Source organism: Myotis daubentonii, chromosome 15 (genome assembly GCF_963259705.1).
Source record: "Myotis daubentonii chromosome 15, mMyoDau2.1, whole genome shotgun sequence".
In the NCBI taxonomy this organism is placed as follows: domain Eukaryota; kingdom Metazoa; phylum Chordata; class Mammalia; order Chiroptera; family Vespertilionidae; genus Myotis; species Myotis daubentonii.
Genome location: NC_081854.1, coordinates 9,405,265 through 9,645,590, shown reverse-complemented (window position 1 = coordinate 9,645,590; position 240,326 = coordinate 9,405,265). Strand labels below are relative to the sequence as shown.

Below are 240,326 nucleotides of genomic sequence, written 5' to 3'. Positions count from 1 at the left end.
AAAGCTGTTCTCCATCCCTGGCACCAATTCACCCGCCAGCAGTGGGTGAGGGGTCTGATTTCTCCACATCCTCCCAACGCGTGCCATTTCCCCCTTTTTGGATTATGGCCATTCTAGCGAGTGGGGAATTGTCTCTCCTTGTGGTTTTGATTTGCATTTCCCCAATGACTGGCCGACTGACCTCAGCACTGCCACCTCACTAAAGCCTCTCTCACGTTCCCCGGCCTAGTGTTTAGCTGAATTTCCTTTCTGTGTTTCTCAACCTTAGACATCTTCCTTCCTCTCCTGCCATGACTGGCCCATTCTTGGACTTTTTTTTTTTTTTAAAAAAATAGATTTTTATTGATTTCAGAGAGGACGAGAGAGAGAGAGAAACATCAATGATGAGAGAGAATCATTGATCAGCTGCCTCATGCACGCCCCACACTGGAGATCCAGACCTAAATTTGGGCATGTGCCCTGACCCGGAATCGAACTGTGACCTACTGGTTCATAGGTTTGTTAACGTAAAAACCACTGAAACCTGTAAAGAATTTTTGTGAGTTTATTTGAGCCAAACTGTCGACACATGCTGGGAAGCAGGACCTCAACGAATTGAGATAATAATCCGGAGAATGGCGGGTTACATCTGTATTTATACATTGCAGTCAAAGGAAAGGGATGTAGGTGGGTTACATGAAATCCATTGGTGATAGACTAGAGAGGCGGGAGAAAGCAAATGAGGAAACCCCTGGGATTGGATAAAAAGTAAAATGATAGACACATACTTAGGTGGGCCCAGGAACAATTAACATGATAATGAAGGAATTTGTGGTATCTGTCCTGCACATTAGGTTGTGCCCCAAGGGGTCTGGAAAAAGGGAAGTTACAAGTTACCCAGACATTTCAAAGGATATGTTATATTATAGATGAAAAAAGACAGACAGGCTCAGTTAAGGTAAAGGTTGACCTCGTCAGTGTAGATAGCGGCCTAGGAGGTGACTACCCACCATCACTGCTTTTAGTTAAAGTTTAATTTCAGACCATCCTTTGTGGTGACTTTAGGCTGCAAGACGGCCATGCAGGCCTCCCCTGAGCCTGTCAGGTTAGCACGTGGCCCCTTTCGTCCGCAGGTTGATGCTCAACCACAGAGCCACGGCGGCCGGACCCATTCTTGGACTTGATCTTCTTTTTTGCAAAGAGATGTGGGACCTTGGCCCAGTTATTTAACTTGTCTGTGCTTCAGAGTCTTCATCTGTGAGATGAGAAGGACGACTCTGACTTCAGGGCTGTTGGAAGGTTGCACTGAGCTCGCGTCTATGAGCTCACGTCTATGGCACACAGTAAGCACCAGACACGCGTTTCGTGGTGAGAGGGGTTGGAGGGCCAAGGGCAAAACTCTGCCTTTGTGAAAGGAACGTCACAAAATGAAATTGGCCCTGGTATAGAATAAAGGAAAACCACCAGGAATTCTCTTGCCCTGGCCAGGTTGGTCAGTTGGTTAGTGTCCTCCTGATATGCCAATGTTGAGGTGCCGGAAGCCGGTCCATCCTTGCTGCTTGACACAGTCGCTGCAGGAAAGAAACATCTGCACAGCATATGTTTCAAGGGACCTGGCATATATAGCATACTGTTCTTAATATGTTTGCTCCCCTTAGTGCTATGTGTTTTAGCCAAGGTCACCTCTCCCAGAAAGGTTGTTTCCCCAGGTGGGGATTTTTCCCTGGAGTTAGGGAGGGGATAAAACCCCTTAACTAAGTGCCAGGCGGGTAGTTAATCACTTTAACTGTGAACAATCACGCTTAAGCTACATAATCTTTACTTCCTGGAATGGAGATAAGAAACGCCCTAACCTTTGCAATAGAAATTGACAGGATTAAAATCAACTGGTATAAATACAGATGTAACAAGACAATAAACACCAGAACTTGGCTAGAGATCCTGGCTAGGCTGCTGATCAACTGAACGCTGTCTCCGTGTCATTCCTTCTTCACCGACTCTGTCCACACCTTTGGGGACCCCTAGACCTGCTGGGGTTGGACCCCAGCATTGAGGGTTTGATCCCATGTCAGGGCACATATAAGAATGAACCAATGAAACCATAAATGAGTGGAACAGCAAACCAATGTTTCTCTCTCTCTCTTTCTCTCTCTCTTCCTTCCCCTCTCTCTTTAAAATCAATAAATTAAAAAAAAATTCTTCAGCCTTCACACCCAAAAAAGAATCTGCATCAAGCTTCATATAGCTTTTTTCCTTTGTATTGAATTTATTGGGGTGACATTGGTTAATAAAATCATATAGGTTTCAGGTATTCAGAACTTCATATATCTTTTTAAACAATGCAACAAAAGCCAGAAACGTTTTAGGGGCAAGTGTAATATGGTGATTAAAGTATGAACTTTGGCCCTGACTGGTTTGGCTCAGTGGATAGAGTGTCGGCCTGCGGACTGAAGGGTCCCAGGTTCGATTCCGGTCAAGGGCATGGACCTCGGTTGTGGGTGCATCCCCAGTGGGGGGTATGCAGGAGGCAGCTGATTGATGTTTCTCTCTCATCAATGTTTCTGGCTCTCTATCCCTCTCCCTTCCTCTCTATAAAAAAATCAATAAAATATATTAAAAAAAAATAAAGTATGAACTTTGGACCAGGGCTGCTTGAGTTCGAATCCTTGTGGCTCCTGATTTGGGCAATTCTGTAACCTCTCTGTGACTCAGTTTCCTCATCTGTAAACCAGGGATGAGATTAGACCAGCCGTGGGCAAATTACGGCCCGCGGGCCGGATCCGGCCCGTTTGAAATGAATAAAACTAAAAAAAAAAAAGACCGTACCCTTTTATGTAATGATGTTTACTTTGATTTTATATTAGTTCACACAAACACTCCATTCATGCTTTTGTTCCGGCCCTCCGGTCCAGTTTAAGAACCCATTGTGGCCCTCGAGTCAAAAAGTTTGCCCACCCCTGTGCTAGGGTCATCGGGGCACTCACTGACTTTATCTATGTACCTGGGCCGGCATAGGTAAGTCCTACTTGTAACTGCATCATCTCGCGGCCCAGTACATGTTCACTCCAGGCATGTGTGACCTGCACAGCTATCTAAACCACGTTTCAGCCGAAACCAGTTTGGCTCAGTGGATAGAGCCTCGGCCTGCGTACTGAAGGGTCCCAGGTTCGATTCCGGTCAGGGGCATGTACCTGGGTTGCGGGCACATCCCCAGTGGGAGATGTGCAGGAGGCACCTGATCGATGTTTCTCTCTCATCGATGTTTCTGGCTCTCTATCTCTCTCCCTTCCTCTCTGTAAAAAAATCAATAAAATATACTTAAAAAACAAAAAAAAACCACGTTTCACAAACCCTGTGGCGGACTTACGCACACAGAGAAAGCCTTTACAACTAATTTCCGTAACAAGCCCCAACTCATTAGCTGCAGGAAGTCCTTTGCATCCTCATCTCCAGATCTCCTGGAGCAAACATAATAATAAGCGTCAAAGCCAGGCAGCTCTCCCCTCTACCCTGGCATGGCTTCCCTTAAAGGGTCCTCTCCGAGGCTTGACTTTTCCCTTCTCTTTCCTAAGAAGACAGGCCTGTTCCTCCTCCTCCTCCTCAACCAGGAAGTGCCCCCCACCTCCCTCCCTTGAGGCTGGGATGTTAAAGCAACAAAAAAACCCACTTTCTTGATCTGGGCCTGGATATCTGGTGAACAGGTGAGGGAATTCACTCCCAGTGTGCCTCCCCGCACCCCCATGCCACTGCACTTGTTAGGGGCAGAAATAGAATAGTGTGGACTGGCCATCATTATTAGAAATACTAATCACGCTCTGTTGACATGATTGTTCTGTTCTGAGAAAGCTCATTCCAACCTGGTGAGAGTTGTGTGCCTGGAGACATGGGAGTTAAACCTCCGAATGCAGTCCATTCTCCTTTCCTGCTGCCTAGCATCGTGGGAAGATTAACAACCTGTTGCTGAAGCAATCTGGAGCAATCCTGGGGGTGCCCGCCCTTTGTACTCCCATACCCCAGCCCGAATTGGCGGTAACGTGTAACCATTCTGCCCATTCTCATTCCTTTTGCCCACCTCCCAATGTAATCTTTTTGTTGTTGTTGTTAATCCTCACTCAAGGATATTTTTCCATTGATTTATTTATTTAATTTTTAAAATATATTTTATTGATTTTTTTTTACAGAGAGGAAGGGAGAGAGATAGAGAGTTAGAAACATCGATGAGAAAGAAACATCGATCAGCTGCCTCCTGCACATCTCCCACTGGGGATGTGCCCGCAACCCAGGTACATGCCCTTGACCGGAATCGAACCCGGGACCCTTCAGTCCGCAGGCCGACGCTCTATCCACTGGGCCAAACCGGTTTCGGTTCCATTGATTTTTTAGAGAGAGTGGAAGGGAGAGCGAGAGACAGAAACATCAATGTGAGAGAGACACATCCATTGGTTGCCTCCTGCATGCACCCCAACCAGGGCCAGGGAACCGGCAACCAAGGTACGTGCCCTTGACCGGAATCGAACCCGGGACCCTTCAATCCATGGGCGGATGCTTTATCCACTGAGGCAAACTGGACAGGGCTCCCCATGCAATCTTTGTCCTACCAATATAAGCAGCTGGTTTCCGGGCAGGGGAGATAGAGTTTCGAGACATGGGAGTTAAAAATCCCCATTTCCTTGGATGACCTGCCGCTCTCCCATGCTGCCAGCAGTATTGGAATAAATGCTCACATATGATTCAATCCTGTCTCTGCTGAATTGGCTCAAGTAGCGACAGGCAGCCGGGACCCACTGGTGGTTCAGTTCCAAAGTGGAGGGGGTGGGGCTTGGGCAGGCCACTGACCTTCATAACCAAGTCAGAGTTTTGAGTTTTCTTAGGGTTAAAGTATGGATGCAAAGGGAGAGTTCTCATAACTTCATATTTTTATTTTTTTTAAATCCTCACCCGAGGATATTTTTCCACTGATTTTTCAGAGTGGAAGGGAAAGGGAGAGACAGAGAGAAACTTTGATGTGAGAGAGGCACATCCATTGGTTGCCTCCCGCACGCACCCAACTGGGGAGGGCAGGGGATTGAGCCTGCTACCGAGGCACTTGCCCTTGACCGAATGGAACCCACGACCCCATAGTCCTCCTGCAGATGCTCTATCCGCTTTATTTACATTGTTACCTGTTTCTTTGAATGGATGATACAAGGTTCAAACTTACAAAAGGACAATCAGATCTACCCTCCACCTACCCTATTTCCTTCCCCACAGACAACTGCTGTTACCATTTATTTTTCTTCTTTGGAAGATAGATATTCTGGGCATTTAGCAAGCAAAGCTTGTATTTGTCAACACACCTCCCCCCACCCCGCACCTTTCATATTAATACATACTCTGCTCCCTTGTCTGCTTTTTTCCCCTCGACTGGATACATAGCTCATTTCGTGCCGGTGCATGTGTTGCTTCCTCATATTACGGTTACTTCGTGTCCGATTGTGGGTCGGACCACAACTTACTTGAGAGCCCCATCCGCGGACAGCTAGATTGTTTCCAAGTTTGTTTTGCCTAATGCATTTCTATGAAAACAAAAACCATGCTCCCCACCCCGTGGTTAGTGTTTATCACGTAACGGGCGGAAGCCTCAGCCCGCCGGCCCCCGCTGCTCGCATCGGCCGGCCGAGGGCACCCCGATCTGCGCGGTCCCAGAGCTTGGGCGGTGCAGGCGGCGCGGGCATTGGCAGCCCCGAAGCTGTCAGGCAGGGCCCCGGCCCTCCGAGTCCCGCCCCCGTCGGGGCGATTCAAATCCAACCAATCGCGACGTGTAAACAAACCCTGGCCCCGCCTCCGATGCGTAATACCTCGGGCCGGCGCGAGGCTCACAGGACCCCGCGGGGGCGGGGGGCGGGTCTGAGCGGTGGCCACACCCCCAGGCCTGGGCCAATGGGCGGCCAGACCCCGCCCCCCGCACTTGCCGCGCTGAGGACCCGAGGCCGGGCTGGGCTCGCAGCTGCCTGATTCGGTCGCCTCGCCAGGTCTCTGTTCTCGGAGCGGCGGCCGGGTTGGGAGCCGGGGTGTGCACTGCGGCTCTACCCGTCATATTTCAAGGGCGCGGTCAGAGGGCGCAGGTCGCCCCGGAATCTGTGCCCTTTGATCCTCCCTTCGTTCCCGCGCCCGGCGCTAAAACTCGGATCGCGGAAAAGGCTGTGATGGAAACTTTCTCCTCTCAGGCCCCATCGAAGGAAGCGTGGAAGGGCGCCAGGTGTATTTTAGGATTGGGCAAGGCTTTTTCTTGTTTTGTTCGCCCGTGTTATTGAAATATTTTATATGCATTACAGAAAAACACACGGATCTTAAGTGTGTGCTGCTCGGCTGAAAACTGCACCCTTCCCGGACCAAGAACTTGGGTTGCAGAGTTTTCAACTTTGCAGCTGCCGGTGCGAGGGAGGACCGCGGTGGGCATTGTTTAAGACTTTCAGAGGCACAACCCATGTATTAAAAACACACACACAAAAACCCCAAAAACCTCAGTAAAGCGAGGACGATCAAGCTAGACATTAATCAGGGTCCTGCAGGGTAGGAGCTGGGCTGCTGGGCGGGTAGGAGGTGCAAGGCGCCGTTAAAAGTAAAGGGATCTTGTTGGGTAGCTGGTGGGGTGCGGAGGACCCCAAGTGCGAGTGGATTGGACCGGAAACGCTGTGGCACTTGCGGGGAGGGGAGCGCTCCTGGCTGCAGCCAGTGCGCTGGATATGGAAAAAGACAGGCTAGTTGTGCCATGAACTGGGGACCCTTCCACAGCAAATGGGGTGTTCCTGACACTCCTGTTTAGCTGCACAGTTACAGTTAAAACAGTCTATTAAAGGTTGAGGTGAGGGACCCAGAAACCCAAGGTCATGTTGAGAGCAGGGGGTTTTCATGATCCTCGGTGCAATATCTAGCAGCGGTTCTCAACCTGTGGGTCGTGAACAATGAAAAGACATCCTGCCTATCAGATATTTACATGACGATTCATAACAGTAGCAACCTTACAGTGATGAAGTAGCAACGAAAATAATTTTATGGTTGGGGGTCACCACATGAGGAACTGTATTGAAGGGTCGCGGCATTAGGAAGGTTGAGAACCACTGATAGGGCTATGCTTGTTGACTGGCTGCAAGGGCCTAGAGGAGAAGCCATTTGCCTCACAGCAAGCTTTTTTGGAGCCCTTGATTCCATCAGCAAACATTCGTGAGGTGTCTATTCCCTGTGATTCCTGTGGGGTTAAGTCCCAAACTGACAGGCAGGGATCCTGTGCCCGGAGCCCAGGGTAGCAGCTTAACTGCTGGTCTAGGAAGGGTGGAGGCATCTTCTTCCATCCTAATCTATTACCTCTCTGAACCTCTTTCTCTTTCACAGAAAGAGGAGAGAATGGAAGTTTAAATAAAAGCCAGCACCTAGTTCGAAACCGGTTTGGCTCAGTGGATAGAGCTTCGGCCTGCGGACTGAAAGGTCCCAGGTTCGATTCCGGTCAAGGGCATATACCTGGGTTGCGGGCACATCCCCAGTGGGAGATGTGCAGGAGGCAGCTGATCGGTTTCTCTCTCACCGATGTTTCTAACTCTCTATCTCTCTACCTTCCTCTCTGTAAAAAAAATCAATAAAATATATAAAAAAAAATAAAATGTCAAAGTACTTTAAAAAAAAAAAAAAAGCAGCCAGCACCTAGCGCAGGGGGTTCTTATTACAGTCCTCAGAATTTTTCAGAACAGGGAGTTAGGGTTACCTGCTTAGTGATGTATTTATTCAGGGGGAGGTAAATAGAAGTGGGACACTTATTTAAAAAAAATGATTTTATTGCTTTGAGAGAGAGAGAGGAAAGGAGAGAGAGAGATAGAAACATCAATGACAGAGAAACATCTATCTGCTCTATCATCTGCCTCCTGCATATGCCCTACTGGGGATCAACCCGGGCCTGTGCCCTGACTGGGAATCCACCTGCCAACCTCTTGGTTCGCGGGCCTCCGCTCAAACCACGGAACCACACCGGCGTGCCACTTACTTTTAAAGGCATCTAAAAATAAAATGGATTTGATGAATGGATAGATACACAGATGTGGGGAAGCAAATAGCATAACAGGCACATCTGGATGGTGGGTATTTAGGTTTCAATGTGTTTAACTTTTCCATGTTTAAAAAATGTCACAATACGGGGTATAAAACTGAAACGTATAGACACAGACAACAGTGTGGGAAGGGTATGGGGTAGGGTAGTAAAGGGCAAAGGGGCTGAGTGTATGGTGATGGAAGATGATTTGACTTTGGGTGGAGGGTACACAATGTAATATACAGATCAGGTATCACAGAAATGTACACTGGAAACCTAAATGACCCTAGTAACCAATAAATTTAATTTTAAAATTTCATAATAAAATGGTTGGGAGCAGATTTTGGTGTCTGACTATACATTCCCATTGGCTAGATGAGAAATTGGAGGAGCTGAAGAAGTGATCCGCCCACAATTCATTTGGTGACTCAGAGACAAAATTGGTGACACCTAGGCATACTGGATTAGTCCCTACCCTGGCGGGGCGTCCGGGGCAGGTGATTCACCTATCTGAGTCAACTGCCAACTCAGTTAACCTGAAACTCGCAACTTGCATCTGCTTCTCAAAGGGAAGTGGGGTGTCACCCCCAAAGGACAGATCTCCTATTTGAGCCCCTATTTGATCCTACACTGGCCTTGGACATTTGATGAGAGAACCACACATCGCCCACCTCCCACAACCCCCGCCCCCTCCCCGAGGAATCGAACCCTGATTTCAATTGGGGCTGGCTATCTGTTGGCTTCCTTCATACCCAGCCAGGCCCCTTCCAATTTGTTGGCCTCAAGACCATCCCCCCAAGAGACCAGGTGTGTCTGTGGGAGAGTGGGTATGGTTTCTCTCTTTATTCAATGGACCTAGACTTTTCTTGAGCAGAATAGAATGCCAGGCACCATTCTAGGGGTGAGGGATGCCATAATGCACCAGGAAACCTGGGACCAGCCATGGAGGTGGGGAGAAACCAAGGCTAAGTGACCTATTTACTTCCTTGATCAATATCTGTGTTCCCTAATATACAGTGTGTGTTGGGGAAGGGGCAGGAACCAGGGTGCTCTTGGTCACTACTATATTGCTGGCATACACTACACACTTAAACTATATTTCTTCTATGAATGAATAAACCTGGTCACCCCCTCCCCCCTCCCCCCCCCCCCCACCCCCCGCAATGCCTCAAGTCTGTCAATTTTGAGAGAGCCATTCCCCAAGTTCCATATACCCAGGGGCTGGCAGCTATGAGAGACAAAGGTGACACCCAGCTGATTTCAGGTCTCTCTTCCTGGCTGTGTGACCTTGGGCAAAACCCTTCTCCTCTCAGAGCCAATGTAGTTTTTTTTTTGTTTTGTTTTTTTAAATATATATATATATATTTTATTGATTTTTTTTACAGAGAGGAAGGGAGAGGGATAGAGAGTTAGAAACATCGATCAGCTGCCTCCTGCACACTCCCCACTGGGGATATGCCTGCAACCAAGGTACATGCCCCTGACCGGAATCGAACCCGGGACCTCTCAGTCCACAGGCCTACGAGAGCCAATGTAGTTTTGTGCACTATCAGATGGGAGTAGCTAAAAGCCTCCAGATGAGGGGTTATGAGAGGTCTCTGCCCAGGAGGCAGCACTGAGGACTGGAAACATTGTACTTGGCACTAGCTAATGAATACCCAAGGTGTAGTTCAATCATAGCCAATGGAAGGGCAAACTACACAAAAATAAAGTGTCAGTGTATCTATTATTCTTCCTCCGAAGGGACACATACGTGCAGTGCATGGCCACTTACAACAGGAGTCCACCACTCTCTTGTTTGGGGGCCACCCAGGTGTTCACTTTTGAAATTGATAAGTTTGCTTTTTTCATAATAACAACAGCCATCGCTTTATCTGGCACTTCCTGCGAGGTGCAGCTCTCTCCATAGCTCATTTCCTCCGAATGACCCTATGAAGTGAGGCCTATTATTTAAAGATGAGGAAATGGAGGCAGTGCATCTGCTCAAGGTCACACAGCAAGGAAGTGGCAGAGGCAGGGTGTGAACTGGGGCTCACTGACTTGGGTCAGGGCTCTTAACCACTGTGGTCTCCCTCTCTCTCTTTTTTTTTTCTTCTCAAAACCTTGCTTTTTTTTCAAGGGGAAGATCTATATTTTTAAAAATATACTTCTTGTTGGTTTCAGAGAGGAAAGGAGAGAGAGATATAGAAACATCAATGATGAGAGAGAACCACACACATCGCCTGCCTCCTGCACGCCCCCCCACCGCAATCGAACCCTGACCTCCTGGTTCACAGATTGACGCTCAACCACTGAGTCACACCGGCCTGGGCCACTGTGGTCTCTTAACAAAATTTTTTTAAAGGAAAAAAAATGTTTAAATGATATGAACAGTGTCACAAAAACACCAAGTAAATGCTAAAGCTTAAAAAATAGAGATACTAGTATGTTTCAGTCACTGGTTTATTCAACACATTTACTGAGCAGCTTCTGTGTGCATGGAGCTGTTCTAGGCACTGGGGAGACAGGAGGTACCAAGGGACCCTAAGTGCCCCTGTGCGCCCCAGGAGGGCAGGCCTCGGCCCGGCACAAGGCACACAGTAGGCGCTCACCATGCATTCCCTGGATGAACGTGTGAACCCGTGTGCCGCCCGCGAAGCTTCCACGGCCAGGTGGGGAGGAAACGGGCCCAGCACTATCGCGGCGACGTGGGGCCCTGGGAATCCCACCAGCCCGGCTCTGCAGCAGGGCCGACCCGGGTCCCCGGCGCCCTCCGCGAGGCCGACGCGGCTCGGCCAAGACCGACGGGGAGGAGCGATCAGCCAGCCCGGGGTCCCGGCCAGTCGCCCCAAAGCCCCCGCCACCTTCCACCTTATGGCTAGGACTCCCGGCTCCGCGGATTCACAGGCGAGACCTTCCCTCCTGCTCCATACGCGACTCCCGCTGCCTTTTCAAACCACCGCGTCTTCCCGCCCGGCGACCCTCGCCCGAATCCGGGGGCGCGCCCAGGGCGCACGGCGACCCCTTCCCAGCCGGGCTGGGCGCCCGTGGTCTGGGGGCGCACATCCCTTTAGCTCTCCCGCAACGCCAAGCGCCGTGAGAGGCAATCGCCGGACTCCACCGGAGTCTGAGAAGGCGCGCCCCCAAACCCCCGGGACTGGGGCTGAGGAGGGGGCGGTGCTGGAGCGAAGGGCCCCCTCCCGGCGCGGCCGCAGCCTCTCATTCGCTGGCGGGCCCGCCGCTCGGCGCCGGGAGAGGGGCGGGGCTGCCCCAGGCCCCGCCCCCAGCGAGGGCGGAGGGAGGAGGAGGAGGAGGACAAGGAAGGGGGGGCGGAACACAAAACCTGTAAAGGTTTTTTTTTCTTTTGCATTTAATTAAAAATAATTTTTTTTTTTTTTTTGCAAACCCGAGGGGTCCTCCCCGGAGCGGGCGCGGGGCCGGGGCGCCCGGGCCGCGGCGCAGGGCGGCGGCGGGGACCCGGCGGAGGCTGCCGGGCGGCCGCCATGCGATCAGGCAGTGCGCTGACCGGCCCGGCCGGTCGGCCCCTTCTGGGTCCTCCCTGTGCAGCCCGTGCGGGGCCGTCTCGGAGACCCCGCGCCGACGGCTGCTCAAACATCAGGGTGAGTTTCTCACAATGTAGCAATTTCTCTTTAAATCTCTTAACTCTCTCTACCTGCGAGTCGGGGCTGTGACAGGGCGCAAAAGCGAGGGGGGAGTGGGGGTTGGAGGCGAGGGTGTGTGTGGGGGGAGCCGGAGCCGGGGCCGAACCCACCCCCCCGGCACTCACACACTCAGCCCCCCAACCGGGGCGCAGCGTCCGCTGCCTCCTTTTCTGCTCGGCGCCCACCGCCCCCGGCAGCCCCCACCCCCCGCGTCTCTCCTACCAGCACCGCCGCCCCGAGCCTGCGGGGACCCCCCCACCCGGCTTCCCTGCCCAGACCCGGCGCCCGGTGCCTCCCGGCCCTCCCGCCGGCTGCCGGGGATACAATGGAGCGGCGGGGAGGCGAGACCTAACGTTCCACGGGGGGAGGGGCGGGAGACCCCCTCCCCGGCCCCGCGGGCTTCCTCCCCGCGCCCTCCCCGGCCTTGCGGGGAAGAGGAGGGCGACGGGGCAGCGGACGGTGCTTTCCCGGCCGGAGGCGGCGAGACCTCATCTCCCCTTCTCGCCCGGCCCCTGCGCCCCCTCCCCAAATGTCTCCCGGGGCTGCCGGGGAGAAACGGGGCCCCCGGCCAGCTGCGGAGGGATGGAGGTGGAGGGAGGCCACCGGGTCCCCCCCCTCCCCATCGCCCCTAAACAATGAGAGGAGTTGACTTGGTCCCGCACCCCCGGCGGGGAAAGGAGCCGACCCCCTCCCCAGCGGGCTGGCTGGTCCCGGAGGGGGGCCGGGGAGGGGGAGGGAGGAGGGAGGGGAGCCTGACCCCCTGTCACCTCCCGGGATTTAGGGCGGCCCCCCACCTCCACCCCCTCGGCCCGGGCAGGGGAGGCACCGGGCCCAGCCCGGGCACCGCGCTCGGGTGGTGACCTTTAGACAAAGGCAGCCCTTTCCCTGGGGTGAGCCCGGGCGAGCCGGGCCCCTGCGGAGGGCCGCCTGCCCGCGGGCACCGGGAGGGAGGGATGGAGGAGGGAGGGGGACGGAGCCATCTGGTTTTCCCATCCCTGGCTGCCCCTGAGCTGCTTCTCCGGCTGCTGTCACTGGCGGCCGCGGGGAGACAAGGGACCCGAGCTGCCCAGGCCTTGGTCCGCGGCCAGCGGGGCAGCGGGCGAGGAGCCGCGGGAGGGTGCGGGTTGGGGCGCGGGCGCCCGCGGTGATTGGGAGGCACGGTGGCTCCTTCCTCTCCGCGCCCCTTTGTTTTGCTTTGTGGTTCTGAGCAGCTGAGCTTCCCGGGAGGTGGGGTCAGAGGCCGCCGTGTCAGCTCCTGGGGGAGGGAGGCGGGGGTGACAGGTCCCGGCCCTCCGGGGCTCCTGGACCCCGGGGCTGCAGTCCGTGCCCAGCCTTCCGTCCGCCGGGACTGGCAGCCCCTTTTGTCACAGCCCTCCAATGGTAGAACGAGGATCTGGGTTGGTACCGAGCGCCTGCACTTCCCTCACATCTTTCCGAGGGCGCTTGTCTGGGAAACAGTTTGTAGAAACACCGAGACACCAAAGGCCTGAGATTTGTAAGTTCTGAGCGCTTTTCAAACCCTCACCTGGGGCGGGGGTAGGGGTGAGGCCGAGTCAACTCTGCCCTCAGGGGATGGTGGGAGAACAGGGGAGGTGACAGTTCAGGAACTACTCCCTGCCCATGTGCTGGTGTCAGGGGGGACTTCAGGGGTCCATTGACCTCCCCCGTCCTTCCCCATAGCTCCCCGACTCCTAGGAGTTGGAAATCAGCTCGTCTCTCTACCCAGGGAGCATTAGGGCTGCTGCAAAGTGGCCACAATGGGAGGAGGAAGTAGGGACTGCTATCTGCCCATTTTGCAGGCAGGCTAATGGAGGCTCAGAGAGGTTCAGTGGCTTGCCCAGGGTCACACAGCCCCAATTTGTAACCCTCTCAGGTTTCTCCAACTCCGTTCAAAACTGTTAGGTTCCCCTGTACCCCTCTTGGGCACTTGGTCCCTTTGATTTCAGTTGACCACGGTCTCCAATGTAGTTAATCCCTGGACAGAGCTGTCAGAGTGCACCTGGCTGCTGGGCTGAGGGCAGGATCATCTTGCCTGTGGCCCAGCTGAGAGTCGGAGGTGTGTGAGTCAGGGCAAGGGGCTGTCCCAGGCCTGGCTGAAGTCACCCAGGAGCCGGCCCCACTGTCATCCTCTTCTCCCCCTGAGCCGGGACTTGCCCTGGCTTGCTGCTTCTCAAGCCTGCAGGGAGGAAGGCTGAGCTGTTGGGGACCTGGTTGTCCCTCTGCCCTGTGGCCCTCCGTGGCACCCTGCTGCCTCTTGGCCTGGTGTCACACTCCTGCTCCCCGCCTGTTATCTTAGGGAGGTCCTTTCCCTCCCTCCTGTCCTCAGTTTCCGCCTCTGTAGATCGGGATAATTACAGTTCCCTTGGCTGACCTTGAGGGGGTGAAAGTGTCTCCATCCAAACGTTTTGTTTTTATTTCTCATTCAGCCGGTGGGATGTGGCACGCCTGTAGGGTGGGGAGGGTTGCCTGGGGCTGGGGGTTTTATGGAGATCACATAAGGTGTCCACCCCTGAGGACGTTCCTGTGGCCGGTGAGGCCTGCCTGGAGATAATTCTGCTTCTAGATAATTCCCAGCTTCGGTGACATATCCCTCCACCTGTCTGACCTGGGGCCCTCCCCCTTCAGCATTCACTGGTGCTGAGTCCACCTTTGGGGGTCCTGTGTCACCTCCCTCACTAGATGAAGAAACTGAGTTCCCGGGAAGCCGGGGCCATGGCTTGGGGTTGTGGCAGACGAGCTCCATGCTTGTCAGCAGAGCTGGGAAGGCCACATTTTGAGGGAGCCCCTGCCCCCCAACTGCTGTCCTCTCCTTGATGTGCCAATGTCTTCCTCCCAGAGATGACAGGCATACGTAGTAATACCGCTGGGTGGGTAGTAGGAGGGGGCCTGGAGGCCCCTCTAGGCTGCGTATCTCCTGAAAGTAGGAATAGATTGACTTTGAGGGGGAAGCAGGAGTAAGGCCCCCGAGGGACAGGCCTATGCCCTCCCCTCGCCCCCTCCCCGTTGACTTCCTTCCCAGAGGCCTCTGGGGCATTCCCTGGGGATGTGGGGTCTTCTTCCCCTTCTCAGCTCCAGTGAGTCTGTGGAGGGGCCAAGAGGTCAGCGCCAAGCCCTGGGGCGGGGGTGGGGGAGGGTGGGGGAGGGGAAGGGAGGGTGCGGGGGGGGGGGGGGGAGGGTTCTCCAGGTCCAGCCACCAGCAGAGTTCCCGCCAGCCTTCCCAGCTCTCCCTGTAGCTGCCTTGACTCCTGGTCTCAAGAATGCAGAGGACTGCTGGTGGGGAAGTTAATTGGAAACAGGGAAGCCTGGCATGCCTTTCCAGCGGGCCTGGGCTTGGAGAGCAACTGGGGGGCTGCCTTGCAACTGGGGGGCTGCCTTGCTCGCTCTCCTGCCCTGCAGGGGAGAGGGCTGGGGGGCGTGGTCCCCTCGCCCTGGTCTCCTTGGGGCCTTCCCCCCACCAGGCACTCTCACTCTTAGTAGAAATAGGAAGTTTCTGAACTACACATCCACGGTGCAGAGCGTTCCCCCTCCATCCGAAAGAGTGCCCCCCCCGCCCCACTTATTCACTCTTCATCCCCGGTCTGTCCCCTCTCTTGGAGGGCGGAGGGCCCGCCTGAGAGCTGGCTCCCCAGCATAGGGTGCGTCACACGAGAGACACATGGGAAATGTTTACTTGAATTGTCCCCAAGGCGCCCTCCTCATTCCTTCTCTAGACTTCTCCCCTGCCGGGAGTCCCACCGTTAGAGTGTTGTCCCCATGGACTAAAGCCTTTGTGTCTCGGGCCATGTAAGTCTCCCCAATGGGGAGAGAATGTTTGCTAAGACATTTCTAGTTTTGCTGACAATTAGTTTTGTGTAGTTTGTGTATTCATGGTGGGGGTGGGGGGGTGGGGAGAAGGGGATCTGTTGGCAGGAGCAGCAGGGGAAACTGCCTTTGTTTTTTGAATTGTTCCCAGTGAAACTTCCTGAGGGCCTACTGTGTGTCAGGCCCTGGGGCTCAGTTAGGTTGTTGGGACCTAGTTCAGGGCGAGGTGAAAGGTAAGTGTTGTTTATGGGGCTGGATTAGCTGTGTGGGATTTGACGAGTTCTGTCGGGTAGTCTGTGCCTCCCCAAGGAGGAAGCAACTTCTTTCTCTCCCCGTCTCTCTCTTTTTTTTTTTCTAAGCGACACAGGCACATGGGACACATTCAAAGTAGTAAGTCTCCTCCATTTCCACTGGCGTCCCTGGGACCCTGGCTTGCCTCCCCAGACGCAGCTCCTCAGTTCTGATGCTCTGCACACACACATTCACATCTGTGTGTCTGTCTTTAAAAATGTTTATTGTTGCCGAAACTGGTTTGGCTCAGTGGATAGAGCGTCGGCCTGCGGACTGAAAGGTCCCAGGTTCGATTCCGGTCAAGGGCATGTACCTGGGTTGCGGGCACATCCCCAGTGGGAGATGTGCAAGAGGCAGCTGATCGATGTTTCTGACTATCTCTCTCCCTTCCTCTCTGTAAAAAATCAATAAAATATATATTTTTAAAAAAATGTTTATTGTGCACAGACGGTAGCACGCTCTTCCCATCATCCTGCAGGTGGCTTTTTTCACTTCAGCTCCCTGGGAGACACGACGGTGCTGCACACACAGGGTTTCCTCGTCTTTTTCTTGGCCGCGTGGTATCCCGCAGAGTGGGTGAATCCTCGACTTGACATGGAGATGTTTCCAAAAGTTTGTGCGCGCAGAGAGGGAAGGCATGCTTCCGCGTGTCTTGCTGGGAAATGGACATGCCTGTGGGATAAAGTCCGGGAAGCGGGGTTGCTGGATGCTGAACCTGTCACCTGTCATTCGGTCACTCTGAGGAGGTCCCCTGGCAGCCGCATCTTGAAGTTGTTCCCCTTCCTGCTCAGTTCGTCCCCCCGTCCATCCCTGGGGTCTTTGTGTCTTGTGACCTCCTTGCCTGTTCCTCCTGCCTGTGGCCTGCTTCATGCGCTTGCCAGGTGGTGTGGAGGTCAAGAGCGTGGGTGTGGGAAGCCAACTGTCTGTTGGTTCGAACCTTGGCTCTGCCACTTCCTGGCTGACTGGTTGCACCAAGAGGCTTGCTTACCCTAGGCCTCGGTCTTCCCCTCTATTAAATGGGCTCATCTCAGTACCTACTTTTGGAAGGTTGTTGTGTGGGTTAACGAACATCCATAAAAGGTTCATAGGTAGCCTGGCCAGCGTGGCTCAGTGGTTGAGCATCAACCTATGAACCAGGCGGTCACGGTTTGATTCCCGGTCAGGGCATACATCCGGGTTGCAGGCTCGACTCCAGTCGGGGGGGGGGGGGGCGTGCAGGAGGCAGGTGATCAATGATTCTCTCTCATCATTGATGTTTCTATCTCTCCCTCTCCCTTCCTCTCTGAAATCAATAAAAAAAATATTTTTTAAAAGTCCATAGGTAGCCGTACAGCCAGGGGTGGTGGTGTCTGTCATTCTTTATCAGTTCTTTCTCCTGGGGCCTTTTCAACTCAGCTGAAGCGTGAACCCCCCTAAATTGGCAGGCACGGGAGGGAATGCTGGCTCTTCCTCTTAATCACAGCATGACTCTGGGCAAGTGATGCCTTTCCTGGGTCTCAGTTTCCTTGTCTGTAGAATGGACTCAGGCCGGCTCCTTTGTAGGGTCTGCTGGGAGGGCCTAACGAGGCAGAGCTCTCCCAGGCCGGGCATGCAACTGAGGTCGCTGCTATTTTCGCTATGATCACTGTTCTCCCATGGGACCCAGGCTGACTTCTCCTCTCTGAAAGGTCCCCATTGTCCTCCCCAAAGGCACATGGGAACAATGTTGGCATTCTGAGCTGGACGACACATAGCAGGCTGCTCTGGCATCAGGCACAGCGGCGTGACTCTGGAAACAGACAGGGCTTCCCTGCTCTGTGCCTCAGTTTCCTCATCTGGAACACATGGGAATAACAGGGGACCCACCTCAGACGTGCTCACGGGTGTGCAATGCCTGGCATATAGCAAGGGCTCAAAAACTGGTAGTGGGATTATTATTATTTATTATTATTATTAAGATAAGTAGCAAAGTCTCCCGTGAGATCAGACCCACGTTTTTATTGCCTTTCTCCCTAAAACCTAGGCAATCAATGTTGGCATTTTATTTATTTATTTATTTTTATTGATTTTGAGAGAGAGAGAGAGAGAGAGAGAGAGAAACATTGATTTGTTGTTCCACTTATTTATGCATTCGTTGGTTGATTCTTGTATGTGCCCTGGCTGGGATCAAGCCCACAGCTTTGATGCATCCGGACGATGCTCTAACGAACTGAGCTCCCCAGCAAGGGCTCAGTGTTGGCATTTTAAATGGAGGCGAGGTCCCAGGCAATCAAATACCCTTTGGGTCTCGGTTTCCTCGTCGGTAACAGAACTCCCCTCCCGGGGTGGTTATGAGATTTAAGTGAGTCAAGATGTGGGATGCTTTCTATTTTTAAAGGTAACTTTTTAAAAATTTACTCATTTTTTTAGAGAGAGATCAATTTGTTTTTCCACTTCCTTATACATTCATTGGTTGATTCTTGTATGCGCCCTGACCAGGGATTGAACCTGCAACGTCGGACGGCGCTCTGACCAACTGAGCTAGCCATCCAGGGCCCAGCCAGGCTCCTCTAGCTCCCTCCACCCCTCAGTAGTTCCCCTTCAAAGTGCCTCTGGTGTTTGGCACTTTGTTGACTTTAGTTGACCCCCCCACCCCCATCCCAGCCTGCAGTGTCCCCTGGGTCCCAGCCTGGCAGCCTCGGAGCAGAGTGAGGGGGGATGTCTGTGGCTGCAGGACCCTGTGAATGACCCCTGGGCCCTGGAGGCTAAGGGGGGCCCCTTCCCCCAGGACCCTGCGCAGGTGGAAGCTCCCCGAGCCCTTTACCAGGGCGGTGCTGCTTGGTGTCCCCCGGGAAGTGCTGGGCAGGCGACACCAGAGCTCCTGCCTCACAGGGTGGTTGCGACTATAACTTCCTTCCTGTTCTTCACGGCACCTCCCCCATCCTTGAGTGTGGACCCCCAGGTTCGGTGAGGGGGACCCTCTGTAAGAGCTCTTAGCTCTTAAACTCCAGGCCAGACTCCCCTCGGCTTAGCAACCTCTTGCCACACGGTCCTTACTTCTGCCCCCAGAATGTGCCTGTGACCCCGCTTTTGTGCACACGCTCCCCCTCTCACAGAGTTTCGGAGGTGTGTGCCCCCCCACAGCTCTCTCCTGGAAGTGTAATTCCCTTACAGTAAAACGCATGGAGTCTACGCGTGCATCTGCATGGGTCTCGACAGACGTGGCCGCCTCTGTGACCCACGCCCCTCCCGATCTAGACTAGTCACCTGGATACTTGCATATATGCACTTATATGTAAGCGTGTAACATTCCGTGTTCCCGTTCGCTTCCCTGGCCTCCCCCGGCAACCTGCCTGCGGATTTAAGTGTTGCTTTTTGTTCTCCTGAGCCCTGGCAGTGGCTGGCTTTGTGCGATGGGTTTTTGCTTTATAGAGAGGATCCTGCTTTATTTCTCCTTCTGGGTCTTCCCCATTCAGCTCCTTGCTTTTAGGACCTCCTGTTGCCACTTACTTGTCCATGTCGTCTGTTGCTTGGCCCAGCACCTATGTGCCGTGTGGGGTAGAGTCATCAGAGTTTGCTTACGAACCAGGGCCGGACTCCCAGGTGGCCAGCACCCCCCTGTCCCAGAGAGGTGACGTGACCTGCCCAAGGTCACCCAGCTAGCTGCTGGTAGAGCAAGGATTTGAATCCAGGTGGATTCTACTCGTTAATTCAGACCCACACTGGGGGCCTTCTGTGTGCCTGGCCTTAGAGCTCTGCCCTCGGGGACAGGGCAGGAGGGAAGCCCAGTACACGCCCATCCTCCCTGCAGTGTGAGATCAGTATCTTGGTCAGCTGGGCTGGTGGAGGCTGGGAGGAGACATGACTTCTGGGGTATGTGGGGGCATCAGGGCAGGCTTCCTGGAGGAGGGGGCTTCTGGGGGCAGGCTTTGGATTCCAGGCCATTCCCAGCAGAGAAGCGTAGGGTGCTCTGCAGAAGGCCAGTTGAAGCTTCGTGGGGAAGGAGGGCCTGCGACATGGAGGCTGGCACCTGGGGTGCCGTGGTTCTGTTGATGGGAGGAACGAGAAAAGCAGTCTAAGGTGACCCGAGGTCATTGGCCTGAACAACTGGGTGGATGCAGCTGCCCTGTCTTGGGACATGATAGAGCGCTGGTAGTTTGGGGAACTCAAACCCCAGAGAGCAAAACCTAACACCCTCTTGGCTCGCGGAGGAATGCAGAGAGGAGAGAGTCGGAGAGTGAATGAGTGACCTGTAGGGGTCTCAAGTGAGAGGCGGTGACACTGAGTGATAACTGGGCCCCGGGGATGGGGATGAGTCCCCAGGAGAGGATGGGAGAGGGCTGAGGATCAACCTAGGTGGCCGCCCATGTGGAGAGCAGAACAGAGAAAGAGAGGGAGGAGGATCAGGACCAGGCATGGTCACATCTCAGGAACAGCATGGGGGAGTTTCTAGAAAGGTTTCGGCTTAAATGGACTTGAGGTCGGGCTTCCTGGGTTGGAAGCAGCTGTCCTGGAAGCAAAGACGCCCTGGGTTTGATGGGTAGTGGGCGCAGGAGCCAGACTGGAGCATAATGAAGAGCCATGAGAAGGGGAAGGATGGCCCCATGGGAGGGAGCGAGGGAGATACTTGCTATCCTCTAACCCAGTGGTTCTCAACCTTCCTAATGCCGACACCCTTTAATACAGCTCCTCATGTTGTGGTGACCCCCAACCATAAAATTATTTTCATTGCTACTTCATAACTGTAATGTTGCTACTGTTATGAATCGTCAGTAAATATCTAATATGCAGGATGTATTTTCATTGTTACAAATTGAACATAATGAAAGCATAGTGATGAATCACAAAAACTATATGTCATTATATATGTGTTTTCCGATGGTCTTAGGCGACCCCTGTGAAAGGGTCGTTCGACCCCCAAAGGGGTCGCGACCCACAGGTTGAGAACCGCCGCTCTCTAGCTCCTTCATGCTCGAGTAAACATCTGATTCTCACCTCACAGACAGCACCCCTCCCGTCTGGCCTGGCTTATCTCCTTGACCTCATCTCTCACCTTTAACCTTGCCTTCTTCAAAGCTTGGTCCTCCCTCCCCTGCTGTGCCCTCTGCCTGCAGAGATCTCCCCCAACTCCTTCCTGTCTCTCAGGTCTCTGCGAGGGGAGCCTTCCCTGTCCAGCTTCCTTCGAGTCACTCAGTTTATTCCCGGGACAGAATTCATCCCCAGGACCTGACTCGGAATAAGCTCTTAATCCGCATTTAGTGCATAAACGAGGGGCCAGGCGGCCTTTGCCCCGGCTGGGAGAAGAGGAGCACATGAGATTGGGTTTTCAGGACCTGAGCAGGCTCACAGGTTCAGGAGAGAGAAGGAAAGGAGTGAAGGAAAGTTCTGGAAGAGGCAGTAGTTGGCCCCAGGAGTGTGAGGTGGTGAGGAGGCGAGGGGAGAGAGGTATGAAGGTAGAGGAAAGATGCTTGTGCGGTTGGGAGGGAGTCCAGGAGCCAGCGTGGACCTGCTTGGAGACAGGAGGAGAGGGGACTGAGGGGGGCCCGGCGGTGGGGGCGGGGGAGCTTGAGTCCCGTCTACTGGCCCACCCTCTTTTGGCCGGAGGTTAAGAGCATGCTGGGGTTCGCAGTTTGAGGAAAAGAGGTGTCAGGTCCTTTGGGGGAATCTGGTCAGAGACTACAGACCTTCTCCCCGGAGAAATACACACTTGGGTCTCCCCAAATCTGGCAAAGGATCTCGGGGCGCTTGTGAATTCGGTTAAGAGCTTTACATAGATTGTGACCATAGCGATGATAATAATAATAATAATAACAGCTAGCACTGCCCCGACACTGGTCTAAGCCCTTCCTAAGCACTGACTCACTCACTCACAGAAGGACCCTAGGAGGTTAGGTGCAGTGAGCATCCCCATTTTACAGATGAACAAACTGAGGCACAGAGCTGTTCAGTGACTTGCCCAGAATCACACAGCTGCTAAATGGTGGTCAGGCCGCAGAACCTATACAACCTCGATACTTCCTTGTTACTGGAGCCAAAATGAGAAAGCCCACAGTCTGGAAGCTGCCCTCACCCTTCTGCCCCCACTTTGGGTTGGGATCCAGCTGGGGTCTCAACTGAGCCTTTGGGAGCCCCGCTCAGCAGGGTGCAGTCCCGCCTTCCTTTCTCTTTTGCCCTCCTTTGTGTCTTCATTAGCATAACCGTGACCGCCCCAGCTTCCCCAGACCGAGGATGTGTGTGAGTTTGTGAGCTTGTGAGCGAGTCTGGGTTGGTGACAAGCTGGTATGAGTCAGCAAGACCTAAGGGATGGGGTGGAGGGGTCTTGGCACATCTGGCTTGCAGCCGGCTGAGGGACTTGGAGCAAGGGCCCCCGCCTCTCTCAGCCTCAGTTTCCCCATCGGTGAGAGGGGCCTGATCCCTTCCTCTTGCAGGTCAGCTAGGTGACATCGCGTGTTAACAGAAGTGCTCCATGTGTGGCACTAACCGGGATCGTGTTTCAAAATTCAGAATATTTCAGCCCATGATGGTGGGGAATGCCTTGCAAGCTCCCCGGCCAAATATACTAAGATTTCTGCAGCAAAGAGTATTTCTGCTGCTGACGGGTCTGGGGCTGTTGACACTGAGGACACATAAGGATGGGCATTGCAGGCCTGTCTGTCCTTGAGTGATTCTTGAAGGCTGAGGGAAAAGGATGGTTTTTAGAGATTTTTGGCTCAGCGGATAGAGCATCAGCCTGCGGACTGAAAGGTTCCGGATTCGATTCCGGTCAAGGGCACATGCTCAGGTTGTGGGTTTGATTCCCAGTAGGGGTCGTGCAGGAGGCAGCCGGTCGAAGATTCTCATCATTGATGTTTCTATCTCTCTCTCCCTCTCCCTTCCTCTCTGAAATCAATAAAAATATATTAAAAAAAGACAACAACACACTAAAAATAAAGAAATAAGTGCTAGCTGATCACTCTCACTGTCATTGCTATTATTGTCAGTAACCAGCGTTTAGTCTGTGCCCACTGGTGCAGACAGCAACCAGCAGTTTCTCAGACTTGACCTGGCCGCGGATTCCTTGGGGGCCTGTTAAAGTGTGGGTTCTGACTCAGTAGGTCTGTGGCTCAGCGCTTCTAAAAGGCTCCCAGGTGAGGCCCTGCCCTCCCGGACCACACATTTGAATTGCAAATGTGGTTTCCCCGGGGTTTGCAGTTGCTTCGGGCCTCTGCCAGTCTGAGACTTTGGGTGCCCCGGCTCCGGCTAAAATAAGATTCCTTAGCTCTTTGCTTCCGGTCGGCTAATTTGAGGGAAGGTCTGTATTAATTATTACACAGGAAAGAGTCACAGAACACTATAATTCTTTTCACTGTCTCCCCCCCCCCCCCCCCCCGGCGCCCCTCCGTAGAGGGGACCTCTGTGGGGAGTTTGTGCTGTATTCTTTTTTTTTAATTGACTTGAGAGAGACATCAATTTGTTGTTCCATTTATTGATGCCTTCATTGGTGGCTTTTTAATATATATATATTTTTTTATTGATTTCAGATAGGAAGGGGGAGAGAGAGAGAGAGAAACATCAATGATGAGAGAGAATCATTGATCGGTGGCCTCCTGCACACTCCCTGCTGGGGATCCAGCCCGCAACCCAGGCACATGCCCTTGACTGGAATCGAACCTGGGACCCTTCAGTCCACAGGCTGATGCCTTATCCACTGAGCCAAGCCAGCCAGGGCATTGGTGGCTTTTTGTATGTTCTCTGACCGGGAATCGAACCTACAACTTTTGGCATATTGGGATTACACTCTAACAAATTGTGCTACCCAGCCAGGGCCAATTGCACTGTATTCTTTCAACCCCCTTTTCTAGGCATACTTTTTTTTTCTTTGAGCATCCATACCATATGAATTCTTCTATCCTTACTTTTTAACTTAAACAAATGTCTTAAAATTATTTCCATGTCAGCAATCTGGAAGGTTTTGGTGTATGGAACAACGCTTCAACCAACTGAGCCACCCAGCCGGGGCGGTCATCCATAATTTACCCTCTACCTTATCGATTTTTTTTATAAGTTTATTTCCAGTATTTGCTGTGAGCCTATATGTACCTTTCTATTTAGTGTGTCTCTTGCAGATAGCATATAGTCTGATAGTCTCCATCTGACGATTAGCATATTAATATTAAGGGCATTGCTGTCCAGTAGAAATAAAATGCTAATCACGTATGTTACTTGAAATCTTTTACTAGCCACCGTAGAAGCAGGGGAAATGAGTGTGAATATATTTTATGTAATCTAATATACCCAAAATGCTATCATTTCAACCTGTGATCAATATAAAAATCATTAATGAGATGTCTTATAGTTGGTTAAATACACGTAACACGAAATTCACCAGTGTCACCCTTTTCCAGTGTACGATGCAGTGACAGGTGTATTTGCGATGCTGTGCAGGCAGAGCCACAATCCATTTCTAGAGCTGGTTCGTCATTCCCAACAGACACTCGAACCACTGAACAGACCCTCTCCCTCCTCTGCCAGTAACGTCTCTCCTGCTTTCTGTCCTCATAGATTTGCCTGCTCTAGGTGCCTCATGTAAGTGGTCTCATACAGCATTCGTCCTTCCGTGTCTGGCTTAATTCGCTGAGTGTCACGTCTTTAAGACTCATCCGTGTGGTGGCATGTATCCATGACTGAGGAACATGACATTGTCTGTGTACAACCGCATTTTGTTTATCCAGTTGCTTGTTGGTGGGCGCTTGGGTTGTTTCCACCTTTTGGCCATTGCGAATAGTGCTGCTTCGAACATTGGCATAGAGTCTGTCCGGGCCCTGCTTTCAGTTCTCCCCCCCACCCCCTACCCCCCGGATGTTTTTATTAATTTTACAGAGAGAGAGGAAGGGAGAGGAGGAGAGAGAGAAACATCAAGGAGAGAGAAACATTGATCAGCTGCCTCCGGCTCACCCCCTACTGGGGATGGAGGTCAGAACCCGGGCATGTGTCCTGAATGGGAATCGAACCCGGGACTTCTGGGTGCCTGGGAGGAAGCGCAGCCAGTTGAGCCACACGGGCCAGGGCTCGGTTGTTTTGGATATAACCTAGGAGTAGACTGGCTGGGTCATGTGGTAATTCTGTGTGTAACTCTTTGAAGACCTGCTGTTCTTCACAGCGGTTGCGTCAATTCCCAGTCCCATTTTCCACACCGTCACTAACACTTGCTATGCAGTCGTTGTTTTTCCTACACTTAAGTTTTCAAAATTTGTTGTATATTTCACACTCGAGGCACATCTCAGTTGGACCAGCTGTATTAAAAGTGCTCGGGAGCCCTAGCCGGTGTGGCTCCGTGGATAGAGCGTCGACCTGCGGACTGAAAGGTCCCGGGTTCAATTTCCGGTCAAGGGCATATGCTTGGGTTGCCGGCTCCATCCCCAGGAGGGGGCGTGCAGGAGGCAGCCGATCAATGATTCTCTCTCATCATTGATGTTTCTATTTCTCTTTCCTCTCCGAAATCAATAAAAATATATTAAAAATAAAGTGCTTGGGAGTGGAGCTACTTGGTGGAGAGCGCCGGCTCAGACCATTCGCTGTCCACGGTGTTACTGATGCGGTTGGATTTAAATCTTGCCTCTTGCTGTTTGTTTTCTGTTTATCGCCCATGCTCTTTGTTCCTTTTTTCTCATTTCCTGCCTCCCTTAGATGAATTGGGTAATTTCGTGTTCCCTCTTACCCCCCCTGTGAGCTGATTCACACTACCTCTTTGTTGCTTAGAGCAGGGGTGGGGGCCCTTTTCTCTGCCAGGGGCCATTTCGATATTTATAACATCATTCGCGGGCCATACAGAATTATCAGCTTAAAAGTCCGCCTGCTGCATTTGGTCAGACATTTCATTAACTCACCCCGAAAGCCTGGGTGGGGCCAGACCCAATGACTTCTCAGGCCTTATGCGGCCCGCCGGCCGGACGTTCCCCACCCTGCCCTAGCCGTTCCATTCTGCATCTTGGACTAGAATTTGGGCTTGGTGTCCATGGGGAGATGGGAGCCATGGGGAGCTTTTGAGCTGGGGAGTGGCGCCACCTGACATTCTTGTGGCCACACCTTCAGTCGCTCGCTGCTTGTGCAAGAGTGCTTCCACCAGCCAGATTCCTGGAAGAGGGCTTGCTAAGGCAGAGGGAAGCTGCACCGAGATGTGGGTGGGCCGTGCCAAATCGCATTCCACAAAGGCTTCGCCATCCTCACCCCTGGCAAACAGCAGCCAGGATTTATTGAGTGACGGCTCCGTGCCAGGCCTGTGCCGGGCCCTAGGGACACTGGCCAGAGCCAGCCCGGCTTAAGCAACTCTCCGTCCTCGAGGCCCAGGGCGGCCTCTGGAGCTGCCTCTGGGCTCAAAGGAAGGCCGGGGTTTCAGGGGAACTGAAAGAGGAGAGGCGAGAGGACACCCGGGTGGCGGAAGGAGGGTGGCAGCTCCGGGTGGCGTGAGAGTGGCTGGATCAGGAGGAGGCGGACAGCATTGGTCTGGAGGCCGCACGTGTGGGCTCCCCGTGGGCTCCCCGTCGGGGCAGGACATGTTCGTGCGGTGGAGCAAAATAACTTCCTCCCTCTGGGCTTGCTTGGGGAGGAAAACAGAGCTGGGGTTGTTTAAATGATCTCCACGGCGGGAGGGGACCAGCATCGGAACGGGTCAACCTGACCTAGGGCCTGCTTGACCCAAGTTCAAGGCCTGTGTCAGATAAACATCCTGGGCGAGCTACTGCAGGCCTTGGGTGACGGAGGGAAAACAACAGCCGGGCTGCCTCCCTGGAGGGCACGGGGGCTCCATCAACAACTCGATGGCAGCACAGAACCCCGGACCCGCCTGGACCACAGGGAGGCTCCGGGAAGGTTACCTGCAATTATTGTTACTGCCGCTGTTTGCTCTGTCGTCATTCTCACTCATTTAAGTCCTCCAGGCAACAGCCAGATCCTTCCTTATCCCCAGGGCCAAGACCCCAGAGGTAAATAAGTCAGTTGCTCAGGCTCAGAAAATTGCAGAGCCGGGATGTGAAGCTGGGTCTGTCTGATCCAAACACCACCGCCACCATCAGTAATGGTCCCGCGTGACTGGCAGCAGGGCCAGCCCTGAAGCCAGGCTATTTATAGTCGGTCTGTGTCACTCTGCAAGTGAATATGCATGTGTTTGGTTGCAGAAATATTAGGGTTTGATTACAGGGTGCCGCCTCCGAGCCTCTTGTGGGTGTTGTGTAACAGACACGGGCACGCCGTTGCCTTGCACAGTCGGGGGAAGGTCTGCGTTCGGCACACATCTGAGCTCGAGGGATTTGAATAAAGGATCGTGGACCCATAGGCATTCGGATTCTGTCTTCCCTTCCCCACGTCCCGGTTGCATATTGCACACACCGGTTAGCATCTTCATGGGTTGTGTGTACTCCCTGCTGGACAATTCAGAATGAGCAGCCTCGTCAACCCTTGATGGGATTGAAGGCGGGGAAGCTGGGTGGGCAGTAGGAGTGGGCAGTGGGGCTTCTGGAAACCTGTTCTCCAAAAGCCGGGAGCCTGGAGTCTGTGCCGGGCCGGGGCTGGTGATGAGGGAGGAAGGGGAGACGGGATGACGGGCCAGGAGCCGTGTCATGGAACCAAAGAGAGGCCAGCCCTGTGGATGGTCAGGCAGGGGAGTAGGGGCGAGCGGGCCGAGGAGATTGTACTCACTCCCCCGGCACAGGCATGTTGTCTCCGGCCTGTACCCCTGGCTGAACTCTCCAGGGTGGTCTCCACTCGGAGCTCCCGCCCCCGAAACCAGACCAAACCATAACACAGCCTGCTCCTCTCCAGGGTGTCAGTTAATGGCAGCCCCCTCCTCCCCCAGGACCAGGACTAGATACTTTTGCATCATCCTTGACTCCTCTCTCTTTCAATTTTGTTTTTATTTATTATTTTTAAATTCTCACCTGAGGACATGCTTATTGATTGTAGAAAGGGAAGAAAGAGAGACAGACAGACAGACAGACATCGATGTGAGAGAGAAACATCAATTGGTTGCCTCCTATATGCACCAACCAGGGATCAAACGCACAACCTTTCAGTGTACGGGACGACGCTTCAACTAACTGAGCCACACTGCTCAGGGCGCTCTCTCTCTCTCTCTCTCTCTCTCTCTCTTTCTCTCTCTCTCTTTCTCTCTCTTTTAATTTAAATTCAAATTTTTTTTATTGTGGAAAATAACACAAACATAAAAGTTATCATCTTAGCCCTTGGGACCTGTACAGCTCTGTAGCGTTGAGTAGATTCACCTTGCTGTGTCGGCCACCTCGCCTCTCTCTTGTGCACCTGTCACCTTTGCCTAGAGGACGTCTCCAGAACCTGGCCTACTGTCCCCACCTCCACTGCCCCCTACCCTGGTCCAGCCACTCTCTGGACCAGTGCCATCTCCTCCTCCTGGGACACAACCTGCTCCTCTCACAAAGCCGGAGAGACCCTCCTGTCACCAGAGTCAGCTCCTGATCCCTCCTCTGCTCAGAGCCTTCCCGTAGCCCCTGTCATTCAGAGTAAAAGCTAAGTCCTTACCACGGCCCGGACTCTGCTGTCCAGTGCAGTAGCCACTGGCCACATGTGGCGCTTGGGCACTGAATGGGCTGTGAGTGAAAATTGCACACTGGATTTCAAAGGCGTAGAATGAAGGGGGGCGGGGGGGAAGAAATGTAAACTAACCTCAATGGTATTTTTTTAGAAATATATTTTTATTGATTTCAGAGAGGAAGGAAGAGGGAGAGAGAGAGAAACATCCATGATGAGAGAGAATCATGGATTGGTTGCCTCCTGCAAGTCCCCCACTGGGGATCGAGCCCACAACCCGGGCATGTGCCCTTGACCGGAATCGAACCTGGGACCTTTCAGACCTTTCAGTTCGCAGGCCGACGCTCTATTCACTGAGCCAAACCGGCTAGGGCAATAGTATTTTTATATTAATAAAAATAATAACATTTTATAATTCTGATCGCTCGTTGAAATGAGCATGTTTGCATATATCAGCTTACATAAAATATGTTATTAAAATTAAATACATATAACATATATAAAGCCACCTATTCTTTCCGCTAGAAATATGACCAGGCTCGTGGGCATATTTCTTTGGAGAGCACTGGTTTGGAAGGTTCCTCCTCTGTAGGGTGGTTGGAGTAGCAAATGAAGTAACGCGAAAGCTTCGAACACTTCCTGAAACATCAAAGGCAACATAAGTGTTAGCTGTTATTTTCTTATTGCAGTAAAATGTGCATAACAAAATATACCATTTTTACCACTTCTATCACCTGCGTCCATTGCCAGAATTTTTTCATCACCCCCCACACACAAACTCTATATCCATTAAATAATAGCCACCTAGTCTTCCTCCCACAGCCCCTGTAACCTCTAGTCTACTTTCTGTGTCTATGAATTTGCCTGTTGTAGCCTCCTAGTATAAGTGGAATCCTACAGTAATTGTTCTTTTGTGTCTGGATTCCTTCACTGAGCCTAGTTTTCAAGGTTCATTAATTTTGTAGCATGTCTCAGAATTCCATTCCTTTCTCAGGGTGAATGACACTCCGCTGTCCGGATGTACCACATTTTGTTTATTCACTCATCAGCTAATGGACAGTTCGGTTGTTTCTATCTTTTAGCTTTTTTTTCTTTTTTTAAATTTACTGTTGCAAATATTACAGATGTCCCCTTTTCCCCCCGATGATCCCTTCCCTCCCTGCCTCCTCCCCAGGCCTTCACCACACTACTGGTATTGTCTGTCCATGGGTTATGCATATATGCATGTAAGTTTTTTCGTAAATCTCTTCTCACCCACCCCCACCCCCTTCCCTCTGATGAGATTCATCAGTCTGTTGCATGCTTCCATGTCTCTGGATCTATTTTATTTGTCAGTTTATTTTGTTCATTGGATTCCATATATAAGTGAGATCATGTGATACTTGTCTTTCTCTGACTGGCTTATTTCACTTAGCATAAAACTCTCCAGGTCCCTCCATGCTGTTGCAAAAGGTAAAAGTTCCTTCTTTTTTACAACTGCATAGTATTCCATGGTGTAAATATATCACAGCTTTAAAAAATACATATATATTTTTATTGACTTCAGAGAGGAAGGGTGAGGGAGAGAGATATAGAAACATCAATGGTGAGAGAGAATCAGTGATCAGCTGCCTCCTGCATGCTCCCTACCGGAGTTAAAGCCTGCAACCCGGGCATGTACCTTGACTGGGAATTGAACCGTGACCTTCTGGTTCATAGGTTGATGGTCAACCACTGAGCCACACCAGCCGGGCCACGACGGCTTTTTATCCACTCATCTACTGATGGGCACTTGGGCTGTTTCTAGATCATAGGTATTGTAAATTGTGCTGCTATGAACATAGGGGTGCATATAGTCTTTCTGATTGGTGTTTCAGGCTTCCTAGAAGTGGGATCACTGGGTCAAATAGCAGTTCCATTTTTAATTTTTTGAGGAAACTCCAAACTGTTTTCCATAGTGGTTGTACCAGTCTGCACTCCCACCGGCAGTGCACGAGGGTTCCTTTTCCTCCACATCCTCAGCAGCACTTGTTTGTTGTTTTATTGATGGTAGCTATTCTGACAGGTGTGAGGTGGTTCCTCATTATTTCAATTTGCATCTCTCTGATGATTAGTGACTTTGAGCATTTTTTCATGTCTCTTGGCCATCCGTCCTCTTTGGAGAAGTGTATATTTAAGTCCTCAATCCATCTTTAAGTTGGATTATTTATCTTCCTTTTGTTGAGTTGTATGAGTACTTTATGTATTTTAGAAATTAACCTCTTATCAGATGTATCATTGGCAAATATGTTCTCCCATACTGTGGGCTCCCTTTTAATTTTGATGCTGGTTTCTTTTGCTGTGCAAAAGCCTTTTATTTTGATGTAATCCTATTTGTTTATTTTTTTCTTTGTTTCACTTGCCCTAGGCTATGTATCAGTGAAAATTCTGCTACGTGAGATGTCTGATATTTTGCTGCCTACATTTTCTTCTAGGATTTTTATGGTTTCCTGACTTATGTTTAGGTCTTTTATCCATTTTGAGTTTGTTCTTGTGAATGGTGTAAGTTGGTAGTCTAGTTGCATTTTTTTGCATGTACCTGCCCAGTTTTCCTAACACCATTTATTAAAGACATTGTCATTACTCCATTGTATGCTCTTGCCTCCTTTGTCAAATATTAATTGAGTGTCATGGCTTGGGTTGATTTCTGGGTTCGTCTGTTCCATTGTCTGTATGCTGTTCTTGTGCCAGTACCAGGCTGTTTTGATTACGGTGGCTTTGTAGTATAGCTCGAAATCCAGTGTTGTGATCCCTCCAACTTTGTTCTTCTTTAAGTTTGTTGTGGCTCTTCGGGGTCTTTTTTGGTTCCATATAAATTTTTGGAGTATTTGTTCTATATCTGTGAAATATGCTGTTGGTATTTTAATAGAACTGCATTGAGTCTGTAGATTGCTTTGGGTAGTATGGACATTTTATTGATGCTAATTCTACCAGTCCATGCACACAGTATATTCTTCCATTTGTTTATATCTTCCTCTATCTCTTTTTTCAATGTCCTGTCTTTTACCTCCTTGGTTAAGTTTGTTTCCTAAGTATCTTAATTTTTCTTTTTTTATTGTGATGGTAAATGGGATTATTTTTTAGTTTCTATTTCTGAGAGTTCATCATTGGTGAGAAAAAGCCATTGATTTCTGGGTATTAATTTTGTATCTGCTACATTGCTGAATTCATTTATTACATCTAGTAGTTTCTTGGTGGAGTCTTTAGGGTTTTCTATGTACAATATCATGTCATCGGTAAAATTGCAAATGACAGTTTTACTTCCTCCTTTCCAATTTGGATGCCTTTGATCTCTTCTTGTCTGGTCGCTGTGGCGAAGCCTTCCAGTATTACGTTGAATAAGAGGGGTGAAAGTGGACATCCCTGTCTTGTTTCTGTTCTTAGGGGAAATGGTTTTAGTTTTTGCCCATTGAGTCTGATGTTGGCTGTAGGTTTATCATAAATGGCCTTATCATGTTGACGTATGATCCCTCTCTTCGCGCTTTGCTGAGAGTTTTTATCAAAAGTGGGTATTGGATTTTGTTGAATGCTTTTTCTGCGTCTATTGCTATGATCATGTTTTTTTAATCTTTCAGTTTGTTTATGTGATGTATCGCATTTATTGATTTGCAAATATTGAACCAGCCTTGCAGCCCTGGAATAATCCCACTTGGTCATAGTGTATGATCTTTTTCATATATTGCTGGATGGGATTTGCTAATATTTTGTTGAGGATTTTAGCATCTATGTTCATCAGGGATATTGGCCTATAGTTCTCTTTCTTTGTAGTGTTGTTTTCTGGTTTTGGAATTAGGATAATGCTGGTCTCAGAAAGAGCTTGGAAGTGTTTCCTTCCTCTTGGATTTTTTGGAATCGTTTGAAGAAAGCTGTTATTATTTTTATTACATGATCTGGTCCTTGGCTTTTTACCTAACCTTCTCTCCCACTAACTTCTCTCCCCGTCGCTGCTTCAGCCACACTGGCTTCCTCAACTCAGACAAGCAAGCACCTCAGGGCCTTTGCACCGGCTGTTCCCCTTCTCCATGGCTCCCTCCCTCCCCTCTTCCATCACGCCTGCCTTTTTCACTCTATTTAAAACTGCAAGTCCCTTGCCCTTCTCCTTCACTGCTTTTCCTCCATGGTATTTACCAACTTCTGACATACCATTTATTTTATATTTACACCAGAGGCTCAGTGCACGAATTCATGCACAGGGTGGGGGTCTGGCCAGCCTGCCCCAATGGGGGCTGATTGGGCCGCTGGTGGGGGTGAGGGGCTGTGGGCAGTTGGCTAGCTGGCCCCATCTCTGATGTGGGAGGCCAATCGGGGGTGGGGTCGGCCAGGGGGAGGGGCCGTGGGAGGTTGGGGGCCGATCGGGGCCCTGATCGGGCTGGTTGGCCTCCCCAGTGTGCATCACAGTGACCGGTTGTTCTGGTCGTTCTGTCCTTTCTGTTGTTCTGGTCACTTGGCATATATATATAGATTGATTTTATATGAATATTTTATATTGCAAATTTTTTTTTTCTTTTGAATGTTCTCTGGTGCGGTTTCTTAGTTTTGCCATTTTTTAAAATTTAATTTAATTTTTTTTTTTTTTTTTTTTAGTTTTGCCATTTTTGTTAGATGTGCTTCGTCTGAGTCACCACACATCCCTGTGGAATCAGACCGGATAATAAATAATTAATAAACAAATGGAGTCGGGATGGAAAGCAGCTCTATTCATAGCCTCGTGCATGGAGGAGCTGTCATGCTGCCATGAAGCCTGTCGTGTGGGGTGGGGACAAAGATCATTTTATGAGTCCAGGGTCCATGTTGCTGGGACCAGGGTGCCACCCTGGCCTGATGCACCCAGTGTTGGAGTTGGAGCTCTTACCCGCATGCCTTTGGCCAGAGGAGCCTGGAAGAAGCCTGGGCAGCTTGCTCCCTGCCAGCTCTTGTCCACCATGCGGTCTGTGTGGGGCGGGGTGACTGGTCGGACAGAAGGACATCTCCCACTTGGGTCAGGGTCACCTGCCTCCGAGGGTCCTGGTGCAGAGCCAGTGACAGCAATGGACACAGACTCCATCCTGTCTCCTTGGGGCAATAGCAGCCGCCCACACAGGCCGCCCTGGGCTGGCAGCAGGCGATGCAGTGGGTGTAGGCTAGGCCTTCTCCTCACAGTGCATGGCGTGGGAGGCTGGGAGCAGTATCTCTAAGTATTCTTAATATTTATAAATTTTTTTAAAAAAATATATTTTATTGATTTTTTACAGAGAGGAAGGGAGAAGAATAGAGAGTTAGAAACATCGATCAGCTGCCTCCTGCACATCTCCTACTGGGGATGTGCCTGCAACCAAGGCACATGCCCTTGACCGGAATCGAACCTGGGACCCTTGAGTCCGCAGGCCGACGCTCTATCCACTGAGCCAAACCGGTCAGGGCAAATAATTCTTTATATAACAGCATTTCTATTTTAACATTTATAAGTATAATTTACAAAGTATGTTCACGTGTAATCACTCCGTATAAATAAAATGCGTGCAAGTTAAATACCTGTAAACACGTAGTGTAAGATTATTTGTTGTCCCCATCCTTACCCTCTTCAGAAACGTAAGCTCTGGGTGAACAGGGATCTTTGTTTTGTTGCCCGCCCACCCCCCAGCATCTAGAACAGAGGCACAAGGGATGTGTCTCAGCCCTTACTTGCTAAATGGATGAATACTTAGTGAACGAGGAACTCAGGAGGTTGTGAATAAGCCAAAAAGAAAGTGTATTGGGGAGAGAAAATTGGGAAGAACAGAAAAAAGGGCCTAAGGCTTAAAAGGCGGTATGATTGGGCCCTGGGTGGGTGTGCTGGGCACTGGGGGCAGGCTGGCAGAGCAGGCAGGGTGGTGCTTTGGGGTCCTATCTTGACCCGAAACCCGGTTCCCTCCCTCATTTGCTGGGTGACCTTGAGTCAGTGACTTGCCCTCTCTGAGCCTCATCGCTTCATTTGTAAAAAAGGGGAAAAAGCAGCTGCTCATTTATTCAACAGGTACTTCCTGCAGGCACTAATGGCAGCGTCCTTGCCCTCTCAGATCTACTCTAGGCTCCCACCTTCGGGGCTCACGTGTGGGGTGAGCACTCACACACCTGGTGAACCACAGTTCCTGTTGGCAGGGTGGCCGCAGGCTTCAGCTTTCCCCATCTGTCGGGGGAGGCGGGGGTCCAGGTCCCCGCTGTGCAGGGTTGTCCCGCAAGCCCGGGACCTCGTTTATGATAACGGCCGGCGATGTACAGATGGAGGCTCTTGTCCTTGGCGTGGTGTTAGGCTGGAGATGCAGGCTGGCCCTGGTCCTGGGGCTCGAGTTTCTTTTCCAAACAGGAACTTGATACGGCTTAGGACATTTTGTGGGCACCAAATCTCTGGCCTTGGACGGGCCCACTGCTTTGTTGTCGCTCCTCGGAGCTGGGCACACCCGCCGTCCCCTGAGGCCTCTCTTCTCTTCCCGGAACTTCTGCAGAAGGCGTTTCGTTCATCCGGCTGCTCAGTCGGCCAGCTTTCATCTGGTGGGAGTGTGAGCGAGCAGGGGTCATGCTCGCTACTGTAACAAGTAAGCCCTTTCTTCTCAGCGGCTTAACAGCATAAAAATATCTTCCTTGCCCACGTCAGAGACCCGTGAAGGTGTTTCTGGTTGAGCAGCCTCTGGTGAACCCACGGAGGGAGCCAGACTCCTTCCCTCTTGTGGCTCTGCCCTCCCCCAAGTCTGGGGTCCACGCAGATGAAAAATAGCGGAGGGGTATTTTATGTGACAGGCCTGGGCCCGAGTGTCACTCCACTGACATTCTGTCAGCCAGAATTCAGTCACATGGTGACACCTAGCTACAAGGGATGCTGGGAAATGTAGTCCAGCCTAGGAGGGAAAGAAAATAGTTTTGGGGGTACCCGAGACAGTCTTCGCCAGCGTAGGTGTTTGTTCAGACCCTGGCATGGCCAGGGGAGTGGGTGGGAAGGATTCGGTTCTGGAGGGAGGGGCATCCGGATTAACTGTTTCCCTCACTTTTAACTTGCAATTCCTAATAAGACATATATTTTACACTGTGACCCAGGACAGATGGACACACAGACACACACAGACACACATCTGAAACCAAAGTTTTGTGGGACGCTTAACTTGACTACCTTTGAGTCAATACCTTGTAAAATTCTCTTGTTTCCTTCATTTGTGTAAGTGGTGGTTGATACCCATTACAGTGATTTCGTGACGGCTCAAATATTACAACCCACGATTTGAAAAACATTGACAGTGAAAATGGAAATGTGAGAACATTTGAACTAGAACGGGCAGCTTCTGGACCTCTCAGAGCCCAACCTCGGCTCCCCATGGCCCCCCCGCCCCCCCCCCCCCACCCCGTGTGAGAAGCACGCTGGCGGCATGGAAGCAATCCTGTAGCTTAGAACACTCAGAACAAAACCCATGCCCCCCACGCCCCCCACTCCCTTCACCACCCCTCTGATGTCACACCCCATGCTCCACCCACCTCACAATGATCTGGTTCGGTGGTCGGCAAACTGCGGCTCGCGAGTCACATGCGGCTCTCTGGCCCCTTGAGTGTGGCTCTTCCTAAGCCTTAGGAGTACCCTAATTAAGTTAATAACAATGTACCTACCTATATAGTTTCAGTTTAAAAAATGTGGCTCTCAAAAGAAATTTCAATCGTCGTACTGTTGATATTTGGCTCTGTGGACTAATGAGTTTGCTGACCACTGGCCTAGTTGTTCTTGGAGCCAACCAGATGCATTCCTGCCTCAGGGCCTTTGTGCGGACTGTTCCCCCGCCTGGTACGCTCCCTCCACGTGTCTGCTTGACTCCAGTCTCTGCTTCAGCGTCACCTCTATTGACCACCGTTTTAATATTGAAACCTCTGCTTCCCCATCATTCCTGACCCTGCATATGGCCACTTCCTACCCCCTTATCACTATTATTACCAACCGCACCACGTAGGTTAATGTGTTTACTGATCATGGTGTGCGCCTCCTGTGAGGACTTAACGCCATGTGGGCCTCCCAGGGCCTGTGGTACGTAGTAGGTGCGCAGTAAATATCTGTTGAGTGAACGAATGGAAGTTTTTTTGGTTTTGTTTTTCCCCTCCCCAGCGGGAAAGCTGTTTCCTCCGATCAGGGACTGGATGCTGTATTCCAGGGCAGGTGAGGGTCGGGTGGGAGAGAAACGAGGCAGCAAAGCCATTCCCAGGAATTCTGTAGATCTAGCAGCTTGGTTGCTTGAAGCAAGAGCATATGTCTGTAGATTCTTTTTCATAAACGACTTGCTTAAAACAATGCAGGTCTTCCCCTCCTCCCTGCTGCATGCCAGTCCTGAATCTCACCTCTTAATGAACTTAACCCCCGGAGGCACCACAAGGCGTGGGTCCCCGCTGGCCCCTTCCCCCAGTCCCTCCGGCCTGGTTTTCTGTGTGTGTGTGTGTGTGTGTGTGTGTGTGTTTAATTTTTATTGAAGTATAAAGGTTTCTGTGCTTTTGTTTGTCTTAATAAAATTGTTGGTAACTGGTTAAGAACCTTATATAAATTTCAGCCGTCCAACTTCTATGACGTCTGTGTTAGGACGTCTGTTTAGTCCAGCCGTGGGCAAACTACGGCCCGCGGGCCGGATCTGGCCCGTTTGAAATGAATAAAACTAAAAAAAAAAAAAAAAGACCGTACCCTTTTATGTAATGATGTTTACTTTGAATTTATATTAGTTCACACAAACACTCCATCCATGCTTTTGTTCCGGCCCTCCGGTCCAGTTTAAGAATCCATTGTGGCCCTCGAGTCAAAAAGTTTGCCCACCCCTGGTTTAGTCCATTGTGTGCTCCCCACCGGAGGTCGTCTCCTTCCATCACCACGTCACTGTATATGTGACCCCCTTCACCCTCTCGTCCTCCCTGTCACCACTATGGGGCCCCCTTTACCCTCCCCGTCCTCCCCGTCACCATTAGGGGACCCCCTGTACCCTCCCCGTTCTCCCAATCACCATTAGGGGACCCCCTTACCCTCCCCGTCCTCCCTGTCACCATTATGGGGCCCCCTTTACCCTCTCCATCCTCCCCGTCACCATTAGGGGGCCCCCTGTACCTTCCCTGTCCTCCCTGTCACCATTAGGGGCCCCCTTTACCCTCTTGTCCTCCCCGTCACCGTTATGGGGCCCCCTATACCCTCCCCGTCCTCCCCGTCACCGTTATGGGGCCCCCTGTACCCTCCCCGTCCTCCCCGTCACCGTTATGGGGCCCCCTGTACCCTCCCCGTCCTCCCTGTCACCATTATGGGGCCCCCTTTACCCTCCCTGTCCTCCCCGTCACCGTTATGGGGCCCCTTGTACCCTCCCCGTCCTCCCCGTCACCGTTATGGGGCCCCCTGTACCCTCCCCGTCCTCCCTGTCACCATTATGGGGCCCCCTTTACCCTCCCTGTCCTCCCCGTCACCATTATGGGGGCCCCCTTACCCTCCCCGTCCTCCCCGTCACCATTATGGGGCTCCCTGTACCCTCCCTGTCCTCCCCGTCACCATTATGGGGCCCCCTGTACCTTCCCCGTCCTCCCTGTCACCATTATGGGGCCCCCTTTACCCTCTCGGTCCTCCCCAGCCCCTAAAGGTTCCTGTGTTTTATTTTGTTTGACGTGTAAGGGAATTGATGCTTCTGAAGTCAGCACGACACACACTTAGGAAATTCTACAAGCCCAGCATATTTTACATGCCTGTGTGGTTTCTGTGTCTTCTGGGGGAGGTGGGGAAGGGGAAATGGCATGTGAGGCCAAACCCTGGTGCCCACCCTCATGGCACCCCCACCAGCGAGGGCACAGGGGGCAGGGCAGCAACTCTGAATGCTCAGGGGCCCTGTGGGGTTGACCCGGAAGTACAACCAGGAGAAGGCGGGCCCTGGGGGCGGCCCTTGTGTGTGGGGAGTGGGGGTCGTGCTGAGGGCCTGTGCATCCTGGGAGGTGAGGTTGGAAGGGTGGGGAGAGGGCCCCCTGCACTGTCACCCGTTCCTTTTATTTCTTGCTTAAAATTTTAAACAGCTTTACGGAGATAGAATTCACATGCACCAAATCCGCCCGTGTGAAGTGTGCAATTCAGTGGGTTTTGGTCCATTCACAGAGCGGTGCAGCCATCACCTCTGTCTAGAGAAGCCTTCCACCCATTAGCGCCACTCCCCACCCTCCTCCCGCCCTTGGCAGCCACGGCGGCTTCCTGTCCCTGTAGATCCGTCTGTTCCGCACATGCTATAGAAACGGGGTCCTCCAGTCTGTGACCGCTGGTGTCCGTCTCCTTCCACTCGCCTCGTGTTCTCAAGGTTCGTCTATGTGGTAGCACCTGCCACTACTTCATTCCTTCCCTTTTTCTTCTTTTTTAAATCAAGATAATTTACATGCCACAAACTTCTCCCTCCAAAAGTTCCAGTTCAGTGGTTTCCAGTATATTCGCAGTGTTGGGTACCCATCCCTGCAGTCTAGTGTTAGAACATTCTCGTCTCCCCAAAAGGGAACCCTGTGCTTACCCCCCAGCCCCTGGGAACCATTCATCTACTTTCCCTGTCTGTGGATTTGCCTGTTCTGGACATCTATACTAAGAAAAAAGTAATATGTTAATTAGACCGGGTCAACCGGCCATCTTCCGGACGTCCGACTTCCTTCCGGACAAAGCCATGGTGGTGGGGGCCGAGGCAGAGGTAGTTGGGGGCAAGATCAGGCCGGCAGGGGAGGGCAATTGGGGGTGACCAGGCCTGCAGGGGAGGGCCATTGGGGGCAACCAGGCCTGCAGGGGAGGGCCGTTGGGGGCGACCAGGCCTGCAGGGGAGGGCCATTGGGGGCGACCAGGCCTGCAGGGGAGGGCCATTGGGGGCAAGATCAGGCCGGCAGGGGAGGGCCGTTGGGGGCGACCAGGCCTGCAGGGGAGGGCCATTGGGGGCGACCAGGCCTGCAGGGGAGGGCCATTGGGGGCGACCAGGCCTGCAGGGGAGGGCCGTTGGGGGCGACCAGGCCTGCAGGGGAGGGCCGTTGGGGGCGACCAGGCCTGCAGGGGAGGGCCGTTGGGGGCGACCAGGCCTGCAGGGGAGGGCCATTGGGGGCGACCAGGCCTGCAGGGGAGGGCCATTGGGGGCAAGATCAGGCCGGCAGGGGAGGGCCGTTGGGGGCGACCAGGCCTGCAGGGGAGGGCCGTTGGGGGCGACCAGGCCTGCAGGGGAGGGCCATTGGGGGCGACCAGGCCTGCAGGGGAGGGCCGTTGGGGGCGACCAGGCCTGCAGGGGAGGGCCGTTGGGGGCGACCAGGCCTGCAGGGGAGGGCCGTTGGGGGCGACCAGGCCTGCAGGGGAGGGCCATTGGGGGCAACCAGGCCTGCAGGGGAGGGCCGTTGGGGGTGAGGCAGGCAGGCAGGTGAGTGGTTAAGAGCCAGTGGTCCTGGTTTGCGAGAGGGATGTCTGCGCAGGGATCGCAGGGACCGGCAGTTGGACATCCCCTGAGGGGTCCCAGATTGGAGAGGGTGCAGGCCTGGCCGAGGGACACCCCCCCCCCCACATGAATTCCGTGCACCGGGCCTCTAGTTTCATATAAAGGACTCATACAGTATGGGGTCTTTTGTGTCTGGCTTCTTCCACTTCCTGTTTTCAAGCTTCACCCTGTGGTAGTGTCTGTCGGTGCTTCATTCCTTTTTATGGCCGAGTTATACTCCAGTGCACGGCTGTGCCATGTTTGGTTTATCCATTCATTAGTTGATGGACATTTGGGTTGTTCCCACTTTTTGTCAGTTATGGATAAAGCTACTTGGTGGCTATTTTTTCAGCCAAAGAGGCGTTTCCAGCCACTCCCTGCTCAGACCTGTTCCTCTTTTGTTCCCCTCTCCTCCTCCCTCCCCTCCTTTTCTCCTTTGTCTTCCTCTGCCCCTTCTTTCTGTGTTGTATCTCCGCCTCCCCCAGCCTCAGCCGAGGGTGTGGGAGTCTGGAAATCATTTCCGGGGAGCCCTGGGCAGGCCCATGGGGTGGCTCTGTTCTCCCTGCAGGGAGGCCTCAGCCGGGGCTTGGCTGCCCACCCCCGGGAACCGACAACCTGATCCTTCTAATCCAGCCCCAGGGGAGATGTGCCGGACAGGGCCACACTTAGAAAACAGCTTTTCTTTGGGGCTTTAAAAATTGCATATATTTAGCCCAGCCCGTGGTCGGCAAACTGCGGCTCTCGAGCCACATGCGGCTCTTTGGCCCCTTGAGTGTGGCCCTTCCACAAAATACCACGTGCGGGCGCGCGTACAGTGCGATTGAAACTTCGTGGCCCATGTACACAAGTCGGTTTTCGGCCTGGGCGAGTCTATTCTGAAGAAGTACTGTTGATATTTGGCTCTGTTGACTAATGAGTTTGCCGACCACTGGCCCAGCCGATGTGGCTCAGTGGTTGAACGTTGACCTATGAACCAGGAGATCACGGTTCGATTCCTGGTCCGGGCACATGCCCAGGTTTAGGGCCCAATCCCCATTGTGGGTCTGCACGCCGCCGATCAATGATTCTCATCATTGATGTTTCTCTCCCTCTCCCTTCCTCTCTGAAATCAATAAACACATATTTTTAAAATGTTATGTATTTATTTTTTTGGAATAGGAAGCATATTTTAAAACTCAAATGGTATCAGTCTCTTCCTCCCTCCCTCCCCCGACTCCCGGCCATCTACACGCAGGTCTTTTCCCAGAGGTAAGACAGTTACAGTTCTTGGGCCTCCTCCAAAGCGCTGTTCTGGGCATGTGCAAGCACACGCAGCCTTTACAAGGCACTAGTAACAGGGTATGCGAACGCTAACGCCATCCTGCCCTTTGCCTTTGCCCTTTAATAATATATCCAGGCGGCTCTAGCTGATCAAGTGCAGCGTCTTTCACCGCTGCGTGGAAATAGACTGGGTAGTAGTCCATTGGAGGACCCTAACTTACCGAACCAGCCCCCTTCCATGGACACAGGTTAGCTCCAGGCTGTTGCCAGCAAGGCTGCCATGAGGCGCATGGACAGCTGTTGGTTGGTGTGAATGTAAGTGGAGCTGTACGTTAAAATCCCAGAGGTGGGATTGCTGGGACAAAGGGTGCGTGTGTTAAAAAAAAAAAAAATTACGACAATTTCCAGATGTGCACAAAAGTAGGGAGAACAGCAGAAAGACCCCCTTAGCTATCCCTGGGTTCCATGTAGATGAACATTAGGACATGCGTGCTTTGTTGATCTCATTTTTGTTGTTGAAGTATTTTAAAGTAAACCCCAGATCTCTCATCATTTTAATTCTACATACATCAGTTAAAAAACATACAGTGTTAAAAAACAAATATTTTTTAAATATATTTTTTTGATTTTTTACAGAGAAGAAGGGAGAGGGATAGAGAGTCAGAAACATCGATGAGAGAGAAATATTGATCAGCTGCCTCCTGCACACTCCCCACTGGGGATGTACCCGCAACCAAGGCACATGCCCCTGACCTGAATCGAACCTAGGACCCCTGAGTCCGCAGGCCGACGCTCCATCCACTGAGCCAAACCGGCTAGGGCACAAATATTTTTTTATATAACCACAATGACATGATCAGACCTGATACCAGCTGTTTGGTATCATCAGGGCTGTGCTTTTTTGTTACATTTTGTACTGATATGTAATTCACATATTGTAATTTTTTTAAATCTATATTTTTGTTGATTTCACAGAGGAAGGGAGAGGGAGGAGGTGAAAACACCAGTGATGAGAGAGAATCATTGATTGGCTGCCTCCTGCACACCCCGCAATGGGGGATTGAGCCCACAACCTGGGCATGTGCCCTGACCAGGAATCCAACCATGACCTACTGGCTCAAAGGTTGATGCTCAACCAGTGAGTAACATATCATAATTTTTTTAATTGTGTTTTTAGAGAGAGAGGGAGAGGGAGGAAGAGGAAAACATTGATAGGAGAGCGAAACATTGATTGTCCATCTCCTGCATGCCCCCTATGGCAGTGGTCGGCAAACTCATTATTCAACAGAGCCAAATATCAACAGTACAACGATTGAGATTTCTTTTGAGAGCCAAATTTTTTAAACTTAAACTATATAGGTAGGTACATTGTTATTAACTTAATTAGGGTACTCCTAAGGCTTAGGAAGAGCCACACTCAAGGGGCCAGAGAGCCGCATGTGGCTCGCGAGCCGAAGTTTGCCGACCACGGCCCTATGGGGATTGAGCCTGAAACGGGAATTGAACCGGCAAATTTATCCTCTTAAAATGTACAATTCAGAGGTTTTAGTATATACACAGGGTTGTGCAGCCATCACCACTATCTCATTCCAGAATATTGTCGCCACCCCACAAAGAAGTTCCGTACCCATTCGCAGTCTCATTTCCCCCAGCCCTCCTTCCCACTACAAGCCCCTGGCAGCCACTAATCGGCCTTCTGTCTCTACAGATCTGCCTGCTCTGAACATTTCATATAAATGGACCCCACAATATATGGTCCTTTTGTCTGGCTTCTTTCAGCATGCTTCAAGCTTTACCCATGGTGTAGCATGGATCGGTGCTTCCTAACTTCTGTGGCTGAATAATATTCCATTGGGTGGACGGACCACATTCTGTTTGTCCATTCTTCAGTTAATGAACATTTACGTTATTTCCACTTCTTGGCCCTTACGAATAATTAGAGGCCCGGTGCACGAAATTCATGAGTGGGTAGGGTCCCTAGGCCTGGCCGGCGATCAGGGCCGATCTGTGGGGCGACCAGCAGGGCGATCAGGGGGCCCCCACTGGCATCCGCCTTGGCCGGCCTGGCGCAGCCTGCTCACCGGCCCTGCTCCCCGATCGCCTGCCACCAATTGCTCACCACCATCGCCAGTCTCCTCCCTCTGTGGGAGGTGACCAGAGGGTGATTGTGGGGGGTGGCGACGCTGGCCCACTCACCAACCGGCCCCACTGCCGCTGCTGGTCGCCTCCCTCTGCGGGCCAACCGGTGGGGCGATATGGGGGGCCCCCCGCTGGCACCCACCTTGGCTGGCCTGGGGCTTGTGGGCTGGGAGCAGCTCCTGCATTGAGCATCTGCTCCCTGGTGGTCAGTGCATGTCCTAGCAACCGGTCATTCTGCTGGTCATTCCCTTGTTTGGTCCATTTGCATATTAGGCTTTTATTATATAGGATAGGATGCTGCTATGGACAGTGATGGACAAGCTTTTGTGTGGACATGCATTTTTCTTTCTTTTGTGTATGGACCTGGGCATGGATATGCTGGGTCGGATGGTCATTCATTGAAGAACCACCAGACGATGGCAGTTTTCCACAGTGGCTGCATCATTGTACATCCCCACCAGCAATGCACGAGGACTCCAGTTTCTCGTGTTTATTGTAACCGTACTGCTAGGTGTGCAGTGGTTCTCCTTACGGTTCTGGCTTGCATTTCCCCAATGGCTCATGATGTGGAGCGTCTTTCCCTGGGGGATGTGTGTTTTCAGTTCAGTCTGTTTCCGAGTGGGAACCAGAACCACTGTTTTTGACTCCCCTTGTCTTTAATTTGTCCCCCAAATGCTCTCCTGCCCTGACTTCTCTGGCCCTGGTTTCTCAGCCTCGTGATTCTCAGTTCAACCACATTGTCTTCCTACACAGAGACCTCCCACCGCTCTTCTGTTAGCCAAGGGTCCCTGGTGGCCCACAGCCCATGCCTTCCCTGCGGCAGCATAGTTGATGGTATCAGACCGCCCAGTGGGAACCCAGCTCCGCCCCTTACTTGCGGTGTGACCTGTGGCCGGTGCCTTCGCCCCTCGGAGCCTCAGTTCCTTCACAGGGTGGTTGTGAAGCCCGTTTCATTCCGTCTTCCCTTGGGCTTTCTCCTCATTTTCTTTATTAGACACTTATTGAGTGTCTGCAATTCACCTCCCAAGTGGGAGTGACATGAATCCCTTTGTGCACTTATTCAGCAGTTACTTAGTATATATGTGTGCCAGGCAGGTTCTAGGAGGAGGAATACGACAAGACCAAGACAAAAACCTCGGCCCTCAGGGAGCTGATCTGCTGGTGCGGGAGACCCAGACAGGACTGGTGCTGAACGCTGTGGCGCAGCAGGAAGAGGGAACGTGGGTGGAGAGGGCTGGTGGGGCGTGTGGTCGTTTTAACCAGCCCGCACTGAAAAGATGACACTTGAGCAAAGACCTGAAGCAAGCGCGCGGGGCCAGCCCTGTTGCTCTGTGCAGAAGGATGTTCCCGGCAGAGAGACCAGCACGTGCAAAGGCCCTGAGGCAGGAAAATGAAGACACTTACCCTGTAAGTCATGGCCATTAAGTGCTGGAGCCACCCTTTGAACTGGGAGGCCTTTTTCTGTGATGAACTGCATGGAGGTGTAATTTATTTACAATGTGATGCATCCATTTTAAGAGTACGGTTGGGTGTGTTTTGACAAATGTGTAACATTGTGTAACCCCCACCTTAGTTCAAGGCATGAGATATTCCCATCACCCAACAAGGATAAATAGAGTCACGCAGCGCAGTGGCAGAGTCACGCTTCTGCCACTCAGCCTACCGATTCTGACGTTCATCTATGTTGCATGCGTCCGTGGTTCGTTTCTTTCTTTCTTTTTTTAAAAATTGATTTCAGAATGAAGAGGAGAGGGAGGGAGAGATAGAAACATCAATGATGGGAGAGAATCATCCATCAGTTGCCTCCTGCCCACCCCCTCCTGGGGATTAAGCCTGCCACCCCAGCATGTGCCTTGACCAGAAATTGAACTGGGACCTCCTGGTTCACAGGTCAGTGCTCAACCCCTGAGCCGCACCGGCCAGGTGACATTGGCCTTTTAGAGGGCCCCGCCGGTTACGCTGTGGCACGCCCCTCAGCGTGGGTTTGACTGCCGTTTCCTCTCAGCGAGCGTCAGGTGGTCAGGTGACACATCCCGCCTGGAATCTTCAGGTCCCTCGCTCTTACCTTGTGCAGTTCTTCCTTCCAGAGGCGCCCTCGGGCGGGCGGGCGGGCAGGTCATCTTCTTGTTCCCGTTCCTGCGCCAGCGTGTTGTTTGTGACAAAGTGTTGCACTTATAATGTGTGCATGTGGGGAGGCACGTGATTTCGATAAAAAGTTAAAGAAAAACTGTCTCTTAACATACAAACGTAACACAAGGCCGTTAGGAGGAACAAAAGCGGAAAAGGGCGGGGAGGCAGCTGAAATATACAAAGTCCCGGAACTGCTGAGAACGAACACACAGGCCGCTGGGACTCCCGTCACCTGGCGGGCGCAGCTCATTAGCGTCTTGGCACACGTCCTCTCCGTGGATTTGCTTTCCCTCTCGCCCTCTGGGCATCCAGCCCCAGTTGACCAGACTGATGTATTTTGAGAGCTGAAGACCAGAGGAAAATCCAGGAGGTCAAGCTCAGTCCAGGGCGTTTGGGAGGCTGGCCCGCGGGTGTGAGGAATGCCCACTGAGGGCTTGTGCCCCGGAGCTGGGGTCCCTGCCCCCCTGTGTGGACACCAGTGCCCCCCGCCGGCCTGGGGAGGGACGCAGAGCCCGGGTCCTGGGGGTGAGCAGGGCTGGCTCCATCCCCAGAGCTCCGAACCAAGGGCCACACATACCACGCTGGAGCTCTGTGCTTGGAACCGTTTCCCCGGTGATCTGTTTTCTGAAGCCTGAGCCTGGGGATTTGGAAACAATAGCGGCTTCTGATCATAGCCTGGCTCTCTAGCACCTCCTGTGAGCCCCAGAGCAGGTACTTCACACACACAAATTCATTTAATCCGCGGGAAGTGGAAACAGAGCAGTCACCTGTCCGAGTCAGACAGCGCTGACTTAGCATCAGAGCGGGCATGTGGCGGACTTTCTGGCTGCGTCTGAAGAAACGGTTTGCCGATGGATTTAACGGCGGCCCCCACGCTTAAATAAGGGGGGCACTTTTGTGGATGTCCCTTTCTCGCAAGCCTTTAATGCCACCTGCCAGAAAATTGTGGTCATGTAGAGCAGGGGTCCTCAAACTACGGCCCGCGGGCCACATGCAAATACAAATACTGCCTTTGTTCCCGTTTTGTTTTTTCACTTCAAAATAAGATATGTGCAGTGTGCATAGGAATTTGTTCATAGTTTTTTTTAAACTATAGTCCGGCCCTCCAACGGTCTGAGGGACAGTGAACTGGCCCCCTGTTTAAAAAGTTTGAGGACCCCTGGCGTAGAGTCTGGACCCACGTCTGCGGTGTCGTGGCTGGGCATGGCTCCCCCGGGGCGGGGCGGTTAGAACTGCGCAGCTGTACACGGTTACCCAATGTTTAGTAAATATTTCTCAAGCAGCTACTTCAGAGACAGACAATAAGATCCGTCAGTAGAATATTTACTGTGTCAGGTAACGGTGAGTGTGCTTAACCAAAAGGAAAGCAGGCTAAAGGGGACCAGGGTGCCGGAGTCGGCCCTGCACCCTCGGAGGTGACCTTTGAATAGAGACTTGAGGGGGTGAGGGGTAGGCCACGTGGGCGTTTGGGGAAGAGCTTGGACAGAGGGAGCCGCCAGTGCAAAGGCCCGGAGGCAGGGCCGGGCCTGATGTGTTTGAAGACTGTTGAGAAGGAGCAAAGGGGAGAGGGTGGGGCTGAGGGCAGAGGGAACCCTGGCCGATCTTATGGGGCCGTGAGGGCAACCGTGAGGACTTGGCTTCTGCTGTGAGTGAGATAGGAACCGGGATAGGGCTCCGAGCCAAGAGGGACTGGAGCTGACTCAGTTCTAACCAGATCCCTGTGAAGACTAGACTGGGGGGGTCGGGGGGGGCAGGGAGACCAGTGAGGAGGCTGATGGAGAGTCGGACATAATGTAGGTTCAGGAAATTGTTAATTTTGAATGAATGAATGAGTGATGTTATCGAAGCAGGAGGAGGCGTTCCCTGCAGCAGAGGCGCAGGGGGAGGGCCGGGAGGTGTGCCCCTCCTCCCTGACTCGCAGAAGGAAGCAGGCAGCCCGGGGGGGGGGGGGGGGGGGCGGGCCCAGCCACGGAAGGGCTGAGAGCCGGCTCCGGACACACCTGCTCTGTGACCTCGGGCGAGCTCAGGGCAGGTGTTGCCTCAGTTTTCACTCTGTAAAATGCGGATCATCAAGTGCCTTGGTGTGGCCTGTACATATTCGCTGCTTTTTTTTTTTTTTAAATATATTTTATTGATTTTTTACAGAGAGGAAGGGAGAGAGATAGAGAGTCAGAAACATCGATGAGAGAGAAACATCGATCAGCCGCCTCCTGCACATCTCCCACTGGGGATGTGCCCGCAACCCAGGTACATGCCCTTGACCGGAATCGAACCCGGGACCTTTTAGTCCGCAGGCCGATCTCTATCCACTGAGCCAGACCGGTTTCGGCTGCTTTTTAAAAGTATAAAACGCTATGTCCCATCTGGCAGGTATAAAACAACGTTCTCGCCGTCTTTTTAAACCGCTTTATTGAGACATAATTCACATACCGTGCAGTCCACCTATGTAAAGGGTGCAGCTCTGTGGTTTGTAGGACATTCGCAGATGTGTGACCCTCACCGCCATCAGTTTCCGAACATTTAGTCACCTGCGCCCCTTAGTCATCGCCCGCCATCCCTCCATCCGTCCCCGCCCTGGCGACCACTGATCTACTTTCTGTCGCTATAGACTTGTTTATTCTGGACATTTCATATAAACGGTATCATATAGCGTGTGGCCTTGTGTGGCTGGCTTCTTGCACTCAGCCTGTTTTCAAGGCTGTGGACCTGTCTTTATGGGGACATATGTTTTCATTTATCTTGGGTATCACAGGGTAACTATGTTTAACTTTAAAAAAAGTCTCATTCTGTGCTCGCTTCGGCAGCACATATACTAAAATTGGAACGATACAGAGAAGATTAGCATGGCCCCTGCGCAAGGATGACACGCAAATTTGTGAAGCGTTCCATATTTTTTTTTGTGGATTATAGAGTACAACATAGACTGATGAAAAGGTACAGACCCAAAGACTGAGAAACAGCGATCAGGCTATCAATCCCCAGAAGGAAAGTAGGGGAGGGCGGGGGTAAGGGGAAGAGATCAACTGAAGGACTTGTATACATGTATATAAGCCAAACCAATGGACATGGACAACAGAGGGATGGGAGCATGAGTGTGCGGGGCGGTGGGGGGGGGGGTTGGGTTGGGGGTTAATGGGGGGGATGAGGACACATTTGTAATACCTTTTTTTTTTTTTAAAAATATATTTTATTGATTTTTTACAGAGAGGAAGGGAGAGAGATAGTTAGAAACATCAATGAGAGAGAAACATCAATCAGCTGCCTCCTGCACATCTCCCACTGGGGATGTGCCCACAACCCAGGTACATGCCCTTGACCGGAATCGAACCCGGGACCCTTCAGTCCACAGGCCGACGCTCTATCCACTGAGCCAAACCGGTTTTGGCAACATTTGTAATACCTTAACTAAAAAAAAAAAAAAAAAGTCTCATTCTGCCGAAACCAGTTTGACTCAGTGGATAGAGCAGGGGTGGGCAAACTTTTTGACTCGAGGGCCACAATGGGTTCTTAAACTGGACCGGAGGGCCGGAACAAAAGCATGGATGGAGTGTTTGTGTGAACTAATATAAATTCAAAGTAAACATCATTACGAAAAAGGGTACGGTCTTTTTTTTTTTTTTTTTTTTTAGTTTTATTCATTTCAAACGGGCCGGATTCGGCCCGCGGGCCGTAGTTTGCCCACGGCTGGGATAGAGCGTCTGCCTGTGGACTGAAAGGCCCCAGGTTCGGTTCTGGTCAAAGGCATGTACCTTGGTTGCGGGCACATCCCCAGTAGGAGGGGTGCAGGAGGCGGCTGATCGATGTTTCTCTCTCATCGATGTTTCTAACTCTATCTCTCTCCCTTCCTCTCTGTAAAAAATCAATAAAATACATATTTTAAAAAAATAAAAATAAAAAATAAATTTAAAAAATCTCATTCTTTTTCTTTTTTAATATTTTTATTGATTTCAGAGAGGAAGGGAGAGGAAGAAAGAGATAGAAACATCAGTAATGAGAGTCATTGATTGGCCGCCTCCTGCATGGCCCCCCTCCCCCCCTGAGAATCGAGTCCTGCAACCTGGGCACGTGCCCTGACCCAGAACCGAACTGTGCCCTCCTGGTTCATAGGTTGGCAAACACGGGCCACACCGGCCGGGCTCTGTGTTTGACTTTTGAGGAACTGCTGGACTGCTTCCCGCACGGTTACACACGTTACATTCTAGCAGCCGTAGCTGAGGGCGAGAGTTATTCTGTTTTCATTGTTTCTTCCTCTTTTGATCACTCTTGGTTGAATTACAACACACACCAAAGTGCACACACACATCAGAAGCCTCTGGCTGGATATTTTCCACACTTTGGACACGCCCATCTGACCAGCTCTTCGATACGGAAACAACATGACCAGTTCCCTAAAGGTGCCTATGCCCTTCCTAATCCCTCTGCCCCCACGAACACCCCCACCCAGGGGCCGCCCTCCTGATATAACGCCATAGGTTGGCATTGCCTGGTTGGTGGCTTTGCATGTGAAACCCTACAGCCGGGTTTTCTTTCCTTTGACATCCTGTTTTTTAAAAAAATATATTTTATTGATTTTTTACAGAGAGGAAGGGAGAGGGATAGAGAGCTAGAAACATCGATGAGAGAGAAACATCCATCAGCTGCCTCCCGCACACCTCCCACTGGGGATGTGCCCGCAACCAGGGTACACGCCCTTGACCGGAATCGAACCCAGGACCCTTCGGTCCTCAGGCCGACTCTCTATCCACTGAGCCAAACCGGTCAGGGCTCGACATCCTGTTTTTGGGGTTCTTCCACGTTGCAGGTATCAGTGCGTGGCTTGCTCCCTGTTCATTGCTGTGTCGTATACCATTGTGTGGATGGACCTTGACGTGTTCCTGCATTTTCCTGTTGACGGGTGTCTGGGTTGTTTCCAGTTCAGGGGTGCTATGAACATTCTAGAACAGCGGTCGCCAACCTTTCGAACCCCACGGACCCCCAGTGGTCCACGGACCACCGGTTGGCGACTGCTGTTCTAGAATATGTCCTTCGGTCTACATCTGCCCCGTTATTCATAAGGGTGGAAGTAATGGAGAGTAGCCTCAGGCTGTGTGTGATGTCAGATGGAAACTGAGGGAGGCGTGCCCCACATAGAATGTTCTAGAATCCTAGTCCCTGCTGCTGGTTTTAGCTCTTTAACTCTTGCTGGGTGGTCTGGAGAAATGGTCGTTTGCACGACGACCATGAGCTAGATGTCCACATTGTCCGTGCAGACGTGGAGGTGGCTGCCTTGGGGTCTTGTTCCCTGTGTGGGGGTGCCCTGTGGGTTTGATGGGGCTCACAAAGGCGGTGCCACCCCCAGGGGTGTTCTGCACCTCTGCCTGGAGTTTTGGTTGTCTTGTCATTGGGGTGGCTCCTGGCATTGAGTGGGCAGGACTACTGGTGCCCTGACTGGATTCATCTGCCTCTTGAGTTGGTGTGCAGGGGGTGGGGCAGGGAAGGTGGGGCATCCTGTTGCGATGCACCACCTTCCCGCTGCCCCCCTCCCTCTCGCTGCCCCCTTCCTCTCGCTGCCCCCCTTCCTCTCGCTGCCCCCTCCCTCTCGCTGCCCCCCTCCCTCTCGCTGCCCCCTCCCTCTAGCTGCCCCCTCCCTCTCGCTGCCCCCCTCCCTCTCGCTGCCCCCTCCCTCTCGCTGCCCCCTTCCTCTCGCTGCCCCCCTTCCTTCGCTGCCCCCCTTCCTTCGCTGCCCCCCTTCCTCTCGCTGCCCCCCTCCCTCTCGCTGCCCCTCTTCCTCTCGCTGCCCCCCTTCCTCTCGCTGCCCCGTCTCTCTCTGAACTGCTCTCTCCCACGCGGCGGCTGCTCCGTCAGCACTTCTGCTCAGTTCTCCCTTCTCCGAGCAGCTTTCTGTGCTGAGGCCCAGTTTCACCAGCACCCCGTGACCTTTCACCTCCTCCTCCTCTCCCGCCTCCCACCTCCAGGTTTTCTCTGGGCCCCTGTGTCAGGTCCCCCCATGGTCCTCTGGTCAGCCTGTGGCTGTGCCCCCCCGCCATGGACCCTCCCTCTCCCGTCCTGGTGTTTGGGTCATGGGTCAGGGGCCTAGCTGTTGAGCATCAGCTGTGGTCAGAGAACCAGCCAGCAGCCATCCAGCCTGTGTTCACCCAGCGACCGACCGACAGGCAGAAACCCGGGCTGGGCCCCTCCTGGTGGAGACAGGCCGCAGATAAGATAAATCAGGTTTACAGCGTGTCAGATAGTAATCAGCCTTTTGAAGAAAAGGAAAGCAGGAGCAGGAGGTGGAGGTGGAAGTGCTGGTGGGGGGCGGGGGTTGCCGTCTCACGGGCCTGGTGACAGTGGAGAACAGGGGATAAAGGCAAAAACCTGCAGGCGCGGCACGGAGTGCTTACATTCCCTGCACCCAGTTTTTCCTAACGTGAACATTTTATTTATTTCTTTGTATTTTGTTAATCCTCACCTGAGGACATTTTTTCCCATTGATTTTTAGAGAGTGGAAGGGAGGGGGAGAGAGAGAGAGAGAGATGGATGGGGGGGTGCGCATGGGGAGAAACAGATGTGAGGGAGACCTGGGTCAGGATGGAGCCTGACCCTTCGGTGCCTGGGCCAGCACTCTAACCACTGAGCCACACCGGCCAGGGCTAATGTTAGCATTTTACAGCACTGTGGTCTTCTGGTCACCACCGAGGAACCAGCATGGCACTTTCACTCTCAGCCCCTCCCGCATTTACTCAGCCTCCTTAGCTTTTCCCTGATGTCCTTCTTTCCTCCAGGCCCTTGTCCAGAGAACCCCTCCCGGTGAGTTCACTGTTATGTCTCCTCGTGGCGGTGGCAGGGTCTCAGGCTCTCCTTCCCTTTGCGGACCCTGGCAGCTTTGAGGAGTTCCGTCAGCTGTTATGGAGACTGTGCCTCACTGGGGACTTAGCTGCTGTGTTTCCATGACTAGACAGGGGTTCGGGGTTTTGGCGGGAAGACCATCGAGGACAAGAGCCCTTGTCATCATATAGCATCAAAGTTAGCCCGGTCAGCATGCCTGTTACCCTTGGTCACCTGGCCGATGGTTAGCATGTGCCTTGGGGTGTGTGTGTGTGTGTGTGTGTGTGTGTGTGTGTGTGTGTGTTGGTGGGACGACACTCCACCAACTGAGCCACACTGGCCGGGCTCTGCTTTCTCTCTTTATAAATATGCCTTTTCTGGACATTTCATGTCAATGGAATCCTATGATACACGAGCTTTTGTGTCCGTACAATTATTATCTGTAATCATTTGGTGTCTTTGTGAACACTTTTTTACACACTCTGTCTCTTTTGGGAGGATTAACTTAGTTAAAAAGTTGATAATACAGCCCGGCTGGAGTGACTCAGTGGTTGAGTGTTGACCTATGAACCAGCAGGTCATGGTTCAATTCCCGGTCAGGGCAGATGCCCGGGTTGCGGGCTGGATCCCCAGTAGGGGGCGTACAGGAGACAGCCGATCAATGATTCTCTCTCATCGTTGATGTTTTTGTCTCTCTCTCCCTGTCCCTTCCTCTCTGAAATCAATAAAAGAAATATTTTTTTAGAAGTTAATAATATATAAATCAACATACTTAGATACTGAAAAGACGGGACTTCATATCGTCAGGCAGAGGGACATCACGGCCCCTCACCTTGTGCCTTTCGGAGACAGCTCACTCTCTTGACCATCAGGCACCTTCTGCAGCTCGAAGCCTAGATCAATGACCTGTCCACCTGAATCTGTTCTTTTTCTAAAACTGGGGGATAAATGGAAATTGATGTTCTCCCCATGGAATAGAACAGAGAGCCCAGGACAGGAGCCAGGCGCAGATATGGAGGTCTGGCCTGAGGCTGAGTGGCCACTGGCCGGAGTGGTGGGAAAGGAGAGACTCTTAATAAATGGAGCTGGTGCCAAAAGTGTCATTCCTCTGGGAAGAGCTGAAATTAGATCCCTACCTCAAACCATATGCCCGTGGAGGGTCCTGCGAAGGGGAATGACACGGCCTTAACTAAAACGGACCACTTTGGCTGCCTCGTGGCACTCGTGTCGAAGGGGCTGGAGAGGAGGCAGTTGGCCAACTTGCGGCTCCCCTGCAGCCCTCGGTGCGTGCGCAGAGAGGGTTAGCCGGACAGTGCTGGTTGCACCACCTCGAGAAGACGGGAGAGTGAGAGACGAGAGGAGGTGCCTGTGCTGGAGATGGCCGGAGTTAGCTGGTCCCAGCAGGTGGAGACTGTAAACCCCTAGCTCCGTGGTTCTCAACCTTCTGGCCCTTTCAATACAGTTCCTCACATTGTGACCCAACCATAAAATTATTTCCGTTGCTACTTCATCACTGTCATGTTGCTACTGTGATGAATCGTCATGTCAATATCTGATATGCAGGATGGTCTTAGGCGACCCCTGTGAAAGGGTCGTTTGACCGCCAAAGGGGTCGCCACCCACAGGTTGAGAACCGCTGCCCTAGCTGATGAGGATGTTGAGCCACACTGGCTGCATCTTCAGGGGGACGGGGTGGAGGGAAGGAAGCTTGGCTCCATCCCGCAGGCCCTCCGTTTCCCAGAGTGCTCGTGGGCATCGGAGAGGAGGCCTTGGGATGTCTTGGGAAGCAGCCCAGGCTTCGGGGTCCAGGAAATCTGGGTTCAAATCCCAGCGCTTCCTTTCACCCGAGTAGCTTTTCCGTTGTGTGTATTTGGCTGCAAGTAACATTTTACCCAAGTGGCGATGGCTTAAATAACACTCTTATTTTTTTCCACCCGATTTTTTAAAATGTAGGTTTTGGAATGGTTGGTACATTCACAGGACTTAAAAACCAAAAGTTATTTGGAAAAATACGCAGTGAAATGTCTCCCTCTCCCAGTTGCTCCCACCTTCGAGGTCGCCATCCTAGTGGTCAGTGTTCAGTGCTGTACAGATTCTTCTCAGAGCTCTTCGGATTTACAAAGGCACTCAGAATATATACTCTTTATTTATTTTAAAATATACTTTTATTGATTTCAGAGAGGAAGGGAGAGGGAGAGAGAGTTAGAAACATCAATGATGAGAGAATCATTGATCGGTGCCTCCTGCACACCCCCTACTAGGGATCGAGCCCACAACCTGGCCATGTGCCCTTGACCAGAATCGAACTGTGACCTCCTGGTTCCTAGGTAGATGCTCAACCCCTGAGCCATGCCCGCTGGGCTTGTTTTTGTGTCTTTTTGTTGGTGGTTTAGCTGTTTGAAATGCACTTTCCCAAGCACAATGCTGAAGTGCTGGCAGGCCGTCTGGAGCTGGAGAAGGCTCTGTTGCATCTCAGAGAAAATATGTGTTCCAGAAGCTTCCCTCGGTGTGAGTCATAGCGCCGTTGGCCGTGTGCTCATGTGAGCAAATCAGCAATGCACATGACCTAAGGCATCTTCAAACAGAAACGCACATAAAACATCATGACGTATCGGCCGGTAGGTGAAAATGTTGTGACAGGAGGCTCATAGGAACCTGTGTTCCCCGCAGGGTCAACCCAGCTCCCAGTCCCCGACTCTGTTCATGGAACTTTGTGGAATACTAGAGGCCTGGTGCATGAAATTCGTGCGTGGGTGTGGTCCCTATGCCTGGCTGGTGATCAGCATACGTGCCTGGCATGGAAGGGCAGGTTCCAGCTGACCTCCGGGCCCTGGGCAGCACCTGGGCCCCCCGTGCCCTGCCCCCCCCCCCCGCCCCGCCTGAATCACAGTGCCTGAGTCCCCCACATGGAGATGTGGTGAGCATGGCCAGATGCGGCGGGCTCTGGGCCACCCAGCAGTGCCACACAGAAGCTGGGTGGGCAGCATGCTCTCTTCCCACGGGGAGCCCGACCAGCCCCTGTGGTCCCGGCCGCTGCGGCCGGCTCACCTGGAAGAGGCCCCGTGCGTGAGGTGGGCCGCACCTGAGTGTGGGGGCTTCCCCAGCACGAGCCCTGGCGTTCTGGGGGAGGGTAGCAGGGAGGAGTGAGAGTGAGCTCAGCGGACACCCCGCCTTCTCACCGCACCTCCGAACCTCCATCCCAGTCACCCCCGCCCCTAGGTAGACAGCGAGAGAGCCGCACGTCCCGATGCCCATCATGTTCCGCGCCGCGCCCTGGTGGTCAGCGAACCTCATGTGAGCAGTCGAACTCCCGGTCTCCCAGTCCACTGACCGCCTGAGGGGACAGTGAGCATATTAGGCTTTTATTATTATGGAATGTAACTGCCGCTAATAACAAGAATTGATCGTATAGGCTTTTTCCCCTTTAAATACTGGTTGTGCTTTCCTGAGATAGAATTATGTGCAGTAAAACGCACAGGTCTTGCTCTGGCCCATCTAGCTCAGTGGTTAGAGCATCAGCCCCTGTATCCAAGGGTCATGGGTTCAATTCCCAGTTAAGGGCACATATCTGGGTTGCAGGTTCAATCCCAGGCCCCTTGTGGAAGGCAACCAATCGATGTATATCTCTCTCACATCGATGTCTCTCTCTCTCTCTCTCTCTCTTTCCCAACCCCCTTCCTCTCTTCCTTCCACTCTCTAAAAATCAATGGGAAAAGTATCCTTGGTGAGAATTAACAACAACAAAAAAGCACAGCTCTTACGCCGCTTAATGAGCTTGACACATTGCCTACAGAACAACCACCCCGAGCACTTCATCATCCCAGAAGACTCCTTGGATCTTCCTAGACAGTACTGATAGCTCCTCCTCCCCACCTCCCCTCCTCCCCTCCTCCCCTCCTCCCCTCCTCCCCCCCCTCCCCTCCTCTCCTCTTCCCCCCCACCCCCCCCTCCCCTCCTCCCCTCCTCCCCCCCTCCCCTCCTCCCCTCCTCCCCTCCTCCCCTCCTCCCCTCCTCCCCTCCTCCCCTCCTCCCCTCCTCCCCCCTCCCCTCCTCCCCCCCTCCCCCCCTCCCCTCCTCCCCCCCTCCCCTCCTCCCCTCCTACCTCTGATTTTTTTTCCCTACCGGTTTCACTAGAACTTTACCTAAAGGGACCACACGGTGGGTAGTCTTTTATGTCTGGCTTTCTTTGCTCAGCATGATTCATTTCAGATTCATCATGTCCGTTCCATGTATTAGTAGTTTATTTCCTTTCTGTTGTTAAGCTGTGTTCCATTGTGTGGCCGGAACACAGTTTATTTATTCATTTACCTGTCAGGGGACACCTGTGCTGTCTCCAGTGTGGGGCGTGTGTGAATAGGCTGCCGTGGAAATTTTTGTAGTGTTTTTGTGGATGTACTTTCCACTGCCGCTAAGTAAACACCGGGGGTGGAATAGCTGGGCTGTAAAGTTGGGTGTGTGTCTAACCTCAGCTAACCCAGGCTTTTCACTCTCTTCTGGAATGAGACCCGAGTCACAGGCCATGGCGGGGTGCCGGGCAGCTCAGCGAGGCCGGACCGGCAGGTCTCTCTCACGGTCTTGACCTTCCCCCTCAGGAGTGCAAAACGGCTGCTGTGGCACCGGGCATTGCCATCAAGCTTCACATCCGTCTCCCACGCAGAAAGCCGGGGGAGGGACAGATCTTCCCGAGTTAAGGCTCTGTGTTTTGTCCACATGTGAAAATCTTTCCCGTGTCTACACTTGGCTGCCAAGGAGGCTGAGAAAATAACGATTCTGGCCAAGGGGCAAAGGCCTGCCCTCGTGGCCATCCTCCTGGGAGGGTATGTTGCCTAATGAAGCAAATCCAAGTTCTGTTTACCCGTCTGAGCTGTGCAGATGACCCCCTGAGGCCATTCTGTCAGGGGGAGCGGGGGGGGGGGGGGGGGGGGGCCTGGACGCCGGCTGGGAACTGTGGCTTGTGTTCGGTCTGAGAGCAAGAGCCCCCAAAGGAAGACTGTAGAGACAGAAGCTTCTAGAGCAGCGGCTCTCCAAGTGTGGTCGGTCCCTGGACCAGCATATCAGCACTGCCTGGGAGTGTGTTAGAAAGGCACACACTCTGGCCCTGCCCCAGACCTGCTGGTTCTGGCTCAGGTTTAGGACCGAGGGGTCCGGGGCCCATGAGGGTGCAGCCCTGGCTTTTGTTTACCCTTTGCTTCTCTTCGCTCATTTCCTCCTGAACTTGGCGCTTTCTCTGTGGCCTGGTGCCTTGAAGGCCATTCCTCTCATTCCCCTACCCCACCCCCTGCCTATTTCAGTCCTTCTCAGAGTTTCCCTGGTTTTTATAAACTAGTTTTAAGAAAAAAATCTAGCCCGGCCAGTGTGGCTCAGTGGTTGAGCGCCAACCTATGAACCAGGAGGTCACGGTTCGATTCCGGGTCAGGGCACGTGCCCTGGTTGCAGGTTCGATCCCCGGTGGGGGGCATGCAGGAGGCAGCCGAGCAATGATTCTCTCTGATCATTGATGTTTCTATCTCTTCCTCTCCCTTCCTGTCTCTGAAATCAATAAAAATGTATTTAAAGAAGAAAAAAGAAAAAAAATCTAGCGCTGGTTGGGTAGCTCAGTTGGTTAGAGCATTGCCTGGGGGTTCAATCCTTGGTCAGGGCACATGCAAGAATCAGCCAACAAATGTATAAACAAGTGGAAGAACAAATCTCTCTCTTCCTCTAACAAAAAAGGGGAAAAAAATCTAAAACCTCTTGAGGTACCTGGGTTTCTTGGCAGGCCGGCAGCTTTATACTTGCGTTTAGAACACCCGCAGAACACACAAAAGCTTTCTAGTGTGACTATAAACTGGGCTTCAGGAGCCAGACCCCAGGCCCTCTCTGAGCAATGCAGGTTTTATAGGGCACACTTTGCCGTTGTAAGGAATTCAGTGATTTTTAGAACTCTAAAAGTCGCTCAGAACGAAGAGGGGGTAGGTTTTAATTGCGCTTCAAATTGCTGTTTCTCTCCCTTCCCCTAGAGGGGCGGGAGCGGGCAAGCAGCCAGCATTTCTTGCCTGTTTTCCTTTTCTGGCTTTGAAACAGACACAGCATGCGAGCGGCTCCATATCCCGGTGCTGGCAGCTCCTGCTGGGCCTTTGCGCGGAATTGCAAAGGGGGCCTCCACGGAGAGGCTCCATCCCCGTGGAGCCTCCTTTGTGTGGGTTGGAGAAGGGGGTCCTTTCTCCTGGTGGGTGTTGCCCTTACCTGGGTCTCGCTGGTGTCAGAACCTCACTGGATTTGCGGCCCCTCTGGTCCCCGTGGCGGGTTCCTTTGGGCGTGAACAACCTGGACAACTGTTCATGGTGGTCAGTGTATATATATATATTATGTACCCACGACAGGTGACATGTGTCGATCTTAGAACTTACATCCTGCATTCATTTATTTATTTTTATTATTTAAAAAAAATCTTCACCTGAAGCTATGTTTATTTTTTAAAAATTTTTTGTTGATAATCCTCACCCGAGAATGGAAGGGGAGAGAGAGAGAGAGAGAGAGAGAGAGAGAGAAACATCGATGTGAGAGAGAGAGAGAGACATTGATTGGTGGCCTCCCGCACGTGCCCTGACTAGGGGCCAGGAACGAACCTGCAATCCAGGTACGTGCCCTTGACCGGGAGTAGAACCCATGGCCCTTCGGTGCGCAGGCCAACGCTCTACCACTGAGCCACACCGGCCAGGGCAAGGATATGCTTATTGATTCGAGAGAAAGAGAGAGAAACATCGGTGTGAGATAGAAACATCAAACATTTGCCTCCTGTACACGCCCGGCCATGGATTGAACCTGCAACCTAGGTATGTGCCCTGACCTGGAATTGAACCTGTGACCTTTTGGTGTATAGGACAATGCTCCAACCCACTGAGCCACACCGGCCAGGACCATAACAATTACAACCGGGAGTAGAACCCATGACCCTTCGGAGCTGGGGAAGGGCCCTTGGTGGCCTCTTCCGGCGTCCGGTGGCTCCAGGCGCTCCTTGGGTTGTAGCCGCATCACCCTCATCTCTGCCTCCGTCTTCACATGCCTTGTGTCCTTTGTGTCTTCTGTTAAAAGGTCATTGGTCATTGGATGTAGGGCTCGTCGAGATAATTTAGGATGATCTCATCTCAATTATATATGCAAAGACTTTTTTATCCCCCAAATAAGGAAGGCCACATTCAGGTTCCGGTTGGTGGACGTATCTTTTTGGGAGGCCATCATTCAACGCACGACAGGCGCCTTAGAAAGAAGCTTGTCGTGAGGGGGAACTTGTAAGCATAGTGGTGAGTCCGCTCGCAGTGCCTCGCCGGCTTCGCCCTTCTGGCTGAGCTGCGTGGGAAGTGAACGGGTTCTCCGTGGCATTTCATGACGGTGTAAGGGGAAGAGGGCCCATGTGGGTGATTAGAGGGCCGGACGGTGGGGACCTGCACGGGCATTGCAGAAAGTCAGTGGTTGGGTGGGGTTTGGCCAGGGAGCCAGCCAGGCTGTTACCACTGTGTAGTTCCCATGAGTTTGGGAGCCTGTCGGCCTGGGTTCAAATCCCAGCTCGGCCATTCTGCTAACTGGTGACCTTGGGCCACTTACCTCACCCTTTTCTCTGCCTCAGTTTTCTCATCTGTGAAATGGGTGTGAGGGTAAAGGCGCCTGCCACATCGGATTATTATGAATGAAATGAAATAGGAAGACGCACTTAGAACAGCCCCTGGCACTAGGGAGCTTGGCAAACCTTGGCTATGACGACGAAGATGATGGCAGCTGAAGGCGCAGGGCACAGACACAGATCACCCGGAACGCCTGGCCTTCCCGACTCCAGCCACCTGGGGGTGCTCCTAAGCAGGGGTCAGCCTTGTGCCTCGGGCAGGTCAGCTGGTGGCCAGTGAGGAAGTGGGTCGGCACGGAGGAGCAGAGGCCACAGGGAGCCTGGCGGGCTTTACTTGGTCGTTTGTGCCTGGTATGACTGATGTCCTTACTGGTGGACTTGAGCTCCGGGAAGGTATGACTGTGTTTGGCCATCACGTGTCTCGGCGCCCAGCCTGGGGCGGGAATACAGGAGGTGCTGAGTGACACTCTCGGATCCATGGCTGCAGCGGAGGCAATATTTCAAATTCATAACAAGCAGCCGCTCATGGGCACCCATCAGCCAAGCCTGGCATGGTGCGGAGGGAGGGCCAGGGCTCCCTGCTCTGCCGGGTGGTTCCCTTCAGCTGCTGGGCCTCGGGGGGGTGGGGGGGACCTCAGGGGGTCCTGAGCGGGCCAGCGGGGTGCTGGGGTTTGGAGCAACGTTTATTTACCAGTCAGTAAGGAAGTGCTTGAGTGTTTGAACAACAAGTGCTGCCAGTTACGAGCAAGCTGAGTGTTAGCACAGGCCGGGTGGGTGGGTAGGTGGTGGGAATGGCGAGGTGTAGGTTGGGCAGGAGTGGTGGTCGGGGGAAGGAGGCGATAGAGCGGAGAGGTTAGGGAGGTGGAATGGCTGAGACTTGGGGAGTCAGGGTTTGGCCCTTGGTCTCAGGAGGGCTGTGTCAGCTCCCGCTACATTACAGCTCCCAGATTTAGAGGCCGTTCTGGTTACTATTGCTGTTTAACAAATTACCCCAAAGATAGTAGCTTTGTCATCATAGCCAAGGTTTGCCATAATGTAGCTTAAAGCAACATATTACCCCAAATATAGTAGCTTAAAGTGCTCATGGGTTTAATGGGTCAAGAATTTCACATGGGCCCTCGCCGGTTTGGCTCAGTGGATAGAGCATCGGCCTACAGGCCAAAGGGTCCCGGGTTCGATTCTGGGTTAAGGACATGTACCTTGGTTGCAGGCTCCTCCCTGGCCTGGGCCCTAGTCAGGGCCGGTACAGGAGGCAGCCAATTGATGTGTTTCTCTCACGTGGATGTTTTTCTCTGTCTTTACCTCTCTCTTCCACGCTCTCTAAAAGATCAATGGGAAAATATCCCAGGTGAGAATTAACCAAAAAAAAAAAAAAGATTTTCACATGGAATTTACCCTGACCTGTGGATCAGTGGTTAGATCGTCATGCCACACACCGAAGGATTATAGGTTCGATCCCTGGCCCCAACCGGGAAGCGTGCAGGAGGCAACCAATCGATGTGTCTCACATCGATGTTTCTCTCACTCTCTCCCTGTCTCCCCCTCCCTCCCTTCCACTTGTTCTTAAAAAAAAAAAAAAAAAAATCAGTGGTAAAAATATCCTTGGGTGAGGATTAAAAAAAAAAAAAGAAAAGAAGAAGAAGAAAAAGAATTTCACCTGGAATTTGACCGAATTTGACCCCATGGGCCTCTGCTCCACGACGTTGGGTCTGGACTGGGAGACTCACAGGCGGGGCCAGCGGCCTGTCCACACACTCGCTTGGCACTGGGCTGGGGTGACTCCAGATACGACCATCAGCCAGAGTGCCTGGCCGTGGTCTCTTCAGGCGGCGAGCTTTGGCGTCCCCGCAGCATGGTGGCCTCAGGGGAGTCAGACTCCTTTCTGATGGCTTTCAGGCCCGACGTCCCAGTGGACAAGGCAGAAACTGAGTTGCCGGCTGCGACCTCGCTTCGGAAGTCACCTAGTGGCCCGTCTGTGCGCTGCCCTGGTTGCAGCAGTCACAGACTTCCCTCCATCCCAGGGGAGTGGGAAGGTCGCCCAGGGAAGGTCTGGGGGGTCCGAGACGTGGTTGCAGCATCTGTGGAAAACAAGAGGCTCCACCGTGGCTGGAAGCAGAACCAGGAGCCCAGTGGCTGGGGTTTGGCCTGGGCACGTCTGGCCTTACCTGGGTGCCTGTGGTCAGCTGTAGGTCAGCTGACTGGGTGGCTCTACTTCCAGGCGTGGGTGGCTGTGAGCTGCGATGATGGCAGGGACAGGCATGTGTCTCTTGCCCTCCGACAGGCTAGCCCGGCCTCTTCCATGGCAGCTGGGCAGAGAGTAAAGTGGCCAGGTCTCCGGAGGCGGAGCTCGGAACACACACATCACTTCTGCCACACTGTTGGCCAGGGCAGGTCCAAAGGCCAGCCCACGTTCAAGGCTTGGTGACTGACCTCATCTCTTTTTTTTTTTTTTACGTATATTTTATTGATTTCAGAGAGGAACGGAGAGGGAAAGAGAGATAAAAACATCAATGATGAGAGAGAATGATTGATCGACTGCCTCCTGCACGCCCCCTACTGGGGATTAGCCTGCAATCTGGGCATGTGCCCTTGACCGGAATCAAACCCGGGACCCTTCAGTCCGCAGGCCAACACTCTATCCACTGAGCCACACCAGCTAGGGCTAGACCTCATCTCTTGACAGGGAAGCTGCAAAGAGAGTGTGGGATGAGGGAGGAAAGAGTTTCTGGCTATTTTGCAGTCACCACGGCGGTCTTTTTTTTTTTCCCCCAGATTCCCTCACCATCAGATCTCCACTTGGCCGGGCCTCTTTGCTCAGTGGGTTCCCAGACTCTAGTCCTTGCCCGCGGAAGGGCCCTTGAGATGGGCTGCAAAGTTACAGAGGTGTAAGCTCATTCGTGTCAGGTTGTGTCTGACTGTAAATAAAGGGAAACCTAATAGGAACTTAAATGGTCAGGGTTGAGCCCGTGAGGAGTTAAGAGCCCAGCCTTTCCTCTCCTCTCAGTAGTCATCCTTTGGAAGGGACCGGATCAGCCTCGGGTCACTATATTCAAAGCTGATAGCGAGGAGCAAAGGACTTCCTTTCTGAGCAGTTCTGTCTCTCTGTTCCGGAAGGAAAATGTTACCAAAGTCTCACTGAGTAAACCCCAACTCTCTGCACTTTGGCTTTTACTGTGCAGAGCGCTACGCCTAACGGAGCTGCCGGGAAGCCTGGGAAAGTCGATGACTGATTCAGGGGACGGGCACGGCACTGGCTTAGGCTAATTGCTTTAAAGCTGTGTTGACGACAGCTCACAGTAGGAAATATGTACCCGCACAGACGCCCATAATTGAAACCAGTGTCACAAGCTGATCCTTAACATGTGTTGCCTTTTAATCTTTTCTATTCACTCCCATTCCATTTTACATTCTATATCATTTAATTAAAAAAAAAAAAAAAAGAATCTGGCCCTGACCGGGTAGGTCAGTTGGCTAGAGCAGTGGTCAGCAAACTGCGGCTCGAGAGCCACATGCGGCTCTTTGGCCCCTTGAGTGCGGCTCTTCCACAAAATACCAACTTGTGCGCATGGGCCACGAAGTTTCAATCGCACTGTACGTGCGCGCCCGCACGTGGTATTTTGTGGAAGAGCCGCACTCAAGGGGCCAAAGAGCCGCATGTGGCTCTCGAGCCGCAGTTTGCCGGCCACTGGGCTAGAGCATCGTGTTGATCCCCAGTCAGAGCACATGCAAGAATCAGTCAGTGCATGCATAAATAAGTGGTCAACAAATCAATACCTCTCCCTCCCTCCTTTCTTCTCTCTCTCCCAAATCAATCAGTAAATTAAAAAAGAAAAATCCTGGTCACAGCCTGCTCATTGGATTTCACAGCCCTCAACGGCCTGGCCCATTGTTAGGAAAAGACGGCTCAGAACCACGGCCTTTGTTTACATCCTGGAATTGGCAAATGTCACCTGAGCAGCGTCAGGCTGCTGGGGAGGGAGAGGAGGAGGGCTGGGGACACGTGTTTGGAAAGCAGCAGCCAGACTTGGCCACTTATCTTCTCGTCCTGACATTTCCAGCAGCCAGTGGTACAGTCCTGTCAGCTTTCTTTTTATGACTTGCAAGTTACCCGAGAGTCACTCACATGCGTAGTGGGGAGTTGCAGTCCGCCTGTTTCCGGAGCTAACGGGGCCTTTAATTCCCGTCCTGCAAGCTTTCTGGCTTCTGCACAGCTCCCGATGACAACGCAGAGCTCCCAAGGCATTACAAGTGCCGGAGGAATTCACACGCACTTCGGGAAGGACACACTGTCATTGTTGCGTCACGGTTGTTCCCTGGAGCTGCCTGTGGTTTCCAGGCTGGCGTTTCCTGCTTTGTATACGAGGTGGTGAGGAATGAGGCTCTTCAGAATCACAGGGTCTGAGTTCGAATCCCACCACAAAGCGTGGTCCTGGTCCCTCTGAGATTCTTGTTTCCTGAGCTGAGAAACGTGAGTCAGCGTTCTTCCCACCTCACTGGGGCCTGAGAGGGACCGGTGGGTATAGAGTTAGCTAAGGCCCGAGGCGGAGGGATCAGTGGGCCTCTGTGGGCTTTGCAAGGTGCATCAGTCAGCTTTGACTGAGTGATGTGCAGTAACAAGTGAGCCCCCAAGCTCAGTGGCTTACAACAGCAAAATCTCGTCCATGCTTGTGTGTGTGCCCTTCGTGGGGTGGCTGTGGCTCTGTCCATGTGCCCTCTCCCTTCTGGGAGTCGGCGGGAACCTGGCTCAAAGCTTCTGCTCCCGTGTGAACAACTTAGAGTTGGCAGCTTTGCACACCGACTGTGTTCCCAGGAGCCGCTCTTCCCGAAGCTTTTGAGGATGTGTATGTCGAGGAGAGGGGCACCTAATGCCGCCCCTGGCTGAGACCACTGGCTGTGCGCCCCAAGGTCAAGGTCTGCGTCTGCTTTTGCTCATGACAGCGTCCTCAGCTCTCCCGACGCTGACACAGAGTGGGCGCTTCAGAAACGCCCTTTCCACCAGGCTGCTCCTTGAATGAATGAATGAACGAACGAACGAACATGGGTTTGTTTTACTTCCGCAGATTCATTTCATAAATATTTATTGAGCTCCTACTATGTGCCATGTACTGTGCAGGCCCCACAGGGAACAAAACAGGCAAAAATCCCTGCTCTTGGGGGGGTGTTGATGTTTTGTTGGGGGCGGGGGGTGCAATAAATAACCAAACAGATATGATATTTGATGATAAACTATGTTTGTAGTTAGAATTTTTCATTGTGGAAAATTTCAAATGTGTACAAAGTAGAGAGAATAGTAAAACAGGGACAGGCTCCCCCAAATGAACCAACTCCACCAGTTTTCACTTTTCCACCATTCGTATCAACCGGCACTGCCCAGTGGGGCTTTCTGCCACATGGAAGGGTTCTGTATCCAGTGGCAGATGGGAGCCGGCAGCCACACGTGGCTGCTAGTGAGCACCTGCAGTGTGGCTTCCATGGCTGACAGCGTTTGATTTCACTTAATTTTTATATAAATATTTTTATTTAAGACATCGATAGTCCTGATTATCCTTATTTTTATTGTGGTAAAATACATGTAACATAAAACTTACCATCTTAGCCACTTAAAAAAAATTTTTTTTTTATTAATTTGATGGAGAGGGGGATAGAAACATCAATGATGAGAGAGAATCGTTGATTGGCTGCCTCCTGCACGCCCCCAGGAATCGAACCGTGACCACCTGGTTCATGGGTGGATGCTCAACCACTGAGCCACACCAGCCGGGCATCTCGGCCATTTCTAAGTGTACAGTCAGGGGCATTAAGTTGGGCAGCCCCCCCCCCCACCATCCCTCGCCAGAGCTCTTTTCATTTTGTAGAACTGAAACTCTGCACCCACTATATAACCCCCACTTCCCCCCACCCCACCCCCTAGCAGCCAGCATCCTGCTTCCTCTGTGTGTGTGTATATGTGTGTGTGGACCTCAAAAGTAGAATCAGGTAGCACTGGTCTTTTCGTAACTGGCGCATTTCACTTAGCGCGATGTCCTCAAGGGTCACCCGCGTTGTAACCTGTGTCAGAATTCCCTCCGAATAGTGTCCCATCGTCTGTACACACCCCATCCTGCTCATCCGTTCATCTGTGGGTGGACACGGGTTGTTTCTGCGTCTGGACTGCTGTGAATAGCGCCGCTGTGAACATGGGCATGCACATACCTCCCCGAGGTCCTGGTGCCGTTGGATGTGGACCCGGAAGCGGGGTTGCTGGGCCATGTGGGGATTCTATTTTTAATTTTCTGAGGAACCGCCAGACGGTCCTGCACAGCAGCTGTGCCGTTTTGGGCTCCCACCAGCAGTGCACAGGGTTCCGTGTCCCCTCATTGTCGCCACTGCTGGCGATTTTCTGTTTCATTGACAGTAGCCGTCCTAATGGGCGTGAGGTGGTGTCTGTGGTTTTTAAAATTTACTTTTATTTTCTATTTTTTTTTCTTTATTGATTTGAGAGAAACATCAGTTTGTTGTTCCGCTTATTTACGCGTTCATTGGTTGATTCTTGTAAGTGTCCCGACAGGGGATCGAACCTGCAACCTTGGCGTATTGGGATGATGCTCTAACCAACTGAGCTACCTGGCCAGGGCCAGGGTCTGGTTTTGATTGCATTTTCCCTAATGACGAGTGACGTTGATCATACTTTCATGTGCTTATAGCCATTTGTGTATCTTCTTGGGAGAATGTCTGTTCAAGTGCTTTGCCCTAATTTCACTTAATTAACTTGAACTTAAATGTATATAGCCACATGTGGCTAGCGTCTTGGCCAGCATACGTCTACATGGCCCCTGCACACCCACCACTGGGGTATTTTGCAGTAAATCACAGGCATTCTATCATTTTACCCCCAAGTATTTCAGGATGTATTTGTAAAAGGTAAGGCTTCTGAAGAGGGAAGAAAGAACACGGTTTCATTACTACACCTAGAATTTTTTAAAAAAAATATATTGTTTGCCCTGGCTGGTTTGGCTCACTGGATAGAGGTCAGCCTGGGGACTGAAGGGTCCCAGGTTCGATTCCAGTCAAGGGCATGTACCTTGGTTGGGGGCACATCCCCAGTGGGGGGTGTGCAGGAGGCAGCTGATCGATGCTTCTCTCTCATCGATGTTTCTAACTATCTCTCTCCCTTCCTCTCTGTAAAAAATCAATAAAATATATTTTAAAAATATATATTGTTATTGATTTCAGAGAGGAAGGAAGAGGGAGAGAGAGATAGAAACGTCCATGATGAGAGAGAATCATTGATCAGCTGCCTCCTGCAAGTCCCCCACTGGGGATCGAGCCCACAACCTGGGCATGTGTCCTTGACTGGAATCGAACCTGGGACCTTACAGTTTGCAGACCCACGCTCTATCCGCTGAGCCAAACCGGCTGGGGCTACACCTAGAATCTTAATCACAATCCGTTAGTATCATAAATATCCAGGCAGCGTTCATGTTATCTTTTTCAACAGTTGGGTTCATTAAGTCCAGGCATGCCTCATTTTATTGCACCTCCCAGATGTTGGTTTTTGTTTTGTTTTGTTTTGTTTGTTTGTTTTTTACAAATCAGAGGCAAGATTTTCCACCAGCAAAAACATTATTTTGTTGGTCTGGAACCAAACCCGCAATATCTCCGAGGGAGGCCTGTATAATGAGTATACATCACTTACAAAATACGTGAGGTTTAACAGCGTTCATGTAAAACAGGTGCGGAGCGTTTTTTTTGCCAAGGGCCATTTGGATATTTATAACATCAGTCAAAGGCCATACAAAATTACCAATATAAAAATTAGCCTGCTAGCCCAGCCGGTGTGGCTCCATGGTTGCGCATCGATCTATGAACCAGGAGGTCACGGTTCAATTCCCTGTCAGGGCACATGCCCGGGTTGCGGGCTCGATCCCCAGGGTGGGGCATGCAGGAGGCAACCGATCAATGATTCTCTCTCATCATTGATCTTTCTATCTCTCTCTCCCTCTCCTTTCCTCTCTGAAATCAATAAAAAAATATATTTTTAAAAAATTAGCCTGCTATAGTTGGTCAAACATTTAATTAACTCCCTCCGAATGCCTTGGCAGGGCCAGACCAAATGATTTCATGGGCCTCATACGACCTGAGGGCCGGACGTTCCCCACCCCTGGTGTAAAACAATCCTATGGGGGACATACTGTTACCAACCTTTTCCAGATGGGGAAACTGAGGACACTGAGGCCCAGGGAGGCGAAGTCAGTTGCCCAGCCTGTGCGTGGGGGAGCAGGGAGTTGAGCCCCCCTGACTCCAACCCCAGAACCATCACCCCAAGCTCCCAATGGGAGACAGATGCCAACCTGGGTACCCCGTTGACAGGGGGGCATCTGAGAGGAGCCAGGCCTGCTAATCATTACATATTGTTCTCTTTATTATGGAACGTTTAAAAAATATACAAAGTAGCCCTGGCTGGTGCGGCTCAGTTGGTTGAGCGTGGTCCCATCACCAAAGTTGCCAGTTGGACTCCTGGTCAGGCCACTGCCTGGGTGGCAGGCTCGATCCCCAGTAGGGTGTTTCTCTTTCACATTGAGGTTGTTTTTTCTTTCTCCCCCTCTCCCTCTAAAATCAATAAAAACCTATTTGAATACATGTAGTCAACTAACTAGAATGTATGATGCAGCCCCAGGTCCGTGGTTCTCAACCTTCCTGATGCCGCGACCCTTTAATACAGTTCCTCATGTTGTGGTGACCCCCAACCATAAATTATTTGCGTTGCTACTTCATAACTGTAATTTTGCTACTGTTATGAGTCGTACTGTAAATATCTGATATGCAGGATGTCTTTTCATTGTTACAAATTGAACATAATGAAAGCATAGTGATTCATCACAAAAACAGTATGTAATTATGTATGTGTTTTCCGATGGTCTTAGGCGACCCCTGTGAAAGGGTCGTTCGACCCCCAAAGGGTCGCGACCCACAGGTGGAGAACCGCTGCCCCAGGTGCTTGTCATCCCGCTCCAACAGTTACCAACATTTTGCCATTCACGCCTCCCCTCTCCCCGCACCCACTACCACTGGATGACGGTGACTTTTTCTTTTAGTTTTTAAGGGTGAAATTTTATGCATTATAGGGCACAAATCCTAGCTGTTAAATTAAGTCCTTGCCACTGACACCGCATCACAGTGGCGATCAGGTCCCTCCCCGCATTCCTGTCTCTGTGTTATCACTGGAACAAACACACCCCGATAAATCGTTCTCGCGCAGTCCGGAGCCTCCTGGGACATCCCCTGTGGGTTTGGAGAGGCTGCTGGGGTCACAGCCCCTCCTGGCTGATCCCAAAGCGCAGGCCACGCCCCAGACTGGAGGCAGGAGGAGGGGAGATTTGGGAACCTGGCTGCGTCCTTGAAATGCCCTTGGGTGCCCGTGAGAGCCTCCAGGCCAGGGGCGTGCACCTGGAATCCAGGTGGGACCTGGGGCCTTGTGACAGCTGCTTTCTAGAGCTTTCTGGGCGAGGAGGAGGGGAAGCGGCCGGGCTCACGCTCCTCTTTTCTGTACCACTCATTCTTTTTTTTTCTTTTTTTTAATATATTTTTTAATTGATTTTTTACAGAGAGGAAGGGATAGGGATAGTGAGTTAGAAACATTGATGAGAGAGAAACATCGATCAGCTGCCTCCTGCACACCCCCTACTGGGGATTGATTGAGCCGCAACCAAGGTACAGGAATCGAACCTGGGACCCTTCAGTCCGCAGGCCGACGCTCTATCCACTGAGCCAAACCGGTTAGGGCTGTACCACTCATTGCTTCGAATCTGACCATCCCAGGCATTCCTAAAGCGATAACAAAAGCCTGCAAGAGCCAGGCACCAGCTCCTCTTATCTTGACATTGTTGCCATATTTGCGTCAGATCTTGAAAGAGAAACAATGCAAAGAGCATCTTCCGTGTCATAGCGGTTGAGTGGGGGACTCCCTTCCATCCAGCCTGGCCGCTCGCTGTCAGCGGAGGGGTCTTGGGCATTTTGCCAGCTGTTCGGAGCCTCAGTCTCTCATCTACGCAACGGGGCTGACAAATGCCCCACCGGTAGGGATTTAGAGGAGGTGAAATGGGTTAATACGCAGAGTGGTTTGCTTAAAACCCATGCCAGCACACAGTGGGCCCGCACCAGTGACTCAGCGTCCGTTACAGCGAACCTCATTATTCACGGACTCTGGGTCTGTGACTTTGCCTGCTCGCTAACATCGGTGACCCCCAGCTCTGCAATACGCATGCTTCTTTCCGGGCCACTTGCAGACGTGTGCAGAGCCGTGAGAAATGCACACCACGCCTGTGTCCAGCCGCGGCTCCGCCTGGGGTTCCTAAGGCCAGGGAGGCGGATGTGCCCTGCAGGAAAGACTGTCCGCGAAGCTGCGCTCAGGCCCGAGCTGGCGTGCTGTGGGCTGCGTGTTCAGTGTAAACGACCAACAGTTTGTATGAAATCAGGCGTCCTAAGACAGAGCCACAGGGAAAGCATGGATTGGTGCAGGAAAGTGTGACGAGGCTTGTAGGGACCTAGTCGCTTGTGTGTCCTGGGAGCGGGGATTCGGGGTTCACCGTTCAGTGTTCCCGGCAGCATTAGAACAGAAGTCCCACGGACGCCAGAATTGGCTGGATTTGTTAGGATGATGCGCCAGTAAATGCTGTTGTACAGTGTTATATACACTGGAGGCCTGAGGCATGAAATTCTCGCAAGAGTGGGCCTTCCTTCCCCCACCAGCACCGGCTTCCCTCCGGCACCCAGGACCCGGGCTTCCCTCGCAGCTCTGGCTTCGTCTGGAAGGTTTTCCGGAAGGACATCTGGTCTAATTAGCATATTGCGCCTTTATTATTATAGATTACGTGCCAGGTGTATATATCCTGTCCTGTGCATGTGTACGTACGGCACGGTATGTGTGTATATATGATCATGTATAGTGCTGGTTTATGTGGCTTTAAAGTGGATTTGACCTCTCCTTTTAACCTCGTATCTTCAACCCTTCTGCTCTCTCTCCTGTCCCACATCCGGTTACTCCCCTCCCAGCGACATCTTTCTCCGTCCGCTGACTTTCTCACTCACAGCCTCTCTCTCGTTCTCTCTCCACAGCTGGCCCCCGAAAGGACACTCCCCAAGTCCCCTGCTGGGGGCCCCGCGTAGACCTGGAGCGGACACCCCCTCCTTCCCTTCATGATTCGTTTGTAGCACAGGTAACGAGCGGGAGGGGTCCCCATGCTCCCCAGTTCACCCTCCTGGGCCCACCTAGGCCCCTGGGCTGGGAAGGGACATTCCGTCTTGGCAGAGCCTGCAGCCCCTCGTCTCCAGCCGGGCCCCTGGGCCATGTGGGCACCCCCCGCCTCCACCCGCTGCAGGCAGGCTCTCCCTCCCCCTTTCCCCAGCTTCTTTGCAGACCTTGCCTTTCCATCGCCCGCCGGGCCTTGTCCCCCCGCCTGTGCCTGGTAGAGAGGGGCAGGGGCTTGTAGGCCACAGACCTGGCGACACGGGAGGAAGACAGACAGGTGGGGCCGGGACACGGAGTCAGAGATGAGCCACCGCCACTAAGGCAGCAAAGCCGAGGACGGCCCGCTCTGGGAGGGGGAGTGAGTGGCACATGGGGCTCTGGGGTGCGCACGTCCGCGTTGCCTGCCCTGTTGCCGACCTGGGCTTGCCCGCTGGGCCCATGCACTGTGTGTGTGCGCATGCATGCATGTGCACCACGAATCCTGGGAAGTATGGGTATCGTTTTAGGCCACACACATGCTTCTGGCAGCAGTGTCTCACCTCCATCAGCTTCTCCCAGACCCTATTCAGAGAGGACCCTCACCCAGCCCTGAGAGGGCCCACCTGCCTCTGCTTGTATCACAGAGCAGTTGGGGGCCACGGGAGCTGAGTGGCGATTGGGAGGTCTCGGGGAGGGTTGCTCAGAGCACGCTGTGTGGGCGAGGGGCTGGGGACCAGCCGAGCGAGCATGTGAGACTAGGTATGGGGGTCCACAGCAGTCAATGGCGTCTTTGGGGAGGTCCAGAGAACCTCTAAGAAAAGAGGGCCCTGGGCTGCAGCTCGGAGGGACTGGGCATGGTTTCTCTGTCCTCCGAGCATCAGTGGGAAGGAAGGACAGGCAGGGAAGGCTGGGTCGATTGTGCTGGAAGGAGAGAATGATAGATGTTCAAGTGGCACTTTGGCCAGATGGACAGGTGGAAGCTTGGAGGGATGGAGGGTGTTAGGAAAGACGGAAGGCTTGGTGGGCTGGGGGTGGATGGGCGGATGCAGAGAACTTCCGGTCCCTCACCCGTAGGCGGGGCTAACGGCATCCCTCCCTGTCCCGGGGTTTGGACAAGCTAACGTTTGTGCAGCGCTTGGGACGGGGCCTGGAGCAGCGTAAATGCTCAGCACATGTCAGCCGCCTTCATCCTCATCCTCACCATGCTGGCGGGCTCAGCCTCCATTTGCTCATCTGCAGAGTGGGAGTGTCAGGGCCCACCTGAGGGATGCTGGGAGGATGAGCTAAGAGAGTGTGGAGTGCTTAGCACCGGGCTGCGAAGGGTCAGGCTCGCTGATCTCATCATCGTTACCAGATTCTGGGAACAGAGAGTGAGAGGGGAGGAGGAAAAGGCCTGGTCTGGCAGTTCTGCAGGGAGGGCACCCCCACCCATGCCCATGGGAACAGAACCCTGACCCCCCACCCCCATCCAGGGGCCTGACCCCGGGACTGGTCCTTGAAGGGAGGTCCTGGTATGCTGCTGACATCTAACCTCTCTCCCTTGCCCTCTCCCTGCCCCGCCTGCCCCACCCAGTGGCGATGGATGATGAGGATGGGAGATGCTTACTAGACGTGATTTGGTGAGTAACTGGCTCCCCCCACCCTCCTTTCCCCTCCCCTCCCCCACTCACCCCTTGCCTCCTCAGTGCCTCTTCCCTTCTCTCTTTCAGTGACCCTCAGGCCCTCAATGACTTCTTACATGGATCCGAGAAGGTGAGTGTTGGGCAGGGAGGTGTCTGGGGCAGGGGCTGTGGAATTGGGAACTGACATGTTCCCTGAGTCAGTAGACACCTACCCCTTGACTTCTGTGAGCTGGGCAGTGTGGTTGTGGAGGAGAGCAAAAGAGATGGCAAATCCCTGACCTCACGCCGTACACATTTCCTTGGTCAACAGAGTAACCAATAAAAGTGACAGTGGAAAGCACTGTGCAGAATAGGACGAGAAATAATAGTGTCACTTGTACAACAAAAGAGGTTTGAAAGGAAATGAATGGGGGGTGGGGGCAGGAGTTTCTTTAGCCAGTATGTCAGGGAGAGTCACTCTGAGGAGGTGACATTGAAGGTGCCACGGTGCTCTGGGCAGCCAAGAGCAGGTACAAAGGTGGGAAAAGTTGGCACGGTTGAGGAACAGAAAGAAGGCTGTTGGGGCTGGACCGAAGGGGGAGACTGGTAGGAGGTGAGAAGAGTCACCTGGTCATGCAGAGCCCGGAAGACCTGGATCCAGGAGTTAAGGTTTTATTTTGCATGCGACAGGCAGCTCTGGCATGTTATCAAGCAGGAGAAAGCCATATTCGATTATCACCCCAGAGAGTGGGACAGAGCAGCGGGGAGTGGAAGTCTGTTGATCCACGAGGAGTTGTGTCAGTCATCTAGGGCTGCGTAACAAATCGTCCCGATGCTTGGTGACTTAAACCGACACGTTAGAGCTCTGGCAGTTTGTCAGGAGTCAGGGAGCGGCTTAGCTGGGAGTCTGGCTCGGGGTCTCTCCGGGGGTTGCAGTCAGGTGTTGGCTGGGGCTGTTGTCATCTGAGGGCCTGCCTGGGGCCGCAGCTCCTCACCACGGGGACATCTCCTTGGGATGCTGCTTAAGTGTCCTCACGACTCGGCAGGTGGCTCCCCCAGAGCGAGGGACCCAAGGGTGGAAGCTCAGTGCCTTTTATGACCTAGTCTCCGAAGTCACACATTGTCACTTCCGTCAGATTGTATTTGCTAGAAGCAGGTCACAGGTCACGGAGCCAGCCCACACCCGTAGGGAGGGAAAGGAGAGGGGAATGCAATGGGATGACGAGGGCCTGGACCCCGGGGCAGGGGTGAGGAGGGCCAGGCGCTGGTGGGGTCTGGGTGGGAGGCAGTCTCCTAGACTTGATGTCAAGGAAGAGAGGTGTCTGGAATGCCTCCTGGATTTTGGCCTGAGCAGCTGAGCGGGCTGTGATCTGGGTTTCTGTGATTGGGAGTTTGGCGTGGATTCCAGGGCTCCAAGGAGGGCTGTTGGGTGTAGTCTGTGGCTCTGGAGAGACACCCGCTGGAGAGATTGGCGAGGAGGCCACCTCGGCCATGGACAGTCACTGGGCGCTTATGGACCCAGGCTCTGTCCTAGGTCCTGAAGGCGCTCCTGGAAACCAGCCCGTCCCTGCCTCCCAGAGACAGGGCTGTGCAGGGTGGGGGCCTGGCTGGGGGGACGTGCAGGGACTTAGTGGGAAGGGATGAGAGTTGTTGGGAGGAGGTGGCATATATGACAAGCCCTGAAGGGTGTGCTGCCAGGGGAAAGGCGGGATTCTCTCATCACCGCAGCCATGATGTCAGGAGAGCCTAGGAAGCCAGGCTGAGGGACCCAGTGCTGGGGACGTCTTGCCCCCCACCTCCTCTTTGTCTTTTTGCTCTAGAGCAGGGCTGGTTTACCGTCCAGCTGACCTTTGACCTTAGTTGGGGGTGGGTCTTGTTACAGCTCGATGGTGACGACCTCCTGGATAATCCTGGGGAGGCCCAAAGTGCCTTCTATGAAGGTCCTGGGGTAAGTGGCTCCGGGGGTGGGGGAGGGCTGCAGGCTCCCAGTCATCTCCCAAGCCATCCACAGCGGCAGCCAGTGGAAAGGAGGCCCCGAAGGCAGGAGGGAGGGGTCACGTGACAGCCATCCCCATGATGCACTGTGCTGGGCGGAGGGGGGGAGGCAGTCAGAGAGCAGGGTGGGGGAGGGGGGGCCTCTGCTGCTGGAGCACCCTGGCTGGGCCCTGGCCGGGGTGGGGGGGGGGCCTTGGGGGTCAGCAATGCAGAGCTGTTCTGGGGAGTTGAGGCAGATGCTGGCTCTGGGGTTCACCGGGGAATACTCCTCTGGGAACAGGCCCTGGAGGCCTGTCCCTGCTCAGCTGTTGGGGGGTGACCCAGTGGGGGAAAGGGGTCAACTGATACGGACCTCAGTCTCCATCTGAAAAGTGAATGTGGGGTGATGGACAAAGCCCAGAGTGGGCGCCACAGTGGTCATTTATTGAGCACCCACTGTATGCCTGGCTGTGCTGGACCCATTCCTGACTGTCCTTGTCTTCCTCTTCTTCCTCTCCTGCTGCTGCTGCCTCCCTCCTCCTCTCCCCTCCCCCCTTTTCCCTCCTCCCTCTTCATCATCATAACTGTCACTCACGGAACATGTATTCTATGCCAGACCCTTAAAGTAATTTTCATTTCGTTCTCACAACTACAATAATACATCCTGAATAGGTTATCTTTCGTAACATAAATGATTACATCCAGAACCCAACAAGTAAACATCATTTCATGTTATTGCCTTTATAGACCTGGAACAGTGAGCCTATATTCTTGCTCCGTGATCATTATTCTCATCGATGCCGTCATTGTTCAGTGCCCACACGGTCCCTGGTTGGGCTCCAAGCACCTCCCGTACTTGATGTTGGGGAATGTCACGACCACCCTAGGAAGCTCTCTGGCCAAGTAGCCACTTATCGCGGGACCTTCCTATCTGGACTCCATGCCATGAGCATAGTTCCTGCCTGTGGGATATTCGTTCCCATACTCACACACGTATTTATTCCCACGTGTCCTGGGTTGTGCATGGAAAGCACTTAAGAAATGTCAGAGTCCAGCCAGTGTGGCTCAGTGGTTGAGCATCGACCCATGAACCAGGAGGTCACGGTTTGATTCCCAGTCAGGGCACATGCCCGGGTTGTGGGCTCGATCCCCAGTAGGGAGGTGTGCAGAAGGCAGCCAATCAGTGATTCTCACCATTATGTTGCTATCTCTCTCCCTCTCCCTTCTTTTCTCTGAAATCATTAAGAAGAAATGTGAGACTCAGCGCATGTGGCACAAACTAAGGTTTGTGTGCAGTAGCAGCTGCTGCTGTTATGTTTATGGTTGTTATTATTTTTGTTTTTTAATCCTCACCTGAGGGGATGTTAATTGAATTTTAGAGAGAAAAACATCAATCGGTTGCCTCCTATATTCGCCCCGACTGGAGGTCGAACTTTATTCCAGAGAGGAAGGGAGAGGGAGAGGAGAGATAGAAACATCAATGATGAGAGAGAATCACTGATCGGCTGCCGCCTGCACGCCCCACACTGGGGATCGAGCCCGCAACCCAGGCGTTTGCCCCAACCGAGAATCAAACCGTGATCTCCTGGTTCATAGGTTGACTCTCAACCACTGAGCCACTCCAGCTGGACTCCATTGCTTTTTAGAGAGAGTGGAAGGGAGGGAGAGAAGCGGGGAGAGAGAGGGAGAGAAAGAGAAACATTGATGTGAGAGAGAGAGAGAGACATCAACTGGTTGCCTCCCAGGCGTGCCCCGACCAGGGGTGGGGAGCAAACTGGGAATCGAACCTGCGACCCTTTGGTGCTTGAGCCGGCGCTCTAACCATTGAGCCACCAGCCAGGGTGAACCATGATCTTTTGTCTGAAACCTTCAGGGCAGGTATTTTCCAGATTCTGGAAAGGTGATGCAGGGGAGTGTGTGCTGCTCATAGCAACAGGCCACTCGTTCACCTTTCCGTGGCCAGATTTCAGAAGAGTCGTCACGTGGGTAAATGAGGCCTTTCCCCAAGAGCGCCCATGGGTGCTGGTCAGGTTTTGCTTCCGCCACGTTATAAAAGCATCCATGTTTTTCAGAGCCTCTGGGGTTCGGGAGTTGCAGGTGAGAATCAAGGGCCTCGTAGGATGGCTTAGTAAATGGTTTTTGTTCTGCTGATGTGTGCAGTGGGGATAGAGGCCACCTTAAGCAGGGTCCAGCCACTTCCAGAAGGAATGCTCTCTCTGTGCCCCCCGCACCTCGTGTCTGTTGCAGCCGTGCCCTGCGCGGGCCCTTTGCTCATCTCAGGCCTTTCCTTCCCATCTTATCTGGCCTCCAGCTCCACGTGCAGGAAGCTTCTGGCAACCACTTGAACCCGGAGCCTAGCCAGCCAGCCCCCAGCGTGGACCTAGACTTCCTGGAGGATGACATCCTGGGCTCGCCCTCCGCAGGGGGCGGCGGCGGCGGGGGCGGGAGCGCCGACCAGCCCTGCGACATCCTGCAGCAGAGCCTCCAGGAGGCCAACATCACCGAGCAGACGCTCGAAGCCGAGGCTGAGCTGGACCTGGGCCCCTTCCAGCTGCCCACGCTGCAGCCCGCAGATGGCGGGGCCGGCCAGGCGGGAGCTGCAGGGGCTGCCGCCGTGGCCTCGGGGCCCCAGGCCCTCTTCCCGGGGGGCACAGACCTCCTGGGACTACAGGCCCCACCCACCGTGCTGACCCACCAGGCCCTGGTGCCGCCCCAGGATGTGGTCAACAAAGCCCTGAGTGTCCAGCCCTTCCTGCAGCCCGTGGGCCTGGGCAACGTGACCTTGCAGCCCATCCCAGGCCTCCAGGGCCTGCCCAACGGCAGCCCCGGGGGCGCCACGGCTGCCACCCTCGGCCTGGCACCCATCCAGGTAGTGGGCCAGCCGGTCATGGCGCTCAACCCGCCCACCTCCCAGCTCTTGGCCAAGCAGGTGCCTGTCAGTGGCTATCTGGCCTCGGCGGCCGGCCCCTCGGAACCAGTGACCTTGGCGTCGGCGGGGGTTTCGCCCCAGGGCGCCGGCCTGGTCATCCAGAAGAACCTCCCGGCCGCCGTGGCCACCACACTCAACGGGAACTCGGTGTTCGGAGGAGCAGGAGCTGCCACTGCGGCCGCCGCCGGGGCCCCCTCAGGGCAGCCGCTGGCCGTGGCCCCTGGCCTCGGCACGTCGCCGCTGGTCCCCGCGCCCAACGTGATCCTGCACCGCACGCCCACGCCCATCCAGCCCAAGCCGGCCGGCGTGCTGCCCCCCAAGCTCTACCAGCTGACACCGAAGCCTTTCGCCCCCGCGGGCGCCACACTCACCATCCAGGGCGAGGCGGGGGGCCTCCCGCAGCAGCCCAAGGCCCCCCAGAACCTGACTTTCATGGCGGCCGGCAAGGCCGGCCAGAACGTGGTGCTTTCGGGCTTCCCGGCCCCCACCCTGCCGGCGAATGTCTTCAAGCAGCCTCCCGCCACCACCACGGGGGCTGCCCCGCCGCCGCCCCCCGGGGCCCTGAGCAAACCCATGAGCGTCCACCTCCTGAATCAAGGCAGCAGCATCGTCATCCCCGCCCAGCACATGCTGCCCGGCCAGAACCAGTTCCTGCTGCCCGGCGGGTCCGCCGTCCAGCTCCCCCAGTCGCTCTCGGCCCTGCCGGCCAACGTGGGGGGGCAGATCCTGGCGGCCGCGGCCCCCCACGCCGGGGGACAGCTCATCGCTAACCCCATCCTCACCAACCAGAACTTGGCGGGACCGCTGAGCCTGGGCCCCGTGCTGGCCCCCCACTCGGGGGCCCACAGTGCCGCCCACATCCTCTCGGCCCCCATCCAGGTGGGCCAGCCGGCGCTCTTCCAGATGCCCGTGTCCCTGGCGGCGGGCAGCCTGCCCACGCAGAGCCAGCCGGCGCCCGCCGGCCCCACTGCCACAACCGTCCTCCAGGGCGTCACGCTGCCCCCCAGCGCCGTGGCCATGCTCAACGCCCCCGACGGCCTGGTGCAGCCCGCCACCCCCGCCCCCGCCGGGGAGGCCGCGCCTGTTCTCACGGTGCAGGCGGCGCCCCAGGCGCCCCCCACGGTCAGCACCCCACTGCCTTTGGGCCTCCAGCAGTCTCAGGCACAGCAGCAGACCCCCCCACAGCCCCCCACGCCCCAGCCCGCCAACCCGCCTCAGGCTACGACCCCCCAGCCCAGCCCGGTCCTGGCATCCAGTCCGGAAAAGATCGTGCTGACCCCGTCCGCCACTGCCACGGCCCTCCTCACTCAGGACTCCCTGCAGATGTTCCTGCCCCAGGTAACCGGGCTGGGGGGGTTGGCGGGGGGCTGTGGGCATGGGGGGGTGAGGGACCAAGGAAGGGGGTAGCTAGGGCAGGGCCTCTGCTGTCGAGATGGGTGAGAGCAACGAGGCATCTGGGGAGGTCTGTAGGCTAGGAGAGCATCTCCGAGATGGTACCCCTGCTCGGTACCAGTATATCCAGGGAGGCCCCAGGGTGACAGGGACCTACTGACAGGAAGATGGACAGACAAGGAGGGGGCCAACTGACATGATGGACAAGGAGGGGGCCGACTGACAGATGGACAAGGAGAGGGGCCGACTGACAGATGATGGACAAGGAGAGGGGCCGACTGACAGATGAAGGACGAGGAGAGGGGCCGACTGACAGATGAAGGACGAGGAGAGGGGCCGACTGACAGATGATGGACGAGGAGAGGGGCCGACTGACAGATGGAGAAGGAGAGGGGCCGACTGACAGATGAAGGACGAGGAGAGGGGCCGACTGACAGATGGACAAGGAGAGGGGCCGACTGACAGATGATGGACAAGGAGAGGGGCCGACTGACAGATGGAGAAGGAGAGGGGCCGACTGACAGATGAAGGACGAGGAGAGGGGCCGACTGACAGATGAAGGACGAGGAGAGGGGCCGACTGACAGATGAAGGACGAGGAGAGGGGCCGACTGACAGATGGACAAGGAGAGGGGCCGACTGACAGATGATGGACAAGGAGAGGGGCCGACTGACAGATGGACAAGGAGAGGGGCCGACTGACAGATGAAGGACGAGGAGAGGGGCCGACTGACAGATGGACAAGGAGAGGGGCCGACTGACAGATGAAGGACGAGGAGAGGGGCCGACTGACAGATGAAGGACGAGGAGAGGGGCCGACTGACAGATGATGGACAAGGAGAGGGGCCGACTGACAGATGGACAAGGAGAGGGGCCGACTGACAGATGAAGGACGAGGAGAGGGGCCGACTGACAGATGAAGGACGAGGAGAGGGGCCGACTGACAGATGAAGGATGAGGAGAGGGGCCGACTGACAGATGGACAAGGAGAGGGGCCGACTGACAGATGATGGACAAGGAGAGGGGCCGACTGACAGATGGAGAAGGAGAGGGGCCGACTGACAGATGAAGGACGAGGAGAGGGGCCGACTGACAGATGGACAAGGAGAGGGGCCGACTGACAGATGAAGGACGAGGAGAGGGGCCGACTGACAGATGAAGGACGAGGAGAGGGGCCGACTGACAGATGAAGGATGAGGAGAGGGGCCGACTGACAGATGGAGAAGGAGAGGGGCCGACTGACAGATGAAGGACGAGGAGAGGGGCCGACTGACAGAGAAAGGAGCTGCCCGGGCTGCGGCCTCTTGGCGCCCTTTGTACCGGGTTCCCACCACCCCCTTCTCTGGGGTGTCAGTGCGGGCGGGGGTGGGGGGTGGGTGTGGCTGCAGGTCCGTGGGGCAGCCTGGTGACTTTGTGTGGGCTGCCCATTTCAGGAGAGGAGCCAGCAGCCCCTCTCCGCGGAGGGCCCCCACCTGTCCGTGCCCGCCTCGGTCATAGTCAGCGCCCCAGCTCCTGCCCAAGACCCAGCCCCGACCACCCCCGTCGCCAAAGGAGCCGGCCTTGGCCCTCAGACCCCTGACGGCCAGGCCTCCCCAGCGCCAGCCCCCCAGGTAGATGAACCCAGCAGTCTCTGTCCTTGCCCGGACCAGCCCCCTGCGCCCTCCCCGCTCCCCCCGCTAGCTGCCCTGCCTGCTGCTCTGTCTCGCTGGCTCCTTCGCTTCTAGATACTTCCTCGGGGCTCCACGGACCCAAGACCAAGGCCGCCCGCGGAGCCCAAACAGGAGGCAGGAGGCCGATACACGTAGCAGGACGTTGCTGACTTCTTAAAGTTACCCTTTTCCCGTCTGGGTTGATAAAACATTCCGATAGCCCCCGTTTCAAAGATACGGACGAGCAGGCCTCCCTGAACGTGGCCTCCTCTGTCCCTGCGTTCCCACGCACAGGCAGCAAGATGACACCTGGACCCTCTGCCTTCCGTTTTTATAAAAATGGGCGCGTGCTCTGCGTGCCCGTGTGAGCCCTGCTTTTATCATCTAAAATGTTGTCTTGGAGGCGGCTGCTTCGCTCTCGTATGGATTGTTTGTGTGGATGTGCTGCTGTTTATCTCACCGGGAGGCCTCGTGGGCACTGCGGTCACTTCTGGTCTTTACCTGCTGTAAGCAAGGCTGCAAAAATGACTGTGCAGCCATCTCTCTGTAGGATACGTTCTTAGAAAGGACATTGCTGCCGCCAAGAGCATTTGTATTTGTAGTTTTGACAGGTATTATCTCCGTGGAGTGTAAATTGGTTTCTCCTTTATCTGTGCCTGCTTTCCCACACCTCAGCAATATATTCAACCAGCCAGTCTGGTAGGGGGAAATTGTATCTTGTGGGTTTTGTATTTTGTTTTGTTTTATATGTTTTTATTGATTTCAGACAGGTTGGGAGAGGGAGCGAGTAATAGAAACATCAATGATGAGAGAGAATCATTGATCGCTGCCTCCTGTAGGACCCCTATTGGGGATCGAGCCCACAACCCTGGCATGTGCCCTTGACTGGAATCGAACCCGGGACTCTTCAGTCCGCAGGCTGATGCTCTCCCCACTGAGCCAAACCAGCCAGGGCATATTCTTTACCCAGGCTTTGCACACACCTAGGAAAATAGCGGTGAGGTGAATTTCTAGGAACAATTGCTGGGTCAGAGAGTGCGCACTGCCCAGACATTTTATAGAAGGTGCTAGCCGGCTGCTCCTCCCCGAGGCGTGTGTCCATGGGGCCTTTTCCTCCAGTAGCTTCATCAACCCCAGGTTTTTGGCTGCTGCTCCCACCAGGGCGAAACCCCACCCCTCCTCACGGCTCTCCAGTTCTGTGGGAAGCTGTGCATTTGGCATCTACACATGGACAGTTGGGACCACTTGGTAAACAGTCCCCTTGTGTGGTGGTTTAAAAAAACGATTATAAAAATAATCTCATGCTTATTGAGAAAACACACAAAAAGACAGAGAAGAAAAAGAAATCACTCCTAACCCCACTGGGTGGTAGTGTGTGTGTGTGTGTGTGTGTCTGCATTTTTAATGAGAACAGGTTCTTAAAAAATTTAAATTTGTGTATTTTTAGATTTCAGTTTAAAATCATTTCAAATCTATGCAAAGTTGCCAGAATAGTACAAAGAACCCATGAGCGTTCTTTGCTCTTTAACCAGGGTATTAGTTATGTATTGCTGTGTAACAAATGGTCCCAAAACTTAGCCACTTAAAGCAACCAACCATGAACGTATGTCAGACCGTTTCTAAGGAGCAAGAATCTGGAAGTAGCTTCCGGAGGGCCCTGCCTCCCGCCGCTCCTGAGCTCAGGGCGTGCACCGGGGCTGAAGGCTTGACCGGCCGGGGGATGGGCCTCCACGGTGGCTCGCCCGTGTGGCTGTGGCCTCAGCGCCGCTCTGTGGGGCCTCCCTAAGGGGACTCTAACACGCTGCTCAGGGTCCCCACCAAAGCGAACAATCAGCAGGAAGAGGGTGAGACTGCGCCCCGAATGGAAGCCACGGTCTTTTAGAACCTAACCTGGGACGGGGCATGTGGTCACTGCTGGATTCTGTTGGTCACGGAGACCAACCCTGGCCCAGTGTCAGAGGAGACGGGATCTGAGGAGGTGGGGTCGCTGGAGGCCGGCTCAGAAGCTGGCTGCCACACCGGGCACGCCCATTGGTTATAAATACTTTGCCCCCCCCCCCTTTTTTATACTTCGCTTGCCTCTCTCAGTAGCATTTTTTTCCAAGCCCCTTGAGAATCATTTGCAGACATCAGGCCCCTTCACCTTTAATATTTTAGCGAGTATTTCAGCCCTTAGAACAAGAACCTTCTCTTACTCGATTGTGGTCGATAATATTCAAATTCAGCAAGTTTAGCGCGGAGACAGTACTGTTACCTAACCCAGCGGTCGCCAACCTTTCGGACCTTGCGGACCACCGGTTGGCGACCGCTGCTCTAATCCACTGTCCGTCATGCAGTTTAGCCAGTTGTCCGGCCGTCACGGAATGCGTTCTTCTCATCTCACTCGGCATTCGCGCGCTGTGCTGGCCGTGCGTTCAGGGAGGCGTGGAAGGGGCCAGCTCTTCCCACTCGCTTAGTGCTGCCCCTCTGACCTGCCCTCGGGCGGGCGGCAGGCCCCTGGGGGGGTGTGGAGGGAGCTGTTGGTTTGGGACCTCGTTTTGGATGCCGGTTATCCAGGGCCAGGCTTGGAGGGGGCCGGAGGGTCAGAACGTTGGTGCCTTAAAGCGGGTCATGACGCTGAAGTCAGGAGTCAGTCCACCTTGGGGGCTCGAAGCCCGGAGCCCCAGCTTTGGAGGAGGCAGCGCTGGGTGACCCCGAGCGAGTCCCCGAGTCCTCGGCCGGCTCTGAGGTCATGGTTCTGGGGGCAGTGACCCCGGGGGGCGAGGTGCTCTGGCTGAGGCGGTGCAGCCAGGGTTTCTGCGTCTGTGTAGCAGACTGTGCCGGCTCTGGTGCAAGTCATACGTGTGCACACCCCACACTCGTGTGCACACACATGCCCGTCCCTGCAGGCTCCTGTGGCCCAGGTGGGCCCGCAGCCCTGACACACAGGCCCGCGGAGGCCTGAGAATGGGGCGCAGGAGTCACAGCCTGCCCCTCAGCGCCCGGGGTCCCCGTCCCCACCCTGGTACGCAGGAAGGCATCCACACTGGCGTCTGCTTTCCTTGCTTAGCTAGGCAGTCAGGCCGGGCTGGCTGCTGGGACGCTGCCGCGGTGCCTCCTTCCCCCTCGCTGCTTGTGCTCCGCTCCCTGGCCTGCCCTCCCCGCTGGCAGCTGGCGTGGTGTCCCTGCTGCTTCCTCCGCTGCTGCCCCCACCCTGCAGCGCTGCCTCATCCAGGGAACTGGGAGGCGGGGCATATGGGGAGGGGGAGACCAGAGGGCAGAGGTGTGGAGGGGATGAGGGGGGAAGGTGCAGGGGTGAGGGGGGCACAGGTGCAGGGTTGAGTGGGAGAGACCAGAGGGCAGAGGTGTGGAGGGGATAAGGGGGCACAGGTGCAGGGGTGAGTGGGAGAGGGCAGAGGTGTCGAGGGGATGGGGGGTGCAGGGGTGAGGTAGGGGATGAGGTGGGGCACAGGTGCAGGGGTGAGGTAGGGGATGAGGTGGGGCACAGGTGCAGGGGTGAGGTGGGGAGTTGAGAAAGGAGAGGTGGGAAGGATAGCGCTGTCATGGTGGAGGCTCCAGGACAAGGGGCTGCTAAGAAGGGTGGTGTTGGGGGAGTGGCTGGGCTCCCCGGGGTCTGGGGCAGTGGGAGCCAAGGTTGGTTCTGACCCTGCCCCCTGCCTCTACCTCCCTGTCCTGCCCAGATCCCAGCAGCGGCTCCACTGAAGGGCCCAGGCCCCTCCTCGTCCCCGTCACTACCTCACCAGGCCCCTCTGGGAGACAGCCCCCACCTGCCCTCCCCGCACCCCACCAGGCCCCCTTCCCGCCCTCCCTCCCGACCCCACTCCCGGCCGCCCTCCCAGCCCCAGAGCCTGCCCCGCCCACCCTCAGAGCCCGCTCCGCACCCTTGTCCCCCACCCCAGACCCCCCCCACCCTGCCTGGCATCTTCGTCATCCAGAACCAGCTGGGCGTCCCCCCGCCTGTCAGCACCCCTGCCCCCACTGCCCCAGGCCCACCCCAGCCCCAGCCCCCTCTGCACCCCCCCTCCCAGCCCCCCGAGGGGCCGCTGCCCCCAGCCCCCCACCTCCCACCTGCCTCCACCTCCTCCGTGGTGGCCTCCTCCGAGACATCCACCAGACTGCCGGCCCCCACGCCCCCCGACTTCCAGCTCCAGTTCCCACCCGGCCAGGGGCCCCACAAGTCCCCCACGCCCCCTCCAACCCTCCATCTGGTCCCCGAGCCCTCAGTCGTCCCCCCACCGCCTCCTCGGACCTTCCAGATGGTGACCGCCCCCTTCCCGGCGCTGCCCCAGCCGAAGGCTCTTCTGGAGAGATTTCACCAGGTAACAAGGCAGGAGTGGCCCCACCGCACGCTCACAAGCCCCGACCCTGCCCTTTAGTCTGACCGGAGCCCCTCCCCTCCACCCCAGCCCTGGTGCCTCCCCACTTCTAGCGTGTGCCCCCCACCCCTCACCCACTGTCCCCTCCTCAGGTGCCGTCCGGAATCATTCTCCAGAGCAAGGCCGGGGGCCCCGCCGCCCCGCAGACCTCCACCAGCCTGGGGCCCCTGGCCAGCCCCGCCGCCTCGGTGCTGGTCAGCGGGCAGGCCCCACCCGGGACCCCCGCCGCCCCCAGCCACGCCCCTGCCCCGGCACCCATGGCCACCACAGGTAGGGGGCAGGTTGCCCACGAAGGAGGGGTGGGGGCTGAGCTGGGGTGTGAACCTGAGGGGCCCCTCACATCGCATGGGCCCATGGGCCCGGGGAGGTGGGGGAGGGTGTCCCCCAAGGCCAGAGTGCAGGCTTGGGGGTCACAGGTGAGCAGGGGCCTCAGTGCAGTGCCCTCTGAGCCCTGTTCGCCCCCACCTGCCCCCAGGCCTCCCTCCTCTGCTTCCTGCCGAGAACAAAGCCTTTGCCAGCAACCTCCCGACCCTGAGTGTGGCCAAGGCCCCTGCATCGGGGCCAGGGAAGCCCTCGGGGCTGCAGGTAAGGGGGCGGGTGGAGGGCGGCCGAGCATGTCACCAGCGAACCCGGAAGGGCCAGTGGAGCAGGGAGGTGGTGGGCGGGCGGATGAGACAAGCCCAGCGGGTGGGTGAGACAGCAGGACAGTGGGCGGGGGGCATGTGAGAGGCCCGCAGACACCAAGACACCAGGGTGCTGATAGGAGAGAGGGCCTGAGACCCACTGTGGTCCCTGGGGCGGGAGCAGGGGAGAGGTTGAGAGGGAGGGAGTGGGACGTGAGAGTGGCAGGTGGCAGCTCGGGACAGGTGGGTGAGAAACTCGAGAGGATCTGGAGAGGACTTGGGAGCGGGCGGGACTGAGGCAGGGACCACCTGTTGGAAATGGGGGGACAGGAAGACAGGACACATCTATAGAAATGAGAGGGGCAGGTGAGGGACCCGGCTGGAGAGACTTGGAGACAAGACCCACCACAGCCGTGCAGAGGCCTGGCATGGCAGGGGGGAGTCAGGCCTGAGGCAGAGCGAGGACTCCCGTGGGAAGAAGTCTGCAAATCGAGGCCACGGAGACCATGGGAGGGCAGGAGGGGAGGGTGTTCCTGGGGTCCAGACAGCAGGCAGGCGGAGGCCACTTGTGAGGGGCTGCAGGGTCCCTGGTGGGTTGCCAGGGCTCGCGCCTGCGTGTCACCTCTCCTCGCCTGTCCCCCACCAGGGCCCAGCCCAGGTCTTCCCTGGAGGTGGAGTGTGGGCGGCAGGGCAGGACCCCTGGGGGAGATGGGCCTTGTCTTTGCCCCAGGCTGGAGGGGGGGTCAGGGCGCAGAGGGAGGGCGGGCTTCCCCGTGGACCCCCCACTCGCCTTTCTGCCCGCAGTATGACAGCAAGTTGAGTGGCCTGAAGAAACCACCCCCGCTTCAGCCCAGCAAAGAAGCCTGGTGAGTGGCAGCGCGCCCCGATGTTCCCCGCCCCCCGCCTTCCAGAGGCCCGAGGGCCGGGGGCCGCCCTGCAGCAGGGGTCGGGCAGCCGGGGTGCGGCGTCCCGCGCCACCTCCTCTCAGCCCCGCGGCTTCCCCGGGCCGGCTCCCTCACAGACCCCCAGCCTCCCCCGCGGGAAAACGGGTGCTGACAGTCACAGAATAGGCTGAGGGGTGAGGATTCGATGCGACTGTGCTGCGAGCACGTGGCACCGCTGCGCTGCCAGCATCAAGAGGGAGGCACTGGCGTGCCCTGGTCATTGTGCACCCGGGCACCTCGGACAGGGCGGGTGGGTGGTGGAGGGGTGGAGGGGTGGGGGCGGGGTGGGTGCTTGCCTGCGCGCTCTCCCTGCCTCCTGCCCTCCTTCCACCAAGTGCCGGTCAGGTGCTCACTGCTTGCCCGCCCTGTGCTGGGTTCTGGAAACAGGACGGACCCAATCCTGCCCCGGGTGTGGGCACCGCTGGTCTTCAGCACAGGGTGGGGGAGACCATCGCGCGATGGAGACATAACTCTAACCCGCGCTCAGGTGGGAAGCCTGTGAGAGAAGAATAGGATTTCACCGGCTCAGCAACCTCCCTGCGCTCCTGAGGTTGCAGCTGGGCCGCTGGCAGCGTGGGGCCGTGCTGCCCCCCGGTGGCGGGAGCCGGCACAGCGTGGGATGCGGTTCAGGCTCTGCCGCTGACTCCCAGCTCTGCCTCTTCCTTCCTGGCTGTATGTTTTGAGTGGAGGCACTTCCCCTTTCGGGCCTCAGTTTTCTCATCTGTGAGATGGAGATAAAGAGAGCACTGCTGCCTTTGGTTGTCACCAGAGACTCAGGGAGACAGATCAGGACAGTCCGCGCCTGAGTCCTAAGTGTCCTCTTGCACCTGCTGTTGTCGGCCTGGGGGCCTGGGCCGGGGGCCTGCTTTCTCCTGGCCTCACCACCAGCTCTGCGCCTGTGGTCTCCGCCCCCCCCCCCCCCCCAGCTTCCTGGAGCATTTGCACAAACATCAGGGCGCCGTCCTGCACCCGGACTACAAGACGGCCTTCCCCTCCTTCGAGGACGCCCTGCACCGCCTCCTGCCCTACCACGTCTACCAGGGCGCCCTCCCCTCCCCCAGTGACTACCACCGAGGTGAGGCCTCCCGGGGCTGCCCCCACCGGGCCCTGCTTTGCGGAGGGGGGGCAGGCACGCTGCCCCATCAGCCCGCCCCAACGTCTGGGCCCCCCGGCCTCTGCTCTTCCTCGCAGTGGACGAGGAGTTCGAGACGGTGTCCACGCAGCTGCTGAAACGCACCCAGGCCATGCTCAACAAGTACCGCCTCCTGCTCCTGGAGGAGTCCCGGGTAGGGTGGCCTCGCCTTCCTCCCCGGGACCCTGCCCTTCCCTCGGGGAGGGAGGGGGGGAGGGAGGCTGGCCGTTAGGTCGCAGCCCTGACACTCGCATCCCCTCCCTGGGTCCTGGCTCCTTCACTTGCCCATCTTCTCCCCCCTCAGAGGGTGAGCCCTTCAGCGGAGATGGTGATGATCGACCGGATGTTCATTCAGGAGGAGAAGACCACCCTCGCCTTGGACAAGCAGCTGGCCAAGGAGAAGCCTGGTGAGGGGGGTGGCGGGGAGGGCGCGGTGTGGCCCCTCCTTCTCTTGCGCCCTAATTAGACTGGGGATGAGGGCGCGGCCGCACCTTACTTGGCCGCTAGGTGGCGCCGTAGCCCCGGTGGCTGGTCTCCCTGGGAACTGAGCGCCTGTTCACCCCTGGTCCTGGCCTGGAGGGACCTTCTTCCAGGGGATAGAAAAGCAGGGGCGCACAGCCAGACTGGGGGGGAGGCAAGCAAGGTACCCCGGTTGCACAATGTAAGGTGGCATCCATCTCGGTTCCGGTGCCTGCCGCCCGCACAGCGCCGGGCTGTGGGCATTGCTGGGAAGGGCCCGGGGTGGTAGGTGCTCAGTGCACACCGCCCCTCGGCGCGTCCGCACCGGCGCCCGGCCCGCCCTCACCCGGGGTTCCTTGGCCCCCTCGTTCTGCAGATGAGTACGTGTCTTCCTCGCGCTCTCTCGGCCTCCCTGTCGCCGCCTCTTCGGAGGGACATCGGGCTCCCAGCCACTGCCCACCGCCGCCCTCAGCGTCTGGGGCGCCCGCCCAGCCCCCCCTGCACCTGCCCACCAAGCTGGTGATCCGGCACGGGGGCGGCTCGCCCTCCGTCACCTGGGCCCGCGCGTCCTCCTCCCTGTCCGCCTCGTCCTCCGTGTCCTCCGCCGCCGCCTCCTCCCTGGACGCGGACGAGGACGGCCCCATGCCCTCGCGCAATCGCCCGCCGATCAAGACCTACGAGGCCCGCAGCCGCATCGGCCTCAAGCTCAAGATCAAGCAGGAGGCGGGGCTCAGCAAGGTCGTGCACAACACGGCCCTGGATCCGGTGCACCAGCCCCCGCCGCCCGCCCCCGCGCCCCTCAAGGCGGCCGAGCCCCCGCCCCGGCCCCCGCCCCCGCCCCCGCCCACGGGCCAGATGAACGGCACCGTGGACCACCCGCCGCCGGCCACGGACCACAAGCCGCCGGCCCCGGCCCCGCACTGCCCGCGCCTGCCCCTGCGGAAGACGTACCGCGAGAACGTGGAGGCCCTGGGCGGCGAGGGCCCCGGGGCGGGCCGGGCGCGGGGCGGCAGCCCGGCGGCCACCAAGGTGGACGAGGCCACCAGCGGCCTGATCCGCGAGCTGGCGGCCGTGGAGGACGAGCTGTACCAGCGGATGCTGAAGGCGGCCCCGCCCGAGGCCGCGGCGGGCGCCGGGCAGGGCGGCCGGGACCCCGGCTGGGAGGCGCCCCCGCTGCCCCCCACGAAGCGGCGCAAGTCGGAGTCCCCCGACGTGGACCAGGCCAGCTTCTCCAGCGACAGCCCGCAGGACGACACGCTCACCGAGCACCTGCAGAGCGCCATCGACAGCATCCTGAACCTGCAGCAGGCCCCGGGCCGGCCGCCCGCGCCCCCGTACCCCCACGCCCCGCCGGCCGCCGGCCCGCCCGCCGCCCGGTCCCCCCTGCACAGGCCGGAGGCCTACCCGCCCTCCAGTCACAACGGCGGCCTCGGCGCCAGGACGTTGAACAGATAACAGCGGGCCGGTCTCCCCTCCCCTCCCCTGGCCCCCGGGACGCCCGCCCGGCCGCTGGGAACCCGACCTCCGCCTCCCGGGGCCATGAGCCGGGTCCCCGAGTTCTTCTTGCCTAAGTTATTTGAGTCACAAAAGCCTCTCTTCCCGCCGCCCATCGGCCGGGTCCTTGGGTGGGGTTGTGGGTTTCGGGGAGGGGGCGGTACACGTAAACTGTCCCCCAAAGAGGGGTCACCTGGTGTGTCACTTCCCGCCTCGCCCGCCCCCGCCGCACTCCACCCCTGCGTCCCAGGACATGCGTGTGTCTGCCAGGGATGGGGCGCTCTGCTCCCACTGCTCACGCGTGTCCGGGCCCGGGCTTGTCTGTGGCTTCCCCGGTCCGAGCCCGGAGGGCGCTCAGCGGGGAGGGAGGGTCCTGGGGGCCGCGCTCAGCCTTGCAACACCGCCCCCAACCGGCCGTCCGAGGGAACGCAGGGCAGGGGCGGCGTGAGCCCGCTTTGCAGGATCCCCCGTGGGGCGCCGCCACATCCCTGTGCGCGCGTCCGGCTCCTTGTCCGTGTCCCCGTGTGCGCCCGAGTGAGCAGGAGAGAGGTTTCTGGTCCTCCCGCCCCTCGACCGAAATCCGAGCACCCCCAAACAGGAAGCCGGGCTCCCCACCCCCCACCCCAACCAGTCTTCCCTCTGTTCTTCCTGCCGCCAGCCACCCGCGCCAGATTTTGAAATCTCGGAGACAAAACTAGTACTGTAAGATAAATTTTTGTACTGTATTTATTGTGTATAACGATTTTTTTAATGGAGAATTCTGTACATTTAGAACTCTTGTAAATTAAAAACCAATCTTTTTTTTTAAAACTACCGACGCCCCCTCAGCCCTTTGCTTGGGGGTCTTTGGGGTTAGAGTCTGGGGGTTGGGGTGAGACCTGGGTAGAGAGGGGGAAGGGGAGGGCTTATCCCACATGTATTAGTTGAGCACCTACTGGGTGCCAGGCCCTGTTCCGGGCACAGCGGTGCAGCATGAACCAGGCACACAGGAATTCTGCCCTGGAGGGGTGGGGGGTCGGGGGAGCAGGGTGGGGACAGACTAATGAAGGAGGAAGGCTGAACAGCTCAACCAAACAGGCGTGTATTTATTTTAATTTTTTAAAAATATATTTATTTCGCCCTGACCGGTTTGGCTCAGTGGATAGAGCATCGGCCTGTGGACTCAAGGGTCCCAGGTACGATTCCGGTCAAGGGCATGTACCTTGGTTGTGGGCATATCCCCAGTAGGGGGTGCGCAGGAGGCAGCTGATCGATGTTTCTCTCTCCTGGATGTTTCTAACTCTCTATCCCTCTCCCCTCCTCTCTGTAAAAAATCAATAAAATATATTTAAAAATAAATATACATATTTCAGCGAGGAATGGAAAGGGAGAGAGTTGGAAACATCAGTGAGGAAGCATTGATCAGTTGCCTCCTGCACGTCACCACTGGGGATCGAGCCCACAACCTGGGCATGTGCCCTGACTGGGAGTCGAACCGTGACCTCCTGGTTCATAGGTTGACACTCAACCCCTGAGCCATGCTGGCTGGGCCAGGCAATTTTTTTTTTTTAAAGAATACTTCGTTGATTTTTAGACAGGAAGAGAGATCAGAACATTGAAAAGGCTGCCTCCTGCATGCCCCCTATGGGGGTCGAGCCTGCAACCGCACCTGTGCCCTGACTGGGAATCAACAGGCAACTCCTGGTGCACAGGACAACGCCCAACCAACTGAGCCACACCGGCCGGGTCAGGGCCAGGTGATTTATTTTTCCTAAATATATTTTTATTGATTTCAGAGAAGAAGGGAGAGGGAGAGAGGGATAGAAACATCAATGATGAGAGAGGCTCAGTGTTGAGAGCTTCCCGCACGCCGCCTACTGGGGATCAAGCCGGCAACCTGGGCATGTACCTTTGACTGGAATCGAACCCGGGACCCTTCAGTCCGCAGGCCCTCACTCTATCCACTGAGCAAATCAGCTAGGGCAGATTTTTTTTTTGTTTTTTTGTTTTTAAATCCCTTCTCCCCACCCCTTGTCCTTTGGTAACCATCAGCTTGTTCTCTATGTTCACGCACCTGTTTCTGTTCTGTTTTGCTTATTCATTTATTTCGTTTTCTCCGAGATTCTGATTCATGTTAATGTGCCGTGGTCTCCCGAAACATGAAATTAACGGATACTTCAAGCCTCTGGCCACAGCATTTTTGCCGAGTGATCAGAGTGTCACCTTGTCTCGTGTGTGTTTCTGTTTAAAGACAACTTATTCATCTATATTGTTGACTCATTAACATGGGGCTCACGGCCAACAGCACTCCAACTCACACCCGAGAAGAGGCTCATCCTACCCGTATTTTCTCCGCGAGGCACGTCGCAGCCTTTCTGTGCTTAAACACACCAGCCAGCGTGAAGCACCACGCCGGGACCAAAGGGGGGCTGTGGTGTAGGACCTTGGGGTCCCTGACTCTGAGTAGGGCGGGAGCCTCGGGACAATTCTGAGCGGAGGGCTGGGAGCTGACAGGTGTCCCCGGCGCCCTCTGGTGGCCGCATGGGGAACAGACGCGAGGGAGGAGTCCGCCCAGCCAGGTCTCTTAGGGAGTACAGGGGACTGAGGGCTGGCGGCCGGGGTGGGGGGAATGGGGGGAGGGGCGGGGGGGGGGAACGGACAGACAGACTATAGTTCTCTGCAAGCCCCTGGGGGTGTTTGTGGTGGGGAAGCTGATCCGTGGGCCCCCTGGGGTGACCCCGCCCCCCACCCCTGCGGAGGGGGCCCAAACTGATCTCCGTTCCTTAAAGTGAGCCTTGGGAACCAAAGTTGTTCGATGCGCTCCCAGCTGCTGGGAACAGCTTGGTGGGTGTCTGTGGGGTCCCACTATCCCCGACCTGGGAAAAGGCCCCAAAGGTTACCTCGGGGCCCAAGTAACCTGGGCCCAGAGCAGGATTGGAATCCAAGACTAAAGAGTCCGCAATTCATTGAGTAACTCCGAGGCTCACTGGCTGCCTGCTCCGTTTATTTATTTGTTATTGATTTCAGAGAGGAAGGGAGAGGAAGAGAGAGAGAGAGAAACATCCACCGGCTGCCTCCTGCACGCCCCATACTGAGGATCAAATCTGCAACCGGGCACGTGCCCTGACTGGGAATCGAACCCATGACCTCTTGGTTCATAGGTCGATGCTCAACCACTGGGCCACACCAGCCAGGCTCCCTTTTTAAAAAAATCTTGGTCAAATATACATAACAAAATTTACCGTTCCGCCATGTTTGCGTAAGCAGCTCGGTGGCATTAGTACACTCACACGGTGTAACCGTCACCACCATCCACCCTCAGAACTTGTTTCATCTTGCAAAACGCAAAGTTCATCCCATGAAACACGACCGCCCCGGCCCTGGCAGCCACCTTCAGTCTGTATGAATGTCCCTCCCCTAAGCGCCTCACAGGTGTGAAGTCACACAGTATTTGGTGTTCTGGGGCTGGCTTATTGCATTTGGCACAGTGTCTCCAGGGTCCACCCATGTTGTACAATGTGCCAGAATTTCTCCACCCGGTTTTGACAGATGGGGAAAGAGGGAGGGGGCTCCAGAGGCTGTGGGGGCGTCGGGGAAGCTGTAGGCACCGGGGGCAGGCCTCCGAGAGCCCCTGGTGCAGGGAGCAGGCAGGGAGCTCCAGGAGACAGTAGCCCCTTATTAAGGCTCAAAGAATGTTTAATGAGGCAGGGCTTTCACGCCACAGACCCTGCCCAGAATAATGTCTTTACATTTTTGTTGTTAATCCTCCCCTGAGGATATTTTCCCCGTTGGTTTTTGGAGAGAGTGGAAGGGAGGGAAGAAGGGTGAGGAGAGAGAGAGAGAGAGAGAGGTGAGAGAGACACATCGATTGGCTGCCTCTCACACTTGCCCCGGGATTGGACCTGCAACTCAGGTACATGCCAGGAATCGAATCCTGGACCCTTTGATGCAAGGGACGATGCTCTAACCACTTACCAACACCGGCCAGGGCTAGAATAATGTCTTTAAATGTGTGAAACAATTCTACTGAAATACAGTTATCTGTTCATTAAACCCACGACCTGTGACACGCTAAGAGGGGCTGCTATGAATTACACGTTAATCAGACAGAGCGAGCAGTGGGCAGGCTGGTGATGCGGAAACAGTTACTGGAAATCTTCGAAGCAACTGCAGAGCGCTGGAGACCGGGGCTTCCTCTCGGGGCCGTGGTCCAGGGCCGCTGAGGCTGCTGGCTTGTGGCTCACACCGAATTTCAGCGTCAAGTCCAGAGACTGCTGTGTTTCCTGGGCCAAGTTCACGGACCCTCCTGGATTTCACCTGAGGACAGATGGGGAAACTGAGGCTGGAAGTCTCTGGGTAGAAATGAAAGCAGGGCTCCTCGTCATCCCACTCCTTGGACCAGAGGGACTCCCTTTCTTTTTAAAAAAATATATTTTATTGATTTTTTACAGAGAGGAAGGGAGAGAGATAGAGAGTTAGAAACATCGATCAGCCACCTCCTGCACATCTCCTACTGGGGATGTGCCTGCAACCCAGGTACATGCCCTTGACCGGAATCGAACCTGGGACCTTTCAGTCCGCAGGCCGACGCTCTATCCACTGAGCCAGACCGGTTTCGGCGGGACTCCCTTTCTTGTGTCTCAACTTCCCCATCTGAGACTCGGATTAATAACATAATAAATATAAGAACAGGCCGCGCCTCCTGGGGGGAAGGAGATGGTCCATGACAAGCTTTCCGGATAGGCCTGGGCCCTGGCTGACCAGCTCAGTGGGTTAGAGCGCCATCCCAATACGCCAAGGTTGTGGGTTTGATCCCTGGTCAGGGCACATACCAGAGGCAACCGCCAACGAATGCACAAATAAGTGGAACAACAAATATCGATGTTTTCCTCGCTCTCCCTCCCTCTAAAAATCAACACTAATAAAAGAGAAAAATGGTAATTGGCGTATGAGCTACCCTTTTCATTGGCTAATCAGGGCTATATGCAAGTTAACTGCCAACTAAGATTGGCAGTTAACTGCCAACAAGATGGCGGTTAATTTGCATATGTAGGCACAATGCAGGGAGGCGAAAGGGAAAGCAGGAAGAAGCCCCCTGCCACTGACAGTGATCAGAAACCCAGGGGGGAGCTAAGAGCTGGGGGGCAGGGCAAAGGCGGCCCTGCCCCCCAGCCATGATCGGAGAATCAGGCGCCTTTTCTGCCCTGGCCAGTGATAGCAGGAAGTAGGGGTGGAGCTAGCGATGGGAGCTGGGCACGGTCGAAGCTGGCAGTCCTGGGAGCTAGGGGTCCCTTGCCTGGGCCTAAAGCGAAGCCCACGATCGTGGGGCCACTGCAGCTGCGGGTCCCCGCTGCCCGGGCCGGACGCCTCAGCCAGAGGCGTCAGGCCTGGGCAAGGGGCCGATCCTGCGATTGGAGGGTGATGGGGGTCAACGCCTGAGGGCTCCCAGTATGTGAGAGGGGGCAGGCTGGGCTGAGGGACACTCCCCCCCACACACACACACACCCAGTGCACGAATTTCGTGCACCGGGCCCCTAGTCAATAATAAAAGAGAATGGAATAGAGCCTGCCTCTTAGTGGTAATATCATTAGTCACTGCAAGTTCCATATCTATACTAATAAAAGCCTATATTGCCGTAACCGGTTTGGCTCAGTGGATAGAGGGTGGGCCTGCGGACTGAAAGGTCCCAGGTTTGATTCCGGTCAAGGGCATGTACCTTGGTTGCAGGCACATCCCCAGTGGGGGGTGTGCAGGAGGCAGCTGGTCGATGTGTCTCTCTCATCGATGTTTCTGGCTCTCTATCCCTCTCCCTTCCTCTCTGTAAAAAATCAATAAAATATATTAAAAAAATAAATAAATAAAATAAAAGCCTATGTGGTCATCAGGCCCTCACGCTGTGATGCCCTCAGGCCGTAACAATCCGTCACCAGGAGGCTGCGTGCGCAGTGGGCGCGCACAGGTGAGCGAGGATGTGTGTGAGGCGAGGTGTGTGCGGGTGGGTGGGGACTTGATGCTGTGCGGGTGGCACGGAGGCGGCTCCACAGGGGGCAGAGGTGGGACCCCCCCCCCCCCGGCTTACCGCTTTGAGGCAATCCATCAAGGAGCCCTGGATGGGTGTGCAGGGCCTACCTCTTTGGGGAGATCCATTGCGGGGCTCCTGCACTGTGAGAGGGCACACGCCAGGCTGGGGACCTCCCCCCCCCCCCAGTGCACGAATTTCATGCACCAGGACTCTAGTATTTACATATATGGCCATCGCTGCATTTAGCCACTTAAGTATTTCCTGAGAGCCTGCTGTGTGCCAGGCACTGTTCCAGGCTCTGGGGCAAGAAGAGTGAACACAACAGACCCAAATCCCTGTCCCCAGGGAGATGACTTTCTTGTGGGTTGGGGCCGGGGAGATGAAAAAGAAGTAACTTAGCCCTGGCCGGTGCTGCTCAGTGGATAGAGCGCTAGCCTTCGGACTGAAGGGTCTGGTCAAGGGCATGTACCTTAGTTGCAGGCTTGATCCCCCGTCCTGGTCTGGGCACGTGCAAAAGGCAACCAGTCAATGTTTTTCTCTCACATCGATGTTTCTCTCCCTGTGTCTCTCCCCCTCCCTTCCACTCTCTCTAAAAATCAATGGAGAAATATCCACAGGTGAGGATTAACAACAACAACAAATAACATTAAAAATAAAAATAAAAATCCATTTTAGAAAAGAAGTAAGCCCTAACCGGTTTGGCTCAGAGACTGAAGGAGGGTCCCGGGTTCGATTCCGGTCAAGGGCATGTACCTTGGTTGCGGGCACATCCCCACTAGGGGGCGCGCAGGAGGCAGCTGATCGATGTTTCTCTCTCATCCATGTTTCTAACTCGCTATCCCTCTCCCTTCCTCTCTGTAAAAAATCAATAAAATATATTAAAAGAAAAAAAAAGAAGGTGGCAGAGCCCAGCCGGTGTGGTTCAGTGGTTGGACCTCTAACCAGGAGGTCGCCATCCCCGGTGGGGTGTGTGCAGGAGGCAGCCGATCCATGATTCTCTCTCATCATTGATGTTTCTCTCTCTCCCTCTCCCTTCCTCTCTGAAATCAATAAAAATGTGTGTTTCTAACAGGGTGGCAGGGATCAGGGAGTGGCCCAGAGCCCCAAGTGGAGGTAGAACTAGAACCCGAATTTGAACGGGGAATGAAAACCCCAGCTCCTACCCACCTCGCGAAGGCGCCCTCCCGCTCCCCACCAGGAGGCGCCAGAGGCCGGGCGCCGGGTTTGGGGAGGGGGGGCGCCTCGTCCCGCCCCCCCGCCCCTCCCTTCCCTCCTCCTGGCTGCAGGCCCCACCCGGCTCAGACGGCTCCGGACGGGACCGCGAGCACAGGCCGCTCCGCGGGCGCCTCCGATCCCCGCGGGACCCCCGCCCAGCCCGGCCGCCCGCCCTGCCCGGCCGCCTGCGCGCCCATCGGTGAGTGGCCCCCGACGGCGGCGGTCGCTCCCAGCCTCCGCGACACCCAGCCCCGAGCCCGTCCGGGCCCCCGAGGCGCCCCTGCTCGCCCAGGACCCCCAGTCCCCGCCCGCGGAGTGTGCGGTCTCCCGCGCCCCCAGGCCCTCCTGAAACCAGCCCTTCCACGCCCCCAGCCCCTCCAGTCTGCAACAATGCCCCCCACTCTTGCGTCCCCCTCAGTCTCGCCCAGTCTCCCCACCGCCCCCAGTCTCCCCACCAGTCGCTCTCAATTCCCCTCCCCGTCCTCTCCGAGGGGCGATCCCTTCTCTGGGTCTCCCTCCGCCGCCCTCATCCTTCCTGGTCCTACCCGGTCCTCCCCTCACCCAAAAGTTCCTCTCCCACCTCCCCAGCTCCATCGCCCTTCCAGCCACCCAACACCCCTCCAGCCACGTCCCCCGGGCCCCACCCGCCCTAGGACACCACCCCGGCCCCCTCCCTCGGCCACAGCCCGGTCCCAGCTCCTGCCTCCTCTTTACCTCTCCTCCCTGACTCCTCCCTAAAAAAAAATTCGTTATGATTTTAAAACATATTTGATTTGCAATTATTTTTAAAATATGTGCTGCTCCTCAGAGAGAAGAAGGGAGAAGGGGGGAGCGAGAGAAACATCGATGAGAGAGAAACATGGATTGGTTGCCTCCTGCACACACCCCACTGGGGAGCGAGCTCGACTGGGATTCGAATTGGCAACCTCACGGGGATGATGCTCAGCTAACGGAGCCGCTCCGGCCGGGCTGATTGGCAATTATTTTTGACGCTCGAACTGTCCAATCTGTAGCCAGTGGGAGTCCCTTCAGGCCGGGGCTGGTGCCCCTGTGACATGCCCCATCCCCCCTCCGTCTCTGAGCACCTCCCCCGCATCTGACCCAGGCTCACTTCTTGCCCTGCTGCGGCCCCAGAACCAGCCGTGTCTCTAAGGAGCCCTGGTTTCTTCTGGTGGAAAAGGATATTTAGAGGCTCCAATATGGCGAGAAGCTGGTTGTGTGCAAAGATCAGTAAAACGATAAGCATCTACTCAGACTGATCAAGGAGCCGGGAGGGAGCAAAGACACCAGTGACTGAGCTCGGGAATGAACGCGGGGGCATCACTACAGACCCTACAGAGGGCGAGCGGGAACACAGAGAACACAGTGTGGGGCCTGGGGGTGCCCGTAGCCGCTGGGTTGGTAATTATTTCTCTTCCTAATTTTTCAGACCGATGATAAGATGCAGGCTCTGAGGCCAGGCTGCCCGGAGTCCCAGCTTGAGCCCTTTCTAGCTTCTTGGGCACGTTACTGCTGCCGCTCTGAGCCTCCATTTCCTGGTCAGAAAAGTGGGGATAGTAACATCCCCGCCTCACAAAGGCTGTGGAGATGAGCGTAGAGCAGCGCCTGGCATGCAGTGCTCACACATGTGGAGTTATTCTTCCGAACGCCCCCGGCCCCTCACGCCCCGGGCACACCTGGGCAGTGTCTCAGTTTGATTTCTCACCCCTTCTCCTCGCGCCCCTGTGTCCAGCCACCCGGTTCGTGCATTTCACAGCTCCAGGCCTCTTCACACACCATGCTCTCTGCCTTGATCAGTGGTTCTCAACCTTCTGGCCCTTTAAATACAGTTCCTCATGCTGTGACCCAACCATAAAATTATTTTCGTTGCTACTTCCTAACTGTAATGTTGCTACTGTTATGAATCATCATGTAAATATCTGATATGCAGGATGGTCTTAGGCGACCCCTGTGAAAGGGTCATTTGACCGCCAAAGGGGCCGCGACCCACAGGTTGAGAACCGCTGGCCTAGATGCTCTTGTCGGGCCCACTCTGCAGGGAGCGGCTCTGAAATCAGCCCAGCCAGAGCTTGCGGATCCGTGGCCGGGTTCGTCACCTTCCCCTCTGGGGCCCACACGTCCGCTGCCTGGTGTTTCCCGGTCATCACTGACTGCTTGGTGCCCAGCCCTCTCCTCACGGGAGCTCTGAGTGGGGGGGAGTGGTCTCTGGCCTGTTTCTGGGTCCATCATTCCTGACTCCTGGAGGGATTTCAGCGACGATGTGTGAGATGATGGGAGGGGAGAAGGGAGAAGAAAAGAGCGAAGGATGCCCTCACCGGTTTGGCTCAGTGGATAGAGCGTCAGCCAGCGGACTGAAAGGTCCCGCGTTCGATTCCGGTCAAGGGCACATGCCTGGGAAGTGGGGGGCCTGCAGGAGGCAGCCAATCAATGATTCTCTCTCATCATTGATGTTTCTATCTCCCTCTTCCTTCCTCTCTGAAATCAATAAAATTATTTTAAAAAAGAAAAGGGCGAAGGAATGTATTTCTTCTGGGCGGCCTCTGCATCCTCCCCTTGTCCATCCCTCGGTCTTCCACACCAGCCCCCCTTCTCTGTCATTCCGCCGTTAGAATGGGACAATCACCTCCATCCTCCTTCAGCCATCACCTCCCGCCAGGCATCAGCCGTGCTCGCTGCTCCTCCCTCTGCCCATCCCACCGTCCTCCTCTTCCCGGCCCACCTCTCAGCTCCCTTCCTTCTCCTCCTCCACCAGGCAGTCCTCCGTCAACCCCCTCTCCTTCTCCCGCAGGCAGCTCTCCGCCTGCGCATCTCCCTCAGCCGGCGGCGGCGGCGATCCCAGTGGGTAGCGCCCAGTGGGGAGTGTGCGGCCACCATGTTCAGCTGGCTGAAGCGCGGCGGGGCGCGGGGCCAGCAGCCCGAGGCCATCTGCACGGTGACCTCGGCCCTCAAGGAGCTGTACCGCAGCAAGCTGCTGCCCCTGGAGGAGCACTACCGCTTCGGCGACTTCCACTCGCCGGCCCTGGAGGATGCCGACTTCGACAGCAAGCCCATGGTGCTGGTGGCCGGCCAGTACAGCACGGGCAAGACCAGCTTCATCCAGTACCTGCTGGAGCAGGAGGTGCCCGGCTCCCGCGTGGGGCCCGAGCCCACCACCGACTGCTTCGTGGCCGTCATGCACGGCGAGACCGAGGGCACCGTGCCGGGCAATGCCCTCATCGTCGACCCGGAGAAGCCCTTCCGCAAACTCAACCCCTTCGGAAACACCTTCCTCAACAGGTGGGCACCCGAGGGGGCGCCTCTCCCTGTCCGGGGAGGGCCCCCCTTTCTGTCCCTTCCCCGCCTGTGTTTCTCTCCAATTCCTTTCTCTCTTCCTGAACCTTCCCAGTCGGGCCTCGGCGCTTCACCAGGGGAGCCAGCCTGCCCAGCTGGGTTGCCTTGGGCAAGTGTCTTGACCTCTCTGTGCCTCCCTTGTCCTCATCTGGCAAATGGGGGTCACCCTGGGCCCCACGCCACAGGGTTGTTTGAGGACTAAGTGAATTACAATACATGAAGGTGCTGAGAACCGCCTCCGGCACAAAGTAAATGCTCAGTAAACACCAGCTCGAATTTTTTTTTTTTTAGTTTTTATTGTCTGTCCCATCTCCCTTTTCGCTTTAAGTCTTCCCTTCTCTGAACCTGATTTAAGCTCTGTGCAACCCTGGTTTCCCCTCTTTTGTGTCGTCTCCTCCTGTCTCTCCCTGCACTGACCCCTGCCCTTCCTTCCACCCCAGGTTCATGTGCGCCCACCTCCCCAACCAGGTCCTGGAGAGCATTAGTATCATCGACACCCCAGGCATCCTGTCGGGTGCCAAACAGAGAGTGAGCCGTGGTGAGTGAGGCTGGACTCCTGGGCCTGAGGGAGGAGGGGCTGGGGGTCTGGACCCCTGGGTCTGAGGGAGGAGGGGCTGTGGGCCTGGACCCCTGGGTCTGAGGGAGGAGGGGCTGGGGGTCTGGACCCCTGGGTCTGAGGGAGGAGGAGCTGGGGGTCTGGACCCCTGGGTCTGAGGGAGGAGGGGCTGTGGGCCTGGACCCCTGGGTCTGAAGGAGGAGGGCGCTGACTACACGGGGACTCCCAGGTCAGAGGGAGGAGGGCCTGGTCCCTGCTACGACTTGCCCTGTGTCAGCGCCCGGAATGGAAGGGAGCTGGTGGAGAGAGGCTGTGAGTCTCCCGCGTTGGCACACGTTGCCAGTGGGGGAGGCGGTGAGTGAACACGTGTGAACAGGCCGCAGCTGCACGTCTGGGCCCGAAGGACTGAGAGGGAGCGATCAAGAGAGAGAGGCAGGGAGAGATCCACAGCGTCAGAGACAGAGAGAGGTTCAGAGAGCGAGGCAGGGAGGCAGACAGGAGGCCCAGAGGGGAGGCCGAGCCGGCCGGGAGGCCGTGGGCACTGGGAGCTCCTGGCTGGCCTGGGCCGCCGATGGGGCTGGGAAGGGGCTGGGAGGGAACCTGGGCGGGGGCCAAGGGCGGCCTGGAATTTATAAACAGCTGTGCAGGGGGAGCGGCGGGGGGCGAATTCCAGCGAGGACTCCAGAGCCCGCCCCACCGCTGCCCGGAGCGCTCCGCATCTGCGCCCCGCACCCCCCGCCCAGCGTTCCTGCCCCCAGCCCCGCGCCCCGCGCCCGGGAGGCCAGGAATTGGGGCAAAGGAGGCTGCAGTGTGGGCCAGAGGGGACCGGGAGGCTGGGCGCGGGGCGGGGCGAGGGCGCGGAGGGTTACGGCGTCCCTGGCGGCGGCCCAGCGGCGCGCGTCCCCGGGGAGAAGGCAGGGGCAGCTGCAGGAGCGATCGGGAGGGCGCGCCGCCAGCCCCGCGGGGAGGCAGGGGGCGGGGTCCCTGGGAGAATGGAACCTAGCGGGTCTGCAACCAGAGCAGGGGTGCCAGGGGGGCCCAAAGGCCATATGTGTGTGTGTGTGTGTGTGTGTGTGTGTGTGTGTGTGTGTGTGGGAGGGGGGGCAGGGTCTCCTTGTCATGGGGGGGGGGGGGGTTGCGCGCGCCTGGGAGTCGGTGCCTGGGCCTGGCTGTGACACTGTGTGCCTCTGGAGAACCATGGGGGCTGTGGGGACTCCGAGGGACGGTGGGTGACGGTTCTCTGCGCACAGTGTGAGCTTGTGTGTGCAAGTGAGAGTGTGAGGGGTGTGCCTCTGTGGGACTGTGTGATCGTGTCCGTCCGGGCGCCTTTGCGCCTGGAAGGTTGCGGGGCTGTGCGCGCATCGTGGGTATGAAAGTGCCTCTGCTTGTGCGTGTCTCCGCGTCTGTGACTGTGTGACCACGGATCCCTGTGAAGGTCCCAGGTTGTGGGCAAGAGTGTGTCTGGGCGTCTGCAACTTGTAGTGTGTGGCTGGGTGTGCGCTGGGTAGGCGCCTGTGAGTGAGCGTGTGTGTGATTGTAGCATAATGGAGCGCTCTGGCCGGGTTCAAATCTGGACTCCGCTATTTTTAAACAGTGGGACCTGGGCAAGCTACTTAACCTCCCGGGGCCTCAGTCTCCTCATCTGTAAAATGGGAATAATAATAGTATCAGCCTCACAGATTGCACTGAGGGTTAAAATTAAATGTCAGAATGTGCAGAGTGCCTAGCCGGCACGGCTCAGCTGGCTGAGCGCGTGCAGGTTGGATTCCCTGGTCAGGGCACATTCCCGGGTGTCGGGTTCGATCCCCATTTGGGGTGCGTGCCGGAGGCAACCGACCGATGTTTCTCTCTCACATCAGTGTTTGTCTCCCTCCCTCTCCCTTGCTCTCTCTCTAAAAATCAACAAAAATCTGTTTTAAAAAACCCGCAGAGCACTGAAAACAGTGTGTGGCACACAGTAGGTGCTGCGAAGTGCTAATGGGACTGTTTTCCTGGGTGAGTGCGCGCGCGCCCGGCCTGTCTCTGCCACGGCTCCAGTCCCACGCTGACTCAATCTCCCTCCGCCGGCCCTCCCGCATGAGGCACACTTTCCAAATCCGGGCTGTGTGTGTGTTTGTGTAGAAACGGGAGGGAGGGGCCCCAGCGGCCGTCCCTCTGGTGACCGGCCCTTCCTCCCCCCAAACAATGTCCCCCACCCGGCCCTCCAGGCCCGGCGGCCACAGGGCCCGGCTTCCTCCCCTCCCGGGAGGCTGGGCCGGCACCAGCTCCCCAGCTGGGCATGGAGGCTCGTGGAGGCTCCTGCTCTGTGGCCTCTTCCCTGTGTGTTTGAGGACAGCCCTCAATCCAGCGGTTCTCAACCTGTGGGTCGCGACCCCTTTGGCGGTCGAACGACCCTTTCACAGGGGTCGCCTAAGACCATCCTGCATATCAGATATTTACATTACAATTCATAACAGTAGCAACATGACAGTTAATAAGTAGCAACGAAAATAATTTTATGGTTGGGTCACAGCATGAGGAACTGTATTTAAAGGGCCAGGAGGTTGAGAACCACTGTCTTAACCTCTCCATGTTCTCATCTGGAAAAGGGGGGGGGGGGCATAAGTGTGTGTCTTCCTGGGGCTGTTTGGAGGTTCAGTGAGTTATCGAGCAGAGCATGAAGTGACGTCAGGGAATCAGCTCTGGCTCCCTGTTCTGCCAGTTAACCTTCCTCCCCCAGGGGGCCACTCTGCAGCCCCTCCTCTGAGAAGCCCTCCCGGACTCCCCAGGGGGGTCAGACATCCCCTCTGGGCTCCCCCACCCCAGCCGGACCCCTCTGGGGACAGGTCTGTGTCCCAGTGGGCCGGGAGCCCGGGAAGGGCAGGACTGGGCTGCCTGAGCAAGCCGTGTCCCAGCACAGGGCAGGCGTGAATGATGCCCACCAGGTCTGGCATGCTTCCTGACTCGCTCCATGCACTCAGCGCTGCTGTGGGGTTTTGTTTGTTGGTGTTTTTTTATTATTATTATTCATTTCAGAGAGGAAGGGAGAGAGAAACATCAATGATGAGAGAGAATCATTGATTGGCTGCCTCCTGCATGCCCCCTTCTGGGGATGGAGCCCACAACCCGGGCATGTGCCCTTGACTGGAATCGAACCAGGGATCCTTCAGTCCGCAGGCTGGCGCTCTATCCGCTGAGCCAAACCAGCTAGGGCAGCACGGCAGTAGTTTAACAACCTGTACACATGAACCAAGGCATACCACTAGCATCTGCTGAATGAATGAATGAGGAATGGATGGATGGATAGATGGATGGATGGATGGATGGATGGATGGATGGATGGATGGATAGATGGATGGATGGATGGATGGATAGATGGATGGATGGATGGATGGATGGATGGATGGATGGATGGATGGATAGATGGATGGATAGGTGGATGGATAGGTGGATGGATAGATGGATAGATGGGAAAGGGAAGGGCTGATTGCTCCTGTAGCTAGATGGCTTGAGGGACTGGGGCCAGAGTGAAGGGGGGAATTCTGGGGGCTGCGGGAAGCAGGAGCAGTGGGGTACTCCCAGGACCTTGGCTATTTCACATAGACGGCGATTCTGATAGTCAACCCAAAGGGATGGCCGCCTCCGATGGCTGGAGGGGGGCCTGACCTTTGCCCCCCCCGCCCCCCCCCCCCCCGCAGGCTACGACTTCCCGGCGGTGCTGCGCTGGTTCGCCGAGCGCGTGGACCTCATCATCTTGCTGTTCGACGCGCACAAGCTGGAGATCTCGGACGAGTTCTCCGAGGCCATCGGCGCCCTGCGCGGCCACGAGGACAAGATCCGCGTGGTGCTCAACAAGGCCGACATGGTGGAGACGCAGCAGCTGATGCGCGTGTACGGGGCGCTCATGTGGGCGCTGGGCAAGGTGGTGGGCACGCCCGAGGTGCTGCGCGTCTACATCGGCTCCTTCTGGTCCCAGCCGCTCCTCGTGCCCGACAACCGGCGCCTCTTCGAGCTGGAGGAGCAGGACCTGTTCCGGGACATCCAGGGCCTGCCGCGCCACGCCGCACTGCGCAAGCTCAACGACATGGTGAAGAGGGCCCGGCTGGTGCGGGTGAGCAGGCCGGGGCGCGGGGCGGGGCCCGGCTGGTGCGGGTGAGCAGGCCGGGGCGCGGGGCAGGGAGCGCGGGAGGCCGGGGTCGCCAGCCTTTCCTCCGACCCTCTTCTTGGCTGCTAGTGGTGGACGGACCAGCTCCCTGAGTAGTTAGCTGTCTGATCTAAGAGAGTTCGCCAGGCTGGGCACTCTGGCGCCAGGGGACTGGCGGGAGCGGGATTGCGCGGCGAATTGTTCCTCTTCCATTGCGTTCCTGTCTCTGTGTCTTTCCATGTCTTTCTCTCTCTCTCTCTCTCTCTCTCTCTCTCTCTCTCTCTCTCTCTCTCTCTCCTCTGTCCTGTTATCCCTTCATTCATCACCTGCAACCAGTCAGATTGTACCATGTCCCGCCCAGGACTCCCGTCTCAGAGAAAACCAAGGTCTCCCTGTGGTCCACAGCGATCCCTTCCACCCTCCACCCCACCCTGCTTTTTTTTTCCTCCGTCATCTTCCACTCCCTTCTGTTATTCATTGCATGTCACACTGGCCTCCTCAGTCCTACCTCAGGGCCTTTGCACATGGTGTTTCCTCTTTTTTCCCATCATGCATTGCATGTCACATTGGCCTCCTCAGTCCTACCTCAGGGCCTTTGCACATGGTGTTTCCTCTTTTTTCCCATCATGCATTGCATGTCGCATTGGCTTCCTCAGTCCTACCTCGGGGCCTTTGCACATGCTGCTTCCTCTTCCTGGAGACCTCCCCCTACTCACCCCTCCTGGTACACCTGGCTCACTTGTCACCTACCTCCATCTCGTCTTTACTCAAGCGTCACCTCTCAAAGGCTTCCCTGCCTGCCCTCCCTTTTTATGAAAATAATGCCCCCCTCATGTTTCCCCCCCTCCCCCCAAGTCCTGCTTTATCCCTCTTGCAGTTTTCTTCATAGGATCTTGCTACCTGGTCCTAAGTTACCCAATCAGTGGGTTTTGCTCTTTATTGCTGTCTCCGCCACTTGCATTTAAGCGCCACAGAAGCAGGGATCTTTCTCTGAATGTGTTCCCTGCGGCACCCCCAGCCCCTGGAACAGAGCTGGTGCTCAGTAAACATTTATTGAACAAATGACGCTGAACAAACGCATTTAACAAAATCTCTCCTGTGCCTGGCCCTGTGCCGGGTGGTGCGGGGCAGTCCCATCCCCAGCCTGTGAAGACCCAGCATGGTCAGGGCTGGGACTGGGGAGCCTGGGGGAACCCGGGAAGGCTTCTTGGAGGAGGGGGCACCTGTGCTGCAAACTGGAGGATGAGGACCAGGAGGGGAAGGGGTTCTAGACAGTGGGAGCCGCGAGCACATGGGCTGGAGATGAGAACATGGCAAGCTCAGGGAGGAGGGGAAATGTCCGTTGAACCCGGTGCAGGCGGTACCGCCTCTGAGGCTGGGAGGTGTGGGAGTCAGCGCACCCAGGGCTTGGCCAGGAATGTGCGCTTTGTCCCAAGACACTGGGGAGCCACGGAGGGTGCAGTCTAAGGGAGGGACAGCGTCAGACTAGCGGCCTTCTGGAGGGTGGATTCCCGGGCGGTGAGACGGGGCACAGACCAGGGAGGGGGCTGGGGCACAGACCAGGGAGGGGGCTGGGTACCAAGGATCTAGGAGGAGCCTGGACGGGGCCATGGGGAGGGCAGGGAGCCCTGGTTTCAGGGCGATTTTGGAGGCCAAATGGAACATTCGTGGGGGCGGCTGCCAGGATGGAGGTGGGGCAGGAAGCTGGGCGAGCAGGGAGGCCCCGGAGGTGAAGGAGCCAGAGGTTTAGGGAGCAGCTCGGAGCAGGTGAGTCAGAGCCCCCACCCCACCCCAGGAATCCTCTTTGGGAGGGAGGGGCGCGGTGTGGACCGGAGCCTCAGAACCCACCTTTCTTCCCGCTCTGCCCAGGCTCTGGACGGTCTCCCTCTCTCTCCTTACTTCTGCCTCTTTCTCTGCCTCTCTCTCTCTTGATCTTTCTCTTCCTCGCTCCTTCCCTCATTCTTTCTCCCTTTCTCTCCCTCTCTCCCTGTGTCCCTCATTCATTCTCTTCTCCTCTTTCCCCCTCTTTTTCTAATTATCTCTTCCTCTCCCTCCTTCGGTCTCTCTCCTCTTCCTCCCTCATCCTATCATCTATCATCTATCTATCTATCTATCTATCTATCTATCTATCTATCTATCTATCATCATCATCATCTATCTATCAATCATCTATCTACCTATCTATCAATCATCTATCATCTGTCTATCAATCATCTATCTATCTATCCATCTATCTATCATCTACCATCATCTACTCCCTCCTCCTCTGTCTTCCTCCCAGTCTCAGCCTCCCTGGGGCTCGCCCTCGCCCCTCATGGACCCCAGCCCCCAGACCCCTCCAGGGAGGCAGAGCGGCAGGAGCTGGATGGAGCCCAGGCCGCGGGGCCGAGGGGCAGGGTCGGGCGGACACCTGGAGCCCCGCCGGACAGGAGGCGGCTCCGGAAACCCGGACAAACCCCGGAGCCCTCCCACCTTATCTCTTCCTGGCACCTTCCCCCGCTTCCTCTCTGGAAAAGACATCAGCGTCCCACCGCCTCCCCGCTCAGGGTCCCCCAGGAGCCGCCCCAGGACCCCGCCCCCTCGCCCCATTGGCCCGCGCCACAGGCCACGCCCACACCGAGCCACACCCCTGCCCTGATTGGCCCCTCTCACCTCCCTGCGGCAGATCCAGCCGTGGCTCCCCAGTGCTGTGCCAGGCCCAGGTCCACTGTGACCAAGCCCCGCCCCTGCCCCCTGTCACCTGCCCACGCCCCACGTGCTTCTGCCACAGTCAGTCCCATCATCAAACGTGCGGTCGCCTGGCCGGGCGGCTCCGTCAGTCAGAGCATCGTCCTGATGCACCAAGGCTGCGGGTCCCATCTCCCGTCAGGACACAGACCAGCGTCGACCAATGCATGCAGAATAAGTGGAACAGCCCATCCATCTCTCTCTCCCTTCCCTTCTAAAATCAATCAATCAATCAAATCAAATGCTCTCGTCCTGGCCAGTTTGGCCCAGTGGATAGAGCATCGGCCTGTGGACCGAAGGGTCCCGGGTTCGATTCCGGTCAAGGGCAGGTACCTTGGTTGCAGGCTCCTCCCCCGCTCAGGCCTGGTGGGGTGCCTGCAGGAGGCAACCAGTCAATGTGTTTCTCTCACACCTATGTTTCTCTCTGTCTTTCCCTGTCTCTAAAAATCTGGGAAAATATCCTCAGATGGGGATTTTAAAAAAAGAAAAGTCCTCCCCCCCCCCCCCCCACAAGGGTGCAAAGCCCGTCTGGACTCTTTTTGGCAGCCTCTCCCCCCTCCCGCCCCCCCTCCCCCCCACTTCAGAGGCCGGGTGCGGATGAGTCCCCGGCTCTGCCTTCCGCCAGCGGGGAGCTGCGCTGTGATACTTGAGGCCAAGGTCTTGGGAGGTCTGAGTCTAGCGAGGCCAAACGCCCTGGACCTTCATACCGAGCTGCTCTGAGCCGCCCAGTGACGCGCACTTAACCAACAGTTACTGCCTGTTACTGACCTGTCCCCTCGCTGTTCTAGGCCCTGGAGACACAGCAGCGAGCAAGCCGGCCGGACAGTCTTTCCTTGTTGAATTACTTTTGTTTTTTTTTTTTAAAGTTATTTTTATTGATTTTAGAGAGGAAGGGAGAGGGAGTAGAAAAATTGATCGGCTGCCTCCTACACGCCCCCATCTGGGGATGGAGCCCACAATCCGGGCGTGTGCACTTGACGGAATCGAACCCAGGACCCTTAGGTCCGCAGGCCAGCACTCTATCCACTGACCCAAACCAGTCAGGGCTAGAATTACCTTTTAATGGGGAAGTGGGTATGAAATGAATCTGTAATATCGTATTCAATAAGGATTTTGAAGAAAAATGAGGCAGCGGACAGAGAGACGGGTGAGGGGCTGTTTAAGGGGCGTTAGGGAAGGTCTCCGGGAGGAGGTGATATTTGGGGAGGGGCCTGAAGGAGAGGAAGGGGGGCTGAGTGGAGATCTGGGGGGACCGTACCAGGCAGAGGGAACAGCAAGCGCAAAGGCCCTGAGGAAGGAACCTGCTTGAACAGGAGCCCAGGGTGGCCGGAGGACATGCTGTGTGTGTGTGTGTGTGTGCGCGCACGAACAGAACCAGCCAGACTCACCAGAGAATTGCCAGCATTCTAAACGTATGATTCACTTAATAAGTGTTTTCAAGCCAACGGTTGAGACCAGCTCATGGTAAAGCATTCACGTTTGTCAGACACCCTCCCTCCCACCCTGCCCCCAGCTCTCAGGGCTCCGCCCGCCCCACGATTGGTTTCTGTGCCTTTTCCTAGAGACATTGTTTTCGTGTAAGCACATACATGCCATTCTTTAGCTTCCTATTTAAAATAGGATGTAGTGTGCTCATGATTCTGCCCTCCCTGTTTGCTTTTTGATAACGTACGAGACTGCGGCCCAGAGGTCCGCCAGCGCATGGGTTGCTGCTCCAAATATTTCTTGAGTGTTTGTGCACACGTTGTGCCAGCGCGGAGGACAGGGGCCCCGGCAAGGCCCCGGCCCGCCCGGAGCTCCCCGTCTGATGGAAAGAGACAGGACAAGCCAACCAACGTATCAGTAAAATAATAATGAATTGTGATAAATGTTGTGAACAAAACGATAAAGGTTGAAGACAGAAAATAACTGGATGGTGGCGGTGGGGGCACCTGCTTCCCAGAGGATGGCCTGTGTGAGGGGGTGACCGCAAAAGGAAGCTGAGGGAGCCGGCTGCAGGGAGCCCAGGCCAGAGTTCCAGGCAGAGAGTGGCATGTGCAAAGGTCCTGGGGTGGGGGATGAGTGGCATCTGGTAAAGCCAGGAAGGCAGGCGAGGAAGCTGGAGCAGCCAAGTCAGGCAGAGCATGCTTCTCAAACCTTCCATTCTCAGGACCTCAGTACACTCTTATTTTTTAAAAAAATATATATATTTCTTAATTGATTTCAGAGAGGAAGGGAGAGGGAGAGAGAGAGAGATAGAAACATCAATGATGAGAGAGAATCATGGATCAGCTGCCTCCTGCACACCCCACACTGGGGATGGAGCCCGCCACCTGGGCATGTGCCCTGACCGGGAATTGAACCCTGACCTCCTGGTTCATAGGTCAACGCTCAACCACTGAGCCACACGGGCCGGGCGAAAAGTAACTATTTTTGAAACAAAAGAAGTCAGGGAGGACAGGGTGCCTGTCCTACATTTTTGCAAATCTCTTTGCTGCCTGGCTTCCCCTATCTTGTAGCCTTAAAAAAAAAACTCCACCGTCCACTCGGGAGGAAATGAAAAGTAAAAAAAGGAAAAAAGAATCTTCTTCTTATTATTCAAATACAGTCACACCTCGGCTCCGCTCTGCAAGGCCTCCCATCGAACAGTTTGCTTCTCACCCCAATTCCCCTTTCGTGCTGATACCTGTGTGATCAGTCACGTCTCCCAGGCGACAAGCAAGCGAGAGAATGCGCGTCTGCCAGCCAGGAAATTGTATTGTGAATATTTTCGTGGGTGTTTTTTGGCTCTTGTTGCGGCTTATGATGAGATTTTCCCTTTTTACTGCACATTTCCTTTCCTTTCTGTTAAATGTTCATTCATATTTCATGTCCTTTTCGCTTTTGAAGTGTTTACTTCTCAATTAACCAGTCCATTAGACATGTACTGTGTATAAGAAAGGCTAAAACAGGGACTCATTTGGGTCTGGAACTAATTAATTCAATGTACATTGTTTCTAATGGGAAGAATGGTTCGGCTGTCAAACCACCTTCTGGGACGAATTAACTTTGAGAGCCGAGGTTCCACGGCACCTTGAGGTGGCTGAACCCCTAAAGGGTCTCGAGACCCCCTGGGTTCCCCGGACCACACTTTGAGAACTGCTGCTGTAGGGCCTTGTAGGAATTTTGAACTTGGATGGAAAGCAAATTGAGCCTTTGGAGCAGCATCTCATGGTCTGGTGTTTGTTCCTTAAAAAAATAAACAAGCAGCCAAGCCGGTGTGGCTCAGTGGTTGAGCATCTACCTATGAATCCGGAGGTCCAGGTTCAATTCCCAGTCAGGGCACAAGCCCGGGTTGCAGGCTCGATCCCCAGTAGGGGGCGTGCAAAAGACAACGGATCAATGATTCTCTCTCATCATTGATGTTTCTATCTCTCTCACTCTCCCTTCCTCTCAGAAACCAATAAAAGTATGTTACAAACAAACAAACAAACAAACGAAACCCCACAAACCTCCCGCTGCTGCTTCATGGAGAAGGGTTTGTAGGGACAAGAGAAGCCAGGAGGCCATGGGTGACTGGTGTGTCTCCCCAGGCAAGAGATGGCGACGGCCGGCGACAAGGACTCCCTGGGGTTGGAGGAGGCCAGGGAGCCGTAAGAAGATTGAAATCAGGACTGATTTCCTGACTTCTGGCCTCCCCTGGGGAGGGGTACGTGGGGGTGCCATTTGTTCCCCCAGACGGGCACAGCTGAGGGGGACCCAGCTCTGGGGGCTGGGCCCGAATTCCACAGAGGGCGCCCTAAGACACCGCGTCCCCGGGAATGTTGACAGGCAGCCCTGGGCCGGAGGGGCCGGGCGAGGCTGGGCTGTATGTGGGTCTGGGAGTGGACGCTGCTGAGGGCGCTTCAGCCTGGGAGGGGCCCAGGCTGCCCACCAGAGAGGCGGGGCCCTTCGACCTGTGGCCGCAACAGCCCAGCAGCTCCCCGGTAACAGTCTGAAAGGCAAAGATCTCAGGCCCCGCCCTGCACCTGGTGTATCAGCAACTCCAGGCAGGAGGCCTGGGAACCTTTTTAAAAAAAGATTTTGAGAGAGAGAGAGGGAGAAAAAGATGAGAGGGAGAGGGAGAGGGAGAGGGAGAGGGAGAGAAACATCGATTGGCTGCCCAGGGATCTGACCGCAACCCAGACATGTGTCTTGATGGGAAAGCGAACCGGCAGCCTTTCGGTACATGGGAGGACACCCATCCCACGGGGCCCCACCGGCCTGGGCACCTGTGATGAGCCGCCGGTGCCCTGCGGCAGGCTCAGGCGGGAACCCCCCCCTCCCCAGGTCCACGCGTACATCATCAGCTACCTGAAGAAGGAGATGCCCTCCGTGTTCGGGAAGGACAGCAAGAAGAAGCAGCTGATCATGAAGCTGCCCGTCATCTTCGCTAAGATCCAGCTGGAGCACCACATCTCGCCGGGCGACTTCCCGGACTGCCAGAAGATGCAGGTGGGCGGCCGCCCCGGGCGAGGCTGGGGCTGGGGGCGGGGGGGGGGGGCAGGCGGGGGCAGGCTTCTGTGGGCTCCGGGATGGGGCCTTGGAAACCAGAGGGATGCATGGCAAGTTCCGGAAGCACCTCCTGCAAATGGTTCCGTGGGAGCGTGGTTTGATGAGGTAGGAAAAGGGAGTGCAGACGAAAACCCCAAATAATTGTGGCTTAATTAGGGTAGAAGTTTATCTCTCTCCTTCATAAATAAAAGCCCTGGAAGAAGATTTAGGGCTGGTTTATGCTTCACAGAGCCAGGGACCCAAGCCCTTTCTTAGTTCCCCTCCAGGCCTGGCCTCCAGGCCCAAGAACCCCTCACGGCACAAAACGGCTGTGGAGACTCCAGCCCTTGCGTCTGCATTCCAGCCAGCGAGGCGTGGGGAGGGCAGGGGAGGGGAGGGGAGGGGGAGGTAATGGGACAGTCTCTCTCTTTATAAAGCAGTGCTGCCCCATGCACCTTCTACGATGATGAAAGTGCTTTATGCTGCGACCTTCAAAACGGTAACCACTAGCCACATCAGAACTGAAATTTTAGGTTGTATTTCACTTTAACTCACTTCAGTTTAAATAATCACATGTGGCTACTGTGCTGAACAGGGCGAGCCTGCTAACGTTGCACCTGTGACTTGTGCTGACGTCCAGTTGGTCAGAACTTCGCCGTGGCCTTGGCCAGCTGCAAGGGGAGCTGGGAAGTGCAGTCTCTCTTCTACGTGGCCAGGAATGCACGTAGCATTCAGGGACCCCAGTGCTGGTCTTGGGGGACGAGTGAGAGGCTCCTCGCGTATCCAGGCCCAGGGTTAACGGGTGCTGGGGAAAGCGGGGGGTCCGGGTGGACGGAGAGGAGGCGGGCAGATCAGGGGTGACCGTGGAGACAGAGTCCAGGCTCGGGCACGGAGGCGGGAGCAGCCTGGCCCAGGCTGGGCCTGTTCTGAGGGCTGACCCGCAGAGCCCGTGACCTTTGGGTCTGAGACGTCTCCAGCCCAGGACGGAGGGATTCTGGGAGAATGCATTCGCCTTGGCCGCTCACTTAGCTCTGTGAACTTGGGCAAGTTGCTTCGTTTTCTGAGCCTCAGTTTCTCCAGCTGGAAAATGGGCATCCTGGCAGCGCTGTCTGCCTGCTGCCGCGAGCACTGGGTGCTAATGCTTTCAAAGCCCTCAGAACAGAGTCTGGCTCCGGGTATGGACTTGCTCAAGGCCTTTCAGCCTCACCCTGACCCGTTTGGCTCAGTGGATAGAGCGTCGGCTTGCGGACTCAAGGGTCCCAGGTTCGATTCCGGTCAAGGGCATGTACCTTGGTTGTGGGCACATCCCCAGTAGGAGGTGTGCAGGAGGCAGCTGATCGATGTTTCTAACTCTCTATCCCTCTCCCTTCCTCTCCGTAAAAAATCAATAAAATATATATATTAAAAAAAGGCCTTTCAGCCTCAGCACTACTGCCATTCGGGGCCAGAGAACTGTCACAGGATAGTTAGCGGCATCCTGGCCTCCACTCACCAGTGGTAGCCCCCCCCCCCCCCCCCCGCTTCTCCCCAGCTGTGACAATCAAAAATATCTCTAGAGCTTGCCAACTGTGAACTCCTGGGTTAATAGCAGCTGCTAATATTTTTAGAGTATTTTTTGTTTTACTCCTCACCCGAGGATACATTTATTGATTTGAGATAGAACATTGATGTTGGAACATTGATCGGTTGCCTCCCTTATGTGCCCCAACTGGGGATCGAACTGCAACCTTTTTTGGTGCAGGGACAACCCTCCAACCGAGCCACCAGCTGGGGCTGCAGCTGTTCATATTACGTTGACATTTTTATCCAGACAAATTAATTGAGCTTTCCATCCCCCCAAATGAGGCCGGTGCTTGTTATCAACCTGTTTTACAAAGGTGGAAACTGAGGCCCAGAGAGGTACAGCCCTTGCCCGAGGACACACAGCCCCTCGTGGCAGCGCTGGGTGGGCGCCCGCAGCCTGGCCTTGGAGTCCTGCCCCCGCCTCACCATCACACCCCCATCACTTTATATATATATATATATATATATATATATATTTTATTGATTTTTTACAGAGAGGAAGGGAGAGAGATAGTTAGAAACATCGACGAGAGAGAAACATCGACCAGCTGCCTCCTGCACATCTCCCACTGGGGATGTGCCCGCAACCCAGGTACATGCCCTTGACCGGAATTGAACCTGGGACCTTTCAGTCCGCAAGCCGACACTCTATCCACTGAGCCAAACCGGTTTTGGCCCCCCATCACTTTTAAAAAAAATATTTTTATTGATTTCAGAGAGGGAGAGAGAGAGAGAGAGAGAGAGAGAGAGAGCGAGAAACATCAATGATGAGAGAGAATCATTGATTAGCTGCCTCCTGCACGCCCCACACTGGGGATCAAGTCTGCAACCCGGGCATGTGCCCTGACTGGGAATCGAACCGTGACCTCCTGGTTCATACGTCGATGCTCAACCACTGAGCCACGCCGGCCAGGCACACCTCCATTTCTTCATGGTCAGGGACAGTGGGTCTCTCTGCCTCGGCTTTGGAAATTGCGTTGCCGTTATTACGGGTGTTGTCGTGACTCCGTGTGTGAGTGACTGAGAGCTGCCTGGGTGAGAAGCCCTGTGGCCTCAGATCCAGCCCCACAGCTGCTCCAGCAAAAGAAGACACTCAGGGGTGGGAGTCCCAGGGCCTCCTAAGGATCCCAAAGCGAACTCCCACAGTGGCAGCCAGCCCTTAGCCCTGCCCGTGCTGTGGGTAACAGAGCTAACGGAGGGGCAGGAATCGCATTCTTCAACTTGCATCATGGTGGGGTGCTGGCCGGGCAGCTGGGGCGCCAAGGGGGCGGGCAGGGCCGAGAGCCGACTCTTGAGTGCTCTGGAGCTGATGTCAAAATGTTGAAATCTTCCTCCGCCCGCTGCCAGGCTGCTGCCTGAGTCACGGGAGGTCCCCGAGCCCTCAGCTGTCCAGATTCCAGGGCCCGCCCGGCACAGGGGGCGGCCGCCGGGACCCTGCTCCCCAGTCCCTTCTGAGTGGCGGGTACCAGGCGGATTTTCACTCACGTCTGTGCCGCTGGGTAAAGAGCTGCTGCCCGGGTTGCTCAAGCGTCCCGGTGCCACCAGGGGCCGGGGGCCTTGAGATGGTGCCCCCTGACTTCCGGCACCCTCTCCCCGCCCTCACAGGAGCTGCTGATGGCTCACGACTTCACCAAGTTCCACTCCTTGAAGCCGAAGCTGCTGGAGACTCTGGACGAGCTGCTGACCCACGACATCGCCAAGCTCATGCCCCTGCTGCGGCAGGAGGAGCTGGAGAGCACCGAGGTGGGCGTGCAGGGCGGCGCCTTTGAGGGCACCCACATGGGCCCGTTCGTGGAGCGGGGGCCCGACGAGGCCCTGGAGAACGGCGAGGAGGGCTCGGACGACGACGAGGCCGAGTGGGTGGTGACCAAGGACAAGTCCAAATACGACGAGATCTTCTACAACCTGGCGCCGGCCGACGGCAAGCTGAGCGGCACCAAGGCCAAGACCTGGATGGTGGGCACCAAGCTCCCCAACTCGGTGCTGGGCCGCATCTGGAAGCTGAGCGACGTGGACCGCGACGGCATGCTGGACGACGAGGAGTTCGCCCTGGCCAGCCACCTCATCGAGGCCAAGCTTGAGGGCCACGGGCTGCCCGCCAACCTGCCCCGGCGCCTTGTGCCGCCCTCCAAGCGGCGCCACAAGGGCTCGGCCGAGTGAGCCGGCACAGCCGGCGGGGCCTCCCTCCCCCCTGCCCTGCTGTGGCTCCCAGCTTCTGTCAGCTGCACGCACACCCCTACCCTGGCCACCTTCACCGCCTGCCACCCGCCCAGCTGAAGGGATGGGGGCCTCTCTACCCCCCACCCCCAGACAGAGGGGACCAGGGGAGGGGCCGGACTTCTCCGCTCGCCCTTCCCACCTCCACCCGCACGTCCACTTAGGCACACCACACCCACACTAACACACAGAGGCGTCCAGCCGGGCATCCCTCGTTCAAGTATTTATTGAGCACCTACTGCGCTCTGTGTCCGGGGCCGTTCTGGGCACCGGGGATTCCAGCAGAGAGCAGAAGAGACACGGATACGTGCCCTCGTGGAGCTGACCCTCCCGGGAGGGCGCCTGTCTGTCACTCACACACACAGACACACACCGGCCGAACCAGAACCAGTCCCGTCCTGCATTCTGGCCAGGACCCCTCCCTCTCCCCATAGAAGAGCAGCCACTTGGTTGACATGACTAATAGACAGGCCCCTGCCCCCTTCCTCTTGCCCATCCAGGCAAGGACCCCCCCCCCCCATGTCCTCAGACCTTAGGGGACTCCCAGGGGAGACACAGCCTCCTACGTCCGCACATGGACCCCTTACCCCCCCTCCCCAACTCCTCACCCCAGACTGTGAGGCACTTACGGCCTCCGCCCGCCTGCCCTGGGCTGAACCCCCGCCCCCCCCCCCCCCCCCCCCCGCCCAGCCTCGCTGCCCACCATCAGGTCGTATTTAAGTGGCGCCCCTACCGCATAGGAAAGACCCCAGGGCTTAACTTCAGTCCCCTTTTCAGGGATGTCTCGGGGGGACAGGCTCTTGGTGCTACAGCCCCCCCTTCCCTGTAGGGGCCTCACCCCCTCCCCCCTTTCCTGCCATCACCCCATATTAGTGCTTGACGCTGGTGGGGATCCCATGGAAAAGACGGGGAAATAAATAGAAAACAGCTGCGGACGATGCCCGCTCCGGGGCGCTGGCTGGGATTCCCACGCTCCCCCCCCCACCCCTGTGCCGGGAGGGGCCCGGGATCGCGACGGCGGCCCCAGCAATAAAGCCGAGGCTTCTCTCCACCGGGCAGTCGGCTGTCTTGGGACGGGCCGTGGGGGGATCGCCCTGCTCCGACCCCGGGGGAGAGGGGAGATGGGGGGGGCAGGGCTTGCGGGGGTCCCCTCCGAGCTCTCGGGGGCGAGGGCGGAGGCCGTGACTCAACGCTGCGGGGCCTGATGACTCAGTCTGGGCCGCGGGCCAGAGCGACATATTTTCCGTAGAAAAGTTACTCCGGGGCCCTCCCCCCGGGACACCCCTCCCGCCGCCGCCCGCCGCGGGGGCCTGGGAACCGGGCTTGTGAGCGCGCGATCGGGCGCAGCCGGCCCCGCCCGCCGACACCCAGCCACCGGGCGCGCAGCTCCGGACACGTCGCCCCGGGGACGCACGGGCTCCTGGGGGGTTGGGGAGGGGCGGTGCTGCACCCCCGCACCCCGTGTGCGCGCTCGCGCCCGGGGACTGGGCGGTGGACACACGCCCCAGGCCACACCCACGGCGCCCGGGACGCGGCTCCCCGCGCCCCCTGGCGGCCGCTCGGGAGCCGGACCGGCGGCGGGCGCCCGGGCTTCCAGAGCCCGGCTCCTTCCCGGGGCGCCTCCCCGCTCCGCGCCTTTGCCTCCCTGAGACCAGAGCCGCCGCCAGGAGGCCCCGGAGGCCTGGGCGGGTGCCAGGGCCGCCGAGCTTCCTTCCTTATTTGTAAACAGTGGAGACGTCGTTGAGTCCATGATGAAGCCACGGCAAGAGCCCACGTTCCGGCGCCGGGCACGCTCCTGAGCGCGTTGCAGAAATGCACGGACCTCGTTTCTGCCTCAGAAAGGCCTCCGAGGCCGAGGCGCTGCTATCGCCCCCGTTGTGCAGGCGGGGAAACCGAGGCCGGGCTCCGTGGCTGGCCCCGGGTTCACGGCCCCAGGTTAATGGCCCCGGCGGGGTCCCGACAGGGCGTGTCTAACATTCCCCGCAGGTGCATTCCTGCGCCTCCACCTCCACGTTCCGAGAGCCCTCGGGGTTCCGGGGTTCCGGGGTTCCGGGGTTCCAGGGTGGGTACACGGACCGGCCGAGCGCTCTGAGGTTGGAACGTGTCTCGCTCCGCATCTGCCAGTCATGGTTCCGATTTTTCTTTTCTAAGGAGACTATTTTTTTAAAAAATAGTACTCCGATTTAAAAATATTCCTGGGCGTCTGGGCAAGATGTTTGGCGAGGGCGGGAGCCAAGGTATCCAAAATCCCGCGGCGGACGGGAATCCACGGAGGAGGGAGGAGCCATTTGCCCTTTCTCAAGATGGCCGCCTCCCTGCGCCTGGGCCCCTGCATCCACTTTACCAAGATGGCGGCCACCGACGTGGGTGCCGAGAGTGAGCGGGGGTGGAGGGGTGTGTGTGAGGGGGGTGTTGCGCGCGCATGCTCCACACTGCATTTCCGCTTCCGGCAGCCGGAGTCTTCCTTTAACAAGATGGCGGCGGGAAGCAGCGGCGGCAGCGGCAAGCTCCGCTCGAAAAGCGAGGCCGATTCCGGCTTCCTGGGGCTGCGGCCCACCTCGGTGGACCCGGCGCTGAGGCGGCGGCGGCGAGGCCCCAGAAACAAGAAGCGGGGCTGGCGGCGGCTCGCTCAGGAGCCGCTGGGGCTGGAAATCGACCAGTTCCTAGAGGACGTGCGGCTGCAGGAGCGCACGAGCGGGTGCGTGGGGGCGGGACTTCCGGCTGCTGGGCCCGGTTCTGTACGGTCCGGGGAGGCCGAGCGAAGGGGGGGGGGGCTTCCGGGGTGCTGGGAACGTCTGTGCTGGGGACCTGGGTGGGCGACTGAGGGACTTGGTAGGGTGACCAGGTACTGGACTCCCGGTTAAGTTAGGATTCAGGTAAACCGGTGCTGTAACCTCCTAGAGTCCGTGTGACCCGTGCACCCAGCCTGGCGCCGTGGGCTTTAAGCATTACGTTCTGTAAGCCGACGGCGGAAGCCTCAGCCTGAAGGGGTCCCACCCCGGCAAGAGGGTGCTTGAATGGGCATAAGCGGAAGCTGAGCCCCCCCTGCCAGGCGAAACCTACTCCTTCCGCAGCACCTTGCTCCCTCCCCGACATCCGGAAGTCGATCAATTCCTAGAGGATGTGGCTGACATTCTTTATTTTATTTTTATTTTTGTGGCTGACATTCTGTATTTCCACCTCCCAGTGGCTTGGTGTCGGAGGCCCCCGATGATAAACTCTTCTTCGTGGATACTGGCCCCAAGGACAGAGGTGAGTGAGGAAGGGCTTTGTGGGGTGTTGCTAGGCAACGGTGGGTCCTTGTCGAGCCCACCTCGGCCTCTGAGAGTGTCTGGGCCGATGACATGGCTCGGATGGCAAACCCTTCCTAAAAGGGGCTTCACTGTAAACTGAAAGGTTCGGCAGCGTGGGCCGGGGTCGTGCACCTGTGACATGAGGCCATAAGGTATCCAAAAAGATTTATTCCAGGCACCTGGGTGCAGGTGGGCTGAGACCGAGAAAGGCATCAGCCAAGAGAGCAGAGAGAGGTTTTTGTCAATCCTTGCTGGCTGCAAGCCGCTCTGCCCACGTAAGGGTCCGGTCTGTCCTTGGCTCCTCCCATGCCAGGCGTCTTCGGGTTACCTGGGCTACGCTGTGCTCGGGGCTGCAAGCGTTCTGCAAGGTGTCCGCTGAGCACAAGAAGTCTTTCTCCGCCCCGGTTTATTCTCTTTAGCCCTTTCATAAACAAGAGGGCCTGGGATGAGCAGAAAGCAGGCCAGGCCCTGCCGTAAAGGAGTCGGGTTTCCTCTTTGGGGTAGCGGAGATCTCAATGCACAGAAAAGCCGGCGGGGGTCTGTCTCGATGAGTAGATTAGACGTCAAATAGCTGGGCGCATTCGTTTGCCGAAAAGCAAGCCAAGGACCCCCCAGGGAAGGAATCAGACCGGCTTTAGTTACTAAAACGCGCTTCGATAAGGAGTAGAGGGCGCACCTGAACGAGTAGGTGAGACACTTGCCTCGACCTGCTTGCTGGCTATCTTTTGGCGGAAGGCAGGGCTGGGAGGTGCTGAGACAGGTGGGGAGTGAGTGGGGGACGGTGAGGGGGTCCACGGCACCTGGAAACAGACCGGGAACAGGCACCTGCTGTAACGGGGATCTGGGGGGGCAGAGCAGGCGAAGGGGTCTGCTTCATGGGAGAGCTGACGGCCGTGTGCAGCACGTGGCAAGCCTCTCTAAGGCTTCACGGTCACGTTGGAGATCAGTCAGGGGACCTGTTCTCACCAAAGCGAGTAACCGTGTCAGTGAGCAGGAAGAGGGGGACCAGGCCACCTCCAGGCAGAGGAGACCTTCAGCGGGGGAAGGTGGTTGAGGAGGCGCGTTTCCCAGAAGAGGATCTGGGCTCCGGGCCGTCAGGACCTGCCCTCGGCCGGGGAGGAAGCAGGAGGCTCTGCTGGTGGGGACGGTCTGGGAACAGGAGGGGCAGGTGTGGGTCCTGCTTTAGGTTAGAGAGGCGGCAGCGGCTTCGAGCTCACAGGCTGCCCACACCGCCCTGTGAGGTCGTCAACCTCATTTTGGGGCGCAGAGGAACAGGTCGTTTCCACGTGGTCCCACGGTCCGTGGGCGGGAGCGGGTTTTGTCCTGGAGGTCTCGCTTCTCGCTGTGAGGTTTTAGAAGTAAAAGGCTGTTGTGCTGGAAATTGGCCATGTCGGGTCCTGAGCCCACTTCCTGGCCTCGGTGTCACCTGGCCACCTGCTTCCTTCTTTGTTGGTCCTGGTTCTGTGGCCATGTCCCCGCTGTGTCTGGGAGCCTCGTGTGTGTGGGGCTGACTCCCTCTGCGCCCAACACGGGGCTGGCCCCGGGGGGTGGTGTGGGAGGCAGAGCCTTGGGGGCATCCTCCCCCAGGCAGGGGCCTGAGTCAGCCTGGGGCCCCCAGGTCTGCTGGGACGCAGGTCCCAGGAACGGCAGTGTGGTGGGTGCGGAGCTGGTCTTGGGGCACGAGGAGGCCTCGGCCTTGACTCCTCTCCTTTCTCCCCCCCAGAGCGGGGCAGGAAGAGCACCAAAGGCCAGAAGAGGCCACTGCTCCTCAAGAAACCCCTGCGGGTGGACCTGGTGTTAGAGAACACGTCCAAGATCCCTGCCCCCAAAGAGTGAGTGCCACACGCCTGGGCCCTGCTTCCCCCCGGGCGGGGCCTCCTGCCTGTGCCCCGCTCACCGCTCACCTCCTGGGGAGGGCGGGGGTGTGAGGGTCACTTGGAGGGCAGGGGTGGGGTCAGATTTGGGCCTTGGAGAACGATTGGAGGGCGTGAGGCAGGGCCGGGGTGCTGTGGCTGGAGCAGGCGAGGGTGGGACCTGGACCTGCCCAGGGATTTGGGGGGGTGGGGGGCAGGAGGTGGGTCAGGCCGGGCTTGGAGGAAGGGGCAGGTGGTCAGGCGATGGGTGGCAGTGGGTGGAGGCGGGGGGCGACCCGGAGATGGGAGTGTGGCAGGAGGAGGAGCTTTGGGGACGTTGCTGAGGTCGGTGTTGTGTGGGTGGGAGGTGCCTGGGAGACGTCGGGGCAGGGGCCCCAGAGGCGTTGCTTTGCTGGGTCTCAGGCTCAGAGAGGCCTGGGCTGTAGATGGACCAGGGGAGATGCTCTCTAAGGCTGCTGGGAGGAAGCTGGCCTGGGGAGGGCGCCTGGGAGAGGGGCTGCTGGAGGCGGGTGCCTGAGTGTGGGGGTGAGCAGGGGTGGGGGCCGACTGGGGGAGCCAGGCCCTTCCCAGGCTCCCCTCACCCACTTGGCCTGTGCGCTTCCCCCGCCCAGCGTCCTCGCCCACCAGGTCCCCAACGCCAAGAAGCTCAGGCGGAAGGAGCAGCTATGGGAGAGGCTGGCCAAGCAGGGCGAGCTGCCCCGGGAGGTGCGCAGGGCGCAGGCCCGGCTCCGCTGCCCTCCTGCGGCCAAAGCCAGGCCCGGGCCCCCGGACACCGCGGAGCGGCCCTTCTACGACCTCTGGGCCACAGACAGTGAGTGTGCTGTCAGCTGGGGGCGGTCTGTCACCTGGGGGCGGTCTGTCACCTGGGGGCGGGCTGTCACCTGGGGGCGGTCTGTCACCTGGGGGCGGGCTGTCACCTGGGGGCGGGCTGTCACCTGGGGGCGGGCGCAGGGCTGTGCTGATGTCTAAGGGGTGCCCTGTGGGTGTTTCACACCCTCTTCGGCAGGGTCTCAAAGTGGCGCCCTGAGGGCCGGCTCCCGCCCTCAGCCCCGGCTCTCCTGCCTTGGGGAGCCCACCAGCTGCTCTTTGCCTGGCTTTCGAGGTCCCTCGGGGTCTGAGCATCAGTCTTCCCTGGCCCCGGCTTCAGAGCCATCTTTGTGAGAAGGGGAGGGTCAGAGGGGCCACGGCGGTTCCCCACGGGCCAGCCCCAGCACCCTCTGCCTCCGCAGACCCTCTGGAGCGGCCGCTGGCCGGCCAGGACCCCTTCTTCCTGGAGCAGACCAAGAAGAAGGGCGTGAAGGTGAGGCTGCGCCTGAGAGGCGTCCGGCGGTCAGGGCCGAGGGAGGGGCTGGGGAGCAGCGGACGGGGCGGGGCCTCGAAGGGGGAGAGCAGGTGCTTCAGGGAAGCCCTTGCTGCAGAGAAGAAGGTACTGAGGGTTTGGGACCTGGGGAGCCTCCAGGCCGGGCAGCGGGGGGACCTGCAGGCGTCCTCTGCGGGTTGGGTTCGGGGGGAGGCGGAGGGAGCAGCTCAGGTTTCAGAGTTTTATTCTGCTGATGTTTTGGTGCAAAGGAGCGGGTGGGATCTGGGCTCTGGGGAGACGGGGTTGGGTGGGAGGGGGACGAGGGCAGGGCATCCAGGGTGACCCCGGCTTCTGCTGGAGACAGGGCCTCGGCTGGGGAGGCCCGACGGGCAGGGGCAGGGACGAGGCAAGTCCGCAGGTGGAGGCTGTGAGGGTGCTGCTCAGCCGGAGGGAGCACTCGCGTCACCGGGGTCTTGTTAAGGTGCAGAGGGTGCGGGTGGAGCCGGGACTGTGTGGCTCTCACAGGCCCCCAGGGGGTGGGGGCTGCGCTCTGAGTCTGTCGGCAGGCGCTGCTCTGACCGGCACAGGCCGCGGTGACAGGCCGTGGTGACTCAGGTGTCGCGCCCCCCCTCCCCCCCCCCCCGTGGGGGTCACAGGGACTGGTCTCAGGAAAGGCGGGCAGAGCCCCTGTGGGGAGCCGGCTGGGCCTGGGGGTGCCACTCCCGGGGGAGCCAGGTGGCCGTTGTCCCAGACGCCGGCTCCCACTGCACCTCCCGGCCTGGACTCGTGCGGAGGGGCGCCCGGAGCTCCCAGGCCTCACCTGCTTTGGTTTTGTCCAGCGGCCGCCGCGTCTCCACACCAAGCCGTCCCAGGTGCCCGCTGTGGAGGTGACACCCTCCGGAGCCTCCTACAACCCGTCCTTTGAGGACCACCAGGTACACAGCCCTCTCCTCAGCCGGTGCCTATGTCGCGGGGTCGGCATTCCCTCGCCTGGCACGTTCTCCGTGTCCACCCAGAGCTGGGGACTCAGAGGGACAACCACACCCAGCCTTGGGGTCAGGAGGGCTCCCTGGAGGAGGGAACACGGCTGAGAATGGGGCATGTGCTGTGGGAAGAGGAGAATGGGAGTTTCAGACGGGTCCAGTGGGTACAACTTCAGGAAGTTCATGGTGCGTTGGTGCAAAGGGGCCTTAAACCGTTAACAGACGCCCTGTGACCAAGTGAGGTTTGTCTGAGGCCGAGGATAGTTTAGCAACAAGAAACCTGCCTGTGAGAGTCACTGTTCATCTCACAGACGTTTGTTGAGCACAGGTGTGAGCAGTGGGGACACTCCCCCCTCGGGGAGCACATGTTCCCGGAGAGAAATGAGGTCATGAGTAGATGCAGGACACGCGTGAATGCTGTTCCACATCGTGCATTAGCGGGTGTCTGAGCAACAGGAGTGGGGGGCGGGCCCACGTGGTAACGGCGTGGTGTCTGCAGACACAAACCCCTCGCCCTGATGGCGGGAGGAGGAGCCTGGCCGCAGTCCGCTCCCCTCGGACAGGCACGGGCAGCGTGGGTGCTGGGGAGGAGGGGGAAGGTCAGTCATTTTCTAAACATATGTAATGCTTTGCAGAGATGTGACTCCTGTGCCATAGGATGCACCCACTTAGGGGCACATGTCAGTGGTGCCGCGTGTATGCGCTGAGCCCTGTAGATGGCACCACCATGCTCATTGCCCCCAGTCCCGTCTCCCCGTCTTAGGCACCACCCCGCTCTTTCCTGTCCACGGATTTGCCGTTTCTGGGTGTTTCATGTAAATGAAACTCGGTGTGTGCAGCCCAGACTGTCCGTACGGGAACTGGCAGGGAAGCCAGGAGCCCCCTCTGGCCACTGCGGGGAGGGCGGGGTGAGGCTGTAACTGGGGACCAGGGAGAGGAGGGGCTGGGGTGGGGGCCAGGTGGGTAACTCCAGGAGAGGCCCGGGCCCTCACCCTGCCCTGTCCCTCTCAGACACTGCTCTGGGAAGCCCACGAGGTGGAGCTGCAGCGGCAGAGGGAGGCGGAGAAGCTGGAGCGGCAGCTGGCCCTGCCCCCCGCCGAGCAGGCCGCCACCCGGGTGAGCCCACACCTGCCCGCCCGCCCCTCCTCCCATCTGCCCCTCGCCTGGCCCCTGACAGCCTCCCTGGCCCCTGACAGCCTCCCTGGCCCCTGACAGCCTCCCTGGCCCCTGACAGCCTCCCTGGCCCCTGACACCCTCCCTGGCCCCTGACAGCCTCCCTGGCCCCTGACAGCCTCCCTGGCCCCTGACACCCTCCCTGGCCCCTGACAGCCTCCCTGGCCCCTGACACCCTCCCTGGCCCCTGACAGCCTCCCTGGCCCCTGACAGCCTCCCTGGCCCCTGACAGCCTCCCTGGCCCCTGACAGCCTCCCTGGCCCCTGACACCCTCCCTGGCCCCTGACAGCCTCCCTGGCCCCTGACAGCCTCCCTGGCCCCTGACACCCGCTCTCCCCCAGGAGTCTGTGTTCGAGGAGATGTGCCAGGGGCTGCTGGAGGAGTCGGACGGGGAGGGGGAGCCAGGCGAGGGCCAGGACCAGGCGCCCGAGGGGGCTGGAGACCAGGCCAGAGAGGACGAGCTCGGAGGAGCCGAGGCCACCACACCTGCCCGCCTGGCCGCCGCGGAGAAGAAGACGGAGCAGCAGCGTCGGCGGGAAAAGGCCGCCCGGAAGCTGGTGAGCACCGTGGGCTCGGGTCTGCTCTCTCCGCTCCCGCAGCCTGATTTCTTCTGTCTTCAGCCTGCTTTCTATCGTGTCCGCAGCCCGCCCTCTCTGGTCTGGTCCCTGCAACCCGCTTCTGTAGTCCCCGGAGCTGCCCCCCCCCCCCGCTTCGGGATCTTCGCAGCCGCTCTGCCAGCTGAGAGAGACTATTTCCCAGCGCCCTCCAGGCACCACTCTGGGTTCATGGGATGCAGGGGAACACGCTAGACCTGTGGTCGGCAAACTGCGGCTCGCGAGCCACATGCGGCTCTTTGGCCCCTTAGGAAGAGTGTGGCTCTTCCTAAGCCTTAGGAGTACCCTAATTAAGTTAATAACAATGTACCTACCTATATAGTTTAAGTTTAAAAAATTTGGCTCTCAAGAAATTTCAGTCGTCGTACTGTTGATATTTGGCTCTGTTGACTAATGAGTGTGCCGACCACGGGGCTAGACCAAGGTCCTCCTGCCCGTTCGGGGCGCTGGGACTGATGGGTGAGGAGGTTCGGGGAGGCCAAGCGGTGAGGGAACTGGAGCCGCTGGCCTGTTGTGACCCGGGCGCCGGTGGCCAGGAGAGCCATCCTGTGGGAGGTGGCGGAGGTCCCGGCTGGAGACCAGGCCCCGCAGGGCAGAGGGCGCTGTGCTGAGGCCTGACTCCAGCTGTCCTGCAGCGGGTACAGCAGGCCGCGGTGCGGGCCGCCCGGCTGCGGCACCAGGAGCTCTTCAGGCTGCGCGGGATCAAGGCCCAGGTGGCACAGCGGCTGGCGGAGCTGGCGCGGCGGCGGGAACGGCGGCGGGCACAGCGGCTGGCCGAGGCCGACAAGCCCCGCAGGCTGGGGCGGCTCAAGTGAGGCCCGGGCTGGGGGACCCTGGGGGAGGCCGGCAGGGGTCCTGATCCCCATCCCAGTGCCCTGCCTGTGCTCAGCCTGGCCCTCCTGCGGGACCATGTCTCCCCCGAGTCCCCGTGTCCTCAGAGGCCACTGCCCAGCCCACTTTCCCAAGAGGGGTCTTTGGACTCTGCCTGGTCCCGGCCCCTGAACGCCCTGCCCTGCCCTCCAGGTACCAGGCCCCCGACATTGACGTGCAGCTCAGCTCGGAGCTGGCCGACTCGCTCCGGACCCTGAAGGTACTGGCCCAGCTGGGGGTGCTGAGGTCTGTGAGGGAGAGCCCGTGCCCGGTGATGACATCATCCTTGCTCCCCGTGCCCCCCAGGGGCTGTGGGCGACACTCTGGCTGCCCCCAGGCTGGGCCAGTGGGCTGATGCCTGGGGGCTGAGGGCACGGGTGAGATTGCGGTCCCCAGGGGTGCGGGGCAGCTGACATGAGGGTTTCAGAGGCCTTTCGTCCCAGCCAGGCCCCGTCGCAGCCCCTGGTCTGCTGCCCTTGTCCACTCCAGTCCCAGAGGGTCACCCTAAAGCTCAGAACGGACCATGTTCCTCCCCCACTTGGAGCCTCCGTGGCTCCCCAGTGCCCCGGAGGGAGCCCTGTGTCTCACCCGGCCACTGGCCTGCGAGGTCTGGCCTCAGCCTGCAGCCCCGTGCTGCCTCAGTGGGCCTGCTGTGCCACTCTTTGACCCCTGGCCTGACCGTTCCCTCTGCCTGTGCGCCCCCTTCCACCTCACCGGCCTCTTTCCGGTGATTCTGCAAACCCAGCTCAGGCAGCGGGAGGTCAGTACCGTCACCCCGCGAGCTCAGGGCCAGCTGAGCCCTGGTGCCCGAGGCTCTGCTGATGGGAAAACTGTAGTGAGCCCCCCCTGAGCCCTGGCTGGACCCTCGGAGAGGTCAGAGGCCTGGGGTTCTGCCCGGCGCCCAGTGACACCTCCTCTTCCCGCAGCCCGAGGGCAACATCCTCCGTGACCGGTTCAAGAGCTTCCAGAAGAGAAACATGATCGAGCCCCGGGAGAGAGCCAAGTGAGGGCTGCTGCCGGCGGGGGTGGGGGTGGGGGGGTGCTTGGAGACTGCCTGGAGGGGGTCCTCGGAGGCTGCGTGGGGACAACCCCCCCTTGTTTGGTGGGTGTGCATCACTAACCGCTCTCCTTTTTTCTCCAGGTTCAAGCGCAAGTACAAGGTGAAGCTCGTGGAGAAGCGGGCGTTCCGGGAGATCCAGTGAGTGACACCCCCTTCTCCTTCCTGTGGCACCCACGGGCTCCCCAGGCCTGTCCCAAACCTGGTAACTGCACCAGATGCAGAAGAGCCAAACCAGAGGGGGGTGTCAAGTGGGTGAGAACATGGGGCCCCCACTGCCCTCGTCCACCCTCAGCCGCCTCCTCTGTCCCCAGGTTGTAGCTGATGGTGGATGCGGAGCCTCATCCTTCAATAAAGCACCTTCAGACCAACACCTGGGCCTTGTGTGTTACTCCCCCTGCTGTGGGCAGCTTCCCTGTCCGTCCCCCTCTAGCTCACAGGGATGTAGGTTCCAGAACCTTCATGTCCTCCAACCCTGGTGAGAACCCCGGACGTAGCAGAGGGCCTGTCCCTTGGGGACAAAGTGGGCCACCCTTTCCCATGAGGAGGGTCTGAGAGGAGGCGCGCTGGCAGGCTGGTGGGGAGGGGAGGTTCACACCTGGGTGTCTGGCTTGTGGAGTGAAAGAAGATGTAGTGTTGAGGATTGAGAAAGGTGTGTTGAGATGGTTTGGACATATAGAGAGGATGAACGAAAGGAGAAACGAGTATACAAGACAAGTGTGGATGGGAGAGTTGGAAGGGGTAGACCTCAGCGAACGTACCTCAATCAGATTGAGGACGTTTTTAGCAAAGGCCAGCTTAGGAGTACCCTAATTAAGTTAATAACAATGAACCTACCTATGTAATTTAAGTTGAAAAAATTTGGCTCTCAAAAGAAATTTCAATCGTTGTACTGGTGATATTTGGCTCTGTTGACTAATGAGTTTGCCAACCACTGGTCTAGGTTATCTTTTGTAAGAGACAAGTGTTCAGTATTTTTAGTTTTCTGTTATACATGCTCTATTTTTTATTGCGGCTGCTTGGAAAGGTTTTTCCAGGACAAGATACTTATGAAAATAGAGCAAGCAATTTAGAAAAGAAATTGGCGAAGGGGGAGACGTCAGAGCCACCCCCACCCACCCCCCAACATCCTGTAAAACATCATGACTAAGAAACTGTTCCTCTCTTCTCTCCTGTCTTAAAAATAAAAGGGAATATTGTACAGACAAAACAGCTGGGTGGGGGAGAGGTAGGATGGTAGGCTGAGATGAAAATGAAAGCTTCCAGGTGCCTGCTAAAGAGCCGTAAGCAACCTGTGTAAAACTCAACAATAAAGATTTTTTTAAAAAAAGCCTTAAGCCCTGGCCTGTGACCCAGTAAACATCCTGGGGAATGAATCTGAGGAACCTGCTGGGAGAAGGGAGGAAACCCTTAATGTCCAGAGGTGGCCGTCAGCGCATCCGCCGGCTTCATGGACGGGGCGAGGCGGCCACAGCTGCTCAAGGGCGAACCCTGCAGCCTGGACAGGAGGCCGAGTGCACAGGAAATTCACGGTTTTACGGCCAGAGGAAATGTCCGCGTTCCCCTGTGTGCACAGACGGTTCTGTGGCGAAGGCATGTGCGTGCTTTACTGCACGTCGATTAAACATTTCACATCTGAATTTTCCCGCAAAAGGAAAAACTTGGGAATGCTGAACTCTAGTTAAACGATTTGCAAGCTGAGCTGACGCCTGTGCCTTCCTTGGAAGTGCCTTAAATAGTCGGGATGAATGGGCGGATGCAGCAGAAACCGGTGTGGCTCAGTGGTTGAGCGTCGACTTATGAACCGAGGGTCACAGCTCGATTTCCGGTCAGGGCACATGCCCGGGTTGTGGGCCTGATCCCCAGTGGGAGGAATGTAGGAGGTGGCCAATTGATTCTCATTAAAAACAAAACCAGAGCACAGTGAAATGTGAGTGGAAGGGTCTCGATGGCAGGGTACACGGAAAGCTTGACTGTTTGAAAATATCCCTGATAATTCTGGGAGACAGGCACCTGGGCTGGAGCGAGATGTGTGCTGGCTCCTTCCAGGGCCCTACGTTTCCTTTTTAATGTGTAACTTTTCCTAAAGGGGTTCCCCAAACTGCAAAGCTTTAGGCACCACAAGACCTGGACCTGCCCCTGTGATATAGAACAAATGGAAAGATCTACCCACTAACTGGGTCATCTGTGCCGCAGAATCAGGGCGACTTGACTCTTTCAGAGGACGGAGGCCATCTGTAGGCGGCAGCTGAGAATTGTTCAGAGCTTGGGTTTGGGATCCAGCGTCCTGATTTCAAATCCCAGCTCAGTTGCTTATCAGCTGTGTGACCTTGTGAAGGTTACTCACCTCTGTGCTTCAGGGTTCCTATTCGGAAAATGGACATCATGATGTTACCCACCTCACTGGTTTATCACAAGGACTAAGTGAGTCTGCATCTGAAAGCGCTTGGAACGGGGCCCGGCACAGGGTAAGTCCAGAGAGGGTTTGCTATGAAAACAATGTTAGGGGGGGAAAAAATGGCTTAAAAAAAAAAAAAAAAAGCATGGAAACTTGCAATCTGAGCCAAAGACCCCTCACAAAGACTTTACCTTTTGGCCCACTGATTGCTCTCTTGGGGACGTGCCCTAAGGGAATGGCCGGAAACGGGGGGGAAAGCATAATGCAGGGGCAGGTCCCGCACAGCGCCGTGTAGAATGGGAGGAAATGCGGTCATGGACTTGGGCAGCCCCGGCCACGCCAGGGAGGGAGACTGGCCGCTAACCCAGGGGTAGAACATAACGGACTTGTTTATGTTCTGACGCTTTGTGGACAAACAGGTCCGCACGGGCTCAGCAGCCTGCCCTGCCCAAGGTCTCTGTGGGGATCCAGGGGCCGCTTTCTCCTTCCTGTGACTTTTCTATCGCGGAGAAAACTTTTAAAAAAAATAGGAATTTGAAATGTGGACAGAGATTCCTCGCTGTACGCAACGATGCCTGCCACTGTGCTATCTGGAAGATCAGAAACAGAAACAGTCCGAATGTAGAACAGTAAGAAATGGGCTTTGACAAGTGGGGTGTTCACACTTGCATTTCACTACCACTTAGGAAAGATCAGCTTTTGGAAGGATTTTTAATGATCTGGGGAGACACTTAGGATCTGTCCCAGAGAACTGTTAAATGGGGAAAGGGCGCAATATGACCCCGACTAGTCTACGATGTGTATAAACACAGGCAGCGAAGGCCCGGGAGGATGCACGCTGGGGCTGACGGGCCACACCTGGATGGGGAATGATGGGGATTGCTGCTGTGAACCCTGAGAAAGAAGACACCTACTAAGGACTCCTGGTGGCTAACTGTGCTCAAATTAAAACAAAAAACAGCCTAACCAGCCATGTCCACACAGAGGCCTCTCATGTAAATTGCACTTCCGGGAGAAAACTGCATTGGGCTACCTGGCTCTGCACTAACTGCCTGTCTGCACCGTGTTTCTGCCCTGTGATCCCTGAAGCAGACCCTGCAATCCTATTTCAACCAATAGGATGGAGGCTTTCCCCATTCAATCAGGAGCTGTGCAGCTCGACCAGCCAGAGCAACTCTATTCTGACCAATCAGGACCGTGCTTTTTGGACCAATCAAATGGCAAGGATTTGGAGTCCTCATTTGCATGAGGAGAAACTCCGCAGGGACCAGGGTTGGGAACTTCTATGTAAGCCAGCTCCCCGGGCTCTGGGAGCAGTTTCCCTTTCCACCTAAGACTGAAGACCCTCGCCCTGGCTGAGCTGAGACACTGACCACAATGCAGAGGCAGGTCCCGCAGAGCGTGGTGGAGAGGGGCTTGCCTCGCTGTGTGACAGTTGAGCTGTTTTGCCCTGAATACAATTTCCTTTGTCCCCGCACCCCAAACTGGGGATTCCTGTTGCTGTTGAATTGGTGCCAGCGATCATCTGTTGACATTACTGTCTTCCTCACATCTGCTTTTCTATGTCTCGGCTTCCTCCCTGTTCTTTTGTTTTGTTAACCCTCACACGAGGTTATTTTCCTATTGACTTAAAAATATATTTCTATTAATTTCAGAGAAGAAGGTAGAGGGGGAGAGAGAGAGAAACATCAGTGATGACAGAGAATCACTGATCGGCTGCCTCCTGCGTGCCCCTTACTGGGGGTTAAGCCCACAGCCCGGGCATGTGCCTTTGACTGGAATGGAACCAGCTCGGGCCCCACTGACTTTAGAGAGAGTGGAGGGAGGGAGGGAGGTAAGGAGAGAGAGAGAGAGAGAGAGAAACACCAGTGCAAGAGAGAGACACATTGATTGGTTGCCTCCCACATGTGCTCCAACCCAGGGCCAGGGATCCAACCTGCAACCCAGGTACTTGCCCTTGACCAGGAATCAAACCTGAGAACCTTCCGTGTGTGGGACACTGCTCTAACCATTGAGCACACCGGCCAGGGCTCCCTGCTCTTTATTTTGGGGGATACTGTGGGCTTGGCTGGCCTCACTGCCGCCTCACTGCCGGGGCTGGAGCAGCCACTGCATTTCCCAGACACTCTGGCCGCTGGATTCTGGATGCAGGACGGTCGCCGCAGTTAGAGTCCCTCCAGAGAGGTGGACGGCAGAAGTGATCCAGGTCGCAGCCGGGACAATGATCTTGAACCAGGGGTGCCGGTGGCGGCCTCAGAGGCAGGAGCACGCCTGGTCCGTGGGTCCTGTGCTGTCTGCCTTCCAGGGCATCATCCCTGAGGCCGGGCCCACAGCCCACTGCTCCACTCTCAGGGTTCTGTAAGCACCCGGTTCCCTGTATTCAATATCTTCCTGTTTAAAACACCTGGGTGGCTTCTGTGTAGGTTTCAATTCCTGCTGTGACAAGCATGAACTACTTTTATGTTAAAGAAAATCATTTTAAGCCTCAGGCAGGGCAAGGAGACCTAGGTGCCTGCAGCCAAGGAGAGAATGAGGCCCGTGAAGCAACCTGGGACCAGACAGAGTCCCTCTGGCTGCAGGTGGGAACCAGACTGTAGGGCAGGAGATGAAGCAGGAATAACAGCAAGAAAACAATTGCAGTGGTGCGGGGGGAGGGGGGGGGCGGGGGTGGTGCTGGGCCAGGGTGCAATCAGTGGAGGCGAGAAGTGGTCAGATTCTGGATCTTTAAAATAATATACAGCCCTAGCTGGTGTGGCTCAGTGGATAAAGTGTCAGCCTGTGGGCTAAAGGGTCCCGGGTTCGATTCCAGTCAAGGGCACATGCCTGGGCTGCGTGCAGGACGCAGCCAATCAATGTTTCTATCTCATCATTGATGTTTCTATCTCTCCCTCTCTCTTCCTCTCAAATCAATAAAAATATAAATATATGTATTTTTTTGTCAATGATGAGACAGAATCAGCTGCCTCCTGCAGGCCTCACAATGGGGATTGAGTCCACAACCTGGGCATGTGCCCTCGCAGGTAATGGAATCATGACCTCCTGGTCCCTAGGTGGACGCTTAATTACTCAGCTACACTGGCTGGGCATTTTTTTTTTTTATTTTAAATCCTCACCCAAGGATAGGTTTTATTGATTTGAGGGGGGGTGCGGGGAGGAAGAGAGAGAGAAACATTAATCAGTTGCCTCTCACCAGGGATCAACCTGAAACCCAGGTATGTGCCCTGCCCGGGAATCGAACCCACAACCTTTCTCGTGTACAGCGTGACACTCCAGCCAACCGGGCCACCCGGCCAGGGCTCCGGATCGTTTTGAAGGTGGAATGACCGATTGGCCAAGAGGCTGCGAGTGGGTGTGAGAGGGCGGGAGGGAGACCAAGGATGGCCCCAGGGTGTTCTGGTGGGACGTCTGGGTGACGGCGGGGCCTCTGCTGGGAGGGACATGGACGGTGCTGGGAACACAGTTCCAGAAAGTGAGGCTCTAACACCCTCCTGGCTGCTGGGGAGACGCAGAGGGAGAAGGGAATGAATGGAAAGTGAATGAATGAATGAATGAATGAAGGGGCAGGAGTTAAAAGCAGGTAAGCTGAGATGGGGACAGCCGGGAGAGTGGGTTTGGGGCAGAGAAACCCGACTGTGGCTGCCTACTGTGCTTGTCAGGGGGGCGGGGGGGGGATGTGGGTTGGCACAGGGGTTGGGGCTCGGGGACTGACTGGTCTGGGGAGACGGTGCTGGCGTGGGGGTGGGCTCTGAGGCAGTGGGAGTGCCTTCTAAAACGTGCTTGTGGACAAAGGGAGGAAGGAGGGGCCGGGCTGGCGTGGCTCAGTGATTGAGTGTCAACCGATAAACCAGGAGGTCACAGTTCGATTCCTGGTCAGGGCACATGCCCTCCCCAGTGTGGGACATGCAGGAGGCAGCCAATCAATGATTCTCTCTCATCACTGATGTTTCTATCTCTCTCTTTCCCTCTCCCTTCCTCTCTGAAATCAATTAAAAAATATTTTTTTTAAAAAAAGAGGGAGGTGGGAGAGGGAGATCAAATTAAGGGGGTGGGAGGAATGAGTGGAACTGAATGAATGGAGGGAGACAGCAAAGGGGGCACAGAGAAGCGGCCAGAGAGGTGGGGAGAGGGACCAGGTGGCGGGTGAGTCACCATCCCCAGCGCACAGGCTGGAAGCACCCCCAGGAGGGCGGAGGGTGGGTCAGGGGGTGAATTTCTGGGAACTGAACCGCTGGAGGTCGGGGGCGTGGGGGTAGCTATGAGGGGGTGGGAGCACCCAAGGCGGGGACTCCAGGTGACCGCGCCAGGAGCGGTCTCGTGGCGCCGCCCGTGGTCCTGCGTGAACATTCACATCCTTTCTCTCTGAGTGTCCCTCTGTGGACGGTCAAATGCAGGATCTCCCAAGTTCAAGGGGAAGCGAGACAGTGGCCGCCAGGGGGCGCCCAGAGCCCACACGGAACCGGCCTGGGAGGTTCAATTTCATCCGCCCTGTCAATCCCCCCGCAGGGTCACACCTATCCTGACCTATATCACCAAACGCCAGCTTAGCCTGTTCTAGAACCTCCGAGAAGGGGAATCGTGCGGCATCACCATACATGAGCCTGGCCCGTTATAGAACCTAGGATTCCTGTCCTCAGAGGAGAGTGAAAAAGCCTCAAGACAAAGAACCCAGCGCTGCCCTCCCTCTAGAGCAGCGGTTCTCAACCTGTGGGTCGCGACCCCTTTGGGGGTCGAACGACCCTTTCACAGGGGTCGCCTAAGACCATCGGAAAACACATATATAATTGCATATTGTTTTTGTGATTAATCATTATGCTTTCATTATGTTCAATTTGTAACCATGAAAATACATCCTGCATATCAGATATTTACATGACGATTCATCACAGTAGCAAAATTACAGTGATGAAGTAGCAATGAAAATAATTTTATGGTTAGGTCACCACAACATGAGGAACTGTATTAAAGGGTTCCTTGGGAAGGTTGAGAACCACTGCTCTAGAGCATGCCCACGGCCCCCTCCCTCAGGTGTGTGTCTCTGCCCTCTCTCTCCTGAGCTCCACGGGTCTCCAAAGACTTGCAGCCAGGGGAGCAATGACCTGTCCCAAAGCCGCTTGTCTCTGACTTCCCGGTGAGCCACGGCAGCCCCATCGCCTGTAGCTTCTCCTCCCCTAAGCCCTTCCTGTGTCACCGTCCCAGCTTTAATGAACACACTCTCACCATCACCTGGACTCATGCTTGACATCTCTCCTGCACGAAGTCAAGAACCCACACACTACAGGCTGGCCCGAGGCAGACTCCTCCAGGCCTGGCCCCGTCCGGTAGGTAACACATCCATCCACCCACCCACCCACCCATCCACCCATCCATCCACCCACCCACCCACCCATCCACCCACCCATCCACCAACCCACCAACCCATCCACCCACCCACCCATCCACCCACCCATCCACCCATCCACCCACCCATCCATCCATAAAGAGTGCATGCTGTGTCCTGACCAGTTTGGCTTAGTGCAGTGGTGGGCAAACTGTGGCTCACGAGCCACATGCGGCTCTTTGGCCCCTTGAGTGTGGCTCTTCCACAAAATACCAACTTCTGGGCACGGGCCACGAAGTTTCAATCGCCCTGTATGTGCACGCCTGCACGTGGTATTTTGTGGAAGAGCCACCCTCAAGGGGCCAAGAGCCACATGTGGCTCTCGAGCTGCAGTTTGCTGACCACTGGCTCAGCGGATAGAGTGTCGGCCTGCAGACTGAAGGGTCCCAGGTTCGATTCTGGTCAGGTGCAAGTGCCTTTGTTGCGGGCACATCCCCAGTAGGAGGTGTGCTGGAGGCAGCTGGTCGATGTTTCTCTCTCATTGGTGTTTCTAACTCTCTATCCCTCTCACTTCTTCTCTGTAAAAAACCAAATATATATACATATGAAGAGTGCATGCTGTATGTTTCTCTGAGGTTCTAGATCAGGTCAAGTTAATTTTAAAAAAGCCCTTCTGGAAAGGCCTGAGGAGGTGACATCATGTCTCCGGTACCCCGAATGCTTTGGGGCCCCTGCAGGTGCCATATTCCTTGTGTAGCGTGCACCCAGATACCTGCCCCGGCTCCTGCAGGTCCCGTATTCACCGGAGTAGCTCACACCAGGGTCCGGCCACCCACACAGGTGTGCCCCCTGGCAAGGAACAGTGTGCCTGTGCAAACCGAAGCGGCCTGGTGGGGACTGGGGGGGGGACTTTGGACAAATCTGCCCCCAGCGGAGAAGAGCCTGTGAGCCCCCCTTTTCCATCAGAAAGAGGCCTTTCCCTTTAAGGAAGCAGATCGGCTTCTGATCAGCCGAGGCCAGTCGGAAGGAAACGTGCTCCCACCTCCGCCCCATCCAGCCTGCGGGCTTTCTCACCTCACCGCTGGTGCTTTCCTAGAGAGATAAGGGTTATCCCAGAGGAAGATAAGAATTCGCAGGGAGCTGACAAATGATTTAGTTCGCTTCCTGTTTCACAGACGGGGTTTACATGGTTCAATTGTTCCCAGGTTTGTGAACATTCAAATGCATGACGTGTTGTTTTAAAGATGGGTTTGGTGAAAATGAATGATGTAGGGGACTATTTCCTTAAAGTTGCAATTGTGTGACAAATATTTCCCGAGTGCCTATTGTGTGCCACTCACCAACTGCTGGGCACGATCCCGATCCCGGGAGGGGACAAAGCAGAAAATCACAGAGGGCACATTGGGGGGGGGGGGAGGGGAGGGACAGCTAAACACAAAAAGTCACAGTCAGCCTTGGCCGGTGTGCTCAGTGGGGAGAGTGTCGGCCTGAGCACCCACGTGTCTCGAGTTTGATTCCAGGTCAGGGGCATGTGCCTGGGTGGTGAGTTCTGTCCGTGGCCCTGGTCGGAGCGTGTGCGGGAGACGGCCAATCCATGTGTCTCTCACACCAATGTTTCTCTCTTGCCCGCCCTCCCTTCCACTCTCTAAAAACCAATGGAAAAGGCTGTGTGTGTGTGTGTGTGTGTGTGTGTGTGTGTGTGAGAGAGAGAGAGAGAGAGAGAGAGACACCCAGGAGTCCTCACTAATGCCTCCAGCTTCCCCACTTCTGGACAACAGAGACCCCTTTGTTCTCAGGGCAGAAGGGGTGCCTCTCTCCTCTTGAGGCCCCTGGCAAGTTCTCAGCTGGTCAACAAAACACCCATTGAGCTCTGCCCAGTGCCTGGCCGCTGGCTGGACGTGCTGGGAATGTCAGTGACCTGTGACGGCCAGTGACCAGCGTGGTTGGGGCAGTGATGTGAGAGCCCAGAGGGGACACTGGCCCAGCTTGTAATGGTTTTGTTATAAAATAATTTTGGGGGGGAAAAGGGAAAATCACCATTCATAAAGATCTAAAAGTAAACATTGGTGAAGGTAAGGTGTTACAATCCGTTCAAGGGAGATCAAAGACACGCATTTGTAGATCAAGGGTATTGATCAGCGGTTGAGCATCGACCCATGAACAAGAGGTCCACAGTTCGATTCCCGGTCAGCGCACATGCCTGGGTCGCGGGCTGGATCCCCAGGAGGGAGCGTGCAGGAGGCAGCCAATGGATGTTTCTCTTTCATGGATGTTTCCATCTCTCTATCCTTCTCCCTTCTTCTCTAAAAATTCAATAAAAACATATTTTTAATAAGTAAAAAAATAAAGAATATTGAAACAAATGGTGGAAAACATTTGTGGGGGGGAGGAGGTGTCTTCTGATCTGAAGGTTTGTGCCCCCAAATCCATATGTTGACTCCTAACCTCCAGAGGTGATGGTATCAGGCGGTGGGGCCTTGGGTGGTGACCAGGTCAGGAGAGTGGAGGCCTGGTGGATGGCATTAGAAAAGAGGCCCCAGGGGAGGGGGGGTTAGAGAGCAACCAAAGGACTTGTATGCGTGCATATTAGCATAACCAATGGACACAGACACGGGAGTGGTGGGGGCTTGCCCTTGGGGTTGGGAGTGGCACGGGGGAGGGGCAATCGGGGGGAAAAAAGGAGAGACATGTAATACTTTAAACAATAAAAAAGAAAAAGAAAAGAAAAGAGGCCCGCAATTAAAATAAAATATGTCTATTGATTTCAGAGAGGAAGGGAGAGAGAGAGAGATAGAAACATCAATGATGGGAGAGAATCATAGATCGGCTGCCTCCTGCACCGCCCCCCCCCCCCCCCCCCACTTGAGATTGAGCCCGCAACCCGGGCTTATGGCCTGACTGGGAATCAAACTGTGACCTCCCGGTTCATAGCATAGGTCACCGCTCAACCACTGAGCACATCTGCCAGGCAGGAGGCCCCAAACTGATCCCTCACCCCACCCCCTGCCCTTGGAGGACACAGCGGGAGGTGCTGGCTGTGAACCCGTAGAGAGCCCCACTCCCTCATGCTGGCACCTTGGTCTTGGCCTTCCAGCCTCTAGAACCGGAAGAAATCCCTTTCTGTTGTCCACGAGTCCTGCAGTCTGTGGTTTGTTTTGTTACAGCAGCTCAAGTGGACTGAGACGGGGAAAGGGTTGTCTCCCTACAGACAATTCATTTGCGTGTCTGTGGAGAAGAGTTCTTTCACGCTGCCATCGCTTATCCACAGGGGACGGAGCTGTCTGACAGACGCCATTAGAACCAGGTACATGTGAACGGTGTCATGGGTTGGGTTGTGTCCAACCCAGAATTCACATGTTCAAGTCCTGGCCCCCAGGACCTCAGAATGTGGCCTTATTTGGAAATAGGGGCGTTGCAGATGGAATGAGTTAAGATGAGGTCCTACTGGGGAAGGGTGGGCCGAAGTCTGACATGACTCATGTCCTTATAAAATGTGGGACTTTGGCCCTTGCCGGTTTGGCTCAGTGGATAGAGTGTCGGTCTGTGGACTGAAGGGTCTCAGGTTCCCAGGTTGGATTCCAGTCAAGGACACGTGCCCGGGTTGCGGGCACGATCCCCAGTTGGGGGCGTGCAGGAGGCAACCTATCCATGATTCTTTCCTATCATGGATGTTTCTGTCTTTGTCTCCCTCTCAGTTCCTCTCTGAAAGCAATTTTATTAAAAAGCAAACATGGGATCACATGAGAAAGAGGCTAGCCCCGCTCACATACATGGTCTCCCTGGTACATGACACGTGGGGATATAATAGAAGTGTTTTTTGTGTACTTCCCACGTCATCCTATGAGGGTTTTTTATCCTCCGTTTTTTTAAAAAAAATATGTTTTATTGATTTGTTTTTATAGAGAGGAAGGGAGAGGGATAGAGAGCTAGAAACATTGATGAGAGAGAGACATCAATCAGCTGCCTCTTGCACACCCCCTACTGGGGATGTGCCCACAACTGAGGTACATGACCTTGACCAGAATCAAACCTGGGACCCTTCAGTCCGCAGACCGACGCTCTATCCACTGAGCCAAACCAGTCAGGGCTATCCTCCGTTTTTATTAAAGTCAGTTAAGAAATTAATGCATCCCCACTAGGGGGCGTGCAGGAGGCAGCCAATCCATGATTCTCTCTCATCATTGATGTTCCTCTCTCTCACTCCCTCTTCCTTGCTCTCTGAAATCAATAAAAATATATTTAAAAAAAAAAAGAAATTACTGCAAGGGTTGCACAGACCACAGTTTGAAAAGGTTGTTCTGGATAAATCAGGGAGAGAATCCCAACTGGCCCCTGCCTTTCCCTCCTCTTGTCCCAGAATCCCTCTCCATAAGGCGGAATCTGCGCCCCAAACTGAGCTCTCAGCACTGCCCCTGGGACCTTCTAGGAGAGACCTCACCCTGCAAATCCGGCAGGGAGTGTCCTCAGCCTGGGCGGGAGGTGGAGGGACAAGCGTGTCCCCCCTGGGACAGGGAGCAGTTTGTGCCTGAAGACACCAGGCCCACAGACACCCACTGTGGTGTCTACACCCCAGCTGAGTGTGCACTCACATCCCAGGCAGAAACCTCACGTGTCTGTAGGAGAAGCCATCTTGGCCCTTTTATTTTATTCCTTTGAATTAAACAGAAACGTTTTTATTGACTTTAGAGAGAGAGGAAGGGAGAGGGAGAAAGAGGGAAACGTGGATGCGAGAGAGAAGCACTGATTGGTTGGCTACCCTACGCACCCTGACCAGGGGTCACACCTGAAACCTGTCAGTGCCCAGGACAGCGCTCACCCCACTGAGCCGCACCGGCCAGGCCGGGCCCGTTTATGCAAATGGGCCGAGTGCTCTGTCCTGAGGCCCAGACACCGTGCAGAGCGGTCCGTCCAGCAGGACATTCTGTGAGCGAGGACTTGCTCTGTGTCGGTTTCTCCCACGTGGCAGCCACCAGCTGCTGTGGCCACTGAGCCCTTGACGCGTGGCTCCTGTGCCGAGCAGGGGGACTTGCATATCATGGACCTTTAATTCAGCCGCCATGGGGGCCGTGTAGCTGTCGCATGAGACAGTGCCCGGCTAAATGCTCTTAGTTTCCAGTCTCTGCCCGCACAGGGCTCCGTGGGACTCACAGATGGATGGACGTTACAGTTGTCTTCACATGGAAGCCATGGGTCTTCATGTGTCATTGACTTCAGTTGTGTGTGTGGGTCTCACATACATCCTCACTCACAGCTGCCCAGGAGAGTGTCATTAATACGCATTTAACACCGAGCTTCACAGGCATGAACTCAAATGTGAGTTACCCCCTAAGGGTGAAGGGTTCACAAAAGCTCCTCACTGCAGCCATCCTGTGTCCATCACCTGGAACCCTTGGTGTTGTGGTCGTTAACCTGGTGAACATGAGCAGGCACACAGAGCTTTACCGCAAGAGAAAATGTGTATTGAACCCAACAGATAGCAGCTCCCTGTGGGCCCCGCACATATTTATCTATATATATAAAAGCCTAAGTGACCACATGACTGATAGTACTGGGTGACCAGTCGCTATATGCGCACCGTCCACCAGAGGCAGACGCTCAAGGCAGGAGCTGCCTCCTGGTGGCGAGTGTGCTCCCACAGGGGGAGCGCCGCTCAGCCAGAAGCCGGGCTCAATGCTGGCCAGCGCAGCAGCGGTGCGAGCTTCTCCCAACTCCAGGGCAGCGCTGCCGAGTGGGGGCAGCAGGCGCAGTGGGCCAGGATGCGCATGAGAGCAGCACGGTGCCAGGCCCCAACTGGGGTTCCTCCCTGGCTGCCTGCCACTTGGCACACTGCTACATCCCTCAGGGGCTGTCCAACTGCTGGTTTAGGCCCAATCCCAACAGGCTGCTTAATCTGACAGTCAGACATCCCCTGAGGGCACAGGCCAGGCTACGGAGACTCCCAACCCCACCCCCACGCACGAATCCGTGCACCGGGCCTTTCGTAGAATACAAAGCAGAAGGTGTCACTTTAGATTGCACCTTAGAATTCCTTACCTGTTGCACCTTTTTAAAATTTCCCGCAAATTCTAACAATTCTGTTTCCCTTCTCCTTGGAATGTTCTCCCGCAGATGAAATCATATATGAAGCTGGGAGATACGCAGCCTCCTTTCCGGGCTCCCGGCCGCCCTACTGTCCCTCCTGGGACGGACCAGTCCTGACATCCGCGGCCCTGACGCCATCCGCCATGGCCTGCTGGGGTGGCCCTGGCAGTGATGAGCCTGATGGGTCGGGGTCTAGGTAGGAATTGAGGGCGGGGCTGAGGGGACTGCAGGGGCTCCCGGGTCAAGGTAGCATGGACATTGGGTCCAAATGTCTACACACTACTGGCAGCATCTCGCATGCTCTTCCTACTTGCCTTGTTTTTTCCTTTGGTTTGTGTTGGTTCCATATTATTCCCCCCCCCCCCCAGATTTATCGGGGTGTCATGGACAGGGAACATTTTGTAATGACTTGATATATGAGTATATTTTGAATTGATGACCATGATATGAGTAGTTAACATATCCATCCCATCACTAGTCACCACTGATGTGTCTGTGAGAACTTTTAAGATCTACTTTTAGCAATTTTTTTTACTGCATTATCATTATTGACACTTTTACAGATGTTCCCATTTTCCCTACCTTTACCCACCTCCTTCCAGCCTCCACCCCCATCCCCTCTGGCCATCACCACACTGTTGGCTATGACCATGGGCTATGATGTGTATATATCCTTTGGCCAATCTCTTCACCCTCTTTCTCCAGTTCCCCCTCTTCCTTCCCCTCTGAGATCTGTCAGTCGGCTCCATGTATCCATACCTCTGTTTGTATTTTATCAGTTTATTCAGTTCATTTATATAAGCGACATCATATGGGATTTGTGTTTCTGTGTCTGGCTTATTTCATTTAGCATAATACTCTCCAGGTCCATCCATACTGATTCAAAGGGTGAGGGTTTCTCTTAGCAAATTTCAAGTCTTCAATACGTATTGTCGAGTCTACTATAGTCCTCATTACTTAGGCTGTTTCCATGTCTTGGCCATCCTATATAATAAAAAACTAATATGCAAATCAACCAAACATAACTACTGGTCACTATGACAGGCACTGGCCACCAGGGGACAGATGCTCTATGGAGGGGCTGCCTTCTGGTGGTCAGTGCGCTCCCACAGGGGGAGCACTGCTAAGTCAGAATTCGGGCTCACAGCTGGCAAGCACAGCGGTGGTGATACTACCCTCTCCCACCTCCACAGCAGCACTAAGGATGTCGGACAGGGGGAACAGGCCTAAGCCATTAGTCAGATATCCCCCAAGGGCTCCCAGACTGTGAAAGGGCCCAGGGATGAGAGACCTTCCCCCCACCCCCCCCAAGTGCACGAATTTCATACACCAGGCCTCTACTTGTAAATAATGCTGCAATGAAGATAGCTCTTCAAGATATAATTTAATTTCTTTCAAGTATATACTCAAAAGTGGACTTGCTGGGTCATATGGTAGTTCTATTTTTAATGTTTCAAGGAACTTCCAAACCGTGTTCCATAGTGGCTACACCAGCCGTGGGTAAACTACGGCCCACAGGCCGGATCTGGCCCGTTTGAAATGAATAAAACAAACAAAAAAAAAGACCGTACCCTTTTATGTAATGATGTTTACTTTGAATTTATATTAGTTCACACAAATACTCCATCCATGCTTTTTTTCCGGCCCTCCGGTCCAGTTTAAGAACCCATTGTGGCCCTCGAGTCAAAAAGTTTGCCCACCCCTGGGCTACACCAGTGTACTCCCAACAACAGTGCACACGGGTTCCCTTTTCTCCACATCCTTGCCGGCACTTGTTTGGGTATTTACTGATGATACCCATTCTGACAGGTGTGAGGTGATGTCTTGTTGTGGTTTTTACTTTATTTGCATTGTCTTCATGATCAGTGATGTTGAACAATAGGGTTTTGGTTACCAGAGGGAAGGGGGTGGGGATTGTAAAGGGAAAAAGCGGTGAAGATGATCTGACTTTGGGTGGTGGGCACACAAGGCAACATACGCATCATGGGTCATAGAAATGTACACTTGAAACCCACATGATGATAATAACCAACTAGAGGCCCAGTGCACAGGATTCATGCACGGGGTGTGTGTGTGGGGGGGGGGGGGGAGCGGCGTTTGGAGATAAGACCGCTAGGGGAGCTCCACTCATCCTGGTCAGCCCAGCAGCTGTGGACCCAGCAGCCGAGCGGCGCTCCCCCTGTGTAGCACACTGACCACCAGGGGGCAGCTCCTGGTCATTGTGCGTCATAGCGACTGGTCAACTGTTTGTTCTGGTCATTGCACCGTTCAGTCACTGGCTTTTATTATATAGAATGTCACTCCAATAAATTTAACTTTAAAAGAATGAGTGAAAGAAATGAACCTTGATTCAAGTTTTATAGGTTGTCAGTACTTACCTGCTCATTGGGACGTTTACATACAGAGAGGGCACAAGGAAAGGAATGTGACTCCCAACCCCCCCCTCCCTTTGAAGAAATTGAATCAAATGCTATGGTCATGGCGCTGGAGTAGGAGCTCCTCCATTCTCTAATCATGTAAACATGCATCGTTTCTTTAATTTTTATTTTTCAGTTCCAGTTCAAGGTTATATTGGTTTCTGGTGTATTTCAGAGTGGTTAGACATTTGTATAATTCAACTAGGGATCCCCCTGAAAAGTCTGCTCCCCACCTGGCAGCACCCATAGTTATTAACAATCTTATTGACTATTTCCCCTAGGCATGTAATCATATTTTAATTGAAAAACTGTGATCCTCCATGTCGTAGTCAATAAATTGATGGTATCATTTGCGGTGGCCATGTAATGCCACATGGTGGGAAGTATTGATGATTGAGTTCCACAGTGTCAGTGGCTAGTATTCTCTCTTCTTCCAGTGCAATTCTCGCCTTGTGATCCGATGCTTAATGGAGACCACTCTGTCTACTGTCAGATGAGAGTTTTCCCTCTAGAAAGCAGTCTCCTTTTCCCTCGGAGTCCACATCGAAGACCCCCAAGAATGCCCGGAGAATGACGTGTGGGGACAAGGGTCCTGGAGGCCACAAAGGCAGACTGGAGCACGGAGGATTCACAGAGTTCTCCCTCGGTATTTTCTCAGGCTCGACATAGAGGATCTGAACGCAGAAACCATGACGTTGTTCACGACTATAACAAACAAAAACACCTCCCTGCATGTCACAGACCAATCTTGGGCGAAGAAGGAAGGCAGGGAAGTCAGTTGTAATCTGGGGGACTTAAGTCTTTCTCAGTCCGTCCTGCGACTGCCCGAACTGCCTTGGCATTGACTCTCTCCAGGCTCGAGAAGAAATCAGCCACCGTTCTGAGGACCTGCCTCCACCCTGCCCTCCCTACACTGTGTTGGGCAGGAATTCCGATCGCGGCTGGGATGCAGGAAAACGAGTTACGGTTTCTTGTCAGTATTTGTTTGGGGACTTGATGGAGTCAACCACTTTCTCTATGAAACTCCTACACTGTCCACAAGAGTGAGAAACGCACTCTGTGAAGTAAGAAAGGGTCACAATGCATCGGGAAAAAGTTCCCTTCTCTCAAGGGCCCATGTGGAGTCACTAATTGGGTTGGAGGCCTGTGGTCCCTTCACTCCTGTCCAGGTAGAGTTGCCAACAGGGGCCCCTCGGCGTCCCTTGAGAAGAAACTCTCAGGTTCCATTCCCAACTGCGTGTTTCTACACCGACTGCTTCATCCTGATTTCCTTCCCTCCAACGGAACTGCTCCCCTTATCTCACCCGTCTCTGCTCAGGAATGTACAGTGTCCCATGGGGCAGAGTGACTTCCCCTAAATCGCAAGATATGTGACATCCGTGTGACCTCATTAAATCGCCTCCTTTTATTATTTCGTTCACAAGGGGAAGTGGGACAGCTGGCATCTTGACTAACTTTCCCGGCTGTGACGGCCCATGTGGGGCACCGCATTAGGATGCATTGGGGGGGACAGTAGGATTGCCCAACCGGTGAAAGGGAGCCATCATTTAAGTTGGGCGGTGTGAGGAAGGAAAGGGCTGAAAATCCCTTTCTGGAGAACAAGTACATTCTCACAAAACATGGGTAGGGGTTCTTTTCTCTACACATTTGCCAACAGGCATCTCTTCGTTCGGTTCATCAGTCCTTCTGAGCCTTTCACTCTCTCCCTCGTCCCAGGTGTGATCTCTTGTCATCCCGTCCGTGACGCTCAGCTTCTGACTCCCTGACACCCCATCCTGCTCTCAATCTCTAGGCGCAGGGAGTGTGGCCAATGCATTTGTCAGCATATTTGAAACAACTTACTTTCCCACCAGGAATATCTGAGAGAGAACGAGTCCACATTCTTGTGAACAATTGATTTTGTCTGACGCTGTCATTCTCAGTGCTGGGAGGTGTGCAGCAGGATCACATTATGGCTGAATTTCAGTTTCCCCTCTGACGAAAACTGTTGGGCCATTTTCCTAACTGTACGGGCCATGTAACCATCCTCAAAGGACAATGGGCTGGACATGGTTCATGGGTGGGTGGGACTCTGGTAATGTGCCAGCATCTTCAATTATTGGCACACTGTTGTTATTCATGGATCTGAGAAAGTGTCTGGTCTTTGCCCCTGGCCCTGGCTCTGAGCTCCTACAACCCTGGCATCTCCTGAGTGACAAGTGTCTCTGGTTTGCCGATGAGATGGCTCTTGGCTGAGAGGCCTGGAGGCTTCAGGGTGGGGGCTGGTCCCCAGAAAGACCAAGCTGATCAGAGGGTTGAATGCCCAGGCCCTAGAAGGAGGCAAGAGCAGGAGGAGCCTGAAAATGCATCTCTCCACACCACAGTCCCGTGTGCAGGGACCCCTGGGCCTGCGGGACAATGACGACAAAAATGAGCCCTGATACTGTGAGACGGGGACACCCAGAGAACTCAATCAGAACTCTTACACAAACACAGTAACAGGCATCATATCCACAAAAGCAAAGACACAACAAACACCCAGAAGATGGGTTCTGAGGGCCAGACCCAGCCCTGAGCCTAGGATGACGAGGGTCCTAGAAGTGACAAGACCTGGGGGATGTGAGTCCCTGTGACCACAGGTGCTGGTGGGACAGGGTTCCACTGAGGGACAAGGTCAGAGGAGCAGAGATGTGACCCGGCCGAGGAGTGGCCACGTCAAAGCCCACGCTGCACTGAGCACCACCTGGGCACAGGCACCGACCTCACTCCGGTCTCACAGCCCCTCCAGCACTCCCTGCAAAGAGCACAACATACACAGGAATCTGCAGAATCCTTGGTGCCTCCATTTATTTCCTCTGAGAAAATACTTAATTAAAGGATCTCCTTCAATTACCCGACACCATTCAGGGCAAGAATTAAAAAACCAGGTCAATCCAGATTCTCATTTCAATTCGGAGCAGGAAGTTGCAGCTCACAGCCCCAGGGAGTAAAGGCAGGGATGGGGAGGGCCCCGCCCCACCTCTGCTGACAGGAAAGCGTGGGGAGCAGGGCTGGGTCAGCCCCCCACTCAGAGGTTCTTGAGTCAGGAAGTGGAAGCGTGAACATCTTCCATCACTCGGTCCCCACAATGCAGTTGCCTCACGCTGTGGAGGACAAGCATCATGAACAGAGTCAGGTCAGGGCTGTCACTGGTGACATTCTCAGAGTCCACTTCATGCTCAGTGTCCCTCAGACTCCCCAACACCCAGTCCTCCCCTCTGCCCACCCCTCCCCACGGCAGGGTCTCTCCTCTAGCAGCCGAGAGAGACACATCAGAGCCCTGGGAGCTGTCACTGCCTGAGGGGGACACACCAGGATGGGGTCAGAGCCCCAGGGCAGGAGACCAGGAGAACTATGGGCGAAGGGGGGGGCATGGCTCCCGTCTGCACTGTCACAGGGTCTCATTGGTCACCGCCCCATACTCACTGGCAGCCTGAGCGAATCTCCCTCCTTTCCCACCTGCGGGAAGAAAACATCCCGTGAGAGACCAGGGAAGAGGCAGGGCCATGAGGTCCTAAAGGAAGCCCTAGTCCTGGGCCCCAGAGAAGTTTCCAGAACCCTGTAGACCCAGGGCAGGATCAGGGAACCTGAGGGAAATGCATGTGTGGGGACTGGACCCACCGCCCTCCTGGAGGTCATTGCTCAGCAGGGACCTGCCCTCTGACCTGGGGCTGCTGGGCACGGGGTCCCCACCACCAGCTCCCACGGGCCTCACTAAAGAGTAACTGTGAGCACAGAGAGCCCCACACTGGCCATCATACCGTGGGGATAGTGCTTCCCATGAATGAGGCGGGACACAAGTCTACCTGGGCTTGAACCCCCAGTGGGACACGACACTAACCCCCCCCCCTGCCCACCTGAGCGCCTCCTCCCCCACATCACAGCTACAGCCACAGCTCCCAGCAGAACCACGACCACAAAGGTGCACATGATGATGGTTAATTTGTGAGAAGGCGGCTCTGGGAGGAGAAGGGAAGGGAGGGTGAGGGCCCTGACCCCAGGCCTCAACCCCGACACCACTGAAGTCCCCCAGGGTCCCTGCTGCTCTGAGAAGAGGCTCTGTGCCCACGGCCCCTCCTCACCCCATCTCAGGGTCAGGGGCTCGGGCAGCCCCTCGTGCTGCACATGACATGTGTATCTCTGCTCCTCTCCAGGGGGCACCCCCACGGCCGCCCACTTCTGGAAGGTCCCGTCCCCCGCAGGCCTGGTCTCCACCAGCTCCATGTCCTGGGTCTGGTCCTCCCCGTCACGCTGCCAGGTCAGGCTGATGTCCGCAGGGTAGAAGCCCAGCGCCCAGCACCTCAGGGTGACCTCCCGCTCAGAGACGCGGTGGTGGGTCACGTGAGCCTTTGGTGGGTCTGAGGGGAGGGGAGAAAATGCAGGAACTTTGCGTCTGCCATGGGACACTCCAGCAGCGCCCATGTGACCATCCTGAGCGTGGACAGCACACCTGGGTGGGGGAGGGAGCACACAGCCCACACACCAGCCTGCACAGAGGCTCCTGCAAGGACCTCCTAGTCTTTAGAAAGTTCTAGAATCAAAGTGATGCAGCCCGGGGCAGGAGGCAGGTCTCTGAGGGGAGAAAAGGGATTTGTGGTCCCGACCTGAGTGGAGGCCACGTGACTCAGAAAAGCTGGGGTCAGGCCTCAGACACAGTGGGTGTGGGCAGTGCACAGGCCTGAGAGAGAAGGTCCCTGTGGGTCCCAGAGCCCCTGCAGGGCCCATGGGAGCCGCTGATGGGCTATTTCAGGGGGTCTTCCTGCACCCCAGGAGAGCCTGCACCCCTAAGTGTCCCTGAGAGGAGGGGGGTCCCTCTGGTACCTGACCTGGACATACAGGGGCTCCCTCCCTGACCCAAAGAGGGGTGTCTGACACTGACCCCCTGTCCTGTCTCCTTGTAGGAGCCCCAGTCCCGGGGAGAGGGGGCGCCCCCAGGGCCCTGGTACCTGCGCGCTGCAGGGTCTCATTCCCTTGGTCCAGGTACATGAGCAGTGACTCCACACACGGGCCCTCCAGGTAGCTCCTGTGACGCTCTGCCCAACGCTCCGTCTCCCACTTGCGCTTGGTGATCTGAGCCGCCATGTCGGCCGCGGTCCAGGAGGTCAGGTCCTCGTTCAGGGCGATGTAGTCGGCGCCGTCGTAGGCCCACTGCTGGTACCCGTGGAGGAGGCGCCCGTCGGGTCCCACTTCACAGCCAAACATCCACTGGACAGTGTGAGACCCTGACCCCGCCCCGCGGTCAGCACCGCCCGGAGGTCAGCCCCTCCCCGCCCGCCCCGCTGGGACTGAATCTAAAACTGAAAGTGAAACCGGGTCCAAGTCCCTGCGGGTTCCTCCCGGGTGGGGGCCAGGCGGGTCCCGCCGCCTCGGGGGGACGCTCGGACCCGTACCCTCGGGATGACCCCGGCCCGTCCGTGGGGAGGGGGGTCGTGACGGCCCCGGAGCGCGGCTCACCGTCCTCGCTCTGGTTGTAGTAGCCGCGCAGGTTCTTCAGTCCCATTCGGAAAGCCTGTGCGGCTGCCTTGAACTTCTGCGTTTGCCGGTCCCAATACCCCGGGTCCTCCCGCTCCACCCACGGCTGCTGCATCCACGGTGCCCGCGGCTCCGCCCTCGGACTCGCCCCGTCGCTGTCGAACCGCAGGAACTGCGTGTCGTCCACGTAGCCCACGGCGAGGAAGCGGGGCTCCCCGCGGCCGGGCCGGGACACGCTGGTGTAGAAATACCTCTGGGAGTGGGGGCCTGGGGGGCGCACGGAGGGCAGGGCCGGGGCTGGACACGCGCCTTCCCGGCCCCGCGCCCCCGCCGGGTCCTCGCTCCTCCCCGCACCGCCGCCTCCTCAGACCCCGCACTCACCGGCCCAGCTGGGGGTCAGGACCAGCGCCCCCGAGAGCAGCAGGAGGAGGGTGGGGGGCCCCAGAAACCGCATCCTTGGCGTCGGGGGACCATCTGAGTCCCGGCGCTTCCGCGGAGGAGTTATAACCGGGAGCCGCGGGGACGCCGATTGGCTGCTGTAGAAACCGCTCAGCCAATGGGAGTGAGAAGTGTGGGCGCGTCAGGCGTCTCCAGGAGGGAGGCGCCGACACAGGTTGGGAGAGGAGAGTGAAACCCAGGCGCTGGGGAGTCCCCCACAAGGAGCTGCACCCCCAGACTCTGTCCCCTGCGGAGACCTGAGCGCAGGCCTGGGCCCTGGGACTCGGTCCTGACCCTCCTCCTGCGCGGGGCGCCCGTCACACTGTCCCCGAGGCCCGGCCCAGGCGCTGTGCTGTTCAGGGACTTTTCAAGGCTTTGGTGTCACCATCTCTGTGCAGCCTCACACACAGGCAGGCGCCCAGATAACCTGTGTATGTGGTGACGTCTATCATAGTGACCACTCACGGAGTCACACAGGGCGAAACAGTTATCCATGTCGCATGCTCACTGCCTGTGAGATGGTAACAGAAATCATGTTTTTATGAAAAACACCAATTTCCCAAGTGAACAGGGAGGTGAGAGGAGGGGACCTGCTCCCATGTTACATCCTTGAGCGTCTCCGTGGAAGACGCTGGATTTTCATATTTGATTCAGGAGGCTGCAGCAGATTAAGAAATAGATGGCCTGAGAGAAATGGGCGGGAGCAGTGTTGTTACTCACCTTTTCAGATAAGTGTGGATGTTCACCTGTGACCGTCACTACGACCACACAAGGGGTAGTTTTCGAAAAGGGCTTTGCAAAGTGAAACCTGAAACCATATTGACTATATTCTTCTAGCTTTGACTTTTTTAAATATATTTTTTATATTCAGAGAAGGAGAGAGAGGTAGAAACATTACTGATGAGAAAGAATCATTGATCAGCTGCCTCCTACATGCCCCACACTGAGGATGGAGCCCACAACCTGAGCATGTGCTCTGACAAAAAGTTGAACTGTGACCTCCTGGTTCATAGATTAATGTTCAACCGCTGAGCCAGGCTGGCTTGGGAATAGTAAATATTTCCTGCTCTGTTCTGTCACAGTCCCCAGGGCTGTCTTGCTGGGTGGCTCTTGTCCTCATGCAGGTTATGTAAAGTGATGCCTTGTATCTCTAAGTCCTGGAGACATTCCCGTGCTGGTGCATTGAATCACATCATCAAAGCTCACACGTGTTGCTGTTCCCACAGAGCCCCTAGGAGAGCATGTCCGCACTGGGAAGCGGTCCAGCTCACGTGGTGGGACACACCTGTTCCAACATTCTGGTTTTCTCTTGGGAGCTGACATTTTATCAAGACAACAGGACTGTCAGTTGGCACCTGCCAGGTGATGTTTCCTGAAGGGAGAAGCTCACGTTCATGTTTGAGAAAGTGTGAGCCAATTCTCCAAATCTCAGCAATGCTAGTGTCTGTGTCATTCATTCTGGCACATAAGCATGGGCCAGACCTGGTGTGGCTCAGTGGCTGAGCATTGACCTATGAACCAGGAGGTCAGGTGAGGGCACCTGCAGGGTTGCAGGCTATATCCCCAGGGGTGGGGGGGCGTGCAGGAGGCAGCCCACCAACGATTCTCTCCCATCATGGATGTTTCCCTCCCCCTCCCTTCCTCCTGAAATCAATAGAAATATATTTTTTAAAAAAATTTAAAAAGAGTTGGCCGGAAGCGGCTGTGGGAAGGAGGGTGAAGGGGGAGGGGGAGCCGCGGGTCCAGCTGTGAAGGCCCCCGAGGTCCTGCGAGGTCCTGGCTGCCGGTGTGGTCCTCTGTGCCCGGGCCCCGCGGCCTCAGGGAAGACCTGATGGGAACACGCGGGGCCCACGCGGCCGTGTCCGTGTGAAGAGGACGCGTGGGCAGCGGTGCTCGTGGCGCGGAGTGTGGGGGGAGCACTCCCCTGGTGGCTCCTCCCGCAGGTGGCGTCTGGGATGCGGCCCCCCTGACTCTGTCGCGGGGTCCCAATCAAATGAGGCTCCCGTCCGTGGGGGTCTTCCCTTCTCTCAGGAGTTTATAGGACGTGACGCGGGGCCACCTTCCCAGGGCTCAGCCCAGGTCCCCCCAGGCCCGAGGCCCCCTCCCGGCGCTGGACCCGAGGGACCCGGGAAGGAGCACCTCCCAGCGCTTCTCTCCCTCCCGGGGGCGGGGCTCCCGCAGCCGCACCTGCTGCCCCGTCTCTGCTGCCCACTGGGGGAGGGGAGGCTGCCGGCGACCCCCAGGCCGGGCCGGGACCGGGTGCAGGCCTCGGGTCGCCCCTACACCCCGACCCGCTCTGGCGGGCCCTCAGCCCCGGCGCCCCGTGAGGACAGCCCCCCTCCTGGCCCCCCGCCAGCAGTAGGGGAGCCGAGTTTAGTGCCCAGGACAGATATGGCCATCACCTCTCGCCGGAGGCCTGGCAGCTTCCCCTAAGGGCTCCGCTGTCTAATCCACCAGGAACCCAGGGGCTCTGTGGGGACCCCAGGCCTTGGGCCCAACATGTCAGATTCCAGGGGCAGCAGGAGACCCCGTTTCATTGAAGGAAGGAGGGACGTGTCCTGAGGAGGACAGACCTGCCCCGTGGCTCAGCCCCTGCGCCCGGGAAGGGCCCGCTGCCCCAGGGACCCCGGGTTGAACGGCAGCCCTGTGGCCGGGAACCAGCCCCTTCACCTCAACCAGGGGGACTGAGAGGGAAACTCAAGCCCAAGAACAAACCCTAAGATGCGGCTCATGGCGCGGCTTGCGCTGGTTCAGCTCTGGGCTGGGGGGGCGGGGGGGGGGGGGCCTGGCCCATGATGAATGGCCACCCGGGCTGCTGAGGCGGAGGCTCGGAGGAGGAGGAGGAGGAGGAGGAGGAGGAGGAGGAGGAGGAGGAGGAGGAGGCTGAGGTTCCGGTGCAGGCGGTGCGCCCCCAGCCCAGGTCGGGCCCCAGCTGCCCCTGCATATCCTGCAGGAGCCCCCGGAGCGCGGCCTTGCGCAGCTGCCACCAGGGCCCAGACCCTGCAGGTGGGGATCGGGAACTTGGGCAGCGGCTTTCTGGGGCGCCTGAGTGAGCAGCGCCGTCAGGCCTGTGCTGGGATGTGTCATGGTGGTCACAGGCCCTGCCTTCCAGCCCACCCGGCCTGCTGGCTGCTCCAGCTCCTCCTTCCGGGCCCTGTTCACCAGCAGCCCAGTGAGCGCAGCGGTGGAGCTGCGGGCTGTGCGGCGCCGTCCTCCCTGCACATCCTCAGCTGCTGCCCGGCCGCTGAGCGTGACCGTGGGGATCAGGGCTGGCTCCTGTGCGCGGGGCTTCCTGCAGATGCGGGAGGTCACGGAGAAGGGCGCTGAGCTCTTCCTCCAGGGGAGACTCCCAGCGGCCACTCCCAGGGTCTCCCTGCCCAGGAGGCTCCGCCTTCCAGGCCCCCAGCCCTGGGGCTCAGACCAGGAGCTGGGCGACCTCAGCACCTCCCCCCCGCCCCCCCCCCCCGTGTCCCCTGGGGCCCGTGTCATGTGCAGCGCAGCCGAGGGGCTGAGGGACCGCAGCCAGAAGGAGGCGGGGTGGGCGGCCGCGGTGGCCTTGGCAGCGGAAAGGTGACGGGTTCCCCACATTGGATCTGGCCCCCAGCCGGCCCACCTGGGAGACCTTGGCTGCAGCGGCGGCAGGGGGCGTGGTGAGCAGCCCAGCATGTCCCTGGGGACCCGCCCTGGTACCCCGAGCGCCTGCCCTAGGGCTGGCTCCCATCACAGTGAGGACGGTGAGGAGGAGGATGGGGGCCAGGAGGGCGCAGACAGCAACACCGGCAGGTCTGTGCCATGTGCACCACGCACAGCATGACGCATGGCGGCCACGGTGCCCAGAAGCAGGTGACCCCTGAACCCCGAATCGCATCCGGGTGCGGCAAGACGTGGCGTCTCTCCCAGCCGAGCTCATCAAGCAGATCGGTCCCCGCCGCCACCGCAAGCGCTGTGAGGAGGGCGACCCCGCTGAGCAGCTAGAGCTGGTGACCGGCACTGATGTGTGCGGCCCCAGGGCACAGCTCAGGACCTGCCCTGTCCCCGCGGGCACCCGGCCCAGGGTCCTGCTGCGGCGCCCCCTGGCCTCCTCCTGCGGCGCCTCCTGGCCTCCTCCTGCATCTGGACACACTTGCTCCCAGCTGCGGCGCCCCTGGCCTCCTCCTGCATCTGGACACACTTGCTCCCTGCTGCGGCGCCCCTGGCCTCCTCCTGCGTCCGGACACACTGGCTCCCAGCTGCGGCGCTGGGTCCGCTCTTCCACCAATGACCCCAGATGCAAACCGCCGGACAGCTGCGCCCCCCATGCTGTCAGGTCCAACTGCCAGGACTTTGCTCCGAACTCCAAGGAGAGCGACATGAATGCACAGACTGCGGGACTCGTGAGCAACAGAAAGGGATTGCTCCCAGTTCTAGAGGCTGGAAGGCCAAGACCAAGGTGCCCGCATGAGGGAGTGGGGCTCTCTACCGGGTTCACAGCCAGCACCTCCCGCTGTGTCCTCCAAGGGCAGGGGGCGGGGTGAGGGATCAGTCTGGGGCCTCCTGCCAGTCAGGTGTGCTCAGTGGTTGAGCGTTGACATAGGCCAGCGATGGCGAACCTATGACACGCGTGTCAGAGGTGACACGTGAACTCATTTTTTGGGTAGATTTTTCTTTGTTAAATGGCATTTAAATGTGTAAAATAAATATCAAAAATATAAGTCTTTGTTTTACTATGGTTGCAAATATCAAAAAATTTCTATATGTGACACGGCACCAGAGTTAAGTTAGGGTTTTTCAAAATGCTGACACGCCGAGCTCAAAAGGTTTGCCATCACTAACCGAGGCTATGAACCGGGAGGTCACAGTTTGATTCCTAGTCAGACCATATGCCCGGGGCTTGATCTCCAGTGTGGGGCGTACAGGAGGTAGCGATCTATGATTCTCTCTCATCATTGATGTTTGTATCTTTCTCTCCCTCTCCCTTCCTCCCTGAAATCAATAAAAATATATTTTTTAAAAAGTGGAACTTTGGACACAGTGCCTTCCATGAGGAGAACGCCGTGTGAGGTGAAGGCAGAGATTGGTGTGACGCCTCCACATGCCAAGGAACAAGATTCCCAGCAAAACACCAGGAGCTGGGAGAGAAGCGTGGAAAAGACTCCTTCTCACAGCCCTCCGAAGGAGCCTTGATCTTGGAGTCCAGGACTCTAGAACTGTGATAGAAACTTCTGTGGGTTAGCCCTGGCTGGTGTGGCTCAGTTGGTTGGGCCTTGTCCTGTGCACCGAAAGGTTGCCGGTTCAATTCTCAGTCAGGGCACATGCCTGGGTTTGGGGCTCAATCCCGGGTAGGGGGAATGCCTGATGGATGTTTCACTCTCACATCGATGTTTCTCTCTCTCCCTGCCTCCCTAAAAATCAATTAAAAAAAAAAAAAAAAAGGACGCATGCTTCAGCAAACGTTTCTTTCTTTCATACATTTTGGTGGTTTAGGCCACTCAGTTTATAGTACTTTGTGGCCACAGCCCCAGCAAACAGATACAGATGTGCTACAGACAAGGCATAGTTTTCCACCGATGACATCATTTTCCCTACAATTTGCTGATGACTTGGAGGATGAGCGAGAACCAAACAGGAGAGGGTAGGAACAGCATGTGCAAAGGCCCAGAGGCAGAAAAACGGGCGAGGTCCCTGATGAGACCGCAGCGTTTCCATGTGGCTTGGGCTTGGAGAGAAGGAGCAGGAAGGGACCGACGCCACCTGGTGGGCAGACGGTGCTCAGTTTGGGGCTTTGTCCCCAGGGGAGGGCCCCCGGAAGCCACTGAAAGAGACCTGCCCAGGACACAACCGCCAGCCAGGCTGCCTTAAGTGCTCTAGGCCAGGGGCAGTCACATCTTTCCAAACCCACCAGGGTCAGAGGTTGCACAGCATCAGAGGTGCAGGCGCCCTGGAAACTGGTCTGCCACCTGCCCTGGGAGGTGAGGGTCACACCAGGGGGGCGCAGGCGGGAACTGGGGCTGGAAGGCCCGCCCAGCGGAGTCCACCTCTGCGGAGCTGTCCCCAGGCGCCCGACACGGTTCTATGAATCCACTGGACACGCACGTCAACCTCAGGAGAGAAGTGCCATTTCCTGGGTTTCTCTCTTCTCATCGCCACGGGCCAAACCGCTCCCAGGGCAGGGGCTGTGTCTGTTTTGTCGGCTCTGTATCCCCAGAACTGGGGCTGCAGGCAGGTCGGCTGTGTAGTCCCTGGAGGCAATAGCACCCCTCTTCCAGAAGGGGAAACTGAGGCTCAGAGAGAGGCGTCCCCCCACGAACCCCTTCATTCAGCTGCCGGCACTTCCCGGGACCCCCTCGCCTGAGAGCTGGAGGCACAGAAAGAGGGGCTGCAAGGGGCCCAGGTGTCACCGGGAGGGGGGCTGGCCGGCTCCTGGGAACCTCGGCTTCCCCGGGGGTGGGGTGGGGGTGGGGGCCGTGTGCCTCCCGCCCCCTCCTGGGAAGAGAGGGGCCCAAGGGCCCCCCCCTTCCCCCCCCCCCCCCCCCCCCCCGCAATGGCTGAGCTGGTTAGAGGTCATCCATACGCGCCAAGGTCATGGGTTCAATACCAGGTCAGGGCACATACAAGCGACAACCAACGGATGCATTCATAAGTGGGGCAAAGCGAGGTTCCCTCTCTCCTCCCCCTAAGATCAATGAATAAAAATGAAAAACAAACAGCCAGACCCTCCCAGCCCAGCTGTGAGTCACCCCCGCTCCTCCCTGCGCAGCGGGAGCGGTTGGCCCGGAACCCCGCCCCCCCCGGGACGTACCACTCAGGCCCCGGGGGGGAACTTGGAGGTTCGCGCAGGGCTCCTCCCGGGGACCCCGGTGTCCGACGATCCCTGGCCCACCTGCAGGGGATCGGGTGGGAGGGAGGCTGGGCGAGGGGCTCAGAGCGGCGGGCGGAGGGGCCCCGTCCCCGGCTGTGGCGCTTCTGCCCCCGCACCCCCCCCCCCGCGTTGGTTCGCGCCGGGACCGCGAGGAAGGTCCTGGCGGCGCGGGTCCGCCGGGCGCACATCCCGAGGCCGCGCCCCGGAGGCAGCGCTTCCCCCGCGAGCGATGCAGCGATCCCGGGCCGCGGCGCTGGCCGTCAGGGTCGTTTACTGGTGAGCGCGTCTCCAGGGCCGCGCCGGGGTCCAGCCTCGGTCCAAAGGAGCGGGGGGCGCCGGGGCGGGGTCCGGGCCGCTCCCCCAGGGCCTGACCCGCGCGGGCGGGGTGCGCGCGGGCGGGGGTGGGGAGTGGGGGGCGGGGAGCGAGGGCCTTGCCCCTCGGGCCTGTGACCGTCTGCACAGCTCAGGCTGCAAAGGCTGCCCCGAGACGCCGTGTGGCCTTTGGGAACCTCGGGCTCGGGAGTCAGTTTGGGGGGCGGTGGAACCAGCTCGGTAAGGGGAGCGCCCCCCCTCCTCCGTCCGAGCTCAGGTGTCCCCTCCCCCAGCACCGGGAACAGCCTTGGGGGGGGGGGTGGGGGAGGAAGGTTGAGAAGGTTCGAGAAGCTTTGGAAAGGAATGAATGCGGTGGATGGACCTTTTCTGGCCTCAGTTTCCCCGCCCGTAGAGGGAGAGAGCTGATTGTACTGGGCCCCAGGAATGGAGCCGCGTGTGGGGGTCTGTCTGTCTGTCCAGGTCCCCGCTGCAGCGGGCAGCCCCCGGCGATGACTGCTCTCTCCGCTGGCCCCTGGCACTGCTGGCCCCTGACACCCACAGGCACCCGGCACCCATAGGCACCCGGCACCCACAGGCTCCTGGCACCCACAGGCTCCTGGCACCCACAAGCACCCGGCACCCACAGGCACCCGCACCCACAGGCTCCTGGCACCCACAGGCACCCACTGGCACCCACCCCGTGGCACCGAATAAATGCACCTTCTGTGAATTTCCCCACCCAGAAACCTCTTGAGGGTGGGGGACTTTAGCTCCATTTTACAGGAAGGGAAACTGAGGCTGCGAGTGGGTCCTGCAGGTCAGCAACTTGAGGTCCAGACTGCAGGTCACAGGGAAAACGGATCTGGGTCTGCTGGCCGGCCTGTCCGAGCACTGCCCGCCAGGACAGCCCGCGTGTGTGTGTGTGTGTGTGTGTGTGTGTGTGTGTGTGTAATCCTCACCCAAGGATATTTTTTCCATTGATTTTTAGAGAGAGTGGAAGGGAGGGAGGGTGGGGCAGAGAGTAAAAGGGATGTGAGAGAGAGACACCTCAATTGGTTGCCTCCCACATGCGGGGAACCCCCCCCCGCCCCCCACCCCAACCAGGGCCTGGATAGAACCTGCAACCCAGGTGCGTGCCCTTGAGCGGGCATGGCCCTGACAGGGAGCCCCACCCATGACCCTTCTGCACGGGCTGATGCTCTAACCCAGTGGTTCTCAACCTTGGCTGCACATTAGAATCACCTGGGAATCCTTTTAAAATCCTGATTTCTGGGCCTCATCCTCCGGAAATCCTGTTTCTTTGTCATGGGGTGAGGCCACAACATTAGTAACAAAGAAACAGAGTTTCCGGAGGATGAGGTCCAGAAATCAGGATTTTAAAAGGATTCCCAGGTGATTCTAATGTGCAGCCAAGGTGGAGAACCACTGGTCTAACCACTTACCACACGGCTTGGAACCTGGAAGCCGGGGTTTTGAGGATCAGATCTCAGTGTTAGAAATGCTCTGGGCAGAGCACAGGTGGAGTGCCCAGGCCCTGGTCCTGAAATAGCCTGCGGGAGGCTTAGGTTTCACCTCAGAGCTGGGGAGCAGGGGGAGGGTGGCTGGTGGGGTGGTGGCTGGCGGGGTGGTGTGTGGGCTGGGCTGGGGGGAGGGTGCTGTTTCTGCAGTTCTCATTCTAACCCAGTTCTCTCCTGTTCCCTCTCGCCCTTCCCCTCCTGCTCATGCTCGTGGTCTCCGTGTCGCCCCCTTTTCCTGTGCGCTTCTCTGTGTCCTGTCGCCCTGGCTCTGTGGGCTTCCTTTGTGTGGGTGTCTCCCTCCTCCCCGTGTCCCTGCCTCCCCGCCTCCCAATCTCTGTGCCGCTCCCCAACCCTCTCTGTGTGTCTTTCCTCTCTCTTGAGGGTGTCTGTCCCCTTGGTTTTATCATCTGTGTCCCCTGCTTCATTTCTTCCTGCCCCTCCTGTTTCCCTCCATCTCCCCACAAACCCCCGTCTCTCCCCTGATTCTGTCTCCTCCTCCCCCACCTTCTCCCTCTTTCCCGGACTCTCTCCCGCCAGTGGTGCCTGAGGGTACAAGCCCAAGGTAAGCTAGTGGCTGGGAAGACAGGGAGGAGGAGGGCTGGCTGGGGTGGCCCCCGTTGACCCCTATTGTGACCCCACCCCTGCAGTATCTTCAACTCAAGAAGAAGTTAGAAGATGAGTTCCCCGGACGCCTGGACATCGTGAGTCTTGGGGGCCGGGGAGGGACTCACACATGGGTCACACTGCCTGTCCCTCAGCCCTGGTGTCAGTGGGGTGTAGGGGCAGCCCACCCTTCACCCTGTTCCTCACCCCTGGGAAGGGTTCGGGTGTCCCTAAGAGGGTGTCTCAGCCCCTCCAACATCTCTCTCCCCAGTGCGGCGAGGGGACTCCCCAGGTTACCGGGTTCTTTGAAATAATGGTAGCAGGGAAGTTGGTTCACTCTAAGAAGGTATGTCTGTCTGTCCATCCTGCCTCATTTTTGGGCTGGGGGTGGTGGTGGATGGGGGTGGGCTTGGCGTCTTGGTCCCAGCTCACCCCTTTCCTCTTCCTTCCACCCCAGGGAGGCGATGGCTTCGTGGACACAGAGAGCAAGTTTCTGAAGCTGGTGGCCGCCATCAAAGCCGCCTTGGCTCAGGCCGGAGTGCCCTGAAGTCGGAGGTGAGGGGTCCCGCTCCTAGGCCCTAGAGGGGACCCCTGGTTCCTAATGTGCTCCCAACCTGGTGCTGCCTCCGGCCCAGTGCGCTCCCGGGCCAGCGGCCACTGCCACGCTGTTCTCGGGGCCATACCCCTGCCTTTCGGCACCTTCTGAGCCTGATTTCCAATTTCCAAGCCAACAGGTTCCGGACAAGCCCCAAACCCCACCTCTTCTAGGACAGGGCCCTGTCCGGAACCCGGGAGAGCATAGACCAGGGGTTCTCAACCTTCTGGCCCTTTAAATACAGTTCCTCATGTGGTGACCCAACCATAAAATTATTTCCGTTGCTACTTCATAACTGTAATGTTGCTACTGTGATGAATCATAATGTAAATATCTGATAAGCAGGATGGTCTTAGGCGACCCCTGTGAAAGGGTCGTTCGACCGCCAAAGGGGTCGCGACCCACAGGTTGAGAACCGCTGGCCTAGAGGCATTTCTGCCACCCTCCCCCACCTGGTGTCTAGCACTGAGGCCCCACCCCCGTGCACTGTGGGCTCAGGTACCTGTGCCAGGTGCTTTCATCACAAAACTGGTGCCCAGGCGCTTCAGCCCGAGTCCTGATAGAGAGCTCTGCCAGGACAGAGTGAGGGCCCCAAAGTGGAGGGGACGTGGACATTTCAGTTAGCGCGATGCCAAAGTGCAAAGGTCGTGCCCTGTGTGGGTCTGAAATGAAGGGAGCCTCCCCTGATTGGAAACAACGACCAAGAGCCGTGTCATTTCAAAGCTGCCGGAGCTGAGGGGGTGTCGGCAACAGCTGTCAGGAGAGCAGGAGAGTTGGGGGCGGGGGGGGGTGTGTGCCACCACATGGGACTTGAATACGTAATGACTCAAATGGAGTGCCTCCCAATGCGTAATCACACACACACATTTGTCACTTCCAAACTGTCAGGAAGTCAAAGGTGTTGGCTGTGTCAGCCCGCGGTTCCCTCGGATCCCAGAGAGGTCCGTCGGGTGATTTCAGCCCCAGAAGCAGCAGCGGGATTGACGTTAAGGAAGGAGAGAGGGAAAGAATGATTCTCGTTTGCATGGTTTCTGAGTGCAAGGGGTCCCCAGACCAGCCTCAGGTGTGGCGATTTGCTAGAAGGACTCAGAACTCGGGGAAGCTGATCTACGCCGGTTACAGTTCATTACCGGGGATGGGTAGAGGCTGTCAGCCCAGGGAAGAGGCGCGGAGGGCTGGTCCAGCAGGGACCAGGTGTGAGCCCCCAGTGAGGTCAGGCCGACGACACTGAGTCCTCCCAGCAGAGGCGTGGCCACAGGCAGGCAGTACTGCAGCCAGGGGAGGTCACCTGGTCCTTGGGGGCCCGTCATGCAGACATAGCGGAGTGCTGCCTGGTTGGCCTTTATTTCCCGCGCCCCTCCCCCCCACGCCCCCCCACCCCAGGTCAAGGACCCACCACCAATCCCATTGTTAGCACAGCTGAGCCGGTGTGGCCCTGGGCGCCAGGTAAACCAACACCAGGCAGGGCATTCCGGGGAGACTCCAGTGAGCCCGTCTCGGGGCAGGGTGGGCCCTACCTAGTCAGGTGGTGGCTGGTGGTCTCATGTCTGTGGGCTGGTTGGGGGTGGGGTCAAACCATTTCAGTTGTGCTGTTTTCTCTCTGGAACTGACTTAAGGGGGTGGGGAGGAGAGGCTTTCTGTAAGTCCGCTGGGGGCCACCCACCGGACCATCCGCAGCCGGACCTCTGCTTGCCTCTGAGGGTTTCTTAGGAAACTCCAATGAGAAGGAGGTCTGGGCCCACCTTGCCTTTGGCTTAGAATGTTCCCGCCTGGTCGGCCACCCTCCTTGTGCCTGATTTTCTCCTGGGCTTGCATCTCCGTCTCCCTCTCATCGCTCTTCCCTTATGATGGGTCCCCACCCGGCCTCTCGCCCTGCAAGCTGACCTCCCCCTCCTTCTCTCTCACAGCCCGTGACCTTGGCCCAGCCTCTCGGCAGACGCTTCATGATGGGATGGACTGAAATGTCTCCAGACGCCGGTCTTTTCCTGATGTTCCGCGGCTGCCGGGCAGACAGCGCCCTGGTCTGTGCGTGCGTGTGTGCGTGCGTGTGTGTGTGTGTGTGTGTGTGTGTGTGTGTGTCTTTCCCCGGAACCTAGCGTTGCACACTGGCCCTGTCCCCCCCTTTCGCCGTCCCCCTGCCTGCACCCCCGATGTCTCCCTGTCCCCCCTCTGGTGTTTGGGCTGGTCCAGCTCCAGGTTTCTTTCCCAAGAAGGAGCCAAGAGGGGGTCCGGTTTCAGCCGTGTTTGCAACGTTGACAGTTCAATAAATACTGAATGAGTTTAGCAGACGTGCCCGTGTCCCTGTGTGTCCGTTTTACTCCGGGAAGCACCCCTCCGTCTCAGTCCCGGGGAAGCAGCCCCCAGCTATCGGGGGCTCCGGATGCAGGCGCCTTGCTCATGAATACGCACTTGAGCAGCTCTGAGCGTACGCAGCAGCCGGGACAGGAATTTAAACGCCACTGACTCCCAGATCCTTTGTCCAAATAAGTCATGCCAGGGACCTAAAGTCTCGAACAATAGTGTTAGTTTGCCAGGGTTTCCATGGCAACATACCACACAGACCAGGCGGCCCCAACAACTTCCTCACCGTCCGCAGGCTGGAAGGCTCAGTAAGGTCAAGGTGTCCACGGGTCTGCTTTCTTCTGAGGCCTCTCTCTCTCGCAGAGTCACCTCCTCACCGTGTCCTCACATGATCTCTGCCTGTGTTCCCTGTGTCCAAATTTAATTTCTAAGACCCAGTTAGATTGGAAAAGGACCCACTTTAACAGCCTCTTTAATTACCTCTTTAAAGACCCATCTCAGTTTTTGACAGGGCTTCAATATGTTAATTTGGGGGTAGGGGTGAGGGTGGTGGGGGGGTGGGGGTGGGGGTGGGAGGGTTTGGGGGCGGGGGAGCTTATTAGTCCCATAATGACACGGCTCTCAGGGAGAGCGGGGTGGTGATTCCATGAACAGAAAGTGGCAGGAGGCCCTGGGAGAACCCAGGGGTAGAGACCAGCCCCCCAGCTCTGCCCAGGCCCCATGGGGCCACCAGGAGTGGTTGGGCGCGTTCCCAGGTTGATAGACGCACAACAGCCTTCCACCCGTGGTTCAAGCAAGTCACATGGTTGAGCCCAAAGTCCAGGGAACCTGGATCCTGGAAGAGGCTTTGGACCTTGATGGCTAAGTGAGGAACTGCTTGTGTTTGACCAGCCCCTCGAGCAGGGTCAGGGCATGTGGTCCATGGATGCAGCTTAAGGACCTGCATCATCAGCCATTGCATTGCAACACTGTCCCTGGGGCAGCTGCTGGGCCGGTCATGCTGAAGGTGGGGTGCTCTGAGGATGGGGTGCTGTGTGGAAGGCAGGCAGAGAGACATGAGCAGAGCAAGGACGATGGGCCAGGGTGGAAAGCCCTGGGTGCCTACCAACAGACAGTTGTGAGTGGGACCTCACCCCCAGGTGACCTGTCCTCCCCTAGCACATCGCTGGTCATGCTGGTCATGCGGATTGGACCCCCTGGCCTTTCCTCCCTGGAGATAACACCCAGGCCTCAGTTGCATTTCAGCTCCAGACCCAGAAAAGCAGCAACACCAGGCAAGCAACACCTCCGCCAAGGCCACGGCCGCCTCAGGGCCAGCGGCATTGGGTAATGACCCTGCCCTGGGCCGACCAATCAGTCAGTGGATACCCCAACTCTGAGAGGACACACCTGGAGAGCCGCTGAGTAATCTATTGAGATCTTAACTCTCAATGTCCACCCTTAAAACCCTTAGGACCCAGTGGGTTCTTCCTCCTGTGAGCACCCCCTGCCCCCCCATCCCGCCAGGGGCGTTATATTGCCTTCCTCACTCCGAAGCTCCGAGGGCCCTGCACCCTTATAACTAGTTTCCTGAGTCCATTTCTTCTGTTAATTACATGACGCTTTTCAAAAAAATAAGGAAGAGGGAAAAATACATCTCTCTTCTCAAATTATTTCACTCCTTGCTGGCTGTGGGACCTCAGGTGAGTGAACTTGCTTCTCTGGGTGAAGATTTGGTGGCGGGAAGAAGCAAGGGAATGAGGGTGTGGGATCAAGGCTACTTCGCCCTGGGGTCAGGCATGGCCAAGGCCATGTGCAAAATGGGAGACGTTGCCTTCAATGCCTTTGGGAGCCCTTGCTCTTTGGGTACCTCTGCTGCCAATATATACTTCTGGAGTCTTCTACTTCTGTGATTTTCCAAATAAACGCTCTCTAATAGTTTGCGTCTTAGCTCTGAATTCTTTCCCAGCCAGAACTCAGGTCTGGTCCCATCCCACCAGCCTAACACCAGGTCCATTGCTGCCACCCAACACTCAGGTGCTGCCATGTTGATATTCTGGACTAGAAGTCTCACAGGCATATGTATATATATGTAATCAGTATCAATTAAAATAAATTATATATATAAAATATATTTTAATTGATTTCTAGAGAGAGGAGGGGAGAGGGAGAGAGAGAGAAACATCTATGTGAGAGTGGAACATCCATCAGCTGCCTCTGGCACACCTTCTATCAGGGATCAAGTCCATAACCCAGGCATATGCCCTGACCGGGAATCAAACCAGCAACCTTTTGATGCATGAAATGACGCCCAACCAATTGAGCCCCACCAGCCACTTATTAATATTTCATGTGGCAAGACTATAAGATCTATGGGAGTCTGGCCACTTTTTCCTGCTTCATTCAAACATACCTCAGCCAGTTAATGTTTTTAGAGTTCCATTCTGATATTTCACTACCAGGGAAGGTGTAATTCTTTTAAAAAATATTTTTATTGATTTCAGAGAGACAGGGAGAGGGAGGGAGAGATAGAAACATCAATGATGAGAGAGAATCATTGGTCAGCTGCCTCACCCTGGGTATTGGGCCTGCAACCCAGGCATGTGCCCCGACCAGGAATCAAACCCTAACCATGGAGGGAGAACCAAGATGGCGGCATAGGTTAACGCCGGAGTTTGCTGCTTTGAACAACTACTTCAAAAGTGAAACCAAAAAACGGAAGGGACATCACCCAGAACCACAGGGGCGCTGGCTGAGTGGAAGTCCTACAACTAGGAGGAAAGAGAAACGCATACGGACACTCAGAGGAGGCGCAGTGCTGAAGTCAAATTCCTAGGTGCGGAGTGCGCGGAGCGGGCTGGCGGCGGAGGGCGCGGTTGTTGTTTTCAATCGGGAGGGAGTCGCAGACTCTGAGCTCCAGATCCGGGCGAGTCTTTAGGGACCCAGACTCAGGCGGAAGAAGCGGGACTGTCTGGCTTCGGTCAGAGCGAGTGCAGCTTTCTCTCCCAGCTTTGCAGCGGGTGCTGGGACTCAGAGAGGCAGAGCCCCTTGGGACAGGACTGAGAGCCGCCATAACTACTCTCTCCGGCCCACACTGTTGATCCTGTTCGACCCGCCCTGCCCAAGCCCTGCACAGAGGCATTTGCCGGATAGCCTCAGGCAAAGGCTAGATTAGCACCTCCCTAGAGGACAGAAGTTCTCTCACCGCTGACACAGCTGAATCTCATAGCCACTTGGCCTGGAGGTCAAACCCTCCCTGGAATTAGCTACAACAATCAAGATTTATCTATAAGACTGCGAACAAAGACCACTAGGGGGTGCACCAAGGAAGCATAACAAAATGCGGAGACAAAGAAACAGGACAAAATTGTCAATGGAAGAAATAGAGTTCAGAACCACACTTTTAAGGTCTCTCAAGAAGTGTTTAGAAGCTGCGGATAAACTTAATGAGCTCTACACGAAAACTAATAAGACCCTCGATCTTATATTGGGGAACCAAATAGAAATTAAGCACACACGGACTGAAATAATGAATATTATACAGACGCCGGACAGCAGACCAGAGGAGCGCAAGAATCAAGTCAATGATTTGAAATGCGAGGAAGCAAAAAACATCCAACCGGAAAAGCAAAATGAAAAAAGAATCCAAAAATGCGAGGATAGTGTAAGGAGCCTCTGGGACAGCTTCAAGCGTACCAACATCAGAATTATAGGGGTGCCAGAAGATGAGAGAGAGCAAGATATTGAAAACCTATTTGAAGAAATAATGACAGAAAACTTCCCCCACCTGGTGAAAGAAATGGACTTACAGGTCCAAGAAGCGCGGAGAACCCCAAACAAAAGGAATCCAAAGAGGACCACACCAAGACACATCATCATTAAAATGCCAAGAGCAAAAGATAAAGAGAGAATCTTAAAAACAGCAAGAGAAAGAAACTCAGTTACCTACAAGGGAATACCCATACGACTGTCAGCTGATTTCTCAACAGAAACTTTGCAGGCCAGAAGGGAGTGGCAAGAAATATTCAAAGTGATGAATACCAAGAACCTACAACCAAGATTACTTTATCCAGCAAAGCTATCATTCAGAATTGAAGGTCAGATAAAGAGCTTCACAGATAAGGAAAAGCTAAAGGAGTTCATCACCACCAAACCAGGATTATATGAAATGCTGAAAGGTATCCTTTGAGAAGAGGAAGAGGAAGAAAAGGGTAAAGATACACATTATGGACAACAAATATGCATCTATCAACAAGTGAATCTAAGAATCAAGTGAATAAATAATCTGATGAACAGAATGAACTGTTGATTATAATAGAATCAGGGACATAGAAAGGGAATGGACTGACTATTCTTGGGGGGGAAAGGGGTGTGGGAGATGTGGGAAGAGACTGGACAAAAATCGTGCACCTATGGATGAGGACAGTGGGTGGGGAGTGAGGGCGGAGGGTAGGGTGGGAACTGGGAGGAGGGGAGTTATGGGGGGGAAAAAAAAGGAACAAATGTAATAATATGAACAATAAAGATTTAATTAAAAAAAAAACAAACCCTAACCATGACCTCCTGGTTCATAGGTCGATGTTCAACCACTGAGCCACACCCGCCAGATGGGCCTTTTATATCTTAAATGCACCTACCTACCCTGAGAAAGTCCATTCAAATCACTAAAACATATAACATTTTATTTGTATCAAATCCTGTGTTCAGGAGGGGGAAGGGAGCCTTAGAAACAGCTACCACCATTTTTAATTTTACCTCATGCGTGGAGGAGAGAGAAAGTGCTCACCCAATTCACACCTTCTGGCTAAGAAGATTAAGCCAGAACTTCCTTCCTGAACCTGACCACCACAGGCTGTGAACAATGTCTCTATGTGACCAACTAGTCAACTGCATCTTCTCGGATCACCTCCTATCACCAGGAAGCCACATGACGGGGGTGGGGGTGGGGGAGGGGAGGGGTGGGTGGGGGAGGGGAGGGGGTGGTGGTCCCAGTTGCATCCCCAGGGATTGACTACTGGTCACTGAGATTTAGCATAGTCAAAGGAGTCACCACCTTTGGCTTGGGACATGACGCTTTTCAAAAAAATAAGGAAGAGGGAAAAATACATCTCTCTTCTCAAATTATTTCACTCCTTGCTGGCTGTGGGACCTCAGGTGAGTGAACTTGCCTCTCTGGGTGAAGATTTGGTGGCGGGAAGAAGCAAGGGAATGAGGGTGTGGGATCAAGGCTACTTCGCCCTGGGGTCAGGCATGGCCAAGGCCATGTGCAAAATGGGAGACGTTGCCTTCAATGCCTTTGGGACCCCTTGCTCTTTGGGTACCTCTGCTGCCAATATATACTTCTGGAGTCTTAAACACCATACCTGGGTGTGGGACCCGCCTGTTTCAAGTCTATCCTTAGTTATAGAAGTTCTGTTCAGCTACTTTCCAGATGGTTCTCCAGGGTGATTGTTCTGTGAATTTAGTTGTAATTTTGATGTGGTCGTGGGAGGAGGCAAGCACAGCTGTTTTTAAAAATATATTTTTATTGATTTCAGAGAGGAAGGGAGAGGGAGAGAGAGGTAGAAACATCAATGGTGAGAGAGAATCATTGATTGGCTGCCTCCTGCGCGCCCCCTACTGGTGATCTAGCCTGCAACCCGTTCTCCCCTCCCACCAGGCTCTGACTATTGCTGATCCATGTTTTTTTTAAAGAGATGAAAAGACATTTTATTATTTTACTATATAACATAAAGGGTGTCCCAAAATTCACGCAAAAAGTAATTTTGATAGAAACACAAGTTTATAATTAAAAATTGTAATTTTTTTTATTGATTCATAAAGTATACAGTATAGGATTATGTATGGAATAGCATATCAGGTAAATGGCCTCCAAGGCTTTGCTGGCACAGACGCACTCTTTTGTTGAAATTTTCCATGACCGTTTTTGCATAAATGTGGCTGAATTTCGATGAGGCTCATTTTCACCTTGATGGCTTGGTTAATCGACAAAATTGTTGCATTTGGGGCTCAGAAAATCCACGAGTGATTGTTGAGAAACAAATGCACCCACAACAGGTCACTGTTTGGTGCGGATTTTGGGCTGGAGGTATCATCGGACCATTCTTCTTCGAAAATGCGGCTGCTCAGGCAATAACAGTTAATGGTGCTTGCTGTCACGACATGATAATCCATTTACCCAATACCCTATTCCCCACATAACCCTATACTGTATACTTTATGAATCAATAAAAAATTTACAATTTTTAATTATAAACCTGTGTTTCCTATCAAAATTACTTCTTGTGTGAATTTTGGGACACCCGTTAGTAGTGACTATACCTGATTGCATTTACTCAAACGGCAAATGAGAAACAGGACAGCCTTTTGCTGAAAACCTCAATATCATCTGTCTTTTGGAGGATTTGGTTTCCTACGACGTGTATGAGACGGTCTATGAGGATACCAACGGTGCTTAACAGTAAAGGACATTTTGCTAAGTTGTTTGATCACGGGCCCTTGCTCAAACTGTTCATCGTTTCCTTCAAATCTGGTTTTCAGCATTTGATCCTGATTCATAATTATGCACAGGACCTGCCGAGGGATCGCTTTCGGGGTCCATATGAATATCCACAGCAGGATGTAGCACACGATCGTCCCGCCATCAGATGCCAAAGCAAGTTCTACTTCGCCAGTGCAGTCACCTGGAAGAGAAGAGCGTGCGGATTTATGACAAACACAATATAAAGCTCCATTTTGGATTGGAAACAAATGTTTCAAGATCTGTTTGAGATGGCCCGTTTCACTGCTGGTAGGGCCATGCTCACGTAAGGTTGCTTCTCAGGTGGTATGGAAAGAGACTTGAAGAGAAAATGTGTTTAAAAGTTGCTTCTAGGCCCTGACCGGTTTGGCTACAGGTGATGGATAGAGCATCGGCCTGTGGACTGAAGGGTCCCGGGTTCGATTCTGGTCAAGGGCATGTACCTTGGTGGCGGGCACATCCCCAGTGGGGGATGTGCAGGAGGCAGCTGATCGATGTCTCTCTCTCATCGATGTTTCTAACTCTCTATCCCTCTCCCTTCCTCTCTGTAAAAAAAAAAAAAAAAATTAAAAAAATCAATAAAATATAAAAAAAGTTGCTTCAGGCATACCTATTTTCTTTTCTTTTTAAAATATATTTTATTGATTTTTTTACAGAGAGGAAGGGAGAGGGATAGAGAGTTAGAAACATTGATGAGAGAGAACATCGATCAGCTGCCTCCTGCACGCTACCCACTGGGGATGTGCCCACAACCAAGGTACATGCCCTTGACTGGAATCGAACCTGGGACCCTTTAGTCTGCAGGCCAACACTTTATCCACTGAGCCAAACCCTTTAGGGCTAAGTATACCTATTTTCATCCCTTGACAGCTGCTCCCCGAGAGCCTGCCATCTTGCCTCCAGCTGGGTCCAATAGGAAGATGTTTCTGTACACCTGAAACCTACATAATTTTATTAACCGATGTCACCCCAATGAGTTAAAAAAAATGTTGTTTTCAGTGTTCATCCACGTTGTAGCATGTGTTAGGTAGGACCTCATTCCTTTTTATGGCTGAGAAAGGCTCCATAGCCTGGATATCCCAATGGAATGACCAACTCATCAGCTGGTGGACAGCTGTGTCCACTTTCGGCTGATAATACGGCTGCTTCGAACACTTGTGTCCAAGTATTTGTTTGAGCCTTGGCCGGTGTGGCTGGGTGAGTTGGAGCATCATACCATATACTGAATGTCTCGGGTTCCATGACGGGTCAAGGCACATACCCAGGCTGTGGGTTTGATCTTAGATGGAGTGCATATGGGATGCAGCTGATCAATATTTCCCTTGGTCAGACAGCCTTGGTCCTGCCCTCAAGAGGACTCAGTAGTGTGCTATTCCGGAAGAGACTTAGTTTAGAATCTATGGGAGAGACAATGACCTGCGTGATGGAATGGAAAAGGAAACCAAATTATGAGATCTCCTTGCTGGATTCAGCTCACCGTCTGAACTGCCTCTTCCTGTGTCAGGGTGGGGTCTCCCCTCACTGGACATGATTTCTGCTTCTAGTAATGCGTGCTTGCGATTTTATGGCTTTCTGAGTGTTTTAGAATCCTCTGTTCCTCTTTTATTTTCCTGCTCTCTTGTCCTGTATGTTGAGGACTTTCTGTAGTGCTATGTTTGAATTCCTTTCTCTTGTTTCTCATGTACCTCCTGTAGACTTTTGGCGTGTGGTTACCTGGACCCTTGGCTTAGGACAAATGAACGGCCTCTCCTTACATTGGAGGTTGAAAACCCAAAAGAAAAGAACAAACACACACACCCCAAACCACCCCGGAGCTGAAGCCCTACCTCACACCACACACCACACACCATCACTGCTAGATGTATTCAAGGACAGTTTACAATGGGGAAAAGCAGAGACAGAGGACAGGGCTTCTCTAGAGTTTTGTCAATTTGAAAATGAAACACGTGGTCAAGGGTAATTTTTAACTTTTATTAATGAATTCATTAGGTTTGACGGCATCCGTTTGCCACGGTTGGAAAGGACAAACAGATATGTAACAGGCAAGGAGAAGCACTGAAACAGTCCTTAAAATCCAGAAATTCTACTGATAAAAATATACAAATGGGACCGATATTTGTAACAGTTCATTGCCGAGAAATAGAATCAATTCCAAAGAATGAAGAGAAATGAGCAAAGAAATAATAAAATAGAATAAAACCCCCAAACACGTGATGAGTCTTCCCGGTGTCCAATGATGCTGTGAGAAGGGGGTGAATTCTCCGAGTCCAGGTAATGCGATAGGAAAAGCACGAGGAAGCTGCCAGACCAGTGAGGGCAAACCTATGACACGTGTGTCAGAGGTGACATGCGAACTCATTGTTTTGGTTGAATTTTCTTTGTTAAATGGCATTTAAATATATAAAATAAATATCAAAAATATAAATCTTTGTTTTACTATGGTAGCAAATATCAGAAAATTTCTATAGGTGACACGGCACCAGCGTTAAGTTAAGGTTTTTCAAAATGCTGATACGCTGAGCTCAAAAGGTTCGCCATGACTGTACCAGTCACAGATGTGCATTGCACACTGGAAAAGCTCGCCCAGTCCTACGGGCGCCAGAGCACGCGGCCAGGAGGAGCGCGGAGGCTGGGTTGGGTCCTTGGGAAGGTTCTGGGCAGCAGCTCTCCAGTGGATCCTGCACAAGGAGGAGCTATGGCACTCCCAGCCCTGAGAACCCTGAGCGAGGTCACAGGAGCCCTGATGGGCTCAGCCTGGACCAGAGGGAGCAGCCCCAACCCTACGCCACGCGCATGCGTAGTGGCCAGGAAGGGGGAAGAGCCAAGGCCACCTCCCCAGGATGGATGCTTAGAGGTGCGCTGACTCTGCAGAAGAGCAACTGGCACCCGAGAGGCACTGACCGGGGCTCCTCGCCCCCGCGTGGGCGCACACCCGGGTGCCCTCTGGCCCCGCGGCATCTGCAGGACTTGGCGGGGACACACTCCCTGGGAGATCCAGTAACTGGAAGAGGTCCACCTCGCTGTCACCCACAAAGTCGTACCAGGGCCTGGGGGAGGACAAGGGCTCCTCCAAGAAGCAAAAGGCTGAGAGCAGGTCTGTGAAATCAGGGTCTGAAGAGAAATTCCCGGCGTTGTCGGGACCCTGAGGTGAGAGTGTGGCCTCGGATGGAGCTGGAGTTGGAGTTGGAGTTGGAGTTGGGTCTAGAGTTAGAGCAGGAGCAGGAGCAGGAGCAGGAGCTGGAGCAGGAGCAGGAGCAGGAGCAGGAGCAGGAGCAGGAGCAGGTGCAGCGGGGACAGTGCCCTGGACGCCTTGCACAGGGTCCCAGCAGGCCTGGCTGTAGCTGGAGGCGCTGGGATGTGCTGCTGGGAAGACTTGCAAGGGTCTGTGTGGAGGGAGGCTGCAGAAACCTGGGCCCCCGTGGTGCAGGGGGGCGGCGGGTAGCACAAGGCCGGTTGGGAGCACAGGACCAGCTGGGAACACATGGCCAGCGGGGAGCTCAGAACCAGCGAGGAGCACAGGACGCATGGGGAGAACAGAGCTGGTGTCGAACATAGGACTGGCTGGGAACACATGGCTGGCGGGGAGCACAGGGCCGGGTGGGAACACAGGGCCGGTGGGGAGCACAGGACCTGCGGGGAGCACAGGGCCGGGTGGGAACACAGGGCCGGTGGGGAGCACAGGACCTGCGGGGAACACAGGTCCGGCCCGGAAAGCAGGGCCGGCGGGGAGCACAGGACCGGCTGGGAACACAGGTCCGGCCGGGAAAGCAGGGCGGGCGAGGAGCACAGGACCGGCTGGGAACACAGGTCCGGCTGGGAAAGCTGGGCCGGCGGGGAGCACAGGACCTGTGAGGAGTACAGGGCCGGATGGGAACACAGGGCCGGAGGGGAGGACAGGACCGGCTGGGAACACAGAACCAGTGGGGAGCACAGGACCGGCGAGGAGCACAGGGCCGGGTGGGAACACTGGCTCCTCAGGGCGCACAGGTGTGGCGGGCAGCACAGGGCTGGCAGTGGGCACAGGGTCCTGCTGGGATGCAGGGCCCGCTGGCAGAGGCGCGGGCTGAGGGGCGCAGACTGCCGGTTCCTGGGGCGCAGCGAGGGCTCCCTGGCCTTGCTGCCCGCACAGTCGCTGCAGCCTGCGGTCTTTGGCCCTGCGGTTCTTGAGCCACACCTGGGGAGAGAGGGGACAGGGAGCAAGTGTAAGAGGGGAGAAGCTGGGCGGGACCGCCTGCGCGCAGGGCCGAGGAGGCTGAGGGAAGAAGGGCCGGCCTCACCCTCTCCCTCTGCCCCCAGACCCAACTATCCGCCCGTGGTTGGGGTGGGCCCCAGAGAGGGCATGGTTTGGACGGTGGGCAGTGGGCTCTGGGAGCCAGTGGGGTGATTGCCCGGGTTGGGGTGGGCGTGGGGGCCGTACCTGCACTTGGTACTCCTGCAGGTTCAGCCTGGCCGCCAGGGTGTCGCGTTCCTCATAGGTCCCATAGGGTTTCCCCTGAAAGAATTCCTCCAGGACCCGCAGCTGCTGTGCGCTGAACACCGTGCGCCGCCGCCGCGTGCTCTTCCTCGGGGCGCTTGGGGACAGCCGGGAGCCTGGCAGAAGGGGAAAGCCAGGTCAGAAGAGCTCCAAGGACTGTCCGCAGCCCACCAGGCCTGGGCCACAGCACACCCTTGTGAGCAGGTGGCGGCTGGTGCCTGCGAGCGTGGCCTGTGGTGCAGAGGCCCCGATCGGGCACCCGCCCGCCCCCGGCCACCGGCCTCCGTAGGCCTGGGCGTCCACATCTTCAAAAGGGGCCCGGTAACATCGCCTGCGTTCTCTTTGCGGGGCCCGCAGCCAGGCACCGCGGGCCGTCAAACTCACCCAGGCTGGTGCCCCGGGTGGGCTTCCCCTCTCCCGGCCCTCACCCTGACGGTGTCAGTCCATCCCCCAAACCCACCAAGCCTCCCAGAGCAGCTGGCCCTGGTCTGGAAGGCCAGGAGCCTCCAGTCCCAGCCCCAGCATGCCACCTCGGGTCCCCAGGCCCTCACCGTGGGCCCAGACTCACCGGTGGGAAACCTGGGTTCTTGCATCCTGGATGCTGCTGGGCCCTCTGTGCTGGAAGCTCTGGCCACCAGCCCTGCCAGTGCCCTCTTCAATACTGTTAGGCACTTGCCACCCACATGTCCCACACTAAAGACTTAAAGTTTTTATGTTTCTGGTTACACCCTTAGCTTCTTTATATATGGTTGTGGTTTTTGTGGGAGGAAATGGGAGTTCGCTGTGGTTTCTATGCTTTCCTTCAGCATTTAAGAACTGCTCCTCCTCTTTTATTTACCTGATTTCATGTCCAGCATGTTGAGAGACATTCTGTAGTGCTGTGTTTGAATTCCCTTCTCTTATTTCTCTTGTACCTCCTTTAGACTTTTGGTGTGTGGGTACCTGGACTCTTGTGGCCAGACAGCCTTGGTCCTGCTCTCAAGAGGACCCGGTAGTGTGCTGTTCCTGAGGTCACTTTTATTAGAATCCATGGGCGATGGATTGGGATGTCCCCCCACTGGACATGATTTCTGCTTCCCGGGAGCACATTGGTCTCCACGACAGTTGATGGCCCTGTCGTCCACAGGGATCACCCAACCAATTCCTTGGCTTATAAATTGTGACTGGAGGCCGCCTTCTTTATGATGTGTAAAAGAAAAACAGGGTGTGTAACAAAGCAAAAACAAAATGTATATTAGGCGTCACGTGCCGCCAATTGGATGGGCAATGCTGAGGGGAGGGGCCAGGCTTGGGGTTGGGGGAAGAGATGGTGAACCAAACCTTTCATACCTTGGAGTGCGGGCTGGTTTCTGAGACAGAATTGGTGATATCTGTCCAGGTACCTCAGCCAAAGACCGTGAGCAGGATATAAGTAGTTGAGCAAATGTGGGCTTCTTACTTTCTAAGAATTTTTAGAGAAATTTTGTTATTTTTAGTTGAGAGACAGAGAGAGAGAGAGAGAGAGAGAGAGAGAGAGAGAGAGAAACAATGATGTGAGAGAAACATGGATTGGTTGCCTCCCACAAGCACCCGGACCAGAGGCAGGGATAGAACCTGGTATGTGCAACCAGGTATGTGCCTTTGACCAGGAATCCCTTGACCCAGAATGGAGCCCTCAGCGTTCCTGGGCATGACACGACCTCTCACCTACTGAGCAACGCCAGCCGGGCTTCCTTTGTCTTTCAATTGGATCTTGTCATCTATTTATACTTAAAGAGATTATTGCCAGTTATGCGTGCTTGCGATTGGATGGTTTCTGATTGTTTTAGAATCCTCTGTCCCTCTTTTATTTTCCTGCTCTCTTGTCCTGTATGTTGAGGACTTTCTGTAGTGCTACGTTTGAATTCCTTTCTCTTGTTTCTAGTGTACCTCCTGTAGACTTTTGGCGTGTGGTTACCTGGACCACTTGGTTAGGACAAATGAATGGCCCCTCCTTACATTGGAGGTTGAAAATCCAGGAGAAACACACACACACACACACACACACACACACACACACACCACACACACACACACACACACATACACACACCACCCGGAAGCTGAAGCCCTACCTCACACCACACACCATCACTGCTAGATGTTTTCAAGGACTGTTTACAGTGGGGATAGCAGAGACAGCGGACAGGGCTTCGATAGGGTTTTATGTCCATTTGAAAATGAAACACGTGGTCAAGGTCATTTTTAACTTTTTTTAATAAATCCATTAGGTTTGAGGGCACCCGTTTGCCACGAATGGAAAGGACAAACAGATATGTAACAGGCAAGGAGAAGCACTGAAATAGTCCTTAAAATCCAGCAATTCTACTGATAAAAAAAAGAAATACAAATGGGAACCATGTTTGTAAGAGTTCATTGTGGAGAACTAGCTTCCATTCCAATGAATGCAGAGAAATGAGCAAAGAAATTATAAGGTGACATAAAAGAAAAGAAACCGCCCCAACACGTGCTGAGTGTTCCCGGTGTCCAATGATGCGGCGAGAAGGGGCCGAATTCTCCGAGTGCAGGGAATGCGATGGGAAAAGCACCAGGAAGCCGCGAGTCCCAGATGCGCACACTGGGAAAGCGCGCCCAGTCCTCCGGGCGCCAGAGCACGCAGCCAGGGGGAGCGCGGAGGCTGGGCTGGGTCCTTGGGAAGGTTCTGGGCAGCAGCTCTCCAGTGGTTCCCGCAGCAGCAGCAGCTCTTGCGGTCCCAGCCCTGAGAACCCTCAGCGAGGTCAGGTGCGCCCTAATGGGCTCAGCCTGGACCGCGGACTCAGCAGGCCTGGGCCGCCGCCACGCGCACGCCCAGTGGACACCTAAGCGGGTTGGGGGGCAGAGCCCAGGCCACCTCCCCAGGATGGATGCTTAGAGGTGCGCTGACTCTGCAGAAGAGCAACTGGCAACCGAGAGGCAATGAGCGGGGCTTCTCCCACCCGCGTGGGCGCACACCCGGGTGCCCTCTGGCCCCGCCGCATCTGCAGGACTTGGCGGGGACACACTCCCTGGAAGATCCAGTAACTGGAAGAGGTCCACCTCGCTGTCACCCACAAAGTCGTACCAGGGCCTGGGGGAGGACAAAGGGTCCTCCAAGAAGCAATCGGCTGAGAAGAGGTCCGTGAAATCAGGGTCTGAAGAGAAATTCCCGGCGTTGTCGGGGCTCTGAGGCGAGAGTGTGGCCTCGGATGGAGCTGGAGCTGGAGCTGGAGCTGGAGCTGGAGCTGGAGCTGGAGCTGGAGCTGGGTCTGAAGCTGGAGCTGGAGCTGGATCTGGAGTTGGAGATGCAGCAGTTGCAGGACCTGGATTTGGATCTAGGGCTGGAACTAGAGCTGGAACTGGAGCAGGACCTGGAGCTGGAGTTGTGTCTGAAGCTGGAGCTGGGGCTGGAGGTGGAGCTGGAGCAGGAGCAGCAGCAGGGGCAGGAGCAGGTGCAGCGGGGACAGTGCCCTGGACGCCTTGCACAGGGTCCCAGCAGGCCTGGCTGTAGCTGGAGGCGCTGGGATGTGCTGCTGGGAAGACCTGTAAGGGTCTGTGCGGAGGGAGGCTGCAGAAACCTGGGCCCCCGTGGTGCAGGGGGGCGGCGGGTAGCACAGGGCCGGCGGGAAGCACAGGGTCCTCCTGGGATGCAGGGCCCGCTGGCGCGGGTGCGGGCTTAGGGGCGCAGGCTGCCGGTTCCTGGGGCGCAGCGTGGGCTCCCTGGCCTTGCTGCCTGCACAGTCGCTGCAGCCTGCGGTCTTTGGCCCTGCGGTTCTTGAGCCACACCTGGGGAGAGAGGGGACAGGGAGCAAGTGTAAGAGGGGAGAAGCTGGGCACATCCGCCTGCGCGCAGGGCTGAGGAGGCTGAGGGAAGAAGGGCTGGCCTCCCCCTCTCCATCCTCCCCCAGACCCAACTATCGGCCCGTGGTTGGGGTGGGCCACGGAGAGGGCATGGTTTGGACGGTGGGCAGCGGGAAGTGGGAGCCAGTGGGGTGATTGTCGGGGTTGGGTTCTGTGTGGGGGCCATACCTGCACTTGGTACTCCTGCAGGTTCAGCCTGGCCGCCAGGGTGTCGCGTTCCTCATAGGTCCCATAGGGTTTCCCCTCAAAGAATTCCTCCAGGACCCGCAGCTGCTGTGCGCTGAACACCGTGCGCCGCCGCCGCGTGCTCTTCCTCGGGGCGCTTGGGGACAGCCGGGAGCCTGGCAGAAGGGGAAGCCAGGTCAGAAGAGCTCCAAGGACTGTCCGCAGCCCACCAGGCCTGGGCCACAGCACACCCTTGTGAGCAGGTGGCGGCTGGTGCCTGCGAGCGTGGCCTGTGGCGCAGAGGCCCCGATCGGGCACCCGCCCGCCCCCGGCCACCGGCCTCTGTAGGCCTGGGCGTGCACATCTCCGAAAAGGGTCCCGGGCACAGCGCCTGCGTTCTCCTTGGGGGGCCCGCAGCCAGGCACGGCGGGGCCCTCAAACTCTCCCAGGCTGGTGCCCCGGGTGGGCTTGCCCTCCCCGGCCCTCACCCCGAGGGTCTCATTCCATCCCCCAAACCCACCAAGCCTCCCAGAGAAGGTGGCCCTGGTCTGGAAGCCCAGGAGCCTCCAGTCCCAGCCCCAGTATGCCACCTCGGGTCCCCAGGCCCTCACCGTGGGCCCAGACTCACCGGTGGGAAAGCCGGGTTCTTGCATCCCGGATGCTCCTGGATCCTCTGCGCTTGAAGCTCTAGCCACCAGCCCTGGCAGTGCCGCCTTAAATACCAGGTAGGCACGCGCCACCCACCGGTCCCACCCTAAGCCCACTGGTCCCACCCTAAGTGGCTCTAGGCAGCCCTGCCCTCAGGCCCCGCCCCATGTGCAGGTGTGTCTGTGCCCGGCGCTGGGCTGGGGTGGGGGTGGGGGCTGCCAGGGCGCTCGGGGAGGCGCAATCATTGATTAGTCCTTTGATGGAGCAGCTGCCGCACCCTGTGCCTGTCCTAGGGCCTGGGAGACCTCAGTGGCCAGACAGCCGTGGTCCTGCCCTCAAGAGGACTCGGTACTGTGCTGTTCCCGAGGGGGCTTTTCTTAGAATCCATGTGCGAGAAGATGACCTGCGTGATGGAATGCCAAAGGAAACCAAACGGTGAGATCTCCTTGCTAGATTCAGCTCGCCATCTGAACTGCCTCTTCCCGTGTCTGGGTGGGCTCTCCCCTAACTGGACATGATTTCTGCTTCCTGGGAGCACGTTGGTCTGCACAAAAGTTGATGGCCCTGATGTCCACAAGGGATCACCCAACCAATTCCTTGGTTTATGAATTGTGACTGGAGGCCCCCTTCTCCATGATGTCTAAAAGAAAAACAGGGTGTGTAACACACCAAAAAAAAAATAAATAAATAAATTTCGGCATCACCTGTCGCCAATTGGATGGGCAAAGCTGAGGGGAGGGGCCAGGCTTGGGGTTGGGGAGGAGATGGGGAACCGAGCCATTCATGCCTTGTAGTGTGGACTGGTTTCTGAGACAGACTTGGTGATATCTGTCCAGGTACCTCAGCCAAAGACCGTGAGCAGGATATAAGTAGTTGAGCAAATGTGGGCTTCTTACTTTCTAAGAATTTTTAGAGAAATTTTGTTATTTTTAGTTGAGAGACAGAGAGAGAGAGAGAGAGAGAGAGAGAGAGAGAGAGAGAGAGAGAGAAACAATGATGTGAGAGAAACATGGATTGGTTGCCTCCCACAAGCACCCGGACCAGAGGCAGGGATAGAACCTGGTATGTGCAACCAGGTATGTGCCCTTGACCAGGAATCCCTTGACCCAGAATGGAGCCCTCAGCGTTCCCGGGCATGACACGACCTCTCACCTACTGAGCAACGCCAGGCGGGCTTCCTTTGTCTTTCAATTGGATCTTGTCATCTATTTATACTTAAAGAGATTATTGCCAGTTATGCGTGCTTGCGATTGGATGGTTTCTGATTGTTTTAGAATCCTCTGTCCCTCTTTTATTTTCCTGCTCTCTTGCCCTGGATGTTGAGGACTTTCTGTAGTGCTACGTTTGAATTCCTTTCTCTTGTTTCTAGTGTACCTCCTGTAGACTTTTGGCGTGTGGTTACCTGGACCACTTGGCTTAGGACAAATGAATTGCCCCTCCTTACATTGGAGGTTGAAAATCCAGGAGAAACACACACACACACACCAGAGACACACACACACATACACACACCACCCGGAAGCTGAAGCCCTGCCTCACACCACACACCATCACTGCTAGATGTTTTCAAGGACTGTTTACAGTGGGGATAGCAGAGACAGCGGACAGGGCTTCGATAGGGTTTTATGTCCATTTGAAAATGAAACACGTGGTCAAGGTCATTTTTAACTTTTTTTAATAAATCCATTAGGTTTGAGGGCACCCGTTTGCCACGAATGGAAAGGACAAACAGATATGTAACAGGCAAGGAGAAGCACTGAAATAGTCCTTAAAATCCAGCAATTCTACTGATAAAAAAAAGAAATACAAATGGGAACCATGTTTGTAAGAGTTCATTGTGGAGAACTAGCTTCCATTCCAATGAATGCAGAGAAATGAGCAAAGAAATTATAAGGTGACATAAAAGAAAAGAAACCGCCCCAACACGTGCTGAGTGTTCCCGGTGTCCAATGATGCGGCGAGAAGGGGCCGAATTCTCCGAGTGCAGGGAATGCGATGGGAAAAGCACCAGGAAGCCGCGAGTCCCAGATGCGCACACTGGGAAAGCGCGCCCAGTCCTCCGGGCGCCAGAGCACGCAGCCAGGGGGAGCGCGGAGGCTGGGCTGGGTCCTTGGGAAGGTTCTGGGCAGCAGCTCTCCAGTGGTTCCCGCAGCAGCAGCAGCTCTTGCGGTCCCAGCCCTGAGAACCCTCAGCGAGGTCAGGTGCGCCCTAATGGGCTCAGCCTGGACCGCGGACTCAGCAGGCCTGGGCCGCCGCCACGCGCACGCCCAGTGGACACCTAAGCGGGTTGGGGGGCAGAGCCCAGGCCACCTCCCCAGGATGGATGCTTAGAGGTGCGCTGACTCTGCAGAAGAGCAACTGGCAACCGAGAGGCAATGAGCGGGGCTTCTCCCACCCGCGTGGGCGCACACCCGGGTGCCCTCTGGCCCCGCCGCATCTGCAGGACTTGGCGGGGACACACTCCCTGGAAGATCCAGTAACTGGAAGAGGTCCACCTCGCTGTCACCCACAAAGTCGTACCAGGGCCTGGGGGAGGACAAAGGGTCCTCCAAGAAGCAATCGGCTGAGAAGAGGTCCGTGAAATCAGGGTCTGAAGAGAAATTCCCGGCGTTGTCGGGGCTCTGAGGCGAGAGTGTGGCCTCGGATGGAGCTGGAGCTGGAGCTGGAGCTGGAGCTGGAGCTGGAGCTGGAGCTGGGTCTGAAGCTGGAGCTGGAGCTGGATCTGGAGTTGGAGATGCAGCAGTTGCAGGACCTGGATTTGGATCTAGGGCTGGAACTAGAGCTGGAACTGGAGCAGGACCTGGAGCTGGAGTTGTGTCTGAAGCTGGAGCTGGGGCTGGAGGTGGAGCTGGAGCAGGAGCAGCAGCAGGGGCAGGAGCAGGTGCAGCGGGGACAGTGCCCTGGACGCCTTGCACAGGGTCCCAGCAGGCCTGGCTGTAGCTGGAGGCGCTGGGATGTGCTGCTGGGAAGACCTGTAAGGGTCTGTGCGGAGGGAGGCTGCAGAAACCTGGGCCCCCGTGGTGCAGGGGGGCGGCGGGTAGCACAGGGCCGGCGGGAAGCACAGGGTCCTCCTGGGATGCAGGGCCCGCTGGCGCGGGTGCGGGCTTAGGGGCGCAGGCTGCCGGTTCCTGGGGCGCAGCGTGGGCTCCCTGGCCTTGCTGCCTGCACAGTCGCTGCAGCCTGCGGTCTTTGGCCCTGCGGTTCTTGAGCCACACCTGGGGAGAGAGGGGACAGGGAGCAAGTGTAAGAGGGGAGAAGCTGGGCACATCCGCCTGCGCGCAGGGCTGAGGAGGCTGAGGGAAGAAGGGCTGGCCTCCCCCTCTCCATCCTCCCCCAGACCCAACTATCGGCCCGTGGTTGGGGTGGGCCACGGAGAGGGCATGGTTTGGACGGTGGGCAGCGGGAAGTGGGAGCCAGTGGGGTGATTGTCGGGGTTGGGTTCTGTGTGGGGGCCATACCTGCACTTGGTACTCCTGCAGGTTCAGCCTGGCCGCCAGGGTGTCGCGTTCCTCATAGGTCCCATAGGGTTTCCCCTCAAAGAATTCCTCCAGGACCCGCAGCTGCTGTGCGCTGAACACCGTGCGCCGCCGCCGCGTGCTCTTCCTCGGGGCGCTTGGGGACAGCCGGGAGCCTGGCAGAAGGGGAAGCCAGGTCAGAAGAGCTCCAAGGACTGTCCGCAGCCCACCAGGCCTGGGCCACAGCAAACCCTTGTGAGCAGGTGGCGGCTGGTGCCTGCGAGCGTGGCCTGTGGCGCAGAGGCCCCGATCGGGCACCCGCCCGCCCCCGGCCACCGGCCTCTGTAGGCCTGGGCGTGCACATCTCCGAAAAGGGTCCCGGGCACAGCGCCTGCGTTCTCCTTGGGGGGCCCGCAGCCAGGCACGGCGGGGCCCTCAAACTCTCCCAGGCTGGTGCCCCGGGTGGGCTTGCCCTCCCCGGCCCTCACCCCGAGGGTCTCATTCCATCCCCCAAACCCACCAAGCCTCCCAGAGAAGGTGGCCCTGGTCTGGAAGCCCAGGAGCCTCCAGTCCCAGCCCCAGTATGCCACCTCGGGTCCCCAGGCCCTCACCGTGGGCCCAGACTCACCGGTGGGAAAGCCGGGTTCTTGCATCCCGGATGCTCCTGGATCCTCTGCGCTTGAAGCTCTAGCCACCAGCCCTGGCAGTGCCGCCTTAAATACCAGGTAGGCACGCGCCACCCACCGGTCCCACCCTAAGCCCACTGGTCCCACCCTAAGTGGCTCTAGGCAGCCCTGCCCTCAGGCCCCGCCCCATGTGCAGGTGTGTCTGTGCCCGGCGCTGGGCTGGGGTGGGGGTGGGGGCTGCCAGGGCGCTCGGGGAGGCGCAATCATTGATTAGTCCTTTGATGGAGCAGCTGCCGCACCCTGTGCCTGTCCTAGGGCCTGGGAGACCTCAGTGGCCAGACAGCCGTGGTCCTGCCCTCAAGAGGACTCGGTACTGTGCTGTTCCCGAGGGGGCTTTTCTTAGAATCCATGTGCGAGAAGATGACCTGCGTGATGGAATGCCAAAGGAAACCAAACGGTGAGATCTCCTTGCTAGATTCAGCTCGCCATCTGAACTGCCTCTTCCCGTGTCTGGGTGGGCTCTCCCCTAACTGGACATGATTTCTGCTTCCTGGGAGCACGTTGGTCTGCACAAAAGTTGATGGCCCTGATGTCCACAAGGGATCACCCAACCAATTCCTTGGTTTATGAATTGTGACTGGAGGCCCCCTTCTCCATGATGTCTAAAAGAAAAACAGGGTGTGTAACACACCAAAAAAAAAATAAATAAATAAATTTCGGCATCACCTGTCGCCAATTGGATGGGCAAAGCTGAGGGGAGGGGCCAGGCTTGGGGTTGGGGAGGAGATGGGGAACCGAGCCATTCATGCCTTGTAGTGTGGACTGGTTTCTGAGACAGACTTGGTGATATCTGTCCAGGTACCTCAGCCAAAGACCGTGAGCAGGATATAAGTAGTTGAGCAAATGTGGGCTTCTTACTTTCTAAGAATTTTTAGAGAAATTTTGTTATTTTTAGTTGAGAGACAGAGAGAGAGAGAGAGAGAGAGAGAGAGAGAGAGAGAGAGAAACAATGATGTGAGAGAAACATGGATTGGTTGCCTCCCACAAGCACCCGGACCAGAGGCAGGGATAGAACCTGGTATGTGCAACCAGGTATGTGCCCTTGACCAGGAATCCCTTGACCCAGAATGGAGCCCTCAGCGTTCCCGGGCATGACACGACCTCTCACCTACTGAGCAACGCCAGGCGGGCTTCCTTTGTCTTTCAATTGGATCTTGTCATCTATTTATACTTAAAGAGATTATTGCCAGTTATGCGTGCTTGCGATTGGATGGTTTCTGATTGTTTTAGAATCCTCTGTCCCTCTTTTATTTTCCTGCTCTCTTGCCCTGGATGTTGAGGACTTTCTGTAGTGCTACGTTTGAATTCCTTTCTCTTGTTTCTAGTGTACCTCCTGTAGACTTTTGGCGTGTGGTTACCTGGACCACTTGGCTTAGGACAAATGAATTGCCCCTCCTTACATTGGAGGTTGAAAATCCAGGAGAAACACACACACACACACCAGAGACACACACACACATACACACACCACCCGGAAGCTGAAGCCCTGCCTCACACCACACACCATCACTGCTAGATGTTTTCAAGGACTGTTTACAGTGGGGATAGCAGAGACAGCGGACAGGGCTTCGATAGGGTTTTATGTCCATTTGAAAATGAAACACGTGGTCAAGGTCATTTTTAACTTTTTTTAATAAATCCATTAGGTTTGAGGGCACCCGTTTGCCACGAATGGAAAGGACAAACAGATATGTAACAGGCAAGGAGAAGCACTGAAATAGTCCTTAAAATCCAGCAATTCTACTGATAAAAAAAAGAAATACAAATGGGAACCATGTTTGTAAGAGTTCATTGTGGAGAACTAGCTTCCATTCCAATGAATGCAGAGAAATGAGCAAAGAAATTATAAGGTGACATAAAAGAAAAGAAACCGCCCCAACACGTGCTGAGTGTTCCCGGTGTCCAATGATGCGGCGAGAAGGGGCCGAATTCTCCGAGTGCAGGGAATGCGATGGGAAAAGCACCAGGAAGCCGCGAGTCCCAGATGCGCACACTGGGAAAGCGCGCCCAGTCCTCCGGGCGCCAGAGCACGCAGCCAGGGGGAGCGCGGAGGCTGGGCTGGGTCCTTGGGAAGGTTCTGGGCAGCAGCTCTCCAGTGGTTCCCGCAGCAGCAGCAGCTCTTGCGGTCCCAGCCCTGAGAACCCTCAGCGAGGTCAGGTGCGCCCTAATGGGCTCAGCCTGGACCGCGGACTCAGCAGGCCTGGGCCGCCGCCACGCGCACGCCCAGTGGACACCTAAGCGGGTTGGGGGGCAGAGCCCAGGCCACCTCCCCAGGATGGATGCTTAGAGGTGCGCTGACTCTGCAGAAGAGCAACTGGCAACCGAGAGGCAATGAGCGGGGCTTCTCCCACCCGCGTGGGCGCACACCCGGGTGCCCTCTGGCCCCGCCGCATCTGCAGGACTTGGCGGGGACACACTCCCTGGAAGATCCAGTAACTGGAAGAGGTCCACCTCGCTGTCACCCACAAAGTCGTACCAGGGCCTGGGGGAGGACAAAGGGTCCTCCAAGAAGCAATCGGCTGAGAAGAGGTCCGTGAAATCAGGGTCTGAAGAGAAATTCCCGGCGTTGTCGGGGCTCTGAGGCGAGAGTGTGGCCTCGGATGGAGCTGGAGCTGGAGCTGGAGCTGGAGCTGGAGCTGGAGCTGGAGCTGGGTCTGAAGCTGGAGCTGGAGCTGGATCTGGAGTTGGAGATGCAGCAGTTGCAGGACCTGGATTTGGATCTAGGGCTGGAACTAGAGCTGGAACTGGAGCAGGACCTGGAGCTGGAGTTGTGTCTGAAGCTGGAGCTGGGGCTGGAGGTGGAGCTGGAGCAGGAGCAGCAGCAGGGGCAGGAGCAGGTGCAGCGGGGACAGTGCCCTGGACGCCTTGCACAGGGTCCCAGCAGGCCTGGCTGTAGCTGGAGGCGCTGGGATGTGCTGCTGGGAAGACCTGTAAGGGTCTGTGCGGAGGGAGGCTGCAGAAACCTGGGCCCCCGTGGTGCAGGGGGGCGGCGGGTAGCACAGGGCCGGCGGGAAGCACAGGGTCCTCCTGGGATGCAGGGCCCGCTGGCGCGGGTGCGGGCTTAGGGGCGCAGGCTGCCGGTTCCTGGGGCGCAGCGTGGGCTCCCTGGCCTTGCTGCCTGCACAGTCGCTGCAGCCTGCGGTCTTTGGCCCTGCGGTTCTTGAGCCACACCTGGGGAGAGAGGGGACAGGGAGCAAGTGTAAGAGGGGAGAAGCTGGGCACATCCGCCTGCGCGCAGGGCTGAGGAGGCTGAGGGAAGAAGGGCTGGCCTCCCCCTCTCCATCCTCCCCCAGACCCAACTATCGGCCCGTGGTTGGGGTGGGCCACGGAGAGGGCATGGTTTGGACGGTGGGCAGCGGGAAGTGGGAGCCAGTGGGGTGATTGTCGGGGTTGGGTTCTGTGTGGGGGCCATACCTGCACTTGGTACTCCTGCAGGTTCAGCCTGGCCGCCAGGGTGTCGCGTTCCTCATAGGTCCCATAGGGTTTCCCCTGAAAGAATTCCTCCAGGACCCGCAGCTGCTGTGCGCTGAACACCGTGCGCCGCCGCCGCGTGCTCTTCCTCGGGGCGCTTGGGGACAGCCGGGAGCCTGGCAGAAGGGGAAGCCAGGTCAGAAGAGCTCCAAGGACTGTCCGCAGCCCACCAGGCCTGGGCCACAGCACACCCTTGTGAGCAGGTGGCGGCTGGTGCCTGCGAGCGTGGCCTGTGGCGCAGAGGCCCCGATCGGGCACCCGCCCGCCCCCGGCCACCGGCCTCTGTAGGCCTGGGCGTGCACATCTCCGAAAAGGGTCCCGGGCACAGCGCCTGCGTTCTCCTTGGGGGGCCCGCAGCCAGGCACGGCGGGGCCCTCAAACTCTCCCAGGCTGGTGCCCCGGGTGGGCTTGCCCTCCCCGGCCCTCACCCCGAGGGTCTCATTCCATCCCCCAAACCCACCAAGCCTCCCAGAGAAGGTGGCCCTGGTCTGGAAGCCCAGGAGCCTCCAGTCCCAGCCCCAGTATGCCACCTCGGGTCCCCAGGCCCTCACCGTGGGCCCAGACTCACCGGTGGGAAAGCCGGGTTCTTGCATCCCGGATGCTCCTGGATCCTCTGCGCTTGAAGCTCTAGCCACCAGCCCTGGCAGTGCCGCCTTAAATACCAGGTAGGCACGCGCCACCCACCGGTCCCACCCTAAGCCCACTGGTCCCACCCTAAGTGGCTCTAGGCAGCCCTGCCCTCAGGCCCCGCCCCATGTGCAGGTGTGTCTGTGCCCGGCGCTGGGCTGGGGTGGGGGTGGGGGCTGCCAGGGCGCTCGGGGAGGCGCAATCATTGATTAGTCCTTTGATGGAGCAGCTGCCGCACCCTGTGCCTGTCCTAGGGCCTGGGAGACCTCAGTGGCCAGACAGCCGTGGTCCTGCCCTCAAGAGGACTCGGTACTGTGCTGTTCCCGAGGGGGCTTTTCTTAGAATCCATGTGCGAGAAGATGACCTGCGTGATGGAATGCCAAAGGAAACCAAACGGTGAGATCTCCTTGCTAGATTCAGCTCGCCATCTGAACTGCCTCTTCCCGTGTCTGGGTGGGCTCTCCCCTAACTGGACATGATTTCTGCTTCCTGGGAGCACGTTGGTCTGCACAAAAGTTGATGGCCCTGATGTCCACAAGGGATCACCCAACCAATTCCTTGGTTTATGAATTGTGACTGGAGGCCCCCTTCTCCATGATGTCTAAAAGAAAAACAGGGTGTGTAACACACCAAAAAAAAAATAAATAAATAAATTTCGGCATCACCTGTCGCCAATTGGATGGGCAAAGCTGAGGGGAGGGGCCAGGCTTGGGGTTGGGGAGGAGATGGGGAACCGAGCCATTCATGCCTTGTAGTGTGGACTGGTTTCTGAGACAGACTTGGTGATATCTGTCCAGGTACCTCAGCCAAAGACCGTGAGCAGGATATAAGTAGTTGAGCAAATGTGGGCTTCTTACTTTCTAAGAATTTTTAGAGAAATTTTGTTATTTTTAGTTGAGAGACAGAGAGAGAGAGAGAGAGAGAGAGAGAGAGAGAGAGAGAGAAACAATGATGTGAGAGAAACATGGATTGGTTGCCTCCCACAAGCACCCGGACCAGAGGCAGGGATAGAACCTGGTATGTGCAACCAGGTATGTGCCCTTGACCAGGAATCCCTTGACCCAGAATGGAGCCCTCAGCGTTCCCGGGCATGACACGACCTCTCACCTACTGAGCAACGCCAGGCGGGCTTCCTTTGTCTTTCAATTGGATCTTGTCATCTATTTATACTTAAAGAGATTATTGCCAGTTATGCGTGCTTGCGATTGGATGGTTTCTGATTGTTTTAGAATCCTCTGTCCCTCTTTTATTTTCCTGCTCTCTTGCCCTGGATGTTGAGGACTTTCTGTAGTGCTACGTTTGAATTCCTTTCTCTTGTTTCTAGTGTACCTCCTGTAGACTTTTGGCGTGTGGTTACCTGGACCACTTGGCTTAGGACAAATGAATTGCCCCTCCTTACATTGGAGGTTGAAAATCCAGGAGAAACACACACACACACACCAGAGACACACACACACATACACACACCACCCGGAAGCTGAAGCCCTGCCTCACACCACACACCATCACTGCTAGATGTTTTCAAGGACTGTTTACAGTGGGGATAGCAGAGACAGCGGACAGGGCTTCGATAGGGTTTTATGTCCATTTGAAAATGAAACACGTGGTCAAGGTCATTTTTAACTTTTTTTAATAAATCCATTAGGTTTGAGGGCACCCGTTTGCCACGAATGGAAAGGACAAACAGATATGTAACAGGCAAGGAGAAGCACTGAAATAGTCCTTAAAATCCAGCAATTCTACTGATAAAAAAAAGAAATACAAATGGGAACCATGTTTGTAAGAGTTCATTGTGGAGAACTAGCTTCCATTCCAATGAATGCAGAGAAATGAGCAAAGAAATTATAAGGTGACATAAAAGAAAAGAAACCGCCCCAACACGTGCTGAGTGTTCCCGGTGTCCAATGATGCGGCGAGAAGGGGCCGAATTCTCCGAGTGCAGGGAATGCGATGGGAAAAGCACCAGGAAGCCGCGAGTCCCAGATGCGCACACTGGGAAAGCGCGCCCAGTCCTCCGGGCGCCAGAGCACGCAGCCAGGGGGAGCGCGGAGGCTGGGCTGGGTCCTTGGGAAGGTTCTGGGCAGCAGCTCTCCAGTGGTTCCCGCAGCAGCAGCAGCTCTTGCGGTCCCAGCCCTGAGAACCCTCAGCGAGGTCAGGTGCGCCCTAATGGGCTCAGCCTGGACCTCGGACTCAGCAGGCCTGGGCCGCCGCCACGCGCACGCCCAGTGGACACCTAAGCGGGTTGGGGGGCAGAGCCCAGGCCACCTCCCCAGGATGGATGCTTAGAGGTGCGCTGACTCTGCAGAAGAGCAACTGGCAACCGAGAGGCAATGAGCGGGGCTTCTCCCACCCGCGTGGGCGCACACCCGGGTGCCCTCTGGCCCCGCCGCATCTGTAGGACTTGGCGGGGACACACTCCCTGGAAGATCCAGTAACTGGAAGAGGTCCACCTCGCTGTCACCCACAAAGTCGTACCAGGGCCTGGGGGAGGACAAAGGGTCCTCCAAGAAGCAATCGGCTGAGAAGAGGTCCGTGAAATCAGGGTCTGAAGAGAAATTCCCGGCGTTGTCGGGGCTCTGAGGCGAGAGTGTGGCCTCGGATGGAGCTGGAGCTGGAGCTGGAGCTGGAGCTGGAGCTGGAGCTGGAGCTGGGTCTGAAGCTGGAGCTGGAGCTGGATCTGGAGTTGGAGATGCAGCAGTTGCAGGACCTGGATTTGGATCTAGGGCTGGAACTAGAGCTGGAACTGGAGCAGGACCTGGAGCTGGAGTTGTGTCTGAAGCTGGAGCTGGGGCTGGAGGTGGAGCTGGAGCAGGAGCAGCAGCAGGGGCAGGAGCAGGTGCAGCGGGGACAGTGCCCTGGACGCCTTGCACAGGGTCCCAGCAGGCCTGGCTGTAGCTGGAGGCGCTGGGATGTGCTGCTGGGAAGACCTGTAAGGGTCTGTGCGGAGGGAGGCTGCAGAAACCTGGGCCCCCGTGGTGCAGGGGGGCGGCGGGTAGCACAGGGCCGGCGGGAAGCACAGGGTCCTCCTGGGATGCAGGGCCCGCTGGCGCGGGTGCGGGCTTAGGGGCGCAGGCTGCCGGTTCCTGGGGCGCAGCGTGGGCTCCCTGGCCTTGCTGCCTGCACAGTCGCTGCAGCCTGCGGTCTTTGGCCCTGCGGTTCTTGAGCCACACCTGGGGAGAGAGGGGACAGGGAGCAAGTGTAAGAGGGGAGAAGCTGGGCACATCCGCCTGCGCGCAGGGCTGAGGAGGCTGAGGGAAGAAGGGCTGGCCTCCCCCTCTCCATCCTCCCCCAGACCCAACTATCGGCCCGTGGTTGGGGTGGGCCACGGAGAGGGCATGGTTTGGACGGTGGGCAGCGGGAAGTGGGAGCCAGTGGGGTGATTGTCGGGGTTGGGTTCTGTGTGGGGGCCATACCTGCACTTGGTACTCCTGCAGGTTCAGCCTGGCCGCCAGGGTGTCGCGTTCCTCATAGGTCCCATAGGGTTTCCCCTGAAAGAATTCCTCCAGGACCCGCAGCTGCTGTGCGCTGAACACCGTGCGCCGCCGCCGCGTGCTCTTCCTCGGGGCGCTTGGGGACAGCCGGGAGCCTGGCAGAAGGGGAAGCCAGGTCAGAAGAGCTCCAAGGACTGTCCGCAGCCCACCAGGCCTGGGCCACAGCACACCCTTGTGAGCAGGTGGCGGCTGGTGCCTGCGAGCGTGGCCTGTGGCGCAGAGGCCCCGATCGGGCACCCGCCCGCCCCCGGCCACCGGCCTCTGTAGGCCTGGGCGTGCACATCTCCGAAAAGGGTCCCGGGCACAGCGCCTGCGTTCTCCTTGGGGGGCCCGCAGCCAGGCACGGCGGGGCCCTCAAACTCTCCCAGGCTGGTGCCCCGGGTGGGCTTGCCCTCCCCGGCCCTCACCCCGAGGGTCTCATTCCATCCCCCAAACCCACCAAGCCTCCCAGAGAAGGTGGCCCTGGTCTGGAAGCCCAGGAGCCTCCAGTCCCAGCCCCAGTATGCCACCTCGGGTCCCCAGGCCCTCACCGTGGGCCCAGACTCACCGGTGGGAAAGCCGGGTTCTTGCATCCCGGATGCTCCTGGATCCTCTGCGCTTGAAGCTCTAGCCACCAGCCCTGGCAGTGCCGCCTTAAATACCAGGTAGGCACGCGCCACCCACCGGTCCCACCCTAAGCCCACTGGTCCCACCCTAAGTGGCTCTAGGCAGCCCTGCCCTCAGGCCCCGCCCCATGTGCAGGTGTGTCTGTGCCCGGCGCTGGGCTGGGGTGGGGGTGGGGGCTGCCAGGGCGCTCGGGGAGGCGCAATCATTGATTAGTCCTTTGATGGAGCAGCTGCCGCACCCTGTGCCTGTCCTAGGGCCTGGGAGACCTCAGTGGCCAGACAGCCGTGGTCCTGCCCTCAAGAGGACTCGGTACTGTGCTGTTCCCGAGGGGGCTTTTCTTAGAATCCATGTGCGAGAAGATGACCTGCGTGATGGAATGCCAAAGGAAACCAAACGGTGAGATCTCCTTGCTAGATTCAGCTCGCCATCTGAACTGCCTCTTCCCGTGTCTGGGTGGGCTCTCCCCTAACTGGACATGATTTCTGCTTCCTGGGAGCACGTTGGTCTGCACAAAAGTTGATGGCCCTGATGTCCACAAGGGATCACCCAACCAATTCCTTGGTTTATGAATTGTGACTGGAGGCCCCCTTCTCCATGATGTCTAAAAGAAAAACAGGGTGTGTAACACACCAAAAAAAAAATAAATAAATAAATTTCGGCATCACCTGTCGCCAATTGGATGGGCAAAGCTGAGGGGAGGGGCCAGGCTTGGGGTTGGGGAGGAGATGGGGAACCGAGCCATTCATGCCTTGTAGTGTGGACTGGTTTCTGAGACAGACTTGGTGATATCTGTCCAGGTACCTCAGCCAAAGACCGTGAGCAGGATATAAGTAGTTGAGCAAATGTGGGCTTCTTACTTTCTAAGAATTTTTAGAGAAATTTTGTTATTTTTAGTTGAGAGACAGAGAGAGAGAGAGAGAGAGAGAGAGAGAGAGAGAGAGAGAAACAATGATGTGAGAGAAACATGGATTGGTTGCCTCCCACAAGCACCCGGACCAGAGGCAGGGATAGAACCTGGTATGTGCAACCAGGTATGTGCCCTTGACCAGGAATCCCTTGACCCAGAATGGAGCCCTCAGCGTTCCCGGGCATGACACGACCTCTCACCTACTGAGCAACGCCAGGCGGGCTTCCTTTGTCTTTCAATTGGATCTTGTCATCTATTTATACTTAAAGAGATTATTGCCAGTTATGCGTGCTTGCGATTGGATGGTTTCTGATTGTTTTAGAATCCTCTGTCCCTCTTTTATTTTCCTGCTCTCTTGCCCTGGATGTTGAGGACTTTCTGTAGTGCTACGTTTGAATTCCTTTCTCTTGTTTCTAGTGTACCTCCTGTAGACTTTTGGCGTGTGGTTACCTGGACCACTTGGCTTAGGACAAATGAATTGCCCCTCCTTACATTGGAGGTTGAAAATCCAGGAGAAACACACACACACACACCAGAGACACACACACACATACACACACCACCCGGAAGCTGAAGCCCTGCCTCACACCACACACCATCACTGCTAGATGTTTTCAAGGACTGTTTACAGTGGGGATAGCAGAGACAGCGGACAGGGCTTCGATAGGGTTTTATGTCCATTTGAAAATGAAACACGTGGTCAAGGTCATTTTTAACTTTTTTTAATAAATCCATTAGGTTTGAGGGCACCCGTTTGCCACGAATGGAAAGGACAAACAGATATGTAACAGGCAAGGAGAAGCACTGAAATAGTCCTTAAAATCCAGCAATTCTACTGATAAAAAAAAGAAATACAAATGGGAACCATGTTTGTAAGAGTTCATTGTGGAGAACTAGCTTCCATTCCAATGAATGCAGAGAAATGAGCAAAGAAATTATAAGGTGACATAAAAGAAAAGAAACCGCCCCAACACGTGCTGAGTGTTCCCGGTGTCCAATGATGCGGCGAGAAGGGGCCGAATTCTCCGAGTGCAGGGAATGCGATGGGAAAAGCACCAGGAAGCCGCGAGTCCCAGATGCGCACACTGGGAAAGCGCGCCCAGTCCTCCGGGCGCCAGAGCACGCAGCCAGGGGGAGCGCGGAGGCTGGGCTGGGTCCTTGGGAAGGTTCTGGGCAGCAGCTCTCCAGTGGTTCCCGCAGCAGCAGCAGCTCTTGCGGTCCCAGCCCTGAGAACCCTCAGCGAGGTCAGGTGCGCCCTAATGGGCTCAGCCTGGACCGCGGACTCAGCAGGCCTGGGCCGCCGCCACGCGCACGCCCAGTGGACACCTAAGCGGGTTGGGGGGCAGAGCCCAGGCCACCTCCCCAGGATGGATGCTTAGAGGTGCGCTGACTCTGCAGAAGAGCAACTGGCAACCGAGAGGCAATGAGCGGGGCTTCTCCCACCCGCGTGGGCGCACACCCGGGTGCCCTCTGGCCCCGCCGCATCTGCAGGACTTGGCGGGGACACACTCCCTGGAAGATCCAGTAACTGGAAGAGGTCCACCTCGCTGTCACCCACAAAGTCGTACCAGGGCCTGGGGGAGGACAAAGGGTCCTCCAAGAAGCAATCGGCTGAGAAGAGGTCCGTGAAATCAGGGTCTGAAGAGAAATTCCCGGCGTTGTCGGGGCTCTGAGGCGAGAGTGTGGCCTCGGATGGAGCTGGAGCTGGAGCTGGAGCTGGAGCTGGAGCTGGAGCTGGAGCTGGGTCTGAAGCTGGAGCTGGAGCTGGATCTGGAGTTGGAGATGCAGCAGTTGCAGGACCTGGATTTGGATCTAGGGCTGGAACTAGAGCTGGAACTGGAGCAGGACCTGGAGCTGGAGTTGTGTCTGAAGCTGGAGCTGGGGCTGGAGGTGGAGCTGGAGCAGGAGCAGCAGCAGGGGCAGGAGCAGGTGCAGCGGGGACAGTGCCCTGGACGCCTTGCACAGGGTCCCAGCAGGCCTGGCTGTAGCTGGAGGCGCTGGGATGTGCTGCTGGGAAGACCTGTAAGGGTCTGTGCGGAGGGAGGCTGCAGAAACCTGGGCCCCCGTGGTGCAGGGGGGCGGCGGGTAGCACAGGGCCGGCGGGAAGCACAGGGTCCTCCTGGGATGCAGGGCCCGCTGGCGCGGGTGCGGGCTTAGGGGCGCAGGCTGCCGGTTCCTGGGGCGCAGCGTGGGCTCCCTGGCCTTGCTGCCTGCACAGTCGCTGCAGCCTGCGGTCTTTGGCCCTGCGGTTCTTGAGCCACACCTGGGGAGAGAGGGGACAGGGAGCAAGTGTAAGAGGGGAGAAGCTGGGCACATCCGCCTGCGCGCAGGGCTGAGGAGGCTGAGGGAAGAAGGGCTGGCCTCCCCCTCTCCATCCTCCCCCAGACCCAACTATCGGCCCGTGGTTGGGGTGGGCCACGGAGAGGGCATGGTTTGGACGGTGGGCAGCGGGAAGTGGGAGCCAGTGGGGTGATTGTCGGGGTTGGGTTCTGTGTGGGGGCCATACCTGCACTTGGTACTCCTGCAGGTTCAGCCTGGCCGCCAGGGTGTCGCGTTCCTCATAGGTCCCATAGGGTTTCCCCTCAAAGAATTCCTCCAGGACCCGCAGCTGCTGTGCGCTGAACACCGTGCGCCGCCGCCGCGTGCTCTTCCTCGGGGCGCTTGGGGACAGCCGGGAGCCTGGCAGAAGGGGAAGCCAGGTCAGAAGAGCTCCAAGGACTGTCCGCAGCCCACCAGGCCTGGGCCACAGCACACCCTTGTGAGCAGGTGGCGGCTGGTGCCTGCGAGCGTGGCCTGTGGCGCAGAGGCCCCGATCGGGCACCCGCCCGCCCCCGGCCACCGGCCTCTGTAGGCCTGGGCGTGCACATCTCCGAAAAGGGTCCCGGGCACAGCGCCTGCGTTCTCCTTGGGGGGCCCGCAGCCAGGCACGGCGGGGCCCTCAAACTCTCCCAGGCTGGTGCCCCGGGTGGGCTTGCCCTCCCCGGCCCTCACCCCGAGGGTCTCATTCCATCCCCCAAACCCACCAAGCCTCCCAGAGAAGGTGGCCCTGGTCTGGAAGCCCAGGAGCCTCCAGTCCCAGCCCCAGTATGCCACCTCGGGTCCCCAGGCCCTCACCGTGGGCCCAGACTCACCGGTGGGAAAGCCGGGTTCTTGCATCCCGGATGCTCCTGGATCCTCTGCGCTTGAAGCTCTAGCCACCAGCCCTGGCAGTGCCGCCTTAAATACCAGGTAGGCACGCGCCACCCACCGGTCCCACCCTAAGCCCACTGGTCCCACCCTAAGTGGCTCTAGGCAGCCCTGCCCTCAGGCCCCGCCCCATGTGCAGGTGTGTCTGTGCCCGGCGCTGGGCTGGGGTGGGGGTGGGGGCTGCCAGGGCGCTCGGGGAGGCGCAATCATTGATTAGTCCTTTGATGGAGCAGCTGCCGCACCCTGTGCCTGTCCTAGGGCCTGGGAGACCTCAGTGGCCAGACAGCCGTGGTCCTGCCCTCAAGAGGACTCGGTACTGTGCTGTTCCCGAGGGGGCTTTTCTTAGAATCCATGTGCGAGAAGATGACCTGCGTGATGGAATGCCAAAGGAAACCAAACGGTGAGATCTCCTTGCTAGATTCAGCTCGCCATCTGAACTGCCTCTTCCCGTGTCTGGGTGGGCTCTCCCCTAACTGGACATGATTTCTGCTTCCTGGGAGCACGTTGGTCTGCACAAAAGTTGATGGCCCTGATGTCCACAAGGGATCACCCAACCAATTCCTTGGTTTATGAATTGTGACTGGAGGCCCCCTTCTCCATGATGTCTAAAAGAAAAACAGGGTGTGTAACACACCAAAAAAAAAATAAATAAATAAATTTCGGCATCACCTGTCGCCAATTGGATGGGCAAAGCTGAGGGGAGGGGCCAGGCTTGGGGTTGGGGAGGAGATGGGGAACCGAGCCATTCATGCCTTGTAGTGTGGACTGGTTTCTGAGACAGACTTGGTGATATCTGTCCAGGTACCTCAGCCAAAGACCGTGAGCAGGATATAAGTAGTTGAGCAAATGTGGGCTTCTTACTTTCTAAGAATTTTTAGAGAAATTTTGTTATTTTTAGTTGAGAGACAGAGAGAGAGAGAGAGAGAGAGAGAGAGAGAGAGAGAGAAACAATGATGTGAGAGAAACATGGATTGGTTGCCTCCCACAAGCACCCGGACCAGAGGCAGGGATAGAACCTGGTATGTGCAACCAGGTATGTGCCCTTGACCAGGAATCCCTTGACCCAGAATGGAGCCCTCAGCGTTCCCGGGCATGACACGACCTCTCACCTACTGAGCAACGCCAGGCGGGCTTCCTTTGTCTTTCAATTGGATCTTGTCATCTATTTATACTTAAAGAGATTATTGCCAGTTATGCGTGCTTGCGATTGGATGGTTTCTGATTGTTTTAGAATCCTCTGTCCCTCTTTTATTTTCCTGCTCTCTTGCCCTGGATGTTGAGGACTTTCTGTAGTGCTACGTTTGAATTCCTTTCTCTTGTTTCTAGTGTACCTCCTGTAGACTTTTGGCGTGTGGTTACCTGGACCACTTGGCTTAGGACAAATGAATTGCCCCTCCTTACATTGGAGGTTGAAAATCCAGGAGAAACACACACACACACACCAGAGACACACACACACATACACACACCACCCGGAAGCTGAAGCCCTGCCTCACACCACACACCATCACTGCTAGATGTTTTCAAGGACTGTTTACAGTGGGGATAGCAGAGACAGCGGACAGGGCTTCGATAGGGTTTTATGTCCATTTGAAAATGAAACACGTGGTCAAGGTCATTTTTAACTTTTTTTAATAAATCCATTAGGTTTGAGGGCACCCGTTTGCCACGAATGGAAAGGACAAACAGATATGTAACAGGCAAGGAGAAGCACTGAAATAGTCCTTAAAATCCAGCAATTCTACTGATAAAAAAAAGAAATACAAATGGGAACCATGTTTGTAAGAGTTCATTGTGGAGAACTAGCTTCCATTCCAATGAATGCAGAGAAATGAGCAAAGAAATTATAAGGTGACATAAAAGAAAAGAAACCGCCCCAACACGTGCTGAGTGTTCCCGGTGTCCAATGATGCGGCGAGAAGGGGCCGAATTCTCCGAGTGCAGGGAATGCGATGGGAAAAGCACCAGGAAGCCGCGAGTCCCAGATGCGCACACTGGGAAAGCGCGCCCAGTCCTCCGGGCGCCAGAGCACGCAGCCAGGGGGAGCGCGGAGGCTGGGCTGGGTCCTTGGGAAGGTTCTGGGCAGCAGCTCTCCAGTGGTTCCCGCAGCAGCAGCAGCTCTTGCGGTCCCAGCCCTGAGAACCCTCAGCGAGGTCAGGTGCGCCCTAATGGGCTCAGCCTGGACCGCGGACTCAGCAGGCCTGGGCCGCCGCCACGCGCACGCCCAGTGGACACCTAAGCGGGTTGGGGGGCAGAGCCCAGGCCACCTCCCCAGGATGGATGCTTAGAGGTGCGCTGACTCTGCAGAAGAGCAACTGGCAACCGAGAGGCAATGAGCGGGGCTTCTCCCACCCGCGTGGGCGCACACCCGGGTGCCCTCTGGCCCCGCCGCATCTGCAGGACTTGGCGGGGACACACTCCCTGGAAGATCCAGTAACTGGAAGAGGTCCACCTCGCTGTCACCCACAAAGTCGTACCAGGGCCTGGGGGAGGACAAAGGGTCCTCCAAGAAGCAATCGGCTGAGAAGAGGTCCGTGAAATCAGGGTCTGAAGAGAAATTCCCGGCGTTGTCGGGGCTCTGAGGCGAGAGTGTGGCCTCGGATGGAGCTGGAGCTGGAGCTGGAGCTGGAGCTGGAGCTGGAGCTGGAGCTGGGTCTGAAGCTGGAGCTGGAGCTGGATCTGGAGTTGGAGATGCAGCAGTTGCAGGACCTGGATTTGGATCTAGGGCTGGAACTAGAGCTGGAACTGGAGCAGGACCTGGAGTTGGAGTTGTGTCTGAAGCTGGAGCTGGGGCTGGAGGTGGAGCTGGAGCAGGAGCAGCAGCAGGGGCAGGAGCAGGTGCAGCGGGGACAGTGCCCTGGACGCCTTGCACAGGGTCCCAGCAGGCCTGGCTGTAGCTGGAGGCGCTGGGATGTGCTGCTGGGAAGACCTGTAAGGGTCTGTGCGGAGGGAGGCTGCAGAAACCTGGGCCCCCGTGGTGCAGGGGGGCGGCGGGTAGCACAGGGCCGGCGGGAAGCACAGGGTCCTCCTGGGATGCAGGGCCCGCTGGCGCGGGTGCGGGCTTAGGGGCGCAGGCTGCCGGTTCCTGGGGCGCAGCGTGGGCTCCCTGGCCTTGCTGCCTGCACAGTCGCTGCAGCCTGCGGTCTTTGGCCCTGCGGTTCTTGAGCCACACCTGGGGAGAGAGGGGACAGGGAGCAAGTGTAAGAGGGGAGAAGCTGGGCACATCCGCCTGCGCGCAGGGCTGAGGAGGCTGAGGGAAGAAGGGCTGGCCTCCCCCTCTCCATCCTCCCCCAGACCCAACTATCGGCCCGTGGTTGGGGTGGGCCACGGAGAGGGCATGGTTTGGACGGTGGGCAGCGGGAAGTGGGAGCCAGTGGGGTGATTGTCGGGGTTGGGTTCTGTGTGGGGGCCATACCTGCACTTGGTACTCCTGCAGGTTCAGCCTGGCCGCCAGGGTGTCGCGTTCCTCATAGGTCCCATAGGGTTTCCCCTCAAAGAATTCCTCCAGGACCCGCAGCTGCTGTGCGCTGAACACCGTGCGCCGCCGCCGCGTGCTCTTCCTCGGGGCGCTTGGGGACAGCCGGGAGCCTGGCAGAAGGGGAAGCCAGGTCAGAAGAGCTCCAAGGACTGTCCGCAGCCCACCAGGCCTGGGCCACAGCAAACCCTTGTGAGCAGGTGGCGGCTGGTGCCTGCGAGCGTGGCCTGTGGCGCAGAGGCCCCGATCGGGCACCCGCCCGCCCCCGGCCACCGGCCTCTGTAGGCCTGGGCGTGCACATCTCCGAAAAGGGTCCCGGGCACAGCGCCTGCGTTCTCCTTGGGGGGCCCGCAGCCAGGCACGGCGGGGCCCTCAAACTCTCCCAGGCTGGTGCCCCGGGTGGGCTTGCCCTCCCCGGCCCTCACCCCGAGGGTCTCATTCCATCCCCCAAACCCACCAAGCCTCCCAGAGAAGGTGGCCCTGGTCTGGAAGCCCAGGAGCCTCCAGTCCCAGCCCCAGTATGCCACCTCGGGTCCCCAGGCCCTCACCGTGGGCCCAGACTCACCGGTGGGAAAGCCGGGTTCTTGCATCCCGGATGCTCCTGGATCCTCTGCGCTTGAAGCTCTAGCCACCAGCCCTGGCAGTGCCGCCTTAAATACCAGGTAGGCACGCGCCACCCACCGGTCCCACCCTAAGCCCACTGGTCCCACCCTAAGTGGCTCTAGGCAGCCCTGCCCTCAGGCCCCGCCCCATGTGCAGGTGTGTCTGTGCCCGGCGCTGGGCTGGGGTGGGGGTGGGGGCTGCCAGGGCGCTCGGGGAGGCGCAATCATTGATTAGTCCTTTGATGGAGCAGCTGCCGCACCCTGTGCCTGTCCTAGGGCCTGGGAGACCTCAGTGGCCAGACAGCCGTGGTCCTGCCCTCAAGAGGACTCGGTACTGTGCTGTTCCCGAGGGGGCTTTTCTTAGAATCCATGTGCGAGAAGATGACCTGCGTGATGGAATGCCAAAGGAAACCAAACGGTGAGATCTCCTTGCTAGATTCAGCTCGCCATCTGAACTGCCTCTTCCCGTGTCTGGGTGGGCTCTCCCCTAACTGGACATGATTTCTGCTTCCTGGGAGCACGTTGGTCTGCACAAAAGTTGATGGCCCTGATGTCCACAAGGGATCACCCAACCAATTCCTTGGTTTATGAATTGTGACTGGAGGCCCCCTTCTCCATGATGTCTAAAAGAAAAACAGGGTGTGTAACACACCAAAAAAAAAATAAATAAATAAATTTCGGCATCACCTGTCGCCAATTGGATGGGCAAAGCTGAGGGGAGGGGCCAGGCTTGGGGTTGGGGAGGAGATGGGGAACCGAGCCATTCATGCCTTGTAGTGTGGACTGGTTTCTGAGACAGACTTGGTGATATCTGTCCAGGTACCTCAGCCAAAGACCGTGAGCAGGATATAAGTAGTTGAGCAAATGTGGGCTTCTTACTTTCTAAGAATTTTTAGAGAAATTTTGTTATTTTTAGTTGAGAGACAGAGAGAGAGAGAGAGAGAGAGAGAGAGAGAGAGAGAGAGAGAAACAATGATGTGAGAGAAACATGGATTGGTTGCCTCCCACAAGCACCCGGACCAGAGGCAGGGATAGAACCTGGTATGTGCAACCAGGTATGTGCCCTTGACCAGGAATCCCTTGACCCAGAATGGAGCCCTCAGCGTTCCCGGGCATGACACGACCTCTCACCTACTGAGCAACGCCAGGCGGGCTTCCTTTGTCTTTCAATTGGATCTTGTCATCTATTTATACTTAAAGAGATTATTGCCAGTTATGCGTGCTTGCGATTGGATGGTTTCTGATTGTTTTAGAATCCTCTGTCCCTCTTTTATTTTCCTGCTCTCTTGCCCTGGATGTTGAGGACTTTCTGTAGTGCTACGTTTGAATTCCTTTCTCTTGTTTCTAGTGTACCTCCTGTAGACTTTTGGCGTGTGGTTACCTGGACCACTTGGCTTAGGACAAATGAATTGCCCCTCCTTACATTGGAGGTTGAAAATCCAGGAGAAACACACACACACACACCAGAGACACACACACACATACACACACCACCCGGAAGCTGAAGCCCTGCCTCACACCACACACCATCACTGCTAGATGTTTTCAAGGACTGTTTACAGTGGGGATAGCAGAGACAGCGGACAGGGCTTCGATAGGGTTTTATGTCCATTTGAAAATGAAACACGTGGTCAAGGTCATTTTTAACTTTTTTTAATAAATCCATTAGGTTTGAGGGCACCCGTTTGCCACGAATGGAAAGGACAAACAGATATGTAACAGGCAAGGAGAAGCACTGAAATAGTCCTTAAAATCCAGCAATTCTACTGATAAAAAAAAGAAATACAAATGGGAACCATGTTTGTAAGAGTTCATTGTGGAGAACTAGCTTCCATTCCAATGAATGCAGAGAAATGAGCAAAGAAATTATAAGGTGACATAAAAGAAAAGAAACCGCCCCAACACGTGCTGAGTGTTCCCGGTGTCCAATGATGCGGCGAGAAGGGGCCGAATTCTCCGAGTGCAGGGAATGCGATGGGAAAAGCACCAGGAAGCCGCGAGTCCCAGATGCGCACACTGGGAAAGCGCGCCCAGTCCTCCGGGCGCCAGAGCACGCAGCCAGGGGGAGCGCGGAGGCTGGGCTGGGTCCTTGGGAAGGTTCTGGGCAGCAGCTCTCCAGTGGTTCCCGCAGCAGCAGCAGCTCTTGCGGTCCCAGCCCTGAGAACCCTCAGCGAGGTCAGGTGCGCCCTAATGGGCTCAGCCTGGACCGCGGACTCAGCAGGCCTGGGCCGCCGCCACGCGCACGCCCAGTGGACACCTAAGCGGGTTGGGGGGCAGAGCCCAGGCCACCTCCCCAGGATGGATGCTTAGAGGTGCGCTGACTCTGCAGAAGAGCAACTGGCAACCGAGAGGCAATGAGCGGGGCTTCTCCCACCCGCGTGGGCGCACACCCGGGTGCCCTCTGGCCCCGCCGCATCTGCAGGACTTGGCGGGGACACACTCCCTGGAAGATCCAGTAACTGGAAGAGGTCCACCTCGCTGTCACCCACAAAGTCGTACCAGGGCCTGGGGGAGGACAAAGGGTCCTCCAAGAAGCAATCGGCTGAGAAGAGGTCCGTGAAATCAGGGTCTGAAGAGAAATTCCCGGCGTTGTCGGGGCTCTGAGGCGAGAGTGTGGCCTCGGATGGAGCTGGAGCTGGAGCTGGAGCTGGAGCTGGAGCTGGAGCTGGAGCTGGGTCTGAAGCTGGAGCTGGAGCTGGATCTGGAGTTGGAGATGCAGCAGTTGCAGGACCTGGATTTGGATCTAGGGCTGGAACTAGAGCTGGAACTGGAGCAGGACCTGGAGCTGGAGTTGTGTCTGAAGCTGGAGCTGGGGCTGGAGGTGGAGCTGGAGCAGGAGCAGCAGCAGGGGCAGGAGCAGGTGCAGCGGGGACAGTGCCCTGGACGCCTTGCACAGGGTCCCAGCAGGCCTGGCTGTAGCTGGAGGCGCTGGGATGTGCTGCTGGGAAGACCTGTAAGGGTCTGTGCGGAGGGAGGCTGCAGAAACCTGGGCCCCCGTGGTGCAGGGGGGCGGCGGGTAGCACAGGGCCGGCGGGAAGCACAGGGTCCTCCTGGGATGCAGGGCCCGCTGGCGCGGGTGCGGGCTTAGGGGCGCAGGCTGCCGGTTCCTGGGGCGCAGCGTGGGCTCCCTGGCCTTGCTGCCTGCACAGTCGCTGCAGCCTGCGGTCTTTGGCCCTGCGGTTCTTGAGCCACACCTGGGGAGAGAGGGGACAGGGAGCAAGTGTAAGAGGGGAGAAGCTGGGCACATCCGCCTGCGCGCAGGGCTGAGGAGGCTGAGGGAAGAAGGGCTGGCCTCCCCCTCTCCATCCTCCCCCAGACCCAACTATCGGCCCGTGGTTGGGGTGGGCCACGGAGAGGGCATGGTTTGGACGGTGGGCAGCGGGAAGTGGGAGCCAGTGGGGTGATTGTCGGGGTTGGGTTCTGTGTGGGGGCCATACCTGCACTTGGTACTCCTGCAGGTTCAGCCTGGCCGCCAGGGTGTCGCGTTCCTCATAGGTCCCATAGGGTTTCCCCTCAAAGAATTCCTCCAGGACCCGCAGCTGCTGTGCGCTGAACACCGTGCGCCGCCGCCGCGTGCTCTTCCTCGGGGCGCTTGGGGACAGCCGGGAGCCTGGCAGAAGGGGAAGCCAGGTCAGAAGAGCTCCAAGGACTGTCCGCAGCCCACCAGGCCTGGGCCACAGCACACCCTTGTGAGCAGGTGGCGGCTGGTGCCTGCGAGCGTGGCCTGTGGCGCAGAGGCCCCGATCGGGCACCCGCCCGCCCCCGGCCACCGGCCTCTGTAGGCCTGGGCGTGCACATCTCCGAAAAGGGTCCCGGGCACAGCGCCTGCGTTCTCCTTGGGGGGCCCGCAGCCAGGCACGGCGGGGCCCTCAAACTCTCCCAGGCTGGTGCCCCGGGTGGGCTTGCCCTCCCCGGCCCTCACCCCGAGGGTCTCATTCCATCCCCCAAACCCACCAAGCCTCCCAGAGAAGGTGGCCCTGGTCTGGAAGCCCAGGAGCCTCCAGTCCCAGCCCCAGTATGCCACCTCGGGTCCCCAGGCCCTCACCGTGGGCCCAGACTCACCGGTGGGAAAGCCGGGTTCTTGCATCCCGGATGCTCCTGGATCCTCTGCGCTTGAAGCTCTAGCCACCAGCCCTGGCAGTGCCGCCTTAAATACCAGGTAGGCACGCGCCACCCACCGGTCCCACCCTAAGCCCACTGGTCCCACCCTAAGTGGCTCTAGGCAGCCCTGCCCTCAGGCCCCGCCCCATGTGCAGGTGTGTCTGTGCCCGGCGCTGGGCTGGGGTGGGGGTGGGGGCTGCCAGGGCGCTCGGGGAGGCGCAATCATTGATTAGTCCTTTGATGGAGCAGCTGCCGCACCCTGTGCCTGTCCTAGGGCCTGGGAGACCTCAGTGGCCAGACAGCCGTGGTCCTGCCCTCAAGAGGACTCGGTACTGTGCTGTTCCCGAGGGGGCTTTTCTTAGAATCCATGTGCGAGAAGATGACCTGCGTGATGGAATGCCAAAGGAAACCAAACGGTGAGATCTCCTTGCTAGATTCAGCTCGCCATCTGAACTGCCTCTTCCCGTGTCTGGGTGGGCTCTCCCCTAACTGGACATGATTTCTGCTTCCTGGGAGCACGTTGGTCTGCACAAAAGTTGATGGCCCTGATGTCCACAAGGGATCACCCAACCAATTCCTTGGTTTATGAATTGTGACTGGAGGCCCCCTTCTCCATGATGTCTAAAAGAAAAACAGGGTGTGTAACACACCAAAAAAAAAATAAATAAATAAATTTCGGCATCACCTGTCGCCAATTGGATGGGCAAAGCTGAGGGGAGGGGCCAGGCTTGGGGTTGGGGAGGAGATGGGGAACCGAGCCATTCATGCCTTGTAGTGTGGACTGGTTTCTGAGACAGACTTGGTGATATCTGTCCAGGTACCTCAGCCAAAGACCGTGAGCAGGATATAAGTAGTTGAGCAAATGTGGGCTTCTTACTTTCTAAGAATTTTTAGAGAAATTTTGTTATTTTTAGTTGAGAGACAGAGAGAGAGAGAGAGAGAGAGAGAGAGAGAGAGAGAGAGAAACAATGATGTGAGAGAAACATGGATTGGTTGCCTCCCACAAGCACCCGGACCAGAGGCAGGGATAGAACCTGGTATGTGCAACCAGGTATGTGCCCTTGACCAGGAATCCCTTGACCCAGAATGGAGCCCTCAGCGTTCCCGGGCATGACACGACCTCTCACCTACTGAGCAACGCCAGGCGGGCTTCCTTTGTCTTTCAATTGGATCTTGTCATCTATTTATACTTAAAGAGATTATTGCCAGTTATGCGTGCTTGCGATTGGATGGTTTCTGATTGTTTTAGAATCCTCTGTCCCTCTTTTATTTTCCTGCTCTCTTGCCCTGGATGTTGAGGACTTTCTGTAGTGCTACGTTTGAATTCCTTTCTCTTGTTTCTAGTGTACCTCCTGTAGACTTTTGGCGTGTGGTTACCTGGACCACTTGGCTTAGGACAAATGAATTGCCCCTCCTTACATTGGAGGTTGAAAATCCAGGAGAAACACACACACACACACCAGAGACACACACACACATACACACACCACCCGGAAGCTGAAGCCCTGCCTCACACCACACACCATCACTGCTAGATGTTTTCAAGGACTGTTTACAGTGGGGATAGCAGAGACAGCGGACAGGGCTTCGATAGGGTTTTATGTCCATTTGAAAATGAAACACGTGGTCAAGGTCATTTTTAACTTTTTTTAATAAATCCATTAGGTTTGAGGGCACCCGTTTGCCACGAATGGAAAGGACAAACAGATATGTAACAGGCAAGGAGAAGCACTGAAATAGTCCTTAAAATCCAGCAATTCTACTGATAAAAAAAAGAAATACAAATGGGAACCATGTTTGTAAGAGTTCATTGTGGAGAACTAGCTTCCATTCCAATGAATGCAGAGAAATGAGCAAAGAAATTATAAGGTGACATAAAAGAAAAGAAACCGCCCCAACACGTGCTGAGTGTTCCCGGTGTCCAATGATGCGGCGAGAAGGGGCCGAATTCTCCGAGTGCAGGGAATGCGATGGGAAAAGCACCAGGAAGCCGCGAGTCCCAGATGCGCACACTGGGAAAGCGCGCCCAGTCCTCCGGGCGCCAGAGCACGCAGCCAGGGGGAGCGCGGAGGCTGGGCTGGGTCCTTGGGAAGGTTCTGGGCAGCAGCTCTCCAGTGGTTCCCGCAGCAGCAGCAGCTCTTGCGGTCCCAGCCCTGAGAACCCTCAGCGAGGTCAGGTGCGCCCTAATGGGCTCAGCCTGGACCGCGGACTCAGCAGGCCTGGGCCGCCGCCACGCGCACGCCCAGTGGACACCTAAGCGGGTTGGGGGGCAGAGCCCAGGCCACCTCCCCAGGATGGATGCTTAGAGGTGCGCTGACTCTGCAGAAGAGCAACTGGCAACCGAGAGGCAATGAGCGGGGCTTCTCCCACCCGCGTGGGCGCACACCCGGGTGCCCTCTGGCCCCGCCGCATCTGCAGGACTTGGCGGGGACACACTCCCTGGAAGATCCAGTAACTGGAAGAGGTCCACCTCGCTGTCACCCACAAAGTCGTACCAGGGCCTGGGGGAGGACAAAGGGTCCTCCAAGAAGCAATCGGCTGAGAAGAGGTCCGTGAAATCAGGGTCTGAAGAGAAATTCCCGGCGTTGTCGGGGCTCTGAGGCGAGAGTGTGGCCTCGGATGGAGCTGGAGCTGGAGCTGGAGCTGGAGCTGGAGCTGGAGCTGGAGCTGGGTCTGAAGCTGGAGCTGGAGCTGGATCTGGAGTTGGAGATGCAGCAGTTGCAGGACCTGGATTTGGATCTAGGGCTGGAACTAGAGCTGGAACTGGAGCAGGACCTGGAGCTGGAGTTGTGTCTGAAGCTGGAGCTGGGGCTGGAGGTGGAGCTGGAGCAGGAGCAGCAGCAGGGGCAGGAGCAGGTGCAGCGGGGACAGTGCCCTGGACGCCTTGCACAGGGTCCCAGCAGGCCTGGCTGTAGCTGGAGGCGCTGGGATGTGCTGCTGGGAAGACCTGTAAGGGTCTGTGCGGAGGGAGGCTGCAGAAACCTGGGCCCCCGTGGTGCAGGGGGGCGGCGGGTAGCACAGGGCCGGCGGGAAGCACAGGGTCCTCCTGGGATGCAGGGCCCGCTGGCGCGGGTGCGGGCTTAGGGGCGCAGGCTGCCGGTTCCTGGGGCGCAGCGTGGGCTCCCTGGCCTTGCTGCCTGCACAGTCGCTGCAGCCTGCGGTCTTTGGCCCTGCGGTTCTTGAGCCACACCTGGGGAGAGAGGGGACAGGGAGCAAGTGTAAGAGGGGAGAAGCTGGGCACATCCGCCTGCGCGCAGGGCTGAGGAGGCTGAGGGAAGAAGGGCTGGCCTCCCCCTCTCCATCCTCCCCCAGACCCAACTATCGGCCCGTGGTTGGGGTGGGCCACGGAGAGGGCATGGTTTGGACGGTGGGCAGCGGGAAGTGGGAGCCAGTGGGGTGATTGTCGGGGTTGGGTTCTGTGTGGGGGCCATACCTGCACTTGGTACTCCTGCAGGTTCAGCCTGGCCGCCAGGGTGTCGCGTTCCTCATAGGTCCCATAGGGTTTCCCCTCAAAGAATTCCTCCAGGACCCGCAGCTGCTGTGCGCTGAACACCGTGCGCCGCCGCCGCGTGCTCTTCCTCGGGGCGCTTGGGGACAGCCGGGAGCCTGGCAGAAGGGGAAGCCAGGTCAGAAGAACTCCAAGGACTGTCCGCAGCCCACCAGGCCTGGGCCACAGCACACCCTTGTGAGCAGGTGGCGGCTGGTGCCTGCGAGCGTGGCCTGTGGCGCAGAGGCCCCGATCGGGCACCCGCCCGCCCCCGGCCACCGGCCTCTGTAGGCCTGGGCGTGCACATCTCCGAAAAGGGTCCCGGGCACAGCGCCTGCGTTCTCCTTGGGGGGCCCGCAGCCAGGCACGGCGGGGCCCTCAAACTCTCCCAGGCTGGTGCCCCGGGTGGGCTTGCCCTCCCCGGCCCTCACCCCGAGGGTCTCATTCCATCCCCCAAACCCACCAAGCCTCCCAGAGAAGGTGGCCCTGGTCTGGAAGCCCAGGAGCCTCCAGTCCCAGCCCCAGTATGCCACCTCGGGTCCCCAGGCCCTCACCGTGGGCCCAGACTCACCGGTGGGAAAGCCGGGTTCTTGCATCCCGGATGCTCCTGGATCCTCTGCGCTTGAAGCTCTAGCCACCAGCCCTGGCAGTGCCGCCTTAAATACCAGGTAGGCACGCGCCACCCACCGGTCCCACCCTAAGCCCACTGGTCCCACCCTAAGTGGCTCTAGGCAGCCCTGCCCTCAGGCCCCGCCCCATGTGCAGGTGTGTCTGTGCCCGGCGCTGGGCTGGGGTGGGGGTGGGGGCTGCCAGGGCGCTCGGGGAGGCGCAATCATTGATTAGTCCTTTGATGGAGCAGCTGCCGCACCCTGTGCCTGTCCTAGGGCCTGGGAGACCTCAGTGGCCAGACAGCCGTGGTCCTGCCCTCAAGAGGACTCGGTACTGTGCTGTTCCCGAGGGGGCTTTTCTTAGAATCCATGTGCGAGAAGATGACCTGCGTGATGGAATGCCAAAGGAAACCAAACGGTGAGATCTCCTTGCTAGATTCAGCTCGCCATCTGAACTGCCTCTTCCCGTGTCTGGGTGGGCTCTCCCCTAACTGGACATGATTTCTGCTTCCTGGGAGCACGTTGGTCTGCACAAAAGTTGATGGCCCTGATGTCCACAAGGGATCACCCAACCAATTCCTTGGTTTATGAATTGTGACTGGAGGCCCCCTTCTCCATGATGTCTAAAAGAAAAACAGGGTGTGTAACACACCAAAAAAAAAATAAATAAATAAATTTCGGCATCACCTGTCGCCAATTGGATGGGCAAAGCTGAGGGGAGGGGCCAGGCTTGGGGTTGGGGAGGAGATGGGGAACCGAGCCATTCATGCCTTGTAGTGTGGACTGGTTTCTGAGACAGACTTGGTGATATCTGTCCAGGTACCTCAGCCAAAGACCGTGAGCAGGATATAAGTAGTTGAGCAAATGTGGGCTTCTTACTTTCTAAGAATTTTTAGAGAAATTTTGTTATTTTTAGTTGAGAGACAGAGAGAGAGAGAGAGAGAGAGAGAGAGAGAGAGAGAGAAACAATGATGTGAGAGAAACATGGATTGGTTGCCTCCCACAAGCACCCGGACCAGAGGCAGGGATAGAACCTGGTATGTGCAACCAGGTATGTGCCCTTGACCAGGAATCCCTTGACCCAGAATGGAGCCCTCAGCGTTCCCGGGCATGACACGACCTCTCACCTACTGAGCAACGCCAGGCGGGCTTCCTTTGTCTTTCAATTGGATCTTGTCATCTATTTATACTTAAAGAGATTATTGCCAGTTATGCGTGCTTGCGATTGGATGGTTTCTGATTGTTTTAGAATCCTCTGTCCCTCTTTTATTTTCCTGCTCTCTTGCCCTGGATGTTGAGGACTTTCTGTAGTGCTACGTTTGAATTCCTTTCTCTTGTTTCTAGTGTACCTCCTGTAGACTTTTGGCGTGTGGTTACCTGGACCACTTGGCTTAGGACAAATGAATTGCCCCTCCTTACATTGGAGGTTGAAAATCCAGGAGAAACACACACACACACACCAGAGACACACACACACATACACACACCACCCGGAAGCTGAAGCCCTGCCTCACACCACACACCATCACTGCTAGATGTTTTCAAGGACTGTTTACAGTGGGGATAGCAGAGACAGCGGACAGGGCTTCGATAGGGTTTTATGTCCATTTGAAAATGAAACACGTGGTCAAGGTCATTTTTAACTTTTTTTAATAAATCCATTAGGTTTGAGGGCACCCGTTTGCCACGAATGGAAAGGACAAACAGATATGTAACAGGCAAGGAGAAGCACTGAAATAGTCCTTAAAATCCAGCAATTCTACTGATAAAAAAAAGAAATACAAATGGGAACCATGTTTGTAAGAGTTCATTGTGGAGAACTAGCTTCCATTCCAATGAATGCAGAGAAATGAGCAAAGAAATTATAAGGTGACATAAAAGAAAAGAAACCGCCCCAACACGTGCTGAGTGTTCCCGGTGTCCAATGATGCGGCGAGAAGGGGCCGAATTCTCCGAGTGCAGGGAATGCGATGGGAAAAGCACCAGGAAGCCGCGAGTCCCAGATGCGCACACTGGGAAAGCGCGCCCAGTCCTCCGGGCGCCAGAGCACGCAGCCAGGGGGAGCGCGGAGGCTGGGCTGGGTCCTTGGGAAGGTTCTGGGCAGCAGCTCTCCAGTGGTTCCCGCAGCAGCAGCAGCTCTTGCGGTCCCAGCCCTGAGAACCCTCAGCGAGGTCAGGTGCGCCCTAATGGGCTCAGCCTGGACCGCGGACTCAGCAGGCCTGGGCCGCCGCCACGCGCACGCCCAGTGGACACCTAAGCGGGTTGGGGGGCAGAGCCCAGGCCACCTCCCCAGGATGGATGCTTAGAGGTGCGCTGACTCTGCAGAAGAGCAACTGGCAACCGAGAGGCAATGAGCGGGGCTTCTCCCACCCGCGTGGGCGCACACCCGGGTGCCCTCTGGCCCCGCCGCATCTGCAGGACTTGGCGGGGACACACTCCCTGGAAGATCCAGTAACTGGAAGAGGTCCACCTCGCTGTCACCCACAAAGTCGTACCAGGGCCTGGGGGAGGACAAAGGGTCCTCCAAGAAGCAATCGGCTGAGAAGAGGTCCGTGAAATCAGGGTCTGAAGAGAAATTCCCGGCGTTGTCGGGGCTCTGAGGCGAGAGTGTGGCCTCGGATGGAGCTGGAGCTGGAGCTGGAGCTGGAGCTGGAGCTGGAGCTGGAGCTGGGTCTGAAGCTGGAGCTGGAGCTGGATCTGGAGTTGGAGATGCAGCAGTTGCAGGACCTGGATTTGGATCTAGGGCTGGAACTAGAGCTGGAACTGGAGCAGGACCTGGAGCTGGAGTTGTGTCTGAAGCTGGAGCTGGGGCTGGAGGTGGAGCTGGAGCAGGAGCAGCAGCAGGGGCAGGAGCAGGTGCAGCGGGGACAGTGCCCTGGACGCCTTGCACAGGGTCCCAGCAGGCCTGGCTGTAGCTGGAGGCGCTGGGATGTGCTGCTGGGAAGACCTGTAAGGGTCTGTGCGGAGGGAGGCTGCAGAAACCTGGGCCCCCGTGGTGCAGGGGGGCGGCGGGTAGCACAGGGCCGGCGGGAAGCACAGGGTCCTCCTGGGATGCAGGGCCCGCTGGCGCGGGTGCGGGCTTAGGGGCGCAGGCTGCCGGTTCCTGGGGCGCAGCGTGGGCTCCCTGGCCTTGCTGCCTGCACAGTCGCTGCAGCCTGCGGTCTTTGGCCCTGCGGTTCTTGAGCCACACCTGGGGAGAGAGGGGACAGGGAGCAAGTGTAAGAGGGGAGAAGCTGGGCACATCCGCCTGCGCGCAGGGCTGAGGAGGCTGAGGGAAGAAGGGCTGGCCTCCCCCTCTCCATCCTCCCCCAGACCCAACTATCGGCCCGTGGTTGGGGTGGGCCACGGAGAGGGCATGGTTTGGACGGTGGGCAGCGGGAAGTGGGAGCCAGTGGGGTGATTGTCGGGGTTGGGTTCTGTGTGGGGGCCATACCTGCACTTGGTACTCCTGCAGGTTCAGCCTGGCCGCCAGGGTGTCGCGTTCCTCATAGGTCCCATAGGGTTTCCCCTGAAAGAATTCCTCCAGGACCCGCAGCTGCTGTGCGCTGAACACCGTGCGCCGCCGCCGCGTGCTCTTCCTCGGGGCGCTTGGGGACAGCCGGGAGCCTGGCAGAAGGGGAAGCCAGGTCAGAAGAGCTCCAAGGACTGTCCGCAGCCCACCAGGCCTGGGCCACAGCACACCCTTGTGAGCAGGTGGCGGCTGGTGCCTGCGAGCGTGGCCTGTGGCGCAGAGGCCCCGATCGGGCACCCGCCCGCCCCCGGCCACCGGCCTCTGTAGGCCTGGGCGTGCACATCTCCGAAAAGGGTCCCGGGCACAGCGCCTGCGTTCTCCTTGGGGGGCCCGCAGCCAGGCACGGCGGGGCCCTCAAACTCTCCCAGGCTGGTGCCCCGGGTGGGCTTGCCCTCCCCGGCCCTCACCCCGAGGGTCTCATTCCATCCCCCAAACCCACCAAGCCTCCCAGAGAAGGTGGCCCTGGTCTGGAAGCCCAGGAGCCTCCAGTCCCAGCCCCAGTATGCCACCTCGGGTCCCCAGGCCCTCACCGTGGGCCCAGACTCACCGGTGGGAAAGCCGGGTTCTTGCATCCCGGATGCTCCTGGATCCTCTGCGCTTGAAGCTCTAGCCACCAGCCCTGGCAGTGCCGCCTTAAATACCAGGTAGGCACGCGCCACCCACCGGTCCCACCCTAAGCCCACTGGTCCCACCCTAAGTGGCTCTAGGCAGCCCTGCCCTCAGGCCCCGCCCCATGTGCAGGTGTGTCTGTGCCCGGCGCTGGGCTGGGGTGGGGGTGGGGGCTGCCAGGGCGCTCGGGGAGGCGCAATCATTGATTAGTCCTTTGATGGAGCAGCTGCCGCACCCTGTGCCTGTCCTAGGGCCTGGGAGACCTCAGTGGCCAGACAGCCGTGGTCCTGCCCTCAAGAGGACTCGGTACTGTGCTGTTCCCGAGGGGGCTTTTCTTAGAATCCATGTGCGAGAAGATGACCTGCGTGATGGAATGCCAAAGGAAACCAAACGGTGAGATCTCCTTGCTAGATTCAGCTCGCCATCTGAACTGCCTCTTCCCGTGTCTGGGTGGGCTCTCCCCTAACTGGACATGATTTCTGCTTCCTGGGAGCACGTTGGTCTGCACAAAAGTTGATGGCCCTGATGTCCACAAGGGATCACCCAACCAATTCCTTGGTTTATGAATTGTGACTGGAGGCCCCCTTCTCCATGATGTCTAAAAGAAAAACAGGGTGTGTAACACACCAAAAAAAAAATAAATAAATAAATTTCGGCATCACCTGTCGCCAATTGGATGGGCAAAGCTGAGGGGAGGGGCCAGGCTTGGGGTTGGGGAGGAGATGGGGAACCGAGCCATTCATGCCTTGTAGTGTGGACTGGTTTCTGAGACAGACTTGGTGATATCTGTCCAGGTACCTCAGCCAAAGACCGTGAGCAGGATATAAGTAGTTGAGCAAATGTGGGCTTCTTACTTTCTAAGAATTTTTAGAGAAATTTTGTTATTTTTAGTTGAGAGACAGAGAGAGAGAGAGAGAGAGAGAGAGAGAGAGAGAGAGAGAGAGAGAAACAATGATGTGAGAGAAACATGGATTGGTTGCCTCCCACAAGCACCCGGACCAGAGGCAGGGATAGAACCTGGTATGTGCAACCAGGTATGTGCCCTTGACCAGGAATCCCTTGACCCAGAATGGAGCCCTCAGCGTTCCCGGGCATGACACGACCTCTCACCTACTGAGCAACGCCAGGCGGGCTTCCTTTGTCTTTCAATTGGATCTTGTCATCTATTTATACTTAAAGAGATTATTGCCAGTTATGCGTGCTTGCGATTGGATGGTTTCTGATTGTTTTAGAATCCTCTGTCCCTCTTTTATTTTCCTGCTCTCTTGCCCTGGATGTTGAGGACTTTCTGTAGTGCTACGTTTGAATTCCTTTCTCTTGTTTCTAGTGTACCTCCTGTAGACTTTTGGCGTGTGGTTACCTGGACCACTTGGCTTAGGACAAATGAATTGCCCCTCCTTACATTGGAGGTTGAAAATCCAGGAGAAACACACACACACACACCAGAGACACACACACACATACACACACCACCCGGAAGCTGAAGCCCTGCCTCACACCACACACCATCACTGCTAGATGTTTTCAAGGACTGTTTACAGTGGGGATAGCAGAGACAGCGGACAGGGCTTCGATAGGGTTTTATGTCCATTTGAAAATGAAACACGTGGTCAAGGTCATTTTTAACTTTTTTTAATAAATCCATTAGGTTTGAGGGCACCCGTTTGCCACGAATGGAAAGGCCAAACAGATATGTAACAGGCAAGGAGAAGCACTGAAATAGTCCTTAAAATCCAGCAATTCTACTGATAAAAAAAAGAAATACAAATGGGAACCATGTTTGTAAGAGTTCATTGTGGAGAACTAGCTTCCATTCCAATGAATGCAGAGAAATGAGCAAAGAAATTATAAGGTGACATAAAAGAAAAGAAACCGCCCCAACACGTGCTGAGTGTTCCCGGTGTCCAATGATGCGGCGAGAAGGGGCCGAATTCTCCGAGTGCAGGGAATGCGATGGGAAAAGCACCAGGAAGCCGCGAGTCCCAGATGCGCACACTGGGAAAGCGCGCCCAGTCCTCCGGGCGCCAGAGCACGCAGCCAGGGGGAGCGCGGAGGCTGGGCTGGGTCCTTGGGAAGGTTCTGGGCAGCAGCTCTCCAGTGGTTCCCGCAGCAGCAGCAGCTCTTGCGGTCCCAGCCCTGAGAACCCTCAGCGAGGTCAGGTGCGCCCTAATGGGCTCAGCCTGGACCGCGGACTCAGCAGGCCTGGGCCGCCGCCACGCGCACGCCCAGTGGACACCTAAGCGGGTTGGGGGGCAGAGCCCAGGCCACCTCCCCAGGATGGATGCTTAGAGGTGCGCTGACTCTGCAGAAGAGCAACTGGCAACCGAGAGGCAATGAGCGGGGCTTCTCCCACCCGCGTGGGCGCACACCCGGGTGCCCTCTGGCCCCGCCGCATCTGTAGGACTTGGCGGGGACACACTCCCTGGAAGATCCAGTAACTGGAAGAGGTCCACCTCGCTGTCACCCACAAAGTCGTACCAGGGCCTGGGGGAGGACAAAGGGTCCTCCAAGAAGCAATCGGCTGAGAAGAGGTCCGTGAAATCAGGGTCTGAAGAGAAATTCCCGGCGTTGTCGGGGCTCTGAGGCGAGAGTGTGGCCTCGGATGGAGCTGGAGCTGGAGCTGGAGCTGGAGCTGGAGCTGGAGCTGGAGCTGGGTCTGAAGCTGGAGCTGGAGCTGGATCTGGAGTTGGAGATGCAGCAGTTGCAGGACCTGGATTTGGATCTAGGGCTGGAACTAGAGCTGGAACTGGAGCAGGACCTGGAGCTGGAGTTGTGTCTGAAGCTGGAGCTGGGGCTGGAGGTGGAGCTGGAGCAGGAGCAGCAGCAGGGGCAGGAGCAGGTGCAGCGGGGACAGTGCCCTGGACGCCTTGCACAGGGTCCCAGCAGGCCTGGCTGTAGCTGGAGGCGCTGGGATGTGCTGCTGGGAAGACCTGTAAGGGTCTGTGCGGAGGGAGGCTGCAGAAACCTGGGCCCCCGTGGTGCAGGGGGGCGGCGGGTAGCACAGGGCCGGCGGGAAGCACAGGGTCCTCCTGGGATGCAGGGCCCGCTGGCGCGGGTGCGGGCTTAGGGGCGCAGGCTGCCGGTTCCTGGGGCGCAGCGTGGGCTCCCTGGCCTTGCTGCCTGCACAGTCGCTGCAGCCTGCGGTCTTTGGCCCTGCGGTTCTTGAGCCACACCTGGGGAGAGAGGGGACAGGGAGCAAGTGTAAGAGGGGAGAAGCTGGGCACATCCGCCTGCGCGCAGGGCTGAGGAGGCTGAGGGAAGAAGGGCTGGCCTCCCCCTCTCCATCCTCCCCCAGACCCAACTATCGGCCCGTGGTTGGGGTGGGCCACGGAGAGGGCATGGTTTGGACGGTGGGCAGCGGGAAGTGGGAGCCAGTGGGGTGATTGTCGGGGTTGGGTTCTGTGTGGGGGCCATACCTGCACTTGGTACTCCTGCAGGTTCAGCCTGGCCGCCAGGGTGTCGCGTTCCTCATAGGTCCCATAGGGTTTCCCCTCAAAGAATTCCTCCAGGACCCGCAGCTGCTGTGCGCTGAACACCGTGCGCCGCCGCCGCGTGCTCTTCCTCGGGGCGCTTGGGGACAGCCGGGAGCCTGGCAGAAGGGGAAGCCAGGTCAGAAGAGCTCCAAGGACTGTCCGCAGCCCACCAGGCCTGGGCCACAGCACACCCTTGTGAGCAGGTGGCGGCTGGTGCCTGCGAGCGTGGCCTGTGGCGCAGAGGCCCCGATCGGGCACCCGCCCGCCCCCGGCCACCGGCCTCTGTAGGCCTGGGCGTGCACATCTCCGAAAAGGGTCCCGGGCACAGCGCCTGCGTTCTCCTTGGGGGGCCCGCAGCCAGGCACGGCGGGGCCCTCAAACTCTCCCAGGCTGGTGCCCCGGGTGGGCTTGCCCTCCCCGGCCCTCACCCCGAGGGTCTCATTCCATCCCCCAAACCCACCAAGCCTCCCAGAGAAGGTGGCCCTGGTCTGGAAGCCCAGGAGCCTCCAGTCCCAGCCCCAGTATGCCACCTCGGGTCCCCAGGCCCTCACCGTGGGCCCAGACTCACCGGTGGGAAAGCCGGGTTCTTGCATCCCGGATGCTCCTGGATCCTCTGCGCTTGAAGCTCTAGCCACCAGCCCTGGCAGTGCCGCCTTAAATACCAGGTAGGCACGCGCCACCCACCGGTCCCACCCTAAGCCCACTGGTCCCACCCTAAGTGGCTCTAGGCAGCCCTGCCCTCAGGCCCCGCCCCATGTGCAGGTGTGTCTGTGCCCGGCGCTGGGCTGGGGTGGGGGTGGGGGCTGCCAGGGCGCTCGGGGAGGCGCAATCATTGATTAGTCCTTTGATGGAGCAGCTGCCGCACCCTGTGCCTGTCCTAGGGCCTGGGAGACCTCAGTGGCCAGACAGCCGTGGTCCTGCCCTCAAGAGGACTCGGTACTGTGCTGTTCCCGAGGGGGCTTTTCTTAGAATCCATGTGCGAGAAGATGACCTGCGTGATGGAATGCCAAAGGAAACCAAACGGTGAGATCTCCTTGCTAGATTCAGCTCGCCATCTGAACTGCCTCTTCCCGTGTCTGGGTGGGCTCTCCCCTAACTGGACATGATTTCTGCTTCCTGGGAGCACGTTGGTCTGCACAAAAGTTGATGGCCCTGATGTCCACAAGGGATCACCCAACCAATTCCTTGGTTTATGAATTGTGACTGGAGGCCCCCTTCTCCATGATGTCTAAAAGAAAAACAGGGTGTGTAACACACCAAAAAAAAAATAAATAAATAAATTTCGGCATCACCTGTCGCCAATTGGATGGGCAAAGCTGAGGGGAGGGGCCAGGCTTGGGGTTGGGGAGGAGATGGGGAACCGAGCCATTCATGCCTTGTAGTGTGGACTGGTTTCTGAGACAGACTTGGTGATATCTGTCCAGGTACCTCAGCCAAAGACCGTGAGCAGGATATAAGTAGTTGAGCAAATGTGGGCTTCTTACTTTCTAAGAATTTTTAGAGAAATTTTGTTATTTTTAGTTGAGAGACAGAGAGAGAGAGAGAGAGAGAGAGAGAGAGAGAGAGAGAGAGAGAGAAACAATGATGTGAGAGAAACATGGATTGGTTGCCTCCCACAAGCACCCGGACCAGAGGCAGGGATAGAACCTGGTATGTGCAACCAGGTATGTGCCCTTGACCAGGAATCCCTTGACCCAGAATGGAGCCCTCAGCGTTCCCGGGCATGACACGACCTCTCACCTACTGAGCAACGCCAGGCGGGCTTCCTTTGTCTTTCAATTGGATCTTGTCATCTATTTATACTTAAAGAGATTATTGCCAGTTATGCGTGCTTGCGATTGGATGGTTTCTGATTGTTTTAGAATCCTCTGTCCCTCTTTTATTTTCCTGCTCTCTTGCCCTGGATGTTGAGGACTTTCTGTAGTGCTACGTTTGAATTCCTTTCTCTTGTTTCTAGTGTACCTCCTGTAGACTTTTGGCGTGTGGTTACCTGGACCACTTGGCTTAGGACAAATGAATTGCCCCTCCTTACATTGGAGGTTGAAAATCCAGGAGAAACACACACACACACACCAGAGACACACACACACATACACACACCACCCGGAAGCTGAAGCCCTGCCTCACACCACACACCATCACTGCTAGATGTTTTCAAGGACTGTTTACAGTGGGGATAGCAGAGACAGCGGACAGGGCTTCGATAGGGTTTTATGTCCATTTGAAAATGAAACACGTGGTCAAGGTCATTTTTAACTTTTTTTAATAAATCCATTAGGTTTGAGGGCACCCGTTTGCCACGAATGGAAAGGACAAACAGATATGTAACAGGCAAGGAGAAGCACTGAAATAGTCCTTAAAATCCAGCAATTCTACTGATAAAAAAAAGAAATACAAATGGGAACCATGTTTGTAAGAGTTCATTGTGGAGAACTAGCTTCCATTCCAATGAATGCAGAGAAATGAGCAAAGAAATTATAAGGTGACATAAAAGAAAAGAAACCGCCCCAACACGTGCTGAGTGTTCCCGGTGTCCAATGATGCGGCGAGAAGGGGCCGAATTCTCCGAGTGCAGGGAATGCGATGGGAAAAGCACCAGGAAGCCGCGAGTCCCAGATGCGCACACTGGGAAAGCGCGCCCAGTCCTCCGGGCGCCAGAGCACGCAGCCAGGGGGAGCGCGGAGGCTGGGCTGGGTCCTTGGGAAGGTTCTGGGCAGCAGCTCTCCAGTGGTTCCCGCAGCAGCAGCAGCTCTTGCGGTCCCAGCCCTGAGAACCCTCAGCGAGGTCAGGTGCGCCCTAATGGGCTCAGCCTGGACCGCGGACTCAGCAGGCCTGGGCCGCCGCCACGCGCACGCCCAGTGGACACCTAAGCGGGTTGGGGGGCAGAGCCCAGGCCACCTCCCCAGGATGGATGCTTAGAGGTGCGCTGACTCTGCAGAAGAGCAACTGGCAACCGAGAGGCAATGAGCGGGGCTTCTCCCACCCGCGTGGGCGCACACCCGGGTGCCCTCTGGCCCCGCCGCATCTGCAGGACTTGGCGGGGACACACTCCCTGGAAGATCCAGTAACTGGAAGAGGTCCACCTCGCTGTCACCCACAAAGTCGTACCAGGGCCTGGGGGAGGACAAAGGGTCCTCCAAGAAGCAATCGGCTGAGAAGAGGTCCGTGAAATCAGGGTCTGAAGAGAAATTCCCGGCGTTGTCGGGGCTCTGAGGCGAGAGTGTGGCCTCGGATGGAGCTGGAGCTGGAGCTGGAGCTGGAGCTGGAGCTGGGTCTGAAGCTGGAGCTGGAGCTGGATCTGGAGTTGGAGATGCAGCAGTTGCAGGACCTGGATTTGGATCTAGGGCTGGAACTAGAGCTGGAACTGGAGCAGGACCTGGAGCTGGAGTTGTGTCTGAAGCTGGAGCTGGGGCTGGAGGTGGAGCTGGAGCAGGAGCAGCAGCAGGGGCAGGAGCAGGTGCAGCGGGGACAGTGCCCTGGACGCCTTGCACAGGGTCCCAGCAGGCCTGGCTGTAGCTGGAGGCGCTGGGATGTGCTGCTGGGAAGACCTGTAAGGGTCTGTGCGGAGGGAGGCTGCAGAAACCTGGGCCCCCGTGGTGCAGGGGGGCGGCGGGTAGCACAGGGCCGGCGGGAAGCACAGGGTCCTCCTGGGATGCAGGGCCCGCTGGCGCGGGTGCGGGCTTAGGGGCGCAGGCTGCCGGTTCCTGGGGCGCAGCGTGGGCTCCCTGGCCTTGCTGCCTGCACAGTCGCTGCAGCCTGCGGTCTTTGGCCCTGCGGTTCTTGAGCCACACCTGGGGAGAGAGGGGACAGGGAGCAAGTGTAAGAGGGGAGAAGCTGGGCACATCCGCCTGCGCGCAGGGCTGAGGAGGCTGAGGGAAGAAGGGCTGGCCTCCCCCTCTCCATCCTCCCCCAGACCCAACTATCGGCCCGTGGTTGGGGTGGGCCACGGAGAGGGCATGGTTTGGACGGTGGGCAGCGGGAAGTGGGAGCCAGTGGGGTGATTGTCGGGGTTGGGTTCTGTGTGGGGGCCATACCTGCACTTGGTACTCCTGCAGGTTCAGCCTGGCCGCCAGGGTGTCGCGTTCCTCATAGGTCCCATAGGGTTTCCCCTCAAAGAATTCCTCCAGGACCCGCAGCTGCTGTGCGCTGAACACCGTGCGCCGCCGCCGCGTGCTCTTCCTCGGGGCGCTTGGGGACAGCCGGGAGCCTGGCAGAAGGGGAAGCCAGGTCAGAAGAGCTCCAAGGACTGTCCGCAGCCCACCAGGCCTGGGCCACAGCACACCCTTGTGAGCAGGTGGCGGCTGGTGCCTGCGAGCGTGGCCTGTGGCGCAGAGGCCCCGATCGGGCACCCGCCCGCCCCCGGCCACCGGCCTCTGTAGGCCTGGGCGTGCACATCTCCGAAAAGGGTCCCGGGCACAGCGCCTGCGTTCTCCTTGGGGGGCCCGCAGCCAGGCACGGCGGGGCCCTCAAACTCTCCCAGGCTGGTGCCCCGGGTGGGCTTGCCCTCCCCGGCCCTCACCCCGAGGGTCTCATTCCATCCCCCAAACCCACCAAGCCTCCCAGAGAAGGTGGCCCTGGTCTGGAAGCCCAGGAGCCTCCAGTCCCAGCCCCAGTATGCCACCTCGGGTCCCCAGGCCCTCACCGTGGGCCCAGACTCACCGGTGGGAAAGCCGGGTTCTTGCATCCCGGATGCTCCTGGATCCTCTGCGCTTGAAGCTCTAGCCACCAGCCCTGGCAGTGCCGCCTTAAATACCAGGTAGGCACGCGCCACCCACCGGTCCCACCCTAAGCCCACTGGTCCCACCCTAAGTGGCTCTAGGCAGCCCTGCCCTCAGGCCCCGCCCCATGTGCAGGTGTGTCTGTGCCCGGCGCTGGGCTGGGGTGGGGGTGGGGGCTGCCAGGGCGCTCGGGGAGGCGCAATCATTGATTAGTCCTTTGATGGAGCAGCTGCCGCACCCTGTGCCTGTCCTAGGGCCTGGGAGACCTCAGTGGCCAGACAGCCGTGGTCCTGCCCTCAAGAGGACTCGGTACTGTGCTGTTCCCGAGGGGGCTTTTCTTAGAATCCATGTGCGAGAAGATGACCTGCGTGATGGAATGCCAAAGGAAACCAAACGGTGAGATCTCCTTGCTAGATTCAGCTCGCCATCTGAACTGCCTCTTCCCGTGTCTGGGTGGGCTCTCCCCTAACTGGACATGATTTCTGCTTCCTGGGAGCACGTTGGTCTGCACAAAAGTTGATGGCCCTGATGTCCACAAGGGATCACCCAACCAATTCCTTGGTTTATGAATTGTGACTGGAGGCCCCCTTCTCCATGATGTCTAAAAGAAAAACAGGGTGTGTAACACACCAAAAAAAAAATAAATAAATAAATTTCGGCATCACCTGTCGCCAATTGGATGGGCAAAGCTGAGGGGAGGGGCCAGGCTTGGGGTTGGGGAGGAGATGGGGAACCGAGCCATTCATGCCTTGTAGTGTGGACTGGTTTCTGAGACAGACTTGGTGATATCTGTCCAGGTACCTCAGCCAAAGACCGTGAGCAGGATATAAGTAGTTGAGCAAATGTGGGCTTCTTACTTTCTAAGAATTTTTAGAGAAATTTTGTTATTTTTAGTTGAGAGACAGAGAGAGAGAGAGAGAGAGAGAGAGAGAGAGAGAGAGAGAGAGAGAACAATGATGTGAGAGAAACATGGATTGGTTGCCTCCCACAAGCACCCGGACCAGAGGCAGGGATAGAACCTGGTATGTGCAACCAGGTATGTGCCCTTGACCAGGAATCCCTTGACCCAGAATGGAGCCCTCAGCGTTCCCGGGCATGACACGACCTCTCACCTACTGAGCAACGCCAGGCGGGCTTCCTTTGTCTTTCAATTGGATCTTGTCATCTATTTATACTTAAAGAGATTATTGCCAGTTATGCGTGCTTGCGATTGGATGGTTTCTGATTGTTTTAGAATCCTCTGTCCCTCTTTTATTTTCCTGCTCTCTTGCCCTGGATGTTGAGGACTTTCTGTAGTGCTACGTTTGAATTCCTTTCTCTTGTTTCTAGTGTACCTCCTGTAGACTTTTGGCGTGTGGTTACCTGGACCACTTGGCTTAGGACAAATGAATTGCCCCTCCTTACATTGGAGGTTGAAAATCCAGGAGAAACACACACACACACACCAGAGACACACACACACATACACACACCACCCGGAAGCTGAAGCCCTGCCTCACACCACACACCATCACTGCTAGATGTTTTCAAGGACTGTTTACAGTGGGGATAGCAGAGACAGCGGACAGGGCTTCGATAGGGTTTTATGTCCATTTGAAAATGAAACACGTGGTCAAGGTCATTTTTAACTTTTTTTAATAAATCCATTAGGTTTGAGGGCACCCGTTTGCCACGAATGGAAAGGACAAACAGATATGTAACAGGCAAGGAGAAGCACTGAAATAGTCCTTAAAATCCAGCAATTCTACTGATAAAAAAAAGAAATACAAATGGGAACCATGTTTGTAAGAGTTCATTGTGGAGAACTAGCTTCCATTCCAATGAATGCAGAGAAATGAGCAAAGAAATTATAAGGTGACATAAAAGAAAAGAAACCGCCCCAACACGTGCTGAGTGTTCCCGGTGTCCAATGATGCGGCGAGAAGGGGCCGAATTCTCCGAGTGCAGGGAATGCGATGGGAAAAGCACCAGGAAGCCGCGAGTCCCAGATGCGCACACTGGGAAAGCGCGCCCAGTCCTCCGGGCGCCAGAGCACGCAGCCAGGGGGAGCGCGGAGGCTGGGCTGGGTCCTTGGGAAGGTTCTGGGCAGCAGCTCTCCAGTGGTTCCCGCAGCAGCAGCAGCTCTTGCGGTCCCAGCCCTGAGAACCCTCAGCGAGGTCAGGTGCGCCCTAATGGGCTCAGCCTGGACCGCGGACTCAGCAGGCCTGGGCCGCCGCCACGCGCACGCCCAGTGGACACCTAAGCGGGTTGGGGGGCAGAGCCCAGGCCACCTCCCCAGGATGGATGCTTAGAGGTGCGCTGACTCTGCAGAAGAGCAACTGGCAACCGAGAGGCAATGAGCGGGGCTTCTCCCACCCGCGTGGGCGCACACCCGGGTGCCCTCTGGCCCCGCCGCATCTGCAGGACTTGGCGGGGACACACTCCCTGGAAGATCCAGTAACTGGAAGAGGTCCACCTCGCTGTCACCCACAAAGTCGTACCAGGGCCTGGGGGAGGACAAAGGGTCCTCCAAGAAGCAATCGGCTGAGAAGAGGTCCGTGAAATCAGGGTCTGAAGAGAAATTCCCGGCGTTGTCGGGGCTCTGAGGCGAGAGTGTGGCCTCGGATGGAGCTGGAGCTGGAGCTGGAGCTGGAGCTGGAGCTGGAGCTGGAGCTGGGTCTGAAGCTGGAGCTGGAGCTGGATCTGGAGTTGGAGATGCAGCAGTTGCAGGACCTGGATTTGGATCTAGGGCTGGAACTAGAGCTGGAACTGGAGCAGGACCTGGAGCTGGAGTTGTGTCTGAAGCTGGAGCTGGGGCTGGAGGTGGAGCTGGAGCAGGAGCAGCAGCAGGGGCAGGAGCAGGTGCAGCGGGGACAGTGCCCTGGACGCCTTGCACAGGGTCCCAGCAGGCCTGGCTGTAGCTGGAGGCGCTGGGATGTGCTGCTGGGAAGACCTGTAAGGGTCTGTGCGGAGGGAGGCTGCAGAAACCTGGGCCCCCGTGGTGCAGGGGGGCGGCGGGTAGCACAGGGCCGGCGGGAAGCACAGGGTCCTCCTGGGATGCAGGGCCCGCTGGCGCGGGTGCGGGCTTAGGGGCGCAGGCTGCCGGTTCCTGGGGCGCAGCGTGGGCTCCCTGGCCTTGCTGCCTGCACAGTCGCTGCAGCCTGCGGTCTTTGGCCCTGCGGTTCTTGAGCCACACCTGGGGAGAGAGGGGACAGGGAGCAAGTGTAAGAGGGGAGAAGCTGGGCACATCCGCCTGCGCGCAGGGCTGAGGAGGCTGAGGGAAGAAGGGCTGGCCTCCCCCTCTCCATCCTCCCCCAGACCCAACTATCGGCCCGTGGTTGGGGTGGGCCACGGAGAGGGCATGGTTTGGACGGTGGGCAGCGGGAAGTGGGAGCCAGTGGGGTGATTGTCGGGGTTGGGTTCTGTGTGGGGGCCATACCTGCACTTGGTACTCCTGCAGGTTCAGCCTGGCCGCCAGGGTGTCGCGTTCCTCATAGGTCCCATAGGGTTTCCCCTCAAAGAATTCCTCCAGGACCCGCAGCTGCTGTGCGCTGAACACCGTGCGCCGCCGCCGCGTGCTCTTCCTCGGGGCGCTTGGGGACAGCCGGGAGCCTGGCAGAAGGGGAAGCCAGGTCAGAAGAGCTCCAAGGACTGTCCGCAGCCCACCAGGCCTGGGCCACAGCACACCCTTGTGAGCAGGTGGCGGCTGGTGCCTGCGAGCGTGGCCTGTGGCGCAGAGGCCCCGATCGGGCACCCGCCCGCCCCCGGCCACCGGCCTCTGTAGGCCTGGGCGTGCACATCTCCGAAAAGGGTCCCGGGCACAGCGCCTGCGTTCTCCTTGGGGGGCCCGCAGCCAGGCACGGCGGGGCCCTCAAACTCTCCCAGGCTGGTGCCCCGGGTGGGCTTGCCCTCCCCGGCCCTCACCCCGAGGGTCTCATTCCATCCCCCAAACCCACCAAGCCTCCCAGAGAAGGTGGCCCTGGTCTGGAAGCCCAGGAGCCTCCAGTCCCAGCCCCAGTATGCCACCTCGGGTCCCCAGGCCCTCACCGTGGGCCCAGACTCACCGGTGGGAAAGCCGGGTTCTTGCATCCCGGATGCTCCTGGATCCTCTGCGCTTGAAGCTCTAGCCACCAGCCCTGGCAGTGCCGCCTTAAATACCAGGTAGGCACGCGCCACCCACCGGTCCCACCCTAAGCCCACTGGTCCCACCCTAAGTGGCTCTAGGCAGCCCTGCCCTCAGGCCCTGCCCCATGTGCAGGTGTGTCTGTGCCCGGCGCTGGGCTGGGGTGGGGGTGGGGGCTGCCAGGGCGCTCGGGGAGGCGCAATCATTGATTAGTCCTTTGATGGAGCAGCTGCCGCACCCTGTGCCTGTCCTAGGGCCTGGGAGACCTCAGTGGCCAGACAGCCGTGGTCCTGCCCTCAAGAGGACTCGGTACTGTGCTGTTCCCGAGGGGGCTTTTCTTAGAATCCATGTGCGAGAAGATGACCTGCGTGATGGAATGCCAAAGGAAACCAAACGGTGAGATCTCCTTGCTAGATTCAGCTCGCCATCTGAACTGCCTCTTCCCGTGTCTGGGTGGGCTCTCCCCTAACTGGACATGATTTCTGCTTCCTGGGAGCACGTTGGTCTGCACAAAAGTTGATGGCCCTGATGTCCACAAGGGATCACCCAACCAATTCCTTGGTTTATGAATTGTGACTGGAGGCCCCCTTCTCCATGATGTCTAAAAGAAAAACAGGGTGTGTAACACACCAAAAAAAAAATAAATAAATAAATTTCGGCATCACCTGTCGCCAATTGGATGGGCAAAGCTGAGGGGAGGGGCCAGGCTTGGGGTTGGGGAGGAGATGGGGAACCGAGCCATTCATGCCTTGTAGTGTGGACTGGTTTCTGAGACAGACTTGGTGATATCTGTCCAGGTACCTCAGCCAAAGACCGTGAGCAGGATATAAGTAGTTGAGCAAATGTGGGCTTCTTACTTTCTAAGAATTTTTAGAGAAATTTTGTTATTTTTAGTTGAGAGACAGAGAGAGAGAGAGAGAGAGAGAGAGAGAGAGAGAGAGAGAGAGAAACAATGATGTGAGAGAAACATGGATTGGTTGCCTCCCACAAGCACCCGGACCAGAGGCAGGGATAGAACCTGGTATGTGCAACCAGGTATGTGCCCTTGACCAGGAATCCCTTGACCCAGAATGGAGCCCTCAGCGTTCCCGGGCATGACACGACCTCTCACCTACTGAGCAACGCCAGGCGGGCTTCCTTTGTCTTTCAATTGGATCTTGTCATCTATTTATACTTAAAGAGATTATTGCCAGTTATGCGTGCTTGCGATTGGATGGTTTCTGATTGTTTTAGAATCCTCTGTCCCTCTTTTATTTTCCTGCTCTCTTGCCCTGGATGTTGAGGACTTTCTGTAGTGCTACGTTTGAATTCCTTTCTCTTGTTTCTAGTGTACCTCCTGTAGACTTTTGGCGTGTGGTTACCTGGACCACTTGGCTTAGGACAAATGAATTGCCCCTCCTTACATTGGAGGTTGAAAATCCAGGAGAAACACACACACACACACCAGAGACACACACACACATACACACACCACCCGGAAGCTGAAGCCCTGCCTCACACCACACACCATCACTGCTAGATGTTTTCAAGGACTGTTTACAGTGGGGATAGCAGAGACAGCGGACAGGGCTTCGATAGGGTTTTATGTCCATTTGAAAATGAAACACGTGGTCAAGGTCATTTTTAACTTTTTTTAATAAATCCATTAGGTTTGAGGGCACCCGTTTGCCACGAATGGAAAGGACAAACAGATATGTAACAGGCAAGGAGAAGCACTGAAATAGTCCTTAAAATCCAGCAATTCTACTGATAAAAAAAAGAAATACAAATGGGAACCATGTTTGTAAGAGTTCATTGTGGAGAACTAGCTTCCATTCCAATGAATGCAGAGAAATGAGCAAAGAAATTATAAGGTGACATAAAAGAAAAGAAACCGCCCCAACACGTGCTGAGTGTTCCCGGTGTCCAATGATGCGGCGAGAAGGGGCCGAATTCTCCGAGTGCAGGGAATGCGATGGGAAAAGCACCAGGAAGCCGCGAGTCCCAGATGCGCACACTGGGAAAGCGCGCCCAGTCCTCCGGGCGCCAGAGCACGCAGCCAGGGGGAGCGCGGAGGCTGGGCTGGGTCCTTGGGAAGGTTCTGGGCAGCAGCTCTCCAGTGGTTCCCGCAGCAGCAGCAGCTCTTGCGGTCCCAGCCCTGAGAACCCTCAGCGAGGTCAGGTGCGCCCTAATGGGCTCAGCCTGGACCGCGGACTCAGCAGGCCTGGGCCGCCGCCACGCGCACGCCCAGTGGACACCTAAGCGGGTTGGGGGGCAGAGCCCAGGCCACCTCCCCAGGATGGATGCTTAGAGGTGCGCTGACTCTGCAGAAGAGCAACTGGCAACCGAGAGGCAATGAGCGGGGCTTCTCCCACCCGCGTGGGCGCACACCCGGGTGCCCTCTGGCCCCGCCGCATCTGTAGGACTTGGCGGGGACACACTCCCTGGAAGATCCAGTAACTGGAAGAGGTCCACCTCGCTGTCACCCACAAAGTCGTACCAGGGCCTGGGGGAGGACAAAGGGTCCTCCAAGAAGCAATCGGCTGAGAAGAGGTCCGTGAAATCAGGGTCTGAAGAGAAATTCCCGGCGTTGTCGGGGCTCTGAGGCGAGAGTGTGGCCTCGGATGGAGCTGGAGCTGGAGCTGGAGCTGGAGCTGGAGCTGGAGCTGGAGCTGGGTCTGAAGCTGGAGCTGGAGCTGGATCTGGAGTTGGAGATGCAGCAGTTGCAGGACCTGGATTTGGATCTAGGGCTGGAACTAGAGCTGGAACTGGAGCAGGACCTGGAGCTGGAGTTGTGTCTGAAGCTGGAGCTGGGGCTGGAGGTGGAGCTGGAGCAGGAGCAGCAGCAGGGGCAGGAGCAGGTGCAGCGGGGACAGTGCCCTGGACGCCTTGCACAGGGTCCCAGCAGGCCTGGCTGTAGCTGGAGGCGCTGGGATGTGCTGCTGGGAAGACCTGTAAGGGTCTGTGCGGAGGGAGGCTGCAGAAACCTGGGCCCCCGTGGTGCAGGGGGGCGGCGGGTAGCACAGGGCCGGCGGGAAGCACAGGGTCCTCCTGGGATGCAGGGCCCGCTGGCGCGGGTGCGGGCTTAGGGGCGCAGGCTGCCGGTTCCTGGGGCGCAGCGTGGGCTCCCTGGCCTTGCTGCCTGCACAGTCGCTGCAGCCTGCGGTCTTTGGCCCTGCGGTTCTTGAGCCACACCTGGGGAGAGAGGGGACAGGGAGCAAGTGTAAGAGGGGAGAAGCTGGGCACATCCGCCTGCGCGCAGGGCTGAGGAGGCTGAGGGAAGAAGGGCTGGCCTCCCCCTCTCCATCCTCCCCCAGACCCAACTATCGGCCCGTGGTTGGGGTGGGCCACGGAGAGGGCATGGTTTGGACGGTGGGCAGCGGGAAGTGGGAGCCAGTGGGGTGATTGTCGGGGTTGGGTTCTGTGTGGGGGCCATACCTGCACTTGGTACTCCTGCAGGTTCAGCCTGGCCGCCAGGGTGTCGCGTTCCTCATAGGTCCCATAGGGTTTCCCCTGAAAGAATTCCTCCAGGACCCGCAGCTGCTGTGCGCTGAACACCGTGCGCCGCCGCCGCGTGCTCTTCCTCGGGGCGCTTGGGGACAGCCGGGAGCCTGGCAGAAGGGGAAGCCAGGTCAGAAGAGCTCCAAGGACTGTCCGCAGCCCACCAGGCCTGGGCCACAGCACACCCTTGTGAGCAGGTGGCGGCTGGTGCCTGCGAGCGTGGCCTGTGGCGCAGAGGCCCCGATCGGGCACCCGCCCGCCCCCGGCCACCGGCCTCTGTAGGCCTGGGCGTGCACATCTCCGAAAAGGGTCCCGGGCACAGCGCCTGCGTTCTCCTTGGGGGGCCCGCAGCCAGGCACGGCGGGGCCCTCAAACTCTCCCAGGCTGGTGCCCCGGGTGGGCTTGCCCTCCCCGGCCCTCACCCCGAGGGTCTCATTCCATCCCCCAAACCCACCAAGCCTCCCAGAGAAGGTGGCCCTGGTCTGGAAGCCCAGGAGCCTCCAGTCCCAGCCCCAGTATGCCACCTCGGGTCCCCAGGCCCTCACCGTGGGCCCAGACTCACCGGTGGGAAAGCCGGGTTCTTGCATCCCGGATGCTCCTGGATCCTCTGCGCTTGAAGCTCTAGCCACCAGCCCTGGCAGTGCCGCCTTAAATACCAGGTAGGCACGCGCCACCCACCGGTCCCACCCTAAGCCCACTGGTCCCACCCTAAGTGGCTCTAGGCAGCCCTGCCCTCAGGCCCCGCCCCATGTGCAGGTGTGTCTGTGCCCGGCGCTGGGCTGGGGTGGGGGTGGGGGCTGCCAGGGCGCTCGGGGAGGCGCAATCATTGATTAGTCCTTTGATGGAGCAGCTGCCGCACCCTGTGCCTGTCCTAGGGCCTGGGAGACCTCAGTGGCCAGACAGCCGTGGTCCTGCCCTCAAGAGGACTCGGTACTGTGCTGTTCCCGAGGGGGCTTTTCTTAGAATCCATGTGCGAGAAGATGACCTGCGTGATGGAATGCCAAAGGAAACCAAACGGTGAGATCTCCTTGCTAGATTCAGCTCGCCATCTGAACTGCCTCTTCCCGTGTCTGGGTGGGCTCTCCCCTAACTGGACATGATTTCTGCTTCCTGGGAGCACGTTGGTCTGCACAAAAGTTGATGGCCCTGATGTCCACAAGGGATCACCCAACCAATTCCTTGGTTTATGAATTGTGACTGGAGGCCCCCTTCTCCATGATGTCTAAAAGAAAAACAGGGTGTGTAACACACCAAAAAAAAAATAAATAAATAAATTTCGGCATCACCTGTCGCCAATTGGATGGGCAAAGCTGAGGGGAGGGGCCAGGCTTGGGGTTGGGGAGGAGATGGGGAACCGAGCCATTCATGCCTTGTAGTGTGGACTGGTTTCTGAGACAGACTTGGTGATATCTGTCCAGGTACCTCAGCCAAAGACCGTGAGCAGGATATAAGTAGTTGAGCAAATGTGGGCTTCTTACTTTCTAAGAATTTTTAGAGAAATTTTGTTATTTTTAGTTGAGAGACAGAGAGAGAGAGAGAGAGAGAGAGAGAGAGAGAGAAACAATGATGTGAGAGAAACATGGATTGGTTGCCTCCCACAAGCACCCGGACCAGAGGCAGGGATAGAACCTGGTATGTGCAACCAGGTATGTGCCCTTGACCAGGAATCCCTTGACCCAGAATGGAGCCCTCAGCGTTCCCGGGCATGACACGACCTCTCACCTACTGAGCAACGCCAGGCGGGCTTCCTTTGTCTTTCAATTGGATCTTGTCATCTATTTATACTTAAAGAGATTATTGCCAGTTATGCGTGCTTGCGATTGGATGGTTTCTGATTGTTTTAGAATCCTCTGTCCCTCTTTTATTTTCCTGCTCTCTTGCCCTGGATGTTGAGGACTTTCTGTAGTGCTACGTTTGAATTCCTTTCTCTTGTTTCTAGTGTACCTCCTGTAGACTTTTGGCGTGTGGTTACCTGGACCACTTGGCTTAGGACAAATGAATTGCCCCTCCTTACATTGGAGGTTGAAAATCCAGGAGAAACACACACACACACACCAGAGACACACACACACATACACACACCACCCGGAAGCTGAAGCCCTGCCTCACACCACACACCATCACTGCTAGATGTTTTCAAGGACTGTTTACAGTGGGGATAGCAGAGACAGCGGACAGGGCTTCGATAGGGTTTTATGTCCATTTGAAAATGAAACACGTGGTCAAGGTCATTTTTAACTTTTTTTAATAAATCCATTAGGTTTGAGGGCACCCGTTTGCCACGAATGGAAAGGACAAACAGATATGTAACAGGCAAGGAGAAGCACTGAAATAGTCCTTAAAATCCAGCAATTCTACTGATAAAAAAAAGAAATACAAATGGGAACCATGTTTGTAAGAGTTCATTGTGGAGAACTAGCTTCCATTCCAATGAATGCAGAGAAATGAGCAAAGAAATTATAAGGTGACATAAAAGAAAAGAAACCGCCCCAACACGTGCTGAGTGTTCCCGGTGTCCAATGATGCGGCGAGAAGGGGCCGAATTCTCCGAGTGCAGGGAATGCGATGGGAAAAGCACCAGGAAGCCGCGAGTCCCAGATGCGCACACTGGGAAAGCGCGCCCAGTCCTCCGGGCGCCAGAGCACGCAGCCAGGGGGAGCGCGGAGGCTGGGCTGGGTCCTTGGGAAGGTTCTGGGCAGCAGCTCTCCAGTGGTTCCCGCAGCAGCAGCAGCTCTTGCGGTCCCAGCCCTGAGAACCCTCAGCGAGGTCAGGTGCGCCCTAATGGGCTCAGCCTGGACCGCGGACTCAGCAGGCCTGGGCCGCCGCCACGCGCACGCCCAGTGGACACCTAAGCGGGTTGGGGGGCAGAGCCCAGGCCACCTCCCCAGGATGGATGCTTAGAGGTGCGCTGACTCTGCAGAAGAGCAACTGGCAACCGAGAGGCAATGAGCGGGGCTTCTCCCACCCGCGTGGGCGCACACCCGGGTGCCCTCTGGCCCCGCCGCATCTGCAGGACTTGGCGGGGACACACTCCCTGGAAGATCCAGTAACTGGAAGAGGTCCACCTCGCTGTCACCCACAAAGTCGTACCAGGGCCTGGGGGAGGACAAAGGGTCCTCCAAGAAGCAATCGGCTGAGAAGAGGTCCGTGAAATCAGGGTCTGAAGAGAAATTCCCGGCGTTGTCGGGGCTCTGAGGCGAGAGTGTGGCCTCGGATGGAGCTGGAGCTGGAGCTGGAGCTGGAGCTGGAGCTGGAGCTGGAGCTGGGTCTGAAGCTGGAGCTGGAGCTGGATCTGGAGTTGGAGATGCAGCAGTTGCAGGACCTGGATTTGGATCTAGGGCTGGAACTAGAGCTGGAACTGGAGCAGGACCTGGAGCTGGAGTTGTGTCTGAAGCTGGAGCTGGGGCTGGAGGTGGAGCTGGAGCAGGAGCAGCAGCAGGGGCAGGAGCAGGTGCAGCGGGGACAGTGCCCTGGACGCCTTGCACAGGGTCCCAGCAGGCCTGGCTGTAGCTGGAGGCGCTGGGATGTGCTGCTGGGAAGACCTGTAAGGGTCTGTGCGGAGGGAGGCTGCAGAAACCTGGGCCCCCGTGGTGCAGGGGGGCGGCGGGTAGCACAGGGCCGGCGGGAAGCACAGGGTCCTCCTGGGATGCAGGGCCCGCTGGCGCGGGTGCGGGCTTAGGGGCGCAGGCTGCCGGTTCCTGGGGCGCAGCGTGGGCTCCCTGGCCTTGCTGCCTGCACAGTCGCTGCAGCCTGCGGTCTTTGGCCCTGCGGTTCTTGAGCCACACCTGGGGAGAGAGGGGACAGGGAGCAAGTGTAAGAGGGGAGAAGCTGGGCACATCCGCCTGCGCGCAGGGCTGAGGAGGCTGAGGGAAGAAGGGCTGGCCTCCCCCTCTCCATCCTCCCCCAGACCCAACTATCGGCCCGTGGTTGGGGTGGGCCACGGAGAGGGCATGGTTTGGACGGTGGGCAGCGGGAAGTGGGAGCCAGTGGGGTGATTGTCGGGGTTGGGTTCTGTGTGGGGGCCATACCTGCACTTGGTACTCCTGCAGGTTCAGCCTGGCCGCCAGGGTGTCGCGTTCCTCATAGGTCCCATAGGGTTTCCCCTGAAAGAATTCCTCCAGGACCCGCAGCTGCTGTGCGCTGAACACCGTGCGCCGCCGCCGCGTGCTCTTCCTCGGGGCGCTTGGGGACAGCCGGGAGCCTGGCAGAAGGGGAAGCCAGGTCAGAAGAGCTCCAAGGACTGTCCGCAGCCCACCAGGCCTGGGCCACAGCACACCCTTGTGAGCAGGTGGCGGCTGGTGCCTGCGAGCGTGGCCTGTGGCGCAGAGGCCCCGATCGGGCACCCGCCCGCCCCCGGCCACCGGCCTCTGTAGGCCTGGGCGTGCACATCTCCGAAAAGGGTCCCGGGCACAGCGCCTGCGTTCTCCTTGGGGGGCCCGCAGCCAGGCACGGCGGGGCCCTCAAACTCTCCCAGGCTGGTGCCCCGGGTGGGCTTGCCCTCCCCGGCCCTCACCCCGAGGGTCTCATTCCATCCCCCAAACCCACCAAGCCTCCCAGAGAAGGTGGCCCTGGTCTGGAAGCCCAGGAGCCTCCAGTCCCAGCCCCAGTATGCCACCTCGGGTCCCCAGGCCCTCACCGTGGGCCCAGACTCACCGGTGGGAAAGCCGGGTTCTTGCATCCCGGATGCTCCTGGATCCTCTGCGCTTGAAGCTCTAGCCACCAGCCCTGGCAGTGCCGCCTTAAATACCAGGTAGGCACGCGCCACCCACCGGTCCCACCCTAAGCCCACTGGTCCCACCCTAAGTGGCTCTAGGCAGCCCTGCCCTCAGGCCCCGCCCCATGTGCAGGTGTGTCTGTGCCCGGCGCTGGGCTGGGGTGGGGGTGGGGGCTGCCAGGGCGCTCGGGGAGGCGCAATCATTGATTAGTCCTTTGATGGAGCAGCTGCCGCACCCTGTGCCTGTCCTAGGGCCTGGGAGACCTCAGTGGCCAGACAGCCGTGGTCCTGCCCTCAAGAGGACTCGGTACTGTGCTGTTCCCGAGGGGGCTTTTCTTAGAATCCATGTGCGAGAAGATGACCTGCGTGATGGAATGCCAAAGGAAACCAAACGGTGAGATCTCCTTGCTAGATTCAGCTCGCCATCTGAACTGCCTCTTCCCGTGTCTGGGTGGGCTCTCCCCTAACTGGACATGATTTCTGCTTCCTGGGAGCACGTTGGTCTGCACAAAAGTTGATGGCCCTGATGTCCACAAGGGATCACCCAACCAATTCCTTGGTTTATGAATTGTGACTGGAGGCCCCCTTCTCCATGATGTCTAAAAGAAAAACAGGGTGTGTAACACACCAAAAAAAATATAAATAAATAAATTTCGGCATCACCTGTCGCCAATTGGATGGGCAAAGCTGAGGGGAGGGGCCAGGCTTGGGGTTGGGGAGGAGATGGGGAACCGAGCCATTCATGCCTTGTAGTGTGGACTGGTTTCTGAGACAGACTTGGTGATATCTGTCCAGGTACCTCAGCCAAAGACCGTGAGCAGGATATAAGTAGTTGAGCAAATGTGGGCTTCTTACTTTCTAAGAATTTTTAGAGAAATTTTGTTATTTTTAGTTGAGAGACAGAGAGAGAGAGAGAGAGAGAGAGAGAGAGAGAGAGAGAGAGAGAGAAACAATGATGTGAGAGAAACATGGATTGGTTGCCTCCCACAAGCACCCGGACCAGAGGCAGGGATAGAACCTGGTATGTGCAACCAGGTATGTGCCCTTGACCAGGAATCCCTTGACCCAGAATGGAGCCCTCAGCGTTCCCGGGCATGACACGACCTCTCACCTACTGAGCAACGCCAGGCGGGCTTCCTTTGTCTTTCAATTGGATCTTGTCATCTATTTATACTTAAAGAGATTATTGCCAGTTATGCGTGCTTGCGATTGGATGGTTTCTGATTGTTTTAGAATCCTCTGTCCCTCTTTTATTTTCCTGCTCTCTTGCCCTGGATGTTGAGGACTTTCTGTAGTGCTACGTTTGAATTCCTTTCTCTTGTTTCTAGTGTACCTCCTGTAGACTTTTGGCGTGTGGTTACCTGGACCACTTGGCTTAGGACAAATGAATTGCCCCTCCTTACATTGGAGGTTGAAAATCCAGGAGAAACACACACACACACACCAGAGACACACACACACATACACACACCACCCGGAAGCTGAAGCCCTGCCTCACACCACACACCATCACTGCTAGATGTTTTCAAGGACTGTTTACAGTGGGGATAGCAGAGACAGCGGACAGGGCTTCGATAGGGTTTTATGTCCATTTGAAAATGAAACACGTGGTCAAGGTCATTTTTAACTTTTTTTAATAAATCCATTAGGTTTGAGGGCACCCGTTTGCCACGAATGGAAAGGACAAACAGATATGTAACAGGCAAGGAGAAGCACTGAAATAGTCCTTAAAATCCAGCAATTCTACTGATAAAAAAAAGAAATACAAATGGGAACCATGTTTGTAAGAGTTCATTGTGGAGAACTAGCTTCCATTCCAATGAATGCAGAGAAATGAGCAAAGAAATTATAAGGTGACATAAAAGAAAAGAAACCGCCCCAACACGTGCTGAGTGTTCCCGGTGTCCAATGATGCGGCGAGAAGGGGCCGAATTCTCCGAGTGCAGGGAATGCGATGGGAAAAGCACCAGGAAGCCGCGAGTCCCAGATGCGCACACTGGGAAAGCGCGCCCAGTCCTCCGGGCGCCAGAGCACGCAGCCAGGGGGAGCGCGGAGGCTGGGCTGGGTCCTTGGGAAGGTTCTGGGCAGCAGCTCTCCAGTGGTTCCCGCAGCAGCAGCAGCTCTTGCGGTCCCAGCCCTGAGAACCCTCAGCGAGGTCAGGTGCGCCCTAATGGGCTCAGCCTGGACCGCGGACTCAGCAGGCCTGGGCCGCCGCCACGCGCACGCCCAGTGGACACCTAAGCGGGTTGGGGGGCAGAGCCCAGGCCACCTCCCCAGGATGGATGCTTAGAGGTGCGCTGACTCTGCAGAAGAGCAACTGGCAACCGAGAGGCAATGAGCGGGGCTTCTCCCACCCGCGTGGGCGCACACCCGGGTGCCCTCTGGCCCCGCCGCATCTGCAGGACTTGGCGGGGACACACTCCCTGGAAGATCCAGTAACTGGAAGAGGTCCACCTCGCTGTCACCCACAAAGTCGTACCAGGGCCTGGGGGAGGACAAAGGGTCCTCCAAGAAGCAATCGGCTGAGAAGAGGTCCGTGAAATCAGGGTCTGAAGAGAAATTCCCGGCGTTGTCGGGGCTCTGAGGCGAGAGTGTGGCCTCGGATGGAGCTGGAGCTGGAGCTGGAGCTGGAGCTGGAGCTGGAGCTGGAGCTGGGTCTGAAGCTGGAGCTGGAGCTGGATCTGGAGTTGGAGATGCAGCAGTTGCAGGACCTGGATTTGGATCTAGGGCTGGAACTAGAGCTGGAACTGGAGCAGGACCTGGAGCTGGAGTTGTGTCTGAAGCTGGAGCTGGGGCTGGAGGTGGAGCTGGAGCAGGAGCAGCAGCAGGGGCAGGAGCAGGTGCAGCGGGGACAGTGCCCTGGACGCCTTGCACAGGGTCCCAGCAGGCCTGGCTGTAGCTGGAGGCGCTGGGATGTGCTGCTGGGAAGACCTGTAAGGGTCTGTGCGGAGGGAGGCTGCAGAAACCTGGGCCCCCGTGGTGCAGGGGGGCGGCGGGTAGCACAGGGCCGGCGGGAAGCACAGGGTCCTCCTGGGATGCAGGGCCCGCTGGCGCGGGTGCGGGCTTAGGGGCGCAGGCTGCCGGTTCCTGGGGCGCAGCGTGGGCTCCCTGGCCTTGCTGCCTGCACAGTCGCTGCAGCCTGCGGTCTTTGGCCCTGCGGTTCTTGAGCCACACCTGGGGAGAGAGGGGACAGGGAGCAAGTGTAAGAGGGGAGAAGCTGGGCACATCCGCCTGCGCGCAGGGCTGAGGAGGCTGAGGGAAGAAGGGCTGGCCTCCCCCTCTCCATCCTCCCCCAGACCCAACTATCGGCCCGTGGTTGGGGTGGGCCACGGAGAGGGCATGGTTTGGACGGTGGGCAGCGGGAAGTGGGAGCCAGTGGGGTGATTGTCGGGGTTGGGTTCTGTGTGGGGGCCATACCTGCACTTGGTACTCCTGCAGGTTCAGCCTGGCCGCCAGGGTGTCGCGTTCCTCATAGGTCCCATAGGGTTTCCCCTGAAAGAATTCCTCCAGGACCCGCAGCTGCTGTGCGCTGAACACCGTGCGCCGCCGCCGCGTGCTCTTCCTCGGGGCGCTTGGGGACAGCCGGGAGCCTGGCAGAAGGGGAAGCCAGGTCAGAAGAGCTCCAAGGACTGTCCGCAGCCCACCAGGCCTGGGCCACAGCACACCCTTGTGAGCAGGTGGCGGCTGGTGCCTGCGAGCGTGGCCTGTGGCGCAGAGGCCCCGATCGGGCACCCGCCCGCCCCCGGCCACCGGCCTCTGTAGGCCTGGGCGTGCACATCTCCGAAAAGGGTCCCGGGCACAGCGCCTGCGTTCTCCTTGGGGGGCCCGCAGCCAGGCACGGCGGGGCCCTCAAACTCTCCCAGGCTGGTGCCCCGGGTGGGCTTGCCCTCCCCGGCCCTCACCCCGAGGGTCTCATTCCATCCCCCAAACCCACCAAGCCTCCCAGAGAAGGTGGCCCTGGTCTGGAAGCCCAGGAGCCTCCAGTCCCAGCCCCAGTATGCCACCTCGGGTCCCCAGGCCCTCACCGTGGGCCCAGACTCACCGGTGGGAAAGCCGGGTTCTTGCATCCCGGATGCTCCTGGATCCTCTGCGCTTGAAGCTCTAGCCACCAGCCCTGGCAGTGCCGCCTTAAATACCAGGTAGGCACGCGCCACCCACCGGTCCCACCCTAAGCCCACTGGTCCCACCCTAAGTGGCTCTAGGCAGCCCTGCCCTCAGGCCCCGCCCCATGTGCAGGTGTGTCTGTGCCCGGCGCTGGGCTGGGGTGGGGGTGGGGGCTGCCAGGGCGCTCGGGGAGGCGCAATCATTGATTAGTCCTTTGATGGAGCAGCTGCCGCACCCTGTGCCTGTCCTAGGGCCTGGGAGACCTCAGTGGCCAGACAGCCGTGGTCCTGCCCTCAAGAGGACTCGGTACTGTGCTGTTCCCGAGGGGGCTTTTCTTAGAATCCATGTGCGAGAAGATGACCTGCGTGATGGAATGCCAAAGGAAACCAAACGGTGAGATCTCCTTGCTAGATTCAGCTCGCCATCTGAACTGCCTCTTCCCGTGTCTGGGTGGGCTCTCCCCTAACTGGACATGATTTCTGCTTCCTGGGAGCACGTTGGTCTGCACAAAAGTTGATGGCCCTGATGTCCACAAGGGATCACCCAACCAATTCCTTGGTTTATGAATTGTGACTGGAGGCCCCCTTCTCCATGATGTCTAAAAGAAAAACAGGGTGTGTAACACACCAAAAAAAAAATAAATAAATAAATTTCGGCATCACCTGTCGCCAATTGGATGGGCAAAGCTGAGGGGAGGGGCCAGGCTTGGGGTTGGGGAGGAGATGGGGAACCGAGCCATTCATGCCTTGTAGTGTGGACTGGTTTCTGAGACAGACTTGGTGATATCTGTCCAGGTACCTCAGCCAAAGACCGTGAGCAGGATATAAGTAGTTGAGCAAATGTGGGCTTCTTACTTTCTAAGAATTTTTAGAGAAATTTTGTTATTTTTAGTTGAGAGACAGAGAGAGAGAGAGAGAGAGAGAGAGAGAGAGAGAGAGAGAGAGAAACAATGATGTGAGAGAAACATGGATTGGTTGCCTCCCACAAGCACCCGGACCAGAGGCAGGGATAGAACCTGGTATGTGCAACCAGGTATGTGCCCTTGACCAGGAATCCCTTGACCCAGAATGGAGCCCTCAGCGTTCCCGGGCATGACACGACCTCTCACCTACTGAGCAACGCCAGGCGGGCTTCCTTTGTCTTTCAATTGGATCTTGTCATCTATTTATACTTAAAGAGATTATTGCCAGTTATGCGTGCTTGCGATTGGATGGTTTCTGATTGTTTTAGAATCCTCTGTCCCTCTTTTATTTTCCTGCTCTCTTGCCCTGGATGTTGAGGACTTTCTGTAGTGCTACGTTTGAATTCCTTTCTCTTGTTTCTAGTGTACCTCCTGTAGACTTTTGGCGTGTGGTTACCTGGACCACTTGGCTTAGGACAAATGAATTGCCCCTCCTTACATTGGAGGTTGAAAATCCAGGAGAAACACACACACACACACCAGAGACACACACACACATACACACACCACCCGGAAGCTGAAGCCCTGCCTCACACCACACACCATCACTGCTAGATGTTTTCAAGGACTGTTTACAGTGGGGATAGCAGAGACAGCGGACAGGGCTTCGATAGGGTTTTATGTCCATTTGAAAATGAAACACGTGGTCAAGGTCATTTTTAACTTTTTTTAATAAATCCATTAGGTTTGAGGGCACCCGTTTGCCACGAATGGAAAGGACAAACAGATATGTAACAGGCAAGGAGAAGCACTGAAATAGTCCTTAAAATCCAGCAATTCTACTGATAAAAAAAAGAAATACAAATGGGAACCATGTTTGTAAGAGTTCATTGTGGAGAACTAGCTTCCATTCCAATGAATGCAGAGAAATGAGCAAAGAAATTATAAGGTGACATAAAAGAAAAGAAACCGCCCCAACACGTGCTGAGTGTTCCCGGTGTCCAATGATGCGGCGAGAAGGGGCCGAATTCTCCGAGTGCAGGGAATGCGATGGGAAAAGCACCAGGAAGCCGCGAGTCCCAGATGCGCACACTGGGAAAGCGCGCCCAGTCCTCCGGGCGCCAGAGCACGCAGCCAGGGGGAGCGCGGAGGCTGGGCTGGGTCCTTGGGAAGGTTCTGGGCAGCAGCTCTCCAGTGGTTCCCGCAGCAGCAGCAGCTCTTGCGGTCCCAGCCCTGAGAACCCTCAGCGAGGTCAGGTGCGCCCTAATGGGCTCAGCCTGGACCGCGGACTCAGCAGGCCTGGGCCGCCGCCACGCGCACGCCCAGTGGACACCTAAGCGGGTTGGGGGGCAGAGCCCAGGCCACCTCCCCAGGATGGATGCTTAGAGGTGCGCTGACTCTGCAGAAGAGCAACTGGCAACCGAGAGGCAATGAGCGGGGCTTCTCCCACCCGCGTGGGCGCACACCCGGGTGCCCTCTGGCCCCGCCGCATCTGCAGGACTTGGCGGGGACACACTCCCTGGAAGATCCAGTAACTGGAAGAGGTCCACCTCGCTGTCACCCACAAAGTCGTACCAGGGCCTGGGGGAGGACAAAGGGTCCTCCAAGAAGCAATCGGCTGAGAAGAGGTCCGTGAAATCAGGGTCTGAAGAGAAATTCCCGGCGTTGTCGGGGCTCTGAGGCGAGAGTGTGGCCTCGGATGGAGCTGGAGCTGGAGCTGGAGCTGGAGCTGGAGCTGGGTCTGAAGCTGGAGCTGGAGCTGGATCTGGAGTTGGAGATGCAGCAGTTGCAGGACCTGGATTTGGATCTAGGGCTGGAACTAGAGCTGGAACTGGAGCAGGACCTGGAGCTGGAGTTGTGTCTGAAGCTGGAGCTGGGGCTGGAGGTGGAGCTGGAGCAGGAGCAGCAGCAGGGGCAGGAGCAGGTGCAGCGGGGACAGTGCCCTGGACGCCTTGCACAGGGTCCCAGCAGGCCTGGCTGTAGCTGGAGGCGCTGGGATGTGCTGCTGGGAAGACCTGTAAGGGTCTGTGCGGAGGGAGGCTGCAGAAACCTGGGCCCCCGTGGTGCAGGGGGGCGGCGGGTAGCACAGGGCCGGCGGGAAGCACAGGGTCCTCCTGGGATGCAGGGCCCGCTGGCGCGGGTGCGGGCTTAGGGGCGCAGGCTGCCGGTTCCTGGGGCGCAGCGTGGGCTCCCTGGCCTTGCTGCCTGCACAGTCGCTGCAGCCTGCGGTCTTTGGCCCTGCGGTTCTTGAGCCACACCTGGGGAGAGAGGGGACAGGGAGCAAGTGTAAGAGGGGAGAAGCTGGGCACATCCGCCTGCGCGCAGGGCTGAGGAGGCTGAGGGAAGAAGGGCTGGCCTCCCCCTCTCCATCCTCCCCCAGACCCAACTATCGGCCCGTGGTTGGGGTGGGCCACGGAGAGGGCATGGTTTGGACGGTGGGCAGCGGGAAGTGGGAGCCAGTGGGGTGATTGTCGGGGTTGGGTTCTGTGTGGGGGCCATACTTGCACTTGGTACTCCTGCAGGTTCAGCCTGGCCGCCAGGGTGTCGCGTTCCTCATAGGTCCCATAGGGTTTCCCCTCAAAGAATTCCTCCAGGACCCGCAGCTGCTGTGCGCTGAACACCGTGCGCCGCCGCCGCGTGCTCTTCCTCGGGGCGCTTGGGGACAGCCGGGAGCCTGGCAGAAGGGGAAGCCAGGTCAGAAGAGCTCCAAGGACTGTCCGCAGCCCACCAGGCCTGGGCCACAGCACACCCTTGTGAGCAGGTGGCGGCTGGTGCCTGCGAGCGTGGCCTGTGGCGCAGAGGCCCCGATCGGGCACCCGCCCGCCCCCGGCCACCGGCCTCTGTAGGCCTGGGCGTGCACATCTCCGAAAAGGGTCCCGGGCACAGCGCCTGCGTTCTCCTTGGGGGGCCCGCAGCCAGGCACGGCGGGGCCCTCAAACTCTCCCAGGCTGGTGCCCCGGGTGGGCTTGCCCTCCCCGGCCCTCACCCCGAGGGTCTCATTCCATCCCCCAAACCCACCAAGCCTCCCAGAGAAGGTGGCCCTGGTCTGGAAGCCCAGGAGCCTCCAGTCCCAGCCCCAGTATGCCACCTCGGGTCCCCAGGCCCTCACGGTGGGCCCAGACTCACCGGTGGGAAAGCCGGGTTCTTGCATCCCGGATGCTCCTGGATCCTCTGCGCTTGAAGCTCTAGCCACCAGCCCTGCCAGTGCCGCCTTAAATACCAGGTAGGCACGCGCCACCCACCGGTCCCACCCTAAGCCCACTGGTCCCACCCTAAGAGGCTCTAGGCAGCCCTGCCCTCAGGCCCCGCCCCATGTGCAGGTGTGTCTGTGCGCGGCGCTGGGCTGGGGTGGGGGTGGGGGCTGCCTGGGCGCTCCGGGAGGCGCAATCATTGATTAGTCCTTTGAGGGAGCAGCTGCCGCACCCTGTGCCTGTCCTAGGGCCTGGGAGACCTCAGTGGCCAGACAGCCGTGGTCCTGCCCTCAGGAGGACTCGGTACTGTGCTGTTCCCGAGGGGGCTTTTCTTAGAATCCATGTGCGAGAAGATGACCTGCGTGATGGAATGCCAAAGGAAACCAAACGGTGAGATCTCCTTGCTAGATTCAGCTCGCCACCTGAACTGCCTCTTCCCGTGTCAGGGTGGGCTCTCCCCTACCTGGACATGATTTCTGCTTCCTGGGAGCACGTTGGTCTGCACAAAAGTTGATGGCCCTGATGTCCACAAGGGATCACCCAACCAATTCCTTGGTTTATGAATTGTGACTGGAGGCCCCCTTCTCCATGATGTCTAAAAGAAAAACAGGGTGTGTAACACACCAAAAAAAAATAAAATAAATAAATAAATTTCGGCATCACCTGTTGCCAATTGGATGGGCAAAGCTGAGGGGAGGGGCCAGGCTTGGGGTTGGGGAGGAGATGGGGAACCAAGCCATTCATTCCTTGTAGTGTGGACTGGTTTCTGAGACAGACGTGGTGATATCTGTCCAGGTACCTCAGCCAAAGACCGTGAGCAGGATATAAGTAGTTGAGCAAATGTGGGCTTCTTACTTTCTAAGAATTTTTAGAGAAATTTTGTTATTTTTAGATGAGAGAGAGAGAGAGAAACAATGATGTGAGAGAAACATGGATTGGTTGCCTCCCACAAGCACCCGGACCAGAGGCAGGGATAGAACCTGGTATGTGCAACCAGGTATGTGCCCTTGACCAGGAATCCCTTGACCCAGAATGGAGCCCTCAGCGTTCCCGGGCATGACACGACCTCTCACCTACTGAGCAACGCCAGGTGGGCTTCCTTTGTCTTTCAATTGGATCTTGTCATCTATTTATACTTAAAGAGATTATCGCCAGTTATGCGTGCTTGCGATTGGATGGTTTCTGATTGTTTTAGAATCCTCTGTCCCTCTTTTATTTTCCTGCTCTCTTGTCCTGTATGTTGAGGACTTTCTGTAGTGCTACGTTTGAATTCCTTTTTCTTGTTTCTAGTGTACCTCCTGTAGACTTTTGGCGTGTGGTTACCTGGACCACTTGGCTTAGGACAAATGAATGGCCCCTCCTTACATTGGAGGTTGAAAATCCAGGAGAAACACACACACACACCACACACACACACCACACACACACCACACACACACACACACACACACACACACACACACACACATACACACACCACCCGGAAGCTGAAGCCCTACCTCACACCACACACCATCACTGCTAGATGTTTTCAAGGACTGTTTGCAGTGGGGATAGCAGAGACAGCGGACAGGGCTTTGATAGGGTTTTATGTCCATTTGAAAATGAAACACGTGGTCAAGGTCATTTTTAACTTTTATTAATAAATCCATTAGGTTTGAGGGCACCCGTTTGCCACGAATGGAAAGGACAAACAGATATGTAACAGCCAAGGAGAAGCACTGAAATAGTCCTTAAAATCCAGAAATTCTACTGTTTAAAAACATACAAATGGGAACGATGTTTGTAAGAGTTCATTGTGGAGAACTAGCTCCAATTCCAATGAATGCAGAGAAATGAGCAAAGAAATTATAAGGTGACATAAAAGAAAAGAAACCGCCCCAACACGTGCTGAGTGTTCCCGGTGTCCAATGATGCGGCGAGAAGGGGCCGAATTCTCCGAGTGCAGGGAATGCGATGGGAAATGCACCAGGAAGCCGCAGGTCCCAGATGCGCACACTGGGAAAGCGCGCCCAGTCCTCCGGGCGCCAGAGCACGCGGCCAGGAGGAGCGCGGAGGCTGGTCTGG

The 240,326-nt window shown here is 56.6% G+C and overlaps 5 protein-coding genes, 1 long non-coding RNA gene, 2 other non-coding genes and 1 pseudogene across 14 annotated transcripts; 8 read left to right on the top strand and 1 right to left on the bottom strand.

Annotated features, from left to right (window-relative positions):
- The first annotated feature begins 11,320 nt into the window (after positions 1–11,320).
- Positions 11,321–90,228, top strand: BICRA (BRD4 interacting chromatin remodeling complex associated protein). Of its 3 annotated transcripts, none has more exons than XM_059666001.1 (15): positions 11,321–11,637; positions 70,735–70,835; positions 72,420–72,465; positions 72,556–72,598; positions 74,330–74,395; positions 76,733–78,688; positions 80,175–80,351; positions 84,071–84,709; positions 84,859–85,036; positions 85,242–85,351; positions 86,194–86,255; positions 87,260–87,408; positions 87,525–87,619; positions 87,770–87,872; positions 88,301–90,228. In XM_059666001.1, the coding sequence occupies exons 3-15, from the start codon at positions 72,425–72,427 to the stop codon at positions 89,377–89,379; spliced, it is 4,698 nt and encodes a 1,565-aa protein (XP_059521984.1). In that variant the 5' UTR covers positions 11,321–11,637; positions 70,735–70,835; positions 72,420–72,424; the 3' UTR covers positions 89,380–90,228. The 3 variants fall into 3 exon arrangements, with proteins under 3 accessions (XP_059521984.1, XP_059521986.1, XP_059521985.1); XM_059666002.1 differs by lacking the exon at positions 11,321–11,637 and adding an exon at positions 12,920–13,174; XM_059666003.1 differs by lacking the exon at positions 80,175–80,351.
- LOC132217725 (U6 spliceosomal RNA) lies at positions 48,025–48,131 on the top strand. The gene has a single exon (XR_009448984.1). It is a non-coding gene; the product is annotated as a U6 spliceosomal RNA (small nuclear RNA).
- Positions 90,229–96,687: 6,459 nt separating the features above from the next.
- EHD2 (EH domain containing 2) lies at positions 96,688–116,693 on the top strand. Its single transcript, XM_059666006.1, has 6 exons — positions 96,688–96,834; positions 99,424–99,911; positions 100,406–100,503; positions 104,199–104,611; positions 111,659–111,823; positions 115,031–116,693. Exons 2-6 carry the CDS (start codon positions 99,508–99,510, stop codon positions 115,583–115,585), a joined length of 1,635 nt encoding a protein of 544 aa, XP_059521989.1. The 5' UTR covers positions 96,688–96,834; positions 99,424–99,507; the 3' UTR covers positions 115,586–116,693.
- Positions 116,694–118,091: 1,398 nt separating this feature from the next.
- Positions 118,092–127,179, top strand: NOP53 (NOP53 ribosome biogenesis factor). Of its 2 annotated transcripts, XM_059666004.1 has the most exons (13): positions 118,093–118,340; positions 118,830–118,894; positions 120,659–120,767; positions 121,421–121,620; positions 122,039–122,109; positions 122,949–123,044; positions 124,104–124,208; positions 124,607–124,822; positions 125,515–125,690; positions 125,903–125,969; positions 126,676–126,752; positions 126,891–126,947; positions 127,121–127,179. In XM_059666004.1, the coding sequence occupies exons 1-13, from the start codon at positions 118,117–118,119 to the stop codon at positions 127,125–127,127; spliced, it is 1,470 nt and encodes a 489-aa protein (XP_059521987.1). In that variant the 5' UTR covers positions 118,093–118,116; the 3' UTR covers positions 127,128–127,179. The 2 variants fall into 2 exon arrangements, with proteins under 2 accessions (XP_059521988.1, XP_059521987.1); XM_059666005.1 differs by lacking the exon at positions 127,121–127,179 and having other exon boundaries at positions 118,092–118,340; positions 126,891–126,951.
- LOC132217705 (small nucleolar RNA SNORD23) lies at positions 126,015–126,123 on the top strand. Its single transcript, XR_009448973.1, has one exon. It is a non-coding gene; the product is annotated as a small nucleolar RNA SNORD23 (small nucleolar RNA).
- A 17,358-nt stretch (positions 127,180–144,537) lies between the features above and the next one.
- On the top strand, positions 144,538–145,957 carry LOC132216660 (uncharacterized). The gene is made up of 2 exons (XR_009448778.1): positions 144,538–144,735; positions 145,434–145,957. It is a non-coding gene; the product is annotated as an uncharacterized LOC132216660 (long non-coding RNA).
- Positions 145,829–149,047, bottom strand: LOC132216659 (patr class I histocompatibility antigen, B-2 alpha chain-like). 4 transcript variants are annotated; one of them, XM_059665990.1, is made up of 7 exons: positions 148,891–149,047; positions 148,492–148,776; positions 147,984–148,259; positions 147,120–147,395; positions 146,895–146,996; positions 146,464–146,496; positions 145,829–146,334 (listed from the first exon to the last, which is right to left on the bottom strand). In XM_059665990.1, exons 1-7 carry the CDS (start codon positions 148,961–148,963, stop codon positions 146,081–146,083), a joined length of 1,299 nt encoding a protein of 432 aa, XP_059521973.1. In that variant the 5' UTR covers positions 148,964–149,047; the 3' UTR covers positions 145,829–146,080. The 4 variants fall into 4 exon arrangements, with proteins under 4 accessions (XP_059521973.1, XP_059521976.1, XP_059521977.1 ...); XM_059665993.1 differs by having other exon boundaries at positions 145,829–146,141; XM_059665994.1 differs by lacking the exon at positions 146,464–146,496 and having other exon boundaries at positions 145,829–146,141.
- A 2,985-nt stretch (positions 149,048–152,032) lies between these two features.
- On the top strand, positions 152,033–153,461 carry LOC132217167 (nucleus accumbens-associated protein 1-like; annotated as a pseudogene).
- A 2,473-nt stretch (positions 153,462–155,934) lies between these two features.
- SELENOW (selenoprotein W) lies at positions 155,935–161,100 on the top strand. The gene is made up of 6 exons (XM_059665995.1): positions 155,935–156,061; positions 158,152–158,176; positions 158,262–158,315; positions 158,489–158,563; positions 158,675–158,772; positions 160,720–161,100. The coding sequence occupies exons 1-5, from the start codon at positions 156,015–156,017 to the stop codon at positions 158,762–158,764; spliced, it is 291 nt and encodes a 96-aa protein (XP_059521978.1). The 5' UTR covers positions 155,935–156,014; the 3' UTR covers positions 158,765–158,772; positions 160,720–161,100.
- The last annotated feature ends 79,226 nt before the right edge of the window (positions 161,101–240,326 follow it).

Coding starts and splice junctions, on each gene's coding strand:
- BICRA (XM_059666001.1), top strand. CDS start 72,425: ATGGATGATGAGGATGGGAGATGCTTACTAGACGTGATTTG. Junction 80,352..84,070: donor CCCCAGCGCCAGCCCCCCAG/GTAGATGAACCC, acceptor TGTCCTGCCCAG/ATCCCAGCAGCGGCTCCACT. Junction 85,352..86,193: donor GGAAGCCCTCGGGGCTGCAG/GTAAGGGGGCGG, acceptor TTCTGCCCGCAG/TATGACAGCAAGTTGAGTGG.
- EHD2 (XM_059666006.1), top strand. CDS start 99,508: ATGTTCAGCTGGCTGAAGCGCGGCGGGGCGCGGGGCCAGCAGCCCGAG. Junction 100,504..104,198: donor CAAACAGAGAGTGAGCCGTG/GTGAGTGAGGCT, acceptor CCCCCCCCGCAG/GCTACGACTTCCCGGCGGTG. Junction 111,824..115,030: donor CGGACTGCCAGAAGATGCAG/GTGGGCGGCCGC, acceptor CCGCCCTCACAG/GAGCTGCTGATGGCTCACGA.
- LOC132216659 (XM_059665990.1), bottom strand. CDS start 148,963: ATGCGGTTTCTGGGGCCCCCCACCCTCCTCCTGCTGCTCTCGGGGGCG. Junction 148,777..148,890: donor CCTGACCCCCAGCTGGGCCG/GTGAGTGCGGGG, acceptor TGCGCCCCCCAG/GCCCCCACTCCCAGAGGTAT. Junction 147,396..147,983: donor TGAGACCCTGCAGCGCGCAG/GTACCAGGGCCC, acceptor CCCTCCCCTCAG/ACCCACCAAAGGCTCACGTG.
- NOP53 (XM_059666004.1), top strand. CDS start 118,117: ATGGCGGCGGGAAGCAGCGGCGGCAGCGGCAAGCTCCGCTCGAAAAGC. Junction 120,768..121,420: donor AAGATCCCTGCCCCCAAAGA/GTGAGTGCCACA, acceptor TCCCCCGCCCAG/CGTCCTCGCCCACCAGGTCC. Junction 121,621..122,038: donor CGACCTCTGGGCCACAGACA/GTGAGTGTGCTG, acceptor CTGCCTCCGCAG/ACCCTCTGGAGCGGCCGCTG.